The 288358-nt window shown below is 40.6% G+C and overlaps 6 protein-coding genes, 1 long non-coding RNA gene and 1 pseudogene across 12 annotated transcripts; 2 read left to right on the forward strand and 6 right to left on the reverse strand.

The window, feature by feature from the left end:
* Nucleotides 1-10598: 10598 nt before the first annotated feature.
* On the forward strand, nucleotides 10599-78614 carry ACO1 (aconitase 1). Its single transcript, XM_003911618.3, has 21 exons — nucleotides 10599-10725; nucleotides 31856-31974; nucleotides 33642-33810; nucleotides 35205-35342; nucleotides 44836-44905; nucleotides 45036-45219; nucleotides 45759-45898; nucleotides 47884-48055; nucleotides 50446-50546; nucleotides 51673-51789; nucleotides 52933-53092; nucleotides 54398-54533; nucleotides 56177-56261; nucleotides 57123-57279; nucleotides 58448-58572; nucleotides 60438-60542; nucleotides 61269-61411; nucleotides 62953-63100; nucleotides 67182-67304; nucleotides 76696-76881; nucleotides 77780-78614. Exons 2-21 carry the CDS (start codon nucleotides 31878-31880, stop codon nucleotides 77891-77893), a joined length of 2670 nt encoding a protein of 889 aa, XP_003911667.1. The 5' UTR covers nucleotides 10599-10725; nucleotides 31856-31877; the 3' UTR covers nucleotides 77894-78614.
* On the reverse strand, nucleotides 78107-82736 carry LOC116270032. Its single transcript, XR_004177907.1, has 2 exons — nucleotides 82010-82736; nucleotides 78107-79131 (listed from the first exon to the last, which is right to left on the reverse strand). It is a non-coding gene; the product is annotated as an uncharacterized LOC116270032 (long non-coding RNA).
* A 752-nt stretch (nucleotides 82737-83488) lies between these two features.
* Nucleotides 83489-156055, reverse strand: DDX58 (DExD/H-box helicase 58). 4 transcript variants are annotated; one of them, XM_031654298.1, is made up of 19 exons: nucleotides 155766-156055; nucleotides 130271-130405; nucleotides 129620-129697; nucleotides 122334-122515; nucleotides 120933-121080; nucleotides 119836-119955; nucleotides 117862-117969; nucleotides 117308-117461; nucleotides 116529-116787; nucleotides 116052-116214; nucleotides 113791-113895; nucleotides 110003-110160; nucleotides 108879-109014; nucleotides 105622-105770; nucleotides 101821-101911; nucleotides 96272-96442; nucleotides 94967-95118; nucleotides 87690-87833; nucleotides 83489-85212 (listed from the first exon to the last, which is right to left on the reverse strand). In XM_031654298.1, the coding sequence occupies exons 1-19, from the start codon at nucleotides 155869-155871 to the stop codon at nucleotides 84916-84918; spliced, it is 2856 nt and encodes a 951-aa protein (XP_031510158.1). In that variant the 5' UTR covers nucleotides 155872-156055; the 3' UTR covers nucleotides 83489-84915. The 4 variants fall into 4 exon arrangements, with proteins under 4 accessions (XP_031510158.1, XP_003911664.1, XP_009186915.1 ...); XM_003911615.4 differs by lacking the exon at nucleotides 129620-129697; XM_009188651.3 differs by lacking the exon at nucleotides 129620-129697 and having other exon boundaries at nucleotides 120933-121093.
* Nucleotides 156056-170816: 14761 nt separating this feature from the next.
* Nucleotides 170817-182751, reverse strand: TOPORS (TOP1 binding arginine/serine rich protein). Of its 2 annotated transcripts, XM_003911616.5 has the most exons (3): nucleotides 182397-182751; nucleotides 180721-180915; nucleotides 170817-174617 (listed from the first exon to the last, which is right to left on the reverse strand). In XM_003911616.5, the coding sequence occupies exons 1-3, from the start codon at nucleotides 182397-182399 to the stop codon at nucleotides 171678-171680; spliced, it is 3138 nt and encodes a 1045-aa protein (XP_003911665.1). In that variant the 5' UTR covers nucleotides 182400-182751; the 3' UTR covers nucleotides 170817-171677. The 2 variants fall into 2 exon arrangements, with proteins under 2 accessions (XP_003911665.1, XP_009186913.1); XM_009188649.4 differs by lacking the exon at nucleotides 180721-180915.
* SMIM27 (small integral membrane protein 27) lies at nucleotides 182190-183261 on the forward strand. Of its 2 annotated transcripts, XM_031654300.1 has the most exons (3): nucleotides 182190-182442; nucleotides 182748-182918; nucleotides 183043-183261. In XM_031654300.1, the coding sequence occupies exons 1-2, from the start codon at nucleotides 182398-182400 to the stop codon at nucleotides 182868-182870; spliced, it is 168 nt and encodes a 55-aa protein (XP_031510160.1). In that variant the 5' UTR covers nucleotides 182190-182397; the 3' UTR covers nucleotides 182871-182918; nucleotides 183043-183261. The 2 variants fall into 2 exon arrangements, with proteins under 2 accessions (XP_031510160.1, XP_031510159.1); XM_031654299.1 differs by having other exon boundaries at nucleotides 182748-183261.
* Nucleotides 183262-183924: 663 nt separating this feature from the next.
* On the reverse strand, nucleotides 183925-203277 carry NDUFB6 (NADH:ubiquinone oxidoreductase subunit B6). Its single transcript, XM_003911617.4, has 4 exons — nucleotides 202969-203277; nucleotides 201068-201160; nucleotides 189153-189197; nucleotides 183925-184198 (listed from the first exon to the last, which is right to left on the reverse strand). The coding sequence occupies exons 1-4, from the start codon at nucleotides 203146-203148 to the stop codon at nucleotides 184130-184132; spliced, it is 387 nt and encodes a 128-aa protein (XP_003911666.1). The 5' UTR covers nucleotides 203149-203277; the 3' UTR covers nucleotides 183925-184129.
* LOC110741399 lies at nucleotides 196097-197642 on the reverse strand (annotated as a pseudogene).
* Nucleotides 203278-259641: 56364 nt separating the features above from the next.
* TAF1L (TATA-box binding protein associated factor 1 like) lies at nucleotides 259642-268078 on the reverse strand. The gene has a single exon (XM_021927457.2). It carries the CDS (start codon nucleotides 267929-267931, stop codon nucleotides 262568-262570), a length of 5364 nt encoding a protein of 1787 aa, XP_021783149.2. The 5' UTR covers nucleotides 267932-268078; the 3' UTR covers nucleotides 259642-262567.
* Nucleotides 268079-288358: the final 20280 nt, after the last annotated feature.

A 288358-nucleotide genomic window follows, 5' to 3' on the forward strand; every position in this document is an offset into this window, starting at 1 on the left:
AAGGTCTGATATTGTCAATGTGCCAAGAATCGACAGAGTTCATACCTGTGCAATGTAACCTCCTTCACCACAAGACCAGCCAGCCAATCCTTGACAGGTGTTTCAAGTCTGGCACACACTGGTAGCTTCCACATTAGAAGTATAAACCCTTTATCTTGTGCCAAGTCAATGATGATATATATGTGGCCATATCTAATACAGTGATAGATCAAGGTGGCAACAGAAATGAGCTGGACATTTCAGGCTGCATCAACATCTTGATTTCTGTAGGTCTCACTGGAGAATGAGTTCTTAATACAAACATCATCTAACACGAATGGCCTAAGTATTTTATCATCAGCGATGGCTTATTTCCACAGTTCATTTCCTGAGAGAGAAGTATCTTTAATCTGTCAGTGTATAGGCTTGTAAGTGACAGGCCATATAGCAGACCAAATGGCTTGATCATTGGCAATATCCTAAGAGTTAGTAAAAATATAAGTTTTTGTGGGAAGTATTGGGCAGAATTACGAAAACGGTCTTAAATTCTTCCCACTGAGTGGACAAGCACATCAGTTTTCAGGGTGCCATGTATAGAGCAGCAGTTGACTGCTATAGCAGCCTAATGGACACCAACAGGTTTCCAACTTAGCCAAACCATCAGTAAACCAGGCCCAGGCATTGAGAGGAACACTGTGAATCAAGGGCCTTATTGATCTGGTGGCCTTACTTCAAGCAGCATAATGAAAATAGTTTCCCTAAAATGATAGCTGCCACTCTTTCATGTAAACTGAGATGCTACTAGGAACAGACCAACTCTATCCTTGAATATTAATTTCCATTTGACAACTGAGATATATCGGGCCTTTTCCTTTTAGGTTGTCAAATGCGAGATAACCCATTCCAAAATGGAGACATCAGGCTGCAGAGTCACAAAGCTTCTATGGGTCAGCAGTTCAGCTTCTTGACCCAAAGTCTATCTGGGTCAATAGCTCAGCAACCAGGACAATAGCAGCCCCTGCTTTTAAAAGAGGTGTACTTGGTCCTTGCATCAGCTGTTACTAGGAAATTGCCTCCTGTATACTGCAGCCACTAAGTCTTTAAAGCTGTAATTTCCATTTCTTATCAGGTTTTATATTCTCTTTGCTATACTACTGGGAAAGAGACAGAGATTACCCCTCCACATGCCATGGTCCTTGAATGGAAGGATTCCTCTGGGCTTCATGAGCATTCACAACACAAACACATACAAGGTGAACACCAATTACACACTCATCAGTGAAAGACACAGCAAACAGTACATTGGATTGGCCCTAAAGGTCCTCAACGTTTCCCAAACCCCATCAGTTGAATTTGGAGCACATTTTTCTCCCACGGCAGAGGTTCATTCTTGCCATTGAGGAGTGGTTAATTCTTTGTTGGGGGGCTTTCCTAAGCACTGTGGGAAACTTAGCAGTATCCCTGCCTTACCCACTAGATGCCAGTAGAACACACCCCCACATCGTCCCCTGGCTCAGTTGTGACAATCAAAGATGTCTCCAGGCTGAGTACAGTGGCTCATGCCTGTAAACCCAATACTTTGGGAGGCCGAGGCAGGCTGATCGCCTGAGATCAGGAGTTCGAGAACAGCCTGGCCAACATGGAGAAACCCCAACTCTACTAAAATAAATAAATAAATAAATAAATAAATAAATAAATAAATAATACAAAAATTACCTGGGCATGGTGGCGGGTGCCTGTAATCCCAGCTACTCGGGAGGCTGAGGCAGGAGAATCACTTGAACCCAGGAGGCGGAGGTTGCAGTGTGCCGAGATCACGCCATTGCACTCCAGCCTGGGCAACAACAGCGAAACTCTGTCTCAAAAAAAAAAAAAAAAAAAAAAAGTCTCCAGACATTGTCACATGTCCACTGGGTGGGAGGAGAGGACAAAATGATCCTGGTTGAAAAACACTGCCCTATGGAAATATGGACCAAGAAGTCTAACAGACATAACGGGGCTGTAGCAATAGCTGCTGGAAGGGGGATGCAGATGCAGGGAGAAGATGGCTTTTCTTATCCTTTGTTTCTCCCAACCAGGCTCAGTGTAAATTCCCTTGCACCCTACAATCCTCAGTGCCTTTAGATATCCTTGTGCACAGCACCCCCTCCATTCATGAGACTGGGAAAGATTGTGACTTGGGCACCTATATTCGACAGAGCTAAAAATATTTGAGTTCCTCCCCTCTTTCCAGTTCCCCCACATACTCAGCATTTTCCTTAAAGCAGTTGAGGCTGGGGTACAGGGGATGGGAAGGGTCAGGAAGTGCAGAGGGAAAGAGCCGTTGCAGGCCAGTAAGCTAGTTTGCATCAGCTTTCCATTTCAAGCAGGTACCAGCAGCTTGGGCTCATTCAAGTGAACCTCTGGCTTTGGTCCACCTGAAGTTTTATCTACTTATAGATGACATCATTATTTAAGCTTTGCGGGGACTCCTTGACCAATCAGATGCAGCCACTTTTGGCTTCCCCACTCTTGCTGCCTAATTGTCACATAAAGTGCCTTCTTCCTGTTCCTGAGGAGAGTGAGCACAATCAAAGTACCATTTAGGTAGACTGTTTCAAACTTGCCTCTTGCTTAGCCTCTAAGCATTCATTAACAGGCAGGAGAGTGAGATAAATGTACTTTCCCCCTTGCTCCCCACTTTGATGAGGGCATTTGCTACTGCGTCCTACTAACACAGCCCATGGGGTCTTCCAGAAAGGCACACCTCAGCCAGCACCCTATCTTGTCACCCAAACTGTCAGGGTCTGGGATTTTACCCTATATACAAGCTAGTAACTTAACCTGTTATTGTTTCATGGATGTTGGCAGAAGACATGGGGCTCTTGTGTCAGAGATAAAGTACTTGATTACATGCATAACAAGTAGCATGAAAATAAGGTTGCATTAGTTCCCCTCGCCACCAAATCCCACAGACGAGATAGGTAGGGGCCCAGGTGGAATGCTTAGCATATAGTGAATCTGCTTCATAGATGAGGAAAAGTGAGATTGTAGAATCCACTGCTTTTATAGTACAAAAAGACATGTCAGCAAGAAATACCCAGAATGAATGACAGAGACTAAAGAATGGAAAACATAAGAGACATAAAGGTTATAGTAAGACAGTCTAGCATATATGAAATTATAATCCCAAAAGGAAAAGAGGCAGAGAATAGGACAGAAGCAACATTTAAAAGACAATAATTAATTTTTTCCCAGTAATGCTGAAATACATTAAGCCACAGATTCAGAAAGTACTATGAATCTCAGAAAAAAATAAATGTATAGAAAATTCAAACTGGGGAAAACAAAAGACAATAGAAGATTATAAAAGTAGCCAGAGAAAAAGAAACATTACTTTCAGAACAGGAAGATTTAGACTGACAACAAACTTCTCAACAAAAGTTAGCAAAGCCAGAAGACATGGCTTGATTTTTTTGTTTTTTGTTTTTTTCAGATAGAGTCTCACTCTGTCACTCAGGTGGAATGCAAGTGGCAGGCAAGAACAGGGATCACTGCAGCCTTGATCTCCTAGGTTCAAGCAATTCTCTCACCTCAGCCTCCCGAGTAGCAGGGACTATGCACATCCCACCACACCTGGCTAATTTTTAAAAACAATTTTTTAGAGATAGAGTCTCACCACGTTGGCCAGGCTTGCCTGGAACTCCTGGGCTCAAGTGATCTTCCCACCTCAGCCTCCTAAAGTGCTGGGATTATACACATGAGCCACCATGCCCGGCCTGGGTTGATACTTTTAAATGTTGGAAAAAAAATAACTGCCAATCTAATATTTAATATCCAGAAAAAATGTTATTCAACAAAGACAGTAGGCTGGGCATGGTAGCTCATGCTATAATCCCAGCACTCTGGGAGGCTGAGGTGGGAGGATCACTTGAGCTCAGGAATTCCAGACCAGCCTGGACAATATAGCAAGACCCTGTTTCTAGAAAAAAAAAATTAAAATTAGTCAGGCATGATAGTGCACACCCGTAGTCCCAGCTATTCAGGAGGCTGAGGTAGAAGGATTGCCTGAGCCTGGGAAGTCAAAGTTGTAATGAACTATGTTCATGCCACTGCCTTACAGCCTGGGTGACAGAGTGAGAGCCCCAGCACTTTGGGAGGCCAAGGCAGGTGGATCACCTGAGGTCAGGAGTTCAAGACAGCCTGGCCAACATAGCAAAACCCCGTCTTCACTAAAAATACAAAAATTAGCTGGGCATGGTGGTGGGTGCCTATGGTCCCAGCTACTCAGGAGGCTGAGGCACGAGAATCACTTGAACCCAGAGGCAGAGGTTGCGGTTAGCCAAGATCGTACTCTGTCACCTGGGCAACACAGTGAGACTCTGTCTTAAAAAAATAAAAAATAATAAAAAAAATAAAAATAAATAAATATTTATAACAAGACAGTAAAAGAAAGACATTTTACAACAAATGAAGTCTGAGAAAATTTATCACCAGTAGACAATGTTTTCTTCTTAATACTTATTCTCTCTTTTTTTGAGACAGGGTCTCACTCTCTGTCACCCAATTATTGATTCTCCTAATGCTAACCATCCTCTCAGCTTTTTACGGCTAACAATGTGTTTACCACATACCCATCAACAGAGGGCAGTAGCTCACCATCATCGGGTTTAGTTAGCCTGCATGGTACTTTCAAGGATGAACTTGGAACAGACAAAATGTATCTTTCTGTGTTGTCGGTTGTTGTTTCCTCCCACCAAGTATGGGAGAAGCGAGGAGAGGAAGTACTAAGAAGTAGTCAACAAAAATGGTAAAAGTATGCTTGACTCTAAACAAATATTGACTCTATAAAACAGGAATAATAATGCCTTTAAGAGTTACAATCTATGACTATAAAATACGAGATAACAATGACATAGAAATCAAAAGGAGGGTACATGTAGTTAGAGGTTGTAAGAACTTGGAATTATCTGGGAAAAAAAGATTTTAAAATAACAATTAACATTAGATTTTGATATGTGAAAGATGAATACTGTACTATCGTGGGCAAACATTAAAATAATATCAGTAAAGCTGTGGGAAAATAATAAAACAATAAGTTCTCAGGTGCCTCAGAGTAAGAATTAATCATAGTCATTTTTGGACTCATCACACCAAGTTCTTAGCAGAGCCAGTTTGTGGACTGATTAAGTTTCTGCTCTCTACTCTAACTTCTAGAACATTCAGTAAATGTGAAATTAAGGAACAAAAGGTAGCTTTCTTAATCCATTTATGTCTTCTTAATACTTATTCTTTGTCTCTCTTAGAGACAAGTTCTCACTCTGTCGCCCAATTGTTTTTCCTCTTAATGCTAACCATCCTCTCAGCTTTTTCTGTTTGACAATGTGTTTACCACACACTCATCAACAGAGGGCAGTAGCTCACCATTGTCTGGTTAAGGTAATCTGCGTGGTACTTTCAAGGATGAACTTGGAACAGACCAGATGTTTGTTGTTTCCTCCCGCCAAGTATGGAGGAAGGGAGGAGAGAAAGAGGATTTTCCATTTTAAAAAGCACTTAAAGCCAGGCACAGTGGCTCACACCTGTAATCCCAGCACTTTGGGAGGCTGAGGGAGGAGGATTGCTTCAGCCCAGGAGTTTGAGACCAGCCTGGGCAACATGAGGAGAGCCCATCTCTATAAAAAATGTTAAAATTAGCTGAGTGTGGTGGCACACACGTTTGTCCCAGCTACTCAGGAGGCTGAGGCAGGAGGATTGCTTGAGCCCAGGAGGTTGAGGCCGCACCGAGCTGTGATCCTGCAGACTGCACTCCAGCCTGGGCAACAGAGCAAAATCCTGTCTCAAGAAGAAAATAAAAAAAGCACTTAAACTGACATGTGAAAGTAATCTCATCATAAACTGAAATTATAAATGAGTCACATTAGTGACAAATTTTTATTTTTACTCTCATCTGTCAATGTTACCAAATTATTTTCTCAAAAAAAGTTTTATTTTGTGCATACCTAAATAATTTAATAGACCAATCCTGCAGAGTACTTCCCTCTCCATTCTGAAAAATATATAACACAAAGTACTCAAAAAGTAACCAGATTAACACATGTGAAAGATGGTACTAGACCCCAGGAATTATGTACCAATCCTGGAATTCATACTCAAGCTGCCCTGGATTTTCAACACCTCCATCCCCCAGAATGAGGAGTCTCTTTACCCAGGTGTCCCTACATTACATGGCTGCAGCAGGGATTTCTGTGCTATCATCAGGGAGAACAAGCCCTGGAAATATGTGAATAAGGAATTCCAGACTATATGGTGATAGAACAAATCTTTTCCCTAGAACATTTAAGTCCCTCTTCTTTTCTGCAAAGAACAAATAATTCACAACTTCAGGATATCTGATGATTTTGTTGCACAACACTTAATAGCACAGGCTCTGGAGTGAGGCCGGCCTTCATTAAAACCCCGGGATCACCATTTAAGTTTCGTGACTGAAGCATGCTGTCTAACTACTCTGAATCTGTTTCTTCATCTGTGAAACTATGGCAATAATGTTACCAGCATCAACAGGTGGTTGTGAAGATTTTTATTATAAGCTATGTTGAGAGAAATGGTGCTTAACTGTAAGCAGCTGCCCAGAGGATTCTTGTTCCCTGGGAAGGTAGCTCAGGGATCAGGCCCTTAGGCGGTAATTAAGAGAGCATGAAAATTAAGCGTATAGCAGGTGTGCTGGCAAGAGGGCATCAGGAGAGAGCAGTTGGATATTTACCGGGAGCCAAGATGAGGCTAAGACTTGCCCCTCCTTGCTATGAATATAACTTTGTTTTTAAGGGGAACAAAACATTTATTTCAAATTTTCTCTGGTATGAAGACATATATTCAGTGAAAAATATAGGGATTCTAAAATCTCCTCAAAGCATTCAGGAGGACCATTTTATACTTCATTCATTGCCAAACACATGTCTTCCCTCGGTGCCATGCTAGAGGACTCTGAACAGTACAAAGGCCAACAGAGAGCAAAGGCTAAGCAATAGAAACACACTGACAGTAAGTCAGTCAACAAACTTGTATTGAGCACCTACTATGCACTAGACTCCATGTTAGGGATGACGAACAAACTGACATGGGCCCCTGCCCTCATGGAGTGTATATTTCTAGGTAACAGGTCCTTGGTGCCAACCTGGGGACATGCTACAGCAGAATCACCTGTGGTAAAAATGTAGCGTATTCAGAATCTGAACACAGACCCCCCACCCTGACCTAATGAATCAGACATTCTAGGAGGCAGAGGATACAGGAGGCTATATTTTTAATCAGTGCCCTCTGGTGAATCTGAGAAACACCCACACTCAGAGAACATTAGTGTTTCTCAAAGGATGGTCTTTTGACCACCTGCATCAAACTCAACCTCCTAAGAGCACAACACAGGCACATGTGTTTTCAATGTACCCCAAGGTCTGAGAAGCGTTATGCTAGACTGTCTTTCTCTTACACCTCTTCCTTCCTATTAAATGATATGTATGTGAAAGTGCAATATAAATTGCAAAGCATTATACAAAGTTAGTTGGGGATAGTTCCTAGGACCTTTCAATAAACTGAGGAAGTCCAGCATATACAAGCAACTGAAGTCAGTGTGGAATATAATGAGGCATTCCTCAGAGCTCAACAGGTCTCCGACAGAATCTTCATGGTTCTTCTTATAGCAGCAGAGCCTTCTAGCAGGTAAGGCTCCTAAATCAGTGCTGTTCCTTCATATGAAGGTCCTTTTGCCTCTGGCCCCTGAGCAGTTACATACTTGGGTGACATCCTCTCTGAAGTTCCCTAGAGTATATGCCCTCAGCTGGGCCATTAGCAGAACCTTTTATATCATGACAGAAATATTTGTTAGGTGGACCCTATGAGAGCATAGTAATATGCCATAGCAATATACCCTTTAAACATTTAGCTTTCCCAACAGATCATGAAATACATTTTCAGGATGCGGGATTAGGATGAAGAAGAAACAGAAACTGGGTGGATAGGAGGGGACAGGTTGGAGATAGGATGGTTAGAGAAGACACTAAATTCCCATTTTCGCTGATACGGTTTGGCTTTGCGTACTCATGCAAATTGTAATCCCATGTGTGGAGGGAAGGAGGTGATTGGATCATGGGGGTGATTTTTATTATTAGCTATACGGTTTGGCTTTGCGTACTCATGCAAATTGTAATCCCATGTGTGGAGGGAAGGAGGTGATTGGATCATGGGGGTGATTTTTATTATTAGCTATATTGAGAGAAATGGTGCTTAACTGTAAGCAGCTGCCCAGAGGATTCTTGTTCCCTGGGAAGGCAGCTCAGGGATCAGGCCCTTAGGCAGTAATTAAGAGAGCATGAAAATTAAGTGTATAATAGGTGTGGTAGGAAGAGGGCATGGGGGAGAGCAGTTGGATATTTACTGGGAGCCAAGATGAGGCTAAGAACTGCCTCTCCTTGTAATGAATATAACTTTTTTAAAAAGAAGAACAAAACATTTATTTCAAATTTTCTCTGGTATGAAGACATATATTCAGTGAAAAATGTAGGGATTCTAAAGTCCCCTCAAAGCATTCAGGAGGACCACTGTACATTGAGAGGACACTCTCTCACCTGCTGCCATGTAAGACGTGCCTACTTCTTCTGCCATAATTCTAAGCTTCCTGAAGCCTCCCCAGCATGCAGAACTGTAAACCAATTAAACCTCTTTGCCTATGAATTACCCAGTCTCAGGCAGTTTTTACAGCAGCGTGAGAACGGTCTAATACAGGTGCCTTTGGAATATCCAGGTGGGGTTGCCACATATGGCTGCAAATCAAGAGTATGAAGGTCAGAAGGTTAAGTAAGACCAATGACAGACATATAGCAGGCTTCAGCTAGAAGTGGCAGGCAGTCTGCATAGTGAGAAAATAGATGAAGAAAAACTCAGCAAATGGAGAAACATACAAAGCAAGAGGGGAGAGTGTAATGAAAGACCGTAAAAAAGAGGGGCCAAAGAGAGAAGAGGTGACTCCTAAGAGTGGAGGGCTAAAAAGCCAAAAGGAGGTTAACATTTCAAGGAAAACGAATCGCCCGTGTCAAATACCACAGAGCAGTGAGTAAGGACAGGAACTGAGGACAGGCCCTGGGATTCACGATCTGCATGTCACTGGTGACAACGTCCAAGAGCAACAGACTAGGGGAATGTGGAACTATTTCCTTCACGGTTTTGGCCAGCATGCTTACTAATAAATCTCAATTCCCTTCATAGCTCTGATTTTATTATTTACTGCGAAGGATTCTCAGTTACACGGATGTTATCATTGAACATTAGATACTTCGCTTTCCGAATGGCTGCCTCATTAAGAATTGAAATCTAGCTGGATGTGTCCTCATCGGACTTCCCCAGCCTTCTACTCGCTCTCACCTTGCCATACTCTCCCTACCTCCGAAGGGGAATGGAGCACGATTTTGCAGAGATTGTGGTGCACCTCTGCCATATGGTGGAGACTCAAAGAAAATTTAATTACTAATGTGAATGGAAAGGATTTAGGAAGTGGGTGGGAAGAAAGTCTCCTCTCATATTGGAAATACAGTTACTTCCTCTTTCAAAATAAATATAAGTATTTATATTTCAAAGTTATATATAACTAGATGATAGATGTACCCTATAGTGCAGCATGACAGGGAAGGTGTAGGCTTTGGCGTCAAATCAACCTACGGACTGAGTCTCAGCTGTTGCACATTGCACACCTGCAAAGACGGGTAATATTCTTTACCTGTAGGGTGGTTGGAAGAGCTGAACTGAGTAACGTGGAAAGAGTCAATCACAGGGCTTTGTGCAGAGTAGAAGGGCAGTGTAAGGTAGCAGGGGGCTATTAGTACTGGCTTTTGTTTACTCATCCTATAAGCTGCTTATTCAGAAAACTACAGTAACTTTCCAAATAATTTGGGCGGGAAAAACTCACCACCTTTTATCTAGAAAGATCTAATCACTTCTTTGAACGCACATTCACCCAAAAGGGCAAAACTCCAACCCACATGAAAAGCAGGTCTTGTGAAAGTCCACCTGGTGCCATCTCCCAGCCATTTTTCTGACTTCAGATCGGGGAACATCGTGTATTAGAAAGTGTTGTGACATGTCCAAGGAAATCTACACATAGAACTTTTGCCACGGAAATGCTGAAGTCCTACTCTGACAGCGTGACTTCGATGCCCACTTGGCAGGCTTTGCGCAAAGAATTAAGGCGAGGTTGGAGAGGGTGGGTAGGGTGGGGAGGGACAAAGTGAGAAGGGAGGCGGACGAAGTGACCACACGTACATGAAACCTCTGCATGAAACCTCTGCAGTTATGGCCAAATCATGTTTTTTAAATAATTCCATTTCTTCCCTACCCTTTGGTCACTTCCTAACGCCGGCTGGACGTTAGGAATGCTAAGCCCCAAAGTGAGCAAGACACCCTCGTCCCAGGACTCAGGCTGGCAGAAGCGGACCGGGCGGAGGGATCAGCTCTCCCACATCCTACAGAGGAGCCTTTCGCAACCCTCGACTCCTGCCCCGGGCGAAGTCCTCCGGGCCCGCGAGGGCGCCCGCAGGCTCCGCCCCTTCCTCGGCTAGCTGCCCGCCAGTCCCGCCCCTGCTCCGCCCATCGCGCGGCGGCCCCGGGGGCGAGAGGGGGCGGAGCGTGGAGGCGGCAGCTGAAACCGCGCAGCGCACGGGGACGCGTCCCGCTCCTTGGGTCTGGTGCGCCGGTCGCGGGAGCCCCACCGTGCAGTCGGAGGTGAGTACCGACTTTGCCCGGCCCACGTCCCCAGGCGGGAGCGCCGTCCACCCTGTATCCCTCGGGAGTCGGTGCGGGCCTTTACCGAGCTGCCTGAGGCAGTGCGGCCCGGGGGACTCGGAGGCGAGCTTGTGGAGGCTGAGAGGAGAATCGGGGACGTGTTTCTGGCGACTGACGCCCCCCCAGTCCCCAGTCTATGTCATGCCGAAGAGAGGGACCAGGGATTGGAAATGGCTTTCCTAGACCCTCTTAGCCTTGGCTGTGCGTGCTGTCCTGAAAGTCCTTGTCTAGGGTGTGCGGCCGATCCTGGGAGTCCTAACCCCGAGGCTGTGAGGCCCGCACTGAGAGTCATCGCCCAGGCCCGGCTAGCTGGGTGGGGAAACGCTTGCTAAAGTTGTGCGGGCAGATCCGGGAATGCACTCCAAGGGGTAAAGGGAAAATGGGATGAGGGGGAAGAGACCCTTACGTGGGAGGCTTGAACACAGAGCCCACCCTGATAGATTCAGAGATCCAGAAAGGAGCTTGGGTCTCTGTTATGACCAAGTCATTTTTTTCCACGTTTAGCTAGCACATCGTAATGGCATCTTCCTTCTTGCAACACACACAATTCTCTTCCCTGGGGGGCAACCTCTAGGACAGAAGTCCCCAAACTTTTTTGGGACTCAGTACCCCTTTACACTCTTAAAAATTAGTATCTTAAGGAGCTTTTATGTGAGTTATATCTATCCATGTTTATAATGTGTAAGACAGAAATTTCTACTATATTTAATAATTCATTTAAAAAGAATAATGAGCTAATTATATCTTAATATTGCCTATTTTTATGAAAAAGAACTATATTTTCCAAAACAGAAAATTATTGAGAAGAATGGCATTGTTTTACATTTTTGCAAATCTCTTTGATGTCAAGCATAATTGAAGACAGCTGGTTCTGATAGCTGCTTCTGCAGTCTGTTGCAGTATCGCATATCATGTAGCCTCTTGAGACCTCCATTGTATACTCCTGAAAATGCGTGAGTGAAAAAAAGCCAGTAACGTTTTATTACTATGAAAGTGATTTTTGACCTTGGAGATCCCTAGGAGTTCTCTGCACCACACTTTGAGGATGCTTCAGAGGCTTCATTCATTGGGCCTGCTTCTTGTTTGTGATCCTTCCTCTGAATGGGAACACTCACCACCCCATGCCATGGACAGTGTTAACTTCTGGTATCTGGAACCAAGTTTGATCTCACTTTGGAAACCATGTACTAGGTCCCCTGTGAGGCTGTGATGAACCTTGCCAGCCTCCTGAAAAGTCAGCACGGTTTCACACATGCTTTGGTTGTTTCTGTGCCTGCAGAACTGACCTGTCTGTTCATCAGGATTACAACAGTGATGTGGCAAACAGGACATGTGGGCTCAGAAAAGTACCAATGGGGAGACCGTGCCAAGTGTGTAGGGGTTCGTGTGCTAGTTACCAAGTAGTCAGGAAGTTATTTCCCAAAGAACAGGGAGGCATGCTTTTGCCTTCCCTTGCACGTGTTCATTGCTGTTTGCAGTTGCATGGTTATTAGCCTTGAGTTTATTGGAATAATGATTCCCAGTCTTGATGTTCTTTCACTTTCCACTTTCAGAGGTGTATCACTCTGAGTGATGCTTCCTCAGCCCCTGTCAAAAAGCAATTTCCACCATGCTGCAGTGTGGTAGGTGAGGTCCTTCATGGGACTCTTTCCTTAGCTTTGTGCCTTGTCAGAACAAGTTCAAGACAGATGTTACGTGTATATATATGGGACGAAGAAATTTTCTGACTCCATCCTCCCTTTTGTTCCTTCATCCATAGAGCCTCTTGTGCTCTGATGGATTAGTTTAAATGCTACGGCCGATACTTGAGAAGTGTTGCATGCACATGAGCATGTTGTGTGTGTTGCACAGTCCACAGGTGAGAAGGAGAATTCCACAGGAGAAGGAAATGGGATCTAAACTCTGAGCACCTGCTGTGTTCTTTGTATTAAAAAATTCCACTTTGGTGATGGGGTCTCATTCCTTCATTCTTTCAGTAGATTTTTATTGGCCACCTCTTTCTCGTGTGTCCAGTTACGTGCTGGATGCCAGGAAAGTAGTGAGCACAAAAGATGCAGTCCCTGTCTTTCTGGCAATTATGGTCTGATAGCTTAGATAACTGCTGGTTAATTGAGGTAGTCTGTTGTCAGAGTGTACATGAAAGCTGGTCCTGTGTGAAGAGCAGTACCCCCTACCTAAAGTGTGCCTCAGAGGCATGTGCTGAAGAAACTAGAGTCCCACACTGTGAAGATGATGATAAAAACCAACGCGTATCACCACGTACCTGGCAAAGAACTTCCTTTTCCTTCTTTTCCCCCACTCTTCCTTCTACGTAGGAAGTAATTTCCTGGGAGGCAGCCAGACTCACAGGGAAATTACCTCCAACCTGGTTCCAGTCACTGGGCCAGCCTCGGGTTAAGACACCTTCTCTGGGTCTCAATGTCTTTGACTTTAAAATGAGGAGTTAGGCCATTGATAGTAAGTGTCCCAAGGCACTTATACTAGCATTTGTGCATGTCTCTTCCTAATTCCGTGTTCAGTGGCAACACCTTTTTTTAGATTGAAATTAGCCATGGTGGGAATAATTACACCATGGAAATCAGCAAATACTACATCAGAGTTTTTTTTTCCTCCTGGAATTCAAGTTGTTAAACCTTTGCCAGCTGACACTGCTATTGTCTGAGCTAAGGTGCTTTTGGTTTGTTTTCTTAGTAGAAAACAGACTCTTTAGCCTAGACAAGGATCCTAGATATAGGGTGTATGATTCAAGTCCTCTAAAATTTTTGATAAGAAAAAAATATGTTTTCATCATATTCTAAAATATAGATCAGCAACCTTTTTGTGTAAAGGGACAGGTAGTGAAACATTTTAGGCTTTTGGGGTTATGGTTATACAGTTTCTATTGCAGCTACTCAGCTCTGCTGTTGAAGCATGAAAGCAGCAATAGACAATATGCAAACAAACGAGCATGGCTGTGTTCCAATCAAACTTGATTTACAAAAACAAGTGCTGACCTTAGTTTGCAGACTCCTGACCTAGCCTATCAGAACAAGAACCATGTTTCAAAGAGATAGTTTTATGGAAAAGGAGATTCTTCAGGACTTTATGCATGAATACCAGAAACTTGAGTCTCCAAGATGGATATAGCAGGCAGTAGTAACTGTAGAGGATTTGGAATCAATCATAGAAGACTCCATAGTAGGTTGTTTAAAGAAAGGCCAAGTGTGGTCAAGTTTGGAGGACAGAGCCACATATGGGTCTTATTCCCAACTCCCTCCCTGAAGCCATCTCAGATGTTATGCTGGGATGGATGGACCTGCAGTCTAACCCATTGTGTGAATTTTGCGTATTATTATGCAAAAACTAGTAGTGTCTCTAAGAGCTATCTTGGTTCCAGGGGCAGAGACAAAGGAAATGTTAAAAAAGGATGGAAAGGCCTAGGCATGGTGACTCACTCCTATAATCTCAGCACTTTCAGAGAGGCCAGATTGCTTGAGCCCAGGAGTTCAAGACCAACCTGGGCAACATGGCGAAACCCCATCTCTACCAAAAATACAGAAAGAAAAGAATAGCCAGGTATGGTGGCACATATCTGTAGTCCCAGCTACTTGGGAGGCAGAGGCAGGAAGATCACCTGGGAGGTCCAGGCTGCAGTGAGCCATGATTGTGTCATGGCACTTCAGCCTGGGCAATAGAGTAAGACCCTATCCCAAAAAAAAAAAAAAAAATCCTTGTTACATATGTATATGATACATTGTAGAGTACACTGTGTGTATACCTGTGTGTATGCGTATTTATACATCTAAGTGTACATAAGTTGTGTGCATGTGTCATTACATATTCCATTCCATGTATTTAAAGTAGCGTCATGAATGTTTAGAAGACAGACCAGTAGCCAGTTCTGGGCAGTGGAATGAGGTAGCAGGAAGCTAGAGAACTTTTGTTACTTTTCGTAATACCAGATGTGTGCCTATCTTACAAGGGAGAATAGCCTGTAGCATTCATATATTGCTTTTACAACCTAAAAAACCTAAAATCTCAACAACCTGTACTTTTGGAAGGAAAATAGAGTTATTTGATAGGAATGTTGCCACCATCCTCCTCCCCCAATTAAAAAAAACCTACTTTCTCATGTCACAGCTCTGCACTTGTATACATAAGATTAGTATATGTTAACAAAATAAGAGAGAGCCTCTCAAGTTGAAACATTTTATTTAACAGTATTAACGTTTGACTCTTGTCCAGGGTTAGAAATACTAGGTCAAAGTGTTCCTTAGCAAGCTATTATGCAGTCTTTACACTGGTGTTACAAAATGCTATTGTATAGTTTTTAAACTAAAAAAGCATGTTACACAGCAGTATTTCCCTGTGATTCTATATTTCTCAGTAGAGAAAGCATGTGCATATATGTACACGTGTGCCCCTCCCTGCATATATGAAGGCAGCAGATACGCCAAAACATTGAGTGCTTTTCTCTTGTTGATAGAGCACAGTTGCTTTTTAGATTTTCTTCACTTTAGCTTATCGGGGTTTTCAAGCATGAATAAATACTACATTTGTCATTACCAAAATCAACCTCTACAGTATGTTTACACCTGGTATGTTGAGGACAGTTCCTCCATCTTTCTTAGACAGCCTTACCACCAGCTTACCTGGTGGCAGACCCCAGCTACTCTCTCGCAGTGAGAAATGTGAGGAGTGTGAGGCCTGGGGAACCAAAAAACAGGCACATTGACCACATAGTCACATTGTGCTGTGTCTGCTTCCCCTGTAGAGTCTGTCCGACCTTGGCCTGCCCTACTTCAGTTAACTGGCCCCATCAGCTGACCGTCTCCCTAGATCAACTGGCCTTCATTTCTTTTTTTTTTTTTTTCCTTTTCTTTATTTTTAATGGAAAATCTCAGACATACAAAGTGGAGAGGAGAGTATAAACCCTCAGTCTCAATGACTGTGAACAGTGATAATTGGCTGATTTTGTTTCCTCTATACCTTTTTTTTTTTTGAGACAGTGTCTCACTGTCACCCAAGCTGGAGTGCAGTGTCATGACCTCAGCTCACTCCAACCTCCACCTCCCGGGTTCAAGCAATTCTTCTGTCTCAACCTCAAAGTAGCTGGAATTACACGTGTGCACCACCACGCCCAGCTAATTTTTGTATTGTTAGTAGCGGTGGGGGTTTCACCATGTTGGCCAGGCTGGTCGTGAACTCCTTACTTCAGGTGATCCGCCTGCCTCGGCCTCCTGAAGTGCTGGGATTACAGGCATGAGCCACTGCGCCTGGCCCCTCCCTTGTACTTTTCTTCAACATCATCTCTTTTTCCCTCTGGCAAGAGTTGGCATCTTCATCTGCAACTATATAAATTAATGAGAATCACTTATTAGGTCTTTTAGGAATAAGCATGTATTGACTGCTGTAGCAAAAATCTTAAAACTGTTCTGCCCTGCTGTCAGCCATATTGAACTGCTGAGCAGTCCCTGAACACTTGCTCTGCTATCCTGTTTCTCTACTTTGTTATTTGCTCTTTACTCTGCCTGTGCATCTAAATTCATCTTCCACTTCCTAGTCTCTTTCCTTTGAGTTTTCTTATGCCCCTTATCCTATTGTATTTGTGTGCCTGTCTTAGTCTCCTTGTTAGATTGCAGTCTTCAAATAAAAGAAGGAATGTGTGCCTATCTTTTTTTCTTCTTTGGTGTTTGGCAATGCATAATGCAAAGAAGATACTCAAGAAATACATGCTAAAATAATTTGAGTTGATTAAGTTCACTGGAGAAAAATTTTGAGAATAAAAGAAATCTATTTCACATTAAAAGAAAAATGTTCAAATATGACCTGGACCAAGAAAATTTTCTTTTACCTGTTTGGATTTTCAAAGATTTTAAAGAATCATGGTGAAAAGAGTCTTAAATTTGAGCCATTTTTGAGTCTTAAATTCAAGCCAATATAAAAAGGTAGCTTTCTAAAAAGAAAACGTTTTCAATGATCTTTTGTCATTTTTTCACAAATATATCTGGAACCTTTGGGTCTTCTCTAATCGTAGACTCTATCCTCTCGCACCTCGCGCCCCCCACCAGGAGAAAGACCTAAAAAAAAAAAACTGAATAATACTGGGTCACTTGTATGGATAAGAGTGATTCTTGACTGTATTTTAAATACTTGTTTTAAAATGTATATTTAAATCTTCAATAAAAGAAACAGGCTACATTTAGAGCTTATCATATGTAAGTCAATAGCAATCTCATGAATTATGGTGGCTCATGGGGATATAGTTCCCAGAATATACAGTGCTTTCGTGTGTTACCTCGTTTAATGATCCCAGCAGCCCTTGTCATCTGGGCAGAGCAGTGCAGACAGACATTGTTACCTAAAATCTGCAAAGAAGTAAACTGAGGTTTAAGAATATAGAGGAAATCTTACCCTCAGCAGCAGGTGGCAAAGACTGACCTTTAAGAATCAATTGGAAACCAAGAGTCTTTGGGATTAGATGTTGCGAATATGTGAAGATGCAAAAGCATCTAAGCCTGTCTTTGGGAGACAGAACAGGTTCTTGTGCCCCTTAATGCCATAGGCCTATTGAAACAATATCACATTCTTGAAGCCAGTTGTTCCTCAGATTCCTCATGTTCTGTTATCTTTGGTGTCAAAAATTAATCCACCTTGGAAGAATTAGTAAGGCTGTCTGTACATGAGTGCTGGTGTGGTTGGTTCTCTCTCATTCTCTTGTCTTGATCTAAGGAGAATCCTGGGCAAGCCCATCTTGGGATAGTGTAACTTGCCTGGGCCACTGCTCGCGAAACAGACACGTATGGAGCACTTAATTATTCAACGTCCTCATCATCCTTTCTATAACTGCTATTGTGGAATTACAAAGCAAGTTGCAATTTGTGGCATAGTTTATGAAGAAGAGGTGTCAGTCTAGGAAAGAATCCTCCTACATGATCACCAGGTTTGAATTTTGGGTTTAGAACAGATAAGATATATAAGCCATTGCCAAGAATCTGCTATGTACAAGAGCTATGCTGGGCAGACATTTGAAAGGTACAATTTTGTATTAATGGCAGAATCAAAACTAGCCTCAGGATTGGTTTTAAGGATGTTATGTTTCAGAAACCCTTATTTTCTTAGATAAGAAATCAGTCTCTTCCTAAGTGCGGATAATGCCTGTATTATTTACATCAACCCATTCTTTAAAAGTTATCTATCATACAAATTTTGCCAAAATCAAGGATGTTTCAGGGAACATGAGGTTTACCATCTCATCCCCATATAAGTGCTTTAGAGCTTGGAGATTGTTTTAAAATTAGATTTATTTTTTTAAATGCATTTGCTTTTTTGGATCTCAATATGTTAAATGACTGTAAAATGATATCACTTGTGCAGCCTGTTGGGAGGAGCATGTTGCAAGAGAGTTGGTTCTGACATCAGGAGCCTGAGTTTGACTCCCAGTTTGGTCACTTACCAGCCATGAGACCATGGCAAGATACGTAACCCCTCAGATCCTGTCTTCTCTCATGTAAAATGGGATGGTGATGCCCTTGTTACAGAGTTGCCAAGGGTCTGCATTAGAGGAATTGGATTAGATGCGTGGCACCCCACAGGTACTCATCACGTGTCTCCAGGCTGCTGAGCTTCTAAAATGACCTGGCACACATGGGATAATGCCTAAACATTGCTGCTGTTCTTCCCAGCTTCTGTCCCAGTCCAACCTGCTAAGTTCCAGGCCCATATATGCCCCTGCCCACTGGACATCTTATTCCAGATCCACCATGTCTAAAACCAACATCCCAGTTCCCATCTTGTTCATTGGCTCTGCCAGTTTGCCCAAATGAGAAACATAGAAGCTATTCGAGACCTCTCTTTTTTCCTCGCCTACCCCAGCCTGTCCTGCTTTCATAACTCTCCCTGGATTTGTTCCCTCCTGTACCTCCTCATTGCCTTGTCTCGATGACTGTAATAGCACCGTAACCTGCATCCCCGACACCAGTCTGGCATCCTTTCCCTGAGTCAGTCTACACACCTACCAGAATGATCTCTGAAAATCAAATCTGGTCTTAATGATTACAGCTCAGAATCTTTTAAGGGTGCCTCCTTACCTTTGGTAAAAATTCAAACCTTGCAGCAACCTGGACCTTGCTCGATCCCTTGTTTCTTAGCTCTCCCCAACATGTACCTGGTACCTTATCCATGTGCAATAACTGTATGATTCCCGCAGTGTCACACTTTTTTGCCTTTAATGTATTGTTTCATCTGCCACTTTCCTCTTTCAGTGACTCCCTACCTCTGTGTAATTCTGGGAAGTTTATGCATGGTGTCACCTCTCCCTAGAGGCCTTTCTCTCCCCCTCCGATGCTCTGATATTGGATTAGGTGCTTTCCCCTGACAGTTTTTTATCAGCCCTCATCCACCACACCTGTAGCATGGGCTGCATGATGTTCTGATTTGTCCTGCACAGTCTCTGTTCTCAGTCTGAGCATCTGAAGGAGGATGGGGACTTTATCCCTTCATTCCAGGTCTGTAAATGTCATGTGTATGAATGAATCCACACCAGTCTCTTCCCACAGACAACATAGAAAGGCCCAGGTCTCAGAAGTATCAAGGTCTAATGCTGCTTTAGTATTTGTCACTCCTTCAACCCAATGAAATAGAGCAGCCATGCCATTGTGGGAGTCACTGGGATGGAAGCAGCTGCTTCAGAGTTGGGCTCTGCAGTCTGATGGACTTGGGTTTGTGTTCCGGTTCCCTCTCTCAGCACGCCTACATCTGGCTTCAGATTTGCAGCTCCTAACGTCCTTCTATCCTGCTGCGGGGAAGGAATGTGCTGGTCAGAAATAGGAGCCTCAGGTCCTCCTGACAGTTGCCTTTCTTAAGTAAAATCAGTAAATATATGGGTTTACATATTGAGCTCTGAGAATTTTATTAGCATGAGTCATAATCCCTGAGTTCAGTCAGCCCTGATGAGACCAGGTTGGTGAGGGGGTGGGGATAGTTGGCCTCAGACACTTGGTGAATTCACAGAGGTAAAGATGGCCCTATAAGACCTCTGGCAGCCAGACACCCAGTCTCTTGTGGTGACGTCCTTTTTTTCTAATTCCTAATTCCTGAAGTTCGAGTTAGAAAAGTTCGTTGCCACAGTCTGTGAAATAAGTTCAGGAGCCTGAGGAAATCATGCAGCTTTCTTAAAGATTGGATCTCAACTGGACTTGCTTTGTAATACTTTTTTTTGAAAGTATAGCTGTCTCCACCCACTACTTCTCCTCCTCTTAAAACATAAATGCAGGCTGCGTGCGGTGGCTCATACCTATAACCCCAGCACTTTGGGTGGCCGAGATGGATGGATCGCTTGAGGTCAGAAGTTTGAGACCAGCTGGCCAACGTGGTGAAACCCCGTCTCTACTAAAAATACTAATTAGCCAGGCGTGGCAGTGGGCACCTGTGATCCCAGCAACTCCGGAGTCTGAGGCCAGAGAATCACTTGAACCTGGGAGGCGGAGGTTGCAGTGAGCCAAGATTGTGCCACTGCACTCCAGCCTGGGTGACAGAGTGAGACCCTGTCTCAAAAAAAACAAACCAAAAAACCAAAAAACTTACATGCAGTAGGGCTTAGTTGGGATCTCTGCAGGTGTCATGTACTACACCCGACTGGTGACCATGGGGAGCTGCAGGGTAGGGGGCCCACATTCTGAGAAGGGGCTGAAGAAGACCTCAAGGAGGAGAGGATGAGGTCAGGCTCAGGGCCGGGTCAGATGCCGGGTTCTCAGGACAATGTCCCCACTTCTTCCTTTACTTTCTTGCCAAATGTTTCATGACCCCTTGGTGACTTTCTTTCTCAGCCTGTCTCTGGAATTTATAAATGTCGAAGTTCACTAAGACTTTTTATGAAACTCTGCTTATATTGGCCCACAGTGACACTAAAAAGTAAAAGTGAATATTTCCGTTGAGTTTGTGCTGCTGCAACTAATTTAAAATGAGCTTACAGTATGTGTTAAGTCTTTCTTTTTAAGAGTTGCATGTGATGCTCTGCCCCTTCTTGGTCAGTGAGCCCAGAACTGGGGGAGCCCTCAAGAGGCAGGGGCTGCCTGGTCAGGCGTTGTTATAGCATGGCCCTGGTTCCCCAAGTCCTGTTGTTTTTGGCAGTGGCTGTGCACATCTGCCGAGTGAGTCATGATCATTTTTGTGATACATCCTGAGAATTTCCAGTGTTACTTAATAATGAAATTTAGGGAAACAGGGTTAGACTTGAGGAAGTAACTACTTTTTAAGTGCAATCTAATATTTTCATATATGAGCTAATTTCATATCAAACTTTAATGAATTTTTAATGTTGGAAATCTATAGTCCAAACCAGATGTACAGTTAGGGCTTTGTAGTTTGTCTTTATCAAAATCCCTACTATGGCCACTTTATTACTGTCTTTATCAAAGTCCTTACAGTAGCGACTTTGATAAACTACAAACATCTAGCTGTACACCTGGCTTATAGATTTCCAACATCAGAATTGGCTGAAGAGCCTCATGTGGTCTGGCCGCTGCTACCTTTTGCCTTTTCTGTCTTCCGCTTATTTGCCTTCACTCACCCTGGTCTCCTTGGCCTTCCTTAGACCCACTAGGCATGCCCCCACCTCAGGACCTTTGCACGTGAGCTTACCCCTCCCTGAATGGCACAGTGGCTGAACATCAGTGAGGCCTTCTTTGATCACTGACTCCCCAAAGCCCGTGTACTTTCTACTGCTCTTGCCCTGCTTTATCTATAGAATGGGTCACCATCTGACATTCTGTTTGTATATTTATTTATTTGTTTAGTCTGTCTCCTTCCATTAAAATGGAAGTACTATGAGGGCAGGGACTCTGTTGTTCACTGATGTATCCCCAGGACTTAAAACAGTTCCTGGCACATAATAGACAGTTAACATAAATGTGAATGAATGAATCATTGAATTTTTTTCACTTAGAATGGACTTTTTAGATCATTAACCAACCTTATTTATAAATTTGGAAACTGAGGCACAGAAAAATTTTATGGCTAATTCAAAATAAAACCATCATTTAAAGACCATTTAAGTTTTTTTCTTTTTTAATCTTGACATGTATATAGCACATTCTGGTTAGTTATCCAGGATGAGACAAGACTGAATGAAAATAGACCACTAACTTAAAATTTGAGCAAGAAGAGACAAGCTGCTCTGAGATGGCAAAGCTTTCTGATATAGAGGCAGAATTTTGTTCCTCTCTGTAGCATATGGTGTGCCTTGCACATACTTAGTGCTCAAGAAAAACGTGTTCACATAGGTGGTTATATTGTTAAATCCATTCTTTCTGCACCACTCTTTTCCCCCCAGTTTCTCTCCAAAAAATAGATAATTGCTCATATGACTTCTCCTTCAAAGTTTTTCTAGTTACAAGTATCACATTTAAAAGGTTTTTGTTTTATGACCAGCTAAAATAATTGAAGAGATGACCTGGTTTCTTGGAAAATTCAGAGATATTTAGTGCAGTTTCCCAGATGCATCCACATTAAATAAAACAAAGAATTAATATTTCTAGCTCTCCTCTTATGAAAGAACCCAGTTGACAAGCCTTGGTGATATTGCTGGCCATGATGATTCTGAGCTCAGTGTTGTTTATATTCACATAGATATCCTTGGAATTTTACTTTTGACAAAAATATTGTTTATAAGTAGCATGATGTTTAGATACACAAAAGTTAGTTTAGGAGTGGGGCCAATTAATTCTGTTTAAACGGAAATGAAATATAGCTAACCTTTTTAATGAACTGCAGTGAACCTTAGAGATGCAGTGATAGTACTTTGACTTTAGAGTTGGAAGCCATGGCAGTTCAAGACAGGTATATTTCAGAAGGTGTGGGAAGAGAGGAAAACAGATGGGCAAACCACATAAAATACAGGAGAAATCTTTTTCTTTTGTTTGCGTAGATTTTTTTAAATCCACTCTTTATGTGTCTTTAGATAGCCCAAAAAAAAGGATCGGGGGATGTGCTGCCAGTACTTTAGACTAGATGATTAGATTTAGAGAGATGATTCTCAGTTGATTGTCTGAAGGCTCTTTCAAACTATACAAGCTCCCCTGGAAACTGATATGTACCCCCAAAACAAACAAACAACAAAACAAACCCTCATCCTCTCCAGCCCACTGCTGACAGTTCTGCTGCCTGGGTTTGTTCGTCTCCTGTGATCCTCCTGCTGCTGTGTGGAAATCCTGCGCTTGCTTGTGGGACCCATTAATATCTATGCCTCTGTCTTTATCATAAGGTAATTAAGTATAATATTTAATTATCTTAGGAAAATTAAACTTTGATAACACAAGTAGCAAATTCATAGACTTATATATTCCAAAGATGGGGTGGAGACCCTAAAAGGAGAATCTTATTTTTTCTGATCCTTGGCATTTAGCTTAAAGTAAGTCGACTGTTCCAAACATCTCTACAAATCTGGCTATGATAGATAAACATCATCACATAGCACTCCTCTTGAATGCTACTGTTGAATCACTCCCTGTCAGCTGGGTGGGTGTATGGTCTGACATGGTTTTCTAGCAAGAGTGATGGTTTAGCATCCATCCATATGCTGTGTGCAGTCTCCCTCACAAAACCTGTTTGCAAGGATTGCTGCCAGGGTTCGGAATTTCTTTTTTTTGTTTTTTCTTTTCTTTCTTTTCTTTTTTCTTTTTTGACAGTCTTGATGTGTTACCCAGACTGGAATGCAGTGGCACAATCACAGCTCACTGCAGCCTCAATCTTCCAGGCTCCAGTGATCCTCCCACCTCAGCCTCCCGAGTAGCTGAGACTACAGGTGTGGGACACCATGACTGGCTAGTTTTTTCACTTTTTTGTAGAGACATGGTCTTGCTATGTTGCCCAGGCTGGTCTCAAACTCCTGCGCTCAAGCAATCCACCCACGTTGGCCTCCCAAATTGCTGGGATTCCAGGCATGAGCCACTGCGTCAACCCAGATTGATATTTCTAAATGCTGAAAGAAAATAGCTGCCAACCTAATATTTAAATTTTAATGTAGAGTTACTCATAAGCAAAATGTACTGCCCCAAATAGGATTTTGTCCATGATTTAAGATAATCATCCCCTTTCCTTGCTATAGTTCACTAGGCTCACAGTGCACCCAAGCATGGGGTCAAATTGTCAACAGATTTTAGGGCTGTTTGTCATTCACATAAAGGGAAATGTTGACCATATCTCAAGACCAAGTAGAGGCCAAAGACAGTTTCAGTCTCTCCAGAGTTACAGAGCTGAGGCATCCACATTAATAGCTCAGTTAAGTCCCCTTGGAGATGAGAACATTTGATCAGCAGAGGTCATCTTAGTGTTACTCAGTTTGACCTGTCTGGCAGACAGGCAGTTTACAAAAGAAGAAATTTAGATGTCTAACAGACAGATGGAAAATTACTCAATTTAACTAACTATTAAATAAATACCAAGATTGGCTTTTTAATGTCTCAACTTAGCAAACGGTAAATATGAATTTGGTTGCCTGGTTTGAGTACCTCTGCTCACTGCCTCGGAGAAGGGTCGTAAAATTGGTACAGCCTTTTCCAGGCATCCTGGTGATGTGCAGATCCTTTCACTCAGCTCTCTTCTAGGAACTGAAAGCTAGAAATTTGTTTAAAAGAAATGATTTAAGGACCTACTAACGATGTGAGTATACAAGGCATCATTGTTTGAATGCTAGTACTTGGAAACAACCTAAGTCTTTTAATAATAGGGAAATTGTTATATATCTGAAGGATAGATGTTTATGGTATAGTTAAAAGTGCTGTAAAAATCACACGATTGTCCTATTAAGATATTTGAGGTTTATTGTTGAGTGGAAAAAAAGCAATTTGCAAAACAATGTGAGGTCTAGTCCATTTTTTTTTTGAAAAATTCAAATGCATTTAAAAGTTATGGTAAATGAAACTCTAAATCATGATATTACAAAGGATTTTATTTTGTTCTTTTTGCTCACCTGCATTTTCTGTTGTTTCTACAGTGAGCATCAATTTATTTTTTTCTTTCTTTCTTTTTCTTTTTTTTTTTTTTCTTGAGTTGGAGTCTCGCTCTGTCACCCAGGCTGGAGTGCAATGGCGTGATCTTGGCTCACTGCAACCTCCGCCTGCCGGGTTTGAATAATTCTTCTGCCTCAGCCTCCTGCTGGGACTACAGGTGTATGCTACCATACCTGGCTAATTTTTGTACTTTTAGTAGAGAGAGGGTTTCACCACATTGGCCAGGCTGGTCTCAAACTCCTGACCTGAGGTGATCCGCCCATCTTGACCTCCTAAAGTGCTGGGATTACAGGCGTGAGCCACTGTGCCTGGCCGTATCTATTTCTTAGTGTAATATTTTTTAAAGTTATCACTACCCAAGAAGATGTGATTCAGTAACAAATTTGGTATCCTGCTGTGAGATTGGAAAGGGAGCTGGGGTTGGGGTGGGAAGGGAGGGCCCCACTTGGATTAGCCTGTTTGACTCAAATGAGGTGTGACACTGTTCATCTAAGGCTAAATTTGAGCCATTCAGGGATTCTCTTCACAGCTCTTTCTCTCTGTTGGTGGATATCAAAGAACATATTGAGGGGAGTAAAGTGGACTTTATCTGGAGTTATAGTCATAAATTTAAATACATCTTCACTAGTCATTATTAAAGAAAGACCTGCATTTGTAGTTCCAGGAACTTTATGAACAATTCTTTCTTTCAAAGGTTATTGCTGAAGTCAAGTTCTCATTTTATAGAGGTGCTAATATAGGTATTTATGTACAAAGTTTAAATGACTGCTCCAGTATTTTAAGAAGTAGTAAATGAATGCATGCTTATCAAAAATAGAATTTGAATAATACAGGGGTATAAAACATAGAAAGCTAAAGTCTCCCTTATATACAATGTGTTATTCTATTTGTAATCCATGTTAACTTTATGTCTTTCTTTTTTGCATATTTGCATATGCAATGGTGTGTGTGTATGAATGACTATACACTAATGATCTTGAAGTTTTTTTTTTCACTTAAATCAGATCCTAGTATATACATATATATATTATTTTGCAACTTTAAAATTCTCATATCCTTTAATGTGAACCTTTACTAACATTTTTTATCTTGAATCTGAGTAAGAGATTGTATATTCAATATTGTGTCAGTAAAATTGGTTTGCCCTTAGTGTGTCTTTTGGAAAAAAGTGGCACCCAGGGCAGATCATCAGAAACCTAAACTTAAGTTGTTTTTCCAAAGTTTAGCTGTCAGTTCTCTGGAATTCTGAAACACATGGAAGTTTTAGTGAGTGATTGTAGAACTAATATCACAGAAGCACCAAAAGACTGTGATACACCTAAGTAGTACTTTTTTCAACTCTACCTATGAAAGATTTTAAGCTTTTTTTTTTTTCTCCCTGAGGGAAATTTGCATTTCATTGGAGGGAAACTCAGTATTTTTTTTTTTTTCCTGGTTTTCCCACTTATGAGTCCTGTGACCCTAGGCAGTCAGTTGCTTTTCAGGGCTTCTCTGTCTTCCTCGGAGGAATGCTATATGATTGCTAAGGCTCTTTACCAAAAACTCAACATTCTCTGTCTCATTACCTCCTTAGCACCTAAAGTTAAGGTGTCCCTAGGGAATGGTGACAGGTTGGTGCCATGCCATGTATGCACAAAAGGCGCCACACCAAGGCACCTGCAAGTGTCCTCCATTGAGCCAGAGGTCAGTTGGTAGCAAGACTGTGGTTGGGGAAGAACCCCAGCTCTTCACTCCTCCCACCCTTTTACTGGGAGCATGACTTATTTATTAAATGTCTTACCCTAGTTCTGCCTGCCTTTGTCTAATATTTGTTATTTTTTAGTGACCTACTTTAAAAATCTGGTGTTCAGACCGTCCACGCCTACCCCTACTCTTGCATGCATAGAGTGTACCTGTGCTAATCATGACCCTGTACAAGTCACCCAGCTAGTATTTCAGGATGGGTTAGCTTTGAAAGACACTGTTTCTCTACCAAATAATTATCTTGACTTTCAGAATGTGAACTACATGTAGTCAAGGGTTTCAGATACAGTAGCTCCATTTTTACTCCTTTTGTATAAGAACTGTTCATCTGTCTTACTTGATTCAGTGGCCAGGGACAAGTGTTCAGCCATCCTCAGCATTCTGACAAGCGTCCCGGAGGGAGAAGTTCTGAATAATTGCCCCCACCTTGTACTTTAAAAGATACCATTTCCCATTCCTTCCTTCCTTTTTTTTTTTTCTTTTTTCTTCTTGCCACCATGCAGTATCATCTCATTCTATAGAACAAAGAAAGCAGCAACCCCAAATAGTGTGATATATGCTAACTCTTCACTCTTTCGAAAAAGAAAAACACTGTATATATTTAGATACCCCGCCACCTCCAAAAAAATCCACATTAGGTGTCTTCGTTTGTTCATTCCTATCCTTTATTGTTGAATGAAGATCAGATAAAATAGAAAAGAGCCACGAACAAAGCAGCAGGAGGAGAGAGTGGGAGATAAGAAAGGAATTGAAAGAGTGGGACCTGTGCTTTATGTGGATGTGGGACATAGGGAGGGCTTCCTGGCCAATGGTGGGGTTCCTAGATGAAACCCCAGATGTTGGGGTTATTTTTGGAGCCTGAAGGATCAGTGATAATACTCAAGGATTAGGGATGGGATGAGTGTCTGGCCAGGGAAAGGCAGGCATAGGAGGCATGATGCCTGGATTCTTCTCTGGATCTAGACCCATTACCCAGCCAAAGATCTTTCTTCTCACACCTCTTTGAAACATGATTGTTTTTGGCTTTCTCTTGGAGTTACTAAACCAGGAGATTTGAGACAAGTGATAGTATGGGTGGAACCTTAAAGTGGCTCCAAATTCCAGAGTCCTCTAGGCTTGTATGGAGGGCGTGTTTTCCAAACAAAGTTAGTCTTTGGTTGCCCAAATGGAGCTGCTGTTACTTTCTACTGACCTGTGGCTCAGCACAAAGTGGCAGGAGACAGGTGACAGTGCCTGGCTCAGACCTGATTGCAAGGGGGCCCCCTGGAAAGAAGTAAAGGCAACTGCAGCATTCAAAACTGAGTCTCTTGTGCGAGGATTGCCCATGACTTTCCCAGCTTTAGGGGCTGGCGGGTGACCTCCAACAGCGGCATCGTCAGAGCAGGGTGGCTGCAGGTAGAGAGGTGGTGTAGGGTGGCAGAAAGAGCCAGGGTTTGAAACCTAGCTCTGCCTCTTACTTGGTGTATGCTGTTAGGCAAGGTTTTTCATCCCTCTGAGCTGCAGTATCCTCATCTGTAAAATGGGAATAATGATATGATTTCATTTATGGAGGTGTTGCCAGGTAGAGAAGACGGTGTAAAGCACTTGGCATGTGCTGGTATAACTAACTGGTTCTTCTCTTCCCTTCCGCAGATAGAATTTACTTCCTTAATATAGTGAAACTAGACAGTTATCTAGCTTCCAAGGATAAAGGGAGGCAGATGGTAGTGCGCTTTAAAACAAGCCATTTTCTCCAAGAGCCAACATATTGGTCACTATATCCATCGTAAAATACCAGCTGACTTTGTAGCGTGGTGGGAGTAGCAGGAATCATGTGAGGCTTCTTGTGTTATGGCCCAGACATTTGTAGCTACAGGGAAGTAAATTGACACATTTGGTCCCCACTGCATAATGGCAAATATGGGTACAAATAAACAACTGCCAAAAATTTTGGCAGACTTGGGGCATCTGGCTCCTTTAGGACTCGACACAGAGATAGGATGATTCGGACACTTAAGGCCATTTAAAGAGGTGATTGACCCATCTTGCTCAGTCCCGTGTGCGTTTCCCACAGCTTCCCCTGCCTGCAGAGACTCTGGCTTCTGTGGAGATAGTCTTCTGTTTTTCCAGTTAGGAAAATAGCAGTTTTATTGTTGCCGTTGCTACTGTTTGAGGGTGGAAAAGGTAAGTCTGGGGAGTATAGCATGGGTGACAAATGAAAGGGAGAGTAGCACTGTTGCCTTTTTAAGTATATTCAGAATTTCAGCCAGTGGAATTATTCGTTTCATTTTCTGAGCCCACAGATTTGTAAACTTCTCCTTCTGCGGACAGGCTAGCAGGTTTCTTATTTACAGGGTTTCCCCCCCTCCTGATTGGCTGCTCGTTGAGTGAGAATTAGTCACAAATCTCTTGAATTTGTGTGGCACTTTATCTTACATGCACTCTCACCTCAAAAACTAAAGCCACCATCTTTCCTCCCAAAACAGTCCTAATAGCCGTCAATCCTCCATGCCTGGAGTTCAGCCTTATTTCTTCTCCCCATAGGTTTTCTCCCATTCACCCAGCAGCCATTTTCTCTAAATTTTGCCTCTTCAGCTTTTAATCCATCCACCCCTTTTTTCCATTTCAGTTTCTGCCATGCACTTGCCCGCCTGCTTACCTGTCACCGCTGGTAGAACAGGGCCCTCAGGTGTGTTTGGTTTTGCCATCATGCCACAGACTCACAGTTTAGAAAAAATTAGTTGCCAACTTTTATAAGTCAAGAGTTCATATAAAAATCTAGATTACCAGTCTCACTTGGAAAATTAGATGATCTCTCAACACTGGGCAAGCATTCCTTCATACCCTCTCGGCTGGAGCCAGGTGGCCTCTGCCCGCTTAGATGGGCACAGATCACCCAGGCTGTTTAGTCCCTGTGCAGCCTGCCTCACGTGCACAGGTCTCTTTCTGAGCCCTGGAGGCATTTTGATTGTGACTCCTGTTTTAGAATGTGCCCTCCCTTTTTCGGTATCTTCTGTGCTGCCTCTCTGCTTCCTGAATTAAGTGTTAAGTGCCTCACCTGGTGACACTCCACGGTGCCCACCAATGATTCTCAAGCTGAACGTGTGTTGGAATCACCTAGATGCTTGAACAGGTTCAGTGGGTGGGGAGGGGATAGTCAGGAATCTATATTTTTCACAAGAAAGATTCCTGGATAATTCTAATGCAGATGGCCTAAGGTACATACTTTTATAAACACAGTTATGGTGTATTCCAGTAGCCTTTGCTGCCCATTCTTTAGTTTCAGTTCCAGAACCCCCAGAGAAGGAAGTTGATTGGGCCAGATTGGGTCAGACACCTTTCCTCTCTCCCACCAAATGGCAGCTGCTGCATACAGCATGTGAGACTAGGTGGGAGAAGCAGTTCCCAGGAAAGAGGTGCTGGGCAAACAGCCTGGCTGTCTCCTCTTCAGTGTCTTGCGCCCATTACCAGTACCTCTGGCATGTCCTCCCACCTCCTGCACTAGCAATCCAGGAAGACACAGGCTGCTTCTCAATCAACTGCTTCTCCCCAGAACTACCTACTACCTACCAGACTTTGGCCAGAGGAGATGTGCAAATGTCTATTTCTTTTAAATTTTTAGGTATTTTTTTTAAAGTTGAGTGTGTACATAGTTAAAAATGCAAACTATACTAAAAGAAACATAGTAAAAACTAAGCTTTCCTCCCAGTCCTGATTTCTAGGTCCCAGGCCTTTTAAAAGAAGCCCAGTCCGTTTTGTGTCCTGTGAGGATAGGGGCCTGTCTATAGAGACAAAGCACACTTCCAACCTTCTATCCCCTCAGTCCTTTCCTTTATCCATGGTGGGTTTTTTTTTTTTTTTCATTTTACAGTTATATATTATTTTATATCAGTCATTTCATAAACATGTTAAATATTTAAATATTTACTTATAAAACCCTGGGATTAAACAGGGAAATGTTAGCTATTCTAATATATCCTAAAATTAAGAATATTGAGGAATCGATTGATACAAGAATTTTTTGTCCAAGAGGTAGGACCAGAAAGCAAGCCTTCTGACTCCCGCCCCAGTGTGTTTTGCTCTAAGATGGATAGTTAAATGATTTGAAATAGTCATTTTTCCATATGGTGAAAAGAATGGCATCTTCCCTTGTTTATAAAAAGATACATGAGAACTTCTGCCCAGAGCTGGGGTAGAGGGTCCCCCTCCAAACCCATCTGCGGAGTTGGGGCCTTTATGGCATCATAGTGTACTTTAAACCAACTGTCAGGCCTCTGAGCCAAAGCTAAGCCATCATATCCCCTGTGACCTGCACGTACATATCTGGATGTACGTTGACTCTCTTTTCGGACTCAGCCCCCCTGCACCCAGTGAAATAAACAGCCTTGTTGCTCACACAAAGCCTGTTTTGTGGTCTCTTCACACGGACACGAGTGACACCAGCAGTCCCCAACCTTTTGGCACCAGGAACCGGTTTCATAGAAGACAAGTTTTCCATGGATTGTGGGTAGGGGATGGTTTCGGGATGAAACTATTCTGTTCCACCTCACCTCAGATTGTTGGGCATTAGTTAGATTCGCATGCGCAGTTCACAGTAGGATTTGCGCTCCGATGAGAATCTAGTGATTTGATGGGAGGTGAGCTCAGGCCTTAATGCTGCATCACCTGCCCGCTGCTCACCTCCTGCTATATGGCCTGGCTCCTAACAAGTCACGGACTGATACTGGTCTGCCGTCTGGGACTTGGGGACCCCTGCTTTAAACATTCCCCGACGTCAATGCACCATTGCCACCATCTGCAAAAATGAATCGGGAAGACTTCTAACTATGACATTCAAGTATATTCAAAATGCTGCAGAGATTGTTACAACAGGAAATTCACAGGACAGTACCAGAAAATGACTGCTCTTAACTCCCCACTTCCAAAGTTCAAGTTTTATACAATTGCATAGTGTCACCTGCTATGGGCTTGTAACCTCTTGCCATGCAGGACATGAGACCAGCTTAGAGGTCTGTTCATATATTCAAGATTGACCATGAGATGTGTCCTTCATTTCACTTTTTCCTGCCAGTGGAAGAATGTTGGAAAGTTGTAGAAATAAGGCAAAAGAAGTTTGGGTTTTTATGCTGTCTTGAGAGGTGAAGGCTAGCATTCACAGTAACTTTTCACAAGCCCATTTTACTTGCTAAGAATATCATTCTTGTATTCATTTACCTTCCACTATCCTCCTACTTCAAAAAGATAACAAATGATTTCTTTAAGTGAATGTGTACTGAAATTGTTGAAAAGGGTAAATGCTTGTCAGTATAAATGAGGTCCAGCTTCAAAAGAAGAGTTTAAATGTTCTCTTTTCTTTTCAGGAATACGTGGCCATCAGTCATCATGAGCAACCCATTTGCACACCTTGCTGAGCCGCTGGATCCTGTACAACCAGGAAAGAAATTCTTCAATTTGAATAAATTGGAGGATCCAAGATATGGTAGGTACATGGCTATGATAGCAATTGGAATCTCATTTGCACAATGATTAGGCTATGTAATTAATTATACTTCAGGAGAGTTTAAGAGGGAGTAGCAGAGAATAGTTGAATGTTCTTGGGTTAAGTGCACAAGCACACACATGCCTTTCCTACATTAGTCAAATTTAAGTAGGTAATAATGATTACATACATTTAACATTTATATAACACTTTATAGAGTATACATTTGTATCATATCATTTAATCTGAATAGCAACCCTTTGGGGTCATGTTTATAAAATATAAGAGGTCCTGAGGAAGCTAAGGCCCAAGAATCAATGACACATGCTCAGATCACAAGTATGTGGGTTGTAGACAAGCAGGACAAGAACAGTCTTTCTTCTTCCAAATTCTGTCCTTTTTCTGCCTTTGCACTGTCTTTTCCAGATAACATTTCCAGATAGTATTGCTTAGTAATTTTCACATATCAAAATGGAACTTTTATAAGTAAACAAAACCATTTTTCTTATGAATTAATATTGTTTTAGGAACTCCAGTTACCACTGGCTATGCTGCATAGGGTTTAGGGTTTTGTTTCCTTTGAAAGATGTACATGCATATACTTTGGTCTTAAATACAACATTTGTAAAGGGGTTATTTTCTCATTTCTTGAGCATTAGTTTTCATAAGAACTATTACTCTGTGTATATGTACATGTATAAATATACATTACTTGTTAACATTTAACATAGGCTGGGTGTGGTGGCTCATGCCTGTAATCCCTGCACTTCAAGAGGCCAAAGCAGGCAATCCCTTGAGTCCAGGAGCTCAAGACTAGCCTGGGCAACATAGTGAAACCCTGTCTCCACAAAAAATACAAAAAAATTTAGCTGGGTGTGGTGGTGCTTACCTATAGTCCCTGGTATTTAGGAGGCTGAGGTGGGAGAATCACTTGAGCCAGGGAGTTTGAGGCTGCAGTGAACTGTGATCACACCACTACACTCCAGTCTGGGTGACAGAGTGAGACCCTGTCTCAAAAACAAACAAAATACGTAATACAATAAAAATCTAGACTGATGGTGAGATGGGATGACTTAAGGGAAACTTTCTGTTGTTGGAATCCAGGACAAGACAACCATTTAATACCAAAGAATAATGTTTTATTTTGGCCTCGTCTGTGGTGTTTTCTACCACTGAATATCTCTTTTTTTTTTTTTTTTTTGAAACAGAGTCTCGCTCTGTCACCAGGCTGGAGTGCAGTGGCGTGGATCTCGGCTCACTGCAACTTCTGCCTCCTGGGTTCAAGCAATTCTCTTGCCTCAGCCTCCCCAGTAGCCGGGACTACAGGCACACACCACCATGCCCAGCTAAGTTTTGTACTTTTAGTAGAGATGGAGTTTCACCATGTTGGCCAGGATGGTCTTGATCTCTTGACCTCGTGATCTGCCCACCTCAGCCTCCCACAGTGCTGGGATTACAGGCATGAGCCACCATGCCCAGCCCTGAATATCTCTTCAACCCATTAAATATCCATGTATTTTAAACTGTTGGTCACTTTACCCTCTTTACTTGTGGAAGAATAGTCTGATGCCTCGTATCAACTTTATATAGAGATTAGCCTTAAAGAGTGCTCTTAAGTTGTCTCACGAGTTTTGTTTATTTTGTCATGCTTTCTCCTTAACTCTTAGGGCGCTTACCATTTTCCATCAGAGTTCTTCTGGAAGCAGCCATTCGGAATTGTGATGAGTTTTTGGTGAAGAAACACGATATTGAAAATATTCTGCACTGGAATGTCATGCAGCATGAGAACATAGAAGTGCCATTTAAGCCTGCTCGTGTCATCCTACAGGACTTTACGTGAGCCTTATGTCACTTCACTCTCCTCTTCTCTGCCTCGCTCGTTAGCCTTTCAAAAAAGTTTTCTTTTAAACAAACGAAAACACTGTGCAATGACTATATAATTTATTACCCATATACCCATATCCAGACACTTTTGAAAGCTAAGGAGGGGGGGTCATTGCCCCCAGCAGCAAGAGGAAACCAGGATTGTCTCAGACAAACTGAGACACCCCACCTTTTCTAATGGCAAGGGTCATTATCCTTGCTCTTAAAGATCCTAGTCCTGGGTATTCTAGGGAAAGGTCAAAGAGATAGCATGGAGGGCGGGGCGCGGTGGCTCACGCCTGTAATCCCAGCACTCTGGGAGGCTGAGGCGGGCGGATCACAAGGTCAGGAGATCGAGACCATCCTGCCTAACACAGTGAAACCCCATCTCTACTAAAAATACAAAAAAATTAGCCGGGCGTGGTGGCGGGTGCCTGTAGTCGCAGCTACTCAGGAGGCTGAGGCAGGAGAATGGTGTGAACCCGGGAGGCGGAGCTTGCAGCAAGCTGAGATCGCGCCACTACACTCCAGCCTGGGCAACAGCGAGACTCCGTCTCTAAAAAAAAAAAAAAGAAAGAAAGAAATAGCATGGAATAGAGCCATCTTGGAATCTTTTCTCTCCCGCATTGTATTGCCCAGGAAACCAGGTGTCAGATACTTGTACTTGAAACACTGATGTGCTGTCTGCCAAGGGGAGATGTTGTAGCTCACATCACAAATCTTGACCATAACTGTTAAGCCTCATTTCTCATCCTGCTATTTTTAGGTATCCTTGCTCCCCATTGCAGCATCTTTGTTGAGATACTATATTTCCATTTGTAAGTGATGTTATTTTATTGCTTCTAGAGACCCAATTTCATTTTTCTAGAGGAAGAGCGCCAAAACGTTATACTTTTAAGCAAAAAAGAGAGAAAGATTCATTTAACATGAATTTGATTCACAGCCAACTTTTCTGAATTATATCCATTCCTTGAAATCTGGTCAAAGTTGAGGGTGTGATCTGAATGTCTTCTCCAGGTCTTTGTCTAGCCACCATGTGAATGGGAAGCACTCATAGCAGTAAGAGTTCCAGAGTTGTTAAGTGCCAGCTTTCCCGTCGTTGCTCTATTTAGACCATAGCTGTTATTAAATTTAATACAGTGATAACATTGTACATAGAGAGACCACCCAGTTATGGTACCTACTGTCTATGTGATTTCTGCCTGAGGAAATATGCTTAGAAACTTTCACTCTTCTAAGTCTCACCCATTGTTAGCTCCTCTGATGAGGGAAGGCCTCGTCAATATTATCAATGGAGGCAAAAGGTGAAAAATCCAGTTACACACATTTAAGGCTTATTTTCTGCATTATTCTCTTTCTTCTCTTAGGGGTGTGCCCGCTGTGGTTGACTTTGCTGCAATGCGTGATGCTGTGAAAAAGTTAGGAGGAGATCCAGAGAAAATAAACCCTGTCTGTCCTGCTGATCTTGTAATAGATCATTCCATCCAGGTTGATTTCAACAGAAGGTGAGAGACTAAAACGAATACCTGAGTGTTCTGCTTTGTGCAAAGTCTTTGAATACGAATCTTTTTAAAATGTGTATATGTAGTTAAAGAAGAAAATCTTTAAAAGATATCTTCTGAAAAACTTAAACTTCATATAGATTTTGCAGTAAAGATGTTTTAGGGGGAAGAGTGGGTGGATTTTTTTTTTATCTTTTTTTATTTGTTTTTACTTCTTGGGTGGGAGCAGCCTGCATTTGAATCTGGCTTGAAGTCGGGGTGAAAACACACCCACATGAAGTTCTGCCTTGAGAGCTTGTCAACACAAGTATATGTCAATGCAAGTATATGTTTGAGCTTTTTCATCCACTGGAACCTTATTCCTTTTTTGATCCCAAGTAACTGTTGCATATCTAGCAATCTCTGCCTCTCCACGTGGGTTTCCATAATGCCTATCCCTTTCTTTCTCTGTGTTTCTTTTTTTGTTTGGGATATCCTCTTCTCTCTTCCTGCCAAATCTTACCTGTCCTTTAAGGCCAGCTTATATTTTATTCTGTTAGGAATCCTTTACTTTCCAGCCTACGAAGCTCCCTGTTCTTCAGTTTGCCAGATGATTTAGTGTCCTGAGTGGGCCTGTAGCCCTTGAAGGGAAATTGTCACTTGAGTTGCCTCGGTAAATAGACTCTCAGCTCCCTGAATGCAAGAGCTGAGCAGATAAATAGGCATTTAGTGTCCTAAACTGAGTGACCTTGAAATTATTCTTCAATTTAGTGAGAATCTTAGTAAGCCTGAATATAGACACCTAATGGTCTAACACCTTTAGGTGGGGAAAAACTAAACAACTCTGAGAATAGGTTTTTTGTTGTTGTTTTTGTTTTTTTAAATCCATCCCCACATCCTTGGCATCCAAAGGTGTGCATATTAAAATGTCTTCACTGGCCACGTGCAGTGGCTCATGCCTGTAATCCCAGCACTTTGGAAGGCTGAGACAGGAGGATCGCTTGAGCCTAGGAGTTTGATACCAGCCTGGGCAACTTAGGAAGACCACATCTCTACAAATAACTTTTTAAAAATTAGCCACGTGTGGTGGTATGTGCCTGTGTGGTCCCAGCTACTTAGGAGGCTGAGGCAGGAGGATCACCTGAGCCCAGGAGGTTAGGCCGTGCATACCAGTTGGGTGACAGAGCAAGACCTTGTCTTAAAAAAAAAAAAAAAACAACTTAATAAAGAAAATGTTTTACAAAGAAGAGAACTGAACATGTGAATTTGTAGTTGTGAACTAGCAACTTAGGCCTGGCCTCTTAAACTTTAGAAGTGAATACTTCTTAATCAAAATATATGTACCATTTGTAATCCTAGCCCAATGAAGAGATGACTAAGTTTTGTGAGATTAGGAGCCAAGTAGTAATGGTCAATTTTCCTGACTCAGTTTATTTTAATGAGCTTTCATCCCTAAATCTCGCTCTCTAAAAGCCTTTGCTTTAAGTTGGACATGTTGGGAGTGAGTCTTTGGGTTAAAATGGCATCAGGATGTTAAACATTGTTATATAGCCCCAGTCTTTTGTAAGATATACAAAAAAGCATAGAAAATAGAATCTAAGAGAAGCACTTAGTGATTTGATAGGGCCTATAAAAGTACCTGATGGCTGGACACAGTGACTCACGCCTGTAATCCCATCACTTTGGGAGGCCAAGGCGGGCGGATCACGAGGTCAGATCAAGACCATCCTGGCGAACATGGTGAAACCCCATCTCTACTAAAAATACAAAAAAATTAGCCGGGTATGGCGGCGGGTGCCTGTAGTCCCAGCTACTTGGGAGGCTGAGGCAGGAGAATGGCATGAACCCCGGAGGTGGAGCTTGCAGTGAGCAGAGATAGCGCGACTGCACTCCAGCCTGGGCGACAGAGCAAGACTCCGTCTCAAAAAACAAAGAGTACCTGATGAAGTTAAACTTGAAAAAAAAAGAAAGAATCTAGTCATCTTTGCCCTTTGGATCAAAATGGTAATCGACAGATGGGAATGAAGTCAGAAGAAACTCTACCATTTGTCCTTTTCTCCAAAAGGCAGAATTTGTACCAGCCAAAACCACGAAGATTTCAATGTAGAGATAGGTGTAAAAAAATCAGCTATTGCTGTATAACCCCAGAATCTCAGCAGCAGGCAACAATCAGAATTTATTTCTTACACGTCTTCTAGTTGTTTGGGAGGTCAGCTGACCTAGGTGAGCACAGTTGGGCAGCTCTGCTTTGCCCTGCAGTAGCCAGGTTGGCAGCTTACACTGAACCATACATCTGCGGGGCAGCCGGGACAACTCTGTTCCATGTGTGTTTCTTTTGGGGTCCAGGCTAAAGGAGAAAGCCGCTGTCTTGTGACCACAGAGACTCAAGTGGGCAAGTAGAAACACACAGTATCTCTAAGGCCTAGCTAAGGACCAGCACAGCATCGCTTCTGTTCACGGTGCCACTGATCAAAGCAAATCACAGGGTTGAGCCCAAAGCTGGGATGGGGAAATACAGTTCACCCATCTTCCGTGGAAGTAACTGCAAGGTTACACAGCAAGGGTTTTGATACAGGGAGGGCAATCAGGTGTTTTTAAGAGGCTATTATCTTAACCTAGAAGTATGACTACCTAAAGTTGTCAAAACAACTATCAGTGGGAAAAGAAATAACTTTTTCACATACAGTGCTAGAAACTGATTAGTGGAGGGAGCAGTTCTTATGAATGTTTAAAAGTTTGAGAAGGAAATCTGTGTGTATCAGATGTCGATGAGACTAAATTTAGAAGCAACGAATGAAACAAGGAAAAAAGCTATAGATTTAGTTACTTCAAAGTTAAGAGAAAATAACTTGAAAAATATGGCAAACTGTTAATATACTTAATAAATGGAGTATCTGTAATCCATTTAGGAAAATAATAGGTCCCTGAAGATAAATGGGCAAAGGGAAGAGGACATTTCATAATAAAAGGAAATGCAGATGGTAGTAAACAGTATATAAAGGCTTTTCAATCTCACAAGTAATAAAAAAGTAAATATTTGAGATGTCATTTTTTTATCAATATAGTTGACATTAGAAAATAAACATTAATTATGAAGGTGTTATAAGGGAGACACTTTTATACACTGCTGATAGCACTATAAATTAGAAATGAGGATTAAAGCAATATATGTTAAGACCTTAGAAATTTCTGTATCCTTTGTCCTGGAATTTCTACTTCCAAGCATACCCTTTATATCTTTTATTTATTTATTTATTTATTTTTCGAGACACGGTCTCACTCTGTTCCCTAGACCAGGGTGACGTGATCACAGTTCACTGCAGCCTTGACCTCCTGGGCTTAAGCAATCCTCACACCTCAGCCTTCCGAGTAGCTGTGATCACAGGCATGCACCACTACATCTAGCTAATCTGAATAGCTGACTTCAGAGAAAGCTTAATGGCCTATAATGTTTATTAAAGTATTATTTATAAATGAAGCCTAGAAACATTCTAAATGTCCAACAAAAAATGGCTTATTAAATTATAGTATACCCCTAAAGTGAATCATTAGGTAACCTTTAGAGTTTTATGAAGTCTTTAATAACACTTGGAACATGATCACATTGTATTAAAAGATTGGAAAGGGTGCCAAGTTGCAAAGCAGTTATCGCCGGGATTGTAACTGTCTTCATTTTCCTAATAAGAAGCTATTATTTTTATAATTAAGTCATTTAAGAATATGAAATCACTCAAAGGGAAACAAAAACACCTTTATTTGCTTCTCTGGGGATGTAACTGAGTTCCAGGCAGCCTCAAAATAAATTTAGAAAATGGTCTTTCTCCAGTTAATATTGCTAACATCCAAACCAGATAAATTCAGGATAAAGAGAAATCTACTTTGTCCCCTGAATTGATTGATGGTTCTTGGAACAGACCATGTACTCACCAGCTCTTCCCTTTCCTTTGGACTCTGAACCTCTCCTAAGGCAATATGTCTTCTCCCACCTTCCTTTTTTTCTAAATCACGTGAATTCATTTAATGTTTTGGTTTCAAATGGAAGAGTTTGAAATATATGCATAAAATGTTATCCTGTTTGAGATAGGATAAAGACCCACTTCAGAAGTTATGAAAGTAGCCATAAATTCATGCCCAATTTCATCTTTCTTGGAGACTTTCATTAATGTTGATGGGTTTACCTTCATTTCGCTCGCCTAAAAGGTGAAAGTACAGGTAGAGACAGAATTGTAATATAGTTTTCATGTCTAAACTCTATTGACTCAAAATTCAAAGAGGTCATTGCTGTTAATACATCTTAAACTTGGGTCATCACCAAGTTCACTGTAATTTTTTTTTTTTTTTTAGACCTTGACTTTAATCAACTGTGGTTTCAATTTTTTATAGACCTTTTTCATTTACATCATGTACTGAAAACAAAAACAGCAAAATCCAAGGGTGAGCTTTGACCTAGATTGATAACCAAATCTAGCAAACCCACATATATATATAAAATTAGAGCGAATACTGGCCGGGTGTGGTGGCTCGTGCCTGTAATCCCAGCACTTTGGGAGGCTGAGGCAGGCAGATCACGAGGTCAGGAGATCAAGACCATCCTGTCCAACATGGTAAAACCTTGTCTCTACTAAAATACAAAAAATTAGCCGGGCATGGTGGTGCATGCCTGTAGTCCCAGCTACTCAGGAGACTGAGGCAGGGGAATCGCTTGAATCCGGGAGGTGGAGGTTGCAGTGAACCGAGATTGTGCCACTGCACTCCAGCCTGGTGACAGAGTGAGACTCCATCTCAAAAAAAAAAAAGAACATTTCTTTTAGAAGTGTTTTTATTGGTGGTATTTTGTTTTTATTTCTTGAGTTGTGGTTTTTGCAGTTTAACCTCATGATCTCTCTCCTCATTTTTGTAAGGAATTAAATGTGATGTCTCAACTCTGTGAAACTGTGTGCTCTGTTTCTAGAAATGAGTGAGAAAAACTGGGTACAGTGTGGTAGAGTGGTAAATATCTCAGTTACATGTTTATAAGCTCTTTGCCTAGTTTGAATAATACTAATAATAATACTAATAATACTAATTAGCTTCACACCCTCTTTAGACATTGAAGTTTTAACACATTATTGTGATGTTTTACAAAGTTACCTCACCTTTTTTTTTTTTTGTTCCTTCAACAAGAATTTCATAACAGTGGCCGGGCGCGGTGGCTCACGCCTGTAATCCCAGCACTTTGGGAGGCCGACGCGGGCGGATCACAAGGTCAGGAGATTGAGACCATCCTGCTAACATGGTGAAGCCCCTTGTCTCTACTAAAAATACAAAAATTAGCCTGTGTGGTACCGGGCGCCTGTAGTCCCAGCTACTTGGGAGGCTGAGGCTGGGGAATGGCGTGAACCCAGGAGGCGGAGCTTGCAGTGAACCGAGATTGCACCACTGCACTCCAGTCTGGGCGACACACCAAGACTCAGTCTCAAAAAAAAAAAAAAAAAAAAGAATTTCATAACAGTTTCTGACCAGATTTCATTGATGTGAAAACTATCTCCATGTTAATACTGTCTGTGAATTTCTGGAGCTCCATTAAATGTAATTCTCAGAAACTGAACTACATTCAATTCTGAATTCAAATTAAGTAACTAAGAAATTTCCTCTTTAGTCTGTGAGGCCATTCACATTTAGAGACCTTATTAAAAGCTCACTAGATTAGACTAATTTAGGAAAGTTCTGAGTGGTAGAAAATTCTGAATGCTAGGTCTATTTATCCATTCCAGTAACTAGAACTAGGCTAATTGAGCCAAGCTCCATATAATAGATGTTTTGTTTTCCTGATTAAATAGGGTTTTACCTGGAATTACTGTATCATGAAACAGTCTAAGCATTTCTGGCTTCTGCACGTCCTATGAACATGTTGCTTCCATCAAACTGATATCCCCAGCATTTTCTGGGGTAAACGTTCCCGCATCAATTATCAGTCATGCTTCTGCTGTGAGAAGCTCTGTCATCCTCCTGGTGCCGGAGGGTAGAAGATCAGGGACAATGACTAGTAGTCCATAAGTGCTCACAGTATAGCAAAAGAGATGGGGAGGAGAGGCAGGGGCCACATGTGGTTATAATCTCACCTGTAGTGCTAGAAATCAACATCAGAGATGCTTTCCTTTTTTAAAAAAAAAATTAAATCCATTTAGCAGATCTATTACGTGCCAGTATTTATTCCAGAAACAGGTTATAGTTTAGAAGGGGAGAGAAATTAGTGAACACACAGCTTTCATGCAGTTGGTAAGTGTAGTCACCACGGAGAAGGGGCAAATCATCCTGATCTGGGGAGTCTGCAGGTTTTTCAAGGAGTGACACCTGATCTGGATCCTGAAGCCTGTTTACCAAGGAGAGAAGAGCTGGAAAAGACCTTCCACTCAGAGCAAATAGAGCATGCAAAGGCATGAGGAAAGTGGGGGTGGGAAGAGCATGCTGACTACAGTGTGGCTGAAGCTGAGAGCTTGGACTGGAGGCTAGGAGAGAGCTTATAAAGGATGGCTGAGGTCAGGTTGAAGGACTTGGGTTTTTAAGACAAGGAATTTTTACTTTATTAGGAAATGGGAAGCCATTGGTAGATTCAAACTGGTTTGTGATGATTTATATTTTAGAAATGATTCAGGTGACCATACCAAACGTAGATTGAATGGCCTCACAGGGCAGCTAGTTGGGAGGCTATTTCTGGAATAAATACCTTGATAGCTATAGGTACTAAGTGGTGGGAAAAGAGCTCGTTAGATATGGACAGACAGGGAAGAGGAACAGATTTAGGAAAGAAAGCCCAGCATCAGGGTTTGACCCGTTGAGTTTGTGGTGCCTGAAGTATTCTTGATGCGCATGCCCAAAACACACTGGAAACATAGATCTGGATGTAGAGACAGGTGGGAACTGGAGGGATGGAGCACTCAGCATTCTATTGAGAAGGTCGAGATGAGGACCTTGAGGAGTAGCTGTGTCTCGTCCAGAGGATCCACAGAGTCTGCTGATGCCAGTGTCAGTGCAGGTGTCCTGCCTTGTTCTGCTATCCTGGGGTCCCTCCTTTCTCTCTGTCTTTTGCTCTTCTCGAACATGTACATACATTCACAGACACTCATTCACTCAGGCAGGGATCTGCAGACTTTTTCTAGAAAGGGCCAATAGCAAATACTTTAGACTTTGCTGGCCACATGCTGTCTCTGTCACATATTCTTCCCCGCCAACACCCCAGCCCTTTAGAAATGTAAAAATCATCCTTCATTTGAGGGCCAAGCATATCTGGGCATTGGGCCACATTTGGCCCATGGGCTAGTTTGTAGACCCCTGTGAGGCAGTCTCTGGAAATGATCCTATTAAAGCAACCAACACTTGTCTTGGAGAATACTGATATCAAGATAAAAAAAAGTCAGTGTAGTAGCCAACTATGTTTTCTTTTTCTTTTTTCCTTTTTTTTTTTTTTTTTTTTTTGAGACAGAGTCTCGCTCTGTCGCCCAGGCTGGAGTGCAGTGGCGTGATCTCAGCTCACTGCAACCTCCGCCTCCCGGGTTCAAGTGATTCTCCTGCCTCAGCCTCCTGAGTAACTGGGATTGCAGACGCATGCCACCACGCCTGGCTAATTTTTGTATTTTTAGTAGAGATGGGGTTTCACCATGTTGGCCCACCTGGTCTTGAACTCCTTACCTCGTGATCTGCCCACCTCAGCCTCCCAAAGTGCTGGGATTACAGGCATGAGCCACTGTGCCCGGCTCCAAATGTGTTTTCTGTGAGGTAAATAACATGTGCTTCCAGTCCTTTTTTCCCCCAAGGAGTGCCTGACCATCTTGCTCAGGCTGACTTACCGTCATCCTTCAGACTACATTGATACCATGTCCTTCTGGAAAGCATTCCGGTCCCCTCAACCCCCACCGCTGGCTGAGTTCATGGCCCATTCCGAGTGCTCCCATGGCACCCTGTGCTTCCCATACCAGGCAGTGATGATTACATGCTTCTGCAGTTGCCCTCTCACCAAACTCAGTGTGGTAGTGGGCAGTGAGCACACAGCTTTTGCACCATTGTATTTTCAGCGTGTAGCACATGGCAGGCTCTGGGAGGGTGGATGATCAGAGTGAGTGAGAAACAGAGTATCATGGTCAAAGCAGAAAGTCCCGGGGCAAGTCAGACCTCGGCTCAGATAACAGTACCGTGTTATCGTCTAACTTTGGACAATTTTAACCTTTCTGTGCCTCAGCTGCTGCTTCCGGACACTGAGGATGACAGTAGTATCAGCTGCTGCTTCCGGACACTGAGGATGACAGTAGCATTTACGTGAGGGGTTGTGATGATGAGTTCACATGTGTAAAGCTCTGAGCGTCCATAACGTAATGTTGCCTTTTAGCTCTTGCTGTTACTGTGGTGGTGGTACTACCACTGCCACCATTACTGCCACCGTCTCTGTAACTATGACAGGAAGGCTGTGTGGTATAGGGATTAAAGGATTGTGTCAACTCGGGAGTCAGACAGCCTGGGTTTCAATCCCAGTTCCACCATTTACTAGTTTCTGTGGTCCTGAGCAAGTTTGTTAACCTCTCCATGTCTCAGTTTCCCCACTTGAAAAATGTGGCTATTAGTTGTACCTGACTCAAAGGGATATTATGGAGACTGAATGAGAAAATTAACATAAAGCATTTAGAATAGTTGCTGGCTCCTAGTAGTGTCAATAAGTGTTAACTACTGGGTACTAGAAAGTAGTTATCCAGTACTTCATTAATTAATGAAGTCTGACTTTGGTCTTAGCTATGAATTTTACTAGCCTTTCCTGTGTTCACTGAATCCTATGATACACACTTTACAAGCACATTCTGTGTGCTGAATCTGCGATCTTGTGACTATGACTTATTCTACCTTGACTCAAAACAATGCAGTTTGATTTTTAAAATCCTAGAAAATCATCCTGGTGCCCTATGTTGTCCTGATGGACTGAATGACCTTGAGTAAATCTTAGCGTATAATCTGTGGTTCACAGACGTTATCAGGTGACACCATCTTCCTCATAAACCTTGGTCCTACACACAGGAGATTGTGATTCTATAAGGTACTGATCCTGTCAGCATTGCTAGTTTTCTGTCTCCCAACATAGAGATGAAAATGCCAACCCAGACACAGCCCAGGTCAGAGAGGTGTTATAATGAGGTCATGAATGAGGAGTATAGAAACGAGTTCTTTAAATGTCCAAGCTGCTGTTGTCATATAATGTCTTGAGTCTGTTCCTAAGAGTCAGACTATGATTAGATTAGTTTTAACTTGAAGTCAGTTCCATGTTTTCTGCCTACCATATTTAAAGGCCTTGTAGGAATCACTTGAACCAAACAATAATTACTCTTTTTACTTTCACTAGTTACCTCTCCTATTCCACACTGTAAGTAGTCACGAGTGAAATTATCACTCAGCAAGCAAGGAGATGCAATTCCATTTTGTTTCTTCACCACCAATAAATTTGACCACTAACATGTTAAGCCTCAAATTGTATACATTTAATTTTTCTCTCTGACAGGGCAGACAGTTTACAGAAGAATCAAGACCTGGAATTTGAAAGAAATAGAGAGCGATTTGAATTTTTAAAGGTATGGGCAGGTTCTGGTTCCATTGTTTGGTTTTCTTTGTATGTGGGGTACGAGGGAGAGATGCCAAGAAGATGGGCTGAGTCGAAGTACTTCACGTGTTCATAGTGTTCTTTCCATTTGTCAATCCCAGTGGGGTTCCCAGGCTTTTCACAACATGAGGATTATTCCCCCCGGCTCAGGAATCATCCACCAGGTGAATTTGGAATATTTGGCAAGAGTGGTATTTGATCAGGATGGATATTATTACCCAGACAGCCTCGTGGGCACAGACTCGCACACTACCATGATTGATGGCTTGGGCATTCTTGGTTGGGGTGAGTGTTCTTCCAGGTTTCTATTCCATATATGCTGTTTTGGGGCATGCACTTTAATTCACTTTGATTCTATTATATCTCAGTAACATGAATTTACATGACCACAAGTTTCCGAGAGGTATTTTTGTCAGTTTTGTCACTGGTGTTTTTCCAGTGCCCAGAGAATCACTTTGCACCTAGCAGGCACTCAGTAATTATACTTGGAAGAATGAACAGGAGCAAGGGGTTAGGGACATTTAGCGTACATGAAAATCACCTGGGGTATTAAAAACAGAGGTTCCCAAAGCTTACTCTTCTTTGCATGTGGCACCAAGGGGATTTTGATACAGGTGTTTGGGGGACCATGCTTTGAGAAACACTTGTTTAAAAATTCTATAAAGGAAAATAGAGAAAAAACAACTGTTTTTTATAGGAACATAACTCTGTACCAATTAAACATTGTATCTGGGTTTATTACCTGTTAATGTCACTAAATTTATACCTGAGAGATAGAGTAAGGAGTGATGAAAGCATTTTTCCGGTCATGCCGTTCATTGCAGGTGTCGGTGGTATTGAAGCAGAAGCTGTCATGCTGGGTCAGCCAATCAGTATGGTGCTTCCTCAGGTGATTGGCTATAGGCTGATGGGGAAGCCCCACCCTCTGGTAACATCCACTGACATCGTGCTCACCATTACCAAGGTAACAATATGCAACCTCTTCTGTGGTCTTGGAAAGTCGCAATTGTAGCTTTCCAATGGAGGGAATAAATAATGGAATCTTTTTTGGTTTCCAAGTGCTCTAGCAATGCTAGAAAACCAGGTTGATGATTTTAAAAGGAGATGAGGTAAGGGGAGTATTCTTTGTTAAGTTTAGATAATTATGTTTATTTTCTTCTAGTATTGCTGCATTGATCTTTTTCTTTTTTCTTTTTTTTTTTTTTTTTGAGATGGAGTCTCGCTCTGTCGCCCAGTCTGGAGTGCAGTGGCCGGATCTCAGCTCACTGCAAGCTCCGCCTCCCGGGTTCACGCCATTCTCCTGCCTCAGCCTCCCGAGTAGCTGGGACTACAGGCACCCGCCACCTCGCCCGGCTAGTTTTTTGTATTTTTTTTAGTAGAGACGGGGTTTCACCGAGTTCGCCAGGATGGTCTCAATCTCCTGACCTCGTGATCTGCCCGTCTCGGCCTCCCAAAGTGCTGGGATTACAGGCTTGATCTTTTTTCTTAAAGGAAAATTTTTAAACTGTGAAATAGTTCAATGATACAGAAATTAAGATGGCATTCATATGCCCACCACCTAGATTTAACAGATGATACCATTTTGTCATAGTTGCTTCAGAGCTCTCTGTGTTTTTAAAGAAATAATATGTAATATCTGTGGCTAAAGCCACATTCCCCATTTCTAGAAATAATCACTATCCTGAGGTTGTAAGAATCATTCCCGTGTGTGTGTTTATGCTTTCACTACATGTTTTCCACATGGTTCTTCCTTTTATGCAAATAGCAAGGTAGTTCCATGAATAGAACTTTACTTTTTAAATTCTCTTCTCTGTATTATAAGTTACATTATTGTAACATATGTCACCAAGCTGGAAAGTATTAGGCTTTTTCTGTAGCTGTTAGAGGAGATCATCTTTTTCTGTGATTTTACTTGTTTTGTAAAAAGAAGGCCATTTCATTTTGGAAGATGCTTGGAAAAGCAATGGTTTTTAATGATCACAAACATAATTTTTTCTGCTTTTATAGTTTGGAGGCTGGGGTCTTTTGCATGGACACGCTATTTTTAAAGTGCAAAACACATTTCTGTTTGATTTAATTTTTGTGAAATTTGGAATTGGATTTATTTGAATACCATAGCTTATCACAAATGTCTGTGCACTGTTCTTCAGATGTGGAATACTACAGGACTTCCTCACAAAATTTGGCAGAATCCCATATAACCAAAAGAGCCCATCTATGTGGTTGTGGCTAGAAACTGGCTTTATGCAGAGCTAAGTCAGTCACTGTGGCCTCACTCCTGGCTGGTGCCTTTTGTGGAAAAGATATGGGGATCTTTTGGTTACATTTGACTTATACTTGTAGCATGAATTTTGTTCATTATGCCTTTGAAAAGTTATTTTCTTAACTAGTGCAAGTAGTTATTTAGGTTGAAAGAATTTAATATGTAACACTTCCAGATGCTTCCAGTGATCTCATTGGAGAGGGAAAGAGAATGTTTCTCATTTTGAAATATCTTTCTTAATATCATTTGTATTTTGGGCACACTTTGTCTTTCTTTTTATAAATAAGAACTATTTGACATCATCTTAGATTTATAGGAGAGTTAGTACGAAGAGTACAGAGAATTCGTGTTATCTTTCTCCCAGCTTCCCATAATGTTAACATCTTAAATAACCATGGCACGTTTATCAAAACTAAGAGGTTAACATTGGTGTGGTACTCTTAACTACAGGCTTTACCAGTTTTTTCAGTAATGTCCCTTTTCTGCTCCAGAATTCAATCCAGGATACCATGTTGCATTTAGTTGGTATTGCTTTTTAAGTTTTGAAAGTGATCACAAATGTGTTGGGCTAATGTATTTTTTGGGTTTACTGACAAGACTAGTTTATAAGAAGTGCAAGATGGTAGTTCTGCATTTTGAATGTGGGCCGTCAGATCTCCAACTTTTCTGTTGTTTCTGCTGCTTAGCACCTCCGCCAGGTTGGGGTAGTGGGCAGATTTGTCGAGTTCTTCGGGCCAGGAGTAGCCCGGTTGTCCATTGCTGACCGAGCTACAATTGCTAACATGTGTCCAGAGTATGGAGCAACTGCTGCCTTTTTCCCAGTTGACGAAGTTAGTATCACATACCTGGTGCAAACAGGTAAGTGAAGGGCCCTGAAAGCACAGGGCTCTTTGTAAAAGTTCAATGAAACACTGAGAATCTGAGCACTGCCTTCTGCCTCTGCCCAACAGAAGGCACTGGGTTACAGTTACACATTTTTTTTTTTTCTCCATGGAGTCAAAATGGGTTTTTGGGATTTAAGGAGTTAATATGAGATAGAGATGGTATGGCCAATAGAAAGAGCTCAGAGATTACAGAAGCCTGGATATTTATACTGGTCCTCTACTACTAGTTTTTTTGACATTAAACAAGTGATCTTAGTAATGGTTACTGTTGTCTGTTGGGTACTTGCTGTGTACCAGGCACCTGGTATGTATTTGCTGTCAACCTCTTTACAAATCTGTAGGGTAGGTTGATTGACTAGTTAATTAACATTAGAGAAAACTGAGGATCAGAGAAGTGTTCATCCCCAAGGCTAATAAATAGCAGAGTCAGAAGCCAACCCTGCAACTGCCTGGCTCCAAACAGGAACAGCACTCTGCAACACCCCTCTCAGGGATGTCCGAAAAATGAAATGAGGCCAGGCATGGTAGCTCACTCCTGTCATCCCACCACTTTCGGAGGCCAAGACCGGCAGATCACCTGAGGTCAGGAGTTCGAGACCAGCCTGGCCAACATGGTGAAACTCCCGGGAGGCGGAGGTTGTGGTGAGCTGATCTCACACCACTGCACTCCAGCCTAGGCAACAGAGAAAGACTGTCTCAAAAAAAAAAAAAAAAGAAAGAAAAGAAATGAGAGGCTGCTTATGAAGGCATTTTAAATCATTGACAGATCTTTAACTCTGTATTTTTAGAAATTTGACTTTTAACTTTGAGAAAGCTTTAAAATGTGTTTCTCGTTTTAAAAACATTAACTCTTCATTCAGTCATTCATTTAGCAAATTATCAATATCTGGTCTAGTTCCCAAAGATATGGCAGTGAACAAGATTATAAAATAAAGTCCCTGCCATCAGGTAGCTTACTTTCTAGTGAGGGGGGAGGACAGTGAACAAGTGAACAAATGTGTAAGTGTGATGTGATAATGAAAAAGAAAGGGGAGGTGGCTGAAGTACTCCAGAGGTGCTTGCGCAGATGTCTGGATGAAGTGAAGGGACAGCCACTGGAAGGGTTTCATGAGAATCTTTCAGACTCCAAATAAATCTTAGTCTTCTCCCATAAACTGAGGAAATTCCTCTAGAAATAGCAAAGATTGTGATGAAAAAGTTTATTTAAAAAAAGTTTTTATTAAATATAAAAATAAATTGAAATTGATTAATACATGTTTGTTCCCCCAAAGGATTTTAAGTGAAAAAGATAAAGAACTAAAAGAACGGAATAAATAATTGAGGGACTCAACCTAAAGAAGAGAAGGGATAGTGTGCTGGATAGAGGGGCAAAAGCTGTGAGATGGATCTAGAGGGAAGGTTAACTGGTTAGTTCCCGTGGTGCTGCAGGTGGCCATTATACTTCTTGGTGATCCAGTGCCAAATTTGTAACATCTATTAAATTGAAACAAACATATTGCTTCAGAAGAGTGTAGCCCTTTCTCACAGTAAACCCTAAGAGACATTTCTCCTGTTCATCTTCATGAAGAGCATGGCATGGGGTGTAGTGAACAGCGGGCTCAACAACAGGTCAGGATACAAATACATTAGTGAAGCTCATACAGATCTTGATAAGAGTTAAATAGCAAAGGGCTCAAGGTCATATTCCTGGTGATGCAGCATCATGAGTTAAGACTTTGAACTTCTGGGTCAAGCTCAGGTTTGGATTTTAGTTCTGCTGTTTACTGGCTGTGTTACATGAGAAAGTTACTTAGGGAGTCTTCTTGAGCCACCATTTCCTCATCTATAAATGGGAATAATAATTGTATCATAAGACTATGATAAAGGATTAGAGATTGAGGTAATACATTTAAAAGGTTTAGGGCACAGTGCCCCAGAAAGTGCTCAGTAGCCAGTGGTTTCGGGTGGGGTTGGGATGGGTTTTAATTTTAACAGTAAAATCATGTGGAATGCTGAGTCTTTGTGGCCAGTTGAAGGCAAATGCATAGGCATGCTTTCACAATTAGCTCAGGCGTAAGATTCTCTTAATTAAAGGCTATACCCAAAAAGAAGGGGGTTATCTATAGATAGAACCAGAATCTTTTTCAGAAAACAGTCACTTTGATAGGAACAGCACATTCATTAATGGCCCCTAATAAAAAGCAGCATCAGGGGGAGAGTTAAACCATTAGCGTGGAAGCCGAAAAATCGACAGAGCTGTTGGTGTGCGTGTAAGTGCAGCATATGTTGCATACTTACATAATTGCTGATGCAAGTATCAGTTTATAAACTTCAACCAGGAAATACTAACCTATGTTACTTGTTACTCCTTAAAATGCCTTTTAGGTCGTGATGAAGAAAAAGTAAAGTACATTAAAAAATATCTTCAGGCTGTAGGAATGTTTCGAGATTTCAATGACCCTTCTCAAGACCCAGACTTCACCCAGGTATGATAGTGCCTTCCACTGCGCATGTATTTCCTCTTCCGCAAGCCTGCGATTTTAGTTGTGTTTTTTCTTGGGGGAATGCACTGGTAAGAAATTAGTCACTGCCAAGGCATTACAACAGAACGGACTGTTAAAAGGTTGAAAAACCAAAAGGATAAGGAAATTGTAAACATAACAGAATAATATAACTTCTTACATTCCTACTGGCTTAATCATTGTAAGTTAAGTGTCCCCCCCTATTTGAACTATTGATTCATGACTCTTAATGTGGAAGACCACTGAAAGACTGCTAAAGGAATAAAAATGATACAATGGACTTTGGGGACTCAGGGGAAAGGGTGGGAGGGAGGTGAAGGATAAAAGATTACACATTGGGTATGATGTACACTGCTCAGGTGATGGATGCACCAAAATCTCAGAAATCACCACTAAAGAACTTATTCATGTAACCAAACACCACCTGTTCCTCAAAAATCTATTGAAATATAAAGAAAAATGAAAAGATTTCACTAGTGGAACAAGAGCTGTTTAAAGGCTAAACCATTATTATTATAGACCTAGAAAGAAGTGAAGGTACAAACATGTCAGTAAACTGAATCCACATTTTTCTAGACCACAAGGTAAACTAGACCTGCGACCCTTGTTTGGTTTCTTATTACACTGAGGAAAGGAAATATTCAATTAGACTAAGGCCCATTTCCTGGCGTTGATAACTTAATGGCTGCATCCCTCCCAAATCACCTTAGAAGTGTAATGGTTTATGTATGATTTCAATAGATAACCCACCTTCAACCTAACTTAGCCATACAAAGCGCGATGAGCTGCCTCCAAGGATGGGTGAGTGGAGGACACTGGGCCTCTGCAGCACCCACCCTGTTCTTTCTGAGAGATGGCAAGGCTGCCTGCCTGTCTCCTGCTACTTAAGTGCCCATCATGATCCTGTGAAATTAATCGCTTAAGATTAATTAAGAGAATTAAGAGAAACATTGGCTTCCTTGTTTTTGAATGTGGTAGTTTATTTGCTTATTTTTATGGTTGTGATGTTTTAAATTTTCTGGCATGCTTTGGATTTCCTCTTTGTGGGTATAATGTAAATTCTGTAATTTCTTTTCTTTGGGGTCAACAGGTTGTGGAATTAGATTTGAAAACAGTAGTGCCTTGCTGTAGTGGACCCAAAAGGCCTCAGGACAAAGTTGCTGTGTCCGACATGAAAAAGGATTTTGAGAGCTGCCTTGGAGCCAAGGTAGGGGCCTGTGGGAAGAGGTTGAATCCTCTCGACTCTACCCCGGTTACTCAGTGTCCAGGCTTTCATCCCACTTGACATGAATCTTCCTACAGCCTGACGCTTGAGGGTGTTTATTCTCCCTTCTGAAGTCCTTAATGACTTCCTCCATTAGCCACGAGCCAAGCAGCAAGAGCCATCATAAACACAACTCAACCCACCTTTTTAAGCACGTCTGCTTTTCGCAGGACCCTCACCACACTGTTTACTCACCCAAAGTTTTCTAACTGTTGTACCTTTCTGCATGCCCCTCCCTGCCTGAAAGTCTCTTCTCCAACTCATTATATTCTGTTCTGTGAACTCCATAAAACTTTGTTCAGATACCAGCTACTCTGCTTTGGGTTCTCAGAATCTCATAGCAGAAAGTCACCTTTCCTTATTGGACACTTCATGGTGCTTGGTCTGAAATACTTTGATAGCGTTCCATATTCTTTAACTTACATTGTTGGTATTTTATTTGCATGTATGATTTCTGTTACTAGACTGTACCTTTGAGAACAGGATTTGTGTCTGAATCACCTTGGGAGCCCACAAGGTACCTAGCACAGTATCTCATATGCAGTAGATTTTCAATGAACATTTCCCAAAGGAATGATTAAGATGTATGATGGATTTTATCTGTGAGACACCAGTATTATGCCAAATATTCAGTTGTACTTTGTTTGCACTGTTGATCATGATTAGTTGAATCTGGTCAAAATAGCACCTTTTTCTAAATTTCCCTAAGGTTAGAATCCATAGTCTTAATCAGTCCCTATCCATTAAACTGTACAATAATGTCATTGAGTTCAATTTAGAGTAACTTTAAATTTGTAGTTTTAGCATTTACATTTTTGAGGTGGGAAGGAAGTAATTGTTACTAATTTCAGTGCAGAGTAAGACTCAGATATCATGACTGCTTTTCGTAAAGATTTAAAACGAGTAATTTTTCTGTAGTATTTCAGAGTTTACTTGCAGAATTGGCCTTTAAAATTATACTTACCAAAGTATTCCTTCTTCTAATGTGAGAACCATTGACTATATGTATGTTTTTTCCTCTAGCCAGATATATGTGTATCTTATATAAACATATTCCTATATAATATATATTTTTTCTTCTTTTAGCAAGGATTTAAAGGATTCCAAGTGGCTCCCGAACATCATAATGACCATAAGACCTTTATCTATGATAACACTGAATTCACCCTTGCTCATGGTTCTGTGGTCATTGCGGCCATTACTAGCTGCACAAACACCAGTAATCCATCTGTGATGTTAGGGGCAGGTAAGTGCATTTGACTCCATCCTCATGGTCATCATACACATGTGTAGGTGGAAATAGCCCAAGACAGGGCCCTGGGCCTTAGCGGAGTTCTGTGTGTAGTTCCCTGAACCTCATCTTTTCCAGATACAGATATTTATTGGCCCATAAATATCTACACAATAAATAGCGTCCAAAGCAAAGTTTCTAAAATAGAATGCACACTGCATAATAGTCTGTCTTGAGAATTAACACAGAAAATAAATAGAGGAAAGCAAAGGAAGCTAGATTTCTGGGAAAGCCTACATTCTCATGTCAGACTTTGGAAGAAAAATAAAGCGTTATCACAGACTTTGTTCTCCGTGAAAGCCCTGAGCAGCAGGATTGAGTTCTGACTTGAATGCTGGGAGGTGTTTCTGAATGAGGCACAGGGCACTGGCTGATAAAACCTGGGGCAGCTGACCTGTTTTACAATTCTGGTTAAGTTGTTAATATTTATATACGCGGTTTGCCTACTATAAGGTCTCTTTAGTTTCAAAGTTTTTGGTCATCCCTAAAGCTTCTCTTATATCCATCCACAGACCAGACAGTGTCAACAGTTCCTTTTTATGAAGCAGACACAGGCATTAGGAAAACCTTCTTTGCCTGAGTCCATGTATTGCCACCTAAGCTTTCCCTGTCTGGTCTGGAGCAAACCAGTCTTCTGTGGACAAGTCCCCAGCTTGTCTGTGGCTTTTTGTCCCCTCATGCCCCCACCCCCACTGCTCATGTTTTTGTTACTTCTGTGATACTTCCTAAGACAGAGCACCCAGTGTTCCAGTAGCAGTCTCTGTATCTGCCAAAGTCCAGCAGATCTTCCACTTCAAGATGTATCTGAACATTCGATTTTTACTTCTCGGCTGACTGTTCCTTGCCAGCCAGCACACAGTTGATATAGTTACAAAAAGGGCTCCTTCAATTATGATTTTCATCCAAATCAAACGTAATTGGAAAGATCATTTTCCCTCTAAAAAAATTAAAAACTCATTTTGTAATATATTCCTAAATGGTTTTAGATTTATCTCTTTTTAAAAAAAAAAGTAAGCAAATCTCTTTCTTCATTTCCTTGCCTAGTTTTGAGTTTACTGCATACATCTAAATGACCGTTGGCCAGGGAACCTTTAGATTTCTGTTTGGCAGCAAAAACAGCAGATAGTGCCAACAGGAAGGGAGCATGGTCAGGTGGTGGCAGGAAATGCAGACTGAAGAAAATCAGGCTCTTTTCTGAAGTGTGCCTGGCACCTAGAGCAGGCAGCCACCCACACTGCATCTGTGTTTATCATTTCACAGGATTGTTAGCAAAGAAAGCTGTGGATGCTGGCCTGAACGTGATGCCTTACATCAAAACTAGCCTGTCTCCTGGGAGCGGCGTGGTCACCTACTACCTACAAGAAAGCGGAGTCATGCCTTATCTGTCTCAGCTTGGGTGAGGGAGAATTTTCTTTTGCACCATTGCTTTTGTTGAATTTTATCCCTCATGTATCTTGCTGTGTCACCTTGTAACAGATGTGAGATTATCTGATATCTAATTGCATAGTCATTTATCAGATGGTAGTTAGACTTAAACCCTTACATTCCATCTAAAGAGGTAAGTGCCCTAGAGGGATGGACTTTGCAGGACTGGAAGTTGCTTTGGGTGAATCAGTGAATGAGTGGAGAGTGAATGTGAAGGCCTAGGACATTACTGCACACTACTGTTGACTTTATAAACACTGGACACTTAGGCTACACTAACTTAATTTAAAAAACAGTTTCTTTCTTCAATAGTGTTAACCGTTGCTTACTTTTATTTTACAAACTTTTAAGTTTATTGAAACTCTTGACTCTTATAACACTTAGCTTAAAACAAACATATCATATAGCTGTTCCACAATATTTTCTTTGTATCTTTATTACATAGGGTTTTTTCTATTTTTGAAGTTTTTATTTTTTTACTTTTTAAACTTTTTTGTTAAAAACCAAGACAGGCTGGACCCAGTAGCTCACACCTGTAATATCAGTGCTTTGAGACACCAAGGCAAGAGGATTGCTTCAAGCCAGGAGTTTGAAACCAGCCAGGACAACATAGTGAGACCTCTGTTTCTACAAAAAAAAAAATTTAAACAATTAGCCAGGCATGGTGGTACATGCCTGTAGTCCTAGCTACTCAGGAGGCTGAGGCTGCAGGATGGCTTGAGTCCAGAGTTTGAGGTTGCAGTGAGCTATGATCATGCCACTGTACTCCAGTTTGGGTGACAGCAAGACCCTGTCTCAAAAAAAAAATACCACGACAACAAAAAAAAACCCTAAGAGATAAACACACACTTTAGGCCTACACAGGGTCAGGATCGTCAGCGTTACTGTCTTCTACCTCCACATCTGCCCCACTGGAAGGTCTTCAGGGGCAATAGCATCCATGGAGCTGTCATCTAAGATAATAATGCCTTCTGGAATACTTCCTGAAGCTGTTTTACACTTAACTGTTTTTTTTTTTTTTTTTTTTTTAAAAAGAGTACACTCTAAAAGAACTATAAAACGTCAGCATGAGTTTGTTTATACCAGCATCATCATAAACAAGAAATGCCTTGCGCTGTGACATCACGATGGCTACAACATCACTAGGTGATAGGAATTTGTCAGCTCCGTTGTGTACATGTGGTCTGTCACTAACTGAAACATCATTGTGCAGTGCATGAACGTATTCATTGCCAAATACGCTTTCTCCAATTTCTCCAATTTCCATATTATTCCTGACTTATATTTTATTCATGTGCCTCATAAAATTCAAATCTCCTTGGGATTATACAATAACAGTAGTTAAGATATTAAATGGCATATATGATTTCAACTCTTAAAATTGTTGTTTATTCAATTTGATTCCTTTTTATAAGTAAAAAATATGAATAGTTTTCTTATGCTATATGATATATCAGAATGCTGTCAAGAATGAAACTTTTAGAAATAGCACTATACTGAACTTCGTTCATGCACTGCAATTCCTTTTTGAACAGTGGTCTCTGGAAACTGTGGCCAGCAGAAAGGCTCACTGCAAGTTACTCTTTTTTTTTGTGCTTCTCTCTTGGTGTCTAGGTTTGACGTGGTGGGCTATGGCTGCATGACCTGCATTGGCAACAGTGGGCCTTTACCTGAACCTGTGGTAGAAGCCATCACACAGGTAATTGCAGAGGTGCCTGTAGGTCTTCAGAGCAGTTGTTTCTTTTCATGTAATTTGACAAAAATGCTGGTATTTTCAGGAAGGTCCATGGAAGCAGGGGATGTGGTTTAGAGTGTGGTCTTTTGAGTTTAGCTAAAATTACTAGCTGGGTAACCTTGGGCAAGTTAATTAGCCTATCTGTGCCTGGGTTTTCACAACTGTATATTGGAGATGATAATGGTATCTATTTTATAGAGTTGTGAGAATTAAGATGATGATAAACATAAGTCACTTAGTGCAGTGTCTGGCACTCCAGTAAGTGCTCAGTACTTGCTGGTTTTGACTACAAAGAGCTCTACAGCTGTTTGTTATAGGTATTGGGTTAGTGCAACAGTAACTGTGATTTTGCCATTTCAGTGATGAAGGCCACAATTACTTTTGCATCTCCACACAAATGAATCTAAACTAAATTGTTTTGGCTTGATTTTTGTCCCAAAAATGCTGAACCTTGAAAAATATTATTTGGTTTGCTTTGCATTAATTATAGAATCTATGTAAGTCATTGTGACTTCCTTTAGCTATCAACTGTTAGGTCTTTCCCACCTGTTCTTGGGCCCCAGACAGCAATAACTAGTATGTTGCCTTCTAACTACCTGGTATTTTCTCGTGAGCTGAAATCACTAAACATGTCTCTGCTTCCTTTGACCCAGAGTATCTCCCACGGGGACACCTGATGTACCCTTTTCCCCTCTAGTGGGAGAGAACCAAGTGAAAGGGCAGCTTAAAAGACTATCCTTGCGATGTGGAAACTTGCAAATGGTCTGAGACAAGAAGCCTAGTCAGTCTCTTTTAATGACCTGATTTTTCTCTTGCCTTACACAGGGAGACCTTGTAGCTGTTGGAGTACTATCTGGGAACAGGAATTTTGAAGGTCGAGTGCACCCCAACACCCGGGCCAACTATTTAGCTTCTCCCCCCTTAGTAATAGCATACGCAATTGCTGGGACCATCAGAATTGACTTTGAGAAAGAACCACTGGGTAAGATTTTGTTTGTGCAGCTATAATTTTTTTCCAGTGAATTCAGAAATATTACTGGAAGAAAGTTGCCGCTTTCCATAATAAGAAATGAAGCATAGAACCTCCAGGGAGAAGACAAAGAAGAGAATCATTTCTTTATTCCCCAGTATACAGCTAAGACTTAACTGCAGTAGTTAAAACAAGAATCTACTGAGGGTCAAGGATGACGAAAGGAAAGTAGGTACCAAAAGGAATAGACATCTTGCTATTGTGGTTTCTTCTGTAGTTCCTCCCTTTCTAGCTCTCACTGTAATTATAGGCATTGTTTTAATATATACTCTGTAGAAACATACTGCAGATATTTCAACTTCTCAGAATTCCAAAGAAATGATACAATATCTCCTTTCCTCAGATCAGCTTGCTTGCTCTGACTGCCTCAATCTATTCTAAGCCAAATAGATAATATGAAAACAATGTCCCTGAAATCGTAACTTTAGACGTACAGTTGATCCTCATTATTTGTGAGTTCTATACTTGCAGATTTGCCTAGTCACTAAAATGTATTTTAACCCCCAAATCAATACTTGTAGTATGTTCACGGTCATTCACAGATCAGCACAAAGGGGTGAAAACTTTATATCACTCAACACACATGTTCTATGCTGAGATCAGATAAGGCGTCACTCTGACTTCTTGTTTCAGCTCTCATTTGATATATAAGGATCCTTTGCTCGGTCTACTTAATGCTGTGCTTTTTGCATTTTTGTGCTTTTTGTGGTGATTTCGCTGTTCAAAATGGTCGTTGAGCGTAGCCCTGAAGTGCTGTCTGGCGTTCTTAAGCACAAGCCGACTGTGATGTGCATTGTGTTTAGATAGGCTTCATTCAGAAGAGTTATAGTGCTTTTGGCTGGAAGTTCAATGTCAGTGAGTCAACAGTTTCTATTAAATAAGGTGAATAAGGAGAATAATAAACCTCACATGAAGCAAGGTTATGTATTGATTGGTGACCAGAGGCTCCCAGGAACCTAATCCTGTATTTCGTCCAGTGGCAATGATTCAGTATCCAGTCATTCAGCATTCACACAGGCTTTATAGAACATAACTACCAAGGAGAACGAGGCTTGACTCTGTATAATCATGAAAATTGCATATTAGAAAGTTTTCTCATTAATAAACAATTTTTCCCCAGGAGTAAATGCAAAGGGACAGAAGGTATTTCTGAAAGATATCTGGCCGACTAGAGATGAGATCCAGGCAGTGGAGCGTCAGTATGTCATCCCGGGGATGTTTAAGGAAGTCTATCAGAAAATAGAGGTGAGGTCCTATACTGCCCTCCCCACCCCGAGGATCTGAGGAAAAGCTGCTCCCTTTGTGTCCTGTCTGCAGACCTCAAGGCTAATGGGAGTATCAACTATATAAAGTAACATTTATTTCTTCAGATAACTGGGGAGGGGGTTCTCCATCATTTTTCTTCTGTGACTCGCATTTTTACAAACCCCACCTCCCCTAAATGTTCCCGGATTTGGACAAGTCAGTGACAGCCTAGAGAAGAAAGGCCTCAGGTTCAGCTCTCCAAAACCCCACCCCTGTCTCGGACACCCTGGGGTGTGTGTCAGCTGTGGCGAGGACCCCTGGTGGTCACTATATTGTGTCACTAAGTGGAGTCCATTGGTTGAATGCACCTCTCAGAATGCATTTTTGCACACTTAAAAAAAATTAAGGCCACTCAATAAGTACCAAACTACTAAAATCAAACTTTCCGTACATTTTACAAATAGGAGGCAATGTATGGGGCTCAGCATTATATTCTGAGACTCTTGGATATTATTCCTTTCCCCGCCTTCTGCATTCAGCTGACCCAAGGGCTTCTGACTGCGGCTGGTGGTTTAAATGAGAGTAGAACTGTCTGTGGGAAAGGGTGATGTGGGTGTGATGTTCACACACTGCACCCTCCACAAGGTGCTCCGTGGGAGATGGTGTTAGGGAGCTTGGCAGACATTGTGCTAAATGCATTCCTCCAAAGGCCGAGTTAATGGACCTGTGGACAGAATTCAAACCAATTTTAATGCATAGCAGCTGTCATTTGCTACCCAGTGTCTGTGTGACCTGGAAGGCCACTTCCCAAAACACTCAGAGAGTAATTTCCCCTTTGGTACAATCTAGATTATTATGATTTCATAAGTTATTGATAAGCATATGCATTAGTTATCTATTGCTATGCGACAAATTACCCCAAAATATAGAGTTGAAACAACAAACATATATTGTCTTCCAGTTTCTGTGCATCAAGAATCCAGGCACAGCTTCACTGTGTACTTTCACAGGGTTCCAATAGTTGTCATCTGGGGCTGCAGTCTCTGGAGATGGGTCCTCTTAGGCTCACTCATGTGGCTATTGGCAGGATTAAGTTCCTCAAGGGCTGTTGCACTGAGGTCCTCCATTTCTCACTGGCTGTTCGCTAGAAGCCTCCCTCAGCAACTTGCTATGAGGGTCTCTTCACAGCTCACATGGTAGCTGGCTTCCATCAGAGCAAGAGAGACAGAAGGCAGGTCTCAGTAACCTAATCTAGGAGGTAGTCACTAGCTTCAGTCCACACTCAACAGGAGGGGGTCAACAAAGGATGTGAATCCCGGGAGGCAGGATCCCTCCTGCCATCCCAGAGGCTGCCTATCACAGTGCATATGTATGTTGTTGTTTGTTTTTCAGAGACCAGGTCTCACTTTGTCATCCAGGCTGGAGTGCAGTAGTGTGATCATAGCTCACTGCCGCCTCAAATTCCTGAGCTCAAGCAATCCTCCCATCTCAGCCTCTCGAGTAGCTCAGACTAGAGGCGCATGCCACCACACCCAATTTTTTTTTTTAACTTTTGTAGAGACATGGTTTTGCCATGTTGCCCAGGCTGGTCTTGAACTCCTGGCCTCAAGCCATCCTTCCCTCTCAGCCTCCCTAAGTACTGGGATTAGTAGATGTGAGCTACCACACCCAGCCCACAGTATCTATGGATTTTTAAGTTACTTAGCGTGACACACTATTAGTATAAAGGAACTCTTGTGTGTGGCTATTAAGAATAAAAATGGTTTTTAGTGTACCTTTTAGCTTGAATGTATATTTTGTGTTTGCATATTAAATTTTCTCTAGAATGGGATGTGATTAGATCTGCCTTTCTTTTCTTTTTTAAGACTGTGAATGAAAGCTGGAATGCCTTAGCAACCCCATCAGATAAGCTGTTTTTCTGGAATTCCAAATCTACATATATCAAATCACCACCATTCTTTGAAAACCTGGTATGGCTTTTTATTTTTTAACAAAATGAATTCTTTGAAGGATTTCTTTCCTAATCATATCTACTTTATTACCCCATACTCTTGCTTTGACTACCCATTTTATTAAAACCTTTGCAAACCCAAGCAGATATTGGCAGGGAAAGTGTTGGGAGGCTGGGATATTTGGCTACCATGGGCCTACAGTTTCTCTATGCAGGGGTTCTGCGTGGATGTACGCAGGCACCCTGGTGATCACCTGGACTTAAACCTAGTAGAGTCTGAGGGACTGTTCCAGGAGAACATCCCCACTGCCCACCATAGTGAACCTTATACCCATAAAAACCAGGGACATTGTCCCTGAAACTGATGATCTAGAAGTTTATGCCCTCCTGGTGGGTCACTGTGGGAAGGGGATGCAGTAGAAGTCAGGATTCCAGTTGTCCTCAGGATCTGAGGAGTTCTAGGGATGTGAAGAGAGAGAATGTCATTTGCAGCTGTGTTACTGTTGCTTTTGAGGGGATATTGCCAGTACTTTACCTTTTCTTCAAGATTGAGATATGAATGTTTTGAGTAAATTCACCTTACTTTTCTTAGCATCTTTGATAAAAAGTAGAACACTAGAATTTTCTGTGCATTGCTGTGGAACTGTCATCTGGTTCAGGTCCATGGGCCACCATCGTTGAGACTGATCTGGTAACTTGTTTGAGAAAACCTGGGCCAATGCTGACTTACTGTATTCTTTGCTAGACTTTGGATCTTCAGCCCCCTAAATCTATAGTGGATGCCTATGTGCTGCTAAATTTGGGAGATTCAGTAACAACTGACCACATCTCTCCAGCTGGAAATATTGCAAGAAACAGTCCTGCTGCTCGCTACTTAACTAACAGAGGGTAAGTATGAGTGAGGCAGGAAGGACTAAAGGCAAAAATGGAGTAATGGAGTAAATGAGGCCAGCGTTTCTCTTTTCACCTGGCCCTTTAGAATCAGACTCTTCAGTGTTCACTGAGGCTTAACCCTGGGGTTTAAAAACCAATTGCGTTTTCTGTTTGCTCCTTAACAGCTTCCATGGGAGAAACGATCAACATGTGAATCCCAACAAGGGGAAGGGGAGAGGGACCTAGCCTATCCATTAGGCCCAGCTGTCATCCCTGCCCCCAGGGTGGCTGATCTTTAAAGTACAAGGCTCTGCTCTTAACCTGAGGCAGAGGCAGAACCTGACATGCATTTCCAGGTCCTGGTTGAGAAACCTAATGTTTACAGAGCACTGCTTGGAGGATTTGCAGCTTACTCATCTGTTTATCAGTTCTTCAGTAGTGTGCTGATATTCATAGGTATACCAGTATTATCAGCTACTATCTCATAGATTAATATTACTCGAGGTCAGTGGTTCCCCAGTCTGAGTTTCCACGAGAATCATGTGAGATAAAAATTCCTGGTTCCTATCCCCATCTCCTGAATCAGCTCTTTCAGCGATTCGCCAGAGCAAATTTGAGGAACAGAATCCAAATGCCTTTTTTCTATTGATTTTTGACCCCTTTTGAGGCATGAACACTTCAGAGAATTGAATGAAAGCAAATCTAATGCCTTCCCAGAAAAATGCACATACCCACAACATTTTGGATAGTTTCAGGGATTCCAAGACATACTCACCTGCTCCTGAAGCCCATTAAACTCAGTCCTTAAATTCGATCTACCCATTAATTAAATCATATTAACACATCCACCCCCTAGTATTTTAAGGAACAGCTCAGTGAACTGATCACTGTGTTAATTGTAAGGTATGTTTCCTGACACTGCAAAGTTTCCTTTCACTGAGGGCCCACAGACAAGATTTCCTCTGGTTTGGGGACCAGAAATAACTGTTCTGCCTCTTTGGCACTGCTTTGATTTTTCTCTCATGGAAGTTGTAAGTTATGGTGCCAGTTGTGTGTCTTTCCTTTGCATTGAGTTCCTGATAACTCAGGGACAAATTTGAAACTATTTCTGGTTACTTTATGGAATGTATTTTGTGTTTCCCCCTATTTGTGGCTCCATCTGATTTGCCTACCGTAATTCTTCTCTTTGCTTTCATTTTCTCACTTATTTTTAATTTTAGCTCTTTATCTTATGTGAAGCTTTATAGGCTACCCTACTAACAAATAAAATATCTTTTTAAGATTTCCTTCTTATTTTCCTAACCAGATTTGAAAGACAGTTAACCCAGGAGAATACTGAGTTATGCCTCTCACCACCCCTTCTCACCTCTCTCTGTTCTCCGTTGAAGCTTTGGGGACAGCTTTTCTGCCATGGAGAACAATGCTTAGGAGATTTAGAGAAATAGCCAGGTCTATGTTTTTTTTGTTTGTTTGTTTGTTTTTCTTTTCTTGGTGTAAGCTAAGGTTAATCTTTGCTTGCTTCACTAAGCCAGCTCCTTTCTTGCTTGCCTCCTTAGCCTAACTCCACGAGAATTTAACTCCTATGGCTCCCGCCGAGGTAATGACGCCGTCATGGCACGGGGAACATTTGCCAACATTCGCTTGTTAAACAGATTTTTGAACAAGCAGGCACCACAGACTATCCATCTGCCTTCTGGGGAAATAGTGAGTATTGTCTTCCGCTTTCTGCAGACACTAGCATTTGTCAGCCTTGGTGGAGGTTGGATATTTACAGTTACTCGTCTTTTGGTTTTAGTTTTTCTTCACAGCTCCATCCTACCTCAGACTAACTACAGTCCTCCTTGCCAGGTGTCTATATGCATAGAATCTATCACTGACAAATTCAAACCTTTTCTTGTTGCTTAAAGATTCTAAACCGTGGTTTCACCGAGTCTCGTTTCTTAGGAATTGAGCTTTGAGTGAAATTTCATTTAAAGTATTTGAAGGGGAAATACCGGGTTAAATTAAAGGGTATTTATCAAGAAGTGTTATTGTATGACTTTATTGGCATGTAATTTAATTCGTCTAGTCCACATGAAAAGAAGGAGTAGAGAGGCGCTTGGAGGTGTGTTTTGGTGCTAATGGGAGCACCATGGTCAGTGTGTTGCAGCAGGGACTGTTTGTTCCCAGCTCTGTGTTATAGTAGCTGTGGGGCCTTGAAGTTATTTCCATCTCCGAGCCTCGTTTTTCTCACCTGTGAAGTAAAAATACTACCTACCTTGGAAGAAAGCTGTGAGGCTTAAAATGGAATGAAATATAAAACCTAGCATAGAGTCTGGTGCATGTCATAGGTCCTTAGTGTCACTTCCCTTCCCAGTGAGTGCTGTGAAATTGCCTGTAAACTGTTTAACTTATTTGAGAAATAACCCTGCCGACTTATTTTAAAATAATAATAGCTAATATGTCTGCGGCACTTAACCACATTCCAGGTGTTCTCCTAAGCTCTTTGCATATATTGATTTATATAATGCTCATAACAACCCCTTGAAGTAGGTACCATGATTATCTGTGCTTTAAATTGAGAACTGAAGCATAAAGAAATCGTATAACTCGTTTAGGTCACACAGTGGAAAAGCTGAAATTAAAACCCAGCAAGTCTGGCTCAAGTCAGTGCCCTTTACCACCACACGTACTGCCTCACTCGTAACTGATTGTATTTTTGTAACACAAATGCGTTCTTTAGAGATAAGCATTGATAACCAGGACCTAGCACAGCAGATGCTTGTTCAATGAATAGCAGAGGTTACAGAATATTAAATGAAAAAAGATACATGTTGAATGATGGAATACCCGAGAGACCAAGGGGAAAGACTTGTAGTTATAGACTTTGGGGGACCCCTAATAAACGTCACAGTGTACCACACTCATTTACAAGCCCTGTTTGACATAGAACTTCTAGTCAGATGTCTAGAGCCTCATCTTAAATGAGACAGAATAAAGGATGAATAGACATTTGAGCCAAGACTTGAACAGGGGCATGCGGGGGGAGGTGCAAAAAGTAAAAGAAAAAAAATTATATCCTTAGAGAAGAGTTCATTTTCTGTTGCTATGAAATAACAATCAGAAGACAAGAAAATGTTTTAAATTTACAAAGAAAATTCAAAGGAGAAGTTGATTGGTTGAGAACATTTCCTAGAATATGTAACAGAAAGATAAGAGAAAAAAATGTAAGAACTGAACTCAGGAGGCCCTAACACCTGCCTAAATAGAAGTGTTCGAAAGAGAACCAAAAAAATGCAAGAGAGGAAATTATTTCAAAACAAAACGAAAAACTACAAGTAAAATTTCTCCAACTGAAGGGTCTGAGAATCCAGATTGAAAAGGCCGACTGAAGTCCCATCTAAATAATTTTAAAACTCACTCCAAGTTATATCATTGTGAAATTAAGAGCAACAAAAGGAGAAATCTCAACGTTTCCAGAGAAAAACAGCTTACATGAAACAACAGGAAATAAGACGTGTTCCAGACTTCTTGATGCTAGAAACTTAGACTGAGGAAAATGATTTGCATCCTAAAATCTACGCCCATCAGATCACCAGTCAAGTGCACTTAAAGTAATGACACATTCAGATATTCAAAAGCTTAAAAAATAGCCCTCAATACCTTCCTTAGGAAGCTACTTGGCAACGTGTTTCACCAAAATGAGGGAGTAAATCAAAGGGGAAGACATAGGATCCAGATGAAGGGAATCCCCAGGATGCTGGTGAAGGAAGAGTCCTCTGTAACAGGAATGCACCAAGCCCAGAGAGCAAGCAGTCAGCCCAAGTTGGAACAGGACTGAGAGCTCCAGGAATGATAGCTCCATGACAGAGATTTTAAAATGGTAAATTGCCTGATGTGTTTGAATGTCTTTAAAGGTGATTTGTACTGCAGGGCTTAATTAATGGGTAAGGACATAGAAACAGGAAAAACATAGAAAAAATGAAAATTACTGACTCCAGTGAAACATGTCTTAAATCACCAAGAAAAGGAAATCGTAGTACATTACCTGGCTCAGCTGTAAATAGTATTTACATCATCATAATCATGCAAACACCAAATGCTGACTTACCAAAAGAACTGTATCGGGAGGTTGGGGAGAAGGGAAATGTGTGGAAGAGGAGAGATTGTTAAGAAAAGTAAATCCTCAAAGTAGGAAATTGACAGATAATTTTTTAAAAATGGAGAAATCAAGAACTAGTAGTTTAAACATAATACGTAGAGATACACAGGCACAGTGACAGAAGAAAGAGCTAAATGCTGTGTTCTCTTTAGACGAGCATAAGAGTGCAGGGAGCTGTTTCTAAGCTGTCGATGGCTCTCAGCATGGCGCGTTTAATAGAAAAGTCAGGAGACCTGAGTTCTAGACCTGCTTAGTCCCTCTGATCTTGGGTAACATGATGTGCTTTGCCATGACATTGTCAACTTTGCAGTACTTTTTAAAGCACACACTTTCACATTTTTAATACCCAAAGCTATAATCTCTGAAAATATCAGATAAGTTGTTTCTTTCTGGTCTTTGAAAGGATCCAGACAATTCAGTTAGACAGAAGAAGGTTTTCACCATTTCTGTGACAGTTTCTATATTTATGAGTTCTGTCTAGCTGAAGACATACAGAATCCTATCCACATTTAGGTAATGCCATGTGAAATTAACCACAGGTTCCATCAGTACACCAAAATACGAATTTGTGAAAATCTGTTTGAGAGTTTTCTGTAGCTCCTGTCTCTCCTTTGAGGAATTTTATCTTAGGACTTACATAGCCAGGAAAAATAATGGTACTGCTCAATCAGCAGAGATGATACCATGTCTTTGTAAAGTCTCAGTTCAGTGAGATATTCAGATTTCCTATGAGAAAACAAATCTATTTGTGTAAGATGTTTCTCATGTACTAAAATATTAATCTTTTTCTACCTTTTATTTACTTGGGCTTCCATTTGCATTTGTAGCATCTCTTCCCTTCACCTTCAAGAAGAAAGGTGACTAATAAAAGTTTGCGTTTTATATAATTTCAGAACATGTTACCTTCTTTGTGTTTTCCTACCTTTTACAACTGACCTCAGTGAGTTTCTGATATCAAGTCAAAATTAATGTTTAGGTCGGATTCTGTTTTTTGAGTTTTAAAATAGTTTAGTCAATGGAAAAGAAAAAATCTGATCTAGTTTCCTTCTGTTCCCTGATGCCTTAGGATTCCAATGTTTTTATAAAACCAACAACAGTTAGGCATTTCTGTCAAAAGAATATAAAATGGTTTTTAAGAATACAAAATTTAAGGCCAGGTGCAGTGGCTTAAGTGCCTGTAATCCCAGCACTTTGGGAAGCCAAGGTGGGAGGATCATTTGAGGTCAGGAGTTCAAGACCAGTCTGGCCAACATGGTGAAACCCCACCTCTACTAAAAATACAAAAATTAGCCGGGTGTGGTGGTGTGCGCCTGTAATCCCAGCTACTTGGGAAACTGAAGCAGGAGAATCACCTGAACCCAGGAGGCAGAGGTTACGGTGAGCTGAGATCGTGCCACTGTACTCCAGCCTGGATGATAGAGCGAGACTCTATTTCAAAAAAAAAAATATATATATATAGATAGATAGATAGATTTGGTAGAAGTAGAAAGATCAAGATAATTGGGAATTTGTAGACCAGATGTCTGATTGCACGGATTTGGTCATCTGCAGACCCTTCTGGCCCCGCCCTCACCAGGGCTCAGGGGACTTGTGTCCACTCTTTGCCTCTCCTGCATCTGTAAAACTTCCTTTTCTCTTCCTCAGCTTGATGTGTTTGATGCTGCTGAGCGGTACCAGCAGGCAGGCCTTCCCCTGATCGTTCTGGCTGGCAAAGAGTATGGTGCAGGCAGCTCCCGAGACTGGGCAGCTAAGGGCCCTTTCCTGCTGGTAAGTATGAAGCAGCCAGGAGGCAGCTCCCCTCTGAACTGTGAGGGTCCCCAGGCACAAATCCTGTTGCTTTACTTTCCAAGAAGATGTCAAGAAAGAGCAAGCTCAAAAAAGCATGTAGCGTTTATTCCTGGCCTGCTTCTTAGAGCCTCTGGATTTATTTTACTTGGTGAAGGGCCATGCAGAGTTGAACTGGATCTGTCATTGATTAATGAACCTTGGGGGTGTGTCTGTAGAACAGTTTTGGGGTAGGGTCTGTGAAATCTCTGAAACATATACAGAAGTGTATACAGATATCTTTCTTGGGGAGCGGTGTCATGGCTTTTATAACATTCTCAGAGGCTGAGGACCCCAAATTTATTCAAGTACCTTGTTCCAGGTGGATGTCAGGAATAAGCCAGAGCTGTTGTATTGTCTGTCAGGTTCTCAGAAGAGAAAAGGAGCCTGAACTTTTTCAGTAGTTACTTCAGCAAGAATGCGTTCTAAGTCTCCTGGAAAATTGGGAGAATCACTTTTTACAATTGCTCTTCACTGCCTATGAATATCTGTTTATGGGCTCTCCACGAGAGAGGGAAACTCACCCTGCACATACCCAGGCAGCTCTTTAGAACCTTCCGCCATCTCGGGGCTCTGCCTCTTGAGGTGTCCCCATGGAAGGGGCCATGCAGGGAGCAGAGAGCTTTTACCTCTTGAGCATTTGCTTGCCCTAAAAGCAGAGAAGAATTGTGCCACCCAGCCTGAATCTTCAGGGTGGGGTAAACATGGCTTACCTGATGTCAATTTAAATCATTTATGGCTCGCAAATTAATGCACTTAGGAAACACTAAGTTCATATCTAGAAGTACAGTAAAAAAAAATGTGGCCGTCTGGCAGGCAGTTCTCCAGACATCCAGGCTTCTGAAAATGTCTTTGAACATCACACCTATTATTTTCATTGGTTATTTTGATCTGAGGAAAATAGAAATGTTCTCTGATTAGTTAGTAGTAGGTCAAAGGCCTGTCTTGTCTGGAAACTACTGAAAAGATCCAGATAATTGCAGAAGAAAAAGGATTTTAGGAAGTGGGTTGGGAGCTGGTAGCCAAAATGCGACCCAAGCAGTCAGCACTCAGGTAGGGAACTCTAAGATCTGATAGAGGATAAGAGAACTGGCCCCCAGGGGTTCTCTGGAGTCCAGACTTTTCTACAGAACCGCTGAGTTCTGGCTGCCCAGGAAGCCATGCGCTCTTCTGTTCTGTAGCTGTCCAGGCTGGGCCACTCAGCCGTGCTGGACTGTACTTACCAGAGAGCAGTGGACAGCTATGATTTACAGCTTCTGAAGCACAGCAGCATGGCCTTTGCACAGAGCTAGTGACATGAATAGGGTGTGTTTAGAAAGCTTTCTACTTCCCCAGAATACATCCACCTATCCCTAAAACCCTAGAAAATATCTACAGCCCCAAAGAATCTGCCCTCTCCCTGTAGCAGTGCTTCGCAAGTTTGGAAACACTTATGGGATTATTATTTTGTTTTAATACCTGTGCTTGGATCTCATCTCCAGAGATTCTGGTTTAATTGGTAAGGAGAAAGGCCTGGACATTGGGATTTTAAAAGCCTCCCCTGCTAATTCTGGTATGCAGCAGTGGTTGAGAACCATTGCGCTATAGTTCACGGTTCTCAAAATTATAAGAATCACTAGTCCCCTCCCACCCATGCTCCCTGCAAGACATTCCAATGCAGCAGATCTGGAGTAGTACCCAAGTATCTATGTTTTCAACAAGCTCCTAAAGTGACCCTGGTGTTGGGCAATTAAAAGTGTGCCCTAGATATCAAGAGACCTCTTAGGGTATTTTAATATTATATGACCGTTATTAACTATAATAAACTGATGGGGAGTTCTAGTTAATGGAGTACCATTCTTTATTGCTGTATATTGCCGATTATAGATTCCCAGTAAAACATACTTTAAGCTTAGTATCAAGACTATATTCAACGCAATTTGGTCTTTGAAGCAGAAAGTGTAAAAGCAGTACACAAGAGGTAATTGTTTATTTTATCTGTGGTATGTTCTGAAAGTTGCTTTTTTGATTGAACTTTCTGTGCCTGCTGATACAGCTAAAATAGTGGGAAAAAAATCAAGGGAAAAATTTTATGTTGTTTTGCGATGTGGATTCCAGATACAATGTAAGTTTGCTCAAACATGTTACATCGCTTGTCAGACTCCAGGGTCCAAATACCAGATTCCAGCACTGACTCCCTGGGTAAAGGGGGACAATAAGGGCATCTACATCCCCGGGTTAGTGGAGGGTGGAATGAGAGGAATTATTTAAGTGCTTACATAGTGCCTTTACGTTGTGAGCAATCAGTGAAGACTAGCTGTTGTGTTATTTACCACTAGAGGATAACATTGTATGTAAAATATTAATCGGTACTTACAAATAATTTACGTGTGAGAACAGTTCTGACTTACAAAGTCTTTTGTTTGTTTTGTTTTTTTTAACAATCACCAGCTCAAGAAGCTTATAATGTGGGGTAGGGCACAGACCAGTAAATAGACAATTACAAAGCAATATAATAGAAGAAAACACGGTGTTATGAGGCAAACATAAGGACCACTAACTGAAGATTAATTACGCCATTTTCTGTCATCCTAGATGTATTCAAGATGTAATTCCCTTAGAGTACAAAGTTAATGTAAAAAAAAAAAACGCATCATTGTGACCTTCAGTCTAGAAGATGTATGGCAAAATTAGGCTGGAGCATCTTTTTCTCCTGTGATATTAGACAGCTGATTTCACTGAAATATAGTATACAATTGCTGGAAATGAGGGCCTATAAAAGTCCATAAAACCAAGTGACTTTTCAAGATATAACAAAGGTAAAAGGTTACTGTCATCACTGTCTATGAATCATCTCACTATCAATATTCTAGACTTGGAAGTAAAATAATAAAAAGCTTCAAGCTTTTTATTATTTTTATCAGATAATTAAACAATTCTTTGGTATTTAATACTAATATTTCAGAAATAGAACTCCAGAGTATTTCCAGATTTGCATACACTGACCGATTTTTAGGTTTATCATCCTTCGTTTTATAACGGAAGTGATTTCTTATACATTGATAGAATGTAGTATGATTGTAGTGACTTTTTTTACTCTGACATTAACTAAAAACATGGTGTAAATTGAGAATTATAGAGGTAGCAAGGCAAAGGTTACAAAATATATGCAAACATTTTTGTTTATTTGTATGCTGTATTTCATTGTTGTGTTTACTTTTTATTATTATACTTTAAGTTCTGGGGTACATGTGCAGAATGTGGAGGTTTGTTACATACATATACATGTGCTGTGGTGGTTTGCTGCACCCATCAACCCGTCATCTACATTATCCTCCTAATGCTGTCCCTCCCATAGCCCTCCACCTGCCAACGGGCCCCAGTGTGTAATGTTCATTCCCCTCCCTGTGTCCATGGGTTCTCATTGTTCAACTCCCACTTATGGGTGAGAACGTGCAGTGTTTGGTTTTCTGTTCTTGTGTTAGTTTGCTGAGAATGATGGTTTCTAGCTTCATCCCTGTCCCTGCAAAGGACATGAACTCATCCTTTTTTATGACTGCATAGTATTCCATGGTGTATATGTGTCACATTTTCTTAATCCAGTCTATCTTTGGTGGGCATTTGGGTTGGTTCCACGTCTTTGCTATTGGGAACAGTGCCACAGTAAATATATATGTGCATGTGTCTTTATAGTACAATGATTTATAATCCTTTGGGTATATACCCAGGAATGGGATTGCTGGGTCAAATGGTATCTCTGGTTCTGCATGCTTGAGGAATCACCACACCGTCTTCCACAATGGTTGAACTAATTTACACTCCCACCAACAGTGTAAAAACATTTGTTTCTTCCCACCCTCTCCAGCATCTGTTGTGTCCTGACTTTTTAATGATCGCCATTCTAACTGGCATGAGATGGTATCTCATTGTGGTTTTGATTTGGATTTCTCTAATGACCAGTGAGGATGAGCATTTGTTCATATGTATGTTGGCTGCATAAATGTCTTTTGAGAAGTGTCTGTTCATATCCTTTGCCCACTTTTTGATTGGGTTGCTTTTTACTTGTAAATTTAAGTTCTTTGTAGATTCTGGATATTAGCCCTTTGTCAGATGGATAGATTGCAAAAATTTCCTCCCATTCTCTAGGTTGCCTGTTCACTCTGATGATAGTTTCTTTAGCCGTGCAGAAGCTCTTTAGTTTTAATTAGATCCCATTTGTCAATTTTGGCTTTTGTTGCCATAGTTTTGGTGTTTTAGACAAGTCTTTGCCCATGCCTATGTCCTGAATGATATTGCCTAGGTTTTCTTCTAGGATTTTTATGGTTTCAGGTCTTACGTTTAAGTCTTTAATCCATCTTGAGTTAATTTTTGTATAACGTGTAAGGAAGGGATCCAGTTTCAGCTTTCTGCATATGGCTACCCAGTTTTTCCAACACCATTCATTAAATAGGGAATCCTTTCCCCATTGCTTGTTTTTGTCAGGTTTGTCAAAGATCAGATGGTTGTAGATGTGTGATGTTATTTCAGAGGCCTCTGTTCTGTTCCACTGGTCTATATAATTGTTTTGGTACTAGTAACATGCTGTTTTTATTACTGTAGCCTTGTAGTATAGTTTGAAGTCAGATAGCAGGAAGCATGACGCCTCCAGCTTTGTTCATTTTGCTTAGGATTGTCTTGGCTATGTGGGCCCTTTTTTGGTTCCATATGAAATTTAAAGTAGTTTTTTCCAATTCTGTGAAGCAAGTCAATGGTAGCTTGATGTGGATGGCACTGAATCTGTAAATTACTTTGGGCAGTATGGCCATTTTCACAATATTTATTCTTCCTATCCATGAGCATGGAATGTTTTTCCATTTGTTTGTGTCCTCTCTTATTTCCTTGAACAGTGGTTTGTAGTTCTTGAAAAGGTCCTTCACATCCCTTATGAGTTGTACTCCTGAGTATTTTATTCTCTTTGTAGCAGTTGTGAATGGGAGTTCATTCATGATTTGGCTATTTGTCTATTATCAGTGTATAGGAATGCTTGTGATTTTTGCAGATTGGTTTTGTATCCTGAGACTTTGCTGAAGTTGCTTATCAGCTGAAGGAGATTTTGGACTGAGACAGTGGGGTTTTCTAAATATACAATCATGTCATTTGCAAACAGAGACATTCCTATTTCAATACCCTGTATTTCTTTCTCTTGCCTATTTCCCTGGCCAGAACTTCCAATACTGTGTTGAATAGTAGTGGTGAGAGAGGGCATCCTTGTCTTGTGCCAGTTTTCAAAGGGAATGGCTTCCAGTTTTTGCCCATTCAGTATGATATTGACTGTGGTTTGTCATAAATAGCTCTTACTATTTTGAGATATGTTCCATCAATACCTGGTTTATTGAGAGTTTTTAACATGAAGGGCTATTGAATTTTGTCAAAGGCCTTTTCTGCATCTATTGAGATAATCATGTGGTTTTTGTCTTTGGTTCTGTTTATGTGATGGATTACATTTATTGAATTGTGTATGTTGAACCAGCCTTGCATTCCCGGGATGAAGCCGACTTGATCATGGTGGATAAGCTTTTTGATGTGCTGCTGGATTTGGTTTGCCAGTATTTTGAGGATTTTTGCATTGATGTTCATCAGGGATATTGGCCTGAAATTTTCTTTTTTGTTGTGTGTCTGCCAGGTTTTGGTATCAGGATGATGCTGGCCTCATAAAATGAGTTAGAGAGGAGTCCCTCTTTTTCTATTGTTATTGTTAGGAATAGTTTCAGAAGGAATGGTACCAGCTCCTCTTTGTACCTCTGGTAGAATTTGGCTGTGAATCTGTCTGGTCCTGGGCTTTTTTTGGTTGGAGACTATTTATTACAGCCTCAATTTCAGAACTTGTTATTGGTCTATTCAGGGATTCAACTTCTTCCTGGTTTAGTCTTGGGAGGGTGTATGTGTCCAGGAATTTATCCATTTCTTCTAGATTTTCTAGTTTATTTGCATAGAGGTGTTTATAGTATTCTCTATACTGGTACTTTGTATTTCTGTGGGATCACTGGTGAGATTTCCTTTATCATTTTTTATTGCATCTATTTGATTCTTCTCTCTTTTCTTCTTTATTAGTCTGGCTAGCAGTCTGTTGATCTTTTCAAAAAACCACCTCCTGGATTAATTTTTTGAACAGCTTCTAGTGTCTCTATCTCCTTCAGTTCTGCTTTGATCTTAATTATTTCTTGCCTTCTGCTAGCTTTTGAGTTTGTTTGCTCTTGCATCTCTAGTTCTCTTAACTGTGATGTTAGGATGTTGATTTTAGAACTTTCCTCTTTCTCTTATGGGCATTTAGTGCTATAAATTTCCCTCTACACACTGCTTTAAGTGTGTCCCAGAGATTCTGGTACATTGTGTCTTTGTTCTCATTGGTTTCAAAGAACATCTTTATTTCTGCCTTCATTTCATTTTTTACCAGTCATTCAGGAGCAAGTTGTTCAGTTTCCGTGTAGTTGTGTGGTTTTGAGCGAGTTTCTTAATCCTGAGTTCTAATTTGATTGCACTGTGGTCTGAGAGACAGTTTGTTATGATTTCCATTCTTTTGCATATGCTGAGGAGTGTTTTACTTCCAATTATGTAGTCAGTTTTAGAAAAAGTGCGATGTGGTGCTGAGAAGAACGTATATTCTGTTGATTTGGGGTGGAGAGTTCTGTAGATGTCTATTAGGTCAGCTTTGTCCAGAGGTGAGTTCAAGTCCTGAATATCCTTGTTAATTTTCTGTCTTGTTGATCTAATATTGCCAGTGGGGTGTTAAAGTCTCCCACTATTATTGTGTGGGAGTCTAAGTCTCTTTGTAGGTCTCTAAGAACTTGCTTTATGTATTGGGTGCATATATATTTAGGAGAGTTAGCTCTTCTTGTCACATTGATCCCTTTACCATCATGTAATGGCCTTGTCTCTTTTGATCTTTGTTGGTTTAAAGTCTGTTTTATCAGAGACTAGGATTGCAACCCCTGCTTTCTTTTGCTTTCCATTTGGTTGGTAGATCTTCCTCCATCCCTTTATTTGGAGTCTGTGTGTGTCTTTGCACTTGAGATGGGTCTTCTGAATACAGCACACTGATGGGTCTTGACTCTTTATCCAATTTTGCCAATCTATGTCTTTTAATTGGGGCATTTAGCCCATTTACATTTAAGGTTAATATTGTTATGTGTGAATCTGATCCTGTCATCATGATGTTAGCTGGTTATTTTGCCCGTTGATGCAGGTTCTTCATAGCATTGATGGTCTTTACAATTTGGTATGTTTTTGCAGTGACTGGTATCGGTTGTTCCTTTCCATGTTTACTGCTTGCTTCAGGAGCTCTTGTGAGGCAGGCCTGGTGGTGACAAAATCTCTCAGCATTTGCTTGTCTGTAAAGGATTTTATGTCTCCTTCACTTATGAAGCTTAGTTTGGCTGGATATTAAATTCTGGGTTGAAAATTCTTTAAGAATGTTGAATATTGGCCCCCATTCTCCTCTGACTTGTAGGGTTTCTGTAGAGAGATCCATTGTTAGTCTGATGGGCTTCCCTTTGTGGGTAACCTGACCTTTCTCTCTGGCTGCCCTTAACATTTTTTCCTTTGTTTCAACCTTGGTGAATCTGACAATTATGTGTCCTGTTGAGTATCATTGTGGTGTTCTGTGTATTTCCTGAGTTTGAATGTTGGCCTGCCTTGCTAGGTTGGGGAAGTTCTCCTGGATAATATCCTGAAGAATGTTTTCCAACTTGGTTTCATTCTCCCTGTCACTTTCAGGTACACCAGTCAAACATAATTTGGTCTTTTCACATAGTCCCATATTTCTTGGAGGCTTTGTTCATTTCTTTTCACTCTTTTTTCTCTAATCTCTGATATATTTTCTTGATCGATTCAGCTATTGATACTTGTATATGCTTCACAAAGTTCTCATGCTGTTTTTCAGCTCCATCAGGTCATTTATATTCTTCTCTAAACTGGTTATTCTAGTTAGCAATTCATCTAACCTTTTTTCAAGGTTCTTGGCTTCCTTGCATTGGGTTAGAACATGCTCCTTTAGCTTGGAGGAGTTTATTAGTACCCACCTTCAGAAGGGTACTTCTGTCAATTTGTCAATCTCATTCACTCTCTAGTTTTGTTCCCTTGCTGGCGAGGAGTTGTGGTCCTTTGGAGAAGAGCCATTCTGGTTTTTGGAATGTTCAGCCTTTTTGCACTGGTTTCTCCCCATCTTTGTGGATTTATTTACCTGTCGGATGGGGTCTCTGAGTGGATGTCCTTTTTGTTGATGTTGATGCTATTCCTTTTTGTTTGTTAGTTTTCCCTCTAACAGACCCCTCTGCTGCAGGTCTGCTGGAGTTTGCTAGAGGTCTACTCCAGACCCTGTTTGCCTGGGTATCACCAGCAGAGGCTGCAGAACAGCAACAATTGCTGCCTGTTCCTTCCTCTGGAAGCTTCATCCCAAAGGGGCACCCACCAGCTGCCGGCCAGAGCTCTTCCAGTCAGGATACACGGTCAGGGACCCACTTGAGAAGGCAATCTGGCCTTATCAGAGCTCGAATGCTGGGCTGGGAGAACCGCTACTCTCTTCAGAGCTGTCAGGCAGGGACATTTAAGTGTGCTGAGGCTGCGCCCACAGCCACCCCTTCCCCTAGGTGCTCTGTCCCAGGGAGATGGGGGTGTTGTCTATAAGTGCCTGGCTGGGGCTGCTGCCTTTTTTCAGAGATGCCCTGCCCAGGGAGGAGGAATCTAGATTTGCCATTGGCCATGCTGAGCTGTGGTGGGCTCCACCCAGTTTGAGACTTTGTTTACACTGAGGGTAAAACTGCCTACTCAAGCCTCAGCAATGTCCAATGCCCCTCCCCCTACCAAGCTCAAGCATCCCAGGTTGACCTCAGACTGCTGTGCTAGCAGCAAGAATTTCAAGCCAGTGGATCTTAGCTTTCTGGGCTCCTTGCCGGTGTGGGACCCGCCAAGCCAGGCACTGGAGGGAATCTCCTGGTCTGCCAGTTGCAAAGGCCATGGGAAAAGTGCAGTATCAGGCCGGACTGCACCATTCCTCCCGGTACAGCCTCTCATGGCTTCCCTTGGCTAGGAGAGGGAGTTTCCTGACCCTTTGTGCTTCCTGGGTGAGGCAACGCCCCAACCCACTTGGGGTCACCCTCTGTGGGCTGCACCCACTGTCCAACCAGTCCCAGTGAGATGAACTGGGTACCTCAGTTGGAAATGCAGAAATCACCTGCCTTCTGTGTTGATCTCACTGGGAGCTGCAGACTGGAGCTGTTCCTATTCGACCATCATGCCAGCTCTCTCAGAGTCTTTTGTAAATCTGTATATCCGAAGAAAAGATTGGAACTGTGTCTAAACTTCTGCTTTTATTCATCAGGGAATCAAAGCTGTCCTGGCCGAGAGCTATGAGCGCATTCACCGCAGTAACCTGGTTGGCATGGGGGTGATCCCACTTGAATATCTCCCTGGTGAGAATGCAGATGCCCTGGGGCTCACAGGGCGGGAACGATACACTATCATTATTCCAGAAAACCTCAAACCACGAATGAAAGTTCAGGTCAAGGTAAGCTGGAGCCTCTATGCCAGGCCCCATCAAAAGGGGTCCCCTTGTTTGTAACCAGTCTTGTTAGAAGGAAATTAGTGAGGTTTGAAAGGTAAAAAAAAAATCACTCAGTAGCACTGCATTAGACTTAGGAGGCCTACTAGCACCTTTTCTATGGATGATGCCTATGGATTTATTAATTTCTCTGTTTATTCATAGAGTTATCCTCAGTTCCATTCTTACCTCCCACCCCCTACTGTACCCTGTTCCCGGTCTCACTCAGCCCAGAGGCAGAAGATCATGATGGAGCTCAGGAATGTTACATTTCACATTCCCTAAAACATTTCACTATAAAAATGTGAGCAGCAGATATACTCACTCCTCCCTAAGCCTGCCCATAGGCACCAGGCTTTGATTAGCCCAAGAGTAAAACTGACAGATCCCTAGGCAAGGTAAAGATAAAGTGCCCAGCACCAGGTCCCAGGGGGGATTCGGTGTCTGTGTCTCAGATAAGCAGGTGGGCCAGCTGCCTAAGGGACAACCTTAATGAAATCTCTGCTGATTGGATATTCTGTCCACAGGGAGCCCCCAGAGGTTTAGAAAATATCACCCCAAGGATATTAATAGCTACTGCCCTGAGAGGCCATTTCTAGTTCTTAGATGCCTCTCCCCTGCAATCATTTGCAGTCTGCGTGATTCTTAAACTTTAATGGGCAAAGCAGCCTCCCAGGGATCTTGCTGAAATGCATCTTCTGATTTAGTGGGTCTGGGCTGGGGCCAGCACCCTTACATGTCCCCATGTGCTGCTGGTGTTGCTGACGTGTGGACCACACCTGAGGGGCAGGCTGGGCAGAATCTCCTCTGAACAGAGCTGTCTCGCCGCCTCCCTCAGTGATTCTTCTGTTTCTTTGTGCCGCAGCTGGATACTGGAAAGACTTTCCAGGTTGTCATGAGGTTCGACACTGATGTGGAGCTCACTTATTTCCTCAATGGGGGCATCCTCAACTACATGATCCGCAAGATGGCCAAGTAGGAGACCTGCACTTGGTGCTGCGCCCAGAGAGGAAGTCGCACCACCAGCCAGCCCAGGCCCTGGTGGAGAGGCCTCCCTGGCTGCCCCTGGGAGGGGTGCTGCCTTGTAGATGGAGCAAGTGAGCACCAGGGTTTTGGTGCCAATCCTGCAGGCACAAAACCAGAAGTTTCTACATTCTCTATTTTTGTTAATCTTCTCTTTTTCCAGAATTTGGAAGCTAGAATGGTGGGAATGTCAGTAGTGTCAGAAAGAACCAAGCTTGTCTTTAAAGTTACTGATCACAGGACGTTGATTTTTCACTATTTCCTATTAATCTTCAGCTGAACACAAGCAAACCTTCTCAGGAGGTGTCTCCTACCCTCTTATTGTTCCTCTTACCCTCTGCTCAATGAAACCTTTCTCTTGAAGGTCATTTTCCTTTCTATATTATACCAGTGTTAACTGACATGGATAGATACGAACTCTTCACACTTCAAATCAGAGCAGTGATTCTCTCTTCTCTCCCCTTTTCCTTCAGAGTGAATCATCCAGACTCCTCATGGACAGATCGGGTGTTGAAGTTTTTTTGATTATGTACCTTTTGATAGATCCACATAAAAAGAAATGTGAAGTTTTCTTTTACTATCTTTTCATTTATCAAGCAGAGACCTTTGTTGGGAGGCAGTTTTGGCAGAACACATTTCTAATTTGAATGAAATGAAATCTATTTTCAATGAAAACATGTTGACTTTGAGTTTTGCTGTGTTTGTGGCTGGAATTTGGGACATTTAGTGCAGAGTGAATCTCAGACTATGTCATTAGGGAAGCCTGAACAACCTTCATATTCTCCCATTTTTACAACTCTATCAGAATTGTACAGGTATAATGGAAATGTTTAGGAACCATTATGCTCTACCCTGTTTGGGAGCAGACAAGAGGGAAGAGTAGCCTACTAGCAGTAGCACTGATGTGAGTACGTAAGGAAAAGCAGATGATCGGTTTTTAGTGCCCTGAAGTTTATCTGCTCATTTTCACCCCTGTAGTCGTTTCTGGGCATGTCTTAGTTTGCTTGGGCTGCTATAATGTAATACCATAGACTGAATGGCTGAAAGAATAGAAATGTATTTTCTCACAGTTATGGAGGCTGGAATTCTGAGATCAAAGTTCTAGCCACTTCATTTTCTGGTGAGGACACTCTTTCTGGCTTACAGATGGCCACCTTCTTGCTTGTTCTCACATGGCATTTCTTTGGTTTGTGCCTGGTGGGAGAGAGAGAAAATGGGCTCTCCCATGTCTCTTCTTACAGCAACACTAATTGTATTGGATCAGGGTTCCACTCTTAGGGAGACCCAGGAAAGCTGGTGGTATAACTTGGTTCAAGTCCAAATGGCCTAAGAACCTGGAAGGGCATGGGGAATGCTGGTGTAAGTCCCAGAGTCTGAATGCCCAAGAACCAGCAGGAGCTGTGATGTCCAGGGACAGGAGGGCAGGATCTTTGTAACACATTTTTTATGTCAAACTTAGCACTCAGGGGATATGGCCTGGCCATCACAACGTCTGGAATCTAATCCTTTTTCTACTTCTCACCAGATGAGGGATCAAGACAGGTTATTTAGCATCCCTGCACTTGCGGTCCTGGGGATCTTATTTATATTAATAAAAAAAAAATTACAAACAGCCAGGCACGGTGGCTCACACCTATAAAGCACTTTGGGAGGCCGAGGCGGGTAGATCATCTGAGGTCAGGAGTTCTAGACCAGCCTGGCCAACATGGTAAAACCCTGTCTCTACTAAAAATACAAAAATTAGCCAGGTATGGTGTTGGGCGCCTATAATCCCAGCTACATGGGAGGCTGAGGCAGGAAAATTGATTGAACCCAGGAGGCAGAGGCTGCAGTGAGCCGAGATCATGCCATTGTACTCCAGCCTGGCTACAAGAGCAAAACTCCATCTCAAAAAAAAAAAAAAAAAATACAAACAGAACTCCATTATACAAAAAGCCTGTGATCCTCATGTTAGGATCAGTCCTAGAATAAAAACACTAAGAATGGCTGAGAAAACAGACCTCCAATCTCTTAGCTCTCCATTACTGAGCAGCTGGGGAGCTGTCTTGATCCCCACATTCAGTGGCTCCTATGGTCTGAATGTTTGTATCCTCCCAAAATTCACGTGGTGAAACCTTAACCCCCTAGGTGATGGTAATAGAAGCTGGGGCCTTTGGAAGGTGATTAGATCATGGTGGTGAGGCCCTCATGGATGGGGGTAGTGCCTTAAAAGAGGCTCAAGTTAGAGACCCCCCTCATTTCTTCTACCATGGGAGAACACAGCAAGAAAGTACCATCTGTGAACCAGAAAGTGGGTTCTCACCAGATACTGAATCTGCCAGTGCTTTGAACCTAGACTTTCGGCCAGAACTGTGAGGAATGTCTATTGTTTATAAGGCACCCAGTTCATATTTAGTTACAGCAGCCCAACCAAAGACCGTGGTTATGAGGAAACAGATTCTTGTGGCTAGACTAATGGAATTGGGTCCCTTACTTCCAAGTATACCTTCTGTCCTTTTCAGTAAAAATATCTTTGCCAGACACGGTGGCTCATGCCTATAATCCCAACACTTTGGGAGGCCGAGGCTGGAGGGTTGCTTGAGCCCAGAAGTTTGAGACCAACCTGGGCAACACTTTACAAAAAAAAATTAATTAAATCAGCCAGGTGTGCACCTGTGGTCCCAGCTTTTGAGGAGGCTGAGGTGGGAGGACCACTTGAGCCTGGGAGGTCGAGGCCATGATTGTTCCACTGCACTCCAGCCTGGGCAACAAAGTGAGACCCTATCACCCCCGCGGGAAAAAAAAAAAAAAAAAGGTATCTTGGCCAGTGTCTCAACCTTGCCCACTAACAAGCCTAAATAAACGAACTTCTTTTACCTGGTTCTTTAAGGGCTGGTCGTCTTACTATCCAAATGAAAAATATGCTGTTCTCCCTCCCATATTCTTTGGGAATGAAGATTCCCATGTTTGTTCTGATAGTTTTCCAAATTCGTTACTGCCTGATCCCTCCTAGGGAAAAAGGCATTCCTGGCATCCACAGCAAGCTAAGAGTTAATATTTTTAATATAGCAAATACACACGAAGGGCATCCCTCATCCTTATTTACCCACCAGATTTTTATGGTACGTCGGGAGTAATCTAGGGGAAAGATCCATTAGGCATGAATCTTAGCTGTGGTAGAAGCACAACTGAAATTAGCTAAAGCAAAAAAAAAAAAAACAAAAAAAACAAGCTGGCTCATAGAACTTGAGGAACAGTGGTGGCCATGACTGTGAGCTTGATTGGATCTAGTGACTCAAGCTCCCTTCCATTTGCCCCTCCAACCACCCCCCATCCCTCTGCCAGTCATACCTTCTATTGGCCTCTGCAGTAAAGTGGCCTCTTCTGGGCCCTTCCATATGCCAGGGGATATGGCCACCAGCAGTTCTGGCAACCATTAATAATTTGTGATCTTGGAGATTTGTCTCCCAATATTCCCTAGGGCAAAAATATTGGGAGTTCCTAGTCACCTAAATGAAGAACTTTATTTTTGGCAGTTTCCCTTTCAGGGCTCTAACAGGACTGGAGTAATGCACGGGGTTATGTAGGAGCAATGCAGAGCCACTTTTGAAAAATAGTAACCAAGGTTCTCCTGGCTGCCTTCTTAGGACATTATTAAATGTCATAAACACAAGTGGATTTTAACATCCAGCCAGTTTGTGTTCAACCAGACGGCATAATTATCATGAAAAAAGATTATATAATGGTAGCTGATATTCTTATTTTTAAAAGTTGACATCCCAAGAGTGAATCCTACATATTCAATACAGATTTATTGAATGAAATTTGTAGTTTTATGTTATAATGAAACAGCGTTCCAGGCATGTACCTGCCAAATTTGGTTCTGGTTGTCTTTTCGTATGCAGGCTGGATACCTGCTACTGTGCTTTTACAGGATGTTAACAGTGTCCCCTGAGTAAAACAGACCCAGGGTCAGTACATTTGGGAACCACTGAGTTAAACAGGTTTTATCACTGCAGAACAGACACAAGAACAATGTGTGCTGTAAATCACTGTTTGCAGGGAAGGTGGCAGCAAATGGCACAGAACCCACCTGACCACAGAGTGCTTTCTTCTGGGCGTCTCACACACTGTGCTCCACAGAATGCTCTTGAGAAACACTGAGCTATGGTTGGTCTGCTGTTTGAAATTCAAATAATAATGAATCAGTTTTAAGGACAGGAATTGTTTTACTGACCTTGATGTTGAGATGAGTCTTCATTTCAGGGTGAAAATATCACAGCATCAGCACAGGCCAGGACTGCAGAGATAACAAGGTGGTGGTTGTATAACAGGTGGTGTCTCAACCACAGGAGCTTCAAAACATGCACATGGCTGGACACCCTGCCAGGATGCTGTAATGGGGCTGGGCATGTGTCCATGAAGACTCCCTAGTTGTTTCTAAAATGTGGCCTTTGGTCTAGAAATGCAATGACCAGCATTTGGGAGTCAGTCAAGAGATCCACTTCCTAAAAGCCTACCTACTCATCTCTTTCATTCAATACATGTTAACCAAGTGCCTACTTTGTTTGAGTCCATGCCTGGCAATGACATTATTCTATTAAAAGTCAAACAAGGAAATGCTAAGTTTTCCTTATTTCACTTCAGTCTGCCTGCCTCAGTTGGCTGAAGAGGGCTATTCACCTTCATCCAAATTGAATCATTTACACACTTAAAAGAACTTTTCTTGGCCAGGCATGGTGGCTTATGCCTGTAATCCCAACACTGTGGGAGGCCGAGGCAAGTGGATCACTTGAGGTCAGGAGTTCAAGATCAGCCTGGCCAACATGGTGAAACCCTGACTCCACTAAAAGTAATAAAAATTAGCCGGGTGTGGTGGCAGGGGCCTGTACCCAGCTACTTGGGAGGAGTAGCTGAGGCAGGAGAATCACTTGAAGAGGCTGAGGCAGGAGAATCACTTGAACCCAGAAGGCAGAGATTGCAGTAAGCCGAGATCACACCACTATACTCCAACCTGGGCAACAGAGTGAGACTCCATCTCAAAAAAATTTTTTTTTTCTCTTATTAAATCTATTTCTGGTAGATGTTTTACACATCCTATTGGAGTTCTTAAACAGTAGTGTATTAGTCCATTTTCACACTGCTATAAAGAACTGCCTGAGACTGGGTAATTTATAAAGAAAAGAGGTTTAATAGACTCACAGTTACACATGGCTGAGGAGGCCTCAGGAAACTTACAATCATGGCAGAAGGGGAAGTAGGCACGTCTTACATGGCAGCAGATGAGAGAGAAAGTGTGTGCGTAAAGGAGGAATTGTCAAACACTTATAAAACCATCAGCTCTTATGAGAACTCACTATCCCAAGAACAGCATGGGGACAACTGCCCCCATGATCTAATCACCTCCCATCAGGTCCCTCCCTTGACACATGGGGATTATAATTCAAGATGAGATTTGGGTGGGGACACAGAGCCAAACCATATCAAATAGCAATTAAAAAAACAGTCACATAAGAAAAGACATTCTTAATAAAATACAAATGGAAAATGAAAAAAAAATCAACTCATAAACTTGGTTTAAATAATCAATTTGTATAGGATCTTAGTAAGAATACTGCTACTAGTAATTATTATCAAGCAACTACTGTGTCATGTACATTTCACACATTCTTTTAATTAAAAACTCTCCACTAACCCTTACAGTTCAGTATTATCCTTGTTTTATAGATGAAGAAAAGCCAAAGAGAAGTTATATAACTGGCAAGTTTCTCTGGCTCCCTGCCTGCACCATTGCTCACTAGATTGCATGGAGAGGGAGGCGGCTGGAACACCTCATCCCGTTGACCTCCAGGGAACTCAGGCACTTGCTTCCATGTCTAGAAAAACCGCAAACTAAGCTCTTTGAAGCATGAGCAAACCTTGCTAAGTGACACATGAATGCCATTTGGATACATATTCTAATCTTTCAAGTAGAAAGGACAGTCAGACTGCCTCACCTGTAACATCCAAGGGATCTGAGAACAGACATTCAGTCCAGGTGTTGAACATCAACCATTAAAGGAAAATCGTCAAAGAGAACAATGGCACATATTAAGAGAACATATTAAGAGGGCAAGATATATAGTAAACTAAGTTTTCAAGAAATATGTTATCATTTTTATGCTCACTACTAAAAGCTGTCCACTGTAGAGTGGACATACATTGCTACATACAGCAACTCTAGAGTGGACAGCTTTTAGTAGTGAGCATAAAAATGGCTTTATGTACTCATGTTCTCTGTGTAGCCGTACCACACGTTGCTACACAGGGAACATGAGTACATATAACCATTACATATACATACCTGTATGTATGTATAATAGTTATATATACATATGTACAGTATATACATGTATATATATTGAACCCTTGGAATTACCAACCCTTAAGGGATCAGCAAAGAGGAGGACTCAATAAAAAAGACTAGACTAGAACTAGAAGAGAGAAGAGCCCAGGGACAGTTTCAAGAAGAGTGCTCAACAGGGCCAAATGTGCAGAGGTCAAATAGAAGGTCAAGAAGTGCCCAGTGGATTTGGCAACCAGAGTCACTGGTAACCTTCAAAAGAACAATTTCAGTAGACTGTTAATGGCAAAAGCCAATGTACAGTAGGTTAAGGAGAAAAAAGGAGATAAAAATTCCCAACATTCCATTCATTCATCTATCCCGGTGTGTACAGAGTGATTACTGTGTGTTTGTTGGCAGTTACTCTAAAAAGAAAGCTAGAAATGAGGCTTTTAAATTTTTCCCAAGTACTAAGAGCTCTGTTGGCCTACAAAATATTCAGTGCTGTGATTCACTCATGTGTGCTTTGCATATATAATATAATACAAACTGTTAAAGATATTTTTAAAAAAATATTTTCACAGGCGTACAAGCGATCCATGATTATACCCACTATGTTTGTTTCTTCTCCACTCAAAGTTACTCATTCCCTGTAGCTGAAGATTGAGGCCCTGATATCATTTGGCCATTTCTGCTGGATCAAATGGTATCTTCTCAAAATGAAAGTCCTTCCACTTCGAGTACAGTGTCTGAACTCCAGTTGCAATATCCTCCACCACAAAACTTTCAATTTTTATAACTGGAATCTCAAATGTCTTGTACTTCACATGGATTCCCCAGTCATGGCTGCAGTTCTGTCGGGCACAGAATATCTTTTCTCTTTTATCAAAATTTGGAAACTTCTTTGGCTTGGGATGTGGTCTCCTCACAAAGCATTCCTTAAAAGCATCTCCAAGCACAGTGTAATGGCATTCCTACAGATAAAGGGATGGAATAATACACAAAAGAGAACATTAGAACCAGTACCTAATTGTGATTTAAAAAAAAAAAAAGAGAGAACTCCACAATAATCTGAGATGAAGAACAGGTGGGTCTCACTTATTTTACAATTGGAGGAAAACAAATATGGATTCACCTAAAGTCCAGAGGACGATCCATGCACCTGACTCCCTTCTACAGGCAGGGTAGGGTTGCAAGTGAGGACACTGGGCACCTCATAGAGAGGAAGATTAAGAAAGACCCAGGTAACCCAGCTTCTGAAGGTAGATACTTATTATTCAAAAACACAAGCGATGTTTGTTGAAAATCTGTGAAGCTGAAGTTCACCAGTGGCCCTAGCAGGCACAATCCAAAGGATACAGGGAAAATGACCAAGGTCAAGGTGCAATTGAAGAAGGTCAGGGACTAACGTGTTCACAGGCCCCACCTAGAGTCAACTTTAGAGTAAACGGCTCAAACAAATGCAGATCCAACATACTAGTCCCTCAGGAAAACATAGGGTCTAAAAGGGCCATTTTTAGTAGAATAATCACCCAAATTGGAGCTGAAAGGACCTTTTACGCTAAAGAAGCAGACTTAGAAAGGTAAGGGAACTTAGCAATATGACTCCTAATATGCTTTTTGCCCAAACAGCTGAGCTGATGAGAGATTTCTGCTTTCTGAAGATGAATGGAACACCCTGAAGTAATAACTCCTCATCTGAGCCAGCCCAGCCCCTCCACCGTAACCCCACATGCAAGACAGTTATACCCCACATTTCTCTTTGGAGATTTTTCTAACCCTTTTTTGGAAAGTTTTAAGAACAAAATATAAGGCTGCAATAGAAAGCCAACCTTCAGATGTCACATTTTACAAATAAGGATATATTTTCTTCATTATAGAAGTGATCCATAGCCCAAAAGGAATGTTTGGAAAACATAAAGTACTAGGAAAAGAGAAAAAGATCATGGAATCTCACCACCAAAATATTAATACATTTTGGTATAGTTCCCCTAGCCTTTGTTTTTCTGTAGAAAGGTAAGTTTTTTGACTTTCTCTTGACAGTGACAATGGTATTTGCTGCTGTTTCACACAGCTATAAAGTAGCATCTTTATAATTTTGTGTTCTGGTTACTTTTTTCCACATTAGTTTGTAAGCAGTTTTTCATTATACTACATAAACTTCATAATCTTTAAAATAAACTTTACTTTGGAACAATTTTAGATTTACAGAAAAATTGCAAAGATATCCCAGAAAATTTCTGCATACCCTTTGCCCAGTTTCCCCAAATGCTAACATTTCATATACCACAGTACATTTGTCAAAACCAAGATATTAACATCAGTACATTACTATTATCTAAACTACAGATTTTACCACTCTTTCTCTAGTCATATCCTTTATCTGTTCCAGGAGCTAATCCAGGACACTTCATTGCATTTAGCATGACTTTTTTTTTTTTTTTTGAGACAGAGTCTTGCTCTGTCACCCAGGCTAGAGTGCAGTGGTGCGACATCAGCTCACTGCAACCTCCGCCTCCTGGGTTCAAGTGATTCTCCTGCCTCAGCCTCCTGAGTAGCTGGGATTACAGGTGCCCACCACCATGCCCAGCTTATTTTTGTATTTTTAGTAGAGACAGGGTTTTGCCATGTTGGCCAGGCTGGTCTCGAACTCCTGACCTCAGGTGATCCACCTGCCTCAGTCTCAAAGTACTAGGATTACAGGCATGAGCCACCATGCTCGGCTTGACCACTTTAATGGCTTTTTTTAAAATGGCTGTGTAATATTAAGTGGCTGTACAGCAATGTTTTAAAACTATTTTTTTCTTTTTTTGAGCCAGGGTCTTACTCTGTCATCCAGACTAGAGTGCAGTGGTGCAATCATGGCTTACTGCAGCCTTGATCTCTCAAGTTCAAACAATCAGCCCACCTAGCCTCCTGAGTAGCTGGAACTACAGGCTCTTGCTACCATGCCCAGCTTTTTTTTTTTTTTTTTTTTAATTTTTTTTTTTTTGTGACGGAGTCTCTCTGTCACCTGGGCTGGAGTGGAATGGCGTGATTTCGGCTCACTGCAACCTCTGCCTCCCGGGTTCAAGCAATTCTCCTGCCTCAGCCTCCCGAGTAGCTAAGATTACAGCCGCTGGCCCCTACGCCCAGCTAATTTTTGTATTTTTTGTAGAGACAGGGTTTCATCATGTTGGCCGGGCTGGTCTCGAACTCCTGACCTTGTGATTCACCCACCTCGGCCTCCCAAAGTGTTTGGATTACAGGCGTGAGCCACTATGCCTGGCCAAAAACGATTTATTATTGAACATTTAGTATTTCTTTTTCACTTCTTAGCTTTTTTTCAAATACACAGATCATGGCCACAATAGCAATGGAAATAATAGAGTTTTACTATAAATATTTCACCGACAGTAAGCTTTAGCTAGTGCTAAAACATGACCAGGCACTTTGTAAAAAGGCAGCTTACCTCTATCACTCTTATGTCAGCTGTGTAACATACCAAGGCTTTGCACTTTCCGCAGAGCAGTTTTTTATTTTCCTTATCAGGTACAGGTTTTGGTTTTTCTTGACTATCTCTGATTAATTTTTCATGAGTCTGTATATGCAGAATCTAATGCAAAAATAAAGACCTCAAATATAATTTGAGTATAACACATATAGAGAGAAACAGGCACAGATAGATATATACATATACATGCACATATACAATCATTCATATACAACTTCCATGAACATATGGTACCTGACTTGGTAAAATCACAGATTTTATTGGTTCTCGTAACTTAATATTAGTCAATGTTTAATTGTGGCCTCCAACTAGTCTTTCAATTTCTTCATCAAAAATGCTCATAAAAGCACTAAAGATGTCCATAGAATAGTCATATGAACCATGCTTTCTACTTTAGTGTTTTGCAAAACTTAAAAAAAAGCAAAACCTGTACCAGATATACAATATGCACTGTTTCAGGCATAATTATATCCATTTGCAGGCACAAACCCAATGAGTGATACCAGATATACAATATGCACTGTTTCAGGCATAATTATATCCATTTGCAGGCACAAACCCAATGAGTGATACAGCAGGCAGAAGAGCCCCTGATACGGTTTGGCTGTATCCTTACCCAAATCTCAACTTGAATTGTTTTCATCTTCCAGAATTCCCGTGTGTTATGGGACGGACCCAGGGAGAGGTAATTGAATCATGGGGGCCAGTCTTTCCTGTGCTATTCTTATGATAGTGAATAAGTCTCACGAGATCTGATGGGTTTATCAGGGGTTTCCACTTTTGCTTCTTCCTCATTTTTCTCCTGCCGCTGCCATGTAAGAAGTGCCTTCTGCCTCCCACCATGATTCTGAGGCCTCCCCAGCCATGTGGAACTGTAAGTCCAATTAAACCTCTTTGTTTTCCCAATCTCAGGTATGTCTTTGTCAGTGGCATAAAAACAGACTAATACAGCCCTCAACATCTAAAACCTTTTTTCTCTCTCCCCTTCAGCCACAGGGAATATTGTTGCATATGTGTAGTATGATTGTATTCTAATTCAAAATCTAGTCCTTGGCTAAGAACATGGTCCAACTTAGAACCATGGACATGATAGTATAAAACTCTTCATACCAATAAATAGATCTCAAACTGAATGAAAAAAAAAAATCATAGATGCCAACACTGAGATGAGAAAGATTTTAAAGCCCCTAATAAAGATGCTTCGATGGACAATTATAAATACTTTTGAAACATAAAGAGAAAACATAAAGGTTCAACAATGAAATGGAAGACAAAGTTTAGAACTGAAAGATACAACCAAAATAAAAAGGTCAATGGATGGGCTTTCCGTGGCAGAATGGAAGGGACAAAGAAAAGAGTCAGTGATCTGAAAGAACAACAGAAATTACCCAATCTAAACAACAACAAATACACTGGGGGGAAAGCAAAGTCTCAAGGATCTGTAGGACTATAAAAAAAGATGTCATGGCACTGGAGTTCTGCAAGGGGAGAAGAGCAGGGCTTAAAAAGTATTCAAAGAAATAACAGCCAAATATATCCCAAATTTAACAAGCTACATCAACCAAGATTCAAGAAGCTGAACAAGGCCGGGCGCGGTGGCTCAAGCCTGTAATCCCAGCACTTTGGGAGGCCGAGACGGGCGGATCACGAGGTCAGGAGATCGAGACCATCCTGGCTAACACGGTGAAACCTCGTCTCTACTAAAAAAATACAAAAAAACTAGCCGGGCGAGGTGGCGGGCCCCTGTAGTCCCAGCTACTCCGGAGGCTGAGGCAGGAAAATGGCGTAAACCCGGGAGGCGGAGCTTGCAGTGAGCCGAGATCCGGTCACTGCGCTCCAGCCTGGGCGACAGAGCAAGACTCCGTCTCAAAAAAAAAAAAAAAAAAAAAAAAAGAAGCTGAACAAGCTCCAAACAGGATAAACACCTTCAAAAAACACTCTGAGACATGTTATAATTAAACTTATGAAAACTGAAGAAAAAAATCTTGAAAGCAGTCAGAGGAAAAAAAAAAAAAAAAAAGACATCTTACCCATAGGGGGAAATCAGTCTGAATAACAGGAGATTTGTCATTAGAAACAATGGAGGCTACCTGGAAGTGGCACAATATTTTTTAAATGCTGAAAGAAAAGAACAGTCCATCCCAGAACCCTAGACTCAGCAAGATGCCACCTTCAAAAATAAGGAAGAAATGAAGACATTCTCAGATGAAGGAACACTGAGAATCTGTCATCAGCAGATTTACCCTAAAATATTGGCTAAAGGAAGTTTTCTAAACAGAGGAAATGATAAAAGGAACCCTGAAACATCATGAAGGAAGAAAGAACACAGATTTCCTCCATGTCTTCTATGGAAGATTCTGTCCGTCCCACTGGTTTATGGTGGCGCCTCTCTATATCAGACTATGCTTTCAAGTGTCCCAGGTGGATCCAGACAGCCTAGATGCAAATAGCGTCCCTGTCACTTAGCAGCTACGTCATTTTGGGCAAGCGCCTCGTTTCTTTACATACAAAATGGGACGATAGCATCTGCTTCATGGACTGTCAGGAGATAACATGAGCTTATGACTGCTCAGGCCTGCCCAGCACAGGGTAAATGCCCATCAGCGTTGCCTCCCTCTGTTAGGCTAGTCTTATGCTAAGAGCCATGAAAATGTTATAATGGGGTGGCTTGTAGTTTTGTATTGATAAGGCAATCTCCATTCACTAGGGATTGCCTTATCAATACAAAACAACTAGCTACCCCCATTTTAATTTTTCTAGAAATATAGCTATTTTCATCTATTTATTATTTTATATAAACTCTAGAACCATTTTATCAAATTAAAAGTATATTTATGCTTTCAATATGGTTTGTGATACATGAATAAGCGAATTTGGGATGAATGCACATGTTTAAAATATTCAGTCATTCAAGAGCATGGCATTTCTTTTATCTTAATATCTCCCAGTAAAATTTATTTGTCCTCATTTCTGCTTCAAACTTTTCTGATTAGGCTGGTAGATGTAATGGTTAAACAGATGGGCTCTACCAACTCTGCCATGAACTAGCTGTGTGATCTACTGGCACTGAAGCTATTCAAGTCTCAGTTTCCTGCCTATAAAATGACATAGGAGGCACTACTATATGGATTGCTGTAAAGCCTATTGATGTAAGTAAAGCATTTGCAGGGACTAGTGGAAAGTCAGTGTTCTACATGCATGAGCTGCAGTTATTGTCACTGTGAATGGAAATCTCCCTCCCCCTTATATCTTTTAGTTGGTTACTGATCATACATAGATAATCTGATTCCCATACCACTTCAAATTCAAATTTGCTTTATATAAAAAAAAATTTAGATTTTTTTTTTTTTTTTTTTGAGACAGAGTCTCACTTTGTCACCCAGGCTGGAGTACAGTCGCACAATCTCAGCTCACTGCAACCTCCGACTCCTGGGTTCAAGTGATTCTCCTGGGTTCAAGTGATTCTCCTGCCTCAGCCTCCCAAGTAGCTGGGATTACAGGCAGGTGCCACCACATCCAGCTAATTTTTGTATTTTTAGTAGAGATGGGGTTTCACCATGTTGGCCAGGCTGGTCTTGAACTCCTGACCTCGGGTTATCCACCCACCTCGGCCTCCCAAAGTGCTGGTATTACACATGTAAGCCACCACACCCGGCTTCCTTTCCCCTACCCCCGCTTTTTGAGATAGATTCCTACTACGTTGCCCTGGCTGGACTTGAACTCTTGGGCTTAAATGATCCTCCCATGTAGCTGGGACTATAGGCGTGAGCCATCATGCCCAGCTAGACCTAGAATGTTTTGATTTAAAAAACCAAATATACTGGCTGGGCACAGTAGCTCATGCCTATAATCCCAGCCTGTAATCCCGACACTTTGGGAGGCCAAGGCTAGCATATCACTTGAGTCTAGAGTTCAAGACCAGCCTGGGCGACATAGCAAAGCCCCATCTCTACTAAAAATACAAAAATTAATGATGCGTGGTGGCACACACCTGTAGTCCTAGCTACTTGGGAGGCTGAGATTGCAGTGAGCCAAGATCACGCCACTGCACTCCAACCTGGGAGACAGAGTGAGACCCTGTCTCAAAAAAATAAATAAGAAATAAATAATTTAAAAATTAAAAACCAAACATGATTTCCCCTTCTCCACTTCTTGCCCCATCCCACCTGAAATTATCTTTATTATTTTTGTAAAAATAAAGGGTGTTCAGGCCTCCTGTTTTTAATCCAATTTTTCACTGTTGTAAAACTGCTACATTATATCCCATTATTTCCCTTTGGACAAATTTCTAGAATTGAAATACCTGGGTTATATGATACACATTTTCCTATGAGCAATTTTAATTTTCTTTTTTAATTAGTTTTTTCAGATATGGTTCTAATCACTACTTAAGCAGAATAGAGGTTACCAGGAAAGAAGGTGAAAATATAACCTTGCCTTTCAGGCATCCAAGTGTTTTAAAAATTCACTTATAATGGTATTCAATTATATACTGAAATTCAATTAAATACTAATAATCTCAAATATTTTAAGTGTTACTCTAGGCAATAGGTATAAATCCTAATAAGCTAAAACTATTATAGCTATACTTAAAACTAAGTAAAAATCAATAACTGGGTAAAGAGGCTCAACCAATCATAAGTCTATGGCATACTGACCTTCACCCATACAACCTAAAAAAGAAGCCTAGCTCCACACGGAGGTGGAGAAAAGCAAACTATCTTAATTATGTGTAGTCATGGGTACGCATGTTGGAAGTTCTTTGTTCAAAATGAACTAACTTTCATCCCATCTTTGTTCTCTGCTTCATGAGGAAAGAAAAGCAGCTTCCTCATTTTGATTTCAAATAAACCTTCACAACCACAACTGCCAGACCCTTCATCCTTATTCCTCCAGAATGAAACACCACCAAATCCTGAAGCGTCCACCAATGGAAATCAGTTCTTGGATACCTCTGGGCTGTCTACATGTTAAGATGGCTGCAGAGTGACCAGAGAATTCTGGGGCGGGGGATGGGGAGTGCTCTAGTGACAGCAGGCCACACGCAGACAAGGGACAGTGCAGCTGGGGCGCTGGGGAAGAAAGCAGTCTCCCAGTACTCTCTGCTCCTCCGTCTCCCTTTCCTGTTCTTGCAGATTGCCCTAAAGAGCTCCAAGCTTTTGCCCTCTCTTCTGCAGAGTTCCTTCCTTCCATTAAAACCCATATATAGGGACCAGGATGCTCAAACCCAAACCCCAAACCCTTATCAAAGCACCCACAAAAGGGGGGCTCACCCCTAGAACCATAATTCCCTTTAGTTTTAAGAATATAAGATTTTCCCTACCTCATTATACTTTTACTAAGCCTTTTTTTTTTTTTTTAAGACAGAGTCTCACTGTGTTGCCCAGGCTGGAGTGCAGTGGTGTGATCTCAGCTCACTGCAAGCTCCGCCTCCCTGGTTCACGCTATTCTCCTGCCTCAGCCTCCCAAGTAGCTGGGACTACAGGCACCCACCACCGCACCTGGCTAATTTTTTGTATTTTTAGTAGAGATGGGGTTTCACTGTGGTCTCAATCTCCTGACCTCGGGATCCACCCACCTCAGGCTCCCAAAGTGCTGGGATTACAGGCGTGAGCCACCGCACCCAGCCTTTACTAAGCCTTTGAAAGCAAATCCTTTCCCTTTGAACAGGGCAGCTGGGCCTGGTCATGTATTATAGGACAGGGATACCAACACAACTCAGGCCTCCCGGCTGCCAGTAACTCCCAGCTACACTGGTTATAGGGCTTCTTGTTCCCTACCATCTCTGCCTATCTATCTGTAGGTGTTAGGGGAACCCCAAATGCTATTACACAGCCTGATTCAACAGATATGTAACCCATTTCCTCCTCACCCCACTCCTTATCCTGGTGTGCTGGCTACAAAAGAATGCCTACATCTGGTCTAGCCTCTCTCTTCCTCAACAGACTTTTACTCTATTGCTTCTGTCACATGAGTCTAAGTAGCCTGTCACCTAGGAGAAGAGATAAACATTATGCCATGGTTATTAAAACTCGTGGTTTTAAAACATGTTTTGGCAATATATTTTACAAAATGGAAAGGTGGCTCAGTGAAAAGAGTATCCCATCCCCAGTAAAACTAAGGGAGGAACTACATAATTTCCCTGCAATTCTCCTCACTGAAAATGTGGAAGACGTGGTTCTGGATAACTTAATCTCCCAGCTTTAGGAAGAAAAATGTCTTTTAGATTAGTAAACACTGACAAAGTTGTGATTTGTGTCCTAAAGTAAGTGTTAATCTGCTTTCGATAATTGATTGTCAATACTTTTTGGAGCACAGAGATTATGACTTTTTAAAATTATAGACACTATGGAGTTGGTCTATTAAACTGTAAGGTTCATCTTCATGAAGTTAAACTATGTCTCACACGTCTATCCAATAACAGCTCTCATTTCTTGGGCATGTATTTTATGCCAGGCACTAAGAGATACAATGCATACATCTCATTTATCCTCATGACCACCCTGGGAATTAAATACTATTATGTCCCCCACTTTTTACACGAGGAGATCGATTATTTAAAAGACAGAGCAACTGCCTGAGGTCACACATCTTGCAAGTGACAGAACTGGGATTTGAACCATGGATTCTAGTGTTAAAGCTCTCCCCTAGCCCTGCAGTGACCATGCTTCCAGAGATTCTGAGCCTATGTAAATCTCTGCAATGGGTCTGGAGAAAGTGTAGGTATGTGTTTCTTGACTTTCTCCAATCTGATTTCATGCTTCTGTGTTATGGAAATTACAATGGAATGAAGGTTATTACACTAAGAAGTTGATCTGAATAGGTATGCCACTCCAAGGTATATATGATTGTCCACAGCTATAAAAAGACATTCTAATACCTGCATCATGACCTAGGAGCTTTTCTCTGAGGACTCATTGGAGAGAGAGAGATTTAAGGAAGAGACTAAGAAGAGCTGTTGTTTTCAGTACTAGGATATAGTCCTTGAGATGAACTGTCAACTACAGAAATCCTAGCTCAATTTGCCTTTTAGATCTGAAAATATAACTTCAGTTATTAGCACTATTAAATATAATCTAACCTCATTGACACTTAAAAACAGAATGAAGTTAATATTCGCTAAGTATAAACTTTTTGTTGTAACACTCTAAGCAATATGATAAAAGGTACCAACCATCCTCACCTTCCCTGATAGTTATTTATAGTCAGATGCTGAAAGAATAACATAGACTTACCTTTTCCCTAAATACTGCTTCATCCCATGTCTGAAGGCGTAAAATAGAGTCATTCATCATTTTTTCTTTGTACATGTTTATTTGTTCTTTTTCAATTACACCAGCATTACTAGTCAGAAGGAAGCACTTGCTACCTCTTGCTCTTCCTCTGCCTATCAGAAAATAAATATTTTAGTTGGTGTTTTTGACTTAAAGCTCTGATATAATCTGCAAATAGGTAAACAGATAGAGGTAGTCCTAAAATTCAGCTTTGGTTCACTGAATCCCACTTCCCAGGAAAGTTGAGCTATTAAAGAGTGAACTCATGAGGCAGCACTGCTTGAACCCAGGAGTTTGAAGTTGCAGTGAGCTAGAATTACACCACTGCACTCTAACCTGGGTGACAGAGCAAGACCTATCTACATGAACCCCCAGTATGACACTGTGATGGCTCTAAGATGAGCAATAAACAGGCCCTCCTTCGAGAACCTTCTAGACAATGAGGAAATAAGATCTCTTCATAACCAGCAAAACATAGGTGGAAAATTTTAAGTGTTATTACAAAGATAGATATAAAGGGTTACAGGCTTTATATATTCCAAAGAGAGATTTTTACCAGCTAGGAGGATTAGGGTCAGATGATATGGAGGCAGGGGAAGAGGTAAAATGAAGAGTAGCAGTACCTGAGCAGTTCCTTCAACAAGCAATAAATGAGGAAGTCAGGTTGGCGGAAGTGGATAATGAACAAAAGGGAAGAATGGATAATAAAGTTGGAAAGAAATGGGTGCTGGATTTTGGAAACTTTAGCATCAAGTAAATTGGGGAACCACTGGCGTTTCAATACAAGGAAGTGACATGATCACAGCTGTTTTTCAGGAAAAGTAGTATGATAGCTGTACTTATGGAAATTGGAAGAAGAAAAGGAAAAAGGAGGGAAGACTAGTTAGGAGACTAGTCTAGTCCAGGTGGGGCAGAAGAACTGTGGAGTATCCCTTCTTGAATACAGGGGGCCCTTCAGCCCACCAGCACCACCATGAAAGGTCTACAGGTTGACTGGCAAAGCTTCAATCCAAGTTGGAATTATTCTTCCATAAATATATCAGTCAATGCCAGGCAAGTGAGCAGCATCATTGTAAGAATCAAAGTAGAGTTTATGTTAGTGAACAAAACTGTAGCCACCTCGAAGGCCAATGATACTAAAGTGCACTGTGCCATTGTTTACATACTCAACCATGGCTCAGTAAAGAGAAAGGCCAGAATGACACATACACTTACAAATCAGTCAAAACAGAATCCATGTAGGAATGGTCTCAAAGCTTCTCTTACCTCTGGTTTGGATCATTTTGATGACATTGCCCACATACTCATACAGGATGACAAGATTGCACTGTGCAATGTCAATGCCTTCATCAGCAACTGAGGTGGCAATCAGAATATTGTGATCTCCATTGACTTTGAATGCATCCAATATACACTTCTGTGCTGGGAGGGTCATTCCTGTGTCAGAGTAAGAGGGCGTTATACAACTCACCAAAGAGGGAACTTCCCCCTTGAAAAAACAGTTACTAATTATGGAATGCTTATTACATGCCAAGTGCTGTGATAAGTACTTTATATCCATGATCTCACAACACACCTAGGCAGTGGGGTCTGTTTCTATGGCTGTTTCAGAGGGACATTTAGGGTGGCATCTAACGCTTAGACTCTGCCACAAGACTGAGTTCAAATCCCAGCTCTGGGGGACTTATTGGTTGTATGGCTTTAGCCATATTATCCAAGAAACACACTTGTTTGCAGAAATATCAACAGCTAATTGTAACACCTTTACATGTGTGTAAGAATTTATAGCTGACAAAACATTTTCACGTCTTCTCACCAGAGTGATATCATCATAAAGCCCTATAGGTCAACGGGTAAGTGTTCCGATTCCCCTTAACAAATGAGGGCCGTGCCAGGCGTGGCTCACGCCTGTAGTTATAACACTTTGGGAGGCCAAGGCAGGTGAATCACTTGAGCCTAGGAGTTTGAAATCAGCCTGGTTAACACAGGGAGAACCCATCTCTACAAAAAAATTTAAGAATTTGCTGGGCATGGTGGCACACACCTGTAGTCCCAGCTACTCAGGAGGCTTAGGTAAGAGAATCACCTGAGCCAGGGAAGTTGAGGCTGCAGTGAGGCATGATGGCGCTACTACACTCCAGCCTGGGCAACAGAATGAGACTATCTCAAAAAATAAAATAAAGACACAAATGAAGGGGCTTGAGGTTCCAGAAGTAAGGTAAGCTGACAAGCTAGCTATCAGCAGTGTTGGGCCTTGAACTTCAGTTTAAGACCCTAATAGTGTGCACTGTTGGGGTGTCGGCCTCCCCATACACAAACTAAATCATTTTCTGCCACACCCACCCACAATACAGTTGTATTATGTTTCTCTATGAAAAAGGCAATGCTGTCTGCTCACCAATCCTGTTTCTTTCTCCTGCTGGGGGCACACAGCTGAATTATACTTCCCAATCTAACCTGTCACTAATGGCATGTAGGCAGAGGTCATGTGTGTATCTTCCAAACCAGACCCCTAAAAATTGTCCATGTTCTTGTTATTTCTCATCAATGGATGATAAGGTCACAGTAGAGGACTTAGAGACCCCCTGTGAGCCATAACAAGGAAAGAGCCTGGGTCCCTACAATAAGTGGAAGAAGATGGAGCAGAGCCCCCACCCCTACCTATCTATACTTGGGAGCGTAAGTGAGCAGAGCCCCCACCCCTACCTACCTACACCTGTGAGTGTGAGGTATAACTTTTATTTTGCCCTGCCCCTGAGATCATGGGGGCTGTCTGTTAGAGCAATCAGATTACCCTGATTTGCACACAGCCTGTTCCTGGCTGCAGCTACTGGACTGAAATAAACATTTGAACTATGTTGGGCCAATGCAATTCTTCCCTCTTGGAATCTGAAATTGGGATTTGGAGACAGGTAGTAAATCAGGAAGGTGTGGGGCAGTCATGAATGGAGAAGCAGAGAGAGCAATCTGTAAAAGGAAACTATGAAGCAGATGTGCAGGATTCAGAAAAATTTCCAGTCCCAGTTGCAATTGTCCAAAGCCCGAGTGCACTTCCGGACTGTGGGTTCTATGGTAGACCCAATTATCCCTGTAGCAGCTACACCCCCTTGTGCTTAGACTAGCCTAAGTGGGTTTCTGTTAATTGGGGAAAAGAAAGCATCTTGACTAAAACAACCACATACTGCCTTCTAATATCCTATGATAGTGGAGGCTAAATTTAAATTGTCTGAATATGGTGTGAAGTTCGGATGTGATAATTACCCAGTTTGTGTGATCATGGTGGACACCCAAAATGGTGGCTCAAACAATATGCACACTTCAAACTGTGTGGATCCTAAAGACATCTACGTTTATCTATTAGTAGAATCACCTGATCTCCACTCACTGCTCACTGGGCGGACCCACCTCAGGCAGGTAGAGGAAGGTAATGTGTATTACTTTCCATTACCTAGCTGGCAGTGGACTCAGAGTTTGTGGAAAAAGATCCCTTGTGATTTTTGAATTATTTACTATTCAAAGTCATGAAAATTCAAATGCAGGCAGCTTTATTTTCAGAAAGGTGCTTAAAAATCAATCTCTAAACATTATTTTGATTTTACTTTTGAGCTTGCTTTATCCAGAATACTTTTTTTAAAGATACGTACTTTCTGTTATTTTTGAATCCATGTATTCTCAGTAAAACCAAAACCAAACAAATGATGAACATTGTGGACCATTATATAAAACTCCTGGATGTGAATAATAGCTAACATTTAACATATATTGAGCACTCACCATATGCCAGGCATTGTTCTAAACCAGGAGTTGGCAAACTTTTTCCATAAAGGGCTAGATGTATAGTAAATACTTTAGGCTTTGCAGGCCATGCTGTCTCAGCTACTCAACACTGCCATTATAGTGTGAAAGCAGCCACAGACAACACATACATGAATGGTCATGACTGTGTTCCCCCCAAAGATTATTTTATAGACAATGAAATGTGAATTGCACAAGCCTTTCACATGTCATAAAATATTCCTTTTCAAACAAAAATCATTCTTAGCTCAAGAGTCATTCATAAGCAGGCAGTGAGCCAGATTTTGCTAATGACATTAACCCTCTCAGCTAGGTACTCTTATTATTTTTCCATTTGACAGATGAAGAAAGTAAGTCATGAAGATGTTAGATAACCTACTTCTTCACAAAACAGGAAATTAAGAAATGGAAATTTGGAAATATACAAATTTAGCAAACTGAACTTTTGCTTATTTACATGCAGCTTTTTATAAAAAAGCTGTTCACAATTCTTCTAGCTTAACTGTGCAAGGAAGAGGATGAGACCAGAAACAAATTCAGCTAAAATTGTCTTAATTACCTGGTAAATCAAGTTTAACCCATTCGATAAAAGCTATGGAGTTCACACTGATAAACTGAGTGAAGAAAATACTTCAGTGGTTTCCACCTCACAGTTAACAGAATTTATAAAAGCTCCAACTGGCTAGGCACGGTGTTTCACACCTGTAATCCCAGCATTTTGGGAGGCGAAGGTGGCAGATTACTTGAGGCCAGGAGTTCAAGACCAGCCTGGCCGACATGGCGAAATCCTTTCCCTACTAAAAATACAAAAATTAGCTGGGCATGGCGGCATGCACCTGTAATCCCAGCTACTTGGGAGGCCGAGGCATGAGAATCGCTTGAAACTGGAAGGTTGCAGTGAGCTGAGTTCGTGCCACTGCACTCTAGCCTGGAAAACAGAGCAAGACTCTGTCTCAAAAATAAAATAAAATAAATAAAAGTTCCAATTTTTTCCTAATGTATTTCCAGCCCAAATCTTGAGATATATTTTTCTATGGCCAAAACAATTTATTTTCACTATCATCATCTACTAAACAATGAGCATCTCTGGAACAGACATCATACGTGATTAATTTCTTAATTTATTCATCTATTCAGTCAAACATTTATTCAGTAATTATGGCTTGTCAGATAAAAATAATGATTAAAAGGTCCATTTTTATCCACAAGGAGCTCATATTTTGTGGAAGAAAAATATAAATAGGAAGCTATAATTGAGTGTGATGAGCACAGAAAGGATGCTATAGGAATGTGGAAGTAGGAGATCTCTACCAGTTTTTGGAGGTTGGGGAAGGCTACATGGGAGAAGCACAATGCCTGGCACAGCATAAGTTATAAATAAATGTTGTTGAATGAATGGATGAATAAATGAACAAACCAATAAGAAAATATTTCCTGAGTGTCTATGTGTGGAGAAACAACAAAGTTTGAAAATCAAGTAGGACTCATGTTGGAGTCAGATCGCAGAGTACTTTGAATCCCAACCACGAGAATACGGTGTTAGACCTCATTTGGTGAGCCACTTTTTTTTTTTTTTGAGACAGAGTTTCTCTCTGTGGCCCAGGCTGGAGTGCAGTGGCGCAATCTCGGCTCACTGTAAGCTCCGCCTCCCGGGTTCACGCCATTCTCCTGCCTCAGCCTCCCAAGTAGCTGGGACTACAGGCACCCGCCACCAGCCCTAGCTAATTTTTTTGTATTTTTTTTTAGTAGAGACAGGGTGTCACTGTGTCAGCCAGGATGGTCTTGATCTCCTGACCTCGTGATCTGCCCGCCTCAGCCTTCCAAAGTGCTGGGATTACAGGCGTGAGCCACCATGCCCGGCCTGGTGAGCCACTTTTTAAGACCCGAATCTACTTTTCATATTTGTGATATTTAAAAATTACATGAAGGGAAAGTGCGAGGGCGATAACTGGGGACTGACAGGGTGGGCATGGGAGGGTGCTTATTATAAACAACACTAAATAGGAAGACTTGTCAGCGCCAGTCACTGAGGGGTGGGGGGCACAGCTGTGAGGTGGTCAGGATGAGGGCAGGCCACCTAGGATCCTCCCAGATAATAACATAGGCAGCCTGTTACCATTTGATCACTCTAGCTGGATTTCAGAATTGTCTGCTTGGACTTTTTAAAATTGTAAAATACATAATACACACGAAAGCTATGCATATCTACTGCTTAAAGAATAACAATAAAACAGAAACAGAACATTTCTATTTCCAGTTAATCTTAATCTATTGGTTGAAAATTTGAGCAGGATAATAATGCACTCAAGCATGACTTAAAAAACATCCCTGGCTTTGTCTGTAGGACATATGAGAGGAGGCAATGTCTACAAGAAAAGAGACTGGAGTGGTTTTTGGCGTTTGAGCATTGTGATGGCTTTTTGATGCATTAACTTGGCTAGGCCAAACAACAGTTCCCAGCAATTCATCTAGCTACAGCTCTGAAGAGATTTTATGGATGTGATTCAAGTCCCTAATCAGTTGACTTTAAGTCAAATAGAAAAAGAGTTCATTCCAGGTGGGCCTGCCTAATCAGGTGAGCCTTTTAAAAGACAGCTTAGGCCTTCTCCGAGCTCAGAGACTCCAGACAGCTCATGCCTGTGGGGTTGTAGTCTGTTCCTGATAGTCCCTTCCTGACTACCTGTCCTACAGACTTCAGACTTGCTTTGCCAGCCCAATTGTGTAAAATAATTCCTTGCAAGAAATCTCTGTATGTGTGCATATGTGAGACACATGCCTCTCATATATATGTATAATCACCTACTGCTTTTGCTTCTCTGGTTAAACCTTGACTGATACAAGCATTAAAACAGAATTTGAAATATATATTAAATATATATTAAAATTTATATTTATTAAATATTCAATATTTAATATTGAAATATATTAAAACAGAATTTGAAATATATATATATACACACACACATATACATATTCTTAAATGCATAATCCACTAAATCTAATTCACTATATATAAATACCTGTGTTCTGATTTGTTTTGCCACGTCCAGTCAATATGCCAGGTTTTAGAAAACTGAGTTTAGGATTTCCTTCAATCCAATTTTTTAAAGCCTGAAAATGAAAAGCATTTATCAATTGGACACTCCTTATAAATCATTTGTACTAATTCAATATTGAAATACATGCAAAAAGAAAAAAATTTAAAGTTAGTATATGTACAGTTTTCAGACTGACAAACCTGAGAAAAAAAGCATTTTGGAATTGAACTCTATGTAATAATTAACTAAAATGGCATAGATCTCTGTGACCTGATATGGTTTAATCTCTAAGACTTTTTTTTTTTTTTTTTTTTTTTTTTGAGATGGAATCTTGGTCTATCACCTGGGCGCAAGTGACTCTCCTGCCTCGGCCTCCCAAAATGCTGGGATTACAAGTGTGAGCCACTGTGTCCAGTACTTAAAAACTTTTGAAATTCCAGTGGTTTGTTGCTAGTATGTAGAAATACAGTTGAATTATGTATATTGATCTCATGTCCTGCAATCACGCTAAACTCACTTATTCTACATACCCACTATTTTGAACTTTTGTTTTTTCTCTTAAAAATGTCTTAGAGATGGCCAGGTGCGGTAGCTCATGCCTGTAATCCCAGCACTTTGGGAGGCTGAGGTGGGTGGATCACGAGGTCAGGAATTCAAGACCAACCTGGGCAACATGGCAAAAGCCTGTCTCTACTAAAAATACAAAAATTAGCTGGGCATGGTGGCACACGCCTGTGGTCTCAGCTACTCAGGAAGCTGAGGCAAGAGAATCACTTGAACCCGGGAGGTGTAGATTGCAGTGAGCCGAGGTTGTGCCACTGCACTCCGACCTGGGTGACAGAGCGAGACTCTGTCTCAAAATTAAATAAATAAATAAAAATAAAAATGAGCTGGGTGTGGTGGTATACACCTGCAGTCCCAGCTACTGGGGAGGCTGAGATGGGAGAATCACCTAAGCCAGGGAAGTTGAGGCTGCAGTGAGCTGTGATCACACTAGTGTACTCCAGCCTGGCCAATGACAGTGAGACCCTGTCTCAAAAAAAAAAAAAGTTTTTAAAGTACCATTTATAATAGCATCAAAAAATTAATACCTAAGTATAAGGCTAACAAAATATGTGCAGAATCTGCTGAAAATGACAAAACACTGATAAAAGAAACCAAAGAACATCTGGTTAGTCCACCTTTAAGGTAGCCCTCAATGATCTCCACCTTCTGTATTCAGATCCTCGTGTAATCCCCTCCCCTGAGTGTGAAGGGGACTTACTGACTTGCTTTTAATGAATAAAATACAACAGATGCAATGTGGCATCATTTCCAAGATGAAGTTATGACTGTGGCTTCCAAATTAGATACCCTCTATCTCAATCTCTGGGATCACTCTTTCTAGGGGAAGGCATCTGCTGGTCTGTGAGGTGGACGTGTGGAGAGACCCACATGAGTGAACTCAGAGGCTCTTCAGCCAACAGCCATATGAGAGGAGTTTGGAAGTTAAGCTCCCCCAGTCAAGCCTTGAGTCAAGCCATGGCCAACACCTTCACTACAGCCTCATGAGAGATCTTCAGCAACACCCAGTTAAATTGTTTCCAGATTCATGGCTCATAGATGTTTCTTGTTTCCAGACACTCAGTTTTGGGGTAATTGTTCCTCGGCATTATTTAACTAATATGGAAGCCATATAAAGAAAGAGATATACTATGGTCATGGATTAGAACACTCAATATTGTCAAGATGTCATTTCTCCCCCAATTTTATCTTTATGTATTTTTAAAAATATTTTATTTTTTCAAGACCAAGTCTCACTCTGTCACCCGGGCTGGAGTGCAGTGGTGCAATTTCAGCTCACCACAGCCTTCGCCTCCCAGGTTCAAGTGATTCTCCTGCCTCGGTCTCCCAAGTATCTATGATTACAGGGGCAAGCCACCACGCTAGGCTAATTTTTGTATTTTTAGTAGAGACAGGGTTTCACCATGTTGGCCAGGCTGATGTCAAACTCCTGACTTCAAGTGATCCACCCGCCTCAGCCTCCCAAAGTGGTGGGATTAGAGGTGTAAGCCACCATGCCCAGCCTCAATTTTATGTTCAGATTCAATAAAGTCCCAGCAGACTTTTTCATAGATGTGGACAAGTTGCCTCAAAAATGTATATAGAAAGGCAAAGGAACATAGCTAAAAATAACCTTTAAAAAAAAAATTGGAGGACTCACATCACCCCATTTCAAGACTTACTATCAAGCTACAGTAATCACGACAGCGTGGAATGGGTGAAGAGGTATATGTATGGATCAATAAACAAAATAGAGAATCCAGAAACAGATCCATGCAAATATAGTCAACTGATGTTTTCAGAAGTTACAAAGGCAATTCAATGAAGAAAAGATCGTCTTGTCAACATACAGAACTGGAACAACTGAATGTCCACATACAAAAAGAAAAAAAGAAAGCATCTCAACCAATACCTCACGCCTTATACAAAATTAATTTAAAATTGACTGCAGACCTAAATGTAAAATGTAAAGCTGTAACACTTCCAGATGACGACATAGTGAAAATCTTTGTGACCTTAGGTAAGCAAAGGATATTTAGAGATAATACCACCATAGGCAAAAACCCATAAAAGAAAAAACTGATATACTGAACTTTGTCAAAACTCAAAACTTTCAATCTGCAAAAGATACTGTCAAGAGAATAAGCAGACAAGTCACAGACCAGAAGAAAATATTTGCAAATCACATTTCTGACAGAGGACTTTTTTGTCAGACTATAGAAAGAATTCTCAAAAACTCAATCAAATGATAAACCAATCTTTTCAAACCAGAAGATCTGAACAGACACCTCACCAAGGCAGATACAGATGGCTAATAAGCAGAAGAAAGATGTTCAGCCATATTACTCATTAGTGAAATGCAAATTAAAACTGTAGTGAGGTATCATTACCTACCCATAAAATGACTAAAATTTAAAAAGTAAAGAAAGGAAGAAATTCTTGCTCTACAAGTATCAATACTTATAATTAGAGTGATTAACATAGTGACAGCACGAAGCCAGGTTCCAAAACTTTGGGAGGCCAAGGTGGGAGGATTATGTGAGGCCAGGAATTCAAGACCAGTCTAGGCAACATAGCAAGACCCCATCCCTACAAAAATGAATAAATAAATTAGCTGGGCATGGTGGCACATGACTATAGTCCCAGGCATGGTGGGAGAGGGGGCTGAGGTGGGAGAATCGCTTGAGTTTGAGAGGTTGAGGGTGCAGAGAGCCATAATTGTGCCATTGCATTCCAGCCTAGGTGACAGAGTGAGACCGTCTCTAAGTGAAACAAACAAACAAACAAAAAACACAGTGAGGAGTATTAGTGTAAGGATAAACATATATTCAGAACAGAATAGAGAACCCCAAAACAGACCCCCACATACACATATATGGTTTCCTGACCGTAGAGAGAAAACAGCTTTTTTTTTTTCTTTGACACAGGTTCTACCTCTGTTGCTTGGGCTGGAGTGCGGGAGTACACTGTCATGATCACTGCAGCCTCAAGCAATCCTCGAGCCTTAGCCTCCCAAGTAACTGGAATTACAGGTGCACACCACCAGCTAATTTTTCTTTTTTAAGAGATGAGGTCTCACTATGTTGCCCAGGCTGGTCTTGAACTCTTGGCCCAAGCAATTCTCCTGCCTCGACTTCCCAGACTTCTGGGATTACAGGCGTGAGCCACCATACCCAGCCCAATCTTTTCAATGAACAGTGCTGAGTCCATTTGTTATCTACAAGGAGAAAAAAAGCTTACATCCACAAGTGCTCTGGTTTTCACAAAGAGAATTGTGATTGTCTCTGGGTTTAAGTGGTACTCTTCTTGTAAGATGAAGCGGAGGTCTTCAAGTTTAGGGTTCTCATTGCTGGGATCCCTGGAAACACTTTCTAGTTCCTGCAGTTTTTCTGCAAATGGGAAACATTTTATAAATTTTATAAATGGCTAATAAATTCTAAAAACTTAGAACACACTGTGACTTTTAGCTATCGTTCAAACAGTTAATCTCTACATCTTTGACCAGAATGTTTTGAGTAGTAACTGCTGATTTAAGTTGGTACAACCTTTTAAGAGGCAATTTGGCAATATCTATCAAAACATAATACACACACATCCTTCGATCCAATAATTCTACATCTAAGAAGTTTGAGACACAGTTATATTTAGAAAATTATGGAAGAGGTCTCCAAGGATTTCACTGTACCACTGTTTAAGGTATAAAAGAAAAACAGAAAACCTAAGTGCCCAACAATAGGAAAACAGTTCAATAGATCATGGGCTATGCATCTAATATTAATAAAATGTGGCTGTGAAAATCAATAAGGGAGTTATGTACATGATATATATGATACCAAAATATTTTAAGGTTAAAAAAAATCAAGGTAAGGACACTATGTTCAGTATGGTCCCATCTTTAAAAATATAGTTAGGCTGGGTGGGGTGGCTCACACCTGTAATCCCAGCACTTTGGGAGGTTGAGATGGGTGGATCACCCTCAGGGGTTCAAGACTAGACTGGTCAACATGGTGAAACCCCGTCTCTACTGAAAATACAAAAATTAGCTGGGCATGCTGGCGGGCGCCTATAATCCCAGCTCCTCAGGAGGATAAGGCAGGAGAATCACTTGAACCTGGGAAGCAGGGGTTACAATGAGCCAAGATCTCACCACTGCACTCCAGCCTGGGAAAGAGAATGATACTCTGTCTCAAAAAAAAGAAAAAAGAAAAAAAAATACATATAGTTATAAAACAGGGATGTGTTATAGCCAGATCATACCAGACTATGGGACTATGGGAATCAATTGTGGTTTCTGTTTTATTGTTTTTTTGTTTGTTTGTTTTTCTTGAGATGCAGTCTCCTGTCACTCAGGCTGGAGTGCAGTGGCACGACTTGGCTCACTGCAACCTCTGCCTTCTGAGTTCAAGCGATTCTCCTGCCTCAGCCTCTCAAGTAACTGGGATTACAGGTGCGTGCCACCACATCTGGCTAATATTTTGTATTTTTAGTAAAGATGGGGTTTCACCATGTTGGTCAGGCTGGTCTTGAACTCCTGACCTCAGATGGCCCACCCATCTCAGTCTCCCAAAGTGCTGGCACTACAGGTGTGAGCCACCATGCCTGGCCAATTGTTAAATTGTATTACTTTTTTCAATTATCTATGCTTTTGAGGTTAGTTACATCTATTGTATCTGTATGGTAGAAATACTATAGAATGATGTGCTGCTCATCTCTTTTTAACACTAGTTCAATGACATCTTGTTGGTAGCCTGGAATTCACTACAGTGGAAGCAGTTACACCATGGAAATCAAGAAAACACAAAAAATCAGTGCTGGATTGATTGACTGAGACAAGGACTCACTCTATCACCCAAGCTGGGGTCCAGTGGTGCAATCTCAGCTCACTGCAACCTCTGCCTTCCAGGCTCAGGTGATCCTCCCACCTCAGCCTCCCATGTAGCTGGGACCACAGGAGCATACCACCACGCTCAGCTAATTTTTGTATTTTTTGTAGAGATGGGGTTTCGCCATTCTGCCCAGACTGATCTCCAGCTCCTGGGCTCAAGTAATCTACCCACCTTAACCTCCTAAAGTGCCACGGTGACAAATGTAAGCCACCATGTCATGCTTAATTTATGTTGAGAGTTTAGACTTATGAACATGATAAAAAAATGATAATACAGATTAAATTTAGCAATTACATTGTGAATAGCACAAAATATGGAGAAACAGTCTCCTGGTTTTTGAAAAACTATTATACAATTCAGCAAAAAATTGCTTGCATCATTGGCAAACGAGTGAAGTTCCAACATACACCTTTGTTGTTTCATTTTCATCTTCTAATATTAACGAAACTATATACTAACAACCATATCAGAAAGAACCACACTTCTTTATCATTGCAACCCTTGGTTGGCCATGTATACAAAAAATCTGCAAAAACCACCAAAAGCATTCTATGAGAATTAATTGGCTATGTGGATTTTATAATAAAGAATAGTCTATTTTTATTATTATTTATAAATTGTGGGTTGCATACCTCCTCTATATATAAAAAAAAATAAGCTTTTGTACATATATATGCATACATTTTTTTCTCTAGTGAGTTGTTAAATATTTACCAGCAAAGCACTGGTTACATGTATGTACCAGTAAGTATATACAGTAAGTATTTACCAGTAAGTAAATACTTAGGTATAGGCCAAAAAACCCCAAATTACCAGTAATTACCTTTGGGAAAAGAATTCAAAACAGGGAGAAGCAGCTTTTTTGTTTAATATCTATTTTTTAATCATATGCAGTGGTGAGATTATGTGCCATTTTGGTTTCCTCTTTATGTAAAAATATATATAGGCCAGGCGCAGTGGCTCATGCCTGTAATTCCAGCATTTTGGGAGGCAGAGGCGGGTGGATCACTTGAGGTCAGGAGTTCGAGACCAATCTGGCCAAGATGGCAAAACTCCATCTCTACTAAAAATACAAAAATTAGCTGGGTGTGGTGGCACACACCTGTATTCCTGGCTACTCGGGAGGCTGAGACATGAGAATTGCCTGAGTCCAGGAGGCAGAGGTTGCAGTGAGCCATGATTGAGCCACTGCACTTGACCCTGGGCAACAGAGCAAGACTCCATCTCAAAAAAAAAAAAAAAAGTATATATAAATTATAGTCTTTTTAATATAATTAAAACACTTTTTCATATTTTTTAAACCTTTATAAAATTACTAAAAAAGAACATTAAACAAAAAGAATGCTACTGTCTGTGAACCATATGGGAAACACCCTTTGCAAATCCTGTCTTTCCTTCTTCTAAATAGGGAATGGTATAAGAAACAGACTCTTCCCATAGGTACTAGATTTCATTGAACCTAAATAGTCCTACCATCTCCATCTTCCTACATCCAGGACAACTCCCTAAGCATCCCCAAGTTTATGTATATTAAATACAATACATGTTTGTTTTGCCATTCCAGTCACCAAGAATGCTACTGTGGCTTCCTCCTCTGAAAACACCACCCACCTTCAAATCTCTGAGTAAGATCTTGCTCAGTCTCATCGAATCCTGCTGCTCGGACATTGCTGAAGAAGTCTTTCAGGTAATCCAAAGCATCTTTCACTCGTGCATGCTCACTGATAATGAGGGCATCATTATATTTCTGTTGAAAGTAAAAACTGTCTCAATATGCTTCCAATGTCAACACATTCACTGTATTCAGGTTCAATTCATTGTATTTAAAGAATTAGTTTTAAGAAAACTTTTCTTTTCAAATCTATTCCAACCTAGCTTTTTAAAAATGAATGGCCTCTAACAGTTCTGTAACAAAATCTTTGAACCAAATAGTGTTAAAAAAAAAATCTCAATTAGCTAGTAACATTAATTATCATCACTTTGGATTATTGAATTTTACCTTAGAAAAGAAAAACTACATGAAAAACACATATCCAAATTAAAAAACAATAATGAAAGTAAATCAACTTCTACATCAACCTGCCTCATAATTCCGACATTTCACTTAATTTCTATTTACATCTGAAGCCATCACTACATTCTCATTGCATCTTCCAAAATGATGGCCCTGACCACCTCCATCAAATGTTCAACCAAGCTAACTGAAATTCTACAAATGCATGCTAATTGAATGCATTTGAATATATTTTCAATGGCTGGATAAGCAGAGATGATAGCTGTTGCTGTAGTTCCTTAACTTCTTGGTTAGCCAGAGAACCTGGATTTCTGAGCATGGAGAGTCACCAAAGGTGAAGAAATGTGTGCTTCAAGACATGGCAACAGAACTTTCCACTTGCTGAGCTTTAAAGATGGCTGTCACCGAACTGGTCTTGTATCTGGAATAATGTTCTCTCATCATCACCCAATTTTTTCCAACTATGTCAGTTAATGCTAGAGGCAAGGCATAGAATCTGAGCCTTTATGTCAGTCCTGTTGCCTGCAGTGTGAAATTTCAGAAAGTAAACTGAGATGCTGCTGAATGGGAAAACTTTTGGAGTTTGCTTCATAAGAACTTTCTGGAAAGGTTCCTAAACAAGCTCTTGAGGACAGGATAAGAAGTTGTTATCTTGGCTTCCAGGGTGCCACTCCCAGTAGGTGCTGCGACCAGAGTATGACTCTTAAAAGGAGGAACATACCCGCAAATGTGAAGTGTATAAAAACAGGGCTTTACAAATCCTGCTCTCTTCATCTTTGTCTGGCATCTGGAACACCATGCATGCCTTCTGAACTGTAACAATCCATTGTTCATATTTCTGTGTTCCAAATTCCCTATTTTGAATTTGAGAAAAGCTTTCTGTTAAAAAAAAAAAAAAAAAAAAAGTTTGTCACTGTGTCATATGGTCATTTAGGTTATAAACAGGCCTCACCCTTTCATTTTCTTTTTTTTTTTTTTTTCTTGAGGCAGAGTCTCACTCTGATGCCCAGGCTGTAGTACAGTGGTACGATCTTGGCTCACCGCAACCTCCGCTTCCCGGATTCAAGCAATTCTCCTGCCTTAGCCTGCTAAGCAGCTGAGACTACAGGCATGCACCACCAAGCCTGGCTAATTTTTATATTTTTAGTAGAGACAGGGTTTCACCATGTTGTCAGGCTGGTTTTGAACTCCTGACCTCAGGTGATCTGCCTGCCTTGGTCTCCCAAAGTGCTGGGATTACAGGCATGAGCCACTGCACCCGGCCTAATTTTCTTTCTGGAGGTATTTCTTTCTGGAGGTATTCCTCCATGAAATAGTCTTAAGTAGTCTAGTTAAAACTATTTAACTGGATTCAGACTGGTGAAAAGGTGGAGGCAGGGTACCTGAGGTGGGAAGAGTAAGAAAATAGAAACTCATGTGACTCCATTACCATCTCTCCATCCTTCCCCCATTCAGACCACATCACTGTGCTGCTAGGTAATATGACAACCTCCAAACTGTTCTCCCTACCTCTTGCCTTGTTCCCTCCCTTGAGTTTTAAGCAGTGCATCTGTGTGTGTGTGTGTGTGTGTGTATTTGATTGTTTCTTGAGTACTATGTACCAAGAATCAAAGTACTTTACATTCATAATTTTATATAATTTTCGCAACCCATGAGATACGTATTACATTTCACATATTGGGAAACTGAAGTTCAGAAAAGCCAAGTAATAAGTAATTTACCTGAAGTCACACAGCAAGTACGTGGACAAAGGGCAGGAATTCAAACCCACATGTGTCACACGCCCAAGCTCTACTGGCTCTATGAGATGACAACCAAAGCAGCCCAGAAATAAAACAGTAGACATGAAAAACCCAACTTTGCCTTTAAAAATGACAAAGTAAAAATAACAGGTCTCAAGAGCTTCATTAGAGGAGGATATATAAAAGCAGGAGATTGGCCAGCCGCGGTGGCTCATGCCTGTAATCCCAGCACTTTGGGAGCCCCAGGCGGATGGATCATGAGGTCAACAGATCGAGACCATCCTGGCCAACATGGTAAAACCCTGTTTCTACTAAAAATACAAAAATTAGCTGGGGGTGGTGGTGTGCACCTGTAGTCCCACCTACTTGGGAGACTGAGGCAGAAAAATCGCTTGAACCCAGGAGGCGGAGGTTGCAGTGAACCGAGATTATATCACTGTACTCCAGCCTGGCAACAGAGTGAGACTCTTAAAAACAAAAAAAATCAAGGAGGAGATTGAGGACTCAGTATACCCTATATTCTGCTTTGCTGTGGACTTGGGCCTCTTGTTCTCCAGAGCAGCATTCTCAGGGCCAAGCATAGAATCGGCCCTCAAAAGACACTGATCACAGATGCATCTGTCTGTGTGCATCTCCTAGGATAAGCCTCAGCGGCTTGGTTTACAGCTGGAGCGTCTGCTGTGGTCCAGGCTCTGTGCAGGGTGCTGGGAATAAAAAGGTGAGGAGACTATGGCTGTGTTCTCAAGCGGCTGAGTCTGTGAGTTACTCTGGTATCAGTTCGCCAGGGCTCCTCATGAAGAGCGCAGTACAACAAAAGTCACAGACAAGAGCTATATTTCTGGGTTAAATTCTTCCCCTCACTCATTTTCAATAATAGGAACAAAAGAGGCTACCAAAACAAGTAGTATTGACATTCTTCTTTCCAAGTTGCAGCTACAACGAGGCAGCCAGCAGTAAAGATGATGAGCCAACGGGTACTGATTGAACCTGGGTAGGTGTAAAAATAGCCTAAGCAATTTAGAAATAAGCAGCTAACTGTATTCGGACCTGCAAAAAGGCAGGGTACCTGAGGTGGGAGGAGTAAGAAAACAGAAACTCACGTCACCATCTCTCCATCCTTTGCTACTTCCCCAATTCAAACCACATCATTGTGCTGCTGGATAATATGACAACCTCCAAACTGGTCTCCCTTCCTCTTGCCTTGTTCCCTCTACCCCATTCTCTACCCAGTGGTTAGAGGAGTTTGCAAAATTGCAGATGAGAAACCATTCCACCCCACTGCTTAAAAGCTTTTAGTGGGTTCCCGCAGCCAAAATCCTGCTCCAGCTCACAGGCTCCTCCCCATGTTCTGGCCTCTGCTTGCTTTTGCTTCTCATTTCCGGCCACTCTCCTTTCAGCATTCTACAGGACTAATGGAAGCCCCATACTCTTCCTAGTGTCCTGGCCTTTGCATATGCTATTCCCTGTGCCTGAAACACACCTTATTATCCCTACCACACCAGCTGCTTTAGTATTATTATTACTTATCTAATTTTGGCCTTACCATCAGACTAGAAATGCCCTGAGGCCCAGGGCTGTGTCTTTGGGTTCATGCTGTATTCCCATCACCTAGCACATTCCTTAGTACTAAATGAATGAACATATGCATGAACACATTCAGGAAATTGCTAAATCAAAAGGATTCAGGTAGGGAAGTAGTAGAATATAACATTGGAAAGATAAGTAGAACCTGGTTGTTCAGGCAGAGCTCAGACTGCAGGTTAGAGGCGTGACGATTATCCTGTAGGCAAAGGGTTTTTAAGCAGGACAGGGACATGATAAAATGTATTCATGAAGACTAACTAGTTCATGAGGGGTTGAATGGAAGAGAGAGCGGAGGTGGGCAAAATCAGCTAGAAGGCTGTTAGAACAGTTATAATAGCAATTGTGAAAGAAAAGGGGAGAGAAAAGCAAAATACGTGTGAGAGAAGGAGAGACTCCATGAGGTGTCTTACAGACGTCACATTTAACATCTCTAAAGCTCAAAACTCACCTTGTACCTGCCAATGCTTCTAGTCCTGGTACCAGGACCACCCACTGGCATTCATACAGGGGCCTAAGCCAGACGCCTGGGGGGGAATCAGCCCCTCCCTCCCCTTTCTCATCCCCACCCGAATCCGGTTAGCCATTCAGTCATAACACTCAAGTTAGAAGCATCTCACATGTGTCTCCTTCCTTCTCCAGTCCATCTCCACTGCCTCTCTTTGGTCCTTCTCATTCACTGGTATCTTTATTACATCACTAATCAGTTTTAAATCTTCACTTTTTCCCCATTATTTTTAGGATAAAATTCAAATCCAGACCCTTCACTGTCTTCCCCTGGCCCATCTCTAGTCGCACTCCTTTAGTGCTGGGAAATGTGCGAGGTGACTGCCTCTAGGTATAAATCTGAGCCAGCAGAGGAATGGGGGTTTCATTCAGGTAAACAGGAAAGTCAGGAGGGAAAGCTGATTTAGAAGGTAGAGAAAGCAATGAACTGACTTAAGTATGGTTATTATGGTTATTTTTCAGGTGCGTGTGTCTGGATGAACTTATTTTGGATTTAAAAAGGAAAAAAAGAAAGAATAAAGGAAGACATATAAGGCTCCCAAATAACCTATAATCAAGAAGACAATCTCTGGATATGCTCTTGACATTGTCTGAACTAAGGAGAATGCAAAAAGACCACAGGGAACAATAAATGGCTATTCCCAAGTAGACAGAACACAAAATATGAGATTTATCTCACCGAGGTCTTTGCAGATTCTCTTCGCCAGACTCTCTGTGTCCCTCATCAGCTGCGCTATGATGCATTTAAATTTGTCACTAACCCGTGATTCCACTTTCCTGAAAACTAGAGACATAAAAAAAAAAAAAAAAGAAAAAAGAGTGAGTATATTTTCAGGAAGGACAGACTGTAGTTCAAAGTAGATATCTCTAAAACCTTTTTCTGCCTTTGATACTTCCTCTGAAAAACCTAAGGTTCCAGGCTCACTGGCAGGTGGTCCAGATGATATAACAAATGCTCAAAATGCAATGGCTCCCTGTTGCTTCTTGTACTGATTCTAACATCTGTCTTTCATGGTGTAGGTTTAACTTCTTTTTTTTTTTTTTTTTTGATTGAGACAGAGTCTCACTCTGTCACCCAGGCTGGAGTGCAGTGGTGTGATCTCAGCTCACTGCAACCTCCGTCTCCCAGGTTCAAGTGATTCTTCTGCCTCAGCCTCCCAAGTAGATAGAACTACAGGCACCCGCCACCACGCCTGGCTAATTTTTGTATTTTTAGTAGAGACAGGGCTTTACCATATTGGCCAGGTTGGTCTCGAACTCCTGAGCTGGTGATCCACCCGCCTTGGCCTCCCAAAGTGCCAGGATTACAGGTGTGAGCCACTGCACCCGGCCTAACCAGTTTCTTACTGTGGCTGTCCTGTTACCTCTTCTCTGATGAGGCTGGCATCTCTCATGTCTCTGCAAGTGCCACAATCTAACCCTGTCTCTGTGCTTTGACATTCTCCCTCCTCCCACAGCCCCCAGCGGTATTCACACTGATCCTCCATTTATCACTGTATTATTTCAGCCTAATTATTAATTGCCTGCAATGTGCCATGCTTTGATTATAGACAGTTGAAAGAACACAATTCATGCTCCATACAGGGCTGTGATCTTAAGGGAGAGAAATATACATGGCTAACTAACCATAGCAGTTCTCTAACGGAAGTACATGTAAAGTGTGGCCAGGTGTGGTGGCTCATGCCTGTAATCCTAACACTTTGGGAGGCCGAGGAGGGTGGATCACTTGAGGTCAGGAATTCAAGACCAGCCTGGCCAACATGGTGAAACCCTGTCTCTACTAAAAATACAAAAAATTAGCCAGGTGTGGTGGTACATGCTTGTAATTCCAGCTACTCAGGAGACTGAGGCAGGAGAATCACTTGAACCCAGGAGGTGGAGCTTGCAGTGAGCTGAGATTGCACCACTGCACTCCAGCCTAGGCAACAGTGTGAGACTCCGTCTCAAAAAAAAAAGAAATTGTACACGCAAAGTGTCACAAAACACAAGGAAAGTAACACCTAATTCCAGGGAAGTCAGAGTTGTAGAATAAATACAGGAAGAAGAAAGAAGAAAGCAAGAGTAGTCATATATATTCCATCACAACTTGGCAAAGAAAAAAAAAGCGCAGTGACGTACAAAGGAAGCACAGACAAAAGGTTGGAGAGAGAAAGCACACGGCATGATTGAGTAGCCCAGAGGAATGCAACATGGTTGGGTTTATGAATATTTGAAGGCGATGAAGCTCAGAGGGGCAGGAGGAACCGGATTATAAAGAAATTCATATGTGACACTGAAAAGTTGGGATTGGGTACATCAAAGTCCTTACTTACAAGCAGCCTTCAAAAAGCAACTTATCTATACCACTCCCTATTACAGGTCTATTTGTTCTACCTCAGACATACAGTCACGTACTACTCAGAGAGCAAGGGTGAAGTCATATATATTTTCTGTATCCCTCTCTTCCTTGCAGGGTTAGCATAATAATAACATCAATAAACAGTTGTTAGTCTTATTAAAAAATCGTCTCTGACCTTTTGAGGAGTGACATATGAATTCAGATCATTCCATTTCAACTCAAATGATCAAATACATATTCAAACAGTGATGATCACACAGGGACAGAGCATGGGAAAAGGCTGAGTGAGCCCAACTCTTGGCTATCTGATGTCTAAATTCTTTCATCACCTCTTTTGCGTTGCTAGTACATTTATAAGAGGTTTTTGGAACCAAAGAGGAAGAACGTTTACTCTCTACAGGCCACTTCTGAGGCTCATCCATTGCTTGGGATGAGAGCTCAGTTAGAGAGGCTAAAAATGTGACTATTACTCAAGTTTGGGGTTAAATATTTTCTACTAAACAGAGAAAGAGTCAAAGTTCAGTGTTCGTCTAGATGGCTCTGAACCAGAGGTAGCAGAGAGTAACAAAATCTCAAAGGGCTTGTTACTGGATCCAACTTACACTTCTGGGGCTTATAAACAACTTGCTCCAGTTCCTCCAGGTTGTCTTTGACTGTTGCTATCACTGACGCATCAAGAGAAGCACACAGCTTGCAGATATAATCCAAGGCTTCATCTGTGTCTTTGGCATCCCCAACACCAACCGAGGCAGTCAGCCCAATGACCTGTAAGGAGCATTCAAAATCATGAGATGTCTGAGAAATGGTACCATGTTTCCACAACCCCTCATATAACTTTCCTGCTGGAGTACGGTTTTTGTTTTTTTTGTTTTTACTAACACACAGTGTATAGCACATGGAGGCGCATAATGCATATTTACTAAGTGAACAAATGAGTAAAGGAAACAAAATTCATAATGAGTTGTACAATATGGACTCGGGACTTGAGAAGGACATCTTCAATGTGGCCACAAGAGTAAGAAAATAGGAGTTAGGAAGATTATAGCTCTTCCGAAGTATTCGTCTGACTTTGGAGATACCTGGGGCAGTGGGCCTGAAGATCCTCCAAGTTTCTGATCTAGATAATTAAACATGATCATATTGTATGGGTGTTGTTTACTGGTGTTGTGGCATTCATCAAATATCATCAAAGTAAAGACGGACAGTGATGGAATCGTTCCCTTTTTAAGGTTGTTCACAAGAATCTGCGGAGTTAAAATGATGATATCATTGTTCTCAACAATCTGTTCCACCGGTACATTCTCAGCTGTCGCTCCAGAAATGCCTGTAACTCTATACCTGGGAAATGACAGAAATTCCATATTACCAATCACGATGTGAATAAGGAACCACAAATATGAAATGCTAGCTCAGAACATCAACTGATTAAATTCTCCCTGAGTCCAAAAGGAGTACAGCTGCAGGCAAGTCCTTAGCACAGAGCCTGACACATAGTAAGTGATCAATAAATCCAAGCTAGTTGTAATTTATAGTAGTATATATTAAGTCACTGAGAAAAGAGTACATAAAAGAATAATATCAAATAAATTATAAAATCACTAAAGAAGTTAAACGTGTCCCATAAACATCAGATTTATCCCTGAAGTCATTTATTCCCCATACAAGGGCAAACCAGGGGAGTTTAAGCTTTCTGGTACATCTAACAAAAAAGACTTGAATCCATGAAGGAATTACATCTGGATTATATAAAAGCTGAATCTAATATAATTTTTTATTGTTGTTTTTCAAAACCAAACAGAAAACACATCAATTAACACAAAGCTGGAGAAAAAGAAATTGAAGCAACTATTATACCTACCCAAGTCTTTCAAAGTATTTTGAGAATACAGATTCCTGCTGTTCATATACTGGGATCTGATTTGCAAAAAAGACAACTTTCCCCTTTTGTCCTGGTGGGAATTTTTTAAGATGATGTTCACATATAAGGACTGAAACCAGGGTTTTTCCACAACCTTTTAACATGTAAGGAAAAAAGAAAACATGTAACTCATATATTAGACATTTCTCTAGAAAGGCATTTATTTTTGGCTCTTCTAATACTACTGAGCTGACTAATTAATTGATAATTTAGATGGGTTAACAGTTACAGAATTTACACTATGACTAAAAAATATCAAGCTACTTCCTAGGTGCATGCAAACAGCCAAGACCCAAAAGCAAGCTAACAGAGGGCACTTTTCTTACCTTCTCATGTCCCATAAAATACACAAGGACATTAGTACGACAGTTTTCTCAAAAGACATATGGAACAAGGAAAAAACTGAAACTTGCCCATTCTGTCCCAGTATTCAACAACAACAACAAAAAAGGAAGCAAACAGAAAAACAATGTAAGTAATGGCAATAGGCTTACCTGTAGGAGCACATATTATTGTGTTTTTTCCTTTCTTAGCAGGCAAAGCAAGCTCTAATTGGTAATTTCTTAGTTTAAATGGGCTGTACAAGTTTGTATCAGACACTTCTGGAATACAAAAGGAGCAAAATTACCAAACAGTTCCTGCTCCGAGGAATCACAGTAATAGCTACAGTCTAATGTCCACAAATTCTGACTCCAGCAAGAAGAGCCTCACTGGAGAAAGTTTAGAATCCTTTCTCTTGGCAACCACTCTTCCTTTTCCACTAATTTGAAGTACAGAATTCTCTCAGTGACAAAGTATTGATGGCAAGAAGGAAAAAAAAAAAACAAACCATGAATTATTTTTTATACAATCATGGAAGGCTAACAAGAGAAGCCAAAGCAAGAATGGCCCAATTCAGGGTAAGACAACCTGTCCACTAAAGGCAATGCTGTATGGAAAAAAGCAACAAATCCTCCCAAGATATTTGAAGAAAACCAAACTGTTAACATTGGATTCTCAAAGCAATTTCTTATTAAGGAGCAATAACACTTTGTCGTTCTTCAGGTTCTCAAACGATATTTTCTCTCGACACAACCAGAAGTTTTAAAAAATAATCAAAGGCTTTATCTCAATAACAGGTAGGCATATAAAATGTTAAGAGCTAGCAAAGACTTTGGAAATTATCTACTGAGTCTAACCTGCCCATTTTAGAGAAAGGGAGAATTTCTAAAAGGTTAAGTGAATTAACCTTACACAAAAGACATGTAAGGGCCAGGCGCAGTGGCTCATGCCTATAATCCCAGCACTTGGGAGGCCGAAGTGGATGGATCACTTGAGGTCAGGAGTTTGAGAACAGCCTGGCCAACATGGTGAAATCCCCATCTCTACAAAAAAAAAAAAAAAAATACAAAAATTATCCAGATGTGGTGGCACATGCCCGTGGTCCCAGCTACTTGGGAGACTGAGGCAGGAGAATCACTTGAACCCAGGAGGCCAAGGTTGCAGTGAGCTGAGATTGTGCCACTGCACTCCAGCCTGAACAATAGAGCGAGAGACTCCATCTCAAAAAACAACAAAAGACATGCAAGAATCTTCACATGTCAGAAAATTCAAAGCAACTCATATTCATTATTTTTTTTTCTTTTTTTTCCCAAGGGGTAACAGATTTTATTCTGAAATGACCAACAACAAAACAAAACAAAAATACTTGTAATATTCAGTTGCAGAAGCAATCTGCACATTTTCTCTTTATGATGTTATCCTAATATCATTTTTCGTCTAACATCACTCATTATTAATCCTAATTTCCTTCCTGATACTCTTTTATAAATAACTTTTTACTATGGCATATTATACAACTTTCTGGTGTCATAAAGCCATCAAGAAAATATGCTTCGAGAAGCATATGGGGGCCTCACAGGGCCACAGCTAACTTACACAGTGCCTCTGTGTAAATGAGAAAAAGGAGCTTCTCTTGGAGGACACAGCCCCCCAGTGCACTGTGTGGCAAATGCACAGGCTGGATCTCAGCCACTACTCAATTCTCAGCTGGGTGCATTTGGGTAGCACACTAACTTCATCAACTTGCAGGGCAGCCCAGGGGTCCTAAAAGGAAATTGAGCAAGTGGCTCAGAAATAGAAGTAGTATTTCTTTAGAAAGCAAGGCTGATTTGGGAATTCATAGACATCAGATTTTGGTGAAGACTCTATTTGCATTTCCACCATAGACATGCACATACTTTCTTAGTGGTAAAAGAAGAAAAAAAGATAGTAAAAAGAAGAAAAAAAAAGATAGTGGAAGAACTGGAAGAAGAGAATGGCATTCCAAATATAGAAAAAGTATCTATTGTAACATAAATTCTCTTTTCTTTCTTAATTTTCCTTACAAACCTTTTCACAAGGCTGTGACTTTGGGTACTGCAAAACGTGTCCCCACACCAAATACCAGAAGAGCACCATTATGGAAAAGAACAAACAATGCCAGGTACCTGAAGGTGGACATGAATTCTCACTAAGATTCTGGCATTCTGGATCTTCTTGGTAGAAAATCTGTATGTCAGAAGTTTCCATCTTATCCTCGAGATCTTCTGTTTCAACATCTTTTATACCTTTGTAAGACCAAAAAAGTCTTAGAATCTTCACATAATCTGATTATAGTTTTGATGGTGAAAGCTCCACAAAAAGGTCGTAACACTAAGATTTTTAACTTCTATTAAAATTTCTCACAACCTCTCCCCTTCACCTTTTAAAACAGTTAAAAGAATCACTTTGAGTTTCAAATCTCAATTTGGAGTTGACCTCCAATGTAATTTAGAGCTATATTACTCAAAGTGTGGAACGTATTGCCCTACTGAGTCAGAATCCACATTTTAACAAGACCTCCAAGGGATTTGTATGCACCAAAAAAAAAAAAAAAAAATAGAAGCATGACTCAGCAGACATTCGTGTCTTCCATTTCTGACTGACTCTTGACCCAGTAAATCAGATGTGTATTTATACAGACAGTTTCTGAAACAACTTACGATCCAAAGAAGCCTAGGAAAGCTAAGACCAGATATTCAGATGTTTACCAAACTCAGCCTTTGAAACAACGCTCTGAGCGTTAGCTTCAAGAAACCAAATGATGGTTCAGACACTTAATCAACAACCAATTCTTTCACCCGTCGGATTCAGTTCCAGATGGCTTCCAGTAAGAGAACCAGGCGATGTCTATCAAGAAATCTACTCTGAAAAGGGGGTAAGTCCTGGAGTTTGAACCTTTCACTCTAGAATTCTCAAGCTATTTCTCTGATAATCTAAACTTAGACTGGGAGTTTGGATTCTGCCTTCCCCAAATCCTTTGGGCCAGATGGGCTAATTCTGGATGAGAGTGGTTTTCCCCAGTCCATTTTTAGGGGTTATATACAACTAAACTAACTTTGTAGGCAAGTAACTGCCTCCCTCCCAGAATGCAGCTTCCTGCTGGTCTCGCACTAGACATGTAGCTCTGGCTCTCTGAGGGGAAAACGCCTCTGATGGGATGTGAGAGACCAGTTGGAATGAGCGAAGCCCTAAGTAGAGCTGTGAGGAGGGTACAGTGTCTTACCTTTCTCTACAGTCCACAGTTCACTGAACTTGTTCCTCTCTCTCTCCAAAGCAAGTTTCAAAGTTTTGGGCCAGTTCTCCTTGTCTGATCTGAGAAGGCATTCCACCAATTTCTCTGCACCTGCCATCATCCCCTTAGTGGAGCAAATCTAAGCAAAGCAACTGTAGTTTATTGATCAATTATCTCAAAAGCTTTCCCTCTATCAGTTTTGACTGAAGAAATGTCAGTTCACATACTATCTGATTTAAAGCCATTGTACATTACGGTTCAATGGGTCATATTCATGACAATTTTTTCCCCGTCCAACACATCTTTTAAGATACTTTTTCCCTCATCCTTTCCTTTACACTAGATGTCACTGTGTCAAGCCAAGCCTTCTCATCGCCTCTGAGTTCTTACACCTATCCTCATCAGCAATATTAGGAAAATAATCATTTGACAACCATTCCCAACATGGGTATATTGGCATATAGCAATATGTGGAAACAGATAACAAAATACTAACAATTTTTTTTTCAGGGTTGAGGAATTTGTATGACTTTTACTAATCATAATAACTAAAGTTTATTGTTCACACACTCTGTGCAAGACATACATGAGTACTTTATATATATTATCTCATTTACATATCTCATTACCCTTATAAAAGTACCATATTAATAAGGTACCATTATTATTTCCATTTTACACACAAGGAAACAGATAGATATTCAGAGAAACTAAGTAACTTGCCCAAGATCATACTGCTAGTAAGTGGTTGAGCTATGATTCTAACGAAATTTATCTGTGTTCAGAGTCTAAACACTTAACTGCTAGAGTCTGTAGCCCTTTCTCATCTGCTCAACTGTTCAATTTAAATTTGCATAAAACACTGTTCACAGACTGTGGTGATTTTAACTGAAAATAGGGCAAACTTCAAAAAAACTTTGTGACATAAATATTACTCAGTTCACATTAAAAGTACCATTCTGGCTGGGCGCGGTGGCTCACACCTGTAATCCCAGCACTTTGAGAGGCCAAGGCAGGTGGATCACGAGGTCAGGAGTTCGAGACCAGCCTGATCAACATGGTGAAACCCCGTCTCTACTAAAAATACAAAAATTAGCTGGGCGTGGTAGCGCGCACCCATAATCCCAGCTACTCAGGAGGCTGAGGCAGGAGAATCACTTGAACCCAGGAGGCAGAGGGTGCAGTGAACCGAGATCATGCCATTGCACTCCAGCCTCGGTGACAGAGCGAGACTCCATCTCAAAAAAAAAAAAAAAAAAAAAAAGGTACTATTCTATGAGTACTTTTGTGGGTTTCAATGGTCTTTCTCAGGTCTAAAACAGTATAGAAAACAGAAGACACCTCCCATGTTATTATTATTTTCCCCAATTTTAGTACTTTATATTAACTTACCTGTAGAATTTCTTCACATTCCTGATTAATTAAACATTCAGACAGATCAGAAAGGATATCTGTTGGAATAATTCTGGTTTTAAATTCTGGTTGTAAACGTTTTAAAAGTAATCTATACTCCTCCAACTTTTCAATTTTTTTGAAATCCCAACTTTCAATGGCTTCATAAAGTCCAGAATAACCTGAAAAGAATGAAAAAAATGTGACCTTTTATGAAACCAACTGAAAAATACTTTGAGATTAGTATCATAGAAATCATGTTTGAATGTATGGTGGTAGAATTCAAAAAATATCTGTAAATTACCCCCAATTGTCATTGATTTTTCAAAAAGAAAACAGTATTCATTTTAGTCATCCAACACTTTCAGGCCTTCTAGCAATATTTATTATCTATTGGGAAAAAGTACTAAGGACAACTTTGAAGTCTTACATTTTTATCTTAGTATAAAATCTTTCTTACAAAGTGCCCCATGGACTTCACCTACAATCCCTAATTTGTCTTTAAAAAGTCAGAGTCAACAGGTTTATTAAGTATCTTCTCAGTGGAAAGCAGTAAAGAAGGCAAAAAGAAATATAAACCTTAATTCCTGACCCCAAGGAACTTTCCTTCTAATTTTTCTAAGATAATATTAAGTAAATGGGAAATTTACTTAATATTATTCCACATGCCTTTAAAAGACATTTATTTAAAAATCATATTTAGAAAGTTCAGAAAAAAATACTAATGGCCAACATACATAAGATGTTCAACCTCATTCTTTTTTTAAACTGTAGTAAAAAACAGATAAAACATTTATCATCTTAACTATTTTTAAATGTACAGTTCAGTCATGTTAAATTCATTTTGTTATAAAACAAAAATCCAGACCTTTTCCACCTTGCAAATCTAAAACTCTATAAAACAACTATTCCTTTTTCTCTCCTCACCCCTGCTCCTGGTAACCACCACTCTTTCTGTTTCTATGAATCCGACTACTTTAGATAATTTATATAGGTGGCAAAATACAGTATTTGTCTTTTTGTGACTGGCTTACTCCACTCAGCACAGCTCCCTCAATGTATGTCGATTTTGCAGCATGTGCCAGGATTTCCTTTCCTTTTCTTTTTAAGGCGGAATAATATTCCATTGCATGTGTATATCACATTTTGTTGATCCATTCATCACTGATGGACATCTGAGTTGCTTCTACCTTGTAAGTGATCACGAATAACGCTACTATCAACATGGATGTGCAAATATCTCATCAATACCCTGCTTTCAATTCTTTTGGAAATACACCAGAAGCAGAATTGCTGGATCATATGGTGATATATATTTTCAATTATTTGAGGGACTGCCAAACTATTTTCCATGGCAGTTACACCATTTTACAATCCTACCAATCAGGCACAGGGTTGCAGTTTCTCCACATCCTCAACTATACGCATTATTTTCTGTTTTTATTTTTATAGAAACCATTGTAATGGGGGTGATGTGATATCACATAATGGCTTTGAATTTCTCTGATGATTACTGATGTTGAATATCTTTCCATATACTCATTAGCCATTTGCATACCATATTTGGATAAATGTCTATTCAAGTCCTTTGCTTTTTTTTGTTTGTTTTTGTGAGATGAGTCTCGCTCTGTCACCCAGGCTGGAGCACAGTGGCATGATGTCAGCTCACTGCAACCTGCACCTCCCAGGTTCAAGTTATTCTCCTGCCTCAGCCTCCTGAGTAGCTGGGACTACAGGCGTACGCCACCACACCCGGCTATTTGTATTTTTAGTAGAGACAGGGTTTTGTCATGTTGGCCAGGCTGGTCTTGAACTCCTGACCTCAGGTGATCCACCTCCCTCAGCCTCCCAAAGTGCTGGGATTACAGGCATGAGCCACCACGCCCAGTCCCTTTGCCTATTTTTTAATTTGATTTTTTTGTCTTTGAGTTGCAGGAGTCCTTGATATAGTCTACATATTAACCCCTTATCAGGTATATGATTTGCAAACATTTTCTCTCATTCCATGGGTTGACTTTTCACCCTATTACATCCTTTGAGGCATGTAAGTTTCATGTAGTCCCATTTGTCTATTTTTTCACTTTTGCTGCCTATGCTTCTGATATCATGTCCAAGAAATCACTGCCAATTCCAATGTCATGAATTTTTTCTCCTATGCTTTCTTCTAGGAGTTTTAACAGTTTTAGGTCTTATATTTAGTCTTTAATGCATTTTGAGTTGATTTTTGTATAAAGTGTGTGATGGTTAATTTTCTGTGTCAGCTTGACTGGGCTAAGGGATGCCCAGATAGCTGGTAAAACATTATTTTTGGGTATATCTGTAACGGTGTTTTCAGAACAGATTATCACTTGAATCAGACTGAATAAAGAAATTCACCCTCAATGATGTGTGCAGACATCATCCAATCCATTATAGACCAAAAGGGAACAAAAAGGGAGAAGAAGGGCCAATTCTCTTTTCTTGAGCTCATCATTTTTCTTGCCCTTGGACATCAGAGGTCCTGGTTCTCAGGCCTTCAGACTCTGAATTACACCAACTGCTCTTCTGATTCTCCAGATTGCAGACAGCAGATCATAGGACATCTCAGCCTCCATAATCACGTGAGCCAATTCCAAAAATATACATGTAACAATGTGTATACATATCTCATCGTATATACACACAAATATATCCTATTGCTTTTGTTTCTCTGGAGAACTGTAATACATGGTATAAGTGTCAAAATTCATTATTTTGCATATGGATATCCAGTTTTCCCAACAACATTTGCTGAAGAGACTGTCCTTTCCCCATTGAGTGGTCTTGGTATCTTTGACCACATACTTGAGAATTTATTTGTGGGTGCTCTTTTGGCCTATTTCTCTGTCTTTATGCCAGTGCCACACCATTTTGATTGCTACAGATTTTTAATGTGTTTTGAAATCAGGAGAGGTGAGGCCTCTTGGTTTATTTTTCATTATCAAAATTTTACCTATTCGAGATACCTTGAGATTCTCTATAAATTTTGGATACACTTTTCTATTTCTACAAAAAAAATGCCATTGGGATTTTGATAGGGAGTGCATTGAATCTGCAGTTCACTTTTGGTAGTATAGGCATCTTAAGTCTTTAATTCATGAATGGAGATGTCTTTCCATTTATTTGTGTTATCTTTCATTCTTTCAGCAATATTTTGTTGTTTTCAGGGTGTGAATCTTTTATCTCCTTGGTTAGGTTTCTTCCTAAGTATTTTAATCTTTTTGATGCTATTATAAATGGAATTGTTACCTTAATTTCTTTTTTGGATTATTTGTCAATACATAAACATGTGACTAATTTTGGCGTGTTGATTTGTGTCCTGAAACTTTTCTGAATTAGTTCTAATAGTTTTTTCTAAAATCTTTAGGGTTTTCTACATATAAGATTCTGCCATTGGCCGGGCATGGTGGCTCACGCCTGTAATCCCAGCACTTTGGGAGGCTAAGGCAGGCAGATCACGAGGTCAGGAGATTGAGATCATCCTGGTTAACACGGTGAAACCCGGTCTCTACTAAAAATACACAAAATTAGCTGGGTGTGGTGGCGAGCACCTGTAGTCCCAGCTACTCGGGAGGCTGAGGCAGGAGAATGGCGTGAACCCAGGAGGCAGAGCTTGCAGTGAGCCGAGATCGCACCACTGCATTCCATCCAACCCGGGCGACAGAGCGAGACTGTCTCAAAAAAAAAAAAAAAAAAATTCTGCCATCTGCAAACAGATTATTTTACTTCTTTTCCAATTTGGATACCTTGTCTTTCTTTTCCTTGCCTAACTGCTCACGCCTAGGACTTCTAATACTAAACCATTAAAAGTACTATTTTTACCTAACAGGTTGGTAAGGGTTAAAATAGCTTACAATATCCAGATTAATCATATCCCCAAAGTGGAGAAATAGTGCTTTCTCTGAAGAGAAACAGAAACCAGCCCTTTGGAAAGACTTGCTCCATTGCTGATTTCAACCAACCTCCTGACTGCCCCTCCCTTTAGCAGTTTCAACACAACCACCAACCAGCATTTCTTCCTGATAAGAGACCACCAACCATAGAGTGGGTCTGGTCAGTCTATGAAGGATGTGCAGTGAGAGTTTTCATGTCCTCTGCTTCACCTTCTGACATCAGAGGGCCAAAAACTCCACCCATGGATCATGCTAACACTGCCAGTTTTTGAACATGGGTGCCATGGAAAGGCATGAACTCAGCTGCCCAGGTGCATTCTTCTACTTTCATATTCATGACTCCTCCTGCAGTTTACTGAATATTTGGTCACCCTGTTCAGCATAAATCCCTGTTTCACTCTTCCCACCCTCAAAGTGCCTGTTTCCCGCTTCTGGCAGGAGGCTACACTTCCCAGCCTGTCAAAATGGCCACCATGCAGACAGACTGCCAACGCTTTATGAAAAATAAAGCTCTCCTTTCCAAATTTATGAACTTCATGATTCTTCTGTTGATAGAAAACGCCATAGCTCTGAAAACAGAAATGTAAAAATTATGTAATATTTGATGCATGTACCAGAATATTTGTAACATATATAATAAAGACTGTAACAAGAAAAGGAACATATGTGAACCCACTATCCAATTTAAGAACCACCAAATTCCGGCTGGGTGCAGGGGCTCATGCCTGTAATCCCAGCACTTTAGGAGGCCAAGGCAGGCAGATCACTTGAGGCCAGGAGTTCAAGACCAGTCTGACCAACATGGTGAAACCCCATCTCTACTAAAAATACAAAAATTAGCTGGGCATGGTGGCATGTGCCTGTAATCCCAGCTACTCGGGAGGCTGAGGGAGAAGAATTGCTTGAACCGGGACCCAGGAGGCAGAGGTTGCAGTGAGCGGAGATTGCAACACTGCACTCCAGCCTGGGCTATGGAGTGAAACTCCGCCTCAAAAAAACAAAAACAAAAAACAAACAAACAAAAAAACCCAACATATTCCAATACTTTGTGCCTTCTCTTTCCAACCTCTCTGCTCCCTGCCAAAGTTACTGCTTTCCTGTATTTAATATATCAATACTTTAATTTTTTTATAGTTGCATATATTTGATTCCCTAAGCAATATGTTAAGTTTAGCTTTTTGGAGCTTTATAAATATTATATCCTATGCCATGTAAGTTTCTCTTTCTTTAAAATTTAACATTACATTTCTACAACTCACCTGAGTTGTCATCTATAGATGTGTTCACACCTTTTCATTGTAGTTTAATGGACCATGTGTAAATACTATAAAATTTATGTATACATTCTCCTCTTAAAAGACATCAGGCTAATTTCCAGTTTTGTTTGCTTGCTTTTGTTACTACAATTATACTATGAACACTCTTATATGCATATTCTGGAATATATGTATAAGTTTTTCTAGGGCACAAACTTAAAAGTGAAACTTTTGGATAGAAGGATACATGAGAGCTGAATTCTACAAGGTGATATCAAGTTATTTTTCAAAATAGTTGTATCAATTTACACTCCATATAATGATATTTAAGATTTCCAGCCAGGCACGGTAGCTCACGCCTATAATCCCAGCACTTTGGGAGGCCGAGGCAGGTGGATCACCTGAGGTCAGGAGTTCGAGGCCAACCTGACTAACATGACAAAACCCCATCTCTGGCTAGGCGCGGTGGCTCACGCCTGTAATTCCAGCACTTTGGGAGACCGAGGCAGGCGGATCACGAGGTCAGGAGGATCGAGACCATCCTGGCTAACATGGTGAAACCCTGTCTCTACTAAAAATACAAAAAATTAGCCGGGCGTGGTGGTGCGCGCCCGTAATACCAGCTACTCGGAGGCTGAGGCAGGAGACTGGCATGAACCCAGGAGGCGGAGCTTGCAGTGAGCCGAGATCGCGCCACTGCACTCCAGCCTAGGCGACAGAGTGAGACTGTATCTAAAAAATAAACCAAAAAACAAAAAAAACCATCTCTACTAAAAATACAATAATTAGCCAGGTATGGTGGTGGGCACCTGTAATCCCAGCTACTCAGGAGGCTGAGACATGAAAATAACTTGAACCTAGGAGGCGGAGGTTGCAGTGAGCCGAGATCGTGCCATTGCACTCCAGCCTGGGCAACAGAGCGAGACTCCGTCTCAAAAAAAAAAAAAAAAAAAAAAGATTTCCATTAAATATCTTCTTTAACCTTAGCACTGTTGGACTTAAGTTTTGCTGTCTGGTAGTTATAAAATGTTATTTCACTGTGTTCCTAATCTACAATTCCCAAATTCCTAATTGGGCTGAGAATCTTTTCATACATTTATTTACTTTTCATTCTTCGTATTCATTGAAATGTTTGTCCAAATTTTTTGCTCTATGTATGTTTTCTTTTTCCAATTGATTTTAAGACCTTTTTAATATATTCTAGATACTAATCCTTTAGTGATTATATATTTTGAAAATATCTTCTCCCAGAGTTTGTGATTTGTTTTGTTTTGTTTTTTTGTTCACTTTCTTTATGGTGTTTTTGATAAACTTGATGTAAGGAATACAAATGTATTTATTTATTTGTATCCACATGGGCATGAAAGTTAGGGTTTGTTTTTTAAATACAGGGTTTATTTATTTATTTATTTTAATTTGAGAAGGAGTTTTACTCATTGCCCAAGCTGGAGTGCAATGATGCAATCTCAGCTCACTGCAACCTCCGCCTCCTGGGTTCAAGCAATTCTCCTGCTTCAGCCTCCAGAGTAGCTGGGATTACAGGTGCCCACCACCACGCCCAGCTAATTTTTGTATTTTTAGTAGAGACAGGGTTTTGCCAAGTTGGCTAAACTGGTCTCAAACTCCTGACCTCAGGTAATCTGCCCGCCTCATCCTCCCAAAGTGCTGGGATTACAGGCGTGAGCCACCACGCCCGGCCCAGGGTTTGTTTTTTAAATGCGGGGGTCTCCCTATGTTGCCCAGGCTGGAGTGCAGCAGTGCCATCATAGCTCACTGCAGCCTCAAACTTCTGGACTCAGGCAGTCCTCCTGCCTCAGCCTCCTGAGTAGCTGGGACTACAGGCACATGCCACCATGTCCAGCTTGAGTTTGTTTGGTTTTTAATATTATTCTGTTTATCAACGCTATTTTTTTAATAGCTCCTCCTTTCCCAGTAATCCTCCTTTCTCAGTGATGTCTAATATATCAGGTTTCCATAAAGACATGGGCCTAATAAAAGGGTCTTTATTCTGTTTCAATGGTCAGTTTGTCAGTGCCAGAACCAACATTTCACTGTCTCAATGCCTGTAGCTTTCTAACAAATGCTGACAGGTAGAAAGAAAAGCCCCAATCTACTAAACTTGTCTTCTTTAGGGGTGTCTTGACTACTGTTGGGTCGTAATTCTTCCATATACATTGTAGAATCAACTTGCCACACTCTGAAAAGTATATAGGATTTTTATTAGAATTATATTGAATATACAGATCAATGTAGGGAGAACTGACATTTTTTATGATCTCAAGGCTCCTTCTCTATGTGATGGGTATGTTTTTCCATTCAGGACTTCTTTAATATCTTTCAATAACATTTTACCATTTTCTCCATTCAGACCTTATACATCTTTTGTTAGATTTATTCCTAAATATATTACAATTGTTATTATTAGAAATGATACTTCATTTTGGATTACATTTTTTGTTTGCTTCCATTGGGCAGAAATGCAACTAATTTTTGTATATTAGTTTTATATCCAAATAATCTTGCAAAACTCTTCCATTAGTGACAATAATCTCTCTGCAGATTCTTTTGCTGGATGTTTCAGGTAAACAATTATGTCATCTGCCTAAACACAGTCTTTATATTGCCTCAGACTAAGAGGCATGAACTATAAGTGGATACTTCAAAATTAATAGCTTTTCACTTTTACAGTATTGTCAGGCAGCAAGGTCTTGTGATTTGTGATTTGTGATTTAAAAGATTTGGGATTTGTGATTAAAAAGAATGAACTAACCTGCATGGTCTAGGGCATCCAAAAAGCCACGGAACCAGCCTTCCTCCTGGAGCTCCAACAGGAACTTGAGAAAAAGTGTGGCAGCCTCCATTGGGCCCTTGTTGTTTTTCTCAGCCTGAATATACTGCACCTCTTCTACAAACAGAAGCAAAAATGACTTATCAAATTGCAGAACTATTAATCATTAGAAGAAAAACCAGAAAAGGATCATGAGACCTTCCCAAATAGTGACAGGAACTGTAACAAGTCACAGCATTGGAAGAATCTTTAGAGAAGCAGCAAAACCTCTGCCCAGGCCGACTATGCCCATTCTTCACCAAGCCACTCTTCCCACCCTCTCTGGAAACTTCCAGTTTGGTGTGGAGGTCTGAGCACACATTCTAGAAAAGGAACTTCTTGAAGATGTGTAAAAAAATGTCCCCGCAAAAAGGGAGAAGTCATGGTGGCCTCAAACTATCCTCCTGTCTCAACCTCTCAAAGTACTGGGATTACAGGTGTAAGCCACTGCACCCAGCCTCTAGAAAAAAAATTTCTTTTAATTAGTTGGGTGTGGTGGCTCACACCTGTAGTCTCAGCTACTTTGGAGGCTGAGGTGGGAGGATCACTTGAACCAAGGAGTTCAAGGTTCCAGTAAGCTATGATGGCATCACTGTACTCCAGCCTGGGAAACGAGTGAAAACTTGTCTTGAAATAGGACAAGCAAAGGAGAAGGAAGTAAGTAAGGGATATTTTCATGGTCTTTTTGGGAGAAAACTATCTACCAACTGCTGGTGGTCATTTTAACTTTGTACACTAATGTCATACCTGAGGAGTAGTAACAAAAATGCTACCTTGGTATGACCTAATACTTGATAATTTTCTGGGGTTTTTTCAATTGTTGATGGAATGCAAATTCCAAGGGAGTAAGCAAGTTGTCAGGCTGGTGAACCACTATATCCTCATAGATTAGAAGAAGACCTAGCACATAACAGACAGTAAACAAAGGTATGTTTAATGAATGAAGGAAGACAAGAAGGAATGCCTTATAATCTTGCTCTACTTAAAGGCATCTCTGCCAAGGTCTCTGTCTTGACAACAATAAAATCAACCCTTTCAAAAAATAAAATTCAATGGTTTTTGGAGCGGTGAATCCATTAGTACTATCTAATTTTAGTACATTTTCATTACTATAAAAAGAAAACCTATATCCATTAGCAGTCATTCCCTACTTTCCCTCTCCTTAGCCCCGGGCAAACACTAATCAAATTGAGTCTCCATGGATTTGCCTATTTTACACATTTCATATTAATGGAATCATGCAATACATAGTCTGTGTCTGGCCTGTCTTACTTTGCATAATGTTTTTAAGGTTTAACCATGTTGTAGCATGTTATTATTCATTCCTTTTTATTGCCAGATCATATCCCACTGTATGGATACACCACATTTTGTTTATCCACTCCTCAGTGGCCATTTGAGTTGTGTCCACATTTTGCCTATTACAAATAGACATGCTATGAACATTCATGAGCAATTTTATGTGAAGATGTATATATTCATTTCTCTTGAGTATACACATAGGTGTGAGATTTCTAGTTCTTATGGTAACTCGGTTTTTAACGTTGTAGGGAATTGTCAAGCCATTTTCCAAAGGAGCTGCACCATCTTACATTCCCACAAGTAATCTAAGAGGATTCCAATTTCCACACATCCTTGCCAATACTTCTTATCATCTTTTTCATTTTAGCCTTCTGTATGAGTTTCCTGTGGCTGCAATAACAAATTAGGACAAACCAGGTGGTTTAAACAATAGAAGCTTATTCTCTCTGTTCTTGGAGGCCAGAATTGTGAATCACGGTGTCAGCAGAGTCATGTTTCCTCTGAAGACTCTAAGGGAGAATGCATTCCCTGCCCTTCCAGTTTCTGGTAGCTGCTGGCATTCCTTGGCTTGTGACAATGCTCCCTCCAACTGTGCCTTCCGTTTCTCTGGCTTGTGGCCACATCACTCCAGTCTCTGCCTGTGTTTTCACACGGCATTCTTGTTGTCTCTATGACTTCACATGGCTGTTTTCTTAGAGGGACACCAGTCAGATTGAACTAGGGGCCTGCCCTACTCTAGTATGACCTCATCGTAACTAATTACCTCTGTAAAGACACAATCTCCAAATAAATCACATTCTGAAGTACTGGGAATTAGGACTTGAACATATCTTTTGGGTCGGGGGGACACAATTCAACCCGTAACAGCAACCTATCTTGTCACCTATCCCAGCTTCCCTGGACCCACAATCCTACCGTATTCCATTGAGTCAGTTCATTCTGTTCCTAAGCCCAGTCCTTACAGCTGTACTTTTGTTCCCAGGCCTCCCTGCTGCTTGAGCTTCCTTTTGACATGCTACCAGCCATTACAGATATTCCACGTGGAGACGCAAATTTATCCCAGCCACAGCTACCGCCTTCCCAGATAAACTGCCTTGCAGTATCCTGGGCAGTTCACATTTACTTTGCATGTGGTCAGGCCCATCCCACTACCTGGCCCCAATATCTGCTGCTACAGAGTAGTGACAATTTCCTCAAAAGCATCAACAATGCAGACAAAACCTCATCTTTAACAGTATTTCCCACTGCCTTTGCTGTCCCGGGGCCCACTGTGATGCCAACCTCAGCTTCTCAAGGTAGAATTTCTTGATCCCTTCTCTGCTTTCTCAGTCTCTTTACTGACTAAAGCTCTTTACTGACTACTGACTAAAGCACTTACACTGCATAGTACGTAGTAAATGTGGGCCTGTCTTCTACCTGAGACTGTGACTTGGAACATTTATCTTGTAATCGTCAGCACAGTACCTGGCTCATGCATGTGTCCAGAAAGTGCTACCAAAGGAATGGATACTCAGAATAGTGCCCACCTGGTGCCTCTCCAGAATCACACTTGGCCTTTGACTCCAAAATATTATAAAAAATCTGAGGGTGGGCACAGTGGCTCACACCTCTAATCCCAGCACTTTGGGAGGCTGAGGTGGGTGGATCACTTGAGGTCAGGGGTTCGAGACCAGCCAACATGGTGAAACCCCATCTCTACTGAAAATACAAAAATTAGCCAGGCGTGGTGGTCAGTGCCTATAATTCCAGCTACTCGGGAGGCTGAGGCAGGAGAATCACTTGAACCCAGGAGACAGAGGTTGCCGTGAGCCGAGATCGCGCCACTGCACTCCAGCCTGGGCAATAGAGCAAGACTCCATCTCAAATACACACACATACACACACACACACACACACACACACACACACCCAGGTCTGCCTTGAAACATCCTGTACAACCTGTGAGTAAGAAAAGTCCTGCAGCTTCCAGGGAACCATGCAAGTTCTCCAGGAGAAACATGGCTTCAGTGCTCCTTTTCCACGAAGTAACTAGTGTCAGTAATCACAATATCTGATTGCAGAGAGGGTTATAGTAAACAAGATGCTAGATGTGGGCATGGGGAGAGTGTGGATAAGCTCCCTTTGCTTTCCACGGATGGCAAAAAAAAATGAATCAAAAGTTTTATATCCAGCCATAACACTCATTAGTGTCTCTAGTCCCTGACCAAATCCTCACTGATAAAATATACTTGTCACGGCCAGGCACAGTGGCTCACGCCTGTAATCCTAGCACTTTGGGAGGCTGAGGTGGGTGGATTACTTGAGGCCAGGAGTTCAAGACCAGCCTGGCTAACATGGTGAAACCCTGTCTCTACTAAAAAAATACAAAAATTAGATGGGCATGGTGGCCAGTGCCTGTAATCCCAGCTACTCAGGAGGCTGAGGCAGGAGAATCACTTGAACCCCAGAGGTGGAGGCTGCAGTGAGCTAAGAGCTAAAATCCCATCACTGCACTCCAGCCTGGGCAACAGAAGAAGACCATCTCAAAAACATATATATGTATTATACATGTAATACATTTAATAAATATATAAAATATATATATTTAGTATATAAATATATTTAGTATAAAAAATAATACTGATATAAATATCATATATAATATATATTATATCATATATTATCATATATCATATATTATTTTATATACTAAATATATATAGATGTATTAAATTACTAAATGTATAATTTATTACAATTTATATAATTTTTATATTATATGATATTATAAATATATTATATGTTAATTATACATAATTATATATATAAATATATTTATATAATTATATTTATATTACATAAATATATATATTTATATTACATAAATAAACAGACACATACTTATATTAAGGCAAATATATGTTTATATAATATATAATTATATATAAATTAAATTTATATTTTATATATGTTAAATTATTTTATTATTTTTACTATACACAAATTTATTATTTTATATAAATATAAATTAAATTTATATTTTAATTTATAATTTTTAATATATTATATATAATTTTAACATATATTATATATTATATAATAAATTATATATAGTATAATATATACTATATATCATATATAGTATATTATATATTATAATATATAATATTGTTATATATTATATAACATACATATTTTTGTATAATTATATATATTATATATCTATTATATATAATAGATATATGTGTCACAATTAAAGTTAACCAATGGAATCTAGAGCTTCCAAAGCAGCCTAGAAAAAAATAGGGAAGAGAGAAAAACTTGATCACTCTAATAGAAAATAGAAAAAGGAGTTGAACCCAAAAGGTATGTGGACAGAGATGCACACTATAAAGTAAAAAGGCATAAGTAAGAAAAATGTAACTCAACTTCATAACAATGGTTGCCTCTGCAGAGGGAATCAAAAGACGACCTCAAGGGTATCTTTCACATTATACTTCTGAGAACTTATTCCAGGGAAAAGTTGGTAAAGCAGGTAAAGACATAGATGTGTCTGTACTAAACACATTTTAGTTACCTATTAATAAGGAATACATTAAATTATACTACATTAATATATACTCACATTAAAAATTAAGAAGTTCTTCAGCGTGCTTTTTCTTTTAACTTACTTTCTGGTATATTTATTGTGATTGCCCTCTATAAATTAGCGTGGGGAGAACTGACATGTTTACAAACCTATAGTCCCCATGCAGAAACGTAGGCTGTCTCTTCCTCAATCAAATCAGAGCCTGATTTCTCCTCAGGGACTTCATAGTTTTCTTCATATCATTTCAGCATATGTTTGTTAAATGTATGACTATCTTCAATCACATGTAACAACCTCTAGAAACCATCCTTCTATGTATCTGATTATGTGTATAAATATATAGTTTTAAATAAATAAGATTTAACAAATCTGCTCTTTTCTACTCAATGGATTACAGATGTTGTTTCCTATTAATAAATATGTACCTACATCAACTTTTAGTGGCTGCATAGTTTTATGTCACATAAGTGTAGTATAATTTAATGTATTCCTTATTAATAGGTAACTAAAATGTGTTTAGTACAGACACATCTATGTCTCTACCTGCTTTACCAACTTTTCCCTAGAATAAGTTCTCAGAAGTATAATTCCTCAGTTTAATGGTATATGCTTTTAAATGTTGAGGCCAGGCGGTGGCTCATGCCTCTAATCCCGCACTTTTGGAGGCCAAGGCAGGTGGATCACTTGAGGTCAGGAGTTCAAGACCAGCCTAGCCAACATGGTGAAACTCCATCTCTACTAAAAATAGAAAAATTAGCCAGGCGTGGTGGCTTGCACCCGTAATCCCAGCTACTCAGAAGGCTGAGGTAGGAGAATCGCTTAAACCTGGGAGGTGGAGATTGCAGTGAGCTGAGATTGCACCACCGTACTCCAGCAGAGGCGACAGAGTGAGATTCTGTCTCAATCAATCAATCAATCCATAAATGAAGGAATGAATCAATGAAGGAATGAATGAATGTTAATACATTTTCCCCAACTACCTTCCAAACTGTACTAACTTACCCTCCATCCATAGTGTATGAATGATATTTCCCTCCATAGCACTGAATGTGCTCAATCTTCATAACTTTTGCAAAACCGAGAGAAAAAAACAGACCAAACAAATAAACTTCACTGTTTTTAATGATTTCTTGTGGCATTTCTTCCACCTTTGGCCAATGTCTTTTTTTTTTTTTTTTTTTTTTCTGAATAAATTTCCTGTTTATGTCTCACAGCTAGTTTTGAGGGGACATTCATATTTTTTCTAAATTGGATTTATAAGAATCTTTTATGCATTTAGGTAGATGTTATATAATCTGGCTCGTTTTTCCAGTATATGAAAATACTGTTTTTCTAGTATAATCTCACTTGTTTTCCAGTAGATAAAAATGCGTGGCCTCCATTTTTATTTTACGTATCTATTGCAACAAGACCGAATGAACTCTGTTAGTTCCGGTAATTTGGGGGAATTTTGTTTTTGCTCTTTATTTTAGCCAGTTTGCTGTCTTTGGAGTTAACTGGCTGTTCTTTTTGCAATTACTTCTGTCAAATTAATTAATTCATAAGTTTTCATTCTTTTGAAATACCAATAAATCCATTTAGGCTATAAATTCTGATTAAAAGCGTATTACATCTTAAAATATATAATGTGTTGGCTGATTGCCATGCTTACTTTTGAAAGTAGCTATACTTGTTTACATTTTCTCATTCTGTTAGGAGTTACTCAAAAGAATGTTACTTTGAAATTATTTGATACTTTTTTAAACCTATGATTAATTTCTGGGATATAGAATAATAGCTAACTGTAATTTAATGCCATGCAGTTTAATTTCCAAAACACCCAAACGTAGTTGTTATTCTAATTTTACAAATAAGGAAACTGAGGCATACAAGAGTTAAGACATTTGCCCAGAGTCACAGAGCCTACAAACTTGAAAATAAAACTCATAAAAGTTATGCTTTGAGAATTTATTAAATATTTATCTGTAACTCATATAGGATCACTTTGGCAAAGCTTTTTAAGAATTGGAGGAGAAGGATATATTCTTTATATGATACAAAATGGAAAACATAGACATTAAATTAACCTTATTAAACAGATCATTTATACCTTTATCATTTATCTGACTTAGCAGTACTAATAAAGATATCTTATAATTCCCATTTCTTGATGTTTTCTAATATTTAATAAAGATTTATGTGTACCAATTCTTCACTGTGATATCTTAATACCTTCCACTAGTGCGATTTAAGTATAATTCTTGCTTTCTTTTTGTATGCATTTATTTAATATATTTTTGTCCCTTCTTTATCTCTTTTTTATTTATTTATTTTTGAGACAGGGTCTTGCTCCATTGCCCAGGCGGAAGTACAGCAGCATGATCATAGCTCACCATAGGATCAATTTTTGGGGCTCAAGCAATCCTCCCACCTGAGGCTCCCAAAGTGCTGGAATTACAGGCATGAGCCACCAAGCCTGGCCCCCGTTTTCATTTTTTATGTTATTAGACTTTACACGGGTCTCTGGCAGATGACCAAAACCTGGATTCTGCTTTCTGACTCATTTACACCTATTTAAAAGATGTTTGACCTAATTACATGGCCATAGCTGATATAACTAGTTTTCCTTGCGTTATCTTGTTTATATTTCCCTTTCCTATCTCCTTCAAGAACAACAAAACATATACAACATCATTTAAATTGTATCATTATCTGTAACCATTCATATAGCTTTTTAAAACTACAGAAGCAAGTGGAAAATGGTAATATTTTAAGTCTCCCCCTTTTGAGGCAAGGGATTTAACTGTTATTTATCATAATTTTCCCTAGCTCCTTACAGACTCAATCTAAAATTTTAAACCAAATTATTTACTTAAATTTTTTTTTTTTTTTTTTAACTATATGAAAATCCTCTCTTAAAAAATGCTTGACTAGGAACCAGGGCAAGATGGCCAAAAAGGAGCAGCTCTGGTCTGGTCTGCAGCTCACAGAGAGATCAACACAGAAGGTGAGTGATTTCTGCATTTCCAACAGAGGTACCCGGTTCACCTCATTGGGACTGGTTAGAGAGTGGGTGCAGCCCACAGACGGCGAGCCGAAGCAGGGTAGGGTGTCACCTCACCCACAAAGCACAAGGGGTCTGGGAACTCCCTCCCCTAGCCAAGGGAAGCCATGAAGGACTGTGCCATGAGGAATGGTGCACCCTGGCCCAGATACTATGCTTTTCCCCATGGTCTTCGCAACCCGCAGACCAGGAGATTCTCTCTGGTGCCTACACCACCAGGGCTCTGGGTTTCAAGCACAAAACTGGGTGGCCATTTGGGCAGACACTGAGCTAGCTGCAGGAGTTTTTTTCATACCCCAGTGGTACCTCTAATGCCAGCAAGACAGAACCATTCACTCTCCTGGAAAGCAGGCTGAAGTCAGGGAGCCAAGTGGTCTAGCTCAGCAAATCTCAACCCTACAGAGCCCAGCAAGCTAAAATCCACTGGCTTGAAATTCTCGCTGCCAGCACAGCAGTCTGAAGTCAACCTGGGACACTCAAGCTTGGTTGGGGGAGGGGCATCCACAATTACTGAGGCTTGAGTAGGCTGTATTCCCCTCACAGTGTAAACAAAGCCACCTGGAAGTTCGAACTGGGTGGAGCCTACTGCAGCTTGGCAAAGCCACTGTAGCCAGACTGCCTCTCTAGATTCTTCACTCTGGGCAGGGCATCTCTGAAAAAAAGGCAGCAGCCTCAGTCAGGGGCTTATAGATAAAACTCCCATCTTCCTGGGACAGGGCACCTGGGGAAAGGGGTGGCTGTGGGCGCAGCTTCGGCAGACTTAAATGTTGCTGCCTGCTGGCTCTGAAGAGAGTATGACATCTCCCAGCACAATGCTTGAGCTCTGCTAATGGACAGACTGCCTCCTCAAGTGGGTCCCTGACACCCATGCCTCTTGGCAGGGAGACACCTCCTACCAGGGACAACAGACACCTCATACAGGAAGGCTCCAGCTGGCATCTGGCAGGTGCCCCTCTGGGATGAAGCTTCCAAAGGAAGAAACAGGCAGAAATCTTTGCTGTTCTGCCGCCTCTGCTGGTGATACCCAGGCAAACAGGGTCTGGAGTGGACCTCCAGCAAACTTCATCAGACCTGCAGCTAAGTGGCCTGTTAGAAGGAAAACTAACAAACAGACAGGAATAGCATCAATATCAACAAAAAGGACATCCACACAGATAACCCATCTGAAGGTCACCAAAATCAAAGACCAAAGGTAGATAAATCCATGAAGATGAGGAAAAGCCAGCACAAAAAGGCAGAAAATTCAAAAAACCAGAACCCCTCTTCTCCTCCAAAGGATCACAACTCCTCACCAGCAAGGGAACTAAAGTGGACAGAGAATGACTTTGACAAATTGACAGAAGTAGGCTTCAGAAGGTGGGTAACAACTCCTCTGAGCTAAAGGAGCATGTTCTAACCCAATGCAAGGATGCTACAAACCTTGAAAAAAGGTTAGAGGAGTGATAACTAGAATAACCAATTTAGAGAAGAACCTAAATGACCTGATGGAACCGAAAAACAGCATAAGAACTTTGTGAAGCATACACAACTATCAATAGCTGAATCAATCAAGCAAAAGAAAGGATATTGGAGATTGAAGATCAATTTAATGAAATAAAGCATGAACACGAGAGTAGAGAAAAAAAGAATGAAAAGGAATGAACAAAGCTTCCAAGAAATATGGGACTATGTGAAAATACCAAATCAATGTTTGATTGGTGTACCTGAAAGTCACGGGGAGAATGGAACCAAGTTAGAAAACCCTCGTCAGGATGTTATCTAGGAGAACATCCCCAACCTAGCAATACATGCCAACATTCAAATTCAGAAAATACAGAGAACACCACAAAGATACTCCTCGAGAAGAGCAACCACAAGACACAAGACATAATCGTCAGATTCACCAAGGTTGAAATGGAGGAAAAAATGTTAGGCGCAGCCAGAAAGAAAGGTTGAGTTACTCACAAAGGGAAGCCCATCAGACTAACAGATCTCGCTGCAGAAACCCTACAAGCCAGAAGAGAGTGGGGGCCAGTATTCAACATTCTTAAAGATTTTTCAACCCAAATTTCATATCCAGCCAAACTAAGATTCATAAGTGAAGAAGAAATAAAATCCTTTACAGACAAGCAAATGCTGAGAGATTTTGTCACTACCAGGCCTGCCTTACAAGAGCTGCTGAAGGAAGCACTAAATATGGAAATATTTATGGAAATATGGAAAGGAAAACCGGTATCAGCCACTGCAAAAACATACCAATCATAAAGACTATCAACACGATGAAGAAAATGCATCAACTAATGGGCAAAATAACCAGCTAGCATCATAATGACAGGATCAAATTCACACGTAACAATATTAACCTTAAGTGTAAATGGGCTAAATGCCCCAATTAAAAGACACAGACTGGCAAATTGGATGGAGTCAAGATCCATTGCTGTGTTGTATTCAGGAGACCCATCTCACATGCAAAGATACACATAGGCTCAAAATAAAGGGATGGAGGAAGATTTACCAAGCAAATGGAAAGGAAAAAAAAAAAAAAAAGCAGGGGATGCAATCCCAGTCTCTGATAAAACAGACTTTCAACCAACAAAGATCAAAAAACACAAAGAAGGGCATTATATAATGGTAAAGGATCAATGCAACAAGAAGAGCTAACTATCCTAAATATATATGTACCCAATACAGGAATACCCAGATTCATAAAGCAAGTTCTTACAGACCTACAAAGAGACACAGACCCCCACACAATAATAGTGGGAAACTTTAACACCCCACTGTCACTAATAGATCAACGAAACAGAAAAATTAACAAGAATATTCAGGACTTGAACTCAGCTCTGGACAAAGCTGACCCAATAGACATCTACAGAACTCTCCACCACAGATCACCAGAATATACGTTCTTCTCAGCACCACATCATACTTATTCTAAAATTGACCACATAATAGGAAATAAAACACTCCACAGCAAACGCAAAAGAGTGGAAATTATAACAGTCTGCCAGAACACTGTGCAATCTAATTAGAACTAAGGATTAAGAAACTCACTCAAAACTGCACAACTACATGGAAACTGAACAACCTGCTCCTGAATGACTACTGGGTAAATAATGAAATGAAGGCAGAAATAAATAAGGTCTTTGAAACCAATGAGAACAAAGACACAACGTACCAGAATCTCTGTGATACATTTAAAGGAGTGTGTAGATGGAAATTTATAGCACTAAATGACCACAGGAGAAAGCGGGAAAGATCTAAAATTGACATCGTAACATCACAATTAAAAGAACTAGAGAAGCAAGAGCAAACAAATTCAAAAGCTAGCAAAAGACAAGAAATAACTAAGATCAGAGTAGAACTGAAGGAGATAGAGACACAAAAAACCCTTCCAAAAAAAATCAGTGAATCCAGGAGCTGGTTTTTCGAAAATATTAACAAAATAGACCACAAGCCAGTCTAATAAAGAAGAAAAGAGAGAAGGCTCAAATAGACACAATGAAAATAATAAAGGGGATATTACCAGTGATCCCACAGAAATACAAACTACCGTCACAGAATACTATAAACACATCTACTCAAATACACTAGAAAATCTAGAAGAAATGGATAAATTCCTAGACACATACACCCTCCCAAGACTAAACCAGGAAGAAGTCAAATCCCTGAATAGACTAATAACAAGTCCTGAAATTGAGGCAGTAACAGCCTACCAACCCAAAAAAAAAAAAAAAAAAGCCCAAGACCAGATGGATTCACACCTGAATTCTATCAGAGGTACAAAGAGGAACTTATACCATTCCTTCTGAAACCATTCCCAACAATAGAAAAAGAGGGACTCCTCCCTAATTCATTTTATGAAGCTAGCATCATCCTGATACCAAAACCTGGAGGAGACAAAACAAAAAAAAGAAAATTTCAAGCCAATATCCCTGATGAACATCAAAGCAAAAATCCTCCAGAAAATACTGGAAAACTGAATCCAGCAGGACACCAAAAAGCTTATTCACCATAATCAAGTCTGCTTCATTCCTGGGATGCAAGGCTGGTTCAACATATGCAAATCGATAAACATAATCCATCACATAAAGAGAACTAATGACAAAAATCATATGATTATCTCAATAGATGCAGAAAACGCCTTTGATAAAATTCAACAGCCCTTCATGCTAAAAACTCTCAATAAACTAGGTATTGATGGAACATACCTCAAAATAATAAAGAGCTATTTATGACAAACCCACAGCCAATATCATACTGAATGGGCAAAACTTGGAAGCATTTCCTTTGAAAACTGGCACAGGACAAGGATGCCCTCTCTCCTCACTCCTTCAACATACTGTTAGAAGTTCTGGCCAGGGCAATTAGGCAAGAGAAAGAAATAAAAGGTATTCAGTTAGGAGAAGAGGAAGTCAAATTGTATCTGTTTGCAGATGACATGATGGTATATTTAGAAAACCCCATCGTCTCAGCCCAAAATCTCCTTAAGCTGATAAGCAACTTCAGCAAAGTCTCAGGATGCAAAATCAATATGCAAAAATCACAAGCATTCCTATACACCAAGAACAGACACACAGCCAAATCATGAGTGAACTCCCATTCACAATTACTACAAAGAGAATAAAATACCTAGGAATCCAACTTAGAAGGGACATAAAGGACCTCTTCAAGAACTACAAACCACTGGTCAACAAAATAAAAGAGGACACAAACAAATGGAAGAACATTCCATGCTCATGAATACGAAGAATCAATATCATGAAAATGGCCATACTGCCCAAGGTAATTTATAGATTCAATGGTATCCACATCAAGCTACCACTGACTTTCTTCACAGAATTGGAAAAAACTACTTTAAATTTAGTATGGGACCAAAAAAGAACTCACACAGCCAAGACAATCCTAAGCAAAAAAGAACAGAGCTGAAGGCATCACGGTACCTGACTTCAAACTATACTACAAGGCTACAGTAATCAAAAGAGCATGGTACTGGTACCAAAACAGATTATCAGATATATAGACCAATGGAACAGAACAGGCATCAGAAATAATGCCACACATCTACAACCATATGGTCTTTGACAACCCTGACAAAAACAAGCAATGGAGAAAGGATTCCCTAGTTAATAAATGTTGTTGGGAAAACTGACTAGCCATATGCAGAAAACTGAAACTGGACCACTTCCTTACACCTTATACAAAAATTAACTCAAGATGGATTAAAGACTTAAATGTAAGACCTAAAATCATAAAATCCCTAGAAGAAAACCTAGGCAATACCATTCAGGACGTAGGCATGGGCAAAGACTTCATGACTAAAACACCAAAAGCAATGGCAACAAAAGTGAAAATTGACAAATGGAATCTAATTAAACCAAAAAGTTTCTGCACAGCTAAAGAAACTACCATCAGAGTGAACAGGCAACCTATAGAATGGGAGAAAATTTTTGCAATCTATCCATCTGACAAAGGGCTAATATCCAGAATCTATAAGGAACTTAAACAAATTTTAAAGAAAGAAACAACCCCATCAAAAAGTGGGTGAAGGATATGAACAGACACTTCTCAAATGAAGACATTTATACTGCCAACAAACACATGAAAAAATGCTCATCATCACTGGTCATTAGAGAAATGCAAATGAAAACCACAATAAGATACCATCTCATGCCAGTTAGAATGGCGATCATTAAAAAGTTAGGAAACAACAGATGCTGGAGAGGATGTGGAGAAACAGGAAAGTTTTTACACTGTGGGTGGGAGTGTAAACTAGTTCAACCATTGTGGAAGACAGTGTGGTGATTCCTCAAGGATCTAGAACCAGAAATAATCTTTGACCCAGCAATCCCATTACTGAGCATATACCAAAAGATTGTAAATCATCCTCCTATAAAGACATATGCAAATGTATGTGTCTTGTGGCATTGTTTACAATAGCAAAGACTTGGAACCAACCCAAATGCCCATCAGTGATAAACTGGATAAAGCAACTGTGGCACATATATACCACGGATACTATGATAAACTGGATAAAGCAAATGTGGCACATATATACCACGGATACTATGCAGCCATAAAAAATAATGAGTTCATGTTCTTTGCAGGGACATGGATGAAGCTGGAAACCATCATTCTCAGCAAACTAACACAGGAACAGAAAACCAAACACTGTATGTTCTTACTCATAAGTGGGAGTTGAACAGTAAGAACACATGGACACAGTGAGGGGAACATCACACACTGGGGCCTGTCGGGGGGTGAGGTGCCAGGGGAGGGATAGCATTAGGAGAAATACCTAATGGAGATGACAGGTTGATGGGTGCAGCAAACCACCATGGCACATTTATACCTATGTAACAAACCTGCACGTTCTGCACATGTGTCCCAGAACTTAAAGTATAATTTTTAAAAAATGCTTGACTATTGCACTTACTTTTGTGGACAAATTTATAAAGTTATTTAAAATCAACTCTACATGCCTAGTTTCAACATTCACAACCAATCCTTGCCTTACAAGAACTTCTTTTTTTAAGCTAATTTTTTTCAGTTCTCATTGTTTGGAATCACATTTCCAGTAATTTCTGTAAGAAATATATATGAGACCCCACACATATAATAATGTTTTCTTCTTGCTTACATATATAAATACCTGGCTAAATATAAAATAGGGGCAACTTTGTTTTACCTTTTAAATTCTGCACACAGTTTTACTCTTTAGTTACATTAGAGTTGCAGAGAAGTCAGAGACCAATTTGATGTTGATTTCATTAGAAGAAACCTGAGTAATCTTATTTGTGGCCAGGTGTGGTGGCTCACGCCTGTAATCCCAGCACTTTGAGAGGCCGAGGCGGATCACAAGGCCAGGAGTTTGAGAACAGCCTGACCAACATGGTGAAATTCCGTCTCACTTGAACCTGGGAGGTGGATGCTGCAGTGAGCCGAGATCACACCACTGCACTCCAGCCTGGGTGACAGAGAGGGACTCCGTCTCAAAACAAAAACAAACAAACAAAAAAACCCAAAAAACCTTATTTGTTTCTCCTGAATGCTTACATGATTATTTCTTCATCTCAGAAATATGAAAATCCTAGTGTATTCCCTTCTCATTAAACTCACATACAAAGTGCTGTTTCTTTCTTAAACACGTGAAATTTTCTAGTTTTTCCATTTATATTTGCTTCTGTCTTCTCTCCTTTCTTGGAACCCACATTGTAACCAAATTGTATAGACTGGATTTGTGTGAAGATACTATTAAGCACTACCTCCCTTGTAATTTTTAATTTGTGAATCATATTTTCAAAAGAACTGCCTACATTTATCTTCTCCACTTCCTTGACCTCTATTTATTCCTCAGTCTACTCTTGCAGTTAGTTTCCCAACCATCTTATACCTGTACCTTCATCCCTACTCCACAGAAACTAGTCCTGTGGGTGGCCCCAGAAGTCAATAATGCCAAAGTAAAGGGCAAGTTTTTTTAGTTCTGACAGAGCTTGGGTTCTCAGCATCATTCTCCCTTGGTTTTCGTGATGTCTCCTTGCCCACATTATGTGGCACTCTTTCCCAGTCTCTTTTTCTCCTCTGCTCATCTCTTAAATGAGGGCTTGCACAGGATTCCATCCCAGGCTCTTTTTACTCACCCTCCAAAAAGCAATCTTGAAACTGACTACAGTCCCATAGACATTTATTCCAGATAAATGGAAATTGACCCTTCTGGTCTTTAAGCTTGAAGCTTACACTAGTTTTATCTGAGATCCTTTCTCAGGAGAAAGACCACCAGGCCTCTCAAAAAGTATCAAACTGAAATTCACCAAATTATCACATCCAGACAATAAGAGGCCACGCCCCTCATTCATCATGATTGCTTCCTGAGTTCTTGTTTTCCCACACAATTACATTTCTTCCCTGCTATATAAACCCCTAATTTTAGTGGGTCAGGGAGGTGGATCGGAGACTAATCTCTCATCTCTTGGCTACAGCTCCCAATTAAAGCCTTCTCCCCTGGCAATACTCATTGTCTCCTTGTTTGGCTTTCTGTGTGGCTAGCAGGAGGACCTAGGCCAAACCCCTGGTGCTTCAGTAACAGATTTTTGTGGCTGGGTTGCTGTGGTCCAGGAGTCTCAGAAGCCCTCCTAAGCAACTGCCCACCTAATTTTGGCTGGAAGTGAGTTTTGGGCTCTCTGGCCCCACTGCTGCCAGCCCCAGCTGAGTTCCTGATTGCTAGGAAGAACAACCTTTGAAATGTGACGTTGGCATCTGGATAAGTGAGTGTCCTTTGTTGGCCCAGACAGCAAGATCTGCTCCTCTCAATTTGGGAAATTTTAAAAGGAGCTTCCATTTGCAGGTTAAACAAGCCCAGCTGACTAAGAAAGGGAAGCACCCTGACTCTTTCAGTATGATACTCTAGGGAGCATGTTTGTAATTGCTGTGTTTGTGTCTGGCCAAGTTAGTGTCTTTTTTGGGTACCAGACAGTGGGATCAGCTCCTCTCAATTTGGAAAACTCCTAAGAAATTTCTGTTTGCAGGTTAATAAAGCCCAATTGAGACAGAAACGCACCTCGACTATTTCAGTTTGAACACTGTGAGGGCTTGTCTATTGCTACAGCAGTTTGGATTGTGTTTTGGTGATTTTGTGTGTGTGTGTGTGTGTGTGTGAATTTAGTAATAGGAAATTAGAATTCAATAAACAAATATTCTTTGGAATCTGGAGTTGGCTGTTGAATGGGAAAGCCAGGTGGAGTCCCATGTATTCTGGGTATTAGCCAAATTTCCCGTGTATTTTATGCCGCTGTTTTAAGCAGGGTTGGGCCTGGTGAGTAGTTGCAACATGACGTTCTTCTGTAGTGCTGTTTGGCCCCAGGGTTCTTTGGAATCTAGCTTCTAAAAATCGAACTGCCATGGAAACTGCTTTACCCAAAATTGTGGTTCACAGCCTTCACTGGATTACCGATTGGAGCAAACAAAGTTTAGCCATATGGGGACTTGGTTGTAGACTGGTGAGTTTGTATTGCTATCTCATGGCTAGAGTTCCAAGGTAAAAGCTATTGAATCTTTGCGTGTGTATACATGTTTAGATGTGTTTATCTAGATGTACATTAACTATGTTATACACTATACATACCAAATTGGCTTATAAATAAAAGAGTGCTCATAAATTAAGTCCAAAGTGTTTTTCAAGTCCACATGACTTAAGTAAATCTTTATTAAACAAGCTGTCTTTTAAATTTTCGATAAAATAAAAATAGAAATGTCTTCAGAATTGTCAGCATATATTTTTGTCTCGGTTTTATATTTGTCTCAGCTAGATAATGTGAGGTATCAGAGTTTGGCAGAAGGTTATAAAGCTATAACCCCAGTGAATATTTGTGTGAATTCTTTATAAGACTAATTTAACAGTTAGTTTAATGAAAACAGCTGAATCATCTGAGTTATTGATAAATAACAATGCCCATGCAGTTATTTTTAAGGTCCTTATTTAGGTGAACACCTGACATTCACAGGTTATAAAATGGTTAACAAGGAAATGATACAGAAATAATCTAAATAAACTGCTAAAAGTAAATAAAATGTAAATGGTCAAGTGCTGTAGATGAATTTTGGCATAATCAGAAATATAATCATTGGATGTTTGAGTCATTTCCAATCAAGAAAAGGTTATGATGTGGGGAACATGTTTCTAAAAAATTGTGGGATGGTTCTCATCTATAAAATACTAACATGTGCTAGGCAGCTCAAGATTTCTTGCTTCCTGGGTTTTTACTGAAATTTAAGGTTGTTACTAAGGATAAGAATTCTAGTTCATATGTTATTCTATATATAAAATGTGCAAAAGACAATGTGTTTTTATTCAGAAAAAAATAATTTTATATAACTCAGAAGTCATCTAAAGTCTATTAATAATTCAAATTATGGACTTGAAAAGTTACTTATGAAACAATGTAGAAAAGAAGTAGAGGAAAGATGTGGAGAAAGTTATGAGTATGAAGATGTATTTTTGGTAAGGAAGGTTATAAAGAAAATAATTTTGTATGACAAAGCATCTTATAATGGTAAATTTTTTGTCCTAAAGTTAAATGACTGAAAAAAAAAAAACAGAAAAAAGAAGAAAGAAGAAGAAGGAAAATCCAGGACAAATCAGAAAGTCCAAGCATATCATAGATGGTGTAAGTCATATATAGTTTATTTCCTATTTCTTTGTGTGTCTATCTGTATGTACAGACAGCGAAAATATAAAATTTAAAAGGTTTAAATAATACTCTCTTAAAACCAGATAGAATATTGGAGAAATTTGGCTAATTAACACTGCTCATAAAGTTCTTTGTCCTGATGAAAGTAAAATAAGAAATATTGTAAAGAAACACACTGGCAGTTTGGCAGTTCTTTCTTAATATAGTTAATCATGAAGCCAGACAGAAGCCAGATATATCAACAATCAAATTTCCCTACATGCTTGCATTGCTTCACACTGTATTTGCTCTTCTGTATAGATATACTATCTATTAAAGTATATATACTATCTATTAAAGTATAATCACTTACTGGTCACATACCTAAAGTGATTTTTTTTTTTTTTTTTTTTTTTTGGATACAGATTCTCACTGTCATCCAGGTTGGAGTGCAGTGGCATGATCTCGGCTCCACCTCCCGATCACACAATTTTCATGCCTCAGCCTCCTCCAGAGTAGCTGGGATTATAGGTGTCTGCCATCATGCCTGGCCAATTTTTGTATTTTTAGTAGAGATGGAGTATTACTATGTTGGCCAGGCTGGTCTCAAACTCCTGGCCTCAAGTGATCTACCCACCTCCACCTCCCAAAGTGCTGAGATTATAGGCGTGAGCCACCATGCCCAGCCTAAAGTGAATTTCTTAATTGTACTATATATATATAGTGGTATTGGTGAACTTAAAGACATTAAATTGTGCATCAGGAACAAAATATTCATCATGTGTTTTTTTTGGCTCTGGGTATCACTGTAGCCTCCAAGGTAAACTGAGTAGAAAATTTTCAGGTTGGTTTCCTGTTTGTTTTTTCTTTTAATTTGCATTTATTTGCTGTTTGCTCTTCTTTAGGTTTTACTTATATATACATATTAATAAAACCATTGATGGTTTTTAGTTTCTAATGGAAGGAAGGCTCTTATTTGGTGCCATGAATAGTCATTTTGTTTCCTATGCATTTCCAGTAACTCATCATTTGCTCTACTTATCCAAAGTTCCTAAGCTACCTTTTTCAAGCCTCCAAAAATTGATAGTGGACATCAGCCTTTAAAGTTTGTTTGGTTTTGCTTACCTCTAATGAACTAGAGAGCTATAAGAACTTTAAGGTTCCTGGCAAAAAATAATAAAAGGTTTATTCTTATAAGTTCTGAACAGAAATAGTACATTATTATTGGTTCTTTGGAAAAGTAGGTGAGAGAAATGTTTAAATGGTGTTTATTTCCAAGGTAATTCAATTCAATCAACAATTTGAGTGGTTTCAGATCTTTTCCTTTAATGAGGCAAAACTGCTACACGGGTACAAAGTTTTAAGATTCAGAAAAAAATTGGCTTTAAGGAAATTATATTGATTGGGCTTTCTCTCAAACTAATTTAGTTGTGTTTACCATTATTAAGATTAAATAACATTTACTTGGATTAAGTCATAAAAAAAATTATAAGACTTTCTAGTGTTTTTTTATCCTAAGCTCTTTATCACTGATAGGCCTTCATGTGTATACTTGAAAACAAAATATGTACATACAAGTGTTGCGCCAGTTTGAAGATTCTAGTGGTGTAAGTCACCTAAATCAGTTGTCAGTACTGCCTCTAGAAACCAATCTTGGAAATGTAAGATGAGGCTCTTTTAAAATAGCTGAAAAGAAATTACTGTGTGCTTGCTGTCACTTTGTCCTTGTTTTGTTGCATATTTTTTAAATGAAAGATTTATCCTCATACTGAATTTCCAGAACTCATACTTGCATTTACCATTTTTTTTTTAAATGATGGAAAGAAAAGTTAACCATCTTACTTTGGTAAGTTTGGCACAGGACCTACCACATTTTTGAGGCTCTAGGTCACAGTTTTGTCACTAGAATGCTAACAGATAAATGCAAGGAGTAACCTCACCACTTTAATACAATGGATTGTATAATGGGTTTAAGTGTTTCAGACGGTAACTACTGGACACCAAATCCCAGAGTTTTATTTTGTGACATATTAGAGAGAATGATGGGGTTTTCTATCGTAAAAATACCCTATTAAATAATTCTTAGAAAACAATTATTTAATAATTCAAAGGCCTTTGACTCCTGGGTCCAAAAAACACCAACACCTGCTAAATCTTGAGCATTGACACCAATTGAAGCCTCATCTTCAGACTCAGAAGGTGACAACCAAAATGAACTGCTTTCATGAGACACAGGGCTAGAAATTAAAACCATTCAATCCCTCTAGGCCCAGGAACTACTGCAGAAAAGGTGAGCATGTGAACTTGTAAGGGCTGATTTTGAGTTATAAAATTAGCTCAGGGTTTTTCTATGAATTAAACATTGACATCAAAAGCACACTGATGCAAGACCAATGTCTGGGCCCCTGTGTCATAACAGGGTTTTCTTGGAGCATTACTCTATCTTTAATAGGAAATCGTAAAAGGTTATAAAAAGATGGCCGGGTGTGGTGGCTCAGGCTGGGCGTGGTGGCTCAGGCTGGGTGTGGTGGGTCACGCCTGTAATCTCACTTCTTTGAGAGGCCGAGGCAGGCGGAGCAGCTGAGGTCAGGAGTTGGAGACCAGCCTGGCCAACATGGTGAAACCCTGTCTCTACTAAAAATACAAAAATTAGCCAGATGTGGTGGCATGGCCTGTAATCCCAGCTACTAGGGAGGTTGAGGCAGGAGAACTGCTTGAACCCAGGAGGTGGAGGTTGCAGTGAGCCAAAATCGCACCACTGTAGCCTGGGCAACAGAGCAGAAGACTCCATCTAAAAAAAAAAAAAAAAAAGTTTACAGAAATCCTACCTTATAGTCAAACTGATTAAAATTAGGTTTACAAGGTTTTATTAAAATTAGCTTTAACATTAAAAATATACCATACAAAGGTAAAATTTGATGTTCTCTTTTGAATAAGATGTTTGTATATTATTAATGAGATAAAATATTTGTTTACCTTTTGAGTAAACTGTAGGGGGAAGAAAAAGGAGAGGGAGAGACATTTAGTTGGCCTCATGCTGTCTTTATTAGGCCGTATTGTTTAGGAAACTGAGTCACCTATCAAAGGGTAAATGTTTTATGTTTTTGGCTAAATGAATAACTATTTTATAGTGACCTGCGATCCTATTTTATGATATCAAGTGTCTTAAATCTTTGATAACTGACAGACTTCCCAACAGCAAAAATTTCAAGTTCTAAATTCAGGTTTTTTGTTTTGTTATTACCTCAAACTAACTTTTTTGTATATTAGCTTCCTTGAAGTCCAAGAGAGACATGTTAGGCTTCTTTGGTATGTTAGAATTATACAGGAAGCATTATCAAATGTGAGGTGGTATTTAACTTGCTTTGGGTTATATTTATATAGATGTGCTATTAATATGTGTTGCAGGATTATATGAGATTCCTAAAATTCTGATGTGTCTTAATATATGGTGTCAGTAATGATGATTATTATGTTAAAGTGTTGTATGCCAACAGAAAAAAAAATGTCCTTGCCAACTCTGTCTTTATGGCTCTCCTAAGACTTTTGTCATCACAATTGTTGTTTTGCATCGATTCTTCTCAAAAAGTGACTTATAATCAGATGTAGTCCAGAGATTGTTTATTTAGGGGACTTCATGAAAAGGAGTCTTGAATGCAGATTTCTGATAACTTTGGAGATTGTGCCACTGGAATACAGAAAACTTCTAGGACTCTTAGAGTCCTAGAAAATGTCCTACAGAAAACTTCTAGAGTCCCTCTTAATTAAAAGAATAACATGTTTATAAAGATGACTAACCCAATATGAAGCACAGCAGGAGTTGATTGCATGGACTGAACTAATGTGAGACTGAAATAATTTTTTATGGTTGTGTTTGAAAAAGTCTGGAGAATTTTTGTTTTTCAGAATCTGGAGAATTTTTTTCTTTTAAGCTTCGTAGCCTTTAAGAATACAGTATATTAAGTAGAGTATACCCTTGTAAACAGAATTTAAGGCATTTTCTCTCTCCCTAATTTCTCCAGAATTTATAAACTATTTGTGAATACTCTTAATTCATGGCAATGTGTTTTCTTGCATACATTTAATAAAAATCTGTTTTCTTTTATAATGGGACACAGTTGGAGGAACAAGTTATTTTCCCAGGGCTTTGACTGAAATGGCCTTGTGAGAGGTTCCAGCAAAGCCAATTAGGAGAGCCCATATAGACAATAATTTTTGCTGCACTTTGTGTGGGTAAATAAGCCAAGTATATGTAACTGAGGCTTATTTTGCAGGTAGGCCCACCCTGGTGTGATCTGTCTTTGGTGGAAGTGGGGAACAGTAATGATATAGATTGTGTCTCAGAAAAAACTATAGTATTAGATTAACTTTTGATTCCTGGGTGGCCACGTGGTCACCCATAGTATGGAACTGCACCCACACCATTCCTCAGCATGAAGCTGCCAGAAAGATTGAGGATCAGATTCCCCATGATCCAGGAATTGATAAATAGAAAGAGGGGGACTGAAACCAACACAATAGTCCCATATACAATTCTTTCGAATAAACACAGAAATTGACCCTTCTGATCTTAAAGCTGAAACTTATATTTGTTTTATCTGAGTTCCTTCCCCAGGAAAGGGACCCCCAGGCCTCTCAAAAGATATAAAAGAACTGAAACTCATCAGATCATCACATCCGGACAATGAGACAGCAGGCCCCTCATTTCTCATGATTGCTTCCTCACCCCTCCAGAGTCCATTTTCCAACACCTAGTTATATTTCTTTTCTTCTATCCATACCCCTAATTTCAATGGGTCAGGGAGATGGATTTGAGACTGATCTCCTACCTCCTCTGCTGCAGCTCCCAATTAAAGCCCTGGTGATACTTGTCGTCTCAGTGATTGGCTTTCTGTGCAGGCAGCAACAGAACCTAGGCTGAATCCCTGGTGCTTCAGTAACAATCGTACCCACTCTCATTGTTTCAGCAAGGATCTCTACATTAATGTCTCCCCAACTGTGGACCCTTTTCCTGAACTCCACACCTGTGCAGCCAACAATCTGATGAACATCTCTTCACTGATGTATCCAAGGCATACAAACCCAGCATACCTAAATCCGAATTTTTCTCCTCCTGCAAACCTGTCCCTCTTCCCACATTTCCTATCTCAGAAACTACCATTTATTCACCCAAGGACCAAAGCCAGAGACCTGGAAGTCATTCTCCACCCTGTCCTCACCCTTACCTCCTCACCACAACTCCCCAAGAGACCTATTGATTATACTTTCCAACTGTGTCTTGAATCCATCCATTTCTTCCCATTCCTCTGGATTCCTATTTTCCTAACTGGTCTCCCTGCTTCCAGATTTTCCACTCTGCTGTCCTGGCATCATTGCATCTGCCCTTCTCTTTCTCCCTGTCTTGTACCTATCCAAGCAATTCCTCAAACTGAAGTCAAAGTCGTTTTTCTACAATGCAAATTCTATTTTGGTCCGCTCTCCTTATCACATTTCAGTGGATAAAGTCCAAAACTGTTCATATCTCACTTCTGCTTGCCTCTCAAGTCTCATCTCTCTCAACTCCTGCCTCTCTCTCCACAATGCCACCATACTAACATTTTCTGGATACCTGGAACACTCTGGTTTCTCTTTCATCTTGGACCTTTGCACATAAGGAGCCCTCTAACTGCAATTTATTATTGTCTCCTTCCAGCTAATTTTTTCTCCTCCTTCATACCTCAGTTCAAATGCCAAATATCTGCGAAGCTTTGGCTGTGCCCTTTGGACTCTAGTAGACATCCCAGCTTTTTTCCATCAAAGCACTGCTGCACTTTATTATTTACTATTTTGTTACCTGCATTCACATACGCACACTAATCACTATTAGGGCAGGGACGGTTTCTACTGTGCTCCTCATTGCTTCCTCAGCTTTCAATGACACGCCCTATTAGGTAGTTCAAGACAGCTGTCGCCCAGGCTGGAGTGCAGTGGTATGATCTCGGCTCACCGCAACCTCCGTGCCTCTGGTTCAAGCGATTTTCCTGCCTCGGCCTCCTGAGTAGCTGGGACTACAGGCGTGCACCACTATGCCTGGCTAATTTTGTATTTTTCAGTAGAGACGGGGTTTTATCATATTGGCCAAGCTGGTCTTGAACTCCTGACCTTGTGATCCGCCTGCCTCGGCCTCCCAAAGTGCTGGGTGCAGGGAGCTGAAGGCCCTTGGGACCGTGACCAACTCAGCATTCCGCTGGAGGCTATATGATCAAACAACAAACTGCTTATCATGAATGCAGCAGGTGGGCAAACTCACACTGCCTTGCCACCAAAAGGTTTGCTGAGAGCCTCACTCCCTGGTGCTGGGCTCCTTGAAATTATTTATTGAGAAATCTAGCACCTATTGTTCGAAGAATGCAGTCTTGCAAACCTGCTGTGAATCAAGCTGCCCACCGTCAACCACCCCCCCTTGTCAACCACCCCCACTTCTCACTCTTTTGCCTAATAAATAAGGAGGGCTCTGTAAAGCTCAGGGCCCTTGTCCACTAGACGCAAGGTGCCCCCTGATCTCTTCTTCCAGATATACTCTTTTGTCTCTTGTCTTTTATTCCCACGTTTGCCCCCCTTTGTTCAGTCCCCCTAGGTCCGTGCGGGTTTCATAGTGGCACCCCGAACAGCAACAGCATCGGGTGCTCTACAACTGGGATTACAGCGTGAGCCACCGCGCCGGGCCTCATCGATATCTTGTAAGTACCACCTCCTTTCACCTCTTTCCCAAAAGCCTCTGCTCATCGCCAGCAGAAAGTAATCTGATACAAATTTACAAATGGTCATTACCCAGGATCACCTGTCTCCGAAGCTAGATGGAAACACCTGTATTAAAGCCTAACGTCTGGAAAAGTCCGGCTCCTCTCCAGCTTCCAGTTCTTTGGATGTGAAAATAAGACTCGGCAGAGTAAGCATCAACTTTCTTTAAGCTCAGAGCGCATTTTGTGCTCAGTACAGTAATTATCTGACCTTTGTGTCCCATCCCTTGGGCTGTAATGTATACTAAGGAAGAGCCCTTATCTCATTTCTCAATCTCTGTCAGTATCCAGCCAAGCACAGTAGACTTTAATATTAGTGAAAATAAATTAAACAAACAGAACATTTCTTCCCCAGCTTTGAACTAAATAGATGAGCACCCTTAAGCAAGTCGCTTCACCTCGCTGGAACTCAGTTTCCCCACCTAGGCCTCCGAGGGCTCCTCAAACTCTGGCAACCTCTAGCCTAAAATGCTGCGGAGATCTTACCACAAACTGGGGTGTCTGGCAGGCCATCTGTATAGATTAAAAGAAGGGAGCGAAGCAAGAGAAAAACAAGTCCTCAGATGTATTCCGCCGAGAAGGCGCCGCTGGGGACACTCACCCTCCCTAAACCAGGGGGCCATGTAGCTCAGGATGTAGGTAGGGTCCAGGGTCTTCCGGATATAATCCTGGAAGGCTAGCAGGCTGCGCCGCTGCTCCGTAGTCATGCCGGCCTCTGCTTCCAGCTACGTGCCCGCCCGGCTGTGCCTCACTAGCTTTAAAGCCGGGTAGGAGGAGGGCGTGGCCAGCGGGGAAAGCAAGGATTTTCCGCTGAAATGATACCGGACGAGAGGCGGAGCTGCATGGGAATCTTGATAACTAAAAGGAAAATCGAAAGTGCAACTAGCGGTGGGCGGGGGCCGCGGAGGCTGTGCTGCCTCTCGCTAGTTTCGTTTCCCTCCGCACTGAGGAAGCCAGGAAAAGGAGGGGACCCCTAGGAACTGCTTTTATTTTTATGATCTTATATTTTGTTTTGCTTTTATAGCGCTAACGTTTAGATACAGTAAAATGCACACAATCTGAGTGTGCAATTCGATGAGTTTTGTAAAGTGTACACCGGTGTACCCAGCTCTCCCACGTCGGCTGGGTGCCAGGGTAAGTCGATGTTTAGCTTTTATGGGAAACCGCCACCTGTTTTCCAAAATGATTGATTATATCCAGTTTACATTCCCACCTGCAGTAGGAGAGCTCCAGTAGATAGACACATTGGTCAGCCTTTTTTTTTTTTTTTTTTTTTTTTAACTTCCATCTTGGTCGGTGTGAAATGGTATATTATTGTGGTTTTAATTTTAATTTCCCATATAATTAATGGTGGGCACATTTGCATGTGCTCACTGGGTCATTCATATTCTTTTGTGAAGCATCTGCTCCAATCTTTTCCCTGACTTTGGAGTTTTTTGTTTTATGGACTGACAGGAGTTATTTATTATGGATACAAAATTGTTAAATATATGTATTCGAAGTATCTTCTTCCAGTCTGTGGCTTACCATTTCATTTTCTTAAAGGTGTCTTTTGAGGAGCAGACACTTATATTGATGCAATTTTTCAGGTTTTTCTTCTGTTGTTTTTTGTGTCCTCTTTAATAAATCTTTGCCTACCCCAAGGTCATGAAAATATTGTTTCCTTTTAGATTATTTATATTTTTAGCCTTTACTTCTGGGTCTATTACTATCTCAAAATAATTTTGTTGTGGTGTGAGATGGGGGGTCCAGGTTCACTTTTTCCATATTTCTAATTGTTTCAGCACCATTTGTTGAAAACTTTTCCTTTCGCCATTGGATAGCCTTGGGACCTTTGTAAAAAAAAACCAAGTCCATTGAATGTATGTGTGTCTATTTCTGACTCTTTTTATATTCTACTTTGTACTACTTATGACAACACCAGTGTCTCTTGGTTACTTTAGATATCAAGTAAGTCTCAAACTTAGGTACTACTAAGTTCTCCAAATGTGTTTTTTCAATGTGAAGATATTAGCTATTTGAGATTCTTTGCATTCCTTTTTATTTATTTATTTTTTAAAATTTCTTCTTTGAGACAAGGTCTCACTCTGTCTCCCAGGCTGGAGTGCAGTGGTGCAAACAGGGGTCACTGCAACCTTGAATCCCTGTGCATTTTCATATGAAATAAGAATCAACTTGTCAATTACCCCTTCCTCCCCCCAAAAAAAGCTTATTGGGATTTTGATCAAGATTGCATTGAACCTACAGATAAACTTGGGGAGAAGTGACATCTTAACAATATTGAGTCTTCTAATCCTTTTTTTTTTTTTTTTTTTTTTTTTTTGAGGCGGAGTCTCGCTCTGTCGCCCAGGCTGGAGTGCAGTGGCGCGATCTCGGCTCACTGCAAGCTCCGCCTCCCGAGTCTTCTAATCCATAAGCATGGTATGTCTTTTCATTTACTAAGGTCTATAATTTCTCTCAGCAGTATTTTAGTTTTGTTTCATTTTATTTTACAGATGGAGTCTCACTATGTTGCCCAAGCTGGAGTGCAGTGGCTATTCAAACAGGCACAATTATAGTGTGCTACAGCCTTGAACTGGTGGGCTCAAGGAATCCACCTGGACTCAAGCAATCCTCCTACCTCAGCCATCCAGAGTAGCTGGGACTACAGGCATGGACCATTACACCTGGCTATTCTGAACTATTTTATGTTATTTGATGATACTGTCAATGGAATTGTTTTTAAGATTTCATTTTCAAATTGTCTGTTGCTACTGTATAGAAATACAAATGATTGGCCAGGCGCGGTGGCTCACGCCTGTAATCCCAGCACTTTGGGAGGCCGAAGCGGGTGGATCACCTGAGGTCAGGCTTTCAAGACCAGCCTGGCCAACATGGTGAAACCTTGTCTCTACTAAAAGTACAAAAATTAGCCAGGCATGGTGGCAGGCGCCTGTAATCCCAGCTACTTGGGAGGCTGAGGCAGGAGAATCGCTTGAACCCAGGAATTGGAGGGTGCGGTGAGCCGAGATCACACCACTGCACTCTAGCCTGGGTGAGAGAGTGAGACTCCATCTCACGAAAAAAAAAAAGAAAGAAATGCAAGTGATTTTTGTTTTTTGACCTTAAAACAGGCAACATAGCTAACTTCACTTATTTGTTCTAGTAATTGTTCTGTAAATTCCTTTAAATTTTCTAGATAAATAATGATGTCATTTGTGAATACATAATTTAACTTCTTCCTTTCCAATCTTTATGCCTTTTATTTCCTTTCATTACAGTTTTACTTTTTCTTTTTGAGACAGGGTCTCACTTTGTCAACCAGGCTGCTGTAGCCTCCACCTCCCAGGCTCAAGGATCCCCCCACCGCAGCCTCCTGAGTAGCTAGGACCACAGGTGCACACCACTACGCCCAGCTAATTTTTGTATTTTTTTGTAGAGATGGAGTTTCGCCCTGATGCCCAGGCTGGTCTCAACCTGCTGAACTCAAGCGATCCGTCCATCTCAGCCTCTCAAAGTGCTGGGATTACAGACATGAGCCACCACGCCTAGCCAGTTTTACTTCTTTCTTTCCAGTCTTCATGCTTTTTGCTTCCTTTCTTTATTATGGTAACTTCTAGAGTCCCCTATAGAAAGTAAAATAAAAGTGGTGACTGTTGACACCATTACTTTATTGCTAATTTCAGTGGGGAAATAATCAATGTAGCAATAATAACTTTAAATAATATGGTAGCTGTAAATTTTTCTCAGATACCTTTTATCAGATTGATTAAGTTCTCTTTTATTCCTGTTTTGCTGAGTTTTTATAATGCATGGGTGTTGAATTTTTCAAATGTTTTTTCCTGCATTTATTGAGGTGATCATATATTCTGTTAACATACCAAATTTCATTGATCAATTTTTGAATGTTAACCCAACCTACCATTCCTGGGATAAATCTCATTTGGTTGTAGATACAAAGGATGCTATATCATGACCAAATGAGTATTTTCATAAATATTTTTGTGTCTGTGTTCATGAGGAATATTAGTCAATAATTTTATTTTCTTGTAATGCCTTTATCAGGTTTTGATATCAGAGTTATGCCAGTCTCATAAAACAAGAGTTTGCTTCAGATTGGTATCATTTTTCCCTTAAATGTGTAACAGAACCATTTGGGCTTGACATTTTCCTTGTTTGAAGATTCTTTATAATGAATTCAATTTCTCAATTAGATACAAAGCTATTCTGACTTTTAATCTTTAATCAGTTTTGATAAATTGTGCTTCTCAAGTGTTAAAATAATTGGTAAGCCATTAGACTTATGTAGCTCTAATACCCTCATGAGGAAAATGAAACTTAAGTTTAGCCAATCACAGTTGGCTAACTGGGATATTGGTTGTATTGTCATAAATTTCTCATTTGGATAGTCCAAATAAGGCAAACACTCAAACTTTAACCAATGAAACAATTTCTTTGCTCTGCAACCCCTTCTAACAGAGCCCCAAACCACTTCTGGTTTGTAACTGCTCAATTTATGAAGCACTGCTGGAATACCTTAAATATTTTGTTTGTTTGTTTGTTTGAGACAGTCTCACTCTGTAGCCCAAGCTGTAGTGTAGTGGCACTATCTCGGCTCACTGCAGACTTCACCTCTAGGGCTCAAGTGATTCTCCTGCCCCAGCCCCCAAGTAGCTGGGACTAGAGCCATGTGCCACCATACCCAGTTAATTTTTTTGTAGTTTTAGTAGAGACGGGGTTTCACCATGTTACCAGGGTGGTCTCGAACTCCTGAGCTCAGGTGATTCAACCCCCTTGGCCTCCCAAAGTGATGGGATTACAGGTGTGAGCCACCACGCCTGGCCAGCTTGAAATTTTAATGTGGAAAAGTTTATATTATAACACAAAGAATTTGATCATTTCCTCTAAATTGTTAAATATATTGGCATATGGTGTTCATGATAGACCTTATTATCTTTTTGCCTTTTTAAAAAATCAGTCTTGGCCAGGCGTGGTGGCTCACACCTGTAATCCCAGCACTTTGGGAGGCCAAGGCAGGCAGATCATGAAGTCAAGAGATCAAAACCATCCTGACCAACATGGTGAAACCCCATCTCTACTAAAAATACAAAAATTAACTGGGTGTCATGGTGTGTGCCTATAGTCCCAGCTCCTCAGAAGTCCGAGGCAGGAGAATCACTTGAACCTGGGAGGTGGAGGTTGCAGTGAGCCAAGATCGCGCCACTGCACTCCAGCATGGCGACAGAGCGAGACTCCATCTCAAAAAAAAAAAAAAAAAAAAAAAGAAATTCAGTCTTGCCAGGGATTTACCAATTGCATCTTTTCAAACAACAAATTTTTAATTCAATAATTTTAAGAGATAGGGTTTTGCTGTGTCATCCAGTAAAATGGACTCCTTTGATGTACATTAATCAAATATAACTTTAACTTATTTTAGCTATAACTCTTTGTATTCTTTTAGCTATAGGTCTCTCTCCATACACACATATACATATATATTTGTATATACTCTATATATTATTTTATTCGTGTGTGTGTGTATTTAGTGGTTGCACTAGGGATTACAATGTGTATCCTCAACTTATCTCGATCTATTTAGAACTAATATTGTACCACATTAGGTAAAATATAAGACCATCACAACCATATAATTCCACCCCATCCTTTTTGCTATCATTGTCTGAAACTGTACTTTTATATATGTTATAAAATACATACTTATAATACATACAATATAATACATACAATGTTATAAACCTTGTTATAGCTTGTTGTCTTTTAAGTAAAATAAGAAAAAACATAGTTTTTGTTTTTCCATGCTGTTTGCTATTTCTAGTGCTATTCATTGCCTCTGGTAAACACTCCTTTCCATCTAATGTCATTTCACTTCTATCTTCTCCAATCTGTTAAGGCTTCCAGTAACTTTTTCATTTCAGGTTTTTGTTTGTTTGTTTGTTTGTTTGTTTTTGGTAGTTCTAGGATTTCCATTGTTTCTTTTTTCTACTTCTCATGTCTCAGCTGAGAACCACTATCTGTGCATTCATTATAACCATGTTTTCCTTTAAGTTCATATACGTATTTCTAATAGTGTCTTTAAAGTCCTTGTCTGCTAATTCCATCTCAGAACCTGCTTTGGTGACTGCTTTTTCTCTTGACTATGGGTTCATTCACATGTCTAGAATTTTTTTTTTACACTAGATGCTATAGATGTATTATAGAATCTCTGGATTCTATTATTTTACTCTCAAGAGTATTACTTTTTGTTCTAGCATTCCACTGAATTACCAGTGAATCACTTTAAACTTACAAAGGCATTATTTATACACTGTGGTAGGTCTGTTTCAAGTTTTGCCCTTATTGCAAGGTAAGTACTTAGTCCTAAGTCATAGTCTTCCACAGTAAGCTGTGGCCCTGCATGGGTTCCAGTGAAAAGTCCTACATGTTTCTCAGCCCATCTAAGTTGGTGGGATTCAACCTCCAAGTTCTATATTCCCTGTGGTGGTGGCGGCTGAAATGTATCTATTGAGCCCTTTGAGCTTTCCAGCTATTGCTTACATGGGCTCTTTGGGATCTTTCCTACACATGTACATTTCAGGGTCAGGTAAAGATTTGAGTAAAAGCTATATAAAAACTTTAGGACTTGTTTTCTGTGTCTACTTTCTGAAATATCTCCCTCAAAATGCAGTCACTCAGCAGCCCCAGGGTCCATCTTGTGAAACAATGACTGTGGCTCTCTGCTTGCATTCTATTCTCCCTATGTACTAGGGATGACCCTCAGATGAAATGCCAAAGAAACTGTTCTCATACAGTGTTATCTCCATCTTTCAAGGGTCTAATTCCCTCCAGTTTCTGCTTTTTGACTGCCCTCCAGTACCTTCAAGTTCTTTATACCCTTATGTTTTATCTATGTTTATAATTATTATCTCATGCAAGCTACTCTGCCAATACCTGGATTTGGGTTTTAGCTGAGAAAAAGAAATCAGATCCAAAATTCCTTTAAAAAGGTAAAGACATGCCTCCTTCTATGCTACTAGTGCGAAATAATGTATACCTGAATAACAACAGATTTAGAAAACATCAACAATTATAATATAGATTATATCTGAAAGAACTGAAGTTCCAGAAATGGAATCATTTGACAGATTCATAGGTAAAATTTGACCAAGGCCAGGGAAGAAGGGGAGTGTCACAGAATGGTAAGATCTCAGGCCTGGGCTTAATACCTAGATGATTCATTGATAGGTGCAGCAAACCACCATGGCACACATTTACCTATGTACCAAACCTGCACATCCTGCAACATGTACCCCAGAACTTAAAAATAAAAATTAAAAATTAAAAAAAATCTCAGTCTTGGACCGTCTCCTCACCTGGGCATTAATTTACTCAGCACATTTACAGAATATCTACTGTATGTCAGGTAGTGTGAAAAACACTAGATATATGGAGATAAGTGGAAAAAAATCTCTGTCAAGAGCTTAGAGTCTGATTGAAGGAGGAAGAAGACACAATAAAGATGTAAAAACACAAACAGTAACTGCCAAATGTGAAGTGACATGGAGGAAACTATTTCAATACAGTGGTAAGGGAATACCTTTCTGAGGAGGTCACATTTCAGCTGAATCCTGAAGATTGAGAAGGAATTAGCTATTCAAAAAAAACAGGTAGGCGGGGCACGGAGGCTCACACCTGTAATCCCAGCACTTTGGGAGGCCAAGGTGGGTGGATTATTTGTAGTCAGGAGTTCGAGACCAGCTTAGCCAACATGGTGAAACCCCATCTCTACTAAAAATACAAAAAATTGGGTGTGGTGGCACGCACCTGTAGTCCCAGCTACTCGGGAGTCTGAGACAGGAGAATCGCTTGAACCTGGGAGGCAGGGGTTGCAGTGAACCGAGATCATGCCACTGCCCTCCAGTCTGGGCAATAGAGCCAGACTCAGTCTCAAAAAAAAAAAAAGGCAGGTAAGGCAGGTAAAGGGGTATTCCATACAGGGAGACAGAATGCACAAAAGAGTTTAAAAAAAAAAAGTGAAAAATGCAAGATGCTTGTAGCTGGAACTCTGTGAGCAAGAGGTAAATGGTATTGCGGCGGAGCTGAACCAGTAAGCAGCATCTTTAATGCAAGGAATGAAGTGCAATGAGAACATACTGCAGGGTTTTTGTTGTTTTTGTTTTTCGATTTTTTTTTTTTTTTTTTTTTTGAGATGGGGTCTCGCTCTTTCGCCCAGGCTGGAGTGCAGTGGTGGGATCTAGGCTCACTACACGCTCCGCCTCCTAGGTTCACACCATTCTCCCACCTCAGCCTCCCGAGTAGCTGGGACTACAGGCACCCACCACCACGCCCAGCTAATTTTGTTTCTGTATTTTTAGTAGAGATGGGGTTTCACCATGTTAGCCAGGATGGTCTTGATCTTCTGATCTCGTGATCCGCCCATCTCGGCCTCTCAAAGTGCTGGGATTACAGGCGTTAGCCACCGCGCCCGGCCATACTGCAGGGTTTCAAGCAAGAAATAACATAATCTGATTACATTTTTTAAAAACTTCTCTGGCTCCTATCCAGAATGAGATCAGTTGGGAGGTGACTCAAGTAAGATGATGAGAGGCATAGATAAGGACATTGTGGCAGAGAGTGTAAGAAGTTAATTGAGATATATTTTAGAGATAGGATTGAGTGGCTGGCAGATGAAAGGAATAAGAAAAAATTGATACATTCCAGGTATCTGGTTTGAGCAACTAGGAGAATGGTAGTACCATGACTAAAGTGGAGAATATGGCTTTAGAGCTTACCACATTCTAGTGCGGGAGACAGACAGAAAAGTAGATGTTACATAGTAATAAGTGCAGTGAGGAGAAATAAAGTAGAATAAAGGAATAATGAGTAATGGGGCTGCTTATATTAGATGAGTTGGTCAGATCACCATGTAAACAAGCTCAGGCCAATGTGCTGGAGGATGAGAAAACACATAGAGCCCAGTAATCCCAGCTGAAGCCTTAGAGCAGCCGACCCACAAGTTGACTGAAGACACACAAGAATACCAGTCAAGACAATCTTGGCAGGCAGTATCTCTAAGAACTACTATGATGCAGATACTGGTTTTGGTAAACAGGCAGGGTTTGTGTTTGATCCTGTGCTGATCATAACTGCCCAGCCAGTCACTCAATCCTATCTCTAAAATATATGGGTGGTAGAGAGAAATAGGAGGCTTGAGGAGAAAAAGGTGTAAAACAGCCATTATGTGAAATACAATGAGCAAGAATACTACAAAAACTTGCCCTCTAATGTTGTACAGCATAGGAAGCTGATATACACCAATCTGCACAGTTACCAGTTACTGATTTCCTTCACGATACTTAGAAGCATGCGTGTAGGCACAACTGAAGAAATGGGTTCATCCAGACTGAGATCTTGCCAGGTAAAGTGTTAGCCAACTACAGCTTGCATGCCAAATCTGGCACATGGCTTGTTTTTGTACAGACCAAAAGCTAAAAATTGTTTTAACATTTAAAAAGTGTTGTAGTCCAGGCATGGTGGCTCACACCTGTAAACCCAGCACTTTGGGAGGCCAAGGTGGGAGGACTGCTTGAACCCAGGAGTTTGAGACCATGCTGGGCAACAAAGCAAAGCTCCACCTCAATTTGAAAAAAAGTGTAGAAAAAACCAAAGATTATGTGACACAGCCTGTGCATGGCCCTAGAGGAAACGTTTCCCAACTCCTAAAGTAGGTAAACGATGAAAGAAGGGCAAGCGAGTTGGAGGGTACTGCAAGGAGAGTGATTAAAACATTATCTGGAAAATCATAACTGGACATGAAGGAAAGCAAAGGAGAGTGACTGATAGAGTAGAATCTAAAGATGGTACTTCCCGGTCATATATTCTGTCTAAAAATCCTACTAGATTTCCTTGGAGGCAGCCTAACCTGCTCCACCAAAGCAGCGGTTTCTAATATAATGATCACATGAGGGTAAGAGTAAGGTGCCCCCAAGAACCTAAAAATAAGATTAACCTCTCAAAAAATCTGTTTACATTCCATAGTGACGAGGGCACTGTTTTAGATACAGGAGACACAACATAAAATTGAAGAGGCAAATAAAATATATGGGAAATGCTTATTGGCCTCCTTTGAAAGCTTCTTTTCTGTTGCCAGCCAACTTTTCATGTTATGTTCCCTAGTATTCTCACTTATGTCTGCTTCTCTTGCTCTACCTCCTCTCTCTGGAGTATCTCATGCTCCCACAGCCTCAGTACTACTCTGTTTCACAGCAACTCCTAAATCATTTCTCTAGCCCCAACCTTGCCTCCAAGATTCACACTCCAATTTTCAGATTCCCACTGGAAATTTTCCTCCTGATGAGTATCTTCTATTTCATCTGTGATAGTGGGAATGTTGTATACCTCTACTGACCAATGCGGTAGCCACTAGCCTCAAGTGGCTATTTAAATTACTTAAAACTAAATAAAATTTAAAGTTCAACTCCTAGGTTTTACCAGCCACATTTTAAGTACTCGATATCAACATGGGGCTAGCAGCTACTATAGCACAACTCTAGGCTGCTTAGTTTCAAACTGAACTCATTTTCTTCCCCAGACTATTCCTGTTCCTGTATTTCTCACCATAGATACTGGTATCACCATGCATCTCTCATTTGGGAAAAAAAAAAAAAAAAGGTCTGGTCATCTTAGACTTTTCCCTCTCCTACACAGCCCATCTCCATCTAAATTGTACCTAAATATTGTCTCGTGTACCTCAGAAATCTCCAATCTAGCCCTTTCTCTGGATCCTTATTATCCCTGTTCTTGTACAGGCCCTTCTGATATCTGGTTTGAGCTACTTTTCAGAGCTTTTTTTTTTTTTTCCTTTTTTTGTGTGTGAGACCCTGTCTGGAGTGCAATGGCCCTCAAGTAAGATGATGAGAGGCATAGATAAGGACATTGTGGCAGAGAGTGTAAGAAGTTAATTGAGATATATTTTAGAGATAGGAAATATATCTCTACTACTTGAAGCTACTGCAGCTTCAAACTCCTGGGTTCAAGCGATCCTCCTGCCTCAGCCTCCCAAAGTGCTGGGACTGCAGGCATGAACCACTGCGTCAAGACAAGAGCTTCTTAAAGTCTTTTTCTGAGGCTTTCCCTACTCCAAACCTTATGCTACATTACTACTAGTTGTTTCTTAAGAACAAATCTGATTGTTCCATTCCTACCTTCTTTAAGATTCCTGTTGGTTCCATCCTATTCATCCTTATATCCCTAGCATTTAGAATACTCTTGGACTCTATGTACTCAATGCCTGATGAATAAATGAGTTTTCCACGGCACTCCAGCCTGGGCGACAGAGCAAGACTCCGTCTCAAAAAAAAAAAAAAAAAAAAAAAAATGAGTTTTACAGATAGAAAAGCAAAGGGATATCCCCTTGTCCAGGAGAGAACTATTTACCTATTTACAGTGCAAATAGTCATGCAGATAAGCCGGAACCAGCCTACTCCAAGCAAATTGTACAAGATCCCTAACTTTGCCCCCTTGTGTCTATATAAATTATATTACCCAATGTTCTGGAGCAACCACAGTTACGGATTCTACAGGTAGGAATTTGGCTTCAGAGCTTAGCCTAATTTGAACTCCATTTCCTTGCCTCTTGCTTTCTTCAAGGACAGATCCAATGGTATTTACGATCACCCAATATCTTTGTAGGTAAAACAGGAAAGAACTTACCAATTTTTGTGACATTGTAACTACTAATCCTACTGTATTTTTAAAAATGGCCATATCCCACAGTTTTCTAATAACTGATTTAGGTTTTGACTAAGAACCAAGAATGAGGAAATAATCGTTTATTCAACACATTTTAAATCTTCTCTGCATGCCAGCTGCTGTGGAGGAACACAAATATAGTTAAAGGAAGATAAAATCACAACACAACTATTTTCTTCTCCACCCTGTATCTCCTGCCATCACAGAATGTTTTTCTTGCTGAGGATATACCTACAGCCTCGCAGATCATTATTCTCAATTCCAGTTACCTTCAGCTCCACCTGCTTCAATTTTAGTCACCTACTTCCAACAATACCTACAATTAGGCACTCTCTAAAAAATATATATATATATTTGTCTTCTTACTCCTGCCCTTGTATCTACTGGAACCCCATTGGAAAATGAATCCCTTGATAATCTCTCTGTTCTCCAAGTACATTGGCCATCTCATAGCTTCACTTCCCTCCCTACTCAGCCCAGATAACAAAATGCATCAATTCTGCTACTCTCACCACTCTATCCCTCAACTCCTTTGCCCATCCTTTTACTGCTGACATCCAGAACATCTAATAAATCCATCCATTTATTCATTTGCTCAGTACAAATACTAAATGAATACTATAGGTCCAACATTAGTTTCTGCTTCCTCCAATGTTGAATGCTGGTGGGACAAAAAGAAGTCACAAATCATAGTGTCCCACAAATTTAAATATCCCATCTCAGGTGAGGCCTCAACACTAATCAGCGATTCTTAACCTTCTCTTTGTGCCTTTCAAGGGGCGTTTTTTCCACTCCTCTCAAACTCAATCCTACTCATGATCCAACCTTTTCAGAAGATGGCATTCTTTCTATTTCATAGACAAAGGAGAGGCTTTAGGGCATGTATTACCTCATCTTAATGCATCTACCCACAAACACTTTTTTTTCTGTTTTTACCTCCTGCCGTTTTATAGTAAGACTTGTCTTTGCTTGTCCATTGCTAATTTTATTTCTCTGTTCTCTGGACCATCTTTCCCATTCAGGAACTGTTTCCTTAGTCAACCTAATGAAACAGTTCTCAAGGGGCTCTCTCCCAAAAAAAGGCTCCTCTCTCCCTCCCATTAAGTTTCAAAACAAAAAACTCTTTTGATTTTATACCCCTCTAAACTCTATATACTCTTCTAAATGGTGCATCCACACTGAATGCTGAGGAAATCAAGAGTTTTGATAAAGGGAAACCTCTCCCTCTCCACTTCCCATTCCTTGCCCCTGTTGGTAGGAATACTGGGAGTGGCAACAGCCTAAACCAGATCACACTTGGGTTCCAGCACCCCCAAGTGCCTTCCAAAAATTTTTCTGCATCCAGAAATGTGCTACTGGCTTGCTCAGTGTGTCTACATCCTACACTGGCAGGGGACTGCAATTATTCTTCACAAGGGAAGAATTCCCAGCAAGTGTGAGTTGTCAGCTTGCCTCCTGTAAGCCCCTTTGTGCACACTGCACATCTTTACTACAGACTGGATGAGTTAGGGAGGCCCTTTAGATTGGCTAGCCTAGAAATTTGGGACTATTGAACTTCATTACTTGGACTAGGAGGTAAAAAGTAGTAACAAATTTTCGTGTTGTGAACCTCAGGATCATGATCATGAGTAAGCAAGCATGAATGGTTTAGTTATACTTCCTTACACAGATTAAATGACAAAGTCACTACACTGAGAACCCAAGGTAAAATAAAATGGCATGGACACTGAATTCAGATGAACATATTAAAAGAATATACTATTATTCTAAAAGTTTATAGCAGGCCTGAGCCCATTTTCAAATTTTCCAGGTCCCATTCATTCAGTGTTTTAAGCATGTCGGTTGTCAAGCAGTGAAAGAATCTAGCAGTACACTGATACAGTTTCACAGAACTTTCCGACTGGTGGGAGATAAGACATTTAGTAATCAACTGCTAATTGTGATGAGTGGTCTGAAGGAGCCTGGAGTTGTCTGAAGCAGTTTTGGGGTGGTGGGAAGAGGGCACACTTTTAACAAATCTAGTTTAGCCAGGGTGGAGTTCAGTTTCCAGCAGAAGAAAACTGCCACGAATGAAAGCTCTCATGTAGTACAGAGCAGCACCGCCATAGCCCTGGAGCAGCCTAGCGTGGCATGAGCCCAAATGAAGTGACAGAAATGCTGAAGATGGGCCAGAGCCTAATTAGGCAGAAATCTATAAACCATATCACGCTGTTGGATTTTTTGTCTGCTTTTAATATCCTAAGAAAATAGGAAGCTACTGAAGGATTTTAAGAAGCGGATGAAATGAAATTTTCATTATCAGGGCACAGATCAGCAGGGCACGGTGGCTCATGCCTGTAATCCCAGCACTTTGGGAGGCAAAAGCGGGCAGATCACCTGAGGTCAGGAGTTCGAGACCAGCCTGGCCAACATAATGAAACCCCATCTCTACTAGAAATACAAAAACTAGCCGGGCGTGGTGACGGGCATCTGTAATACCAGCTACTCAGGAAGCTGAGATAGGAGAATCGCTTGAACCCAGGAGGTGGAGGTTGCATTGCAGTGAGCCGAGATCGTGCCACTGTACTCCAGCCTGGGTGACAGAGCAAGACTGTCTCAAGAGAAAAAAAAATCTTTTCAGTGCTGCATCACAAATGGATGGGGGAAGGAGTGGGTGTAGACCAACAATGAATGCAGGCTGACCATTATGGTAGCACAGATGAGAGATCTTGGCTACCCAGATTGGATGTGGATGGTATAGACACAATAGAAATATCATAAAAATCATTAGTGCTAAGGATTTGAAAGCTGAATGAGGGGGGCTGAAGGGCAGGGATGAATCAAGACTTGGCAATTTTTGGCTTCAACACCCAAAAGGATGATGGTGCCATGTATTGTTTTCATTAAATATTTAACGGAAAACATGATGTGAAATTACCATGTGGAATAGTTTTTTTTTTTAATACTTAAGAAAAATTACACTGTAACTACAAAGTAATTTCAAATGTGTATTTCTTGATCAACTATAGTCTTCCCACAATTTCTCAATGTCTGAGCTTACTTAAAAATTGCCAACATCAATTTTAGATTCTCCTTAAACAATTTTCTACTGTCCTTAGGATAAACAGATTCTAAACATGGCCTACCAAGACTGTTCCCACCCTCTGTCCTTTGTCTAATCCTGCTGTTAGTTCTTGGAATATACTAGTCTCTTCATCAGCCTTTGAATCCTTTGCCAACAGCAATTCCTCCCCCCAGTTAATGCTGGCTTGTTTTCTAGATTCAACTATTACTTCCAATCATGATTAGGTTCCCATTCACTTCTAAGGGAATTATACTTTTTCCTCAGAGAACATATGATAATGTTATACTTACATAAATATTTGTCTTAACAGTCCATAAGCACCATGAAGGCAAGGAGCATATCTGCTTTGCTCTCTTGATAAAACTTAGTGCAGAACCGCCGGGTGTGGTGGCTCATGCCTGTAATCCCAGCACTTTGGGAGGCTGAGGCGGGTGGATCACAGTCAGGAGTTTGAGCCAGTCTGGCCAACATAGTGAAGCCCTGCCTCTACTAAAAACACACAAATTAGCCGGGCATGGTGGTGCGTGTCTGTAGCCCCAGCTACTCCGGAGGCTGAAGCAGGAGAATTGCTTGAACCCGGGAGGCAGAGGTTGTGGTGAAGTGAGATTGCACCACTGAACTCCAGCCTGGGCAACAGAGCCAGACTCCAACTCAAAAAAACAAAAAGCAAAACTTAGCAGAACCTGCCACATAGTAGGCATTGCAATTTCTACTGAATAAAGAATGAATATGGGAACAAGGCAGAGGCAAACTGAAGGCTGAATTAAGATTCAACTCAAGCTCCACTGTTCAGTGGCAATCCTACATCAGCATAGATGTAATTTTATCATCCCTAAAACAAGAGAAAACATAACCACTTTATATAAAAGAACTACCAATGTAAAATAAGTATGACAAGGATTTTTCATGTTTATTTAGCAAGTTAAATGCTGTTTTTACTGATGATAAAAAGCAAATGAGATACTCAAAAAACTAAAATAATTAAAACTATAAAGTATTTGTTCACCTGAAGGTCAGTATTTATGAGATAATTAAGCCCTTAGCTACTTTCAAGATTTTAGCTTTACTAAAATAAACTTAAAAAAAAAAATACTGCATAGGAAAATGTCTGATTCTTGTTTGAAAGTGTGTTTTATTTTTCTTTTGTTGAATACACATTTGTTTTACTAGCAGTCCAGATAAACAAGTATATAAAGGAAATAGTAAATTTTTATTTTGGCAGAAGATAAACTGTGCAGATTAAAATGCCTCAATTTAACCTGAAGAAATGGTTTTGAATCATATAAATTTTTAAGAAAAATAAAGACTGTCCAAAGGGATTCTCCTAGCTTATAACACATTTCCAGAATAACTCTCAAAAAAAAAAAATTCAAAAATACTCATTGACTACCTTAAAAATATGTCAATACCGTATGGCTTTATGAAATAACTTCTAAAATTTATATAATTTTTCTTATTTAAAAAGGACCCCAAGTTTTAAATAAACTGCTAGCAGTATCATTTTCTTCACTTAAAAGTGCATATCTTTGAGGGTGGGACATACATTTTGAACAAATAATGATTTTTACAAATTAACACCAAAAAAAAAAAAAAAATCACTTAAAATATTGTGAGGAAGAGAGTTTTCACCAAACGTCATCTTTAAATAGACTGCAGTAGATGACATTCTTCCTTTTTTCTTTTTATACCATCAGAATTCTCAATGAAATGCTTTGGCCAGTTTTAAGACATATCACAGTCTCTACCAAGACATACTGACATTAATGATGTCCGTGGAGATGGCAACTGCCTTGATGGCTCAGTTTGAATAGACACAATGTTACTGGGCTGGTTCCCCAAATCAGAAACAAAGGTGCTCTCTTCTCTTACATCGAGAGTTTGTTCAACTGAAGCTGCTGGAGATGGAATATTATCTACAGTTTTGTTGGCATTATTCAAGTTGTTACTAAGTGTAGCAATATCACACTCCTTGTCCAGCACACCAAATTCATCTTCTATTGTAACTACATCTTTAGTTTCAAATGGTTCCAAGGAAGGAGCCAAAAACTCATTTTGTAGAGGGTCTTGAGGACCACTATTGTCACATTCTGTATCCTCCTTTATTTCAGAATCCTTATCACTGTCACTGTCGATGGTAATTACAACTGGGGAACGTGAAGCATTATCTCCATGGTGTTTCTTATGCTTCTTCTTATGTTTCTTCTTTTTCTTTTTATGGTGTTTAGTTGTATCAGTAGCTTTTCCTTCATAGACTATCTCTACACTTAGGCTCCGGGTCTTCCTTTTTCTCCTTTTGTGTTTTGTCTCTCTGTCTGATGATCGGCTGTCCGAAAAGGTATCACTCTCATTTTTGTAGTTTCCATCCAATTTTGATGAAGATTTTTGGTAATGACTGTCCTTTGCTTTAGAAGCAAATTCACGAGATGGCTGAGCCACTTCGTTAGTACCCTCCAAATGCCGTGTTTTGTATTTTCGTTTCCCTCCAGGCTTTTCATTTCTCACCCGGTCAGTCCCGGTAGATGCAGTCCTTGATCTGTTACTAGACAGGCTCCTTGATCTGTGCCTTTCATAGTAGTAATATTTCCTCTCACTGTGATTATTTTTTTTCCTAGCATTTGTTCTTTCAGAAAAGGACTGAACTCTAAATTCTGGACTTGAAGACTGTCTAGAATAATGAGCTCTGGACAGAGTCCTCCTCCTGTAAGATGATTCATACCCATCCCTGTCCTTGTTTCTACTGTAATAAGTATACTCCCATTTGTATCTGCTTCCATAATTATTTCTTAAATAATAACGATCTCTATTTCTGCTCCGTGATCTTCTTTTACCATGATCACTGCTACGAGACCTTGATCTGCTTGTGCTTTCACTACTTAGAGACAGAGTTTGGCTTCTTCTGGACCAACTGCTATCTCTAGTTCTTGATCTCTTTTTGTCTCTTCTCCCTCTAGGTCTGCTACTTTCCCTGCTTCTGGATCGTTTACTTTTCATCCTTTTCTTCCCATGATGCTTTCTATGATTCTTCTGATCATGCCCACTTCTACTCTGAGAACGTGAATCTGAACTTCTTGATCTTCCCCTCTTTCTGTGTCTATGATTATATGGAGAATATACTCTGTCTCCTCTTACAGATGAGCTCAGGTTTCTGGGAGATGACAATGACGTAGATCGTTTCTCTTCCTTCTTTGATTTGATTCTTGTACTAGAATCACAATGACCTTTATTTATTTCTTCATCCTTTCCAAGGACAGAGTGTGGAGATGAGCATCTACTAACATCGCTATCACCAGAACTGTAAGATTGCTCCTGTTCTTGTGTCTTCACTGTCTCCATTTTCTCATAAGAACCTAAGTCCTCAGAATCAGAGGACAGTTCAACAAGTTCTGGGGTCCTCTCAGCTAGTGGTTTAACAAACCCAACAATGACACAATTATCTGAAGAATCATCACTGTCATTATTTAGGTCCTCATTGGTTTGTACTCCTTGTATCTGAGACGTGGCTCCTCCTGTGACAAGTTCTTCATCTGAACTGTCAGAAGTATTTAAAAGAGAAGACATAGTAACGTGCACCTGCTCTGAGCTTGAGTAAGATGGTCCTGGAGTTTCATCATCCCATGGTGCCTGACTAACAGTGGCTACATTAATATCCAGCTCTTGGGTCTCAGCCTCATCTGGAGATATTGTTATGACTGAAGAATCAGAATGGCTGCCTTCTTCATATGAAGGAGCAGGGCAATCATAATTGGCATGCTGGTCAAAGGCTGCCATGTTAAAAGGAGATCGGGCAAAACTGATAAATTCATGTATAAAATGCTCAGTTCGATTAAGTAAAAATGGTCTTAAATCAGACACAAATGCCTGACTCTCCAAGTCATAGCGAGTAACATTACTCATGATAATATGCTGGACAATATTCACTAAAGATCCATGAGCTCCAAAAAGAACTGTAAGTTCACGTTTTAACCAGGGGACTAATCTGTGAAGGCAAGCTGGATTTCTACGGAAAAATTCTGCTGAAATATCCCTGTAGCGGCCACCATCTTCAATATTTCTAACTCGAGCACCAGCACGATAGAGAGTTCGTCTAAAATTAATAATATCTTGTTCTTGAATTTTCCGCAAAGATCTTTCATCTGCGGTAGTTGGCCTTCTTACTGCAATTTGTCTCATAAATTGAGGAATTTCAGCATCTCTAGGTCTTGTTGAAATGCCTAACCCTTCAAATAGTACTCCACTATCTGGTGGAGTTGTTGTTCTTCTGTTCACAGGACCACTAGGTGAATACACAGAAGCATTTCGTTCCCTTGTCAGAGTTGTACGGTAGCGAAATCGTCGATCAGGGGTGACAAAAGAACCATTATACGAAGGCCTTAGGACATACTCCTTGAAGTCATCTTCCGCCCTCACAGAATGGAAAATAGAATCAAAGGGCTGTTTACATAGTGGACATTCAGCTTTGTTTTTTGACCACTCCTGTACACAGCGAAAACAGAACTTATGTAAGCAGCGATCTAAGTAAGACACATTATCAAATCTATCCAAGCATATAGGACACTTAGAATCAGGAGATGCATCAGCTGGTACTGTCTGTTGCAATTTGCTAGTGCCAGCTTTAGGTGAAAAGTTGTCCATTTTAAATTCCTTAGCAGCTGATGCCATTATCTGTAAAAGGGAAAGAAATATATCAGTAACTGAAAACAGACGAATGACTAAATAGTCTCAACAAAAATGCAAATAAAGACGTTGAAACATATTTTGGTGAAAATACTTAAGTGACCCATTACTTCTGTTGTATTATAAAGGGGCACTGTAGCATAGTAATGTAGTGGTTAAAGCATAAGCTCTGAAGTCAGATTTCCTAAGACTGAATTCTAGTTCCACACTACCAGCGTAATTATGTGCCAGTTAGTATATCTGTGCTTTAATTTCATCCGCAAGTCAGTGATAACAGAATCTGCCTCACAGGGTTTGTGAAGATATAAAAAGCCCTTAGAAAAGGCACCCGGTACATAGTAAAGTTCTCAAATATTATTTAACACTCTACTAATCTTTTTAAAACCAATTTGAGAAATATCTGACATAGACAAAAAAAAAGTACCAAATATCCATGTATCCACCACTTATCTTATGCCCCTTATCGTCCCCTCCTATCACTCTGTAGAAAACAAAAAACAAAAACACCACAGTCCTCAGTTGATGTTATTTCTATGTACGGCTTTATACCTTTCATATACATATGCCACTAACAATACAGACTACTGATTTATCTGTGATAGTATTTTATATGTACTTTTCTAAAACAACTTTGGTGAGATATAACTTACATACCAGAAAGTTCACCTGTTTAAACCAATCCTATGGTTTTTAGTGAAAGGTTATTTTTTCAACCTTAGAAAGCTAATTTTTAAAAAGCACAGGAAACTTTTAGTGAAGATTAAATAATAAATGAAAAAGCAGCCAAGAGGCAGTGCCTGGCTCACAGCAGGTGCTGAGTAAATGTTAGCTGTTATTATTACTACACTGTATTACTGTTATTACTACACTATTATATTCAATTTATCTCTCATTCCTTTCAGCATTCCCAATAAGCCTTCCTTTAGCTTTTTTTCTTTAATCCAAAAGTCAGGCCACAAAATATCTTGAAATCATGTTTTCAGTCCCCTTCCCTATTATCCTTTCCCATAAGGATGACTAGAATATTAAAGATTAGTTTGTTTTATCAGTTTACATTGGCTCAAAACTTTGCTAGAGCTGAAATCTAGTACGCATTTTAGCTTTATCTCATAAACCCCAAAGCTGCATTTTATACTAACCATTTTGAATATATTGACTACTGGGGGGCCGGGTGCAGTGGCTCATGCCTATAATCCAGAACTTTGGGAGGCCAAGGCAAGCAGATCACCTGAGGTCAGGAGTTCAAGACCAGCCTGGCCAACATGGTGAAACCCCGTCTCTACTAAGAATACAAAAATTAGCCGGGCATGGTGGCAGGCACCTGTAATCCCAGCTACTTGGAAGGCTGAGACAGGAGAATCGCTTGAACCCAGGAGGCAGAGGTTGCAGTGAGCCGAGATTGTGCCATTGCGCTCTAGCCTGGGTGACTAGAGTGAAACTCTGTCTCAAAACAAACAGACAACAACAAAAAACTACTAGGCCCTTTGTTGCCCGGGGCCTAATATTCATCTTCCTCCACCTCCTTTATCACAGGAAGTTCCATCACTAGTCAACTGGGGTCAAGTTAATCAAATAACAGAATGGTAATTTTCTAAAGAGATAAGAAAAACCAATAAACAAAACCCACAACAAAAACTCATGACTGTGAAATACAAGTATTCCACCATAGTTTTCATATTAAACTTGCTCACTTTAGGGCATCTTGGCTTTCTCAGAACCATAACTTAATAGAGAATCAATTAATGCTCAACAAGTCTTTCTTCAGGGGTTCAGGTATTTCTAGTCTTCTATTTACTGGACTGAAAATGCAAAAAATCACTGTCCTGGAAGGTCTGGAAAAGCAGAATTATAAATACATCATACTGCTTTTTTGTTCATAAGCACTCTAAAACCCTAATACTGCACAATCTTCTCAGTATTTCCCTCTACTTTTAACATTTTTTAATCTGCCCACTCAGGAAATTTAAAGAAACACACATATAAAAATAAAAACCTTTCAGTTCAGAAACTGTGTGTGTGGTGGAGGGAAGGGATAGAGAAAAGTTGGGAGGGAATCGAAGAGATTATCAAAAGATCTGGATTGAAGACCAGGCTTCACCTAGAACGAGATCTAGTTAATGTGAAGAAAACCACATTACTCTGGACTTTAGTTTTCTCCTCTATATAATGAAGGGATTACTGGACTTGGAAAAAATACCTGTGAATTCCAAGTTAATACATGTTAAATCTTCACTTAGTTCTTTGAAATAGAATTTTAGTGTTTTCTGAACACTTCCATTTCACATAAAAATTACAGCTGAAAATTAATGTATTAAAGGGAATTATTAGGTAGTAAACTTGAAGTTCAAATAAAATAAAATCTCAACAAAGTATGATTAAAAAAAAAAAAATGAAACCTTACCCTTCCCTTCTCCAGTTTTATAAGCCTGTTAACCACTTTGACAGTAAAAGGTGAATGAATGACTGGTAATGTCCTCCACAATAGGTTAAAAAAAAACAAACAAACAAATTAGAACTCATTCTTATATTTCTACACAGGAATCATTAGCTGAAAAGAATAATCTTAGCCAGGCATGATGGGAACACCTGTAGTCCCAGTTATTCAGGAGGCTGAGGCAGGAGGATTAACTGAGCCTGGGAGGTCCAAGCTGCAGTGAGCCATAATTGCACCACTGCACTCCAGCCTAGGCGACAGAATGAGACCCCGCTTCAAAATAAACAAACAAGCAGTCTTCATCAGAAACATCAAAGAGGCGGGGCACGGTAGCTCACGCCTGTAATCCTATCACTTTGGAAAGCCAAGGCAGAAGACACTTGAGGCCAGGAATTTGAGACAGCCTAGGCAACAAAGCGAGATCCAGTCTCTATTTTAAAAAATAAAAAGAAACATCAAACAATTGGAATGCATGTAAATCATCAAATAAGTAATTAGCTCTTCAAAATCATCACTAAATACTAAATTAAAATGTTTTTTAAAATGCAAATAAAGTCGAACTATGACCCAGCAATTACACACCTAGATATACCCAAGGGAAATGAAAACTTGTCCACACAAAAAACTGTATATGAATATTCACAGCAACTTTAGTCATAATACCTCAAAAGGAGAAACTCAAATACCCATCAATTGATTAACAGATTAATAAAATGCGGTCTATCCATACAATGGAATTTTATGGCAATAAAAAGGAACAAAGTACTGGTACCATGTTGTAACATGGATGAACCTTTTTATTATGCTAAATGAATGAAAAAAAATTCACAAGAACCCACATATAGTATGATACCTTTTATATGAAATGTCCAGAATAGGCAAATCTATAGAGAGGAAATAAGGCTGGTGGCTGCTGCTGGGGCAGTAATGAGGTTTATTTCTGGGATGACGAAAATGTTCTACAATTAGATTATTGTAATGGTTGTACAACTCTGTAAATATACTAAAAATAATTGACTTACAAACTTTAAACGGGTGAACTTTATGGATGGAATGTAATCTTTTTTTTATTTTTTATTTTTTTTGAGACAGAGTCTTGCTCTGTCACCCAGGCTGCAGGGCAGTGGTGCGATCTCGGCTCACTGCAAGCTCCGCCGCCCGGGTTCACGCCCTTCTCCTGCCTCAGCCTCCCCAGTAGCTGGATTACAGGCACCTGCCACCACGCCTGGCTAATTTTTTTGTATTTTTAGTAGAGACGGGGTTTCATGGTGTTAGCCAAGATGGTCTCGATCTCCTGACCTCGTGATCCGCCCGTCTCGGCCTCCCAAAGTGCTGGGATTACAGGCGTGAGCCACCGTGACTGGCCCGAAATGTAATCTTAACAAAGCTGTTTAAAAATACAAATTAAGGCATAAAAACTGGGATGACTAGATACAGATTAAGAGTCGTTGATTTGCTGGCCGGGCGCGGTGGCTCACGCCTGTAATCTCAACACTTTGGGAGGCCGAAGCCAGCGGATCACCTGAGGTCGGCAGTTCGAGACCAGCCTGACCAACATGGAGAAACCCCGTCTCTACTAAAAATACAAAAATTAGCCGGGCGTGGTGGCACATGCCTGGAATCCCAGCTATTCAGGAGGCTGAAGCAGGAGAATCGCTTGAACCCGGAGGCAGAGGTTGCAGTGAGCCGAGATTGTGCCACTGCACTCCAGCCTGGGCAGTAAGAGCGAAACTCTGCCTCACACACACAAGAGTGGCTGATTTCCAGGAGAAGTTCTGAATTTAAGTAGCAATTCTTAAATTTTCATCGGGTAGACCCGATGAAAAACACAGTGCTTCAGGTTCTGTAAGAAGCCTGTGTAAAAGTTTTTCCATCCTAGCACTCCAGGAATTAGGACTATTCATTTCCTCACAGGAGACAATCAGTTCTTCCAGTCGCACTTTCTAAACTGTCTCTCAAATCCTAAATGAAGTTCACCATCTTTAGTACAAACTGATTAAGCCAAAACTTCCCTTTCCCAAATCCTCAAATCTGGTTTTAACAAGGATAAGAACCCTTCATGTCACAACTGAGGAAAATTTTAGATAATTAATACGGACACACATCTAGGGAAAATGTATGGGGGAGATAAAGAATCAGGAAGCTCGAATCTACATTTCAGGAGACTGGATATTTGAAAAACTGCACAATGATATAAACGAAGTAGAACTGCTCCGTGGAATTAAAGTCAGACTTATTACCAAAGTAATCTATGGCATACACTGTATATAAAATTTAATCATCTGCTGATTACATTTGCAGGAGTGATGTTAATTCTGACGCAGAGCCAAGGCCGAGAATTACCACCACTTATTAGGTGTGTGATCTGGAGGAAGTTATTTCTCAAAATCTCACGTTTTCTCAGTTCTAAAATGGAATTGAAAAGGTGGTTGTGTGACGGAACATATTTCATGAAAACCCTTAGCACAGTGCTTGGTGCACAGTAAGACCTCAACACTGTTCTCTATGTTACGTGAACACGAAGTGAATTTTGGTAGCTCATCACCCATAACTGATTATAAGGGCCCAGACAGAGGATAGTCTGTAACAACAAAACAATCATCATACTTAATATAATTATTATACTTAATATTTCTAGGCAAAGTGACTAAACAGCGTTCACGAGTAGATGAAATAGATCACCCAAGTATTAAAAATAAACAGGTTCGCTACCTCTTGCCACCTTAAAGAAATCACTGTACCTCTCTGAAATGCATTTTAATCAATTCCAAAAGAAGATACAAAAGTTATGCGATCTGCTGACCAGATCCTATCAAATTGAATTCCAATTCCTGCAATAAGAATTGGTTGGGAACCGTTCCCCTCTAAAACCACTCATTCCAGACAAGCATGATTGATTTTAGCTGATTGTATAGCTTTCTTTGCATTTCATGGACAAAACCCAGAAAGTTCTCACCACTACTAAAATCTCGGGCAGCTGTTTCTTAATTTATCGTAAATAATCTTGAAAATTACCTATCAAAAGGTCTACTCCGTTTTCCTCTTAAATCACTATGTGGCTCATCTCAGCACTGCCCCCTTCCAGCCTACAATCAGCAACCCATGAGGAAAGCTGCAGTAACTGGATGCATGAACAAGTCACGGGCAATTTCTGCTCAGAATGTTTAACACAGCACAGACGAGTCCAAAAGCCACGGTGATAGTCGTTTGCTTTGGTTCAGAACTGCCACTAGACAGACCTAAGATAGGCACCATGAGCATTACATAACTACAACGAACTTAAATATTGTTATTCCCATTTTACAGACAGGCTCAGGGGCTTAGGGGACCTAGGCAAGGTCACATATCCTGTAAGGGTGACGCCACGATTCAGTTTCATTGCTTTTTCGTTTTTCCCTGAGACCAAGGTCTTTCCAGTACACGGGCAGGCTCGCGCCCCTCGGGAGCGCTTGTGGGAAGCGCAACCCTCGCCCGCCCGCACCAATCCACAGGTGCGCGCAGAAGCCGCCCGGGGGCCCTGGCCCTGGCCCGCTGAGCCCGGACGGCCCCGCAGGCCAAGACCGCAGCCCTCGGGTCCCAAGGCGCCGCTCCAGGCGGGAGCGTCAGCTCATCCGATCCTTCCGACCCCCACGTCCCATTGTTCCGAATCTCACTCACCTCGGAGGATGCCGGCGCAGGCCTGGCTGGGGCGCTCGCCACGAGCTCCCGGCAGCCCAGAAAGCTAGGTCGGTGACGGCAGGATCCGCGAAGGCGTACCCGGCGACTTCTCCGCCTACCCTCCGAAGCGGGAGCAGGCGGGGGCGCTTCACCCTCCTCGCGAGACAGCGGAGACCCCAGCGGCGGCTGCGACCCCTGTGACGCAAAGCGCTCATCACCAATGGCAGCTCGGAAGCAGGGCAGAGAGTGAGACCCACCCACCAGCTCCCGGCGCGTCAAAACACAACACCCGCCTTCGCCACGCATGCGCAGGAGATGGGCGCCGGCCCCGAGGGCGGGGCTCAGCGCGCCTGCCGAAACGCGGCCCCTCCCCCGCCGCTCCAGACCCGGGATGAGGGCAGTGCGACCCTCCCCATCTTGTTACTGGTACTCAGCCGCTGGGGACACTGACTGAATGTTCGCCCCTAACTTACCCGGAAAACACGACAACTAGTTCGATGTCGTTTCAACCTCACCAAACTCTGCGGGAACTTACGAAATTGTCTCTAGTGTCTAGATAAGGGAACTGTTACACGGAGTTGAAGTCTCTCACCTCCTGTTGTACGCCTCCCGGAAGCAACACCGGGAGTCCAACGGGATCCAAAACCAGAGCCCAACCAGTATCCTATAAAATCTTCAGAGAGGGATCCCCTCCAGGCTGGGGAGAAACAGGACAACCTAACAAAACAGGGCCTGGACTCTTCCCTAAACAGACCACGTTTTTCTCCGCTCTTCCCCTTCCCACTCCCTGAAATCTAGACTAAAACTCTTTTAAGATAACTGCGAGGTATAAAGAACGTCTAGAGCCTAAAGCGGCCCGTTGCCAGATTCTACTCCTCAGGCCTCAAATGTGAGCGTCCCAAACATTCTAGAGCTGAACCTGGTATGCTTGCCAGCCAAACTGCCGTGCTCGGGGCTCAGTATCTCATGCGCGGCCGTTCAAGAACCTCAGACACGCTCAGAAAACACTTGTTGCTTGACTGGTACATTATGGCGGGTAACGCATCCCACATATTTCTTCTTAGAGATATATATCATGCTATACATTTGTGAAGAACGGCTCGATTTACAGGGGTTCCCACAACGATCTGTCACATACAAAAGAGTGGGTGGTATTTTTACGTCAAAGATGTACAGGCGAACGTTCATCTAAATCGTGTGGTATCAGATGTGGAGAGGCGTGGGGGGGCCGGGGGAGAAAGCATTAATTCTTCCAGCTTTAGACCCCGACGTAATATTTAAAACGTGGATTGTTTTTCAAATAAACTTTTCAATGGACACGACAGCACCTCATCCTGCGTTAATACTGCATTGCAACTATAAAGAAAACCAGTGGAGGTACGCCTATCTCCTATCTAGTTGGCAAAAAAAGGGAAAAAAAAAAGGCAATTTTTAACAATTTTCTCGCTTATTTCCCTCTAAAAGGCGGGCAAGGCCCCCGATCACGTGATCCCGCCCCCCCCCCCCCCCACCAACTCCGGGCGGAAGAGGCCGGCGACACCTCTGCACGAAGCGAGTGGGCGGCCGCTCGTGCCCGGCTAAAAGATGGCTGCTGCCGCCGGGCAGCCACCGCCTGGGAGGTTACTGTAAGGCCCGCAACTCCCGCCAGCTCCCGCGAACCGCTGCCGCCTCCTTACCATGAAGCCAGTGAGTCGTCGCACGCTGGACTGGATTTATTCTGTGGTAAGTCCCGGGGCTCGCGGGCCCCCACTTGGGCCTGCAGGCAGAAAGGCTCTACTTCTTCAGCACCCAGAAACTCCAAAATCCATTCCTGAATTAAGCATTTCACTCCCTCACCTCGACTCCGCCTCTTCCTGGAGGATACGATCTTCCGCTTCTTACGTAAGGGCAGCTGGGTGTACCCGCCACTGGAACCCCATTTATTCGACTTTGTTACTTTAATTCCCACCTTAGCAATGGCACACGGTAACCTGACGGCGGGGGGAAATACCAGGCACATTTCACACCTCTTTTGGTTTTTGGTTTAGTTGCTGCTTGTCATCGTTTTAATCTCCTGGGGCTGCATCATCTATGCTTCAATGGTGTCTGCAAGACGACAGCTAAGAAAGAAATACCCAGACAAAATCTTTGGGACGAATGAAAATTTGTAACTCCTCTGGATTTACTTCTCTGAAAATAGTTCTTTCCCTCATGCTTAGGTAGATTTAAAAGTAAAATTCATAATGCAAAGTTCCCAAGTTTATTTTTTGCATTATCCTTTATAACAAGCACTAGTATGCAAATTTGCAGAAATATCAGGCACATTTCACACCTCTTTTGCAGTTTTTTGTTTAGTTGCTGCTTGCCATCGTTTTAATCAACTGGGGCTGCATCATGTATGCTTCAATGGTGTCTGCAAGACGACAGCTAAGGAAGAAATACACAGACAAAATCTTTGGGACGAATGAAAATTTGTAACTCCTCTGGATTTAATTCTTTGAAAATACAGTTCTTTCCCTCATGCTTATGTAGATTTAAAAATAAAATTCATAATGCAAAGTTCCCAAGTTTATTTTTGCATTATCTTTTGTAACAAGCACTAATATGCAAATTTGTAACAGAAATTTTAGTATTTTACATTCTCATGACAAAATTAACAGCAAATAAGCTTTTCAATGAAGTTTCTAAATTCTTTAAAAATGACTCGGAAAGATTCCTTTTTATTTTTTTTTGGGGGGGGGGGTGGGTAGGGACAGTGTCTTGCTCTGTCGCCCAGACTGGAGTGCAGTCAGTGGCTCTATCTCAGCTCACTGCAAGCTCTGCCTTCTGGGTTCACACCATTCTCCTGCCTCAGCCTCCCGAGTAGCTGGGACTACAGGTGCCCGCCACCATGCCCGGCTAATTTTTTTGTATTTTTAGTAGAGACGGGGTTTCACTGTGTTTGCCAGGATGGTCTTGATCTCCTGACCTCGTGATCTGCCCGCCTTGGCCTCCCAAAGTGCTAAGATTACAGGCGTGAGCCACCGTGCCTAGCCGGAAGATTTCCTTAAAACAAAAGTGCATGGAATTTCTGTTCTTATATTTGTTTATTGCGAAAATTCACTGTTGCATACCCTGATACCAAATTAAAGTATTGCATAAGAAAAAAAAACAAACAAACTAGTACGTAACTGAATACTTTTCCATACCCTGTTTTCCAAGTCAAGAATGACCAGAAACAGTAGGTGGTTTCTCATATTTTTTTTAGCATGTCCACTTTTTACTTATTATTAAATTACTCAAAGAGTCTCAAATTGTACAATGCTGGAAAAGAAATATGACAATTTCTGAGATTAAACTTTATTAAAGTTACTTTTCCAGAAAATTCAGTAAATATGGTAATATAGGAACAAATTTAGGCTCATAAGCCTTTTAAGTTTTTACATAATCTTTAATGATGTTGATCAGGAAATTCTTTCATCGGTGGAATTACTTCTCCAGTCTCCAGAATTGTATCACCCTAGGAACACAAAGATAGTTAGGAGAAAAATCTTAAGTCTACAGAGGTGATAGTTCTATTCTGTTCCATGTTTATCACATCTCACATGGAAAATGTACTTGAGTTCTGGCATTCCCTTTAAAAGGACCCTAGACAAAGTAGAAGCTGTCTAAATCTGAACAATCAGTATTCAAAATCTTCAGGTACACTGAAATAATAGGGAAATTTTCACTCAGAAACGAAATAATCGAAAAGGGCACGAAAATTGTGTTCTCTAAGGGATAAAGGGATAATCTTTTATTTTGTATGGCCCCAATAAATGGAGGCCCCAGAAAGAAGTTGCAAGGAAACATCTGCAGTTCCAGGTAAGGAGGTAATGTACCCCCAGCAACTGAATGTGTTAAGCAATCACCAGTTTTCTGATTGGCTTACATATTGAATACAGAATACAAACTTTGGCTAGGTAACTGGTCCAGGTGTCTTTTCAATTCTTGATATAGTGTGTGGGCAAAAAGGCATGGGCTTTGAAGCCAGAACCAAGTGGTAAGAATCTTGGGACCTCCACTGACAAGCTGTATAGTTTTAAGATTATTCCATTTCAGTTTCAGCCATGTGTTTAAGATAACAGATTCTGTTAGCCTGCCAGTCCCTGAATGACTGGGAAGAGTAGAATTGTCCCCATCCCCACCCCAATTCCTGCCATTCCCTGACTGGTACTGCTCAGGATTATAATCCAATGAAAAAATATATTATGTTTAAGCCATTATACATTTGGGCAACAATTTGTTTTCATAGCTAGCATTATCCCAACAGAAATCAGTGCCTTGAAGTGGCACTAATGCTGCTGTAATAAAAATCAAGCTATAGGGCACTGGCTTAGCAGTCTGGTAGCAAAGATAAAAATGGAAACAAAAGGCAGTGGCAAACTATTTAGCAAAATATGTCCTATAACTTGGAAGCACACTGCCTAATGAACTTGAGGTTCTAAAAGTAGTAGCTAGAAAAAAAAGTTTATAGTATATGTTTGGATCCTATTGGCTGCCTTGGGAATGTACTTTAAGAAGCATGTACTTTTGCTCAGGCAAAAAGTGGCTGATTTGAGGGAGACAAAAATAGAGGGGAAGAGAGAACACCTTTGGTCCACGCTAGAGACTTTCTGTTCCTGACCAAAAAAAAAAAAAAAGTTAATAGAATCTAAAAATTCGGGCCAGTCATGGTGGCTCATGCCTGTAATCCCAGCACTTTGAGAGTCCAAGGCAGGAGGCATACTTGAGGCCCAGAGTTCAAAACCAGGCTGGGTAAGAGTGGGACCCTCTATCTTAAAAATAAATAAAAAATCAGGACCTTGTGATATTGGAAAATCAGACTACTTCAGAATTCCTGAACAGTAAGTTAACACAAAAGATCTAAGCAACAGAAGCCCAATAAAATTCAAACAGAGGGACACAGCACTATAGCAAAGATCAGTTTAAAATGAAGGCTAGCCTTTGAACCAGTCTGCCTCAGATGGCCTCCACATAGCTGCCAATGAGGTGAGAGAGGCAGATGCATAAGGACAAAGAAATGAGAGAAGCTGGTAACTATGTATAGGAAAAACAGACACTGGCATGAGAAACTGACTAGAAGTAAACACATTAGATGCCTACCAAATATTTTTCTTTTCATGCTTCCAAATGTTAAGGGAAATGGATGGACAAAGAAACCAAACATATAGTTTACAAAATCCTGCCAGAATGTCTGAAATTAAAACCACCTCTGGCATTCAACCTCCTGCAAGCAGGTGGCAGATTTTGAAGCCCATACGGCACCTAAGGAGGGCATGCTTCCCAATACCACTTAGATGTGGTCTAGGTAGATAATGAAAAGAACAAACCCCCTGGACAGAGCCAGGAACCAGGAAGAACTATGGACAAAGGTGTTCTTTCAAGAAAACAAAATCAGTGCCCATTCAAGTAATTTCTCACACACAGGGGTTATGAGTGAGATTTCAGAATTGCCAAGAATCAGTGACTACTATGCTATCCAAATTATACCACTGAACAATGGGTGTGGTTGGGGGACAAGGATATAGTTAACCTCTCTTAGTTCACTGATCCTCAGATCAACAGAAGTCGTGTCTAAACCTGACATACTATGTACATCATCTGGAGATCATGGATTTGAGGCCGGGTACAGTGATGGAATGGGACTTGGGGATTTCTCCCTAAGGAGAGGGACTAAGTGTGTTATGCATGGGTAAAGAAAGAAGCAAAGAGCTGTTTGGTGACTAGAAATATGGAATGTAGCAGAAACTCCATGAACAGGGGCCTGGGGAATAGCAAAGAGCACACAGATAATATTTGGGAAGATGACAGTGAGTTTTAGCTAACAGAATTTGAGCAGAAGTGATGTGAGCTACTTGTAAGCTTAGACCCTAAAAATCATCCCCTGAGACATCCTGCCCTCTCTATCACGATCTTGGAACCTCATATTCGAGAGGCACGGCTATAAGATTGAGGAGGATCACCTGATCCACAGTATTCTGTGATGTCAACAAGAAATAAACCTCTGTTTTGTTAAGCCACTGGGATTTGGAAGTTTGTTATTACTTGTCCTATTCTAAACATACATACAATGAGCATTCTTCAGTTCCTCAAAGGGGTCATGGCACAGAAACAGGAAAGAACCACAGTGGCAAAAAATACAGAAATATGAGAAATGCTACAGGATCCCTGATATGGTCTTCTGAATAGAGCTCTCCTTTTCCTTTGAACAGTAATGGCAAAATAAATGAACATTTAAATGGAATAAATGGAAGACTAAATAAATATAAATTGCCCAACTGGTAAAACCAGCAAGATAATTTCCTATTTTGAGACTATCTAGGCTATAACACACATCAATGTTACACAATAAAACAAAAGGAGAAATCCCCTACTTTTTTTTTTTTTTTTTTTGAGGCAGGGTGCTCTGTTGCTCAGGCTGGAGTGCAGTGGCACAATCTTGGCTCACTGCAACCTGTGCCTCCCAGGTTCAGGCGATTCTTGTGCCTCAGCCTCCCCAGTAGCCAGGATTACAGGCATGCACCACCATGCCCAGCTAATTTTTGTATTTTTATTAATAGTAGAGATGGAGTTTTACCATGTTGGCCAGGCTGGTCTCAAAATCCTAAACTCAGGTGACCCACCTGTCTCTGCCTCTCAAAGTGCTGGGATTATAGGTGTGAGCCACCATGCCCGGCCCCTACTTCTTTTTTTTTCCCCCCCTGAGACAGAGTCTCATTCTGTGACCCAGGCTGGAGTGTAGTGGCACAATCTCCGCACACTGCAACTTCCACCTTCCAGGTTCAAGCAATTCTTGTGCCTCAGCCTCCAGGTAGCTGGGATTACAGGCGTGTACCACCACACCTGGTTTATTTTTGTATTTTTTTTTTTTTTAGTAGAGATGGTGTTTCACCATGTTGGCCATGCTGGTCTTGAACTCCTAGCCTCAAGGGATCCATCCACCCACCTTGGCTTCCCATAGTGCTGTAATTACAGGCGTGAGCCCCTGATACTCCCCTACTTTTTTTTTTTTTTGCGATGGAGTTTCACTCTTGTTTCCCAGGCTGGAGTGCAGTGGCACGATCTCGGCTCACTGCAACCTCCGCCTTCCAGTTGCAAGTAATTCTCCTGCCTCAGCCTCCCCAGTAGCTGTGATTACAGACGCCCGCCACCACGCACGGTAATTTTTGTATTTTTAATAGAGATGGGGTTTCACCATGTTGGCCAGGCTGGTCTTGAACTCCTGACCTCGTGATTCACCCACCTCGGCCTCCCAAAGTGCTGGGATTACAGGCATGAGCCACTGTGCCCGGCCACTCCCCCAACTATTTTCTAAAGCAGCGTTCCAACTGGGACAGTTGGCCAGTTTTGGTGGCCCTTCCTAAAATTCCCTTGTTGCAAAAGACAATGATTACTGTGACTAAGTCATTTGATTAAAGCAAGAATCACACTAAGTTTTGTTATTTAAATTAAGGAATTTTGAGTTATCATAGTTCATTCATCATCTGTGACTAGAAATAGACAAGAACATAGTATGTATTCTACTATGCTAAATAATAACCTCACAAACGGCTAGTAAAAATACCAACTACTGAGTCATCTTTTAATGCTAAAATAACTCATTTCAAATTAGTACTATAGCTCACACATTCATAGTATAAAAATTTTTTTTTTTTTTTTTTTGAGACAGAGTCTCGCTCTGTCGCCCAGGCTGGAGTGCAGTGGCGTGATCTCGGATCACTATAAGCTCCGCCTCCCGGGTTCACACCATTCTCCTGCCTCAGCCTCCCGAGCAGCTGGGACTACAGGCACCCACCACCATGCCCAGCTAATTTTTTGTATTTTTAGTAGAGATGGTGTTTCACCATGTTAGCCAGGATGGTCTCAATCTCTTGACCTCATGATCCACCCGCCTCGGACTCCCAAAGTGCTGGGATTATAGGCGTGAGCCACTGTGCCCAGCCCATAGTATAAAATTTAAAACACTCACTAGTGGATATTAAATTCACAGATGGAGAACTTAAGGTCAAATCTTGAAAATGAAGTACAAAGCCATAGGACATGAGAGTTTTGAATTAATAACAGAAATTCAGTTGCTGTCACCATGCATGGATGTTTGCTTAGGCTTGTGCCCTAAGCTCTTTACCCAACATGAAACAGGACACAGTGAAAAACTTTTGGTACTTTCAACTCCCTTTAGGACAATCAAGGTCACAAAACACGTTTTACAGGCAGGTTGAAAATAAATGTGCTCACTTCCCATTTGAACTGTAATTGTTACCTTACGCTATTTCTTCCTTTTTTTTTTTTTTTTTAACAAGAATACACAAAACAGGGACTTAAACTGAAAGTGAGAAGGAAGGAACATTTTAATCTAATAATTGCTTGGAAGGGGAGGAAAAGGAGAGAGAAAAACAATAAACAAAAGAAAAATCAGAAGTTTTAAGACTTACAGGGAATATTGCGGCCTTCGTTTCAACTATGCCATATGGTTTTTCCTGTAATAAAAGTTAACTCTGTATTAATTATGGTGTTGAGTTTCTTCTGAAAATAAGAAATAGGTCATACCCCAAATTTTAACTTAAGCTCCAAACTTTCACAGAAATCCAGATTCACATATCCAACTATTTACTCAACATCTCTACTTAGCTATCAAATAAGCATCTCAAACTTAACCAGGTCTAACACTTAACTTCTCCCATCCCCAAACTGTTCCTCCCCATGTCCCTCATCTCAGTAAATGGCACTTTTATTCCCCCAGTTATGAAAGCCAGAAACCTTGACTCCTCAGCAGAGCCTGTTGATTCTACCTTGAGAATATACCCTGAATCCAACTAGTTCTCATCACCACCCTTGTCCAAGCCTTATCATATTTTCACCTCAACTACCACACAGCACCTACTAGCCTCCCTGCTTCCACTTGTGCCCTCCTATGCAAATGAAAAGTCTATTCTCCACAGTTCAAGGCAGAGTACACTGATTCTTTTAAGATAGGTCATGCTGCTCAAAGTTTCATAATTCTTAGAGAAAAAGCCAGTCTTTTCTCCTTCACTCATTGTACTACAGCCACAGTGGCTCCCTTCCTAGGAGGCCAATTCAGTCAAGCCTGCTTGTGCCTCAAGGCCTTTGTACTTCAAGATTCCTCTACCTGAAATGTTCTTCTCCTAAATACTGCTTGGCCTGTATCCTCATTTCATTTATATTTGTCTTCAAAGATCACTCCCTCAGAGAGGCCTAATTAAAATAGCAAGCCCTATCAGTCTCTAGTTTTTACCCTGCTTAATTCTTCTTCTATAGACTTGTTCTCCTATAACATAATATACCTCTTTGTTTATATACTTATTACCAGTCTCTAAAACTAAACATTTCATGAGGGGAGGAACTCAATCTGCTCTGTTCACTGCTGTATCCTGGTGTTTAAAACAGTGCCTTGCACATAAGAGGTACTACATAAGTAATTGTTGAATACATGTAGTTTTAATGCATATACATCTGCACAAGATACCACTGCTCAAAATTTAAAAGATTATTGGCATGATATAAAGCATAGAGAACTGGAACATGAGAGAAACTCAGAATACAATGTGAGGACTTTAAAATGTCTTTACGTGCCAAAAGGCAAAAAGACACTGAAAAGTCATCTGAGAGATGCAAAATTCAATTAGGCAGCAAAGGAGTGAGCCGAAGCAAACTGGTTGCAATCTTACTGAAGATGCAATCCTTTACATACCCAAATCAAGAGAAAAAGTAAGGTAAGTGAGTGGCTTTGGGACCTCTACTGACACAAAATGTTTAACTAAATATGTCCATCTATGGCTCAGGAAAAATCACCTGGAAGTGTGAACCCTCAGATAAGGAACCACATAACTATATTGAATTGCCAACCTAGTAACTGCAGCTTGTTAAATTTGCTTCTCCTAAAAATGTCTTTTAGATCCCAGAAAAATGTAGTTAAATTTAGATATGATAAAGGAAGTTAAACCCAGAGTATAAATAAGTGAATGTGTCAACTTTTAAAAGTTCTGAAAACATTGGTATATTCCATACATTCTGTTGGTTAGAGTTTGTAATGTATAAGATAATCTGGCTAACAGAGGTTTTAAAAAAATAGGTTTAGGATTCTAGGTACAATGCATAATTGATTTAGATTTGTGATTTCAGGTTAAAAAAATTACTTCTTAGAATCATAAACTTACCATATAAATACTTCAAAATAAAATTGAACACACAAAATGTATAAATACAATTGAAAATATTTAAGAGAATTTGGCTATGTTTGTAAATGGAATTGTTTCAGAGGAGTTCAACTTCAATTAATCCAAAGATGGTAAAAACAAAGGAGATTATTATTTTACTAGATGCATAGTTTAACAGAATTTTAAAACTGAATTTAAAGAATTAGGAAAAAATTATGTTTTATATTTGAAACTAAAGAACTGAATATTAATCTGTATTTCAAGTCACTGTAACCAGTTCTTTCTGCACATAAAAATCCCTCTTGGATGTTAAACTTTCAGTGACAGAAAGTAATATATTTTCTTCTCTAGGGTCTTACATGCCAAAATAGTGAAAACATAACAGATGTATAATGAAATGAAGTAGCCTTTTTATGAACATAAAGTTTTTTTAAGCCCATCAACAACAGAAATCTAAACTATTCTCTGACCCTTAGAGATATAAATTGTTAGCCCTTTCCGATGGTTGTAGAGAGAGTTTGTGTTGGTTTGTAATGTGAAAATCCCCTAACCCAACTCTAATTCCTCTTAGAACTAATAATCTCATGTTTGTAACACATAAGACAGGCAGTGTCCATTTGGACATCTCCAAAACTGCCATGGCAGCAGACGCTCCTAAAAAATTCACTCTTTTTTTTTGTTTGTTTGAGACAGAGTCTCGTTATATCGCCCAGGCTGGAGAGTGCAGTAGCCCGATCACGACTCACTGCAACTTCTGCCTCCTGGGTTCTAGCAATTCTTCTGCCTCAGCCTCCTGAGTAGCTGGGATCACAGGCACACGCCACCAAGCCCGGCCAATTGTTTGTATTTTAGTAGAGATGGGGTTCCGCCATGTTGCCCAGGCTGGTCTTGAACTCCTGAGCTCAAGCAATCCACCACCTCAGCCTCCCAAAGTGCTAGATTATAGGCATGAGCCACTGCACCCGGCCTAAAAAAATTCACTTCTATCCTATCATCAGAAAGCCCTCCCTTCCAATACCCTACTTATAATTTCCAAGGCTAGAGATTTTACAGTGATAAATGACTGTGAACTTTGGTTTTATTCCCAACTTAATCAACCACCAGCTTCAGGTGTTTCTTCCTTCCAAAGTGTCTCTGGCTTTATTCTTCTTCATCCCTGCTATCTTCACCCTAACCAGATTCTCAACTGACATCTACTAAAATTCAACAGCCTCCAGCTGATCTGCCCCGCTGTCAGAACTTTCTTCCCTTCAATTCACCCTACGTTTCAATGTTTTTCTTCATTTTCCTCAATGTATCACATTCAAGTCACTCTCCCATTAAAAAATGGAAAGCTTCCCATTGTCTATCACATGCAGTTCAACTTCATCTAACTTTCAAGACCTTCCAGAAATTGGTTCCAGACTACCTAGTCAACAGACCTTCCATTCTAGTCAGCTCCTCAGTCTTAAGTACATATGGCCACGTTCATTACTGACTCCATATCTTTGCTTCTAACAGGAATTAACTTTTTTCCTCCATACTCTTTCCCAAATTATACCTATCTTCCAACTTTACTATGAAGTCTTTGAGATCAGGAATTTGGTCTTGTATATTATTTCTGTAGCAATAAAGGAAGAGGACATGCTAGGCACTCCGTATTTGTTAATCAAGGGGCTTAATCTGCTTATTACACGGAATAAAGATGTCAGCAATCAGAATTTTAAAGAGCCTACACAATCAATAGAGAACACAATCAGAGAGAATGTTTTGAAAACCCCCCAAAATTTTGGTTGTTTCACTCTCCTGTCAATAGGCTAACAGAAAAGCCAATATCCATTGCATTAGCTATAATTTGTTAGGCAGTCCTTAACTTCTGTCTTTACTCTGAAATAATTTTAAATTTACATAAGGCTGCAAGAATGAAAAAAAAGAATTTTTTCCTTGAATCACTTTATAGTAAATTGCTGACTAGTTTATTACTCTAGTGTACGTCCTACAAAGACAATATTCTTAAAATAATTACAATACAACTATCAAGATCAGGAAATTAACACTCACACATTACTATCTCTACCTGGTCTAAAAAAATCCATTCAGATTTTCCCAATTGTCTCAATAATTGTTTGGACTTACCAGAAAATCCCCTTACATGACATGTTCTCCATTGATTGTGTAGGCTCTTTAAAATTCTGACTGCCAACACCATCACTGTTCTTACAGATAATGCAATTATGCCTATTAATGAAGAATTGCATTTAGTTGGCATACCTCTTTATTCTTCCTCAAACTAGAACAATATTAAAGCTGTTCTTTAACATTCATGTTCTTGACATTTCTGAAGGTATAATGCCTATAATGATGCAGAACAGCCCCTCTGTTTGGGTTTATCTTCTGTTTCCTCATGTGAATTTAATCAACAAATTATATTCAGGTTATGCACCTTTGGCAGGAATATCACAAAAGTAATGCTGTGTTCTTATTTCAGCCTATCAAGTAACACATAATTTCACTTTGCCCCATTATCGATAATGTTAATTTAGACCCCTTGACTAAGGTGTCATCTGCCAGATTTCTCTACTACAAAGACACTCTTTCTCCCTTTGTAACAAATAAGTACTTTGAGGATAAGTACTTTAACCTTAGTATTAGCATCCTCCTTTTTTTTTGAATTTTCTCTTTTTGATTGAGATGGGAGTCTCACTGTGTCACCCAGGGTGGATGGAGTACAGTGGGCAGCACAATCGTAGCTCATTGCAGGTTCCACATCCTGGGCTGAAGCAATCCTCCTGCCTCAGCCTCCTGAATAGCTGGGACTACTCAGCATTTTTTTTTTTTTTTGTAGGGATGGGGATGGGGTCTCTTTATGTTGCCCAGGTTGATCTCAAACTCTTGGCCTCAAGTGGTCCTCCCACCTCAGCCTCCCAAAGTGGTGGGATTACAGGTGTTAGCCACTGTGCCCAGACTAATGTTAGCATCTTTTGATGTTCCTTAGCTGAATTAAATATTACTATGATGATTCTCAAATGGTAATTTTTCCATCATTCAGCAAATTATTGCATCAAAAAGCTTTCTTTTCTACCCATTTATTATTTCACTAATTTATATCAGTTTACACTCATGGATTTTCATTTTATTCAGGTGACTATCATCTATTACTATCATTATTTATTTTGATGCTCAAATTGCCCTAGTAGGAATCCTTGCAAACTGACTCTGTGTCCTTTGAAATATGTTCCCATCATTCTTTCAGCACTTCTTTACTTTCTGGCACAATAATATGTTCCAAGTTCATCTTATACTTTCTCTCATCCCGCCCTGGAATCGGCCATTGCTCTGAGCTCTGGGTCCTTTCAGTGGATATCTGTATTTAGAAAATAAGACCTGGCTTCTAAGTGTGCTAATTACTAAGGAGAGGCCCTCTCAGTGGACAGAACTAGAGAATATGTACACACAGATACACACACATCCACATTTACATCTATATCTATTTCTAGGTCTATCAATACGTTTTAAAAACCATGAGTTCACACCAGTACCTCCAATTCCATTCCACCACCACAAGCTTTTCTTCCTTTTCACATACATAACTCCCTTTTCCGGCAGTGAGAATCCTGGGTCCCTTTATCATCAACATATGTACTCACAGGCATACCTCACCTTATTGCACTTTGCTTTACTGCACTTCACATATATTGTGTTTTCTTATAAAGAGAAGGTTTTAGTAACCCCGAGACAAGCAACTCTATCCGTGCCATTTTTCTTTTTTTCTCAAAAATCTTTATTGCTTTTCCTGATTATACAACAAATGTAAAAATTCAAATATTACAAAATGACTTTTTAAAAAAAGTACATTATAACATGTTATAAAATAAATGCCCATTTCAAAAAAATTCAAGTATCATAAAATACATGACTTAGAAAATGAGTCCTCTGTAATTCAGTCCCACCCGCATGTCCCCCAGGATTACTACTGTTCAGATCAGCATGTTTCCTTCCAGATTGTCTCTGTGCACCCACCACTTGCACTGCTGACGTGAGTTCCACATTATCTGAGATGATAGTAACTATGACAAATGGAGCAGTGGCAGGGTTCAGTTGCCTTGCACTGAACAGCTTCCAGTTTCTATATAGAAACACTTTCTTCATAAAAGCTTGAAACTGCAACATAGTTAGCACCATGTAAATGTATCAGGTTGAATTATGAAGTTAATCATCACTCACCATTTTTGGCCTAGAAGAACGGCAGTTTCATGTAGTTCGACATAATAGCTATGGCCCTACTCATAGACATTGGGAGGTTTCCTACTTTTTGCCATTATAAACAATTCAGCAGGCCAGGTGCAGTGGCTCACGCTTGTAATCCCAGCACTTTGGGAGGACAAAGTGGGCAGATCACCTGAGGTCAGGAGTTCGAGACCAGCTTGGCCAACAGGGCAAAAGCCCATCTCTACTAAAAATACAAAAATTAGCCAGCCATAGTGGTGGACACCTATAATCCCAGCTAGTTGGGAGGCTGAGGCAGGAGAATCGCTTGAACCCAGGAGGCAGAGGTTGCAGGGAGCCGAGATCACGCCATTGCACTCCAGCTAGGAGACACAGTGAGACCCTGTCTCACAAAAAAAAAAAAAAAAAAAAAAAAAAAAAGCCAGCAGTGAACGTCCTTGTATGTTCTTTATGGAGTACAAACATCTTAACCCCAAAGCATGACACCTCTCTTTTGGGCATTTAGAAGAGTCAAAAAGGATGGAGTTGCCCATGTGCCATGGAAATGGAGACCCAAGAGACGGCTGATGCATAAACAACTTGTCCCTCAAACAAGAGTAGCTAACTTCAGCCATAACACCGCTTTAGTATGGTGACCACACCACATGCGCAAACCATATATTGGTAAAACCAGAGAACAGAAGAATTCCTGAGCTCAGGACAATTCTTATCCCTACTGACAACTCACCGTACGTCCAGTGAGTACCCCAAAGCTGTCCTCTTGAAGTTGGGCTGTCAGAAGGTATAAAAAATGATTCAGGCCAGGCACGGAGGCTCATGCCTGTAATCCCAGCACTTTGGGAGGCAGGTGGATCACCTGAGGTCAGGAGTTCAAGACCAGCCTGATCAACATGGTGAAACCCTGTCTCTACTAAAAATACAAAAATTAGCCAGGCATGGTGGCACATGCCTGTAATCCCAGCTACTTGGGAGGCTGAGGCAGGAGAATCACTTGAACCCGGGAGGCAGAGGTTGCAGTGAGCCGAGATCGCACCACTACACTCCAGCCTGGGCAACAAAAGTGAAACTCCAGCTACAAAAAACAAACAACGATTCAGAAATGTACTGAAATCAGATTTGCTGGAAATATTTTTTAAGGTTTTTTTCCAGGAGCTACTGGACCAAAAAAAAAAAAAAAAAAAAAAAAAAAAACAGGCACCTGTTAACATTATGCCCACGTCAGGCCTCGAGCAAAGACGAGAATGTGGTGTGTACGTGTCACTGGCACTTTCGCACAGGCCACTTCCTCTTCAACCTTGTCTCGGACTTGTAGATTCTGTTCAGGTCATAGCTGGTCTTGGATGGTTTTCTTATGGCAGACAATGTGCACTAATTTTAGGTTCTCTGACGTAAAAAGCAGGCCATAAAAATATTCCTAGTCCATTTCTCTTCCATCTTGTTCTTTAATTGCTTCCACCCAGTGCAGGAATGATGGTACGTTTCTGCTATTATGTGATCCAGGTTCCAGGTGCTGAATAGGATCCTGCTCTCCCTGTTACTTTAGGGGTTGATGGAGTATCTCGACAAGCAGCCATCCATGTCAAAGGGACTCTGGCAGGAGAACTAGCCTTCCGGTGTGCAGAGACGGCTGCCACCCTTGGCTCCTCTGTCGAAGTAGATGCCATTGCACTGCACAGACTGGAGCTTCTGGCATATGGAGCGGAGGACCTGCAGGAATTCCTCCTGAACCTCTGCACCCACCATGGAGGAGCAGGATCTCACCTCTCTCAGGTAACTCCGGATCTGGCTCTCACAGCTATATCTCAGATAGCCAGACTTATTCCAAAATTGGGACTCCAAGCCTTCAAACCACAGCGGGTCCTCAGCCTGGGTGTCGGCTGTGATGTTCTGGCTGATGTTGTACAGGAGGTTGGCCAGCAGCCTCTGCCTCTGCAGGGCCTGCTCATCACACAGTAGCTGTCGGGTGGCCTGGATGAGCCAAGCGTGCGGCTCGCGAAAAGCACTGAGGAAACGCCCGATGTCACTGACATATCCCTGCCAGGCCTGGCCCGAGGTGAGCAGCAGGAGCTCAGCATTGTCGAGGACGCTGGGGAAGTAGTCTTCGGTCAGCTCCATGCCATCCTCGTACAGGCACAGCCGGGAGCCGTGCTCAGGGAGCTGGAAGCGGAGGCAGCCCTTGTGCAGCACCTCCCTGCAGCTCCTGCCCACCACGCCAAACTTCCTCTGACTGCACAGGGCCCGCAGCGTCACGGTCTTGGGCTTCTGGAGCACTGCAGATGTCCTCAAGGCCTCTAGGCCCTGCAGGGAGTGGCACCTGCTGGCCAGCTGCTCAACTGGTCGTGGCCCTGGCTGCTGGGGTCTACACCAGGTGTGCTCTGCAAAGCACACCCGGAAACTCAGTGCCATTTTTCTAAGAGCATGTGTTCACTTCCCATCTCTGTGCAATATTTTGGTAATTCTCCCAATATTTCAAACTTTTTCAGATGGAGTCTCGCTCTGTCACCCAGGCTGGAGTGCAGTGGCAGGATCTTGGCTCACTGCAACCTCATTCTCCCAGGTTCAAGGTATTCTCCTGCCTCAGCCTCCCGAGTGGCTGGGACTACAGACGTGCACCACCACGCCCGGCTAATTTTTGTATTTTCAGTAGAGATGCGGTTTCACCATGTTGGCCAGGCTGATCTCGAACTCCTGACCTCAGCTGATCTGCCCGCCTCAGCCTCCCAAAGTGCTGGGATTACAGGTGTGAGCCACAGCGCCTGGCTTCAAACTTTGTCATTATTGTTATATTAATATTTGTTATGGTAATCTGCACTCAGTGATTCTTGATGTTACTACTATAAATTTTAGGGGCAACACAAATCACACCCATATAAGATAGTGAATTTAATCAGTAAATGTTGTATGTTGTGACTGTTCCACCAACTGGTCATTCCCCACCTCTCTCCCTCTCCTTGGACTGTCCTATTCCCTGAGACACAACAAGATTGAAATTAGGCCAAATAATAATACTACAATGACCTCCAACTGTTCAAATAAAAGGAAGAGCTGCATGTTTCTCACTTTCTTTCAAAAGCTACTTGGTAGGCTAAGGCAGGAGAATTGCTTGAACCTGGGAGGCGGAGGTTGCAGTGAGCCAAGATGGCACCACTGCACTCCAGCCTGGGTGACACAGCAAGACCTTGTCTCAAAAAGAAAAAAAAAAAAAAGATAGTGATTCCTCTGATGGATCAAAGCAAAGTAAATGGAAAATCTTCTGGGAAAGAATTTACCATCCTATATGCCATTAAGAAGATTTGTGATTAATAGGAGGAGGTCAAAGTATCATCAACATGAACAGGAGTTTGGAAGAAGTTGATTTCAACTCTCGTGGATGACTTTGAGGGGTTCAAGACCGGTGCAGGAAGGAACTCTCAATGTAGTGGATATAGCAAAAGAACTAGAATTAGAAGTGGAGCCTGAAGATGTGACTGAAGTGCCTCAATCACATAATAAAGCTTGATAGATGAGAAGTTGCTCCTTTTGGATGAGCAAACAAAGTGGTTTCTTGAGATGGAATCTGCTCCAGGTGAAGATGCTATGAACATTGTTGAAATGACAACAAAATATTTCAAATATTACATAAACTTAGTGGATAAAGCAGCAGCATGGTTTCAAAGGCCTGACTCCAAAAGTTCTACTGTGGGTAAAATGCTATCAAACAGCATCTCATGCTACAGAGATATCTTTCATGAAAATAAAAGTCAATAGATGTGGCAAACCTCAGCAGTGTTGTCAAATATATCTATATATATAAAATTTCTTTTTTTTGAGACGGAGTCTTGCTCTGTTGCCCAGGCTGGAATGCAGTGGTGCAATCTCAGCTCACTGCAACCTCTGCCTCCCCGGTTCAAGTGATTCTCCTGCCTCAGCCTCCTGAGTAGCTGGGATTACAGGCACCCACCACTACGCCCAGCTAATTTTTGTATTTTTAGTAGAGACAGGGTTTCACCATCTTGGCCAGGCCGGTCTTGAACTCCTCACCTCGTGATCTACCTGCCTTGGCCTCCCAAAGTGGTGGGATTACAGGCGTGAGCCACCGTGCCCAACCTGTTGTCTTATACTAAGAAATTGCCACAGCCACTCCAGCCTGCAACAACTATCACCCTGATCAGTCAGCAGTTATCAACATCGAAGCAAGACTTTCCACTAGCAAAAAGATCATACTCAGATGACCGTTAGCATTTTTTAGCAATGAAGTTTTTTTTTCTTTTTTTTTCTTTTTTTAGACGGAGTCTCGCTCTGTCGCCAGGCTGGAGTGCAAAGGCACGATCTCAGCTCACTGCAACCTCCGCCTCCCAGGGTCAAGTGATTCTTCTGCCTCAATCTCCCGAGTAGCTGGGGCTACAGGCATGCACTACCATGCCTAGCTAACTTTTTTTATTTTTAGTAGAGGTAGGGTTTCACCACGTTGGCCAGGATGGTCTCTACCTCTTGACCTCGTGATCTACCCGCCTCGGCCTCGCAAAGTGCTGGGATTACAGGTGTGAGCCACCGTGCCCGGCCTGCTTTTTTAAGGCAGGATATCACCCTGGCACCTAGGCTGGAGTGCAGTGGTGCAATCACAGTTTATTGTAGCCTTGACCTCCTGGGCTCAAGCAATCCTCCCATTTCAGCCTCTTGAGTAGCTGGGATTACAGGTGTGGACCATCACATCCAGCTCTTTTTTTTTTTTTTTTGTAGAGATGGAGTCTCACTATGTTGCCCAGGCTGGTCGAACTTCTGGCCTCAAGCAATCTTCCTGCCTTGGCCTCTCAAAGTGCTAGTGCTACAGGTGGGAGCCGCCGCACATGGCCCAGCAATAAAGTATTTTTAAATTAAAGCATATACATTGTTCTTTTACACATACTGCTATTACACACTTAGACTACAGCACAGTGTAAACATAACTTTTATATGCACTAGGAAGCCAAAAAATTTGTGTAACTCATTTTGGTGGTCTAGAACCAAAGAATACTTTTGGAACTGCAGTGGTCTAGAACCAATTCTGTAGTATCTCTGAGGTATGCCTGTATCTGACCAATCTCCCTATATATAACCCATCTCCTGTCACCACAACCACATCCCAGCATGAATACCTGCCTCACCTCATTCAGGTTCTGACATCTTACTCTAAGTTACCACTTGCCTCACTGCCTCATACCATCCTTCTTCCAGATGTCCTCCTCCCTCTGCTCAGGTACTAATATCCCATACTAGGTTGTTGCCACTGTTGCCCCCCGAACAGACGTGCTCACCCTTCTCCCCTGCAACCCACTCAGGATCTAACACCCCTCTCTTGGTATACAAATGCCCTCCTCACTCTTTTGTGTTCCAACACTCCACTGCTCCCTCTGCCACGCCACTTCCCAAAATGCACGCCCTTCTCATTCTGCCTGGGATCCAACACCCTGCACCAGACTGAGCATTTAAAATACCATGACTGGCTCAGTTCAATCAGCCCATGCAAGATCTGTATCATTGAAAAAGTGCAGGCATCTGGACATCCTGAGTTCTAAATAAATAAACGTTGTGAAGAATCAGATAAAATGAACGAAACAGAAATGGGATGATGACAAAGATAAGCTTTGTCTATTTTGAATTTTCATCTTATACCAGATATAGGTTTTTTAAAAGGAGCAGAAATTCTTTTCTCCTTTCCTATTCATGACCCCAAATTTACCCTAGTATTATTAGGTCACTACATTCTTATCTCTTAAATACCAATTTCTATGAGGAAATCCATTCCAAGTTGTAAACTAGTCACAATATTTTTTTAAAAAACTATACCCAATTACGTAACTTTCATTAAACCTTTTACCTAAGAGAATTCAAAGTACTTCAAAATCCATTTATAAGTGGCAGATTATTTCCACTAAGTAGGGTAAGATATCCACATAGAAAATAATTTTGGACAATATAAAAATAAATTCTGAAGAGGACATACTTACAGACACATGATACTTCAGGTAATAATGAATAATCCAGGCAGGTACAAGTATATGAGTGAAAATAAAGATACCCTTTTGGTATACCCCATGGACCTGGCGGAAAAAACACATACACAAAATAAACATATCCCATTTTTCATATTTATGGCAGAACAAAAGGCATCAATGATGTAACAATGTCATTATTATTTTACAAAACTCTAAATGGTACATATTTTCTTATAGTTTGTAGGTAACCTCATCTACTCAAATATTCTTAGTAAATGCAGAGTCCACTAGAAGATACCTACAAAGTCCAGACCAAAATGCTTAAGTAGTATTTTGCAAGACTATAGCAAGGCATTTATAGATTTTTTAAAGACTTTTAAAAATACCCTTATTATAAGTTTGTTAAAGATAAAATAGAGCAAATTAATGAAATAATAATTTTAATGTATTTAACCAGAGTAATCAAACTTCATAATTTTTCAGGTATAGTCATCTCCCTTATTTATCGATCAATGGCACTCACATTATTTTAAGTATAAGGCAGAAAACCTTGACAACACCAATGCTGGAAAAAGGACATTTTACATACTAAGATGGGTGTCCCAAACTCACTCCAAAATGCCCTCTGCAACACTATTTTAAAAAAGAACTAAAAATGGAACTTTCCCATGTCCTCCAATTTGATTACAAAACACCTATCCATTCAAGGAAGGGACAATCAAGAATCTAAGAATTATAACAGATATGATTATAAAAGAATACATTAAGGTAAGGTGAATTTCAACACATAATTTATTTACTTCCTTTTATCACTGGCTGATGGATGGGATGTCAACTTAAATCAGTGACTGCCAATATCCCGATAATGTCAGGGATACAAAGGGTGAGAGAAGAGTTGAATTTTACCACCATAAATAAGTATCCAATACCACTTTCTCAGAAAAAATTTTCAACAATTCTATTGCACTAGACTTTGTAGCACAGTAAGAAATAGGTACATGTTGATTTCAATATGAACTCCTTCAATTCCTAGCTCCCTGACCACCGGCAAATCACTGAATCTTTATAGGCCTCGAGTTTCTTCACATTTAAAGTGAAGATTAGGAATATCTACCTTGCAGGAATAAAGAAATGAAGTAACACTTGTAAAACCCTCAGTAGAGTGCCAAGTACACAGCAAGCACCCAGGTGTTACTTAGTATTATTACTACTATCAGTAAGTGTTGTAGGTAACTGAAAGCAATTCTGAGATGTTTATCACCCATAACAGACCTCAAGAAAATACCCAGAGGCCTTGAAAATAAATTTCTTGAATGAGTGATTTTCTTCAAAGTCCAAAATGTCATTTTTTAACGAAACCCTGTGTTAAAAGTACAGAACGGTAGTTTAGAAAGGTAGCTCTTGAATGTGACTCACAAGGCATACCAACAGGACCCTGTCTTTTACGGGGATCACATGGGGCTGTACTACCAGCTAGGGGCTGGCTGTGCCCTCTGGTAGTTGGATACTGTGTTACTTGATCTCTAGAACGTCACACTTAAAAGTTAGACAAGTGTCCTCAAATACTTAAATCACAGAATTTTAATTCTAGCGAGTCCTTGGCTATTATTCTGAGGGAAGATTTCTACAGTCAAAAGAGAACCAAATGTGCAGCGTCCTGGAAAACCTAAGTATTAAAATTCGCCCCCGTCTCACTGTACTTGACAATAAAAGGCATGATTCTCTCAAAGCCATACATATTCCCGGACTCCTGCCTCCCGGGACTCCAGGAGCGCTCTCGGGACTGGCCAGTGTTTCCCAGCACGGAGCGGTTATCAGTCCTTGGTGTGGCTGCAGGGAGCGGACGTTCAGTGTCCAGGCTGCTGGCCGCGGTGGGGTGTGTTGAGGGGGGACCGGAGAGGTCTGTCACTCACCGTTCTCCTCCAAGGGGATTTATTCTCCAAAAACTTATTCCAGAATTTCTCCATAGGCCACATCTTCTGTGGGGGCAGCACCGGCTCCCGAGGGCTCAGCTCCTGGTCCTTCAGCCATCGCCTTCTGAGCTCTCGCAGCTGTTGCAGCCGCAGTTTCTCATCCGGAGTATACCCCGTCATGTCTCCGCTGGTACCAAGGCAAAAGGACACGACCCACCCTCGAACTAGGGACTAGTTACTTAAGCTCCCTCCTGCTCTGCAAAGCGACCTTGTGGGAACGCCGGGCGCCGCGCGCGGTTATTACGTCACATCCTGGTCCTGCCTCTGCAGGGGCCCCAGAGTCCTAAGTGTCCGGGCATGCGCAAAGCTCTCCACCTCCAATTGTCTCTCCGCCCACCGCCGCTATACCCGACCAGATTATTACCGGGTGGGGACGAGGAGTGCTCTTAGTTGTGAGGCCTGAGGAAAGTGACAGATTAGACGAAAGTATGCTAAATTAGAGGACTGGAGGTTTTGCTAAGGAAGAACTTGTATCCTGGGAGCAGGAAGGATAAGCATAAGTGTTTCAGTGAATATGCTGTCCAGATACGAAATTATTTGCTTGTCTCTGCCACCTTGGAATGACCTAGAGAGTGTATGAAAATAGTTAACATCCAAGTTCAAATCCCAGCTGTGCCAGTAACTGCTGAAGTGCCCCAGGCAGCTGTCTCATCTGTCCCTCCATCTGTACAGAAATAGTGAAAAGAGTAGCTTAAAATCTAGCAGAATTGCATGGATGCATTCATGCTTTCACCCAAAAATAAGTGTGGTGAAAATATGAAAGGGCATGCACGACTATTCAGCATGATTCGTAATACCAAAATATTGGAAATTACCCCCAAATTCCTAAATAAAGGAATGCTTGAATAAATTATAGTACAACAGTCGAAAGACAGCGTTACAATGAATTAGTTTAAAAATCTTAATTGACTCTTATTTGTGATTCTAGACTCAGAAAACACCCCATTCTATAAAGTAGAATGAGTGTTCTGATCAGCTGAGCAGAGGCGGTTGGTTTTATTGGCAAACAGGGGCTGAAGAAAGCAGAAACAGAACAAAAAGCAGACTCGTCGTTTCAAAGTTATTTTTCTCTTAGAGTTAAAGCAGAAGGAACTTCCTTGTTTCACTGACTCAGGCTTAGGGGAATTTCCCATTTTTTGGAAAACTGGCCCATTTCAAAGTTCAGTTTGGTTACGTTGTACTTAGCACAAACGACTCCATTCTGATTTGGTCTGGTCTGCTGGGGCCTAGTGCATGAGGCTAGTCCAAAACAGTGGCTTCCCAAAAACTTTCACACAACAAAGCAATGAAATGCTAATATAATTGAGAAAAGTAATGGGGAAGAACTCTATATACATCTGTGGTGTGATTTCCAGGATACATTATAAAGTGAAAAAAAAAAATGGATAGGAATTTATACAGTATGCTTTTACCCAAAAAGAAAAAGATGGTGGTAATTTCAATATATATACATATTTTCTTAAAATTTCAAAATAATGGGAAAGAAAACAATTGAGGTTTTTTAAGATGTTACCTATGGTGGAGGAAATAAATAGGATAGAGGAGACAGGGATAGAATCTAGACATCTCTGCAAACATCTTACTTCATACATTTGACTTTAGAACCAAGTAAATATTTCACATTGTGAAACTAAATTTAGCTTAAAGATGTCTCCCTATTTTGAGCCCTTATATAATGAACTGCAACCCAACTTAGTATGCAATTTAACTCACAGCTTAACTTAGGAATATACTTCTGTAACAAATAACTGAGTCTCAGTCAATCATCACAGGTGGTCGACTGATCAGCCCATGTTCAAATAAGGCAAAGGCCAACCTGTAGCCAATCAAGCTGTTTCCGTATCTCATTTCTGTTTTTTTTCTATGAGTGCTGCCTGACCTCTTTGTGGAACGATACTTTCTGAACCTCCTGTGGTTCTGAGGGCTGTCTGATTCTCAAATTAGTCATTGCTCAATTAATTTCTGCTAAATTTAATTTTTCTAAAGTTTTAATTTTAGCAATATCATTATAAAACAAAATTAAATTTACAAAAAGCAGTCCATAAAAAAATCAAGTAAAAACCAGTAGCTCTAACTGGTCCACTTGGTGGCATAATCTCAAAGGTACACGTCATTCTAAATACAATAGCCCTTGTAACAATTATGGGGTTAGAAGTGCCAGTCCCCTCCACTCGGCACACTCAAACATCCACATATAACTTTCAACTGTCCAAAAACTTAATAGCCTACTGTTGACCAGAAGTCTTACTGATAACATACGGTCAACTAACACACATTTTGTATATGTACTATATACTATATTATTACAATAAAATAAGCCAGAAAAAATAAACTGTTATTAAGAAAATCATAAGGAGGCAAAGAGAGAGGTTGGTTTTGCTGTCTTGGGGTGCCAGAGACAGAAGAAAATCCACATATGATGGACCCTTGAAGTTCAACCTGTTTTTTTCAAAGATCAACTATAAATTTAAACCATTGAATTATTGTAAATCTACAGTGAGATAACCTGCAAAGACAAAGAAAAACTTAAAAAAATCTTAACCTGTTTTAAGTAATCATATTGGGGATAGTGGTGTTGATCGTGGTATTGTTAATCTGACACTGAAAATAACTGTTTACATGAGTACTCTAAAAACTGGTATTTTTTGGTATGGGAGAAAGGAGATATGTATATAAATTATATGTGTTTAAGTAAAAATCCTATAGTCTTAAATTATGAACAGAAAGAATCAGTATGAACTCATATTGTATTTTATCTTAAAAAATGTATATCATTTTGTCTTAGCTCTGCCTGTTGATAATGGCCTAGAAGAAATTGCCAAACCAGTAATCATGAGCATCTTTTGTTCTTAGATTGTGATCTCTCATGTACATTTTCCATTGAAAGGGACTAGGACTGCTTGAAGCAGCAGTTCTCAAAAGTTTTGCTTCCAAGAAATCTTCAAATTCTTAAAAATTGTTGGAGATCCCAAAGAGCTTTTGTTTATGTGGGTTAAATCTATTGATGTTTACTGCATTAGAAATTAAAAATTTTAAAGTAACAATGTACTTATTAAAAAATTAGTGAGAAGAATGCCATTGTTTTACATTTTTGTAAATGTCTTTAATGTCTTGCTTCATAAATGACAGCAGAATTGTTATAACTGCTCTGCATTCCATCATAATGTAACACATCGTATAGCCTCTGAAAATCCCCATGTATATTTGTGAGAGAATGAGACTTTATAAGGGTAAAATAAAAAGGGCAAATAGTCAGTCCTCTGTATCTGTGGGTTCCACAATTACATATTCAGCCAACCACAGATAGAAACTATTCAGGAAAAAAAAAAACAATAAAAAGTAATATGAATTTTAAACAATACAGCATAACAACTATTGACAGAGTATTGACATTGTATTAGGTATTATAAGTAATTGTAACTGAAACACAGGTTTAGTCACTCAATACTTGTAGAGTCCAGTTAACAAGAGCGAGGTCTGGTATAAAGAAAGTGACTTTGTATTCCAAAGCTAGCTTAGGGGAAGAAGTATGGGCTTCCAGCCTCAAAGGTACTGCTTCACTTTTGGAGCAGAAAGTGGGTACTTTTGAAAGGCAGGGGAGACAGCAAGTGGGTGGGAAGTCCACATGGTAGCTTGGTACCTTATCTACTAGTCAGTCAAGTTGGCATCTTTATGCGCAGACATAAGTTATAAAAATGGCCAAAAACTTTCCTGGTGGGAGAGGGTTTCTCATCAGGTATACTTCGGGTTGTAAATCAATTGTTACCGCTTGAAGCAATTGTCTGGTAGGCGAGAGTTTGTTCTGGAGCTTCTAAGTACATTGTTAGATGAACTTTCCCTGTAGGGAGTGTCTGGGGAAGGGGAGGTAAAAGGTTATAATTGCATTTCAAACGGGCTGGTAGGAAGTGGAGAATAGCAAGAAACAGAAGAGAAAAGAAGAAAAATAATAAAAAAATAATAACTCATTATCTTTTTCTTAGAAAAATTGGGGTACCCAGTTACATAACCTACAGATGACTTAAAGTATATGTGAGGATGTGCATAGGTTATATGCAAATACTCCCCCATTTTATATGAGGGTGCTAAACCAAACTAAAATCTAGCCCGAGAAAGTCTCCATACTTGCATACTTGAGTTTTTACTTAGAGATTGCAACCTAACTTAATAGATAAGCAAACTGAAAAATCTAATGGAGACATACTTCTGTAACAATAACTGCATCTCAGTTAATCACTGCAGCCATACTTCAGCCACTCACAGGTGGCCAACTGTCCAAACCAGGACCAAATAAGGCAAACGCCAAGCTGTAACCAATCTGGCTGTTTCTGTACCTCTTCTGTTTTTTTGTATTTTACTTTCCTTTTTCTATTCTTAAAATCTCTCCAACTGTGCAGAGATAACTCTCTGAATTTGCTGTGATTCTGAGGACCCAATTTGTGAATTGCTTTTTCCTTGATCAATTAAACTTTGTTAAACTTAATTTGTCTACAGTTTTTCTTTTAATGAGGTAGATGAGCATCTGTGGATTTGGGTATCTGAGAGGGGTCCTGGGACCCTCAGTATCCTTGGGGGCATGGGTATGAGTGATAACTCTTATTATGAAATAATCTTGACATCATGGACCCCATAAAAGGATCACAAGGAATCACAAGAGGCCCTGGGCCAAGCTTTGAGAACCTCTGCCTTGGAAAAATGGCTAACCCCAGGCCTGGGTTGGATTAGGAAATGTAAAGAAAGCCTGGAACATCTCGTCATGTCAGAAAGCAGGGAAGTGTTAAAGGCCAGTGGGGTTATGTCAAAATGATTTGGTAGCCAACTTAAATAGGTTCCCACTGGTTAAAGATAGGAAAATTTGAGCATCAACAAGTGTAATAACTTCAGTGGACTGAAAAATATCAAATATATTCACATACATGAATTCATAATGATTTTTTAAAACCTCACTCGTCACCTTTGGATGATGTTAGGGAACTGTGATATTGTAAAATATATATTTGCTCTTCTTCCCATTTCCTGGCACACAGCTTCTAAAATCCTTGGAATCTCCAAAGTGATGTGTCTTTTTGTATGCTAATGATTCATGACTGGCTCTCCCTGGATAGCCTCAGGATGAGAATTGGTCACTGGAAAGAATAAGGCACGATTAGAGCGTTGGGACTTCCAGCCCCACTGCCTCAACTTTTGGTGAGGAGAGAGGGGCTGAAGGTTGAGTTGATTATCAATGGCCAATAATTTAATCAGTCATGCCTGTGTAATGAAGCTTCCATAAAAATCCAAAAAGACTGGATAGCTGAACATATGGAGGTTCCTGGAGGGTGGCAGGAACTCCACACCCCTTCCCACATATCTTACTGTGTGCACCTCTTCCATCTGACTGTTCATCTGTAGTCTTTGTAATATCTTTTACAACAATAAGCCAGAAATGTGTTTCCCTGAGTTCTGTGAATTGTCCTAACAAATTAATAAAGCCAGAGCAGGCGGTCATAGAAACCCCAATTTATAGCCAATTGGACAGAAAAATTGGTGACAACTTATTACTTCAGATCTGAAGCGGGAAGAGCTCTTGTGGGGCTGAGCCCTCAACCTGTGGGTTCTGATGCTATTGTCAAAGGTGTGTGAATCAAAGCAACTCCATCTCAAATAGGAGCTGGGTAAAACGAGGCTGAAACCTACTGGGCTGCCTTCCCAGACAGTTAAGGCATTCTAAGTCACAGGATGAGATAGAAGATCAGCACAAAATACATGTCATAAAGACCTTGGTGATAAAACAGGTTGTAGTAAAGGAGCCAGCCAACCAAAATCCATCCAAACCAAAATAGCGACGAGACTGACCTCTGGTCATCCTCACTGGACACTCCCACCAGCGCCATGACAGTTGACAAATGCCATGGCAACGTCAGGAAGTTACCCTATATGGTCTAAAAAGGGGAGGCATGAATAATCCACCTCTTGTTTAGCATATCATCAAAAAATAGCCATTAAAAATGGGCAACCAGCAGACCTCAGGGTTGCTCTGACTATGGAATAGCCATTCTTTCATTCCTTTACTTTCTTAATAAACTTGCTTTCACTTTGCTCTGTGAACTCGCCCTGAATTCTTTCTTGCACGAGATCCAAGAACCCTCTCTCGGTGTCTGGATTGGGAGCCCTTTCCTGTAACATATTTCTCTGTCCTGTAACACTGTCTCCAGGTAGATAGTGTCAGAACCGAATTGAATTAGAGGACACCCAGCTGGTGTCTCCGGCAGAATTGATTGCTTGCTTGAGGTCGGCAGGTCGGGGGGCGAGGAGAGGAGGAGATGAGAACACCCCTACTTCTGGTGTCAGAAGTGGGTTGTGAGACTATAGTGAGAGAAACTGGATTTGTTTTTCCTCTCTATTCTTCAGAAGAACCAACTCATTTTGAAAACTGGTAAGGAAAAAACCCAAGCATTTTTCCAGGCTCCCTATACAAATTGCATCTTAAAGTAACAAAATGATTCATGAGGGGAAATTTCTTCAAAGAATCATTAAAAAGCTAATGAAAGAAAACACGATGGCACAGTTAGAATATCACCATTTTGCAACTGTTCATTTATTAATAAATCAATGCAGTAGTTTATCCATCAATAGCTGCAGACATCTCAAAAAGGGACCTACTGCACCTCCTGGTGGAAAGCTGCCTCATTAGCCTGTGAAGTTGCCTTGCCAAACAAAAATTGAACCTGAATCTGATCAAGTTCCTAGATCTAACTAGTTATTTAATAACAGAGCTCCTTAAACAACACCAAAATGATACACTGAGATAAATCTAGATTGTAGGAACTGCATATAAGTGACTCGGTTTCTTAAAAAATATATTGAGTAAAAAGAAAGGAGAGAGAGGAGAATCCATAGATTAAAAGGACAGAGGGAAATTTAAACATTACTCGATGTGGTATTAGGGAATTGTCATTAAGTTTTTGTATATGATGATTTGTGGTTATATTTTTCAAAGGAAGTTCTAATCTCTTAGAGATATCTTCTGAAATATTTACAGATGAAAGGGTATGAGGTCTGAAGTTTACATCTGAATATTTGAGAAAGGAGGAAGAGGGCATAGAGAAATAAGACTAGTAATAAGTTGGCAACTGCTGAAGCTATCTGATAGGCAAATGGGGGCTTTTTATAGTCTCTCATATACTATTTTGTAAATGTTTAAAAATATTCTAAATAAAATTTTAAAAAAATTATGCCTTGAGGCTGGGCACAGTGGCTCAAGCCTATAATTCCATTGCATTGGGAGGCTGAGACAGGAGGAATGTGTAAGCCCAGGAGTTCGAGACCAGCCTAGGCAACATACTGAGACCCCCCCTACCCCGTCTCTACCAAAAAAAAAAAAAAAAATGCCTTGAAGTAGTAACTAAATTGTGTATTTAAACTATTACTAATTCTCAGTCTGTCTTATTACATTTTGGACTAAAATTTTGCAACCTACTTAGACTGGAACTCTCAACTTTGTTATGGTGAGATCTGAACAATTGATACTCAAGGGAAAGTAAGCTCCTGAGTGCTTAAACATCCCAGGAAATACTATATTTAGGTCCCCAGTTGTTACCAGGTGCAGGCTCAGTTGCTCACCACTTGCAAAGCCAATAACAAGGATGAACTACAGCTAAAGAAAAGTTACTTTATTTCAGAGCTAGCAGTGGAAAAGTGGCCAAAGCTAGTGCCTTAAAGAAACCGTTTCAGCTTTCTAGATCAGGAGTAAAGGCTAAAGGGGAGTTTGGTATGATGGGCATGCAGGAGTGGTGATAGGTGTCAGCCTATGTGACTTGCTCTAATGACTATCTTGAGCTGTTGCCCCATCTGGTGTGTGGGCTGGTGCCATCTCTGGGACAGCCAGGTTGCAAATTAACTGCAGCCATGAAGTAACCTCTAGGTGGGGGAGAATCCCATAGTAGCTGAATTGCTTCAAGATTTAGTCTCTGGAACTTCTAAGCAAACACGTAATTAGATAAGGGAAACACTGTGCAAGGTGGTGCCTGGCAGAAAGAGTGAGAGTAAAGACTATTATCTCATTGTTAAAGGCAAGACAAGGAACGGGAAGGAAAGAGAAAAAAACTTTAAACAGGACACTCAGTTACACAATGAGTCATTTGATAACCCAAATGTTTCCTTTGCGAGTGGAGTTAAATACATTTAGTATTTCTTGAGTTTGGAACCATCATTCTGGCTTACTCTGGGAAATCACTACATTCCCCCCACTCCCCACCACTACCACATTTGAAAAGAAACATAAAATCAATATTGCTTAGAAAAATATACCACTGGCTATTGCCGACCGCATTTCCGTCCTTTCTCACTTATCTCTGGCTGTGAAACTCATGAGGCTGAGTTGAATAAAAAGGGAGCAGTGAGAGACCGTGTTCAGCTTAGCACAAGCAGAAAATGTGGACTCAGGAATTCAGATGGTCTGCAAGACCTGGGTAACTACTGGAGACATTCCCACCAGAGGGCACTCTAACTTGCTGAAAAATTATAAATACAAGTAAATCCCATTTTATCTCAGGCCTCAGTAACCAGTCCACAAAACTCAAAGGAGCTAAAGCAGTGGGCAGGGAAGAGAGAGGGCCAGGAAATAAGATGAGGAGGTGTCTTCTGTCAATAAGATTACCTCTTCAACTTTGGATCCATCTAATAAGGGTCTAACCTCCAGCTATGTTTTTACAAGCCAGTAGGGGGCTTCATTTGCCCCCTGGCAGAGTGTACTAATAGGGGCACACAGGCCGTGGATTTCAGAGGCTGTGGAGAGAAGGCAGGTTCGAGTGCAAGACCTCCCCGTCAGACTGAGTCTGCAATCAGGAATGGAGATGGAAGTTCCACATCCAAGTTCCCTTTCCATCATTCAGTCAAAAGTTTAAGGGCCTTGGTCCTATCTTCATTTTAAGCACCACTTGTCCCACATAATTGAAGAAAAAATTAATTTGTCCAGAAATTCCTTTATCTCCCTGTAAGATTTTTTTTTTTTTTTTTGAGACGGAGTCTCGCTCTGTCGCCCAGGCTGGAGTGCAGTGGCCGGATCTCAGCTCGCTGCAAGCTCCGCCTCCCGGGTTTACGCCATTCTCCTGCCTCAGCCTCCCGAGCAGCTGGGACTACAGGCGCCCGCCACCTCGCCCGGCTAGTTTTTTTTTTTTTTTTTTTTGTACTTTTTAGTAGAGACGGGGTTTCACCGTGTTCGCCAGGATGGTCTCGATCTCCTGACCTCGTGATCCGCCCGTCTCGGCCTCCCAAAGTGCTGGGATTACAGGCTTGAGCCACCGCGCCCGGCTCTTTTTTTTTTTTTAAGCAAAAAAAAAAAAAAAAAAAGTTTCATCCAACCATACAAGACATTATTATTTTCAAGGGGACAAGGAGGCAAACGTGCTCATGTTGATCAGAAAAATCTGTGAAGATGCATAAGCGAGGGCATTCTCCTACAAATCCCTACTGTGGAACTTTTCTGGTCAGTGTTTTGGAGATACACAGAAACTAACGGCATCAGCAATTCATGGTGAAGTTTGCTACTTATAGGGCAGACGGTCACACACAGTGTACCAGAGACAGAGTTGTGAGCTGCACCTTTAGTTGAATATTAGTTTTCATCCGGGAAGCACAATGGGCTTGACTACCACTGTCTTCATATCCTTCTTATATTAGTAGAGCCGAATCACTTGTCTGACGTCTGCAACATTTAGTAGTCGAAAACAATATTCATTTGCTCAAATTTGACTTCTAGTTGGACCCCCGCACTCTCAGTGGCAAGTGGTGCGGTGCCAGTGAAACTCAGGAAGAGCAACTGATTGGCCAGGCGCGGTGGCTTACTCCTGTGATCCCAGCACTTTGGGAGGCCGAGGCAGGCGGATCACGAAGTCAGGAGATGGAGACCATCCTGGCTAACACGGTGAAACCCCATCTCTACTAAAAATACAAAAAAATTAGCCGGGCGTGGTGGCAGGCATCTGTAGTCCCAGCTACTCAGGAGGCTGAGGCAGGAGAATGGCGCGAACCCGGGAGGCGGAGATGGCAGTGAGCCGAGATTGCGCCACAGCACTCTAGCCTGGGCGATAGAGCAAGACTGCATCTCAAAAACAAAAACAAACAAAACAAAGCAAAACAAAAGAAAGAGCAACTGATTAAAATCACTAACTTTGTAACACAGGAGCCCTCGAGTTCTCTGCAAGACTTTATGAACTTTGTGTTTTCATTTCAATGATCATTTTAAAACTCTGGCATGAGTATATTCTAGATCACTTGGATAACCACCTTATAACCAAACACCCAAACCGTATGAGTGTTTACAATTGTGTAGGAGCCAAGAGGAGGCCCTGTAATGTTCTGGCACTTTATATGAATAAAGGTTTCATAGTCGTCCAGATGTAGGGAGGTGGTGAAGAGAGTCACCTCATAGCACACTTCACAGGACACTTCCTTTAGTAAGTGAGGTAATAAATAGGCCAAATGGAAAAGCATTTATTATGACTTTTAATTGTTCAAGTATTTTATTACTATTGCAACTTGGAGGGTGCTATGAAGCAGATCAGCTCTTCAAAACAATGAATTGGTTCAAAAATTAGTTTAAAAATTGTCATTATTTAAAAGGAAAAATAAAAACAATGCCCGTGACTCAAATAATGTTCTGGAGTGTTCAAAGTCAATGTAATACACAATGAAGCATAAAATCTCCAAATGCATCTTTCCACTATTCAACCCAAACCATTGTTTTTGTTTTATGAAAATATTATTCATTGAATTTTACTAGTTTTATGTTTTTGTTTGCATTTAACTTGCAAATTAATTTCAGTTTTATGGTTGAAACAAACTATACACTGAGTGTATATGTAATTTGATGCTTATGAACACTTAAAGGAATAAAAATAATTTAACACAAGATATTCAATAATTTTTTGCTCCTCTAAAAGGGATTATTATATTATTTAACTTTGAAAAACACTGTTATAACATCATACAAGTTTATTTTTTTCTATAAAGCTATTAATAATCAACAGGGAATAAACTAAAGAAAGCCAGAGTAGGCATATAATCAAAAGCTCAGCTGCACTGCCTTTTAGGGACTCGAATGACAACTAACTTTGTAGGATCGAATATTTTTTTCAAAACACTTTATTAGTATGGTGGCTTACGCTTGTAATCCCAGCACTTTGGGAGGCCAAGGCAGGAAGATTGCTTGAGGTCAGGAGTTTGAGACCAGCCTGGGCAATACAGTGAGACCCTGTCTCTAGAAAATAATAATTGTAATAAGTATATACATTTATGGGGAACAATGTAATGTTTTGAATACACTGCAGAATGATTAAATCAAGCTAATTAATATATCCATCGCTTACTAATTTTCTGTGGTGAGACATTAGAAATTTACTCTCTTTGGCTGGGCACAGTGGCTCACACCTGTAATCCCAGCATTTTGGGAGGTTGAGGCAAGAGGATCACTTGAACCCAGGCGTTCAAGACCAGCCTGGGCAACATAGTGAGACCCCCAATCTCTACAAAAATTAAAAAATTAGCCCAGCATGGTGGTGTATGCCCATGGTCCCAGCTATTTGGGAGGCTGGGATGAGAGGATCACTTGAGTCTGGAAGGCCGAGGCTAAAGTGAGCCACAATTATGCCACTGCACTCCAGCCTGGGTGACAGAGTGAGACTCTGTCAAAAAAAAAAAAAAAGAAAGAAAAAATTGATTCTTTTAGCATGATGTATATGCTATTTTAACTATAGGCACCCTGCTGTGTAACAGATCCCACAAATTTATTCCTCTCGCCTAACTTAAATTTTGTACCCTTTGATCAACATCTCTCTGTCCACCCACTCCCCCATACTCCCAGCCTCTGGTAACTACCATTTTACTGTTTACTTTCATGAGTTCAACTTTTTTTAGATTCCACATATATGTGAGATCATGTAGTATTTGTCTTGATTGCCTGGTTTATTTCATGTAGTATAACGTCCTCTAATTCATTCATGCTGTTGCAAATGACAAGATTTCCATATTTTTTTAAGGCTGAATAGCATTCCATTGTGTATACATACCATATTGTCTTTATCTGTTCATCCACTGATGAACACTTAGGTTGATTCGTATCTTGGCTATTGTGAATAGTGCTGCAATGAACATGGGAGCGCAGATAAAAATCTTTTCAACATATTGATTTCAATTCCTTTGGATATATATCTAGAAGTAGAATTGCTAGATCATAAGGTAGTTCTATTTTTAGTTTTTTGAGGAAAGATCTAGTATTCTTAGATAAGAGATTATTCTTTAATTTCAACCTAGTAAATTACATTTCATAAATGATGCATCTCATGGAACCTCAGAGGCCAAGTGTTTAAGCCTAAAGTTTCCTAAAATCTTCCAGAAAGATATGTTTTCTTTTTGTTCTTACTTTCCTTCTTTTCTCTTTTCCCACCATGAGTAACTAATTTTGTCTTTTTTCTCCTTAGTTTTAGTTGATTTTCTTGGGAGATAGATGGCTTTTGGAGGGAAAAAAAAGTGGGATCTGAATCATTTCAACTGATTATAATACAAATTTACATAGTAATTGATACAATTTGACCCTCATTTTTTACTTCATAGATGTGACTTAAGAGTCTTAAAAGTCTTTACTATTTATAAAAAGTATTTTTGAGCATTGTATATAAATGCGGCTGTCTTCTGTTTATGCGTCCAAAATAACATCTTTCAAAATTGGAGTCAATCCTCTCAAACCATGCTGCTGCTTTATCAACTAAGTTTATGTAACACTTGACATCCTTTGTTGTCATTTCAACAATGTTCACAGCATCTTCACCAGGAACAGTTTCCATCTCAAGAAACCACTTTCTTTGCTTATCCAGAAGAAGCAACTTCTCATCTATCAAGCTTTATCATGAGATTGAGGCACTCAGTCACATCTTCAGGCTCCAGTTTCTAATTCTAGTTCTCTTGCTATATCCACCACATCTGCAGTTACTTTCTCCACTGAAGTCTTGAACCCCTCAAAGTCATCCATGAGAGTTGAAATCAACCTCTTCCAAACTCCTGATCATATTGATACTTTGACTTCCTCCCATGAATCACAAATCTTTTTAATGGCATATAGGACAGTAAATTCCTTCCCAGAAGGTTTCAATTTACTTTGCCCAGATCCATCAGAGGAATCACTATCTGTGGCAGCTGTAGCCTTACGAAATGTATTTCTTAAAGAATAAGACTTGAAAGTTGAAATTACTCCTTGATCCATGGGCTGCAGAATGGATGCTGTGTTTGAAGGCATAAATACAATATTCATTTCTTTGTACATCTCCATCAGAGCTCTTGGGTGACAAGGTGCATTGTCAATGAGCAGTAATGTTTTGAAAGAAGTCTCCTTTTCTAAGCAGTGGTTCTCAAAGTGGGTTTAAAATATTCAGTAAATGATGCTGTAAACAGATGTGCTATGATCCAGGCTTTGTTGTGCCATTTATAGATCACAAGCAGAGTAGACTGAGCAAAATTCTTAACGGCTCTTTACGGATTTTCAGAATGGTAATTAGCAATGGCTTCAACTTAAAGTATCCAGTTACATTTGCCCCTAACAAGAGAGTCAGCCTATCCTTTGAAGATTTGAAGCCAGGCATTGACTTCCCTCTAGCTATAAAAGTCCTAGATGGCATCTTCTTCTAATATAAAACTGTCTGGTCTACATTGAAAATCTGTCGTTCAGTGTAGCCACCTTCATCGCAGATCTTATCTACATCTTCTGGTTAACTTGCTGCAGCATCTACATCAACACTTGCTGCTTCACCTTGAACTTTTGTTATGGAGAAGGCTTCTTTCCTTAAACCTCATGAACCAGTGGAGAAACAGCCAGTTGGTGGAGCAATCAAAACCCATAGAACATTTATCAATTAAGTTTGCTGTCTTCTATGGGTGTGTTTCATTGCACCATAAAACAATTAGAATAGTAACAACAAAGATTACTGATGAAAGATCACCATACCAGATATAATACTGATATAGATTGAAACATTGAAAGAATCACCAACAGGTGACACATAGACATGAAGTGAGCACATGCTCTTGGAAAAAATGGTGCAGATAGACTTGCTTGCCATACAATTGCCACAAACCATTAATTTGTAAAACATGCAACTTATGTGAAGTGTCATAAAGTGAAGCACAATACAACAAGGTATGCCTGCATTTGACTGACCCAGGAACTCTGGCCTCTAGCTTCAAATCATAATCCCAGGCTAGACAATGGCTCATACCTGTAATCCCAAACTTTGGGAGGCTGAGGCGGGTGGATCACTTGAGGTCAGGAGTTTGAGACCAGCCTGGCCAACATGGCGAAACCTCGTCTCTACTAAAACCACAAAACTTAGCTGGGCATGGTGGTGTGCACCTGTAATCCCAGCTACTTGGGAGGCTGAGGCAAGAGAATCGCTTGAACCCAGGAGGGGGAGGTTGCAGTGAACCTAGATTGTGCCACTGTACTTTAGCCTGGGTGACAGAGCAAGACTGTCTCAAAACAAACAAACAAACAGATGAAAAATCCCACCGATAGTTTTCAAGGCTTTTAGTAACCTGCCTTTATTTTGCCTATACCACCTAATTTCCCCCTACCTCAACCCTACATTATGGAGCAATTGCATTTCTGTCCCCCAACAATATCACCGTATTCACTACCATCTCCTTGACTTCTTCCTATCTGCTAGCAGACAGTCTTACCCAAGTCCTACTGCCTCTGTAAACTTTGACCTCCGTGGCTCAGTGATTTTTGCTTCTTTTGCCCATCTAGAGGCTTCTTTGTCTGTTAAACCTATGCCAATATTTGCTTTCACAAATGGCTCAGTTGAAAAATTTACACAACATCCCACTCTGCATAGCTTGAATATACCTGAAATATCTGTTATTGGAAACAGGCACATCCATATCTTTGCAGGACATCTTGGAATAGAGTTCATTAAGAAGCTTGATTAGCAGGAAACGATGTACGATAACATTAGTAAACATCTGGGGGCTAAACTGACAAGGCCCTGTTTCCAAACTTCCCAGGTGGTGAACACCTCACACTGCACTCACCATGGCTAAAGCTGTGGGAAGCACCTCTTTCCAAGCCTCATCATTTTCAGCTGCAGACTGCCTCTGACTCCACAAGAGCAAATTCTGTCAGACAGAATGTTATGGTTTTACTTATAGCTGTTCTGCTGGATGTTTTCAGTATTTATAAACCATGTGCTTGCTCTCAAAACTTGAAGAAAAGAGTTTGAATGCTCACATGTGTCTCTGAAGAAAATCATTGCCTTTCCTATTATCATCTTTCCTTCTCCCAGTTTCTTCTCTCCTGTCTTGATCAGGGTAATTAACAAATAACTCCAAATTTTCATTGGCCTAGAATGATAAAAGTGTATTTCATGTCCCCATCACAGTCTATTGCAGGTTATGGGGATTAGGGTGGAGGATTAGGCTCTCCTCAGACATTCAAGGATGCAGAATGATAAAGGGTCCCATGGTCTGCCTGAGCAACGACATCCACCAGATGTGGGTGGGGAGGAGAGACAAAAAAAAATGGGGGATAATGTCGGATATTTTAGGAGCTAGGACTGCAAGTCTTCCATGCCCATTCCATTTGCCAGAACTCAGTCACACGGCCCCACCTAACTGCAGGAAATGCTGGAAAATGTAATTTAGCTATGTTTTCAGGAAAAGAACAAAATGAGTTTGATGAACAAACCCTTCATTCCATTTGGCTAGGGAGAGGTTTATGTATATGCTTCCTTGGAGGACTAAGGAAGGGTATATGCAACCAGTCCACGGAAACATCCTTTGACATCTCATACATGCCAACAATGTGTTTGATGGGCCGTACACAGTCCAGTTACATCTGTAACAAACATCTAGATTCTATATAATATACTATCTTGTATAAATCTTGGATCATCTCACATATACATTTTGTTAATTCTTCAATGAGATTTCACAGTTGAGGGGGTGGCAGTGAGAGGAGACAAGCTAGAAAGGGCTGTTTTCCATAGGAAAGGAAAAAAGAAAACAACTTAGTTTTAGAAACTTAGTTGAATGTGTATCCACAGAACATGATATTACAAAATTAATCAGTGCAGGAAGTTGAGTGGAAGGATACTTATTTCTGCGCAAAATATTTGTATTGGGGACAGTTAATTTGGGTCTCAAGGCATGAAAAAGCATATTTTAAAGACTCAAATGTAAGGTCTTGGAGGATGCACTCATAGCTTCACAATTAGGAGACTCCACTAGATGGCCCTGTTTCAAAATGCTACAAAGCTGGAGATGTACAGCTTCCTGGTAACTGCAACTCTCAGACCTTTTCAATTATTTAGGGCACTTCGTTATCAATTGTAGTTGATTTTTCTAAAATGCTATTGATGTGGCAAATTTCCTCTTTCAGTATGACATGGAAATGTTTTGGTAAAAGAATTTAGCCCAAAGTTTTCTTAACAGAGTATTTCGTTCTGAACAAATCATTTACAATGAACAACCTGCACTGAAATGACAGCCTGTCCCCCAAAGTGCAGAATCAGCAGTGATGTTGCAAGAGTTCAGGAAGAAGCTGGAGCTGTAAATTTCCCTTGCTCCAAGTGGATTTTAAAGCCAGCACAGATTCTGTCCTCCCCCCTCCCTTTTCCAGCTCTATTTTGAGACACACATTTCGAAGTCCTAGGTTATTCTGTTATGTTACATGGATTTTGAGAGTTCCAAATAAGTCTAAACCACCCAATTAAAATATTTTCTGAAACTAAAATGGGATGATTATAATAAAAAGCTACAAACCAGTATTTATTAACTAGAGTCTGGTAGTTGTCCTTATTAGACATCTCCAGAATTGCCGACGAGATAGAACAGAGAATGCTAGTGTCTCTTTTTCCTAACTGTGCATTCATTAATGCTGGTATCCTTTGTATCAGGTATTGGCTCTCAAACCAAACAGGAAGTTTATCTGATTAAAGATTAAAGACCAATAGTGGGATCTTCCACCACTTCTGCTCTCATTATCACCTCCTGCAAATTTGATAGTGGCAACGTTGGTTTATTCCCAGAAACAAAGGAAGCCAACACCAGAGCCTCCACTCATACCATCCATCAGGATTGTTCCTGTATTTAAACGGAGGCCCCACACTACACTCAACATTATTAAACAGTTCCTTTTTTTTTTTTTTAAGACAGAGTTTCACTCCTGTTGCCCAGGCTGGAGTACAATGGCATAATCTCAGCTCACAGCAACCTCTGCTTCCCTGGTTCAAGCGCTTCTCCTGCCTTAGCCTCTCGAGTAGCTGGGATTATAGGCATGCACCACCATGCCCAGCTGATTTAATATTTTTAGTAGAAATGGAGTTTCTCCATGTTGGCCAGACTGGTCTCGAACTCCTAACCTCAGGTGATCCGCCCGTCTCAGCCTCCCGAAGTGCTGGGATTACAGGCATGTGCTACCGCACCCAGCTCATTATTAAACAGTTCTAAGACACATCCATAATTGTAGATGAGAAATCAGAGTACCACTTTCGGCTAAGATAGTCTCCTACCAGTACTATGGCTATCTGGTTATCTTGGATATTATGTTGAAAATACCTTCCATCCCAGTTCTTCCAGATTTATAGCACTTATCCACTAAAACCTAGACCAAAACTGTTGCACATTTGTGTGTGCTTTTATCTGTGTGTGGGAGGTAGAATAAGGAGTCCAGAGAGTTGAGGGATTAAATTTGGCAGAGCTAATACGTATGTAATTCTACCTCTGGCTATGATGAACTACCAGGGACTGGATTTACCTTTCTACCCCAAAACAACTAGGAAATCTGACAAAATGTACGAAGCAATGGTTTTAAGACATTGGACAATGTGGGATTATGATCCCCGCCAGAGGGAAATAAATGAGGTGAGCCCTACAATTACCCCGTTTTCTGCTTGAAGAAGTTTTTAGGTTGCAGTGCAGGAAGAGAAAACCCAAACAGAGCACGGCAGTCTCACTGAGTTAGAGACTGAAGTTTTAGGAAGCCAAGGCAGCTAGAATTTCCCTCAGAGAGGAGGGAGCTACAGAGGGAGAGTGCTCTGAAGTTTTTCACTCAGTAATGATCTGTGCATGAGTCAGAGAAAACTACCTGAGGCCAGAGAAAGAAACCTGAGAAATTACTACAACAAACAATGCCAAGCATGCAAAAAAAGCAGGAAAACAGATCCATAACCAGCAAAAAATAGTCAGTAGAAAAAACCAAAAATGACAAAGATAATGGAATTAGCAAAGAAGGATGTTTTAAAAAGCTATTATGAATATGCTCTATATATTCAATAAGTTGGAGGAAAGCAAGAATGATCAGGAGAGGAATCAGACAACCTACAGAATGGGAAAAATTTTTTGCAATTTATCTATCTGACAAAGGTATAATTGCCAGTATATACAAGGAACTTAAGTAAATTTACAAGAAAAAACAAACAACCCCATTAAAAAGTGGGCAAAGGATATGAACAGACACTTCTCAAAAAAGACATACATGTGGCCAACAACTGTGAAAAAAAGCTCAACATCACTGATCATTGGAGCAATGCAAATCAAAACCACAATGAGATATCATCTCACACCAGTCAGAATGATGATTATTAAAAAGTCAAGAAACAATAGATGCTGGCGAGGTTGCAGAAAAATAGGAAAATTTTTACACTGTTGGTGGGAATGTAAATTAGTTCAAATTGTGAAAGACAGTGTGGCAATTCCTCAAAGATTTAGAACTGGAAATACCATTTTTGATCCAGCAATCCTATTACTGGGTATATACCCAAAGGAATAGAAATCATTCTATTATAAAGATACATGCATGTGTATGTTCACTGCAGCACTATTCACAATAGCAAAGACATGGATTCAACCAAAATACCCATCAATGATAGACTGGATAAAGAAAATGTGGCACATATACACCATGGAATACTATGCAGCCATAAAAAGGAATGAGATCATTACCTTTGCAGGGACATGGATGAAACTGGAAGCCATTATCCTTAGCAAACTAACTCAGGAACAGAAAACCAAACACTGCATGTTCTCACTTATAAGTGGGAGCTGAAAAATGAGAACACATGGATACAGAGAGGGGAACAACACTCACTGGGGCCTGTTGAGGGAGGGCAGTGAGGGGAGAGCATTAGGGAAAACAGCTAATGCATGCTGGGCTTAATACATAGGTGATGGGTTCATAGGTGCAGCAAACCACCCTGACACATGTTTACCTATGTAACAAACCTGCACATCCTGCACATGTATCCCAGAACTTAAAAACAACAACAAAAACACATAAAAATTTGTGGGGTGTAGTTAAAGCAGTGTTCAAAAGGAAAGTTATCATATTGAAGAATAATATTTAAGAAGAAATGCCTCAAATCCATGATTTAAGCTTCCACTTAAAAAACTATTAGAAGAACAAATGAAACCTAAAGTAAGCAAAAGGAAATGAATGAAAAGCAGAAGTCAAAGCAAAAGGGAAAAGAAAGGTAATAGATAAAAAAAAACCAATGAAACCAAAGGTTGCTTCTTTGAAAAGACAAAAAAGGAAATCATAAATTTCTAGCCAGACTGATGAGAAAAAGTAGAGAGATCACAAGTCGCCAATATCAAATGAAAGAGAGAACATCACTACAGATCCTGCAGACATTGAAAGGAAAATAAAAGAGTGTTACAAACAATGCCAAGCCAATAAATTCAACAATTTGGATGAAATGGACAAATCCCTTGCATGACAAACACTCGCAAAGCTCATACATTAACAAATAGATAACGTGAATAACCCTATATCTATTAGGGAGATTTAATTTGTAGTTTAAAAACCTCCCACAAAGTAAACTTCAGCTCCTGATGGCTCTACTGGTGAATTCTAACAAACATTTTAGGAAGAAATAATACCAGTTCTACACAAACTCTTGAGAAAATTGAAGATGAGGGAACACTTCCCAAATCATTCTACAAGGGAAGCAGTACCCCAACATCAAAACCAAACAAAGACATTGTAAGAAAACACAATCACAGGCCATCATCCTTCATAATATAGACACAAAAAATCTGAAGAAAATTTTAGCAAATCACATCCTGCAGTATATAATATGATAACATCAGGACTACATAGGTTTATCACAAGAATGTAAGTTTGGTTGAAAGTTCAAAGATCAACTAATGGAACTTACCATATTAACACAGGAAAAGAGAAAAACTGTATAATCAATAGATGGAGAAGAAGTATTTGACGAGATTTGACACCCATTCATGATTTAAGAAAAACCATACATTCATGCAGCCAACAGACATATGAAAAAATGCTCATCATCACTGGCCATCAGAAATGCAAATCAAAACCACAATGAGATACCATCTCACACCAGTTAGAATGTGATCATTAAAAGTCAGGAAACGTAGGTGCTGGAGAGAGGATGTGGAAAATAGGAACACTTTTTACACTGTTGGTGGGATTGTAAACTAGTTCAACCATTATGGAAAACAGTATGGCGATTCCTCAGGATCTAGAACTAGATGTACCATATGACCCAGCCATCCCATTACTGAGGATATACTAAAGGATTATAAATTATGCTGCTATAAAGACACATGCACCGCGTATGTTTTATTGCAGCACTATTCTAATAGCAAAGACTTGGAATCAACCCAAATGTCCATCAGTGACAGATTGGATTAAGAAAATGTAAGCTTTATACACCATGGAATACTATGCGAAAGCCATAAAAAGGATGAGTTTAGATCCTTTGTAGGGACATGGATGCAGCTGGAAGCGCCATCATTCTTAGCAAACTATCACAGAACAGAAAGAGCAAACACATGTTCACTCATGGGTGGGAACTGGTTTCTTGAGATCACTTGGACTCAGGAAGGGGAACATCACACACGGGGGCCCTATCATGGGGAAGAGGGAGGGAGGGATTGCATTGGGAGTTATACCTGATGTAAATGTGAGTTGATGGGTGCAGCAGACTATGGCACAAGTATACATATGTAACAAACCTGCATGTTATGCACATGCTTGCCCCTACAACTTAAGTATAATAATAATAAATAAATTAAAAAAAAGAAAAACCAAAAGAAACAAAACAAAGGGCCTCTCTCAGCAAGCCCCTAGGAAAGAAGGGAACTTCCCTAAAACCTGGTAAAGAGTACCCACAAAAAGTCTACAACATCTTTTTTTTTTTTTTTTAAGAGATGTAATCTTGCTATGTTGCCAAGGCTAGGGTCTCAAACTTTGAGACTCCTGGGACAGATGACCCTCAAGCCTCAGCTTCCTGAATAGCTGGGACTATGGATCCATGCCACTGCACTAGCTACTAACATGTTGCTTGGAGAAAATGTGAATTCTTTCCTTAAAATTGGGAATAAGGGAAAGATTCTTGCTTCTCACTTCTGTTAATGTTATTATAAAGACCCTGTAACACCATAAGACTAGAAAAAGAAATAAAAGATGCTCTAGTTAAAAGGAAGAACTAAAACCATCTTTATTTACGGAGCCAATAATGCTACTAGAAATAATGAATTTAAAAGGATTGTAAGTGAACAAGATGGCCGAATAGGAACAGCTCCAGTCTTCAACTCCCAGCACCAGCGACACAGAAGACCCGGTGATTCGGCATTTTCAACTGAGGTGCGGGTTCATCTCACTGGGGAGTCCCGAGGTCGGTACTGGTCAGCTGCAACCCGACCAGCGAGAGCTGAAGCAGGGCAGGCATTGCCTCACCTGGGAGGCGCAAAGGGAGAAGGAATCCTTTCTAGCCAGGGGCTGAGACACACACAACACCTGGAGAATGGGGTAACTCCCACCCCAATACTGCGCTTTGAGCAAGCAAACCTGGGAGATCATATCCCACACCTGGCTGGGAGGGTCCCACACCCACGGAGCCTCCTCATTGCTATCACAGCAGTCTGTGATCTACCGGCAAGGCAGCAGCGAGGCTGGGGAGGGGCGCCCGCCATTGCTCAGGCTTAAGTAGTGGCTCTAAAGCTGCTGCAAGGAAGCTTGAACTGGGTGGAGCTCACAGCAGCTCAGGAAACCTGCCTGTCTCTGTAGACTCCACCTCTGGGGGGCAGGGCACAGTAGAAGCAATAACAAAGCAGCAGATACCTCTGCAGACCCATGACTCTGTCTGACAGCTTTGAAGAGAGCAGTGGATCTCCCAACACGGAGGTTGAGATCTGAGAGAGAACAGACTCCCTGCTCAAGCGGGTCCCTGACCCCTGAGTAGCCTAACTGGGAACATCCCCCACTAGAGACGATCTGACACCCCACACCTCACAGGTGGAGTACACCCCTGAGAGAGGAAAGCTTCAAAGCAAAAAGAATCAGACAGGTACACTAACTGTTCAGAAATATTCTATCTTCTGCAGTCTCTGCTGCTGATGCAGGCAAGCAGGGTCTGGAGTGGACCTCAAGCAATCTCAACAGACCTACAGCTGAGGTCCTGACTGTTAGAAAGGAAAACTATCAACAGGAAGGACACCTACATAAAAACCCCATCAGTACATCACCATCATCAAAGACCAGAGGCAGATAAAACCACAAAGATGGGGAAAAGCAGGGCAGAAAAGCTGGAAATTCAAAACAAAGGCGCATCTCCCGGCAAAGGAGGCAGCTCATAAGCCAACAGCGGATCAAAGCTGGGCGGAAAATGACTGTGAGATGAGAGAAGAAGAGCTTCCAGTCCATCAAAATTTCTCAGAGCTAAAGAGGAGGAGAATTAAGTACCCATACTATGCAGCTTTACAAAGCATTATTTAAGGCCCCTTGTAGGACATGGATGCAGCCAAAACCATTCTTAGTAGCAAACTACCACAAGAACAGAAAACCAAACAATCGCATGCCTCACCATAGGTGGAACTGAACAACGAGATCACTTGACTCAGGAAGGGGAACATCACACACTGGGGCCTATCATGGGGGAAGAGGGAGGGGAGGGATTGCATTGGGAGAGCAATTGATGTAAATGATGAAGTTGATGGGTGCAGTAGACTAACATGGCAATAAGTATACATATATAACAAACCTAATGTTATGTACATAAAATCAAGCAACTTAAAGTATAATAATAATAAATAAATTTAAAAAAAAAGAAAAAAAAAAAAAAAAAAAAGAAACCCAAAAGAAACAAAACAAAGACTCTCTCAGCAAGCTAGGAAAAGAAGGGAACTTCCTAAACCTGGTAAAGAGTACCCACAAAAATTCTACAACATCTTTTTTTTTTTTTAAGAGATGTAATCTTGCTATGTTGCCAAGGCTGGTCTCAAACTTTGAACTCCTGGGTTCAGATGACCCTCAAGCCTCAGCTTCCTGAATAGCTGGGACTATAGGTCCATGCCACTGCACTAGCTACTAACATATTTAATGGAGAAAATCTTAATTCTTTCCCTTAAAATTGGGAATAAGGGAAAGATTCTTGCTTATACTACTTCTATTTAATATTGTACTAAAGGCCCTAGCCAGCACCATAAGGCTAAGAAAAGAAATAAAAGATATACAGATTTGAAAGGAAGAACTAAAACCATCTTTATTTGCAGGCCAATAATGCTACTAGAAATAATGAATTTAAAAGGATTGTAGGATACAAGATCAATATATAAAAATCATTTATATTCATATATACTAGAATGAACAATTGGAAGTTGAAATAAAAAAATACAATTTATAATAACATCAAAAATATTAAATACTTAGGGATATATTTAATACAACGTATTTAAGAGCCATACACTGAGAAACTATAAAACTTTGCTGAGAGAAATTAAAGACCTATATAAATACAAAGAGCATATTTATGGATCAGAAAACTAAATATTATTAAGATGACAATTCTCTGTAAATTGATCCATAGCGTCAACACATTTTCAGTCAAAATGCCAACAGGTTTTAAATAGACATGGCACTTTTACAACTCAGTAGCAAGAAAAAAAAAATACATGATTAAAAAAATTTTTAATCTCATTTTTATAATGGGCAAAAAATTTGAATAGACACTTTGATAGAGTTTTGAATGACAAGCACAGAAGAGATGCTCAACATTATTGGACATTATAGAAATGCAAAAAAAACCACAATGCAACTTATTATTATTATTATTATTATTATTATTATTTTTGAGGTGTAGTCTCACTCTGTCATCCAGACTGGAGTGCAATGACATGATCTTGGCTCATTGAAGCCTCCCTCTCCTGGGTTCAATTGATTCTCCTGCCTGAGTCTCCCAAGTAGCTGGGATTACAGGCATGCACCACCACGCCCAGTTAATTTTCTTGTAATTTTAGTAGAGACGGGTTTTCACCATGTTGACCAGGCTGGTCTCAAACTCCTGACCTCAAATGATCCACCCACGTCAGCCTCCCAAAGTGCTGGGATTACAGGTGTGAGCCACCATATCCAGCCTCCCAGTGCAATTTAAAAAGAATGATTATATCAAGTATTGACAAGTAAGTAGAGCAATTAAAACTTTTTTTTCTTTTTTTTTTTTTTGAGATGGAGTGTCCCTCTGTCACCCACACTGGAGTGCAATGGCGCAATCTTGGCTCACTGCAACCTCTGCCTCCCGGGTTCAAGCGATTCTTCTGTCTCAGCCGCCTGAGTAGCTGGGATTACAGGTATGCGCCACCAGGCCCAGCTAATTTTTATATTTTTAGTAGAGACGGGGTGTCATCATGTTGGCCAGGCTGGTCTCAAACTCCTTACCTCAGGTGATCCGTTCAGTTTGGCCTCCCAAAGTGCTGGGATTGCAGGCATGAGCCACCACGCGTGACCCAATTAAGACTCCTATACATTGCTGGTGGAAATGCAAAATGGTACAGTTACTTTGGAAAACAGTTTGGCAGTTTCTTAAAAAGTTGAATGTATACTTACCATATGAACTAGCAATTCTATTCCTAGATTTACCATGAGAAATTAAAACATATGTTCGCATAAAAACTTATACTCAAATATTTATGGCAGCTTTATTTATAATAACCAAACCCTAGATACAACTCCAATAAATTAGATGGTAAATGGATTAACTAATGCGGATAAGTCAGACAGGCGCTAAGTAGCTACCATTTAGTTAAGGAAAGTATAGAGTGAACTGAATAATCAAGGTATAAAGGGTACCCAGGTATGTGACCTACTTTAGACCAGTGGGATTGGGAGGGTGAGGAGAGATGCAAATTTAGCCCTTGATGCTAAGACAAGCATCTCCCAAACAACTCCACAAAGCAAGCTAATTTGTGGTTTCCATTTGATCAACACACAGCTCTGGAGGACTTTCTGTGAGTCAGGCAAAGAGTGTCAGCCCCTAGACGAAAATAAGATGAGGCATGTGTCCTAAAGGGCAAAACCAGGATTGCAATACAAAATGATTAGGGCAAACTGCTACTGAAACGTAGAGAATAATCCACCTATTCATGTTTTTAAAAACATTTATCGAGTACTAATTCTACTCCAGGTACTGTGTTAGTTTCTTTGAATAAAATTAGTGGACAAAATAGCCACAGAACTTCCTCTCTGGAAGACAAGGCAGCCATTAATCAAAGAGTCACACTGTACTCATCAGGATCCTTTGTTGTAAAAATGAAACTAAGTCTGGTTAAATTAAGAAGAAAAATAACTTGATGGAAGAGTATCAGATGGCTTACAGCATTCACAGAAATGTCAAAGAATCAGACTAAGGCAGAAACCAAAGAAGGCTATGCACAGCCAAGACTCTGCTGCAGGAACTAATACCTGCCCTGATGGTGACATGACTGTTGGACATTCACCACTGCCACCCCCGGACACTTGCCACTGTGACACTGGACTCTCAACTCTGCCCAACCAAGAAAAAGCTCTAATCAGCCCTATGCTTTTGCAGCATTTCCTAAGGCTTATTTGCTTGTTCAGGCTAAGATCATGTGCCTGCCCAAATGTGGGAAGATGAAATGGCCTTCTTCCTCTTTTAGGTTTTGTAGTAGGAAGCAGGGTCTTAGTTAATTAGGTGAAGAGGAAAGGAGAGTGTTCCAAGCAGGGGAAACCACATGTTCCGAGGTCCTGTGGTGGGAGAGAGCATGATATGTATACCAGGCACTGAAATAGGATGGACCATGCAGCACCATAAAAGCCATGTTAGGGGGCTTTGACTTTATTCCAAGGGCAATGAGAAGCCATTGTGGGATGTTAACTAGGGAGTGACATACTGATCTGTGTGTCAAAAAGATTACTCTGTACTCTGGAGAACAAATTGGAAGGAGCAAGAAATGAAAGCAGAAAGATCAGGTACTCGGCTGTTCCAATGGTCCAGGGCAGAGGTTAAATGTTAGCTTTGACTAAATTGGTAGCAGTGGAAGTAGAGAGATGAGGACAGAGTCAAGAGCTATTTAGAAAGTACATAGGCCAGGATGTGATGATAATCAGATGTCGGAGGTGAGAGAGCAGTGGATCTAGGGTGACAGCTAAGGTTCTGACTTGCATAACTGGATAAAGAGTGGTGCCAATCACCAGGATGGGGAAACTGGAGGATGGCTAGCTTGGAGAGAAGAACCCAGGTTTTAGTATTAGCTCCATCTAATTTGAGATGGCTTGAGACATCCAAAAGACAATGTCAACTAAGTGAGAACCTCAGCTTAAATGAGTTTAACAAAAAGAAGTGGGGGTGGCTCACAAAGTGCAAGTAAAAAACAAATCATGGAGGTAGGTAATCAGATGTACTAGGAGCCAAGAGTTGAAATAATATGAACGTGACTCATTTCCTCTCCTCGTTGCTCTGAAAAAGCAATATCAGTCCATTCAAATGAAAAATAAAAACATTTTCTTTTAAAAAACAAACAACAAAAACCTATGATCTCAAACATCTGCCAAAATGGATGGACAGAATGGCCTTCAAGAACTCATCCTAGAAGTCAAATTATCCTTGTTTGTAGATGATATAATCTTATATTTGGAAAAACCTAAAGATTGCACAAGAAAACCACTAGAAGTGATCAACAAATCCAGTAAAGTTGCAGGATACAAAATCAACATACAAATACCAGTAGCAATTCTATATGCCAATGGTAAAGAATCTAAAACAGAAATAAAAAGTAATCCCACTTATAATAGTCACACATAAAATTAAATACCTAGGAATTAACCAAAAAAGTGAAAGATCTCTACAATAAAAACTAAAAAACACTGATGAAAGAAATTGAAGAGGACACCAAAAATATTGAAAATATTTCATGTTCATGGATTGTTAAAATGTCTAACTACCCAAAAGCAATCTATAGGTTAATGTCATTCCTATCAAAATACCAATGACATTCTTCACAGAAATAGAAAAAAAAATTCTAAAATTTATATAGAACCACAAAAGACCCGGAATAACCAAAGCTATTCTAAGCAAAGAGAGCAAAACTGGAGGAATCACATTACCTGACTTCAAATTATACTACAGAGCTATAGTAATCAAAACGGCATGGTGCTGACATAAAAACAGACACATACACCAGTGGAACAGGATAGAGAACCCAGAAACAAATCGACACATCTACAGTAAACTCATTTTCAATAAAGGTGTCAACATACACTGGAAAAAAAGACAATCTCTTCAATAAAGGGTGTTAGGAAAACTGGATATCCATATGCGGAAGAAGGAAATTAGACCCCTATCTCTCACCATATAAAAAAGTCAAATCAAAGTGGATTAAAGACTTAAATCTAAGACCTCATACTATGAAACTACTACAAGAAAACTTGGGGAAAATCTCCAGGACATTTGGTCCAGGCAAAAATTTCTTGAGCAATACTGCACAAGCACAGGCAACCAAAGCAAAAATGGACAAATGGGATCACATAAAGTTGAAAAGCTTCTGTACAGGAAAGGAAACAATCCACAAAGTGAAGAGACAACCCACAGAATGGGAGAGAATATTTGCAAACCATCCATCTGACAACAACTCCATAGGAAAAAATCTAAATGATAAAAATAATTGGGCAAAAGATTTGAATAGACATTTCTCAACAGACAGACAATAGCAAACAGGAACATGAAAAAGTGTTCAACATCATTGATCATCAGAGAAATATAAATCAAAACCACAACGAGATATCATTTCACCCCAGTTAAAATGGCTTGTATCCAGAAAACAGGCAATAACAAATGCTGGTGAGAATGTGGAGTAAAGGGAACTCTTATATGCTGTTGGTGGGAATGTAAGTTAGCACAACTACTATGGAGAACAGTTTGGAAGTTCCTCAAAAAACTCAAAATAGAGCTACCATATGCTCCAGCAATCTCACTGCTGGGTATATACCCAAAAGAAAGGAAATCAGCATATCGAAGAGATATCTGCACTCCTATGTCTGTTGCAGCTTTTACAATAGCTAAGATTTGGAAGCAATCTAAGTGTCCATCAACAGATGAATGGATAAGGAAAATGTGGTACATATCCACAATGGAGTCCTTGAGCCATAAAAAAGAATGAGAGCCTGTCATCTGCAACAATATGAATAGAACTAGAGATCATTATATTAAGTGAAATAAGCTAGGAACAGAAAGATGAATATCACATGTTCTCACTTATTTGTGGCATCTAAAAATCAAAACAATTAAACTCAAGGACAGACAGAGTAGAAGGATGGTTATCAGAGGCTGGGAAGGGTAGTTGTGGGGGCTAAGCGGGAGGTTAATGGGTACAAAAAAGTTGGAAAGAATGCATAAGACCTAGTATTTGATAGCCCAACAGGGTGACTATAGTCAATAATAACTTAGTTGTACACGTTAAAACAACTAATAGAGTGTAATTGGATTGTCTGTAACACAAAGGATGAATGCTTGAGGGGATGGATACCCCATTCTCCATGATGTGATTATTTCACAGTGCATGCCTGTATCAAAACATCTCATGTATCCCATAAATATTATATCTACTATGTATTCACAAAAATTAAAAATTATTTTTTTAAAGATCCCACGTTTGTGCCAGGCACTTTATATATACAAATACGGCAAACTTAGAATTATTGATATCATTCAGTAAAGAAGGAAATTCAGTCCTAAAATTTTGTTATTATTCTGAAAGTTCTGAAATTATCAGCATGTTGTCTTATTCCTATTCAAATAAATTGTTTTCATTTCTCAATGATAATACTTTTGTTATTATTACTATGTCAAGCAAGTGATCTTAGTTTCCCTGTTATAAATATTTAAAAGGCAGTAATGATATGCTGGATAAAAGAATATGGTTTGAGGGCAGCGAGTCCTGTGTTCAGATTCCATGAAATATTAATCAGTTGTGTGAACTTACACACAAAACATATTTTAATTTTCTGAGCATCAGTTTTCCAGTTTTCAAAATAAGAATAATAAAAGTAATTACATCATAATTTTTAAGAAGATTAAAGGAGCTCTTGAACATTCAGGGAACATCAAACAGGTAGTTGGATATATGAGACTAGAATTTGGAAGAAAAATCTGTGTGGGTGATATAAACTTTTGGTTCATATGCCTGTCAATAACTGAAGCCATGTTGTGAATGGCGCTACCTAGGGAAGAAGTATACAAAGATGAAAGGGCAAGGCCTGGGACTGAACATTGATTCCTTAATTGAGCTTCCTGAGCACATTAGAGTAGCAAATTTTGTGATGAGATTTGAAACTATGAGTGATTGCCTAGGCAGAGAAGGAAGGAAGGAGCATTTTGATGGTGACCAGCAGAAGAGGTCTAAGCAACATAGAATATTCTGGGAGAGGTGGTGGCTAGGGTATAAGAACACTGCTGCTAAGGGAGATGGGGAGTAATTAAGATTCCATAAGCAAACAGAAGAGGAAGCTCCCCCAGGGAATTAAGAGTTACACAGTTGGATGTCTGAGGAAACAGAACAGCATCTTTCTTGGGAGGACTGAGCCAGGGTACTGGTAGAAGAGAACTCAAAGAGTGAACTCCAATGCTTTTGGTTGGAGACCTTGAACCAATGTGCAAAGCAGACATGGCTTATGTCTGACATTGATGGGGGTGGAGTGGAAGAAGGCAGAGCAGGGGTATGTTAAGGCTCTAGAAGACACATGGTTCTGGTACTGTCTTCACTTCTACTTTTCTGCTACTACGGAAAGAGTAGTTGAAATTCTATGAGCTGAGAGATTTAATATCTACCCAGACCTTAAGAATTCCTGAATAAAGTTTGGCAGATGACAAATACAGAGCATGATCAGACCTGTGGAAATCTACCCAAAAGCCAGATGTCACCTCCCCTATGTCCTCTGATTCCCGCATCTGCTCACACTGCTCAGCCTCACTGCATCAACCTGGATGCAGAACTCAGCACCTCTCCTAGTCCGCTGCTCTCCACCAAATCCAGCCACAAAAAAAGCTTTAGTGAACAATGTTAATTTCCCTGAAGATTCTGTGTGTCCTGGAGGAGAAGGAGGGGACAGGAAGGGTAGCTTTATCACACAACCTGAATAAAACGAGGTAAAATTGACATTCTATATTTGTACCTTCAAAAATCCCTTCCTGTCTTTATCCTCTCTAGGGATTTTTCTCCCTTGGATTGATTCCAGATTTCACTGCTTAATTCTCTCTCCTAGATTCTTGACCATCCTGCCCCCAACTCCTGCCTTTTCATTTTTTTCCTTCCCTTTCTTACCCAAACAATTTAGCCACTTCCCTCAATTCGTAAACTTACAGACCCAAGGACATCATGGTGCTCCGCAAAACAAGATGCTCTACAGTAATAAGATTCGTCCTCCTAAAGAAGCACTTGGGGTAACAAACAAATAATTTGTTGTTTCATATAACAATCTGAAAAAGTAAAATGATATTAACCATGCCACTTCAAGGAGCACATAGTTTGTGCAAGGTGCTTTATATACATACAGGTACAGCAAATTTAGGATTATTGATATCATTCAGTAAAGAAGAAAACTCAGCTCAGAGAAATTAAATATATAACCTGCCTAAAAACACAAACTCAGGGAGGTGACCCAGGATCAAAGCCTAGTTCTAACACTAAAGCCCATGACCTGTCCTATGCTGCTGTATATTTTCAGGAACAATTTGCTGGCAAATAATTATTTAGCTTTAAGCCATAAATAACCTAAAAAACTACAGTGGTGTAAGAATGCAAAGTGAGCCCGAATTGAACACAACAAAACAAAACAAAAAACAATATGTAGGGCTATGAGCAAGGGATGGGAGTGGAGGAGAGACTATAATTTTTGTGCACTTCAAATGTATCAGGTTCTGTGGTCCAGTATTTGCATATTTTTTCTCTTTTACTCCTTCCAACAACTCTGTGAAGCAGAGATTGTTATTCTCATGTTATCCTGTCTCTCTCTCTATCTGTCCTCTGTGTCTCATTTGCAAGGTTGACATGACATCTATTTTCATTTTGCTCAAGCTAAACTTATGCACTGCTGTGATATAAACTCTTCAGTTTCTCTGATCTACTGTAGTTCTTCTTGACCGACTTCCTGGAAACTATTTATCACCCCTATGGAGAACAACTTGAGGGCTGGCTGTTATTTTCTGCTTACTTTTCTCTAGCCAGAAAACTTGTGAGAAGGAGGAAAGGTCATTAGGAGCTGCCTGCAGTTGTTGCTGGGTCCTGGCTGCATTCTGTCCTCCAAGTCCCAGCAAATGTCCCTTACCAGGGCCAGTCTTCCCAGCATGGGACATTTTCTAACCCAAGGGCTTTGGTTGATTCCCCCATTCAGCAAGCACCCTGGAGAATGTCCGGCCCTGCCTGCTCCTCCTGCCTTAGCAAGGGTCTGCAGTGGCATGAAGAGTGGCTACTATGCGTCAGTTTCCCCACTTCCTTGGAAAGTGGCTCCTACTCCTCAGTTTCCCCACCTCCTCGTGCCTCAGTCCACTTCTTCACATCAAGCTGAATTCAGAAAAAGTATCAGAATTTTGTTGACTCACCTTTCCTCATTTCTCTTTCTGAAAAGCAAGTGTCATTACAAGGTTGAAAGCCAATGTTCAAACTGTATTACATGAAGTTTTGCCCTTTTTTCAATCTTGATCACTGATGATAAATTTTCGACCCTTTAAAATGCAGTCATTTTATTCATTTTGTTAGGTACTGGGGGAAAAATGCTCCCTGATCTGACTTCCTTTACCTCAGACTTTCAGAACAACTTTCAAGCAGGTGGGCCACACTCAGAAAAACCAATGCCTGAAATTCAGTGTCAGGGTAAAAATAAAATTAAGGATGGGGTGAAAAACAGTGAGCCTTATTTCACATTCACTTTAGAGGCTGAATTACAGCTAGACAGGAGGAATAAGTTCTAGTGTTGAGATGACTTCCAATTTTATATTTACTTAAATCATATACTTATGTTTCCAAGAGCTTAAAAAAAAGGACAAGACACTTTGAAGCTTTTGCTATTTCCAACACTAAAAATTAAAGGTGAATCACTGCAGGTTAAAAATCTCATATGCTAAATAGACTTCAAAAACAACAACACAAAACCCCAAAGCATCCTTATAATAACACAAGATATTAGAGTGGTGTTAAAATGTGTCCCAAATATATAATATCATTTTCACAAGATGTCACCTTCTAAAAGCAGCTGAGCTAAACATCTCTGACTTCACCATCCTTTCGTTTATTTATCTTACAAAGTGAAACTAATTCTTTCATTACTTTTAGAGATTAATTCTGTGTGCTGACTTCAACAAGACTTGATGTTTTCCATTTGTGCACAGCCACAATTTAAGCAACACCCGGGAGATACAGTCAGTACTGTGTGCAGGGATTCAGCTGCACAGTTCACACCGAGATCAACAAAAGGGTGGATAAATCCCGAGGGGCAGTTTTAATTTTGTTGCCAGAAAAAAATAAAAGAAACCCAACCAGTGTTCAGAGTCCATCAGGCTTAGCTTCTCCTCTGTGCTTCTGCGAAGTGCAATGAGCAGGAAACAACACAGGCTGGAGCCTCGACCCGCTCTGAATTACAGCTGCCTGCCAGGCCCAGGAGGCTTGGTCCTAGGAGTCCAGCAACCACGCAGTGCGGTGGCGCTGGGTCGAACGTTCCTGAGGGCTGATTATCTTCTTCTCAGCAGTTGGCAGGTGTGCGTCACCATCAGCTTAACTCTCCCTGTGTTCCCTGGATGACTCACAATGATCGCTTCCCATGTCACCTTAACCTAGTGAGCAAATCAGGAAGAGTGGTTTATTCATTTTAAAGTATGAGAATCCCTCCTAGTCACAATAGCTAAAGTGGTCATATGGCCACTGGCCATTACTATTGACGTTCTGGTATGTGTTAGGTATAGTCATGGAGGCAGAGTAGCAGTGGTCAAACATCTGTGTTCTGGGTTTAGGAATTGAAATCCTGGCTCCACCACTAACTATCTGCATGGCAGGGCAAGGTCCTTAACCTCATTAAACCTCAGGTTCCTTATTTGTTAAATGAAGACAATAATGGCACCCATTGGGAGGCCTTAAAAAGCTAATACTGTGTATAGGAAAATTCTTAGCTCTGTGTAAAGATTCTCACTGATGCAGCTGCTGAAGATGATTAACATCTATTATTCTATTTAAGAAAGCTGATACCAAAGTTACATTTATGTATTTTCCTAATTTTAAAAAATATTAAAAATGACACATAATGATTTGTACATATTTATGGCATACACAGTGATGTTTCGACACATACGATGTATAGTGATAAGGTCAGGGTAATTAGCATAGCCATCATGTCAAACATTTATCATTTCTTTGTGTTGGGAACATTTAACATCCTCCTGCTAGCTATTTGAAACTATATAGTATATTGTTGTTAACTATCGTCATCCTGTGGCTCTATGTAACACTAGAACTCATTCCTCCTATCTAGCTGTAATTTTGAATTCTTCTACAAATCTATCCCTATTCCTCCCTTCCCTCCCCTTCCCAGCCTCTAGTACTGAGTTGCTTTACCCGTGATTATGAATATAATGAAGTACTTCCAAAACCATATGCTTTTTATTTTCAAGCTTTAAAGATTTATTTTCAACTGTACAAAACCATCTTGTTTCATGGATGAAGACAGAGAAATATAAAGGCTTGCCTGAGATCACAAAGCTGACTAGAAGTAAAAATGGTACTAAAATTCTAGTGTACTGATTTTCTTCCCAGGCTTTTTTGACTCCATTGCCCTGCTTTTCCTTGTACTATCATATTCATCGGTGGAGACTCTCATATTCTAGCCATGTTCCTACAGAGCCATTCTAGATGTTAGTAATTTCACATTTTGGCTGTTACAACAGAGAGCCTCAAAATAACACTGGGGCTGGCCTCAGTGGCTCATGCCTGTAATCTCAGCCCTTTGAGAGGCCTAGGTGGGTGGATCACTTGAGGTCAGGAGTTCCAGACCAGCCTGGCCAAAATGGCAAAACCTCGTCTCTACTAAAAATATGAAAAACTAGCTAGGTGAGATGGTGGGCGCCTGTAATCCCAGCTACTCAGGAGGCTGAGGCAGGAGAATTGCTCGAACCCGGGAGGCAGAGGTTGCAGTGAGCTGGGATTGCAGCCACTGCACTCTAGCCTGGGCAACAGAGCAAGACTACATCTCAAATAAATACAAAATAAATAAAAAACAACACTGGATTAAACAAGATACTTATCTCTCATGTTAAAGTCCAGGTGAGCAATCCAGGGCTGGAATGGAGGCCCTGCAATCACCAGATGCCCGAGCCTTCTGTATCTTAATGCCTTGCCAACCTCAGCACCTAGTATCTGTCTTTGCTCTAAGGATGGCTACCCTCACTTCCACCTTCCCATCAGTGAGGATGTGGAAAGAGGCAGAAGCCTGGCTCACTTCTTCCATTTAAGAGAACATGACATTTCTGCTCACATCCCATTCTTCTGAACTTAGTCACATAGCTACATCTAGCTGCAAGGGAGGCTGGAAAATGGGACTCTTTGACTGTCCCCTGTGTAAGAAGGGGAGACTGGATACTGGAGTATAATTAATAGTCTCTGACACACGGACACCCTAAGATTTAAGTAGTATGATATTTTTACAAAAATACTAGAGTTTTTAGATTTTAATACAACAGCAGAATGTGTACATAGGTCCTAAGCATCAGTGAAGAATAATTAATCTATTTCTCAGAATGTGATTCCAGATAGCAGCTTCCACCTGAGGGTCTACAAAGGTGGTATGAGATTCTGCACATTATTACAAATATTTACCAAGCCAATGTATAAAAAACAGGCAATAACAAATATTGACAAGGATATAAAGGTTCTGCTGGTGGGAAAATGGTGCACTTTGTAAAACATTTTTCAGTTTCTTAAATTACTAAATAGAGTCCCCATATGACCCAACAATTCAGCCATTATTATCTAACCAGGAGAAATGAAAATCTACGTTCACACACAGACTTGTATATGAATGTTCCTGAGAACATTAGCCATAATATCCAAAAAGTGGAAATAACCCAAATGTTTTAACTAGTGAATGGATAAGAAAAATGTGGTATATCCATACAACAGAATACTATGCCAGTAATAAAAAGGAACAAAGTATTGACACATGCTTCAGCATGAATGCATGTCAAAAACATTAAGGGAAAGAAGACAGAAACAAAAGACCATGGTTCCATTTATATGAATATAAATATATGAAATATCCATCATAGACACATCAATAGAAACAGAAAGCAGATTAGTGGTTTTGGGGGAGCGGCGCTGAAGGTGGAAATGGGAAGTGACTGTAAATGGGAATGAGGTTATTTTGGGGGTGAAGGAAATGTTCTAAAATTCCATTGTGGTAATGATTGCAAAACTCTTTAAACTTACTAAGAATTATTAAATTATACACTTTTATTTTTAGAGATGAGGTCTTGCTACATTGCTCAGGCTGCTCTTGAACTCTTGGCCTGAAGTGATCCTCCTGCCTTGGCTTCCCAAAGCTCTGGGATTACAGGCATGAGCCACCATACCCAGCCTGTTTTTAATTTTCTTTGCAGCCTGAGAAAATCTAGAATTCAAGGACACACCATGATTAGTTGCTGGGGATATTAAGTGGTTAAAAAAGCCATGGCCTGGGCAGTGCTCAGGGATGGGAAAAGGTGAACCAGGAGAGTGGCAACAAGCAATGGTAAGAGAAAACCCAGAGCAGAGTAATGATGCTGGACCCTTGCAGGGAGAACTAACCTTAAGGGGGTGTGGAGGAGAGGAGCCAAGTACATAACAAAAGCAGCGCTCAGAGATACTCCCCCAGTCCCTGTGGCCCAGCTCAATCTCCTACAGCCTCATGTAGTCTCCTACATGAGACTACACCATGCTGTGAGAATTGATATTCCTAATCATTCATTAATTCTTCACATATACATCCACAAAGATTTCTTGAACCTCCTATTGCCAGGAGTAAGGATGTTCCTAAGAGCCCAAACCTGGTTTCTTGTTCTGCCTCGGCTGCTTGTTCAAGTACAGGTCTCATCTCAGTATAGGTTTCTTCTTTCTTTTTTTCGAATTTCAAAGAGCCTATATCTTCATGAATTTCATGAAAAAAAAATTAAATAAACATGAGGTCTAAAATTTGCTTCTTGTGCCTGCAATAAATCTTTCCAGAAAGAACTACCTTCCACGGCCGGGCGCGGTGGCTCAAGCCTGTAATCCCAGCACTTTGGGAGGCCGAGACGGGCGGATCACGAGGTCAGGAGATCGAGACCATCCTGGCTAACACAGTGAAACCCCGTCTCTACTAAAAAATACAAAAACATAGCCGGGCGAGGTGGCGGGCGCCTCTAGTCCCAGCTACTCGGGAGGCTGAGGCAGGAGAATGGCGAAAACCCGGGAGGCGGAGCTTGCAGTGAGCTGAGATCCGGCTACTGCACTCCAGCCCGGGCGGCAGAGCGAGACTCCGTCTCGAAAAAAAAAAAAAAAAGAACTACCTTCCCAGGTTTTTTTATCCTTTTGTTTTCCTTCCTTAACATTAGAAAGCCCTTTCTGAGGTCATAAACAGAGCAACAACATACAACTCTAGACTTAAATGTGAAAAAACATTAAATGACCATAATTGACTCAGGATGAAGTGATCTAATCTGAATACCAATAATAATTTTTTTCTTTATTCCTTCTAAAAAAAGAAAAACAGGATACATGTGCAGAACGTACAGGTTTGTTACATAGGTAAATGTGTGCCATGGTGGTTTGCTGCACCTACTGATCTGTTATCTAGGTTCCTTTCCCTCACCTCCAACCCTGCAACCGGCCGTGGTGTGTGTTGTTCTCCTCTCTGTGTCCATGTTTTCTCAATATTCAACTCCTACTTATAAGTGAGAACATGCAGTGTTTGGTTTTCTGTGCCTGTGTTACTTTGCTGAGGATGATGGTTTCCAGCTTCATCTATGTCCCTGCAAAAGACATGATCTCATTCCTTTTTATGACTGCATAGTATTCCATGGCGCATATGTGCCACATTTTCTTTATTCAGTCTATCATTGATGGACATTGGGGTTGGTTCCATGTCTTTGCTATTGTGAATAGCGCTGCAGTAAACATATGTGTGCATGTGTTTTTACAGTAGCATGACTTATAATCCTTTGGGTATATACCCAGTAATGGAATTGCTGGGTCAAATGGTATTTCTAGTTCTAGATCCTTGAGGAATTGCCCCTCCAATAATAAAATTTTTTAAAATAATAGAATTCACTCCAAAGAAATCTCCTAACCCAGGTAGCTTTGTGGGTGAGCCTTTTTAAATATTAAAAACACATATGATTCTCCCTCTATAAACTCCTTCAAAGTTAAAAATGGAAAACCTACCAAATTAATTATAGAAAAGAAACCAAACAAACAAAACAAAAACCGAAAAATACCTTGGCACCAAAACTTAAAACAACAGCAACAACTATAAACCAATCTTATATATCAATATAGATGCGAAAACCTTGGGTAAACTACTTACAAATTAGGCTGGGTGCAGTGGCTCACACCTGTAATTCCAACACTTTTGGAACCTGAGACAGGAGGATTGTTCGAAGCCAGGAGTTCAAGAACAGCCTGGCCAACATGGCAAGACCCTATCTCTAAAAAAAAATTCAAAAGTTAGCCACGGGTGAGGGAAAGCTGGGCACAGTGGTGTGCGCCTGTAGACTCAGCTCCTCAGGAGGCCAAGGTGGGAGGACTGCTTAAGCCCAGCAGTTTGAGGCTTCAGTGAGCTATGACAGCACCACTGCACTCCAGCCTGGGTGATGGAGCGAGACCACATCTCTAAAAAATAAAAAAAAGAGAGAGAAAAAAATTGCAAATTAAATTAAATAACATATTTAGGGACTTTCCACCATGTTCAAGTAGAATTTCCTCAAAAAATATGATTTTTTTTTTTTTTTTTTTTGTATTCAGAAATATACTAGGCTGGGCATGGTGGCTCACACCTATAATCCCACCACTTTGGGAGGGTGAGGCAGGCGGATCACCTGAGGTCAGAAGTTTGAGACGAGCCTGGCCAATATGGTGAAACCCTGTCTCTACTAAAAATACAAAATAAATTAGTCAGGCATGGTGGCAGGCACCTGTAATCCCAGCTACTAGGGAGGCTGAGGCAGGAGAATCACTTGAACCCAGGAGACAGAGGTTGCAGTGAGCTGAGATCATGCCACTGCACTACAGCCTAGGCGACAAGAGTGAGAATCTGCAAAAAAAAAAAAAAAAAAAAAAAAGGAAAAGAATATACTAATATCGACATTTGTGACAGACTAAAGATGAGCACAGGCCGAGCACCGTGGCTCACACCTGTATTCCCACCACTTTGGGAGGCTTAGGTGGGCGGATCATTTGAGGTCAGGAATTGGAGAGCAGCCTGGCCAACATGGTGCAACCCTGCTTCTACTAAAAATACAAAAATTAGCCAGGCATGGTGGGAGGCGCCTGTAATCCCAGCTACTCGGGAGGCTGAGGCAGGAGAATTGCTTGAACCCAGGAGATGGAGGCTGCAGTGAGCTGAGATCACACTGCTGCACTCCAGCCTGGGTGACACAGTGAGACTCTGTCTCAAAAAAATGAATAAAATAAATAAAGATGAGGACAAATTCTTTGCTACTCCTCCATTGAGAAGTAGGGTCTATTGGCCCTCTCCTGAGATCTGAGATGACCTGTGACTGCTTTGACCAATTTAGAACAGTGGTTGTGACACTATGCCTTTAAGAGGATTGGCAGCAATGGCTGGATGCAGTGGCTCATTCCCATAATCCCAGTTTCTGGGAGGCTAAAGGTGGAAGATTGCTTGAGGTCAGGAGTTTGAGACTAGCCTGGGCAACAAAGCAACACCCCATCTCTCTCTCCCTCTCTCTCTTTCTCTCTCTCTCTCCCTCTACACACACACACTCTCTCACACACACACACACACATACACACATATATATATATATACCTCCTTACTCTCTGTTCACTCACTCACTGTCTTTCTCTATGTGTATATATGACTGGCAGCTTTCACATTCAATTCTGGGAGCCCTGAGCTACCTCTGAGAAGTTGGACTCTTCTGTCCACATAGAGAGGCTCTGAGACGACAAGGACTGGCCCATCCTTCTAGCTGTCTACACCAAGATGCCAAGCAGGTGAGTAAAGCCCCAGATGGCATCTTGGCACCCCAGATGGCAACTCCACATCATCAAGAGACCCCACTTGATATAGGAACAGAAGAATACCTAGCTGAATCCTGCCCAAATTCTTAACTCACAAAATCATGAGATATAATTAACAAAATGACTGCTGTTTTATTTGTGGCTATTTGGTTACACAGCAATAGGTAACTGGAACAACACCCCAACAGCATGTGAACTGACAATTTACTCAAAAAAGAAAACGTCTAATTTATATATACAAATCTTCAACCTTGTTAGCACGCAGAGGGAAACTGACATTCCTATACTAGTGTTGGGTGCAGAGTTTGTGCAACCTTTCTGAAAGTTAATTTAATCCAGAAATTTCATTTCTAGGCATTTCTCCTAAGGAAATAATTCAGGAAGGGCACATATGATCTAGGAAAGATATTTTCTGTAGAGTATATAAGACAGAGAAAAATTGGCGACTGAGGCCAGAACTGTGGGAGATTTTCACTTTCTGCCTTACATTTCTTTTTTCCCCTTATCATGTGTTACATTAAAAAAAAAAAAAAAAAGACATTATTTAAAAGGAGCTCTTTACATGGTTTGGCCTAACTGGAGTTCTGCTCTGGGGCTTGGGGCCAACCCTCAGAGTGATAAAAACCCCCCATCAACCTGGCTGGTCCTCTGTGTATATAAGCCATTTTCTCCTGGGACCCTGTGGGAACAGGTACTTGGTAGCAGCTAGCAGCTAGAATTCACATGTTCAGGATCCGATGTCCTAGCCATCTGCCTCTCAAGTTATAAATATTTACTGGCACTTGGAGATACAACTATGTATGTATACATACGATTTAAAGTTGGAATTTGTAAACAGAATAATTTTACACTTCTTAGGCAGCTCTGGAATCAACCACATAATACAGAAACCTTTTTCTTTTTTTTTTTTTTTTTCTGAGACAGGGTCTTGATCTGTCACCCAAGCTGGAATGCAGTTGCATGATCAAAACTCACTGCAGTCTCCAATTCCTAGGCTCAAGTGATCCTCCCGCCTCAGCCTCCCAAGCAGCTGAGACTACAACCACGTGCCACCATGCTGGCTAATTTTTTGATTTTTTTGAGACAGGGTCTTGTTATGTTGCCCAAGCTAGTCTCGAACTCCTGGCCTCAAGCAATCCTCCTGCCTCAGCCTCCCGAATGCTGGGATTACAGGCATGAGCCACTGCATCAGGCTTAGACCTTTCTTTTTACCTGAATTTTGAATATGTATCATATCGTTAATCAATGTCTTCCCCTTCCTCCCCCCAGCTCCTTGATTTGGTTTCTCTTGGGGTACCAATCCTCCTGTCCCTTACTTCCATATTCCATATGTCTATTTATTTGTGTTACTCATGAAATTGAGCACAACTGGGACAGACTAGCATGGATGAGGCATTGTAATGCTCAGACCAGAAGTCCCTGGACTTCCAGGGCCTCTAAGCAGCTTCCTCTCCAAGTCTTGCTTTAACCCACTCCAGTTATCTGGAGAACTGGATCATATTTTCTTATTGTGATTGGTTTTTAAATGAACATGTAGCCATGGTAACAACTGAGTGCTGATGATAACAAGAAGTCTTATTTAGAGAAAACCTTTTTTTATTGTCAAAGCAGCTGTGTATGTGTGTTCTTATCCACTGGAATCAATTATTCATTCCATTATTAAATTCAGCTTTCTCTTAAACTGTTTTTGTATTAGAAGCAGGATGCTGCCTATTTAAAAGAAAACTGGAATATTCAGAATGGGTGGGTAAACCAATCCTCCTAGATACAGTTGGGAACATTGAAAAATAGGTGGGAAGCTGACACGATCATGAGGGCATTTCATCTGAGGAAGACAGAGACAAATAAGGGACTTGCCCAGTGTTTTGATTTTAAGGAATTATCAGTCAAGCTGTCTTCTTCATAAAAATAGAAATGTCTTAATTTTTCCTGAAAACATTTTATTGCTAAAACTTAAAAAATATAAAAAGTCCCCCCACCTCCTGCTTATAATCTCAAATCCCCCAACTCTTAATAGTTTGTTATATATACTTACATATATTTTATGCATATGTGTTTTAAACATATACACCTTGTGTGTGTGTGTGTGTATCTGTGCATATATGTGTACATATTTAACTTTTAAACACAAGTGGGGTTTATATGAGTTAGGATTACATTTGGCTGTACATAACAGAAACTCTTAAATTATGACTTGAACAAGATAAATCTTTACTTGTCTCTCACCAGAGAAAAATGACAGGGCTTCTGCCATTACATCCACACTCCAAGGAGCAGATTGGAGAAGAGGGAAAAGGGCATAATTCTCTCCTTTTCAAGGAAACTTCTGATTATACTTCATTGTCAGAATTTAGTTATATGGTCACATCTTTGCAAGGGAGGAGGGAAATGTCATCTTACTGATGGGTTACATTGTGCCCACCTAAAAAGAAGTTCCCCCTAACTTGAGGGAGAAGACTAGAATGGCTACTTGGTGGGGAACTAACTCTCTCTCCCAGTGTGCAATATTCATCATGTTCTATAACCTCCCCTTTCCACTCAATATACCGTGGGTAGATTCATTTTTAACAGCTGAATAGTACTTTCCTGCATGACTATACCACAGCTGGTTTAACCAAACCCCTGTTGATGGGTATCTCAGTCATTTTCTTTATTTCCCCCCTAGAAAGATATTTTCTACTCTTCGCATGTGAAAAACACAAAGATAATTTCCACAATACCATAACTTCTGTTCTTCCTCTCACTTCCCTGAACATTTCTAAGTTATTCAGTTCAGCTAAATGTGCACTAATTAAAGCCATTCTCCTTTCCCATGCTTTATCTAGAATGCTTCTTAAGTCTCTGACTAGAGCCCCTTCCTGTCAACTCCTGTGGCTGCAAATCTCATCCCTCTGTAATGAATCCTATTCTCTCCATTGAGTACATAATCTTTAACCTACTTCTAGCATTTTTTTCTACAGATATACTTTCAAATGTCGCAAAGATATATATTCCAGAATTCTTATTACAACACTATTTGTAATAACAGCAAAAACAACCAAAAGCCTGGTAGGAGCGGGTATGGAACTTCTTTCATTAGGTGAGTCAAATAAATTATGCTACATTTATGTAATGTGATACAAGGCAGCTATTAGAATACATGTGGATCATTACATTGATCCACATATATTACTATGGAAAGCTGTCCAAGACATATTAGTGAGGGGGAAAAAAATAAGATGCAATGTATTGCACTGCAGAATGTATCACCACCCCTCTACATAACATTATCACATTTGTGTTTAAAATAAGAAATGAAATACATGTGAACACATTCAGTAAAACTCCTCCTTCATATGATTAGCTGAGTATAAAAATTCAGCGGCCCAAAATGTGTTTCCTTTATTGCCAGTTTAATGAAGTGATCCCGACCAGGAGCTGGGAGGGGTCTAGTTTTGAGCTCCAAATCAGATCTAGTCCTGAGATTGGCACCACCTGATGGCAATAGTCCACTCCGGTTTAAGTATTACTGGGACGGAGCTTCTAGAAGAGTAGCAGTGTTTTCAGAAATCCTCCAATTATTGGCTCCCATTTTATCTGGCCCCAATCTAAGGAGATTGTGCCCAGAGAATAATGAAGATGTGGGAACCCACATTTCACATCCCCATTTCCAAGACTGGGTGGCAAGTTGCATTCACACACACACACACCCTCACCAGCACCACCAGCACCACCAGCACCAGCACCACTGCAGCCCACTTCTCTGCCCGGGCTAGGCTGAGAGAAGAGAGCAGCCCATCACTAATGAGACTCCAGGATAACTTTGCTGTGGATTTCATTGCATATGCTTACATTTACTCCATGCTATGCTGTTTTCTTAAACCTTAGCATGCTAGGTTTTTTGTAAATTAGTCCAAAATTAGAAAATTGAGCTGGAAGGAGGACTGGACATGAATAAAATAAGTTACAGCTGAAACAATTTGATTTACAGTAATAAAAAAGAAACAAAAACATAGGATGCCTATCAAAGGGCTACCACTGAGGGAGACAGGGTTGCCCCAATAGGGCAATGAAAAGATTGACAAGAAGACCAACGATCTTTATTTATTCATTTATTTTTTGAGACAGGATCTCACTGTGTTGCTCATTGCTCCAGCTCAAGTGCAATGGCTCAATCATGGCTCACTGCAGCCTTGACCTCCTGGCTTAAGCAATCTCCTCACATCAGCCTCCCAGGCACATGGCACATGCCACCGTATCAGGCTATTCTTTTTTTATTTTTATTTTTTTACTTTTTGTAGAGATGGGATCGCACTATTTGCCCAGGCTAGTCTTGAACTCCTAGGCTCAAGCAATCCTTCTGCCTTGGCCTCCCAACCTGCTGAGATTACAGGCATGAGCCACTGCACCAAGCCAAGACCAACAGTCTTAACTGGAGGATCTCAAGTTTCTTGTATGGCAATTGATACAGAATGTATGTCAATAGACCTTACCACACAAGCTAAAGGGAGCATTGATTGATTCAAAGACCCTCATGCAAAGATCAGCCATGTCCCAAACTCGTCAGTTACCATCTTCACTTCCCACTGGACATCGAGAGCCAGGGAATTATAGAGGAGCTAGAAGTCTTCTTGTGACTTCTGGGCATGTGTAAAAGACACTAAGAGCTAGAAGTGGACCTTTTAGAAGGCATCCTAGTGGAGCACAAGCTCCTTTACACAGCCACTCCAGAGTGATGCCAACAGACTAGCCACTCTGTGTTCATGGTCAGCAGGCCATAGAAACTGTGTGAGTGACAAAACGTATGAGTAGCAGTGTGTGTTGGAATGAGTCAATAAAGAAGAACACAGGCAGGAGATGTGGCTTTGCAAGTCATATATGTCTACTGAAAATTGGAATACACAGTTTGGTGGCTTTGAGTCCTAACCCTTTTCCCCCATTTCTTGTACTTGTAGAAATATTGTTCTCACTTTTTCCTGATTTCTTTGTTTCTCACTCTATTGTGCTTAATCATTTTATTAAGGGTTGTTTCTCCTTTTTCATGTGTCCTTAGGAAACGAATAATATGGGTTGAAATCAAAACACATACACAGCACTGTTTTAAAATCATGTGTTAGCAATAGTCAATCATGAAAATGCTGTTTAGGCAAAGCAGTTACATATCTAGGTTTTTGTTGTTATATATATACATACACGCAAGTATAAAAATATATTCATATGCCATATAAATAGGAGTTTAGAGTAGGAACTCAGAAAATTCTTTCTGGGATTCTTCTGTTATTCTAAGCAATCTTATTTCCCACAATTTTTCTTTATTACTAAATTATATTCTTAAATGTAAAGTATTGTCAGTTAGGATGGTATTCATTAATCCATAAATAGAATTTATTATCTAAATCACTTATGGTTTACCAATATTCACATGTAGATTGAACATACATTTGTAAGACATGTTTTATTTCTGTGTAGGGGAAATAATTGATATTTAAAATTATCTTATTCAAGTCAACTCTAAACTGTGTGACAAACCACATTAGCTTCCTAATCAGTAAATTAGAGCACTTCCAGATTATTAAGGATTTAGTCATCTTCTAAAGCATATGGATGCATTCATGATTATTATTTTCCTGTATCTCATGAGTGAACATTTTGGGATGGCTAATTGATGTATGTATAATGCAAGAAGTTTCTGTTTCAAATTGACAAGCAAGAACTAGTACCTAATTTTATGCTTTGTCAGTGACACTTTGTTTATATATAAGAAATATTTATAATTGATAACAGCAATGGTAATAAGAAAAATAATATGAATTGTATTGAGATTAAAAACTCAAAAACTCACCTGGGCTATTGGACATGATGTATGCAGGAAGATAAAATTTAAGTATATTATTATTAAGGCATGTTGCTCTGTCTTAAAGAGGATTTTAAAAAATATAATCAGAAAAAAGTATTAGTAACAACTGACTTTAGGCTGCTAAAGAGATTTAAGAATTAATGCTTTTTTTTTTTTTTTGAGATGGAGTTTTGCTCATTTGCCAGGCTGGAGTGAAGTGGCAGGATCTCGGCTCACTATAACCTCCGTCCTCCAGGTTCAAGCGATTCTCCTGCCTCAGCCTCCCAAGTAGCTGCGATTATAGGCACCTGCCACCATACCCAGCTAATTTTTTGTATTTTTAGTAGAGATGGGGTTTTACCATGTTGGCTGGTCTTCAACTCCTGACCTCAGGTGATCTGCCCACCTAGGCTTCCCAAAGTGCTAGGATTACAAGGGTGAGCCACCATGCCTGGCCAGAATTAATACATTTTATCATTTATGAAATTAAGTTTCTCCTGGAATTGCAGAGCTTTGGGCACATATGGGACTGACTATTGAATGACAAACCATTGAAAGTGTCATTTTAAAAAGGATGGAAGAGGCCGGTTATGGTAGCTCATTCCTGTAATCCCAACACTTTGGGAGGCCAAGGTGGGCAGATCACTTGAGGTCAGGAATGAGGCCAAGACCAGCCTGGCCAACATGGTGATACCTCATCTCTACTGAAAATACAAAAACTTAGCTGGACATGGTGGCAGGCATCTGTAATCCCAGCTACTCGGGAGGCTGAGGCAGGAGAATTACTTGAAACTGGGAGGTGGAGGTTGTAGTGAGTCAAGATCTCACCACTGCACTCCAGCCTAGGCGATACAGTAAGACTCTGTCTCAAAAATAAATAAATAAATAAATAATTTAAAAAAGAAAAAAGGATAGAAGAGACAAAAACTCAGAGAAAGCCCAAAGTCCTAGAATAGTTCAAAGGATCAGCATGATGAGGTCCTCAAAGAAGTTACCTACAAGTTTGAAGAATGGAGACGGCTCACCCTCTAGGCAGGTAAATCAGCCGCCAGGTAGACAAATCTTGAGAGTAGAGTGGCAGAATTTCTTTTTTCGTTTAGTAAAATAACAACCTACATGTCTTCGTATATAATTTTAACTAATCACCTTTTTCAACAATAAAATGCTCACCTCTCCATTTAATTACCTTAACACTGCGGAGTCCATTTCACCTGCTAATGTTTTTATAGAGCACAGAGAATTCCACAGGATAATAAGCAAGTATTGGTTATTACGTTATTTGAGGGCCTGTCTTATTTTCTGGGTCATACAAAGAAGTGTAACTGCCCTTGTGTGTGTCTTTCTGAGCTTGTGTGTGCCAGAAATTTTGAATCAACTTCTGTGTTGAGCCTCTCCTATACACTAGTGTCAGACTAAGAAATGTAACCAGCAACAAGAGGGTCACATTTCTTTATATTTCCAAATCAAGATAAATTAAGCTCAAGAGCCTCAATGTCTAAGACTGGGGAGAAGTCATTATTAGTCATTTAGGGATGATGGAGGAACCTCTGGCTTACAAGATCCAATAAAAAGGAGGAGCCTGGTTCTCAGTCTAGGTTTCCTCTGCTGTCCCTGTTCTTTCCAAGGACCTGGAGATCATCTTTGCAGTGTTAAGGGAAGTACAGGGTACATTTATGACAAATAATAGGATTGTGGTGACAGCTGGGGGAGGGGGACAAGGAAAACACTCCTGGATAAGTGACAGTTAAGCTAAGACCTGAAGAAAGAGTAGGATGTGACAGAGCTGAGGGAACAGGAGCAATGAAAAAGGAAGAGCATGTAGAAAACCTGGGGGCAGGACAGAGCTCTGGCACCAAGAGAAGGCCAGGGTCTTCTCCATTAGCACATCAACATCAGCAGCCATTAACTGAACACCCAGGGGGACCACACCAGAGTACAAAGACACAGGAGCTCTTTCTCCTACTATTAAAAAGATCACAGTGTGGAAATAGTGCTGGGAAGAAATTGACAAGAACACCATCTCTTACTATAAGTTTGCAAAGGTTGTAAAGAGGTAAGCAAGAAGAGTGGGCATGGGGAGGGAGTGCTAATCCATCCTGGATGAGCTGAGCTGAGCTGAGCTGAGGAGTGTCTGGGGAGGAGGTGATCGTGAATAAGTTAAACTGTGAGAGAGCTGTTCACAGGCATAGGGACAGGAAAGGTGCACCCAGTCAGGGAAATTCTCATGGTCTGAATGGCCACAGGGTGGGTGTATGCTTCAAGATGAAAATGGACAGGGAAGCAGAAGCCAGATCCTGAAGAATTTCTGTGCAAAGCTCAGGAGTCTGAACTTTACCCAGCAGGTCAGTGGTCTCAATGGAGGTGACACCATCTCTTTGAGAGCATTTTGGACATTTGTGGGAATGTTTTTGGTTGTTGTGATGATGGGAGGGGATGTGACCTGGTATTCATCAGACAGAGACCAAGGATGCTGGACATCCTGAATGCAAGGAACAATCCCACACAATGAAGAATCATTTCTTATCCCAGCAGGATTCATGTGGGTGACATTCCTGTTTATAATGAGCTGAGCTGACAACCTAACTCCTGTTCTTTTTTTTTTTTTTTTAATCGAACACAAAATTTGTTGTGATGGTGGTGGTAGTGGTGGTTTTGTTTGTTTTGGTATGGTTTTCGTTTATTAGAATTTTCAGTAATGAAACTTCCTTGTAAATCAGAGAACCTCATTTTGTCTAGAACTTTACCAAGAGTGGTCTCCATTCTGGAAAATCTTGATGTCAGTAACAATGCTTCTCATGGTATTTGAGCTGCCAATGGTGCACAGATGCTCAGCTGTATACATAACTGTCACTCACAGTGCAATCTGACAGGAGCCTCTGACTACTTTATTATGTCTTTTTGCATAGTCACATGCAAGCATTTGCAATAAAAATACACTCAGTTGGCCGGGAGCAGTGGCTCACGCCTGTAATCCCAGCACTTTGGGAGGCCAAGGTGGGCAGATCACCTGAGGTCGGGAGTTTGAGACCAGCCTGACCAACATGGAGAAACCCCGTCTCTACTAAAAATACAAAATCATCAAGGCATGGTGGCACATGCCTATAATCCTAGCTACTCAGGAGGCTGAGGCAGGAGAATTGCTTGAACCCAGGAGGCGGAGATTGCGGTGAGCCAAGATTGCACCATTGCACTCCAGCCTGGGCAACAAGAGCAAAAGTCTGTCTCAAAAAAAAAAAGAAAAAGAAAAAGAAATACTCAGTTTTGGCTGGGCACAGTGGCTCACACTTGTAATCCCAGCACTTTGGGATGCTGAGGGGGAAGGATTGCTTGAGTCCAGGAGTTCAAGAACAGCCTGGGCAAAATAGTGAGACTCCATCTCTACAAAAAATGTTAAAAAGATTAAAAAAAAGAAATATATACAATTTTATTAGAAATTATTTTCAGATTTTTCCTTTATATTGCCATTAAGGCATTTGGCATAGTCTTTCAAAAGTTTGTATAGAATGGTTATATTATCCATAAATTTTATTTCTAGAGAGTAAGGGGTTGGAAAAATATATTTGAGATCATCGTCATGTAGATATCAAGTGAAGCTATAAGCATTGATGAGGTCAATCAAAGGCCAAATATAAAACATTGGTTACTATTTGTGGGGTCATAAGCACCTTTAAGAATTTAATGGAAGTTATAAACTCATTTCCTAGAAAACAAGCACACATCTATCCAAAGCTACTCACAGAGTGTCAGTAGTGTGCTCAGAGGTCAGCAGGAGCCCATGCTCTGTACATTACTGAGGAGTATTTCTGGCCATACTGTCTTCTCAGAAGTGAAGAGCTATTCTGCATGTCATATACATTACCATATGGAGATTATCTTCTTTTCCTAGAAGGAGAATCCCTTCTTCCTACCCAAAGGAAGAAATTTATTCTGTTTGATGAATAATAATCACCACGAGTAGGGCTTGGGGGATGTGGCTCCTCAAGGCAATGCCTGATAGCAGCAGATGACCATTAAAAGGCTAGATTCTGCTAATTGAAAGTATACTGCTTCACTGATTGTATATTCCTGATTTAGGGATCCTCAGAAGACCCACTATCCTCTAATCCCTGCAGCAGATAGAGGTGCCACCCAGAATCCCAGCAATGAACAGCACTTAGGCCAGGCGTGGTTGCTTATGCCTGTAATCCTGACACTTTGGGAGGCTGACGCAGGAGGATCACTTGAGACCAGGAGTTTGAAACCAGCCTGATCAACATCAGGAGTCCCCGCCTCTGTGAAAGAAAAATATAAAAATTAGCCAGGTGTAGGGGCCACACCTGTAGGCCCAGCTACTCAAGAAGCTGAGATGGGAGGATCACTTGAGCCCAGGAGTTTGAGGCTACAATAAGCCATGATCGGGCCACTGTACTCCAGCCTCGGTGACAGAGCAAGACCTTGTCGAAAAGAAAAGAAGAAAAACAATGACAGCAAGAAAACCACCACTGAGGCTCAATGTGAAACATTCCCTTCATCCCGCTTCTCCCCATGTGCCCTTCATAACCACCATTAGTATAGTTGTAATATATTAGAGTGTGTATGCTTGTGGACACCAGAAAGTTTGAGGGATTGGGATACTCATAATGGGGATGTACGAAGTCTTCTTCTATGTTACATTGTCTACTATTTTTTCAAGCAAAAAAAGTTTATTGAAATTATTTATTAAAATTTATCTCCCAAATGATTTGAAGTCACCACTTAGCATCAATAAAAATGAACATGACTCAATTGTCTATATGTAAGTCTCCAAATATTATTAGATATTTTATTTCTGTTTCTTACCACCAATAATTTATGAAACCAATGGCAATACCCAAAACTAATTAAACAAAAATCAAAATCATCAAAACACAAGAATAAAGAAGTATGGAAAGAAAGAGGTGGGAGGAGGAGGGAGAGAGGAAGAGACAGAGGGAAGAAAGAAAGAAACTACAGATAATAACAGACTAATAGAGAAAATTTAACTGTATATGTTTAATATTTTGAAAATAGTTATTGTTTAATGAAACCTCGAAGTAGCAAAAACAATTGTGTCTTTCCAATTAAGAAAGAGGAAGTAAACATGGAAAAACTCTTTCCTCTGCACAAAACAGATATTAAAACAGCTGACAGTCACAGTGGAAGAGAAGGGGGTAGACAGATGGTGTAGAACTACACATGTTCCCCTAACTCTTTGAATTCTGATACTTCATTCTTCACTACTCACTGAAATGATGTATGCTGGGACAGAAAAGACAGTTTCCAGTTACCATTACAGGACACCTGTATATAACATCTATTTCTTACTGTGAAAAAAAAAGGAAGAGAAAAAAATTCACTGGGAAGCAAAATATGTGAAGACCAATATATATCTTTGAAATTTTTAATTAATAATACATTTTTGTTCTTGAGTATAGATCCCTTTGACCTAAATAATTTGGCATAGAATCTACAACATAGTTGGTATTCAATCAATGTTTGCTAAATATACCAATGAACAAAAATATATGACATAGCCAATATCCTTAAATTAAGCACATCAAGGTTATTATTTCTCTTCCAATGATTTAAGCATGTCTCCTGCTACAGCATTTTCAGTTTTCATTGCTTACACTTTAATTCCACACACTAAGAACTGAATTTAACATCTTAAACTGAATAGGCGCACAAAGCAAACGTGTATTGGGAACCTACTATATATTAGGCTCTGTGCTTGCAGATGATGGGTCACTGCAAGGGGCATAAGACAAGGTCCTGCCCTTAAGTCTCAAGTCTGTTTCTCCTTCCCGCTCTCGATGACATAAAACACTGGGCTAATTAGTGAGGCAGCTGAGCCTCACAGCAAATGCCCTTCCTGTGGAAATGTTCTTGACTGTCTGGCCGTGACACAGGAGACCTAAAGCCAAACCACGGGGGACAGCAGGAACAACTGAAGGAGCACCAAATCAGATGAGGAATCAAGCAAGTCAAATGGAAGGGAGGAATGAGAAGTGATAGGGCTGAAGCCTGCATGGAGTATGAGGTTTATCATTACTCTGCTCTCAGGGCTCCCACATGTTCCAAGGGCAACTCACACAGTCAATGAAATGTCAGACCAGTTCTGAACGGGTCAATGCAGGCTCTTCAAAAAACGATTCTTCCCGGCCGGGCGCGGTGGCTCACGCCTGTAATCCCAGCACTTTGGGAGGCCGAGGCAGGCAGATCACAAGGTCAGGAGATCGAGACCATCCTGGTGAACACAATGAAACCCTATCTCTACTAAAAATACAAAAAATTAGCCCGGCGTGGTGGCAGGCGCCTGTAGTCCCAGCTACTTGGGAGGCTGAGGCAGGAGAATGGCGAGAACCCGGGAGGCGGAGTTTGCAGTGAGCTGAGATTGCACCACTGCACTCCAGCCTGGGCAACAGAGCGAGACTCCCTCTCAAAAAAAAAAAAAAAAAAAAAAAAAAAAACAAGATTCTTCTGGCCAGGCACCGTGGCTCACGCTTGTAATCCCAGCACTTGGGGAGACTGAGGTGGGTGGATCACCTGAGGTTAGGAGTTAGAAACTAGCCTGGCAACATGGTGGAACCCCATCTCTACTAAAAATACAAAATTTAGCCAGGCATAGTGCTGTGCGCCTGTAATCACAGCTACTCAGGAGACTGAGGCAGGAGAATCACTTGAACCCGGGAGTTGGAGGTTGCAGAAAGCCAAGATTGCACCATTGCACTCCAGCCTGGGTGACAGAGTGAGACTCTGTCTCAAAAAAAAAAAAAAGATTCTTCCAAGAATCTTCTAAGAAACTTGAGTAGTATTCCAATGTGTATCTGTTTATCCATTTACCAATAAACAGTTCCCACATTTTTACTATTCTAAATAAAGTTACTATAAACATTTGTGAACAGCTTTTTATGTAGACATTTATCTTCATTTCTCTTGGGTAACTATCTATTTCGAATTTGGATTGCTAAGTCCTGTGATAAGTTTATGTTTAACTTTTAACGATCCCTGTCAAACTATTTTTCAAAGTAGTTATACCGTTTTACATTCCCACCAGCAATGCATGTGAGCTCCAATTGCTCTACACCCTCACCAGCATTTGGTATTGTCAGTTGCTTTTCTTTTTTAAAAAATTTGCTATGCAGCTGTATGTCATTCTTTTAATTTGCATTTTCTTGATGACTAATAACATTGAGCATCTTTTCATATGCTTATTTGCTATTCATAATTCACCTTTGATGAAGTGCCTGTTCAGATATTTTACCCAGTTTTTTTTTTGTTGTTGTTTTATTTTGCTTATTTATTTATTTAGAGACAGTATCTTGTCCTGTCACCCAGGATGGGGTGCAGTGGTGCAGTCATAGCTCATTGCAACCTCAAGCTCATGGGCTCAAACGATCCCCCAACTTCAGCCTTCTGAGTAACTAGAACCACAGGTGCACACCACCACGTCCAGCTAATTTTTGTGTTTTTTGTAAAGATGGGGTCTTACTATATTGCCCAGGGCTGGTCTCAAACTACTGGCCTCAAGCAATCCTCCCACCTCAGCCTCCCAAAACACTGGGATTACAGGCATAAGCCACCGCATCTATCCTTTTGCCCAAGTCTTGAATTGGGCTGTTTTCTTATTATTGAATTATGAAAATTATTCAAGGTTTCTGAATGATTATGAGAATTCAAGTTTTCTGGATGCAAATCCTTTATCAAGACTTTATGATAAAGGACTTGCATTCATAATTCTTAAAGAATTCTCAGTTTTGCAAATATTTTCTCCCAGTCTATGAACTTTCTTTTCATTTTCCTAATGGTGTCTTTTAAAGAGTGGATGCTTTTAATTTTGATGAAGCCCAATTTATCATTTTTTTCTTTTACATTTCATGCTTTTTGTGTCCTGAGAGACCTTTGCCTATCCAAAGCCAAAAAGATTTTCTGCTTTGTTTTATCTAGTTTCATAATTTTAGACTTTAAATTTAGGCTTATCATCCATTGCAAGTTAATTTTGGCATATGGTGTGAGGTATGGTTAAAATTCTCTTTTATTGCATATGGTTGTTCAACTATTTCAGCACTATTTTTTGAAAAGACTATCATTTTTTTCTATCACATTGCCTTGGCGCCTTTGTTGAAAATCAATTGGCCATTGTCTGGGTCTATTTTTGTACTCTCTTTCTGTTCCATTAATCTATGTGTCTATCCTTTAATTAATACCACATTGCATTGATTACTATGGCTTTCATGTGATATAATTTTAAGTGGAAAAAAGCACCATATATAGTTTTTAAAATAACATGCTTACTTTAAAAAATGTATATATATAGAAAAGACTGAAACTTGCAAAAATAAGATATGAGATTGTAGGTGATAAGGTTCTCTATTTTTAAGAGAAGTTTCTTTTATCCCTAGGACTAGGCTCGGGCTCTGCCAGGGAAAAATGGCAGGAAATAACTAGAATATTCTGCTTTCTCCAAAGTATTTTTAAGAATATAACTGTTTGAAGAAAGAAGCCTTACTTATAAACTATTTCACTGACCCACATTCACCTGGCTTCACTGAATGTATGTTCTTCTTGACTCTGCAGTCCTTGGGTAAGTCATTGCCCATTGTTGGCAAACTCTCCAGGGGTTTTGTTATTTCTCAGAATGCTGGCAATGTAGAAACATGTGGGATATGACCAATCAGACATTTTCATGCCAGTCCTGTTCTATAATAGTTTTTCATTCAGTCACTCAATCATTCATTCGATATTTAATTAATTTAATAAATAATCAAATCCAACATTAAATAATAAAATGTCAGATGAATGAATGAGTGACTGAATGAAGAACTATTTTTACTATATACCAGTAACAATATTGAAATTGCAAAGATGAGGAAGGCAAAATCTCTGTCTTCAAGGTGCTCATAGTCTAGTAAAGAAAAGAAGTTCACATAAACTATTGTTCCACTGGTATCACAATGCTAGGGTGGGCTCCCGTTTAAGGTAAAGTGGGGCACCACAGAGAAAATGGCCTGTTCTGCTCACTTCCTGCCAGCTATGACTAGTCAGTGACTTCCCCTCTTTCCCCATATCTAAGATTGTCCTTCTTCAGTTTCATCTCACTTTCAGGAGATGACCTTCATGATGAAAATAGAGGTCATCAGAATGGAACTCCCATCCTCATTGTCCTGCTGCCTACAGAACAAACCTGCCAGCATCTGCACCCTCTCCTTCAGAGGAAAGTGTTCTCTTTCTAGCAAAGACGAATCCCTTCTCAGGGGAGAGATCTCACCCCTTCCAGACATCCTAGGAGCCTTGTCCCACAGGCTATCCCCCTTCTCTCCTGGAACTCCAGCTTCTTCCTTTCTTCTCTGTGCTTAACTCTGCAATTCCATCACCTATTAAAGAAGAATCCGTATCTGATTGTACATTCCTTATCTGCTACCACCTGATTCTCTCTCCTCTTTTATTTTAAACTTCTCAAAAAAAAAAAAAAAAAGTCACCTGCATAATGTTCCACTTCCTTGTAATACTTTCATTCCTCAGTCTGGCTCCTATGACCCAACCACAATTGCTCTTGCTAAGGTTGCCTATAAGTGCCATAATTGCTCAAGTCTGGAATGTTCTGCAGTTCTCACCTCTTTACGTCTTATTGCCATTCAACACTCTCACCCTCTTCTATACTCTTTCCTGGACTTCACTGATTCCAGGATTCTGGGTTTTCTCCACTTCTGTGAGCATTCCCTCTCAATCCCCTTTGCTATCGTCTCTCCCCTTCCTTGAGTCCTAAATGTCAGAGTTTTTTCAGGTTCAGCCTTGAGTATCCTTTCTTCCTAGGTAATTTCTATGACTTTAGAAATTATAGTCCACCCCTATGTCACCTATGACTTTAAGTGCCATCTGAGACATCTTTTTGGATCTCCAAACCTACATGCTTAACTATTACCTGACATCTTTACTTGGTTGTTCCACAGGCACCTCAGATTTAACAATTTGAAAACCAAACATTTGATCTCCACTGCCCCCAGCCTATGTATTCCTTCAGGGGTCCTCATTTCAGGAAAGTATACAAAACATCTGCCCACATGCTCATATTAGAAACTTGGTAAATGTCCTTAACATTTTATCCAGACATTCATTTTCTTCAGTCCTATGAGCACTGCTTCGAAATTAAATGTTGACTCTACCCAAACTTCTCCCTCTCCATACCACATCATTTCTTGTATAGCCTCCTGTTGGTCTTCTCTTTGCTATAGTTGCCCATTTCAATCTAATCCCTACAGAGAAGTCACAATCATCTTTTAAAATGTTAGCTATGACACATCATTTGACATTTCAATGTCTTCTGCATCATACTTTAGATAAAATCTGTCCTCTGTAAAGTAGACAATAAGGCCTATCATGATTTGGATCTTGCCCATCTCTCCAACCTCTTCTCACACTGCCTCACCTCAAGCACTGTCCTGCCACAGGGCACATGCTCTTGAGAACACCTCCTCCCCCATTCTTCACATCACTAAGCCCTATTCATCTGTCAAGTCCCTGCTTAAATGTAATGTCACCAAGCAGACTTTTCTTACCCTCATCAATCTAAATTACTATCAATCTAAGTACATTAATATCATGAACATATTAATTTCTGTTTAGTTGTTTAATATTCATATTCCCCATCAGATTATAAGCTCTTTTAAGGTGGAGATCATGTGTTTCTGGTTTGCCTATTCCTCTGGTGCCTAGTTTTGTGTCCAGCAAATAGTGGTTACATGGGTGTATTAGTTCCCTATTGCTGCTGTAACAAATGACCATAAACTTAGTGGCTTTTTCTTTTTTTCTCTTTTTTTTTTTTTGAGATGGAGTCTTCCTCTGTTGCCCAGGCTGGAGTGGTGCAATCTCAGCTCACTGCAACCTCCACCTCCTGGTTCAAGTGATTCTCCTACCTCAGCCTCCCGAGTAGTTGGGATTACAGGCACACGCCACTACACCAGCTAATTTTTGTATTTTTAGTACAGACTGGGTTTCACCATGTTGGCCAGGCTGGTCTCAAACTCCTGAACTCAGGCGATCTGTCCTCCTTGGCCTCCCAAAGTTAGTGGCTTTAAACAACACAAATGTATTCTCTGACAGTTCTGGGTATCAGAAGTCCTACATAAGTCTTACAGGGCAAAAATCAAGGTGTCAGCAGAGTTGGTTCCTTCTGGAGGCTCTAGAGGAGAATCTAGTTTCTTGCCTTTTCCAGCTACCACAGCTGCATTCCTTTCTCTTTCTCTACCTTCAAACCCAGTAGTGTAGCATCTTCAAATCTCTCTGCTTCTGTCTTCATATCACCTTCTGTCTTATTCCTACTCTCTCTCTCTTTCCCCTCATCTCAAGATCCTTAACTCAGTCACATTTGTAAAGCCCTTTTGACCATATAAAGCAACATATTTACAACTTCTGGATATTAGGAACTGATGATTCTTGGGGACCATTATTTAGCCTACCACAGTAATTGTTGAGTGAATTAATGAGTGGAGGGAGAGAGCCAGGAATGTTTCACAGGGGGAGAAATGTTTAAACTGTAATATGACAGATTAATAGGTATTTACCAGGCAGACAAACAAAGGTTGCATTCATTCTAGGAACAGAGAAGTACATGGACAAAGGGCTAGAAGTAAGAGAAAGCAGGTTTTGTTTGGAGAAGGAAGCAATACTGTCTTCTTGTACCGAGAGTTTGAGAAAGGATTTGAAATGAGCAGAGAAGTCAAGGCTGAATTCTACATCACTGGAGATGTAGAAGACTGTGTAAAGACTGTGGATGTTACCTTTAGGTGAGTCAATGCTGAGTCATCTGCATGCTTATTACAATTCATTTACTCAAGATTTAACAAGCAATCATTGAGCAGGTTTTTTATGCCAAGAAATGGTTAGGTACCACCTAAAACAGATACCATTAAACCTAAACAGACCAAAATGGCAGCATAAGAGAGAAGGGATAAAATATTGACTGGCTGTTAGAACATTAGTTTGGTGGTGCCTTATGTACCAGCAGGGGTAACATGTGAAAGGTCTTATAGAAGCTCTGTGTCTTTGTGGCATTCTTCTATGTTTTAAGATATTTTAAAATAAAAGTAATGCAAATTAGAAAATGTAAGCATGAAAAACAAAGAAAATAAAGATACATTTCTACTATTCAGAGATAAACACAATGAATATTTTGGTATATATACTTCTAGAACTTATTTAATATTATGCACATATGAAATTTATTACAAAGTATTTATTATGAGATATTGAGATATGCTAAAAGAAACAGAGAAAAATATAATGAAAATCCAGGTACCCACTACCCAGCTTAAGAAATAAAACATCATCAATACAGTGAAGATTCCCTGTTTACACACATTTCTGAATTTCCATCTCTTTCTTTTTTTTGGAATAAAAAAATGTATTACAAAAATAATACATACTTGTTAAAAAATTCAAACAATACAGAAATAAAAGCACAATATCCCACCCAGTATACATAACAAACACAGAAGCCCCCTCCCCTCCAATCCCATTCCTGGGGGGTTATCATTGTGAACAGTTAGCGGATATCCTTTCAGACTTTTACCTTTGCATGCAGAAGTATATATAAAAACACATATAAATAAACACACATGGTTCTGTGTCTTACAAAAATGGAATCACATGTATCTGTTATATATGATTCTTCAATTTCTTTCTTCATTCACACATTACACAGATTTCTAAAACACAAACCTGATTACATCACTCCTCTAAGAGCTTATTTCCCATAATATAAAAATCATACACATTAACATCAAACACAAAGCTTGTGATGATAAACTTCCTGCCCATCTTTCAGTCTCATCACTAGCCATTCCAGCATTAAAGGACTGGAATATAAACCATCCTAAATCCTTCCTGGAACACGGCAGTTACAAACAAACAAACTAGAAACACATTCTGCCATTTCTAGACTGTGGCCTTTCCCATTCATGTTATACTTTGCCTGGACTTTTCCATCTGGCAAACTTCTACTAATTCCAAAACAATCAGCTCGCAAATTATCTCTAGGAAGACTTCCCTGACTTTTCAGACATGATTACTCCTCTATTTCCCCTATACTTTACAGCAAGCTTCTTAATTGCATTTATCTCACAGTACTATAATGATTTATTAACATGTTTTGAATTCCACTTCCCCTTCCCCAACTCGATGGTGAGCTCTTTGGGTAACAGGGATTTGTCTTATTTACCTTTGCATCCCAAGGATCTGATAGAGTGCTTATCATGAAAAGCAGATGCTCAGTAACATATCTGTTGAGGGTTTTATGATTCTAGGAACATTTACTGAGTACCTACTATGCACAGAACCATATCCTAAGCATGAACAGAAACACAAGACACAGTCATTGCCCTAAGAAACTTACCATTTTCCTACCATTTCCCCTGAGGCGGGAGGGACAGAAAACATTTAGATGGCAACATTATCATTTCTGACATATAGGCTGTTTCAAAGTTTACGGTAATTTGCCTCAAACCCATTTAGGAACTAGGCATTGCATAATTAAATAATAAAATAATGGGCAGTTTGTCACATAGGTTTAAGTGTAGCAGAGTCCACTAGAACCCAAGTCTCCGTCCCAGCAGGAAGGCTCTTATCTGTTCCAGCCTGTAAATTAAAAAAGTGAGATGATACCATGCTTGGAATTTTTTTTTTTTTTTTTTTTTTTTGAGATGGAGTCTCACTCTTTCACCCAGGCTGGAGTGCAGTGGCATGATCTCCACTCACTGCAACCTCTGCCTCCCGGGTTCCAGTGATTCTCCTGCCTTAGCCTCCCGAGTAGCTGGGATTACAGGCATGCACCACCACGCCTGGCTAAATTTCGTATTTTTAATAGAGATGAGGTTTTGCCATGTTGGCCAAGCTGGTCTCGAACTTCTGACCTCAGGTGATCCGCCCACCTCGGCCTCCCAGAGTGCTGAGATTACAGGTGTGAGCCACCATGCCCAGCTGGAAATTTCTGATGCTGCTGAAGCTTGTGTCTTGGGTGTTCGACTTGGGATCAGGCTCCTCATAGCTCCCATAACTGATGTTGCTATCCTCCAAACTGTAGGAAGCCTCCCCACTCTCTCCCTCATAGGACATCATGCTTTCTTCATTTTCCATGCCCATCCTTGTGTTCTCCTGAAGCATGCTGAAGCATGTGGGGTTGTTTGGGTTTTATTCCACCAGATCCACATCAGAGTCACTTCCACTTTCACTCAGCTGGATGGCAGAGAAAGAATTGTCTCCTTCTTCATCACTCCCAGCATCTTCCTCATCATCTTCTCCTTCAGACATAAGCAAATCCTCATACAGGACACTGGCTTGAGGCTGTTGTACAGTTCCTTCCTCTTCATCTGCAAGATCACCGTCTCCATCTTCACCTTCTGGGGTGGGAGACTTAGGTTTCCCATCCTCCTCCTCATCATCATACCCTTCAATATCTACATCAGAGTCCTCCTCGCCCAGCCTACCTCGGCCCTGGCACATCTGCTTTTCTGGAGTGGCAGTGGGAATATCCAAGACAGACATATTGCTCTCATCTTGAAATACAGAGGTATCTCGAGACATACTGAGGCATGTGTTGGTATCATACAAATCAGGAGGCGGAGGTGTATAGGGCCCTGGGGTCATTGGGTCCAGGCTTTCTAACTCTGCTTCCTCCAAAGCTGCTTCTTTAGCTGTACAAATATCCTTCTCAAGTTGAGTCAACTGCTCATCATACTCAGTCAACGTCTGGTAACAGACGTTCACAATCTCCTGGGCAGTCTTAGTATACTGACTCTCAGGTCCATTATACTTAACACTGTTGGCCAGAATAAGGTTTACATCATCTAGAAAACTCTCCCGACTCTGATACTTGTGCTTGGAGATGTTCTTATGTATGGTCTCTAAATCCACCGGATTGACAATCACTTTGTAATAATCTGGAACAAACTTCTTATTAACTGGGTGATGAAATGGCCAAGAATCTGGAACTGCCATCATTTTCTGGGTGACAATGTTGTCCAGAATGAAAGAAAATGCCACTTGGTCATCATCATCCAGCAAGGGGTTGATAGCTTTCTCTAAGCGAGCTAATTTGTCTCCTTTCTCTCTGAGTTTTTCATCACAGAGATCCAGCATGGATTGAGAGATCTGAGTCAATGAGTGTTTTGGACCATTGTAGGTTGCACTGTTTTTCACAATTAGCTCCAGATGCTCTCTGAACTCTTCCCGAGATGGGTAGAGGCATTTACGCACATTTTCACGGAGTGTTTGTAGGTCCATTGGCCGAGTGATGATTTTGTAGTAGTCCTTTACAACCTTTGCATTGACTGGAGTGTGGAAAGGGTATGTATTTGGAAGATCTCTCATGTCATTGATGATAGACTCCAAGATGGATGACAGCGTCACCATAGGGTCTGTGCGGCGTCGGTGGATGGACTTATGAGGTCTATTCAAATAGTCACAATGAACAGTGGTTCCAACTCGCCGTTTCTTCTTTGGAGGAAGCTGCTGTTTAGGAAACTTGAGAACCAGAGATTTTCTGCGAACCTCATCCGCATTCTCAATTAGCTGTTTCCCCAAGACAATTTTGGTCCCTTCAACCTTGATAAGTTCTTCATTATCATTATGAATGACTGTCTTTTCCAACTCCTCCTCCTGCTCTTCTGTCATGGCAACAGGGTTGGAAGGTGGCACATTTGTTTGATAATAGAGGGGGCAGAATTTGTTAGTCCTCATGTGTCCAATGGCACCACATGCCCCACATTTCAGTTTTAGGTCAGGACGCTCCTTCATTTTCTTGGGCTTCTTCTCAGGAGGACCCCTAAGTTTCTCCTTTTCCTGGTTCCGCTTAAGCCGCCTCAGTTGCTCTTGAATCCTCCGCCGCTCCTTTCGCATCTCTTCCCGATGTTGTTCATCAAAAAGGGCAAATTTTTGAATGAATTCCTCATCTTTTGTAGTCCGTATGCGTACATAGGCATCAATGACAGCTGGTTTTCGGACTGTCTCACAGCGAACATACTCTTTCCCCTCTTCATCTCGAAATGTGCGATAAATCTTGAGACAGTGTCCAGTGGCAGAAGAGTTAAGGCTTGTCACGGAAGCTGTGTCATCATCTCTGTGATTGTTTCCTGATGCTGCTGAGCCTGCTGCCAGTAGCATTCGCTGTAGTTCCTTCCGCTCCTGCTCCTCCCATTCACGTGACAGCTGAGAGCTGGTTTTCTTGTTCTGCAACATATTCTCAATGCTCTTTCCCATTTCTTCAAAGTCACTATCTTCAGCTGAGCTGCTGTCTGTGTCACTTGATAAGACTTCAGTTGATGACAGAACCTTGTTCTGTAGGTCAAAGATGCGCTGACATTCCTCTTTGTAACGCTCTTGATGCTCAGCCACAGAAAACCTTGATCCACGGGCAAATTTACTCATGGGCCCCTCTCCAGAACGAGCCTGTTCTGTTGACATTGTGCGCACCACATCAATCACTTCCCAGCGGGACAACTTTTTAATCTCTTCCTCTGGCACACCAAATTTACGTAGAAGTTGTTTGGCATTTTTCAGGGAAAGGCGACGAAGGTCTGCATCTGTTCCTGTCACTGTCTTCTTCACTGCCTGCGGCTCTTTATCATCCTTCTGCTGTGTTGGTTTATTTGGAATCTTCACATAGGAGAATCCTTCACCACACCCTGTGGGATCTGCCACCCCAGTCACCTCTAGGAGACACTTGCCCTTCATGGCAGCAATGAAGGCCCTTGTGGTGTTCCAAGGAGCAGTGTGAACTTCATCATCAATCTTCATCTGGAAATCTTCCTCATTTTCTTCTTCTGGAGCAAAAAAGGATTTCTCACCATAGCCAGCATCCTTCAGTCGTTGCTCTGCAGCTATCATACTATAATAAGCACAGCACTGCTCTGGTGACACCATAGCTCTGATCTCTTCTTCCGTTGGTAAACGAAAATCAGACTTAAGCACCCACCAGTTTGAATCCATCCCTGTGCGTTTGAAGTCAGCGCAGAGCTTTAGCCTCTTCCGGATGCTGCTTTCTGAATGGGAAGGAAAGGCTTTTTTTATATCTTCCATTCGTATCCTCCGTGGCCGATCTTTACTCTTCCAGAAAAGGCGGTAAATAAAAACCTGTAGAAAGTCTCGAATATGCGTATTGGCCCTTTTGGAGTTAGGCCCAGGAACTTCAAACAAGGGACACTGCTGGCCAACCACAAAAATATCCACTAATTCCCGAATATAGTAACCCTGTCTTGTCCGAATGATCAAGAAATCAGTTTCTGGCATCTTATGAAGATAAATTGGAGCACGAAAAAGGTTGTTCTCAAATGCCTGCAGTAATTGGCCAGGATGGAGAGAGCCCAGGAAAGGAGATGTATGGCAGTAAACAGTTTCCCCATATTTACAATCTGGTGCTCCAGGATCTTTTCCAGGTTTCCGTTTATAATAGTTCTTTATCTTGGTTGCCATGCCAACCTGCATCATTAAGGGTCCATTTTCCTCACTATATTCTGCAAGAATAAGATCTCCATCTTTGCCTGTGAGATCCTGAGGTGTGCGCATAAAAAACAACTCTCCACCACCTGAAGCTTGCCTCTCTTGTTCTCTCATCTTGGCCTTTTTTTTGATGTGCTTTAGCAAAGGTTGGACTGAATGGGGACCTGGCTGAGAGAGTGCACCGAATGAGTACTTTTTCAGAGGTGGGCGATGGAACTGCCGGATTTTGATGGGCCCCATGTGGGTGGGAAAGAAGGGTTGCCATAATTCCACAGCAGGAATTGAATGCTGGATAATATTCCCTCCAAAGGTGCCTCGAAGACCCTGTTGCTTGGGGTAATAATACTCATCACTAGAGAGATTCCATGGATCTTTCACTTCTGGCTGAGACATGTTCTGCTGTGGTTCCTCCTTGATGACTCCTGTTTTCCCCAAGAGAATTCGACTCTTCTTCAGAGATGATTCCCTCTTACTCTCCTTGGAGGGGGAGTTAGAGGTGGCCTCCTCCTTCTCATCAGGAATTTCCAAAATGAGGTTCTCATCATTGGGATCAAGTGTCAAAACAGGAGGTTCCAAAAGCCGGGGCATGGCCTGAGCATCCCAAATGATATTGTCCTCCCAGCGTCCATACACCAGATCCTCATTGTCAATGGGAAAAATAGAGTACCAAGGTTTGTCATCATCCAGAGTGGCTGCAAAACCTTGCTGAACATTGTAAGCCATCGCATTCCTAGTCATGCTAGAAGGCAGCCAGCCTGCCAGGCTTGCACGCTGAGGTTTTGTCCCTTTGTGTTTGACATCCTCCCCATCCCAGATGATATTATCCTCCCAATGCTGCTGTGTCACCATCAGGAAGTTTTCATCAGCCAGAAGATCAGTGCCATTGCTTTCCTCAAGTTTCCTAAATTTCTCTATCATTCTAGATTTTGTCACAGGTTCATGCTCTGTTTTTCTCAGTTTGAAGCCATAGTCAAACCCACTGCCATCTTCAGAGACACCCAGCATATCATACCACAGTTGGGCAGGCCCATAACGCCACTCAGCCACTCTTGGTTTGGTATCTGTCACTTTATCTACATCTCCAGTTGATTGGGAAAATTTGGACTCCACAGGAACCATCATCGTGATTTCATCATCGGAGAGACACTGCTCTGGAGGTGGTCGTGGAGCATAGTCATAGTTCCACAAAGACTTCTGGCTGACTTCTGATTCTACTGAGCATTCCACCTCCTGGATCTGCTCTTCCTGTATCAGCTCACGATGCTTCTTCCTCTTTCTCCGAGCACTCCGCCAAACAGATGGGACATTCTTCCCTGGTCCAAAAAGACGTAGGAAGCGTAACACCTTTCCAGGTCGAAATTCTGGAAAAAGTTCTGTGACACTTGGCAACAGCTTGGTGGCATCATGCTGCATAATCCCAGTTAACGGAAGGGTCAGCTTTCCATCCTCAGATTCTGCCTGTGTTGCTTCCTGAGGTCCCATCTCAGATTCTGAGTCAGAGTAACTACTGAAGACCACTTTCTCTGCGGCCAAAAAGGAAGGGGCAATGATGGAGGGCAAGATGATGCCTTCGCCATTTTCAGACACACAGGTAATAGCATCCTGGTCCTTATCCTTCTTCATTGGTCCCGGGGGTGGAGGTGGAGGAGGCATCAACTTGCAATCACTGTCTTCGCAATTAGCATCATAGTCATCTTCATCATAATCTGAGTGGCGAAGGAGCTGCAAGCTCCCTATCGTCTGCTGGTATTTTCGGCTTTCATCTTCTGCCATCTCGTTGATGTCTGAATAGTCCATAGCTGCTTCTGTACTCCTAATCCACCCTTCATCATTTACCACGGCACCGGCAGTCCCGGTCAATTCTTCATTTGCCGTAAGTTCAGTGATCAGGCTGCCCAGCCCCAAAGCCCCCAAGCCTGCTAAGTGCTTCCTACACTCATCATCCAAGACGCTCTCCCCCTCCAGCTGCCCCGCTCCACTGATGTTGCCGAAAAGGATACCCGCTAAAGAAAATGGGCCGCCTCCAGCCGAATCCTCCTCGCTGTCCGTGTCCGACATGATGGCGGCAGCAGTGATGGTAGCTACTGCCCTCAGCAGCAAATCGCAGCCGGGTCCCACAGACCGGAAATAAAACAACAGTCGCCCGGAAGTGACTTACTGAGCTCCCTTACCCTACCAGCCTCTACCGGAAACTGAATAAAGGTGGGGGAGGGGCGAAGGCGGGTGTGGAGGGGGCGGGACCGGAAAACACTTTTTTTTTTTTTTTGACGTGGAGTCTCGCAGTGTCACCCAGGGTGGAGTGCAGTGGCAGGATCTCGGCTCGCTGCAAGCTCCGCCTTCCAGGTTCATGCCATTCTCCTGCCTCAGCCTCCTGTGTAGCAAGGACTATAGGCGCTCGCCACCACACCCAGCTAATTTTTTTTTCTTTTGTATTTTTAGTAGAGCTGGGGTTTCACCATGTTAGCCAGGATGATCTCGGACTCCTGACCTCGTGATCTGTCCGCCTTGGCCTCCCGAACTGCTGGGATTACAGGCGTAAGCCACCGCGCCCGGCCTGTTTGCTTGTTTTTGAGACAAAGTCTCGCTCTGTCGCCCCACGCTCCAGTGCAGTGGCGCAGTCTAGGCTCACTGAAACCTCCGCCTCACTAGTTCAAGAGAATCTCCTGCCTCAGCCTCCCTAGTAGCTAGGATTACAGGCATGAGCCACCATGCTTGGCTAATTTTTTTGTATTTTAGTGGAGACAAGATTTCACCATACTGGCCAGGCTGGTCTGAAACTCCTGACCTCAGATGGTCAGCCCACCTGTGTCTCCCAAAGTGCTGGGATTACAGGCGTGAGCCACTGCACCCAGCCTCCATAAATCTTTTTTTAAATTTTTATTTATTTATTTATTTATTTTTGAGACGGAGTCTTGCTCTGCCGCCCAGGCTGGAGTGCAGTGGCCGGATCTCAGCTCACTGCAAGCTCCGCCTCCTGGGTTTACGCCATTCTCCTGCCTCAGCCTCCCGAGTAGCTGGGACTACAGGCGCCCGCCAGGTCGCCCGGCTAGTTTTTTGTATTTTTTTTTTTTTTTTTTTTGAGACGGAGTCTCGCTGTGCTCCCAGGCTGGAGTGCAGTGGCGTGATCTCGGCTCACTGCAAGCTCCGCCTCCCGGGTTCATGCCATTCTCCCGCCTCAGCCTCCCAAGTAGCTGAGACTACAGGCGCCCGCCACCACGCCCGGCTAGTTTTTTGTATTTTTAGTAGAGACGGGGTTTCACCATGTTAGCCAGGATAGTCTCGATCTCCTGACCTCGTGATCCACCCGCCTCGGCCTCCCAAAGTGCTGGGATTACAGGCTTGAGCCACCGCGCCCGGCCCATAAATCTCTTTATACATGAACTAAATATGTATGCTTCTTCAAATAATCTATAATATTGTCATGCTTTACAATTTTGTATAAAAGGCATTATACCGTGTGTACTCGTTTTTTTACCTTCCTTTTTTTTTAAGAGATGGGAATCTCACTATGTTGGCTAAGCTGGTCTTAAACTCCTCCTGGCCTCAAGCAATCCTCCCACTTTGGCCTCCCACAGTGCTGGGATTACAGGCAAGAGCCACCACACCCGACCTTACTGTATGTACTCTTAGCCAGAATGTTTTCTGGATAAAATTTATGTTTATGATATTCAACTACGTTGATGCATTCAATTCTATTTTTATAGCTCTATAGTGTTCTACAGTATGGTTATGCTACAATTTATCTATGTTCCTATGTTTGTTCATTTAAATTATTTCCAAATTGTTCCTCTTATAAATAATGTATATGATTCCTTGATCATATGTAGGACACATTCTTCAGGGTATACATCTAGGAGTGGAATTACTAGATTTTACAATATATGCTTTTTCAACTACACTTGCTATTACTAAATTGTTCTCCAAAGTAGTTGTACCATTTTACCTATCTAACAGCAGTGTATAAAAGTTCTTACCTCTCCACATCCATTCTAACACTTAGCTTGTCATTTGTTAATTTTTGTTCATTTCCAATAAATGTATAATGATATTGTGGTTGTAATTTGTATTTCTCTGATTCCTAGTGAAGGCTAACTTTTCATACACTTACTGACCAACTGTTTTTCCTCTACTGTCAATTGCCTTTTCATATATTTTTATCTAATTTTTATAGTGTTTTTAGGTTGTCTGTCTTTTCATTGATGTATAAGAGTTCTTCATATATTACGGATTTGCTTGCAAATAACTTTCCCAATCTGTGATATGTCTTTTAATCTATTTTAATGGTGTCTTTGATTAATATATATTTTAAAATTTCAATCTTGTCTTATCAAAATTTTCCTTTATGTTTTTCTTTCTTTTCTTTTCTTTTCTTTTTTTTTTTTTTTTTGAGACAGATGCTTGCTCTGTCGCCCAGGCTGGAGTGCAGTGGTGCGATCTCGGCTCACTGCAACCTCTGCCTCCAGGTTCAAGTGATTCTCTTGCCTTAGCCTCCCCAAGTAGCTGGGACTACAGGCACATGCCACCATGCCTGGCTATTTTTTGTATTTTTAGTAGAGACGGGGTTTTGCCATGTTGCCAGGCTGGTCTCAAACTCCTGACTTCAGGTGATCTGCCCACCTCGGCCTCCCAATGTGCTGGGATTGCAGGTGTGAGCCACCACACCCGGTCTATGCTTTTTTTTTTTTTCCTAAGAAAGCTTTTCCTACGAAAAGTCATAAAGATACTTTCTTACATTCTAAAAGTTTTAATGTTTCACTTATTTTTTTGTTTAGTTCTTTATCTGTAATTTATGTGTTTGATGTAAATCTAGTTTGTGCGTGTATGTGTGTGTGTGTGTCTGTCTTTCTCTGATAATCAATTGTTACAGCACCATAGATATCCATTAATCTGTGATGGATCTTTGTCATATATCAGATTGCCATAGAAAAATATATTATTAATATCTGTCTGAATTTCTGTTCTGTTCCATTGGTCTATTTGTTTATCCTGGAGACTCACTACACTTAATGTCTATAGCTCAATTTCTATAGCTTTATAATAAATCTAGACAGTTGACAAAAATGAGCCCTGTCCCAGCCTTGATTTTTTTCTGAAACTAAGATTTTTTTTATCTTTTGCCCTTGCATATAAATTTTAGAATCACCTTGTTAATTCCCACTTTAAAAATTTGAGGAGTTTATAATTGTACTACATCCATAAGTTAATTTGGTGAGACCTGATATTTTTGTTACATGAGTTTTCTTATCCATGAACATAATGAACGTAGTAGCTCTTTATTTATTTAAGCTTTCTTTAAATATTTTTCAATAAAATTTAATACTTTTTCTGCTTAAAGATCTTATACATCTTTTGTTGATTTATTCCTAAATGTTTGAGTGTTATGTGGCTATTAAATGTTAATTTAAAATGTGTGTATGTAGTTGTGTATATATGTTCTTAATTTCTTGTTAATGTAGGAATTCAATTGCTTTTTAATTATAATTGTCTTACATCTAGTAACCCTAGTCTAGTCAACTGTCTTAATGGTTTTCACAATTTGATTGCAGATTATCTTGGGTGGTTGTTTATGTAATCCTCTATGAGTAATCATATTTAAAGTTTTATTATTTATCATTCTATTTTTAAATACTATCAATTGTGTATGCATGTTTATATCTCTTCCTTTTAGATAACCAATAGTATATAATTTTCCACCTTGCTTTTCTTGCTTAAAAATATATCTTGGAGATTACTCCATAGTAGTTTATAAAGAGATTCCTTATTCTTTTTGATAACTGTAGAATTATCACTTGGGTGAGTATACCAGCCACCCATTGACAGGTATTTGAGTTGTTTCCAGGCTTTGCTATTTCACACAGTGCTGCAGTGAAAAGTCTTATGTATGCATCCTTTTGTTTTTTCTGTTTTGTGTGTGTGTGTGTGTGTGTGTGTGTTTTTGTTTTTTTTGTTTTGTTTTTTTTTGTCGGCGCATCTTTGGGATAGATTCTTGCAAGAGGGATTAGTGGGTCAAAGTGTAAATGCAGATATTATTTCATTCGTATTTGCCAAACTCTGTTCCTTAGTTGTTGAACCATTTTTCATTCCTAACAGCAATGAATGAGAGGGGCAGTTTCCCAAAGCCTCAACAACACAGCATGTTGTCAAATTTTTAAATTTTTGCTGATCTCATAGGTATAAGACAGTATCTCGCTGTAGTTTTAATTTGCATTTATCTTATCATGGATGACATGGAGTATCTTCAACCAAGGGGCATTTGCATTTATTTTTACTGTGTACTTGTTCATATCTCTTGTGCATTTTTCTAAGGTTGTTAGTCTTTTCTCCTCTTTTTAAAGAAAATTTTAATATGTTAGGGATATTTACCCTTTCTGTAATATAAATTGAAAATATTTTGCCAGTTCATCACTTATTTTTTCACATCTCTGTATATTTTACCTTTCTTATTAAAATATGTGTTCTCTGGACAAAGAAGTCTATGTTGGTAGTTTTTTATTTCTTTCAATATCCTGAAGTTAACTTTCCATTGACCTCTGGTTTTCACTTGTACTGGCTTTCCACATCAGTTGTTGATCAGATTGGTGCTTTTTGGTTGGTTTTGTTATATTTAAGATTTTCTCCTTGCATTTCATTTTCTACAGTTTCACTATATGTTTCTGGAGGCAGATTTCCTTTTTTTTTTTTAGACAGAGTCTCACTCTGTCGGCCAGGCTGGAGTGCAGTGGTATGATCTTGGCTTACTACAACCTCCACTCATGGGGTTCAAGCAATTCTCCTGCCTCAGCCTCCCTAGTAGCTGGGACCACAGGCATGCGCCACCATGCCAGGCTGGTGTCTCCAACTCCTGACCTCAAGTGCTCTGTCCACCTTGGCCTCCCAAAGTACCAGGATTACAGGCATGAGCCACTGTGCCTGGCCTGGAGGCAAATTTCGCTTTTTGTTCTTTTTAGCTTCATTTGACCCTTTAGGCTTATTAAATAGTAAAATTGAATGTCTTTCATTAGTTCTCTGAAATTCTTTGACATCATCTTTTAAAATATTGTCCCTGCTCCATTTTATCTCTTTTTCTTTTTTATACTCCAATTATGTGAATGTTAGACCTTACTTTGTCCTCTATGTTTCTTAGTCAATATTCTGTATTTTCCCTTTTAAAAATTTTCTTTAGGTTTCATTTTTATATTTTTCTCTGACCCAGCTTCCAGTTCACAATTTTTTTCTTCAATTGTATGTAATCTTCTGTTAAACCCATCCATTCAGTTCTTCATTTTACCTATTGTGTTTTTCAATTTTACAATTTCTAGTTGGTTCATTTTTAGTTTTACAGTGTCACCTCTTACGGTTTCTATGACTGCACTGATATTTTTAAACAAAGCATTTATATCCATGAGTTGTTTTACAACATCTGTCTGATAATTCTGGTATTTGGACTCTTGCAGCTCTGTTTTTGTTGTTCACTCTTTTCCTTAGTTCTTTCCTTAGTTCCTTGATTTGTCTTGAGTCTCATTTTGCATTATAGGCTTTCACAGCTTGTTGAAAAAATTAAAATTATATTTATTGATAGTTTGAGACCCAGGATGATGTTATTTTCCTTCAGAAAGGATTTAACTTTTTTTCAACTTTAAAAAACCTGAGGATATTAGCAGTCTAGAACCAACATTTGAGGGTTTGGTAGGCTAGAGTAAAATCCATACCCCATGCTTCCAGGTTGCAGTCTTTGTCTCAAGCCAGAGCAAAAGATACTATATTAGGGCCTCTGTCTTTGAGGGACATGAATGCTAGTTCCTAAACCTGCATGCATCTGAGTAATCAAAAGCTTAGCTCTGTGTCTGCTGCTTCCAGTCCATTGCCAAAAAAGCCTCAAAACCAAAATCGCAGCCCTTGTGGTTCCAGGATATACAGTGGGTAATTTCCCAAGATCTCAGTGAAGCTCTGCCTCAGCTTCCTTTTAACTATCAGCAAATCCTCCTTTCCAAAGAGATGCTGTTTCACCTCTTTGAGCTCTCTCTAATTGTTTTCTTATTTTAATTCCTCACTATCTTGTTAGATTCTAATGTTTGTAAGAATGTGTGTGTCTGTGTGTGTGTGTTTTGCTCCATTTTTAAAATTGTCTTCAAGTGGGAGATTTGATTGAAATCATCTGCTCTGCTAACCCTGGAATCTGGAATATGGGCTAATATCATAATGGGGGAGACCAAAAATAAACAAACAAGTAAATACATATGTCAGGTGGTGATAGGTGCTATTGAGAAAACTAAGGCAGAATAAGGGAGATAGGAATGCCAGGGGTGAGGGAAAAAGTTGTCAGGGAAGATCCTTCTGAAATAATGACATTTGAGTGAATAGCTATGAAAAATGAGAGAGGTAATTGTTCTATGTAACTTTGGAGTCAGAGTATGTGCAAGGGGGAGAGGATGTGGAGAAATAGGAACACTTTTACACTGTTGGTGGGACTGTAAACTAGTTCAACCATTGTGGAAGACAGTGTGGCGATTCCTCAAGGATCTTGAACTAGAAATACCATTTGACCCAGCCATCCCATTACTGGGTATATACCCAAAGGATTATAAATCATGCCGCTATAAAGACACATGCGCACATATGTTTATTGCGGCACTTTTCACAATAGCAAAGACTTGGAACCAACCCAAATGTCCATCAATGATAGACTGGATTAAGAAAATGTGGCACATATACACCATGGAATACTATGCAGCCATAAAAAAGGATGAGTTCATGTCTTTTGTAGGAACATGGATGCAGCTGGAAACCATCATTCTCGGCAAACTATTGCAAGGACAGAAAACCAAACACCGCATGTTCTCACTCATAGGTGGCAACTGAACAATGAGAACACCTGGATACAGGAAGGGGAACATCACACATCAGGGCCTATCATGGGGTGGGGGGAGGGGGGAGGGATAGCATTAGGAGATACACCTAATGTAAATGATGAGTTAATGGGTGCAGCACACCAATGTGGCACATATATGCATATGTAGCAAACCTGCACGTTGTGCACATGTACCCTTGAACTAAAAAATAATAAAAAATAATTTAAAAAATTAAAATGATGTGAGGGGGTAGCTGAGGGCAAAATTATATAGGGCCTTGTAGGTCATTACTGTTTCAGAATTTTACTGTGAGTGAAAGAAGGAGCCATTATAAGTTTTGAGCAAAAGAATGACTTGAGATCTTACCTGCATTTGAATAGGTAACTCTGGCCTCTATGTTGAAAACTGACTGTATTGAGGTAAAGGAAGAAGTGGGTCCAGCTGGGAAGTTATTAAAATGATTCCAGTGAGAGAGTGAGATATGATGGAAGCATGGACCAAGATAGTAGCAATAGAGGTGGTGAAAGTGTTCAGATTTTTAATACATAGTATTTTGAAGATAAAGTCAACAGGATTTACTGATGAATTGGATATGTGGTGTCAGAGAAAGGAGATAAGGTTTTAGCCTGGGCAACTAGAAGGACAGAGAAACCATTTCCTGAGATGTAGAAGACTGTATAAGGAGAAGACGACAGCAGAGAGATGGGGGATGTCATTGGAGAGTCAGGAGTTTGATTTTGGATAGGTTAATTTTGAGATTCCCTATTAGATAGATTTCAAGTGGAGATTTCAGCAGAGGCTGAGTACAAGTCTACAAGTTAGGAAAGAGGTCAGGGTTAGAACTATAAGTTTGAGACTCATTGGTGTATAAATGCTTTCAAAGCTTAGGGACTGTGAATGGTGTTACCTAAGGAGTAAGTAAAGACAAAGAAATCAAAAGATTTTAGGGCTAAACTCTGCAGTGTTCTAATATTCAGCAATCAGTAAGTAAGAAGGACCTGAACAGCCAGTGGCATAGAAGGAGAACCAAGAGAAAGTGATGCTTCAAGCCAAGTGAAGAAAGTGATTAAAAAAATAAAGCATGGTCTGGCTGGGTGCAGTAGCTCACACCTGTAATCCCAGCACTTTGGGAGGCCGAGGCGGCGGATCACGAGGTCAGGAGATTGAGACCATCCTGGCTACAGTGAAACCCTGTCTCTACTAAAAATACAAAAAAATTACCTGGGCATGGTGGTGGGCACCTGTAGTCCAAGCTACTCAGGAGGCTGAGGCAGGAGAATGGCGTGAACCCATGAGGCAGAGCTTTCAGTGAGCTGAGATCACACCACTGCACTCCAGCCTGGGCAACAGTGCGAGACTCCATCTCAAAAAATAATCATAACAATAAAAATAAAGAAAAGAAAAGAAGCGTGGCCAATGAACAGTTGCTGAAAGTGTAAGTAAAGCCATGGATTAAGCAATAGTGAGGCCAAATTTTAGAAAAGTAAATCTAAGGAATAAACAGCATTTGAAAACATTGGCATTAAAATGACATTTGTTCTTTTGAGTAAAATCTAAGAAAAAGAATTCTAATGGGACGCTTTAGGCAACGGCAAATGATAGCCTTCTTTGGTATCAACCTGGCAGACAGAAGTATCTCCCCACTCCTGCCATGAAAAATGCTCAACAGTTTGTCACTTTATTTGCAGTATTATTTCTTTAGTCTCAGAAATAGCTTTGTACACTTTGACTTCTAGATTATTTTTTATTTTTCATTTTTTCATATTTCATCAAATATTTTCATATATGATGATATGGTAGCAGGTGGGTATTAGGTAACTTTTGAGCTCTCATACAAAACAAAAGAAATATTTGGAATCTTCAAAGAATACAAACAAGCTTGCATGTCTACAAATTCTGAAACATTTTCCCAAATAATAACACATCAATAAAACCCTAAGTATTTTAATTATTTCTAAATTATATATATATGTGTATATATATGTCTCCAATTAGTTCTTTCAGTCTTTGTTTTAAACATAATTTATTTTCTCCACAGAAAACATTTATTTTTTAATTATCATACAGAATGGGAAATTCAATTTTCTTTTATCAAAATGATTTCCTGATTGTCGTTCAATTTAAAAATTTTAATGTGACATTAAATATGTTTAAACTATTTAAATTAAGATAGTTAAAATGATAAATTGTTTCATTTTTATTTTTTTAAATAAGAAAAAGCATTTTATGGTGTGAATATTTTTATTTGAGTGCATTCATATGAACATAGAAAAAATATAAACATTAAATCGCCATTTCTTGTTTTGAGGAAGGAATGACAGTGGGAATGAGAGTCATGGGGAAGGAGAACTTCGTTGGTTTTTCTTTTTTATAACTTTTATTTTAGGTTTGGGGGTACATGTGAAGGTTTGTTATACTGGTAAACATGTGTCACAGGGGTTTGTTGTACAAATTATTTCATCACCCATGTATTAAGCTAGTACCCAATAGTTATTTTTTCTGCTCCTCTCCCTCCTCCCACCCATCACTCTCAAGTAAACTACAGTGTACAGTGTCTGTTGTTACCTTCTTTATGTTCATAAATTCTCATCGTTTAGCTATCACTTCTAAGTGAGAACATGCAGTATTTGGTTTTCTGTTGCTGCGTTAGTTTGCTAAGGGTAATAGCCTCCAGTTCCATCCATGTTCCTGCCAAAAAAAACAAACATGATCTTGTTCTTTTCTATGGCAGCATAGTATTTCATGGTGTATATGTACCTCATTTTCTTTAACCAGTCTGTCACTGATGGGCATTTAGGTTGCTTCCATGTCTTTGTTATTGTGAATATCGCAGCAATGAACATTCATGTGCATGTGTCTTTATAGTAGAACAATTTATATTTCTTTGGGTACATACCCAGTAATGGGATAGCTAGGTCGAACGGTAGTTCCGCTTTTAGCTCTTTGAGGAATCGCCATACTGCTTTCCACAATTTAAACTCCGACCAACAGTGTATAAGTGTTCCCTTTTCTCTGCAACCTTGCCAGCATGTTATTTTTTGACTTTTTATTATAGCCATTCTGACTGGTGTGAGATAGTATTTCATTGTGGTTTTAATGAGCATTTCTCTAAAGAATGGTGATATTGAGCTTTTCTCATATGCTTGCTGGCTGCATGTATGTCTTCTTTTGAAAAGTGTCTGTTCATGTCTTTTGCCCACTTTTTAATGGGGTTGTTTTTCTCTTGTAAATTTGTTTAAGTTTCTTACAGATGATGGATAGTAGACTTTTGTCACATGCATAGTTTGCAGGTATTTTCTCCCATTCTGTAGATTGTCTGTTTATTCTGTAGATAGTTTCTCTTGCTGTGCAGAAGCTCTTAATTAGATTCCATTTGTCAATTTTTACTTTTGTTGCAATTGCTTTTGGTGTCTTTGTCATGAAATCTTTGCCAATTCCTATGTCCAGGATGGTAGTGCCTAGGTTGTCTTCTAGTGTTTTTACAGTTTTGGGTTTTACATTTAAGTCTTTAATCCATTTTCGGTTAATTTCCCATGAAGCAAAATAATACTTGCTTCATGGGATCATTACGATTTTACAGGGCCAAGCATTGAGTAGGTGCTGAGTGAAAGAAAAGTATTCATCATCACCATCGTTATCATCGTCATTGTTCAATGATCTCCAAAATAAAGTAGTTAAAAAAAGATAAGCTAGGGTAAGCATTATCATTACCAAAGGTTAGGATTTGGTTTTATAGGAAATATATTTATTTATATTAAGAGTTTAACAATAAAACCCATGAAGGGGAAAAGGAGAGAAGATTCATTGCATGCCCTGTACTGGACGACAGGTATTTTTACATACGTCTTTTAGTTAAACCTGACAAACCTTTATTTAGTTAAATTCCAGAGAGGAGGTAGTATATGCCCATTTTATAGATGGAAATTGAATCTCAGAAGGACTAAGTGATTTGGCCAAGATCACATAGCTGTTAACTGGTAGAAGTGAATCAACTTCACTTGTTTTGACTCCAAATTTCGTACTAAACTTCAAACTTACAGTCATTTTGGAGGCTATTGAAATTGGACCACCTACTCTCATCTAGTCTAGATCTAAATCCAAAGCTTGTGGGTAGCATAGGCTTTAACAGTCCTCGGGTTTTTTGGTTTGTTTGTTTGGTTGGTTTGTTTTTGGAGATGGAGTCTTGCTCTATTGCCCAGGCTGGACTGGAGTGCAGTGGCTCAATCTAGGCTCACTGCAACTTCCGTCTCCCGGGTTCAAGCAATTCTCCTGGCTCAGCCTCCCAAGTAGCTGGGACTACAGGTGCCCAGCACCACACCTGGCTAATTTTTTTTTTTTTTTTTGTATTTTAGTAGAGACAGGGTTTCAACATGTTGCCCAGGCTGGTCTCGAACTCCTGAGCTCAGGCAATCCTCCTGCCTCGGTCTCCCAAAGTACTGGGATTACAAGTGTGAGCCACCATGCCTGGCAATAGTCTTCAGCTTTTATTCACTCTTTCATCCACATCCTAACCACACCAAAGGAACCCCATAATTCAGAGGGCTAGTGACCACACCTGCTGCCTGCACAGAGTTCACAGCTGTGCCAGCCCCTCTCTGCATGGAGTTGGAACATTCCCTTCCCTGGACAGTTCTCTTCCTTAGCTGGCAAATCAGATGGAGCTGGGTCTGGGCTGACTGTACCTCCTGTGTTCCCATGGATGCAGTCACGCTCATTTCCAGCCAACCTTGGGTTGAAGAAGTTGCCTGACTCAGCAAGTCTGTCATTTCCTCCTACACAGTTCTTTCCAGCTTGTTGGCAATGGTATCCAGGAGTGGCTGGAGAATTCTGATAACAGCTTACTGATTGGATTCCAGGAGAGTAGCTCTGATTCTGCTGAAGACTCATTGGAAGGTGGAGAGTTACTGACAAAGGAAGTTAATGATGACCACTCGAGAGACTCTGACTACCTCTGTGGATGCCTTCACAACTATTTAAAGCATAAATAGTTGGAGCTAACTGAGACACCAGAAAATGAAACAAACCCCATAAATAGAAATTAACAATCAGTCTATGACCCACTTAAGTAGATGTTACATCTCCTGCCAAAAGCCTGCCAGACAATGTACCCTGAGTTAATGGCTTGGTGCCTTCCTTTTCATCACTCTCATATGGAAATTAAACAATTGTCTTCTAATTCCCTTTCAGGACCATGCCCTCTTCTTTTCTGACCTCCATTCTTGGTAGCTTTTTTTTTTCTTTTAAACTACGGAACTACTTCATAAAACACAGCCAGTACAGAACTGCAAAAGGTGTCTGACTCGAGCAGTTGTGGATATTGGTGTGTGAAAGTTACACTTACCATGCAGTATCAAAGTCATGAAACTCAAGTGAAGATATTGTGTTTTTCTGTATTCTGTGAGCAATATTTGGCACACTCAGGGATTCACAAATCCTCTTTCAAGACCTTCCAAGATTGAGATTTAATTAGCTTTTTCTAGTTATATCTCCTTTATTATTTAACCTATGGTCTTGTCTAGCACTGTTTAATAGAAATGTAGTATGAGGCACATGTCATTTTAAAGTTTCTAGTAGCTACCTTAAAAACATTAGGTAAATTAATTTCAATAATACACTTTTTTTTTTTTTTTTTGAGAGGGAGTTTCACTCTCTTTGCCCAGGCTGGAGTGCAATGGTGTGATCTCGGCTCACCGCAACCTCCACTTCCCGGATTCAAGCAATTCTCCTGCCTCAGCCTCCCTAGTAGCTAGGATTACAGGCATGTGCCACCATGCCTGGCTAAGTTTGTATTTTTAGTAGAGATGGGGTTTCTCCGTGTTGGTCAGGCTGGTCTTGAACTCCCGACCTCAGGTGATCCACCCACCTTAGCCTCCCAAAGTGCTGGGATTACAGGCGTGAGCCACCGTGCCCAGCAATAATGCACATTAACCCTATCTATCCAAAATATTATTTCAACATGTAATCAATATAAAAAATTATTAATGAGATGTTACATTTTCATACTAAGTCTTCAAAATCTGGCTATAAGAGGTACACTTACAGCACCTCTTAATTGGAACTAGCAGTTTCAAGTGCTCAATAGCCTCATTTAATCAGTGGTTACTTTATTAGACAGTACAGCTCTATTCAAATATGTTGAAAGAAAAAACAAATAGGTAAGTAGTATTATTAAATGAACAAGTTCTCCAGAGGAAAGTAAACATAGAGATTTAACATATTGTTTCTGCTGCGTACATTTTGCTTCCTAATAAAACATGTAGAGATTCAATAGTAGCTGCTGGTGCACGAAATAAATAACTTAGAGGTGAAGAGCCTGGCTTTGAGCCAGACAGATCAACCATTAAAATTTTGGCCCTGCTCTGGCCAGGTGTGGTGGCTCACACCTGTAATCCCAGCACTTTGGGAGGCTAGGACCGATGGATCATGAGGTCAGGAGTTCAAGATCAGCCTGGCCAACATGGTGAAACCCCGTCTCTACCAAAAATACAAAAATTAGCTGGGTGTGGTGGTGGGCGCCTGTAATCCCAGCTACTTGGGAGGCTGAGGCAGGAGAATAGCTTAAATCCGGGAGGCAGAGGCCGCAGTGAGCCGAGATCACACCATTGCATTCCAGCATGGGCAACAAGAGTGAGAATCGGTCTGAAAAAAAAAAAATTTTTTTTGGCCCTGCTCACAATTAGCTTGTAATCTTGACAAATTACTTTTCTTTTTTTTTTTTTTTTATTATACTTTAAGTTCTAGGGTACATGTGCACAACGTGCAGGTTTGTTACGTATGTATACATGTACCATGTTGGTGTGCTGCACCCATTAACTCATCATTTACATTAGGTATATCTCCTAAAGCTATCCCTCCTCACCTCCCACAACAGGACCCAGTGTGTCTCAGTTGCTTCTTCTTCTATAAACAATTCACCCCATTTGGGTCTAATATTGAGAGAAGTAGAAACTGAATGAGGAAGATGCCCAAGTTGTGGAATGTCTTTAAGGCATAGAGCTTTATAAACTAAGTGTGCTGCCAAGAGAAAGATTATTTAAATGAACTGGTGAGAATGACAAGTGGCATGGGAAAAGAATGGAAGAGTACATGAAGGATGCATTACTCTCGAGATCCTTCCTCATTCTGATGTTTTATAATTTCATATTTTATATCAAGTTAAAATGGATAATTTTGAAGTGCTTTGCAAATGCTTATCCTTTAAGTAACTATTCAACCTTAAATTTTGTCTGTGTTACAAATTTAGGAAGTGCACATTTTAAATGCCTCTCCCTGATGAGGGGCAGTTGCAAGTTTCTGGGATTCAAATAAAAGAAGATCCTTACTTATTTGCAGGTAGTTCACATAGTGACCCAGAACACTGGCTTTAGACTCTGAAATACCCAAGTTCTTGTTCAGCTCTCCCAGTTTTGGAATTGTGACTTTGGGTAAGTCTCATAAACTCTGTACATATCATCTGCATGCTAGAAATAATAATAATACCTATCACCCAAGATTGGTGAAAGAATTTACTTAGATGATGTGCAAAGCTCCTGTAAAATTCTCCATACATTTTAGTGGTTATATCTTGTTACTTTACAGTTTTGATCATTCTAATGCAGCCATTCCCATTTAATAAAATCTTTGGAATGGCTTCTTCATGTTGGTGGGAAATTTCCCTTTTACCAACAGCCAAATAAATGGCTATATAAAATAACATTTCTTCCATCTTCACAGGACTCCCTCCTAAAACAGCCACTTAGGAACAAGAGCCACTGAAAAGTGGTGGATGTCCTCTCTTGACAACCCATAGCAGGAACCAGCTTGTGTAGCAGTGACACTGCAAACTAAGGAACCAGAAGCCAGATGCATCCCTTGCCAGGGGGCTCCCAGTGGAGTCTTGTAGACTATGTTACCGTGTGCCATGGCTCCAATTTAATTCTAAGCTCTAGTTGTGTGACTAAAAGCCTAAAGGAGAAAAAGGAAAACCAGCCTCAAAGTCCTGCCTACTTCTGTCTTCTGGCAAGAAGAAACGATGGCTATACATCCAGGAGGGCTGGAGGGGCTGAGTGGCATTACCATTTTGTAACTCTCTTACTCACGAAAAACACAGGAGATGTTTTCAAACAAATTTCAAACAAAAAATGTACATTCATGAGGAATTTTTTTTAAAGATAGTAGAAAGAATTTTTTTAAAAAGCAGCGGCAGCACAAGGCTTATTGGTTATCTCTGTTCAGCAACACACATTTGGGGGTCATGTCAGAAAATGGTATGTGCTCATAGGACCTGCCTTCCTTTAGGTCATACCTTTACATCATCCGTTTATTGTGGAAATAATATTGTTCATTCTCATGGGCTGCTTAAGATTTCTAAGATATCACAATGGCCAGAATACTTTGATAAGTTCCATTGCTCAGGGTCCTGGATTTTTGACTGGTCAAGTCCCATCCAAGGAACTGGAGCATAAAATAGATAACTTAGAGGTCAAGAGCCTGGCTTTGAGCCAAAGAGACCAGTCATTAGAATTTTGGCCCTGTTCATTACTAGCTTGTGATTTTTACAAATTACCTTTCTTTCTAAGCCTCAGTTTCGTCTTCCATAAACAAAGGCTAGAAAGATACCTGCTTCATAGGATTGTTACTAGGATCAAATGAGAATGCCTATAAAGTGCTTAGCATAGTGCCTGGCACATCGTAAGATTTCAATAAATGTTAAATGCTTTCACATGTAAAACTGGTGGAAATGTGTCTCGTTTGTTTCCAGGGCCTCTGTTCCTCTAGAAAATTGTCAGGTGATAAGAGTCTATCCAGTACCAACAAGCTACACAACCAGAGCAAGACTGAAACAAGTCCATTTACCTGTGACTCAAGAAGCATGAAATGTTAGAAAGGGAAGGGCCTTTAGAGACCATTTAATCCAATCTTTTATTTTACAAAAAATAAAAATAAACAAAACTTCTGGGAGATAAAGAAACTTGATCCATGTGAAGAGCTAGTTAGAGGTAGGGCCGTGGTTCAAATCTATATTTTTTGACCCTTAATCCTGTGATCTGATGAGCTCAATTGCTTTAGTGGTTAGAACAGCTTAAATGGTAGGGCATGAATGACCAAGGTGAAAGCCTCCTAAATGTCTAAGTCATCTCATTAACCACTCATTTGTGATTCCATGATTGTATCACAATATGCTCTCTCAATAGCAAACAGAGAGCAAGTGATTACAAGATGCCACCTTAAAAGAAACCCTCCACTTTATAGGCCCTGCAAACCATCATCGTCATGGTAAGTTTGCTAAACACATTTGATATTGAACCATAATATGTGAAACAATTCATCAAACGCTTACAACCATTTATGCCAAAGAACTGGGGGGAAATCATAGAAATCTATACTGTGAACTGTAAGCCAAAGGCATTTATGGCAAGTGAAATGTCATGCTAGACATTCTTTACAATGACACCCAATAATCCCTATTTCCTGGTATTCATATCATTGGGTAACTCCTCCCGTAGAGTTTGGGCTGGATGTACGCACTTACTTCTAACAAACAGAATACAGCAGAAGTGACAGGATGTCGATTGTGAGATCAGGTTATAAAGACTGTGGCTTCTACCTTTGGCACTCTTTTTCACTCTCCTTTAGTTTGCCTATTTGGGGAAAACCATCTGCCATGTCACAAAGTAGCCCCATGGATAAGCGCATGTGAGTAAGCTTGGAAGCAGACCTTCTGAGGCCTGCCTATAACTATGTGAGTGAGATTGGAAGCAGTTTTTTCAGCCCCAATCAAGTCTTGAGATGACTGACAGTTTGACTGCAACCTTGTGAGATACCTTAGGCCAAATGGTACCCAGCTCAGCTGCTCCCAGATGCATTAGCCATAGAAATTATGATATAATAAATTTTAGGGTAACTTGCAATAGATAATACAAAATACAGATAGGATTGGGATGTAGCAACCCTAAGCACGGGGCTTGATGTAGTGGTCCCCCAAAAAGCAAATATTTTTATTGTCATTATGGACAGTCCAGAAAAACAGTAATTCATTTTCTGTGAGACTTCTCCAAGGTTCTACAAAAATCAAATAAATATACTTGTGGATGATCTCAGTACTATTATCTGGACTGTGAAAGTGGGAAAGTTCAGTTTACTGCTACCCTTGGTGCCTGGCAAATCTTGGCTCTCTATAAATATTCTTCAACGAATGAATGAATGAATGAAAGGTATCTCCCAATGGCATAACTGGTTCTGCACCAGTCTTATGGGAATACTATTTTGAAAATATCTTCCATTATTTCCTCTGTAATTTCTTAGTAATTCAGGTGTTATTTTTCTTTCCCTTGTATCCCATCTGCTTTCAAGGTAAGTCAAGAGTCATTTTACTCTAGTGAAGGAAGGGATGGGTGCTATCTTGAAAAGAAATCTTCTTGTTTAGTTTCATAGCAAGACAGAGTTGAAAGCCAGATACTGATGAGAGAGAACATTTTAAAAATAAATTCCCAAATCTCCTTTTTTATATATAAGCCATGCATATCTGTATGAAAATATATGTTTCCATGGCCAGACTGCTGTTCTAAGTGGGTCCCTGATCCCATTTCTCCTCACTGGGCAGGACCTCCAGGCTGGAGTCTCCAGCTACCCCCGCTAGTGTTTTCTGGCTGATGGAGGTTTCATACCTCCCTGGGATGGAGCTCCCAGCAGGAGGATGGACCGCCATCTTTGCTGTTTGGGACTTAGCTGTCTCACCCTTTGGGCTTTGGAGAGTCCAGGGCATCTGGAGACTGAAGCAGATCCCTAGCCCAGCACAGCTGCTCTATGAAAACACAGCCAGACCTGCTGGTCCCCAGTACCATTCCTTCTCCCTGGATGGGACCTTCCAATGGGGTCTCCAGCCACCTGCTACCGATGTCTTCCAGCCAGCAACAGGTCTGAACCTCCCTGGGAGGGAGCACCCAAGGGGAGAGGAAGGCTGCCATCTTTGCTATTTCACAGCCTTCACTGTTGATACCCCTAGGTACTAGAAAAGTCAAGATGACTAGGGATTGATGCAGACTCCTGGCATACTGTAGCACCCCTACGGAAAAGTGGCCTGTTCCGGTACCTCCTCACGCGGCAGGTCCTCCAGGCACGGGCCTCCAGCCACCCCCTGTTGGGGCTATTGAGCCAGTAGCAGCTCTGCAACTCCCTGGGCAGAGCCCACAGGGGTAATTGAAAGTTTCTCTGCCACCACCTCTGCAGTGGACGTGCCATTGCTACTCTTGGACTAGTGAAGGAGCAAAGACCCTAGAACCTTGTAGAAGACCCTAGAACCTTTTGTAGAACCTTGGAGAATTCTCACAGAAAATGAATTACTGTTTTTCTGGACTGTCCATAATGAGAATAAAAATATTTGCTCTTTGGGGGACCTAAGTGCCTCACTCATACCTCCAACAAGCTGCAATTGACCCAAGGAGAGGAGGCAGGTATATCTTCCCTGAGTCCCACTCTGCTTGTCACCAGACAGGGAATTCCTGACTTGAGGCCACAGCACAGACCCTCCATCATGGGCTGATTGCACTGACAAATTGCTAACCTGTATCTCTCTGGGGTAGAGCCCCCAGGAAACAAGAAAAAGACCCTTGGCCACAACCACTACTAAGGTCTCTTCCTCTGCTGCCTCCAACTTGGGAGAGGAACGGAAACTCTGAGATAACCCTAGAGCCTAGGAGTGTCAAGCCATGATTTACATCCAGCACTCAAGGGAGAGAAGAGCCCACTTTCAGAACATTCAGAGGGAACCCAGCTGCAACTGTGAGGAAAGAAAGGGAGCCACACAACTGAGCAAATCTACCAACTGACCAATATGCCTAACCACCACTTACTCGATCACACCCAAAGCTTCAACACCAAAAATAACCCACTAACACTGTGAAACCAAAGACAAGAAGTCAGCTTCAAATAAAAACCATGCACAAAACCTTGGCCTTGTAAAAACATCTAGAAAAGAAGTCAATTGACTGTACTCAATCTATACTGCAGTTAAAGGAACAAGGATTCCAGTACCAACACAAGAATTCCAGTAACTCAGATGGACAGAGTGCCATGTGTCTTTCAAATGACTGCACCAGTTCTCCAACAGAACAGAGTCCTCAGAAATAATACCACACATCTACAGCCATCTGATCTTTGACAAACCTGAGAGAAACAAGAAATGGGGAAAGGATTCCCTATTTAATAAATGGTGCTGGGAAAATTGGCTAGCCATAAGTAGAAAGCTGAAACTGGATCCTTTCCTTACTCCTTATACGAAAATTAATTCAAGATGGATTAGAGACTTAAATGTTAGACCTAATACCATAAAAATCCTAGAGGAAAACCTAGGTAGTACCATTCAGGACATAGGCATGGGCAAAGACTTCATGTCTAAAACACCAAAAGCAACGGCAGCAAAAGCCAAAATTGACAAATGGGATCTCATTAAACTAAAGAGCTTCTGCACAGCAAAAGAAACTACCATCAGAGTGAACAGGCAACCTACAGAATGGGAGAAAATTTTTGCAATCTACTCATCTGACAAAGGGCTAATATCCAGAACCTACAAAGAACTCCAACAAATTTACAAGAAAAAAACAAACAACCCCATCAAAAAGTGGGCAAAGGATATGAACAGACATTTCTCAAAAGAGGACATTCATACAGCCAACAGACATATGAAAAAATGCTCATCATCACTGGCCATCAGAGAAATGCAAATCAAAACCACAATGAGATACCATCTCACACCAGTTAGAATGGCGATCATTCAAAAGTCAGGAAACAACAGGTGCTGGAGAGGATGTGGAGAAATAGGAACACTTTTACACTGTTGGTGGGATTGTAAACTAGTTCAACCATTATGGAAAACAGTATGGCGATTCCTCAAGGATCTAGAACTAGATGTACCATATGACCCAGCCATCCCATTACTGGGTATATACCCAAAGGATTATAAATTATGCTGCTCTAAAGACACATGCACACGTATGTTTATTGCAGCACTATTCACAATAGCAAAGACTTGGAATCAACCCAAATGTCCATCAGTGACAGATTGGATTAAGAAAATGTGGCACATATACACCATGGAATACTATGCAGCCATAAAAAAGGATGAGTTTGTGTCCTTTGTAGGGACATGGATGCAGCTGGAATCCATCATTCTTAGCAAACTATCACAAGAACAGAAAACCAAACACCGCATGTTCTCACTCATAGGTGGGAACTGAACAATGAGATCACTTGGACTCGGGAAGGGGAACATCACACACCGGGGCCTATCATGGGGAGGGGGGAGGGGGGAGGGATTGCATTGGGAGTTATACCTGATGTAAATGACGAGTTGATGGGTGCAGCACACCAACAAGGCACAAGTATACATATGTAAAAAACCTGCACGTTATGCACATGTACCCTACAACTTACAGTATAATAATAATAAATAAATTTAAAAAAAAAAAAAAAAAAAAAAAAAAAAAAAAAAGAGTTCTTAACCAGGCTGAGCTGGCTGAAATGACAAAAATAGAATTCAGAATACGGATAGGAAAGATCATTGAGATTTAGAAGAATGGAAAAACCCAATACAAGGAAACTAAGAATCACAGTAAAACAATGCAGGATCTGAAGGACAAAATAGCCAGTATAAAAAGGAACCCACCAGCTCTAACAGAGC

Source organism: Papio anubis, chromosome 13, assembly GCF_008728515.1.
Source record: "Papio anubis isolate 15944 chromosome 13, Panubis1.0, whole genome shotgun sequence".
NCBI lineage: Eukaryota > Metazoa > Chordata > Mammalia > Primates > Cercopithecidae > Papio > Papio anubis.

Excerpts from the sequence above, each read along its gene's own strand:
- ACO1 (XM_003911618.3), top strand. The coding sequence starts at position 31,878 with ATGAGCAACCCATTTGCACACCTTGCTGAGCCGCTGGATCCTGTACAA. Across the intron at positions 57,280-58,447 it reads CTTTGAGAAAGAACCACTGG|GAGTAAATGCAAAGGGACAG; the intron begins GTAAGATTTTGT and ends ATTTTTCCCCAG. Across the intron at positions 76,882-77,779 it reads GAATGAAAGTTCAGGTCAAG|CTGGATACTGGAAAGACTTT; the intron begins GTAAGCTGGAGC and ends TTTGTGCCGCAG.
- DDX58 (XM_031654298.1), bottom strand. The coding sequence starts at position 155,871 with ATGACTACGGAGCAGCGGCGCAGCCTGCTAGCCTTCCAGGATTATATC. Across the intron at positions 117,462-117,861 it reads AATAATATGTGCTCCTACAG|GTTGTGGAAAAACCCTGGTT; the intron begins GTAAGCCTATTG and ends ACATGTTAAAAG. Across the intron at positions 113,896-116,051 it reads TGTTTATAAGCCCCAGAAGT|TTTTCAGGAAAGTGGAATCA; the intron begins GTAAGTTGGATC and ends TTATGTCTCTAG.
- SMIM27 (XM_031654299.1), top strand. The coding sequence starts at position 182,398 with ATGAAGCCAGTGAGTCGTCGCACGCTGGACTGGATTTATTCTGTG. Across the intron at positions 182,443-182,747 it reads TGGACTGGATTTATTCTGTG|TTGCTGCTTGTCATCGTTTT; the intron begins GTAAGTCCCGGG and ends TTTTTGGTTTAG.
- TOPORS (XM_003911616.5), bottom strand. Across the intron at positions 174,618-180,720 it reads CTGCGCCGGCATCCTCCGAG|ATAATGGCATCAGCTGCTAA; the intron begins GTGAGTGAGATT and ends TCCCTTTTACAG.
- NDUFB6 (XM_003911617.4), bottom strand. The coding sequence starts at position 203,148 with ATGACGGGGTATACTCCGGATGAGAAACTGCGGCTGCAACAGCTGCGA. Across the intron at positions 201,161-202,968 it reads AATCCCCTTGGAGGAGAACG|GTCCATGGGGTATACCAAAA; the intron begins GTGAGTGACAGA and ends TTTTTCCGCCAG. Across the intron at positions 189,198-201,067 it reads ACCTGAAGTATCATGTGTCT|GAAAAACCATATGGCATAGT; the intron begins GTAAGTATGTCC and ends CTTTTATTACAG.
- TAF1L (XM_021927457.2), bottom strand. The coding sequence starts at position 267,931 with ATGTCGGACACGGACAGCGAGGAGGATTCGGCTGGAGGCGGCCCATTT.